A 288358-nucleotide genomic window follows, 5' to 3' on the forward strand; every position below is an offset into this window, starting at 1 on the left:
TCTACCACGAAACCATAATTCCAATATCCTCCGCGGTCGAAATAACTGTAAAGTACGTAGCCATCAAAACGAATACCGCTATAATTGACCTGCACCCAACCCACACAAAGTGTCAGAGCACAAGGGTAACAAAGGGTTGAAAGATGATCAAAACGTAGACCAATGTTCTCCAGAAGCTCCACTACGTGAAGAACTAAAGCGAGAAACATTTGAGAAAAGGGTAAAAGATAAGTCACAAGGACTAGACGGGGAATTACCGGACACCAGGTCCGCAGGAATTAACACCCATAGCGAGGACGTTAAAATTAAAATCTCTCCCGCTCTCACTCGAGACCCTATCCAGGGCCCGCTTGATCAAGAAACAAGTCCACGGGCTTTGTCTATAGACTCTGATACAAAGGTTGCGAAGAAAAAGGTCAAACGCTTCGTTAAAGCCAAGCCCACTCAAAATCTGAAAAGTCGATCTGCTTCCACCTTGAACAGAATTGACACATCACGTCGTTGCGAATGACCACTCCACTTTGTGGGGAATATGTCCACTAAACACGAATCGAAACGACCATACCTGGAAACAGTCCTGGAGGACTGCTTAACTTGTCATGTGCTAATTGATTCGGGTGCGACAATATCACTCATCACTCATGTTCGATGATCTCAAAAGAGCTTTGAAGCCAACTAAACGTTGATTAAAAGTGGAACGATGCGACACTACACTTTGAGGGGTCATTCAGACTACCTCGCCTCTCAGATTGAGAGTCATGCTGAAACTACACTTCAAGGACGTATCGCTGTGTATGTTACCAGCTTCGAAACTGTACCCCTGCTACTTGGAGCAGAATTGATGGATCGGTTACTCCCATTGATGAATTGGAAAACCAACAGGCTACAGTGCCTTCTCCACCGACCACACTGTCCTCCCCTAACGCTAACTGCAACGCAGTCATTCATGAGGGGTATCTGTCGAAAGCACCCCTTGGGAAAAAGACGTTTAGAAACTTCTTGGGGCAGAATCTAATCCAAGGAGATATTACGATATCTCGACACATTCCATCAGCCAATCTGATTGAAAATTATTTTCATGATTTCGAGCCAGCTATCTCTGTGAATGAGCAACTTCCTTTCTCCTTGCATTCGTGCAATACGATAGTTGAGATGAACTTCTCTTGCCCTTTGGACACTTCCGCAAGCACTGCGGCCGTCTCAGCAAGAAAAACATTGATGCACAGAGTATACTCTGCTTCCGATGATACACCTTCCGCTTTGTGGGGGACTGTCAACTCTTACAATGACACTAATGGCATCAGTCCAGCAACTGACCCAATGACTCCCACTGGAGTCCCACCGATGACTCCCACACTCCCCCGCCCCACCCACACAACAAGGTAATTAGTTAATTAGGGTCCAAGGGGCTCTCTTTCTGGAGTAGGGTTAATAAATAAAATATAGTAAAACACAGATTTAGAGCAGGATGGTGTTACGCCACTTACCTTACTGCCTTTAACTCCATCACAGTTACAGTGACAGCTACATGCCTGGGGACAAACAGAACAGTCAGTTTCACACACCCAACTCACTAAGTTGTCCTGAATTTAACATGGAATGGCAGCCCTCTGGGTAAAACACTAATGTAACATACAGATGACGTTGATATAACCTTAGTTAAATGTATTTTTCCCAGTGGAGAAGACTTGTGAAGTGAAGTGCTAAAGCCTTTAACGTGTTTGGAAGTGTGCTGGTTACACTGATGGCTAGTCTATGTTTACTCGGTATTTTAGAAAATCCTCTCACACATCCTTTAACAAATATCTACAACAGGACTATTGAGCAGACAGAAATGCAAAGCATTCCTCGCCAAACACGTCATTCTATGGTATCCCGAGTCCCCACAGCTCACACCCCAAGTCCCCACAGCTTTGCATACTGTATAATATTCTGTCAATTGTCTTCCACTACTTGGCCTGGGAGAGCAAGTCATTGTGTGTGTGTTTGAGGTGATTATACACAGCTCTGTAAAGAACAACCAATCTTCACAATGCCTGGAGAGGCATTTAAAATAAATTTGCTATAATTATCCTTTATTTTGAAATAATCCTATATTCGACATTTTGAACACTCACATTGAGTCAATAATAGTCTCACAACAAGTTGTACGTACAAACCCACCCAGAAACCTCAGCAGTTCTGATCTGCCATGTCGACCTGAAACATGTCATATCCCAGACATTCTTATCTCAGGTGAGTACCTTTCTGAAGTAGGTCAGACACAACAAGAATGCATGATAATCTTATATCAAGTTAGAGCTGCTGGTTTGATTTGCCTTGTTTTTCCTTGTTTCCCAATGTAACAGAATCTCCCTTTGTTGACTGACTGTTGCGTGTTCCTAATGAATGAGATTGTCTGTGCAGGAAGAGGGAAAGAGATATGTGGGGAGATGAAATAGACACTCTGTCCACAAGGGTTGTTTGGGTTTCTGACAGATTGCAACACAAATGGAGCAGGGGTGGTAGGGGGCTGGGTGGAGGGAGCAGGGGCGGACTTAGTGATTTAGAGGCTCCAGGCAGAGGCCTGTCTGAGGTGCACATTTTTTAAGTGGGTTTTTATTATAAAGACATGTAATTTAACTGTAAAAATGTATTACAGTTTAATGTGGCAAGAACATAACCAGTCATGATGTTTTCATCTGATTGTCATACAAATCACTTCAAAAAGTAGGTAACCTTCGCACGTTCATCCAAAATAATTCCAGCATCCGAAAATTGCACTGTGCACCCGGCAACTTGCCTTCAATTTGCAAGTGGCTGAAACTATCTCACTGGAGAAAGCATCCCTGTAACGAATCTCTTCTTCGTCTGAGGAAGAGTAAGAAGGATCGGACCAATATGCAGCGTGGTAAGTGTTCGTCATGTTTTAATAGAACAAACTGAACACTACACAAAATAATAACGAAGAGAAAACGAAACAGTTCTGCCAGGTGATCAGACACTAAACAGAAATTAAACACCCACAACCAAAATGGGGAAAACAGGCTACCTAAGTATGATTCTCAATCAGAGACAACGAACGACACCTGCCTCTGATTGAGAACCATACTAGGCCAAACACATAGAAATATAACAACATAGAAAAAAGAACATAGACTACCCACCCCAACTCACGCCCTGACCAACCTAACACAAAGACATAAAAAAGGAACTAAGGTCAGAACGTGACAATCCCAGCGAGCGAAACAGCTGTCTTACTATATATAGTCCATGTATCTGATGCTGTCTGGGCAAAAAGAGTATTTACATGCCATACTCTTTTTTTTGCCAGACAGCGACACATATATGCCGTCTGCCTCTGCCTCGATGATGGTGGCAGTATTATAGGCAGCACCTTTTTACTAAAGAAATGAGTTAACTTAGGTACTTTTCTGTTAACATTTACAATTCTTTCTTTCTCTTTTCTCTGCCCTGCTCTGAAAATGCTTAATTGCTGCAGCTTAATTTCAATGAATGTCACGTTTGCAATCAAATCGCATCAAACAATGCAAAGGAACTCTGTAAGGGTGAAATAGTCCATTATTATGAACCAGTCCGTGGGGGATTAATGACAATTGTTTCTACTATTATGAGAAAAACTTGGATTATATTAAAATTGATATAAAATATAAGATATGTATATGTATGGAAATAAATGATTGATCTATTATTACATGTGGCCTTATTGACCTTGGCACGGTGGCCTGACAAAAAACTGCTCCCTCCCCATTTCCTTTAGAACTTTGAAGCTACCCGCAGATTTTTCTGCTCCTTGAGCCTGAGGGGCCTCAAGCAACAAAAACAAAAAAGATAATTAAAATTTACAGTGGGGCAAAAAAGTATTTAGTCAGCCACCAATTGTGCAAGTTCTCCCACTTAAAAAGATGAGAGAGGCCTGTAATCTTCACCATAGGTACACTTCAACTATGACAGACAAAATTAGAACAAAAATCCAGAAAATCACATTGTAGGATTTTTAATGAATTTATTTGCAAATTATGGTGGAAAATAAGTATTTGGTCAGCTACAAACAAGCAAGATTTCTGGCTCTCACAGACCTGTAACTTCTTCTTTAAGAGGCTCCTCTGTCCTCCACTCGTTACCTGTATTAATGGCACCTGTTTGAACTTGTTATCAGTATAAAAGACACCTGTCCACAACCTCAAACAGTCACAATCCAAACTCCACTATGGCCAAGACCAAAGAGCTGTCAAAGGACACCAGAAACACAATTGTAGACCTGCACCAGGCTGGGAAGACTGAATCTGCAATAGGTAAGCAGCTTGGTTTGAAGAAATCAAATGGGGGAGCAATTATTAGGAAATGGAAGTGGAAATGGGCTCCACGCAAGATCTGGGGCTCACGCAAAATTATCACAAGAACGGTGAGCAAAAATCCCAGAATCACACCTAGTGAATGACCTGCAGAGAGCTGGGACCAAAGTAACAAAGCCTACCATCAGTAACACACTACGCCGCCAGGGACTCAAATCCTGCAGTGCCAGACGTGTCCCCCTGCTTAAGCTAGTACATGTCCAGGCCCGTCTGAAGTTTGCTAGAGAGCATTTGGATGATCCAGAAGAAGATTGGGAGAATGTCATATGGTCAGATGAAACCAAAATATAACTTTTTGGTAAAAACTCAACTCGTCGTGTTTGGAGGACAAAGAATGCTGAGTTGCATCCAAAGAACACCATACCTACTGTGAAGCATGGGGGTGGAAGCATCATGCTTTGGGGCTGTTTTTCTGCAAATGGACCAGGACGACTGATCCGTGTAAAGGAAAGAATGAATGGGGCCATGTATCGCAACGAAGGAGTGGCTTCGTAAGAAGCATTTCGAGGTCCTGGAGTGGCCTAGCCAGTCTCCAGATCTCAACCCCATAGAAAATCTTTGGAGGGAGTTGAAAGTCCATGTTGCCCAGCAACAGCCCCAAAACATCACTGCTCTAGAGGAGATCTGCATGGAGAAATGGGCCAAAATACCAGCAACAGTGTGTGAAAACCTTGTGAAGACTTACAGAAAACGTTCGACCTCTGTCATTGCCAACAAAGGGTATATAACAAAGTATTGAGATAAACTTTTGTTATAGACCAAATACTTATTTTCCACCATAATTTGCAAATAAATTCATTAAAAATCCTACAATGTGATTTTCTGGATTTTTTTTCTCATTTTGTCTGTCATAGTTGAAGTGTACCCATGATGAAAATTACAGGCCTCTCTCATCTTTTTAAGTGGGAGAACTTGCACAATTGGTGGCTGACTAAATACTTTTTTGCCCCACTGTATATATTTTATTAAGCACAGTTCATGAGGCCACTTGATGATGTGAGGCCAGAGGCAATTGCCTCTTCTGCCTAATGGTAAGTCTTCCACTGGGAGGGAGACAATGAGACAGACAGGGTCCTATATATTGTACACACACAAAGTCTCTTTCTCCCACACACACACACACACACACACACACACACACACACACACACACACACACACACACACACACACACACACACACACACACACACACACACACACACACACACACACACACACACACACACACACACTTAAACACATCCAGACATAAACACTTGGCATACTTAACAACTAGATCAACAAAAGAATGTACAGTGGAGAGGTTTTACATTTTTATACTAATCACGTAAATAATATGATAATAGCAGAGATGAATAATAGAAATGAGGCTTGGTGTCAAAAAACAGTGCAAGTAGGGAGGTGTGTGCGTGCGTGTGCATCTGACCGTGTGTGAATTTAATGTTGTTATCGCCCTGGCAGGATCTTGGGCCCTGTGTGACGGCTCCACAGTCCCCTGATAACACATCATCAGACAGAGACCTGCACACACCTGGGGCATGCAGGAGAGAGAGGGAGAGAAGGAGGAGAGGGGAAAGAGAGGAGGAAAGACAGCGGAGATATAGGCAACATGAGGTGACAGGAATAATTTTTTTTATCTGTAATGAAAGAAAGAACAGCAAAGTGGAAAAAGGAGAGGGGACAGAGAGAGAGAAAGAAAGAGAGAGAGAGAGAGAGAGAGAGAGAATGAAGGATGCACAGAGGAATAGAGACAAAGACAGCTTGAAGACCTAAATGACTCTGTTCTGTCACAAAGATGAACACTAGTTACCAGTGAAAAGAGTACAAAAGGACCGTGAGTGGTCATGGACACTTTATAACATCATAGTCATTATCAAATAACATATTGTTACGGGCCTTGGTCTATGTTTCCAAGTCAAGATTAGTGCACTATATAGGGAATAGGGTGCCATTTAGGACGTAGGCTTTAACACCGTCACTCAGTAGTCTACAGATAAGAATAATGTGGAGTCACTGTGGACACATTTCCTGACCACCTGTTTTATTAATTCCCTCCTGTCTAAAAAGATCACAATAAGTGAATCAGTGTTTTGCCTATAGGCTTTAACAGGCTCAGTAATCTGACCACACAAACCTTTACACAAACCTTTACACAAACACACCCACACACGAGTCGGCCAACGCTAGCAGCCATCCATTACCCTCTGTAGTGCCTTGCGGTCGGTGGCTGAGCAGTTGCCATACCAGGCAATGATGCAACTCTCAATGGTGCAGCTATAGAACCTTTTGAGGATCTGAGGACCCATGCCAAATCTTTTCAGTCTCTCGAGGGGGACTGTGGCACTCTCAAGAGATGGACAAGATTAGAAAACACGGTATTCTCCAAGAATACCAGAGAACAGAAAACCCTTTTCAAACCCATGGTGGCGGAACATCAAAGACTGTAGAAAATGCAACGGATTCAAAACAAGGAGATACGCTGCATGTCAGTGTTCACAGATGGGCAAGCCAGCATGCTGGTGACAGCTGGTCTGTCGTTTTCAGACACATCTCCAGATCTCTCCCCACCCCCGCCTCACCTCTGTAAGAGTCAACTTCCTCAACCTCAGTGCTTACTATGTTACCCATCAACCTCTCTCACCCCTTCCTTCACCTCTCCCCCTTCTCTCACCCACTTTCAACCTCTCACCTCTGCAAGCACATACTGGTTCTGGCTAACACTTTTCTCATGTCCTGTTCTTGTCTCTCACATACCTGAACCTGACCCTATTTAATTCTAATCAGGCGGCATCGAAGCATTCACGGTGGCAAGCTTGCATACTTGAACCAGGTCCAAGTCGTGAGCCTCGATGAATAGAAAATATTCACTACAACACCTTGCTTTGTCTCTGTCTCCGCAGGGCATGCCTGATCTGGGATGGCCCTGTCCCCCTCATGGTGGCAGTAGACAGCCCTCTGGTCCACACACAGAGCTTGGGTCTGTGTAGTCTCACCGGGGAGCTCTATGCATAGACATATAATCTAGTCATTGAATTTCTATGGCTCTATTAATCTGAGAGAGTGATCGAACCGTCCTATATCTCCCGGTGCTGTCCACTAATGCTTATCTGAGCTAATCAAACAGAACAGCTACTCACTGTCACACTTAAGACTAGCTTTAGTGTGAGCGCATGGTTCCCTGACTCTATAGTTTCAAAACGGCAATTATTCTTCTTCTGTTAAATCACTGCCTTCTTCAAGAAGGCAGGCAAGCAGCAGGCCTCCCTACTGAGAGAGCAGGATGGAAGACAGGCCCACTGGCCTTTTCTAATGCGACAATGTGCTGTTGTTATTGTAGCAACCTTAATCCAACACCTAGTGACCTAGTCAAGAGATTCTGTTGGCTTATCAGCTAAGGTTGATAGTTGCTGGTTCGAGTCCCTGTTGGGGCAACCCCCCCGAATTTGTTACATTATGATCAAAGGGTAGAGCAGGAATGAGTTTCCCAGAAGCCTTGTAGTGAACTCATAACATTGTTTCTCTTGACAAACCAACCACACAGCAGTGAGAGAGGGATAACTATAAAAAGGATATTTGATTGTAAATCTTCTGCGATGAACACAATTCATCAAATGTTGCTATTCTGCTAGTGGAACTGGTATGGGTCGTCCAGAGAAATAGCGATGATCACAATCGCTACAAGGTTTTCGGGAAACTCACCCCAGGTCAGTAAAGCAGTGATCGGCAACAAGGGATTGACTCTCTTCTCAGAGGGTGATTCCCAGCGGGCAAAACTGGTTGAAATGATGGCATCATTTCAGTTTGCCCAGATATGTGGCACATGGAGATGTGTGAAACTTACTCCTCAGCCTTAAGTATCCACGTTTGCACCATTCAATTGATAGCTTTTGAGAAGTGTGACTGGTAGAGATGCTTGAGGCAGGACGGTCAGGTATGTTTGTGAAGCAGAGGTCCAGGGTTTGAGTCAGGTATGTGCCGAAACGGGAGGAAGTGGTACTCACCAAGCAGTCCTTTACACCCACTGGGTTAGAAGAAAACTTGATAGTCTATTAACTTACAGAGAATGGACATTTGTATTTTATTTTCACAACCCAAGCCCACAAAGACACACACACAAATATACCCTGAGGGGTTGGAAGCAGTGGGTCAGCTGCAGTTCACTGCCACCAGAGCAATTGTAGGGGGTTAAGTGCCTTGCACAAGGAAACAACAGCAAGCAAAGGTGTCTAGGATGATGCAAGCAACTCTCCAGTTGCCAGGTCACACATCATCAGATTTAAACCAGCAACCCTCCTTCTCTAACCGCTATGCTACCTATGTTAGGCCTCATGCATGCTTAAGGAGTACCCAACTAAGCAGAAACGAGAATGAGCTGAGAAGAGGCCACATACCACAACAGTTTTGTCCCAGAGTTCCTGAGCACCTCTCTTGTGTGTGTGACCGGGATTTAAGCCAATACCACCATAATCCCTGAGGACTAATGTAGGGGGTGAAGGGGTTGGTGGGGGTCCCCATGCAACGGATTGTCTGCAGTGCCGGGAACAGCACCCTCTGACCGCCCGTTTTCCCCCCGCTTCACTCCACCATCCCCCACCGATGGGTGACTTCCTGGCGGCTCAGCATGCCTGTGGCTCTCTCTCATTTTGCTCGTGGTGTGAAACCACTCGGAAGACAAACGGGTCGGGATACGAGCTGCCCATCTAAAGCCCCCGGGGAGCGACAATGGTGGAGCTCTGGGGGCTTTGGTCTGAATAGGGGGGCACTCTGAAACAACAGAGTAGCAGCACAAAGGGCTGAATAGGAAGACTAAAACAACAGGGGCTGTGGCCTGTGGGATGTGGGACTGACCAAGACCTGAGCTCTCTCTCTGTCTGTATGTCTGTCTGGAACAGAGCTCTGTGTAGGTGCTACCATATCAAACCATTTGGATGCACCTAAGAGTTTCTGACTAAAGAGGTTCATGCCCACAGTAGTAACATCAATGTATAGCCTGGTCCATGACAAAATAGCAAATATCTGTGCAGAAACTACTGTAAACTTCACAATAATCTGGCAATGATTTCATTTCTGTTATAAGGAGGCAATTATTTAGTAAACTGAGTAATGCATAAATAGTTGCCTCCTTATAACACACATTGTTCTTATAACAAGACATTTTTCTGCCAGTGTTGTTCATTGGGTTTGTGCCGCAGCGCATCATGGGGGTTGTATGTGTTGAGACCGAGCACATTGTAGATAAATGGTTGAACTGATTCCTGTCTCCCGTCTGATCATTATTGAATTGTTATAAAGACGTGGTTATGAAACCCACGAGACATAATAACAGATTGGCGACGAGTAAGTCTGAACCTACGTGAACTTTTCTGTTTGGAAAAAGGCATTTTTTTACAAGTTTGGTCTAAGGCACTGTATTGCAGTGCTAGCTGTGCCACTAGAGAGTCTGGTTTGAGTCCAGACTCTGACTCAGTACGGTGTTTCCTACCAATTGGATACCATAAAAAAGGGGTATAAAAACATGTTATTTTTCGTGGGACAGTCTAATTGCTAGCAGAGTGTATTGCTGGTAGAGGCAAGTGCATAGTCGAGCTAGCTAAGAGAATTAGCATCGTCATGGATGGCAGAAAGGGATTTGAGACGGACGTCAGTGAGTAAAGGAAAGGACAAGTTTGAAGAAAAACTTTTGAATTAAAAGCTGCTAAATCAGTGAATTTCAGGATAAAACATCAGTGAGTGAAGTGAATGAAGATCACTTGACTGAAGAAAATATTATTACGGCTGAACAGAACATTGCCATGGACAAGTATGAGTTGAGTAACTAACAGGAGCCAAATGAGAAACAAAACATTTCTGGAATTGTTAGAAATATTGGACAGTTTGATGAAAGTGTTGAGCAATGGAGCTCATACAGAACGGTTTGAATATTTTGTTCTTGCAAACGGCATTGATCAGGACAAAATGCTGCCAAAAATGTTTTGTGTAATGGGGCCAAATACATTTAATTTTACTACACAGCCTGCTACCGCCAGACAGGACAGGTAATAAGATGTATGGGAATATTGTGGCAATACTGAAAGGACTATTTACATTTAAAAAAAGAGGCGGATCCTTTAAGCACTGGTTATATGTAAACCTGGCTGCTCTTCTTACGTACATTGTTGGCATGACAAGGACAGTTAGTAAAGATGGCTAAATCGCATACAGATCTGGTGACCAGGCAATAGTAATGCAGTAGTAACTATGTTGACACATTGAATGTGTCACAGCAGCAGAGGTAGGCACATGCTGGTAAGGGGGCCATTTTGAAGTAGTGTATGTTGTGACTTGACAGGCTGTAGGGAACCCATCCAACAACCGTCCAACAACCATCTTACTCACAGGCAGTCCAGTAACCACAGCACGGCCGACATCAACCTGTCAGAGATGAACAAGAGAAGAGAAAAGAAAATGAGAAGAAGTCTTAACAACAGAACATACATGGCAATGTGAGGAGGCATTGGAGTGGGTGAGGATGGGCAAATGGGTGTACAAAGCTAAGAGGGTATATGAGTGAGAGTCAGGTACACAGACAATGACTGTAGGATGATTGATTGTGTGGAAGCATAGGTCATATTGGTTTTGTTTTGTATGCAGACATGGGTTGGGCACCTAAAAGGTTTATGACAATCAATCCATCCATCCATCCATCATCAATCAATAAATCAATCAATAATCAAATAAGATGAATATTTTGCGTAAGAGATGCAAGCATGTACAGGTGGGAAAGCATGTACAGGTGGACACACAAATGAAAGAGACTGTATGGAGGGGTGATGGTTGTGAAAGCCCACCTACAGGTATACCAGGGTACTGGATGAACTGAACGGTGTCGTCCCCTGGTACTCCTTTGATCCCTGAGAAACCCCGCAGTCATCAATAGAAATGTCAACAACACAATACAGTATATTTGTTCCTTCCACACTGTCTGCATCTGGGTCTTCCATAAAACGTGATACTATTCATTATAATCCACACAATAATTCACATTTCCTGTTGCTGCAGGATTTTTTTCTGTAAATGTGTTGGCTCTTCAATATTAGCCTGGTCCCAGATCTGTTTGTGCTGCATAGCCAATTCATAGCCACATACCGTACAGTTCTGTACTGTACTCACCGCTCCCCCATCAGGCCCATCCAGACCATGGATTCCAGGGAAACCAGAGTCCCCTCTGGTCCCGTTACAGCCATCTAGACCGGTATACCAGGAACACACCTTGGGCCTGGGTGACCCTGGAACACACACACACGCACACACACGCATACACACACACACACACACATTAGGCTATTTATGCACCATTGGTCATTCCCACTATCCAGTCCCTTTTCTTTCCCCAGGAAATATAACTTCTTATACCATGGCGTTGTTGAATAATAGTTTCTGATTGGCCTGAAGGGCATTCTAGAGCGTGCATTATTTCCCTATAACGTAGGGTGACTAGACGTCCCCGTTTTCCAGGGACAGTCCCCGTTTTTGGTGGCCTGTACCCGGCTGGTGCTGTCCCCGGAAATGTCTGTGTTAAAAACAGACCACAAAGTGAAATATTTTACCTGGCAAGAAACACTGTGCAGCAGAGCCTACCGGTTGACGTCTCAATCGCGTTGTGCTTGTTTAGTCCAGCAGAGGGGGCTGCTCACTATAGCAGCTTCATTCACTCTTCTTCTTCTACTAACTACTTGCTCGCGATAGTTTTAGAGAAAACTTCTGTGGAAAACTTGGTCAGAAGCTAGCAAGTGTCAGGTGAATGCACAACATCACCACAAACGTCTTTTCAAGCCAGGAAAGTTACAATCGTTTGAGATACTAGCTAATGATGTTATAATGTCACAATTTATTATATAGATAGATGACCTGCTCTATAAGGTTTTAAATATGTTATGCTAGCTAACGTTAGCTGTGTAGACTAAGTTAGCTAGCTACTGTTATAGCTAGGTTAAAAAATGTTCACATGTAAACATGCAGTGGACGGGCTATTTTGAAAATATGATTGTATTAAATGAATGCACAATTAATTCTGAAAATATATTTGTAGATTACAATTTTAATGGTTTGGCATTATAATAAGTAGTGTGAAAATATAGTTAGAAATGTTCATGGATAACATTAGCAGTGGAGAGGAAGGAGAGGAGGAAGACTGGATAGGAAGAAGAGTGAAGGAGACAGAGGAGAAAAGGTAAAGATATGATTACAGAGCCTGCCAATTTATTATTACAAACAATGTTTTTGAGATTTAATACAGAAATGAGGCAAGCAATGGGAATCTGTTAACCAAAGTATTTTATATAATATTATACTATTTCTTAATACAGATTGGAGAGGAAGGAGAAGGAAAAGTTAAGGGAGTAAAAAGAGTGAAGCAAGGAGGGCGTAGAAGAGTGAGGTGGAAGGTGAAGAGAAGGAAAGGAAGACGAGTGAAGAAAAGAGGAGGAGAAAGATTGGAGGAGAAGAAAAAGTTGAGAGTAAGAAGAGTTATACAAGGAGAGTGAAGAAGAGCAGACAGAGGAAATACAATGACTCTTTCCAAGAAACGGAAATGCACTTTATGAAAAATATGATGTGAGAATTTCCATTTATACGCTCAGGTCAAGACGATAAAATGGTTCACTGCACCCTTTGTAATTCCTCTTTTTCAATTGGCAGCCGGAGAAGAACGGCAGTGGTAGAACATCAGCAGACGAAAAAGCATAAAGCCTCTCTGATTGCCCGTGTTGGTATGCCCACTGTCACCACATTCTTCAAGAAGGTAGAGCCTTCCCAAGAAGCATATGGTTTAGCTGTGCAGGAGGGTGTCTTTGCATACCACACCATGTGACACAATCATAGTTACAGATCTATGGACTGCACAGCACAACTGACATGGAAGCTTTATGAGCCAAAGTTTACATGTGCTAGGACAAAATATGACGCCATAGTGTGTAACGTGTTAGCAACATGGGCAACTACTTTGGTAACACAGGACCTAGACCAGGTTGAATTTGTGTCCCTGTCCATTGATGTGTCCAATCATGAACATGTAAAGCTGCTGCCAATAGTAGTCAGATATGTAAGATATATGATGGCAGCACATCTGTGGAAACAAAACTGCTTTATTTTGTTGAATTGAATGGAGAAACAGCAGAGAAAATTGCAGCTGAGATCCTAGTGGTCATCCAAAAATGTAACCTGGAAAACATTATCTGCCGACAACAAATACCAACTTTGGAGGACTGAATAGGCTGGGGAGGGTCAATGTCCATACCAAAGTTAAAAATGCTCTGCAGCGTGAGGTGATTGGCTTAGGTTGTCCTGCCCACATCATTCATAACACGGCCAGAACTGCTTTAGATATGATGTTTAGTACCTGCTCACAAAAATACTTGGAATATGTTCATATTTTCACCGTCAGAGTAGAAACACTGAAAGGCTTTTGTGAGTTTGTTGGCCAGGAGTACCATAACATTTTAGGACACAGCAATGTTCACTGGATGTCCATGCTCCCTGCTCTAGAAAGAGTGCTGAAAATGTGCCATTGAAATCCTTTTTTATTTCTGAAGACAAATGCCCTGTTGTCCTGTGAACAATGTTTGAAGATCCACTGACTGAACTTTGGCTGGCCTTTGTCCATGGAAACTTGACCGTATTCAGTGACACGATCAAGATGCTTGGAGGCCAGGGCCACTGTGCTGTGGAGTCCGCTGCAATTCTGAGAAACGTTGAGGCAAAATTGACTGATGACAAGTTTTGGTCAGAGGACTTCTGAGAGAGCTAGAGGACAATGGAGCCATGTCTAAAGAGAGCTTTCTCAAAACATCCCAATCGTTCTTCACTATGGCTGTGAACTACTTGCAAGCATGGGAAAAGCACACAGATAATCTAAAATATTTACATTGTCTCCTTTTAAAAAGGCAACCTCTGCGTGAAGGAAGCAGGCACACTGCAGGAAAAATGCCCCAATGTGACCATCAATGAGGATGCATTGTGTGACGAGGTTACTGGCCTGCAAGAGTTCCTAAAGGGGGTTTCGCTTGAAGAATGGAAAACATCTGAGACACCGCTTAGTCAGAGATGGAGCACGGTGGTTACCCACTTCTAAGAGAACGACATCCCACACACTAACCTGGCTAGATTAGCGTCTGTTGTCATGTGCTTACCTGGAAGTAATGCATCAGTCGAGAGAGTGTTCTCCCAAATGAATGCTCTATGGACAGCAGCAAGAAATAGGTTCACTGTTCCTACCATCAAGGCCACGCTTATTGTGAAGACAAACTTAAACCTCCAGGAGTTCATGGAGAAGCTGGCCAAAGACAGAGCAATCCTGAAGAAAATACATTCTTCTGATAAATATACAGATTAGGTTGGTATAAGTATATTATGTAGTTACCAATCTCATCAGCATCTTATTTCTTTATTATGTCACATATACTATTGTCTGTTTTTTAAATTTTGCTCAGGTTCTCTTCTGCTCTTATTCTACCCAGACTACCAGGACCACTGAATGGCTGTTCAAATTGGACAGTTCTGTCTTGTCTGTAGTGTTTCTGTAATATAGTTGTTTTCTCTGTCTATCACAGTGTGCCTGTTAGACTAAATACATGAAACCGGAATTGTCCCCCTTTTTTATTTCATAGATAATAACATTGGATACTTTAATTATATATTGACCGCCGAACTGGAAATGTCCCCGGTTTTCATTTCAGAAATCTGGTCACCTTACTATAACGCACGGTATATTTGCACGGTAGAATGAAATGGCTAGTTCTTACATGTTCTATGATTGAACTGCTTTTGAAAGCAAAAGTCAAATTGAAAACGTCATTGGCACTGTTGAATTTGATTTTCATAATAGCAAGTTAGGACTGATGGTTTGGTTAGCTAAACTAGCAAGTCTGTTTGCTTGGTTACCAAGGCAACGATTGTTGCTATCTAGTAAACTTGCTAGCTACTTCAGTGGATGTTAAACACATTTCTACCTGCAAATGAACACATTTCTAGCTGTACATTGGTTAAATTATAGCCATGGTATAAAATATATAGTCAACTCAGGGCTCTATGCGTTCTCTGGAAAATAATGCAACTCTGTGGCATGATAGTTTCACTTTGCTAGCGTGTCGTTGACTATCCCTTACTTATTTAGTGTAAAATGTGGATTCCGAAAGGCTTTAAATATAAGGTTAGGTGTCATTTACCATAAAAACACAAAGATATGAATCAATATGCATTTGGTTTTCAGTGCATGTTGGCATTTTTGCCAAGTCCCCTGGTGCTATTCGTCAACTACTACAATAAATATAAACTATACGACAATAAAATATTTCCTCATTATTTAAAATATCTCTCATCAATATTTTATTTCTCATGATTATTGTATTTATTATTATTGTATTTATGATGTTCTGTGTGTCCCTGATATCACTTTCCACCCTGTTAGTTTGTAGTAAATCTCCTTTAAGAAAACAACCCCTTGACATCATGTTCAGGTAGTGTCATCACTTTGTTGGTGGGAAAACGGTCATGATGGGATGCTAATATCAAAGTGAAGTCAAAACTTGCATATTTGAGTCCCATCTGGGATCATTTTAGCATTTCATGACGTTAGTCTGTCTCACTCATAAATCCCCACCCTGTTAGGAGAAATTACATTACAAAAATAAATTACATTACAACATTTAAGAAATGTCAAAATGTTAAGATACTTTTGATATATAAATGAAATCCTCTTTCAATGTTTACCATATTTACCATTGTGCTAGCTCAATCGCAATCACCCACAGAGCTATGGCTAATTTAGGCTCCAAATGTTCACCCTGTTAGGTTTCACACTGTTAGAATTATGCAACTAACATAATAACATTTTTCTGAAAGTCAAACCTGTCCTTTTTCTGATATACTAAAGAAATTAAACATAAACAGCACCAGTCAAAAGTTTGGACACACCTACTCATTCCAGGGTTTTTCTTTATTTTTTTTACTATTTTCTACATTGTAGAATAATAGTGAAATAACACATATTGAATCATGTAGTAACCAAAAAAGTGTTATACAAATGAAAATAGATTTTAGATTCTTCAAAGTAGCCAACCTTTGCCTTGATGACAGCTTTGCACACTCTCGGCATTAACAGGCACACCTGGTAAATATTATACAATGTTGAAAATAGTAAAAAATAAAGACAAAACCCTTGAATGAGTAGGTGTGTCCAAACTTTTGACTGGTACTTTACTTTAGTGCCTTATTGCAAACAGGATGCATGTTTTAGAATATTTGCATTCAATACAGGCTGCTTTATTTTCACTCTGTCATTTAGGTTAGTATTGTTGAGTAACTGCAATGTTGTTGATCCATCCTCAGTTCTCCTATCACAGCCATTAAACTCTGTAACTGTTTTGAAGTCACCATTGGCCTCATTGTGAAATCATTGAGCAGTTTCCATCCGCTCCAGCAACTGAGTTAGGAAGGGTCCCTGTATCTTTGTAGTGACTGGGTGTATTGATACACCATCCAAAGTGTTATTATTTTACCCATCTACCAATAAGTGCCCTTCATTGCAAGGCATTGGAAACCTCCCTGGTTGTTGTGGTTGAATCTGTGTTTAAAAGGCACTGTTCAACCGAGGGAACCTTACGTATGTGTGGGAGTCATTCAAAAATAATGTTATACACTATTATTGCACACAGAGTGAGTCCAGGCAAACTATTATGTGACTTGTTAAGCAATCTCCTGAAATGATTTAGGCTTGCTATAACAAAGGAGTTAAATACTTATTGACTCAAGACATTTCATTTTGAAATCATTTGTAAAACATTCTAAAAACACAAGTCCACTTTGACGTTATGTGTAGGCCAGTGACAAACAATCTCAATTTAATCCATTTTAAATTCAGCTTGTTGCACAGCAAAATGTGGAAAAGTCAAGGAGTGTGAAAACTTTCTGAAGGCACTGTATAAGTTATTTGTTATAAAAGATGGTCGCTCTAGCTCTATCGATCTTTGAGTAGTTAAATTTAAACATACTTTTGTCCCGGTTCTCCCTTACCCCTGACCTAAAAGCCTGTGACTTGTCTTAATCACCAATGTGATTTTGTTCCACTGAATCTCTGTCTGTATGTTTGGTAAATTCTGTAAGTGATAAGTCATAAATAAGTGTAGGTGTTACTGCTCATATATTAGTTTGCTCATCTATCACTGATCAGAAACATTTAGCATGCAATAATGTAGTCTAAATGAAGTGTAGGCTCGATCCAAAAGCTCCAAAAGCTTGCGAAGGTTGTGAAATATCAACACGAGACTCACATGCTTTTGAAAATACAGATTGCTATTATTTTCCATCAGTATCATGATGAATATAATCTCAAATGTAAGACCCTACATCTGCTCTCTAACAAAGCAGAGTGAGGGTATAAAATGAAATCATTTTATTAATCTTATGTTTTTAAGGACCTGCCTAAAACAAAATAATAATGCATTTCTTTGTGATGGAGTATATTCAACGGATTTATTAAAATATACTTCCACCCACATTGGCCCATGTCTACTCCCACTCCTAAAATTGCCAGCGGGCATGTGCAAAGGAGACATAAAAGGCTTATCCCGGCAAGCATCTGGTAAATATCGGACTGCTTGAATTGAGCTCTAAAAAACACTGCAACATACCGTGAAGTCTGTCTGTTAAGGGTATTTGCTGAGATCTGAAGACTTGTATTAGCTCCACAAACCAATTCCCAGACTTTAGTTCCGCAGGCTAACTGTCACGCCCTGACCTTAGAGATCCCTAATTATTCTCTATGTTTTGGTTAGGTCAGTGTGTGACTCAGGTGGGAAAGTCTATGTTTTCTATTTCTTTGTTTTTGGCTGAGTGTGGTTCCCAATCAGAGGCAGCTGTCTATCGTTGTCTCTGATTGGGGATCATATATAAGTTGTCATTTTCCTTTTGGGTTTTGTGGGATCTTGTTTTCTGTTTCGTGTCTGTACCTGACAGAACTGTGCTTTCGTTTTCACTTTGGTTATTTTGTTTGAGTGTTTTTTGAAAAAATGTAAATCATGAACACTTTCCACGCTGCGCCTTGGTCCACTCTTCCTTCTACTAACGAGAGCCGTTACACTAACACACTCTTGTAGTGCACAGGAACCATATGGCTCACGACAGACTTTTCTTATAAAACAATTATTGTACTACAATTAGAATGTATTTATTTTTTATGCATTTATCGGTCACTAGACTGTGACATCAGACTTTGTGACTCCACACACCTGGAAAATATAATATTATCTCTCTCCCCCTCTCTCTGTCCATCTTACCTTTTCGCCCAGAGGCAGATAGTTACTTTCAATAACTTTCTGCAGAATACTATTTCCTCTTTCACATTCCAATAGTTTTTCTATATTTCCTGCATTTCTGCTACTGAAAGCAGTCTTAAACAAGGGTCATGTTTTGATTCTTCAAAAGTGTTCTTCTGTTGTGATAAGTCTATGCCTTAGGCCATCTGTTTAGTAAATGCCACAATACAAAATTAGTCCAAAAGATAAGCACCACATAGATTTGCTGTGCTTAGGTTTCCCATTAAAATGGGGTTTAAACATACAGCTGGATCTATACAAATGTATTCTCTATTATAAACCATGTATATACAGTTTAAAACATCTTGATACTCCCCATCCCGGAGTATCATCGACTGACACTAATTAGCATAACTCAACGGACATAAATATTACTAGAAAATATTCCTATTCATGAAAATCACAAGTGGAATATATTGAGACACAGCTTAGCCTTTTGTTTATCACCCTGTCATCTCGGATTTTCAAAATATGCTTTACAGACAAAGCAAGACAAGCATTTGTGTAAGTTTATCGATAGCCTAACATAGCATTATGTCCAGCTAGCAGCAGGTAACTTGGTCACGAAAATCAGAAAAGCAATCAAATTAAATCGTTTACCTTTGATGAGCTTCGGATGTTTTAACTCACGAGACTCCCAGTTAGATAGCCAATGTTCCTTTTTTCCAAAAATATAATTTTTGGAGGCGAAATAGCTCCGTTTGTTCTTCACGTTTGGCTGAGAAATCGACCGGAAATTGCGGTCACGACAACGCCGAAAAATATTCCAAATTAGCTCCATAATATCGACAGAAACATGGCAATACATTGTTTATAATCAATCCTCAAGGTGTTTTTCAAATATCTATTCGATAATATATCCACCGGGACAATTGGTTTTTCAGTAGGACCGATTGGAAAAATGGCTACCTCTGTATTTTACGCGAGAATCACTCTTGAGAGCCATCAGGTGACCACTTACACAATGTAGCCACTTACGGGTATTCTTTAACATAAAGGCGTAAAACTACGTCACAATGCTGTAGACACCTTGGGGACTACGTAGAAAAAGTAATCTGGTTGATAGCCCATTCACTGCTCAATAGGGACGCATTGGAACGCAGAGCTTTCAAAACTTGAGTCACTTCCAGATTGGATTTTTCTCAGGCTTTCGCCTGCAATATCAGTTATGTTATACTCACAGACAATATTTTTACAGTTTTGGAAACTTTAGAGTTTTCTATCCTAACCTGTCAATTATATGCATATTCTAGCATCTTGTCCTGACAAAATATCCCGTTTACTTTGGGTACGTTATTTTTCCAAAAATGAAAATACTGCCTCCTAGTCGGACTGCAGATAATCTTAGTACCACTGGTGCTTATGGGTCTCTTTGCCAGTGAATGAGCACAAGTCCTACCGAGGTGGTGAAATATTGTATCTGGGGCAGTAACAAGTTCCAAGTCCAGAGTCTCAATACTGAACCTGTAGTCATGACTAGTACAGGTAATATGGAATTTATGCTGCCCAAGAGGTGAGGCTGTGGAGCACGCAGCACACTGACTGTCTGTATCTAGAGTGATCTAAGATCCACAGTGACAAGACTGAGCCTGTGCCCCACCAGATGTCTACTGTAGATAACAGCCAGTGTAAAACAAATACACACGACAGGGGGAATGGTTCTCACAGAAAATGTACCACAGACTTACACAAGCCACCCTCACACCAAGACAGCCAGGCTGCCTCCATAACACCCCTCCCTCAACCCATCCCCTGTCTGTCACGCATATAGGCTATATTTTTGAAGATCTAAATATGTACTTTATGAGTCTGCTATCCATCTTTAAACTGAATAGAGGTCAATCCTTTATTTGTCATATATGGTTATAATGATCAAAGCATTGTGTAAAGCCAGTGATGGAGCGATAAAGCTCCAGGGCAGTCACAAATATACCTTCTCCACTGAACTTGCTATTAAGTCCAGGTCTAGGCTTACTCAGTGTCTAGAAACCATCCCTTAACCGTCCACCAAGCCTTGCCTGAAGCAATTGCCCAAACCAATTCACTTGATCAACAAACTTTGAAATAAAATGAACTATTTCAACATTAGTACCAACATCCATAATACGATAGATATGCCCAGTACAGTTCTACAGCAAGAGACTGTTTAAAAATTAAGAAAACAAAGCCACCATGTTGAAAGTGCCATATATGCATGCATACATCCTTCATATGGGTGGCCCCAACAGAAATTAAACCCATGATCCTTGGCATTGCAAGCGCCATGCTTTACCAACTGAGCCACACAGGACACCTACTAGTTTATAAAAATAAACTACAGACATCAAACCACTACACAGCAAACAAGTTCTGGTTACCACTGCATTCCCAAAATGTTAATAGGGACATCTTGAGAAGGTTAAGATGTATCTAAAAGTCCCCCGAACATTTGACAAAGTTTCCCAGGGATGTTCCCATGACATAGCTTTAACGTTTTCTGTTTTTATTTTGTATTTTTCTGTACAAAAACATATTAAATGTGCAAAACAAACATTATTGGAACATTTTCACCAAACATTCTTATAACCGTTATGGTATGCCCATCTACAAAAGGTTAGTAAATCATGTTGTCCAAGGACATTTAACAACATTCATGGATGTTGTCATGCTAAAATTAGCTGGGAACCAAATTGGGTCTCCATTGAAATGTTTATTTATTTTGGGCGGAGGGTAGATCAGCTTCAAAATTGCAGATAGAATTTACAAACTATCAATTTAATTGTTTGCATAATTTCTAATCCCCCTGATTTTATATTTTTTCTCTATACTTTTTTCCCCCTACCCTACCCTCCCTACCCTAATTGGAGTAAACTAACGGACAACAATACTGCTACTGCTTCTTACTGCTATTTTGCTCACATCAACGGTACCTGTAGTTAAATAATTATACATATATTACTAATTTCCTCTTTCTTCAAGTGCTGGATTTTCACCCACAGCTGCCAATCCACCATTCATTCTTAACTCCAACCCTCCGATGTCCACAGATTAACCCATCTTTCCCCAGTATAACGTCATTTTGCCATTTCCTTTTGCAATTACATCCCTCCCTTTTACTGTGATGTCTTACGAGGGTCTTGAACCTTCCTATGTGTACAATTTCTACCGATATTGCCCTAAAAATAAATACTTTACCCAAAAGTATAATGATATTTGAACCCTGATTTTATGACATAACAACCATTCCTGGATTTGACTCAAAAGCAAGCCACCGATGGACAATACTAAAAAATATGTTCTATTGATTTTGTTTCCTCGTGGCAGAGTCTGCACAAGGCTGACTGTTCAATGCCCTGTATACTGAGCATTAATTTTGTAGCAATGTATTTTATATATTAGCTTATATTGAAACAAACGGATTACATGACATTGCTCTCCTGAAAAGCCACTGAGTGAGCAGATAATTAAAAAAGTACCAATGAATCATGGTCTTGTTGTTAACTGTTAACTGTGTGTTACTGCAGGGCTGGATCAACGGCCAGCGCACCCAGTGGCTCTCAAGGAGTGCAGTTGGAGAACCCTGTTCTAAAGGCATCCAACAGATTTTTTGGTAAAGATTTGCAATGGAAAACAGGGTTTTCCAAATGCATCTCTGCATGGTTGTGTCATATTACACATGTTGGGCTGCACATTTTTACAAGTTTTTGTGACTCAACTGTGCAGGACAGCCATTTTGCAAAGATAATTGTATTATTGAGTCGTATACTTAACTCAACCACATTGTGTTGCAGGATCTTATCCACACTCCATGAAAACGTGAGTCTACACATTCACAACCCAGTGCTGCCCAGCCCTCTTCCTGTAGATCTACTGTCCTGGTAGATGGTGGATCTCCAGGAAGTGGTTTAGGCAGCTGCTCTAATCCATAGACCCCTCAAACTCAACTCTGGACCACGAAGCCAGTTCCACTGCTTGTTTTAATTGTTTAATTGTTAATTGTTGTTTTTAAATCTGAGTCACATTGAGATTGACTTTATAATTTAAACCTAATTTATGTATTACTGCCCCCCAGTTGCAAGACACATCCCAGTGGCATCACAAAAAACACACCAAAAATAATCTGCACATGCTTTCTGTCCCTAACTAAATAAAAACGAGCAAATCTGGTCTAAAACGAACTGAAACTAAACAGAGATTGAAATAAACGAATCAAATCAAATCTAATATAAAAACACACAACTATATTAACCTTGGTCTGGGAATAGTTTTTCAGCACATTTGAGCACTTGAGCGCATGTTTTAAGTACACAGCTCAGTGATGGGCCTTGTTGAAATGTGTGAATATGTGGTGTGTGTGTGTGCACGAGTGCGCGTCCGTGCGTGCGTGTGCGCAATGGCGCCTCTGTTGGAGCTGGCTGAATCTACAGGCACGCAAAAAAATCGGACCATTTCCATTCTACCATATTAAAATTGTCACCACTCTACAACTAAATGTAATCTTAACCAGTAGCCTGTCGTGATCCTTAGACCTGTAGAGGCAATAAATTACATCAACATAATTCAACTCTGACATGAATGTATTTTATGTCAATCTATGTCCATAACTCTCCTGCTACACCAAGTAAATCTAGGCTACCTGTATGAGTTAGGGTAACAGTAATACGTCTATAGGTGGCTATTCAGGTGACACATCATGTGAAGTAATTTCGGCATGGATGACCCGCCAACTCAGCTATATCGTCAACTCAGATTCGTGTTCGCAATAAAAAGTATTTCCCTTACAAGTCAGTTATAATACACGTATGCACGATATGCAGCAGACTTTACCCTGAGCTGAGCCCTTATAGCCTAATTCATCATTGCATTTTTATACTTACATCATCTGTGCATGCGGGTGTGATGATGCCGCTGAGCACTAGCAACAGGACACTCCAGAGCAGTGCGGGAAAAGTGAGAAAGTCCGTCATTTCAGTTGGATATCTTTGTAACTGTAAAAGCAATGCAGCAGCCCTCTTGAATACATGTGTTTTAAAAATAAGAAGAAATAGCCTACTGCTCGCTGTCACTGCGACGGGTTTCTGGACTTTGATAGGTGGTGGGTTAGATCACTATCCTTAGATATAGCGCGTGGTAAAGATAACCCTCAAGAAAGACAGTGCTTTTACCTTCGAGCCCCCATTCACACCTGACAGCTAAGTCTTTTAAGGCTAAATAATACACCATAGGTAACAAAGTGTAACTGCTGAGGTATAATAAGAACGAGTGGGACATACAATCGTCGAGAAACATATTGTATATGTTGGAAAAGTGAGTACGGTCAAGTGCTTATTTAAGAATGAGCGGTGTACACTTAAATACCGTAATACTTTGTGATTACGCTGTGATTTTTATATTTCGTTTTCAATTAATAATGATACATGGTGATATGTTTTATATAGTATGATATACATTGTTGTAAGGTGGGTCTTAATCCATTTGATAGTATAAAAATAAACCGGATAAATGTATTGTGAAATATAGTTGCGCTCTTTAGGTTAGTTACGGTATGAGGTGCGGAGTGGACGAGGTAGCCTCCATACTTACTAGCGGTTGTTGAGGTCTCTGTGTTTCTGTTAAGTTTAAGACTTGTACTTCGTTAAACTTTTTGTTGTTTTATTTTCTTCATTGATATGAAGCCAAATTACACAATTCTGAAATAGCTAGGCTCTTTTTGTATGACACTATTTAGGGATAAAGGTGATGGTTTTTCGATTTAAGGAACAAGTGCATGCGAAAGTATTGTCACAGTGGGACTTGAACTTGCACGACATTTCGTCAACGGAGTCCGACACAGTGTATCAAGACTGGGGTAAGCGTTTTTTTATTGCATAGCACACTTATTGTCTACAATAAAACTCTGCGTTAGATTGGGACGTTTCTCGCACCCTATCTAGGATATGACGGGTAGACCTAATCATTCATTTTCTCCATAGCGAAAATTCCTATTATACATGTCTTGGGGGTCATTTGCAACGGTTTCATTCGTTGCCATATCTTCGCTCAATTTTATTGTAGGTTAATTGAATTTGCAGGATTATTACCTAGGCACATTTTAACCAATTTGATTTTCGTGGGAATATACTTAGACCATGCATTTCAAAGTATTTTTACTTGAAAAATTTAGGCTACACGCATATTTGATTCGGTAATAGATTTCTTATAGTTTCAAATGTATCTGGATTGGAGGCCTATTCGCAGAGTAGGGCTTGGGGACCTATTTTGTCAAAGCAATTCAGTATGCATGTATCACAAAATCAGCACGGTGTCCCCGCAATACTGTACACAAGCCCCCTCAGGCTTATCTTGAATACAGTTACAGTGGTGCACGATTGCAGTGAGAGCTGTGTAACATCAGTAATAATAAGAGGTCATAATAATGATGATGATGGTGATCATCATCACATCATAATTGGTTGCGAGTTTTGAGGTTTAGCTTAGAAAAAATGGGGCACAAGCAGTAATATTTTTGTTGTTGAAAACCTCAGCATGTGATCTAATAACCTGGCTTTCATTTTGATGTTTGAAAATATTTTAATACATTATAATGATAAGCCCTTTATCTCAGGCTGCCTGCCTACGAACCAGCTTTTCGTGCAATGAGAACTGATCCGCAAAGTACATCTTGTTCACAGTTCATCAGGTCACAGACATTTGTTATGACAAAGTTGTGTGTGTGTGTGTGTGTGTGTGTGTGTGTGTGTGTGTGCATATCTATCCATCCATTCATCCACTCTCTACTCATTCATTTATTTATATAATTGTTTTATTCGTTAATGCATCTTTAACTGCGCCAATTAAGGAGATACATTTGAATCCATTTGACAAATGGATGATTTTATAAATTCAGGAATTAAAATTACATTTGATTTATGAATTGACTTTTACTGTACATAAATTTACTCTATCTACCTTCCTATCTGAGAGTATTCTGTCTCTTATCGTTGTTTGTCTATCTCATAGGAGAGGTCGAGAGGCAGAGTCTCATCGTTGCTGTTGCACCAATCAGAGGCAAGGCAGAGGTCAAGGGCTTGTCTGGAAGCAGGACACGCCCTAAGTGGCGGAGATGACGGTCTCTACCTGCTGCACCACCTGGACCAAACTCCCTCTCTGGTCAGATTACCAACTCACATCTTCTCATGATCTCATTGTCTAATTTTCTCTAATTTCCTTCCGTTCACATCTTCTCCATTTCTGCTTGGCCAAAACAACCCATAGCCCCTTACCAGCATGGTGGCTGGTGGCACTTTAAATCGGAGGACAGGCTCATAGTAATGGCTGGGACAGAATCAATAAAATGGTATCAAACACATCAAACACATGGTTTCCATGGTTTCCATGTGTTTGATACCATTCCATTCACTCAGTTCTAGCCATTATTAAGAGCTGTCTTGCCCTCACCATCCTCCTCTGCCCCTTCCCCCAACTAGTGCTTTCCACTTTTGGTGTTTGCAGATCTGAAGGAAGCAGACAGGTGTTGGAGGGCTAAGTGAAGGAAACATACTTTTGGTTGTATGCCTATTAATTTCCATCAGATTAGAGCCCACCTTTCACAGTACTGCCGGCCAAACCCTCCCCTAACCCGGATAATGCTGGGCCAATTGTGCGCCGCCCTATGGGACTCCTGATCACGGCTGGTTGTGACACAGCCTGGGAACAAACCCGGGTCTGTTGTGACGACTCTAAAATGGTTTAAGAACAACATTGCTAGGGCAATTCAAGTATAGCCAAGATGCAGTGACAATGTATTGGGCCTATAGCCTACTGCACAAACCTCATTGCCACAGAACTGTTTTTAATTGGTTAATTTTGCATAGGCTTAAGTCATGTTTAAAAAATATCTGAGCAGTAGATCTTGGATTGCATTTTGACTGAGAAAGTGATCGTTACTCAGGAAAGTTTGGTGATCACTGCTCTATAGCTCAAATCAGTGTCTGCACAGTTTCCTCGCGCCATAGTCTGTAAAAAATAAGCCTTGAACACACAACAAAGTTAAACAGCATGCATTTAGTTTTACTAGCATTTAAAAGCAGTTGGAGGCCAAGGAAAGAGTGTTGTATGGCATTGAAGCTCGTTTGGAGGTTTGTTAACACAGTGTCCAAGGAAGGGCCAGATGTATGCAGAATGGTGTCGTCTGCGTAGAGGTGGATCAGAGAATCACCAGCAGCAAGAGCGACATCATTGATATATACAGAGAAAAGAGTCGGTCTGAGATTTGAACCCTGTGGCACCCCCATAGAGTCTGCCAGAGGTCCGGACAACAAGCCCTCCGATTTGACAAACTGAACTCTATCTGATAAGTAGTTGGTGAACCAGGCAGGGGCAGTTATTAAAGAAACCAAGGCTGTTGAGTCTGCCTTAAGAGTGCGGTGATTGACAGAGTCGAAAACCTTGGCCAGGTCGATGAAGACGGCTGCACAGTACTGTCTTTTGTCGATGGCAGTTATGATATCGTTTAGGACCTTGAGAATGGCTCAGATGCAGCCATGATCAGCTCGGAAACCAGATTGCATAGTGGAGAAGGTACGGTGGGATTCTAAATGGTCAGTGATCTGTTTGTTAACTTGGCTTTTGAAGATTTTAGAAAGGCAGGGCAGGATGGATATAGGTCTATAACAGTTTGGGTCTAGAGTGTCTCCCCCTTTGAAGAGGGGGATGACCGCGGCAGCTTTCCAATCTTTGGGGATCTCAGATGATACGAAAGAGAGGTTGAACAGGCTAATAATGGGGGTTGCAACAATTTCGGCTGATCATTTTAGAAAGAGAGGGTCCAGATTATCTAGCCCAGTTGATTGGTAGGGATCCAGATTTTGCAGCTATTTCAGAACACATGCTGTCTGGATTTGGTGAAGGAGAAGTGGAGGGGGCTTGGGCAAGTTGCTGCAGTGGGTGCTGAGCTGTTGGCCGGTGTAGGGGTAGCCAGGTGGAAACCATGGCCAGCTGTAGAAAAATGTATTATTATTATTATCGATTATCATAGATTTATCGGTGGTGACAGTGTTTCCTAGCCTCAGTGCAGTGGGCAGCTGGGAGGAAGTGCTCTTATTCTCCATGGACTTGACAGTGTCCCAAAACGTTTTGGAATTAGTGCTAGAGGATGCAAATTTCTGTTTGAAAAAGCTAGCCTTAGCTTTTCTAACTGACTGAGTATGTTGTTTCCTGACTTCTCTGAAAAGTTGCATATCGCGGGGGCTATTCATAATTGATGCTAATGCAGAACGCCACAGGATGTTTTTGTGCTGGTCAAGGGCAGTCAAGTCTGGGTTGAACCAAAGGCTATATCTGTTCTTATTTCTACATTTTTTTAATGGGGCATGCATATTTAATTTATCGAGGAAAGCTATTTTAAAGAGCATCCAGGCATCCTCTACTGACGGAATGAGGTGAATATCCTTCCAGGATACCCGGGCCAGGTCGATTAGAAAGGCCTGCTCGCTGAAGTGTTTTAGGGAGCGTTTGACAGTTATGTGGGCTGGTCGTTTGACCATGGACCCATCACTCATCGCTGAGATCCTGGTTGAAGACAGCAGAGGTGTATTTAGAGGGCAAGTTGGTCAGGATGATATCTAAGAGGGTGCCCATGTTTACGGATTTAGGATTGTACTTGGTAGGTTCCATGATAATTTCAGTGAGATTGAGGGCATTGAGGTTAGATTGTAGGATGGCCAGGGTGTTAAGCATATCCCAGTTTAGGTCACCTAACAGTACAAACTCTGAAGATAGATGGGGGGCAATCAATTCAAATATGGTGTCCAGGGCACAGCTAGGGGCTGAGGGGGGGTCTATTTCAAGCGACTACTTTTTAAAAGTAGAAGCCCAATTGTTTGGGCACAGACCTGGATAGTATGACAGAACTCTGTAGGCTTCCGCCCCCTTTGGCAGTTCCATCTTGTCGGAAGATGTTATACAGTGGGGAGAACAAGTATTTGATACACTGACGATTTTGCAGGTTTTCCTACTTACAAAACATGTAGAGGTCTGTCATTTTTATCATTGGTACACTTCAACTGTGCGAGACGGAATCTAAAACAAAATCCAGAAAATCACATTGTATGATTTTTAAGTAATTAATTAGCATTTTATTGCATGACATAAGTATTTGATCACCTACCAACCAGTAAGAATTCCGGCTCTCACAGACCTGTTAGTTTTTCTTTAAGAAGCCCTCCTGTTCTCCACTCATTACCTGTATTAACTGCACCTGTTTGAACTCGTTACCTGTATAAAAGACACCTGTCCATACACTCAATCAAACAGACTCCAACCTCTCCACAATGGCCAAGACCAGAGAGCTGTGTAAGGACATCAGGGAAAAATTGTAGACCTGCACAAGGCTGGGATGGGCTACAGGACAATAGGCAAGCAGCTTGATGAGAAGGCAACAACTGTTGGCGCAATTATTAGAAAATGGAAGAAGTTCAATATGACGGTCAATCACCCTCGGTCTGGGGCTCCATGCAAGATCTCACCTCGTGGGGCATCAATGATCATGAGGAAGGTAAGGGATCAGCCCAGAAATACGCGGCAGGACCTGGTCAATGACCTGAAGAGAGCTGGGACCACAGTCTCAAAGAAAACGATTAGTAACACACTACGCCGTCATGGATTAAAATCCTACAGCGCACGCAAGGCCCCCCTGCTCAAGCCAGCGCATTTCCAGGCCCATCTGAAGTTTGCCAATGACCATCTGGATGATCCAGAGGAGGAATGGGAGAAGGTCGTGTGGTCTGATGAGACAAAAATAGAGCTTTTTGGTCTAAACTCCACTCGCCGTGTTTGGAGGAAGAAGAAGGATGAGCACAACCCCAAGAACACGACCCCAACCGTGAAGCATGGAGGTGGAAAGATCATTCTTTGGGGATGCTTTTCTGCAAAGGGGACAGGATGACTGCACCGTAATGAGGGGAGGATGGATGGGGCCATGTATCGCGAGATCTTGGCCAACAACCTCCTTCCCTCAGTAAGAGCATTGCAGATGGGTCGTGGCTGGGTCTTCCAGCATGACAACGACCCTAAACACACAGCCAGGGCAACTAAGGAGTGTGTGCATATCAAGGTCCTGGAGTGGCCTAGCCAGTCTCCAGACCTGAACCCAATAGAAAATCTTTGGAGGGAGCTGAAAGTCCATATAGGCCCCAGCGACATCCCGAAACCTGAAGGATCTGGAGAAGGTCTGTATGGAGGAGTGAGCCAAAATCCCTGCTGCAGTGTGTGCAAACCTGGTCAAGAACTACAGGAAACGTAGGATCTCTGTAATTGCAAACAAAGGTTTCTGTTCCAAATATTAAGTTCTGCTTTTCTGATGTATCAAATACTTATGTCATGCAATAAAATGCTAAGTAATTACTTAAAAATCATACAATGTGATTTTCTGGATTTTTGTTTTAGAGTCTGTCTCTCACAGTTGAAGTGTGATTAAAAAAAGTACAGACCTCTACATGTTTTGTAAGTAGGAAAACCTGCAAAATCGGCAGTGTATCAAATACTTGTTCTCCCCACTGTATACTTTGAAAAAAGTATAATTTTCAATTCATAGAAAATGAGATCTGCACAAAGTCAAAAAGACAGTAGATTACTGAGCTTTTCTTAGTAATCTACTTGAGAACCATTTATGGATCAAGTAAAACTTTTGAATAAGTGAAGATTTTAGAGAGATGTTTAGTGCTTTTTATATTTAATAATCTCAACCCACCCTATTCATTATATAGATAGGCAGATAAATCAAGGGGAAAAAAATTTGCTCATAATTTTTTTATATTTTTTTATTTTGTACTTTCATTTAACTTGGCAAGTCAGTTAAGAACACATTTTTATTTACAAAGACGGCCTACCAGGATACAGTGGGTTAATTGCCTTGTCCAGGGGCAGAATTACACATTTTAAAAATTAATCATCAGGAGTAGGCAGCACCATAAGTAAGTGAGTAAACTGAGATATGACTAAGGAGTTAATCAGGGCAATTTTTCCTTGAATAGACGGTATTTACCTCTCCGTGGTTGTAGGATCTTGTCTATTTTTACAAGTTTTCTATTAAAATGCATTGTGGAGAGCTCATTTATATATCTTGTGATTTGAATACCACGTATGTCTACTTCACCGTCAGGCCATGTTATAGGTAAACTGCAGGGTAATGTAAAAGTAGAATTTTAAAAATATCCAATACGTAATATTGTACACTTATCATAATTAGGTTTTAGTCCAGAGAGTCCAGAAAAGTTATCTAGATCTTCAATGAGATATTGCATGGATGTAGCTTGCAGACTTAATATAAAACGTGAGATTTTGGCATACAAGGACACCTTTGTTTTTAAGCTTTGAATTTCTAATCCTCTAATGTTGTTATTTGGTCTAATTTTAATAGCTAGCATTTCGATGGCCATAACGAATAGTTATGGTGACAGCGGACACCATTGTTTAACTCCTCTTGACAATTCAATACTCTCTGAGAAGTAACCGCTATTTACTATTTTACACCTGGGGTTGCTATACATTACTTTTGCCCATTTTATAAGAGAGTCACCAAAATTGAAAAAAAATCCAGGCATTTATGAATAAAATCCATTCTTACTTTATCAAAGGCCTTTTCAAAATCCACTATAAATACCAGGCCTGGCTTCTTAGATGTTTCATGATGTTGTATTACTTCTAGAAGCTGTCGTATATTTATCTCCAATGTATCGTCCATGTAAAAAACCTGTCTGATCAGGATGAACTATTTCTGGTAAACCTTTTCAATTCTGAGTGCTATGCATTTTTTACATTACAACATTTAAGTGTAAGAGGCCTCCTATTTTTAAGATAGACTGAATCTATACATTTGCCATCTGGATCTTGTTATAATAATAGTGAAATGAGACCTTCCTGCTAAGTACCTGACAGACTAACATTTCATAGGAGTAGTTAAAACAACCTAACAATGGAGCTTTGAGTATATCAAAAAAGGCTTGATAGACCTCTACTGGTATGCCAGCAAACCTTGGGTTTTTCCAGATTGAAGGAATTTAATTAGCCTCAAAAAAAAATTCCTCTGTAATTTGGCCTTCGCACAGACTTTTCTGTACATTTGTTATTTTTTTATTATTATTTGGAAAGAATTCCTTACAGCAGTGGTTCCCAAACTTCTTATTTATGAGAACTGACAATCAATTTATTACAAAAAACTTAACTTAGGGCCCTACTCAGTAATTTTGACACAGTCAGCTTGCACCTGTAAATAACTTTAATTAATAGGAAATTGTGTGTTTATTGTAGAATAAAGGATCTAGCTTTTTAGGAGCTTTTATTAAGACCTGAATTCAAATACAAATATTTTCTAATACTCTGGGCTTGATTGAGCCTGCCTGGTACAATGTAACCTATAGAATAGTCAAAAAGGTGAAAACCCTTCCCATATGGCACTCCAAGTAGACAAGAGAAAACACAAAAAGATTTCAAATTGTATTGAACGCAGGTCTGCTCTTCTCCACTTTTGAAACCAACTGGTGCAAACATGGGCCCTAACTTTAATGTCTTCTCTTCTATAGGTGGCTTGTGATAATGGTCGTTGCTGGACAGGCCGTAATGGGGGTAAGTGAGTGGTTTCTACCAACATTCTTTGAAATATCTCATAGGTTTACATTCATTTCGTGATAAAGTGATAAAGTGATAAATTCGGTCTCAATGTTGCAAAATTTGAAATTGTGATTTTTACATTGAATAAAAGTAGAGACTGAGCTAGAAAATGGTATATCAGACAATACAGCTGTGGAACAATGGGAAAGTAATTATGATTTGAAAGTTGATAAAATTGTAACTTCACTTTTGAGAAAATGGCTCTTGAATGTAGGAGGAGGAGTAGGGCCAAGGAGTAGGGTAGATCAAAGCGTTCTGACCTAATAACACCAGTCAAGCTCCCAAGCTAACTGGTAACGTTGGCTAGCTTGCTAGCTACTTCCAGACACATGAGAGAACAGCTCACACTGACCATTTTACTCGCCTTAGCAGAGCTGGTTAGGCTGTTTTCATGTTATCCGTAGTGTTGATGACTAACACCGGCCATATTCAACTAGTTTTGAACATTCGTAAATTTGTCAGTTATTCTGCACTCTGGCATCGGAGTAGATACCCAGAGCAAATTTACCAGCTATCGACAGTTGTCGCAGTGACATCATGCACATTCAATGGAAATGGTTACTTGCATAGTGGAGTCAGATCATACACGTAACTTTAGCTGGTGAGCCAGCCAGGTAACGTTAGCTAGCTGCCTACCTAACAGTACGCTTTAACTTGAAATGAAAACAACTTTGTGACAAAATTAGAAAGGTGTAATGTCTGAAAATGTAGCTAGCTAGACTATCTTACCCATGTACATGGATGGACGCTTCTCCTCTCTGTCACGATGCCATGGTTGCCTTTAGTTTGAAGATGTAATCTGGAGGCAGGTGTTTTATACAGCTTTCTGTGTGTTCTCTTTTTGACTCCCTCTGTATATTTGCAATCAAAAGGCAGAATTGTCTCCATCTCCTTAGCTGTCCAACTCTAATTCCACCTGGCCTTCTACTGATTTCAAAACTCAGTCCTCTAGAAAGTGAAGAGCAACACTTTGATATCTTCCAAAAAAAGCCACGTTAGAAGAAAGGATTACCTACAAATATTGACCAACTCATGTTATAGACAGAAGCTTGCCACATGCAGACCAATCCGAACTCATCCAGCCCAGCCATTATCTCAGCCAATCATGCTAAGCGGGAAGGTTCCTGGCTTTTTCTATGGCTAAACCAACTAGACTCGTAATTTAACAATTTGTATTCGTATTTACAGATGTCATACACGTTTGTTATTAAGGCACATGACAGTTCACATATTCCAGAAGGCATTTCTGCCAAAAAAACACAGTTCAAATGGCTTTCCTGTGAAGTAGTGACGCGTGACATATGCCTCCGAGTCACAAATAGAGGCAACACATATTGTGTTTACTTGCCTAACCCTTGCAAGTACTGTATATGTGCTTTATTCATTAAATTACTTTGATTGTTAACGTTCATTGATGTGCATAATAACCTATCTGTCCTGTTACTAGTGTATATGAGGTAGAAGGAAGTCTGATCATGCTTTGACACTTTAACCTCCACCTCCTGTGTTCAGACCAGGCCTGTCCATTCTTCCAAATTGCATAGCCACAGGACGTAGAGGTGCTGAGGGTGCTCCTACACCCCCTGAAATACCAGAGAAATGCGTAGTGCACTGGGCCTTTACCAGTCCTGTATTAGCGGACTGATGTAGCCATCTGTAGCGCGGACAAAAAAATTGCAGCACCCCCACCCCCAAACATCTCCCGAATTGTACACTTAACTGACCTTTGTGGATTTTAGAGGAATTTACTGATTTATGAAATAGGCTGGAAACTCCCTCCAGCCCAGCATTTCCCAAATTCAGTCCTTGGGATCCCAAGGGGTGCATGTTTTTGTTTTTTGCCCTAACACCACACAGCTGATCCAAATGATCAAAGCTTGATGATTAGTTGAGTATTTTAATCAGCTGTGTAGTGCTAGGGCAAAAAAACAAAACTCGCACACCTTGTGGTCCCGAGGACTGAGTTTGGGAAGCCCTGCTCTAGCCCATGCCTACACAAATCCAATGCTTTTACATTTGTCTGGAGAAATATACTTGTGTACACTTTAGGAGAAAGGGACGCAGGGCTGCTCGGCTCTTGGCTGTTCTCAATGCTCACTGCATTATGGTAATGTTGGTCCAAAAAGTCCCTTTAGTCTCTCCCCCCACCACAGCAAAAAAAATCATATTTTATCTTCATTTAAACAGGGAGTCTGTCACGTTGGCATAAATGATTCAGGAGACAGGCGCAGGAATGCGTAATAAGAGGTTTTTATTGTACCCAATTTGCGGCGCACGTGCAAAGGACGAAGACCAAACAAACACTAAACAAAAACACTGGGTTGAAACCCAAACAAAAGAGTGGGGAGGACCTTGAATGAATAACACATGCGCACAATGATTAACACCCCCCTGGCCCTTTCCGCAGTGCAACGACATTTGGCTCCGTGGACGATCACAGGAACGCAGTGAGGGTCGATCAGGACCCGATGCAGCTGCCGAAGTTGCGTCATCGTCGGACAGGCCAGTTGCCACTGTTGAAGTTGCGTCGGACTGACCAGTAGCAGTGGCGTCGGACGGACCGGTTGAGGCGGCGTTGGACAGGCTGTCTCCCTTAATGGTCGATTATTCTGTCACGCTGGTATGAGGATCGGGAGACAGGCGCAGGAATGCGTAATAGTTTTTTTCATTATACCCCAAATTATGTTGTGCTGTGTAAGGGCACGGGGACGAAGACCAAACAAACACGTAACAAAAACACAGGGTTGAACCCCAAACAAAATATCAAGGAGTATCTTGAATAAATAACACGAGCACCATGATTAACACACGGGACGAGACCCACAACCATCTGCGCAATCCATAAGGGCACGAAATCCCAAAACACACAGCACGGGGACTCACACACACCAACGGACATTGTAACAATAATCGACAGCGCCATGGTGAACAAAGGGCAAAAAAAGAAACATCCCCTTTTCAAAGATAATTCGTAAAAATCCAAATAACTTCACAGATCCTCATTGTAAAGGGTTTTAACACTATTTCCCATGTTCAATGAACCATAAACAATTAATGAACATTCACCTGTGGAACGGTCGTGAAGATACTAACAGCTTACAGACGGTAGGCAATTAATGTCACACTTATGAAAACTTAGGACACTAAGGAGGCCTTTCTACTGACTGAAAAACACCAGAGGAAAGATGCACATGGTCCCTGGTCATCTGCGTGAACGTGTCAGTGTTCTGCCATGGACAGCGAAGGGCCCGGATCTCAATCCCACTGAGCACGTCTGGGACCTGTTGGATCGGAGGGTGAGGGCTAGGGCCATTCCCCCCAGAAATGTCCGGGAACTTGCAGGTGCCTTGGTGGAAGAATGGGGTAACATCTCACAGCAAGAACTGGCAAATCTGGTGCAGTCCATGAGGAGGAGATGCGCTGCAGTACTTAATGCAGCTTGTGGCCACACCAGATACTGACTGTTACTTTTGATTTTGACCCCCCCTTTGTTCAGGGACACATTATTCATCTTCTGTTAGTCACATGTCTGTGAAACTTGTTCAGTTTATGTCTCAGTTGTTGAATCTTGTTATGTTCATACAAATATTTACACATGTTACGTTTGCTGAAAATAAACGCAGTTGACATTGAGAGGACGTTTCTTTTTTTGCTGAGTTTATTCAGTCAACCATACAGCTCCACTGAAATCTCTCAATTGATTTCTTCAACTAGTGTTTTTCTATTTAATTTCTAAGGACATGGAAAAATCTACCTTTCCTAAAACTCAATTGTTCATTTGAAATTGAATAGAAGCACTTTAAAACTACAGGTGTAAACACTATATGTGTAACTCAAATCAAATCCAACTTTATTAGTCATTTGCGCTGAATACAACAGGTGAAATGTTTACTTACAAGCCCTTAACCAACAGTGCAGTTCAAGAAAGAGTTAAGAAAATATTTACCAAATAAACTAAAGTAAAAAATAATTTAAAAAAGTTACAATAAACTAACAATAACGAGGCTATATACAGGGGGTACTGGTACTGTGTGGGGGTACAGGTTAGTCGAGGTAATTTGTACATGTAGGTAGGGGTGAAGTGAATATGCATAGATAATAAACAGCGAGTAGCAGCTGTGTAAAAAAAAAAGGGAGGGGGGGTCGATGTAAATAGTCCGGGTGGCCATTGGATTACATGTTCAGCAGTCTTATGGTTTGGGCGTAGAAGCTGTTAAGGAGCCTTTTGTTCCTAGATTTGGTACTCTGGTACCGCTTGCAGTGCGGTAGCAGAGAGAACAGTCCATGACTTGGGTGCCTGGAGTCTGACAATTGTTTGGGCTTTCCAAAAAAAACTGCCTAGTATATAGGTCCTGGGTGGCAGGAAGCTTGGCCCCAGTGATGTACTGGGCCGTACACACTACCCTCTGTAGCGTCTTACGGTCAGATGCCGAGCAGTTGCTATACCAGGCGGTATGGCCTCTCCCTAGTCTGTCACCCCTATCTATCTCTCTTAGTCTCTCTCTCTTTCTCTCACTCTCATTCCCCCATTTTGATCAGAATACAATGGACAGGATGAAACAGGATGCACTCTAGACACAACCAGCATGAAATACCGACCTGCTAAAAATCTCAGACCTGCGCATAGACACAGGTCATGTCATATGCACGGACGCATGCACACATACACACACTCAATGCAGGCACTTCATATGGAATGAGAAGGCTATAAGCACTTTTCTGTTATGCCTAGAGGGAATACTGTGCGATGGATTGATATTTTCCCCCGGTCTTGTTTGTGTTGATGGTGTTACCACATTCCGGTGGGGTTATGTAAACCCAGTGCCTGCCAAGCATGCAGACAGAGGCGCAGTTATCTCTCCTTTTGATTTAAGATTAACCTCCAACTCTCATTGCTTGGTTTTCATATGCAAAAAAAGAATGTGCATGCATATCCATGAATCATTCTATCTTGGATCAGAAGTAATCTTCTGTATCCATCTAACACGCACACACACATACTTGCAAATCTTTTGAAGCATCTTGGATATTTATTTATTTCACCTTTATTTAACCAGGTAGGCAAGTTGAGAACAAGTTCTCATTTACAATTGCGATCTGGCCAAGATAAAGCCATGCAGTTCAACACATACAACAACACAGAGTTACACATGGAGTAAAACAAACATACAGTCAATAATACAGTAGAAAAATAAGTCAAAATACAATGTGAGCAAATGAGGTGAGATAAGGGAGGTAAAGGCAAAAAAAAAAGGCCATGGTGGCGAAGTAAATACAATATAGCAAGTAAAACACTGGAATGGTAGATTTGCAGTGGAAGAATGTGCAAAGTAGAAATATAAATAATGGGGTGCAAAGGAGCAAAATACATAAAGAAATACAGTAGGGTGAGAGGTAGTTGTTTGGGCTAAATTATAGATGGGCTATGTACAGGTGCAGTAATCTGTGAGCTGCTCTGACAGCTGGTGCTTAAAGCTAGTGAGGGAGATAAGTGTTTCCAGTTTCAGAGATTTTTGTAGTTCGTTCTAGTCATTGGCAGCATTGAACTGGAAGGAGAGATGGCCAAAGGAAGAATTGGCTTTGGGGGTGACCAGAGAGATATACCTGCTGAAGCGCGTACTACAGGTGGGTGCTGCTATGGTGACCAGCGAGCTGAGATAAGGGGGGACTTTACCTAGCAGGGTCTTGTAGATGACCTGGAGTCAGTGGGTTTGGCGACGAGTATGAAGCGAGGGCCAGCCAACGAGAGCGTACAGGTTGCAGTGGTGGGTAGTATATGGGGCTTTGGTGACAAAACGGATGATACTGTGATAGACTGCATCCACTTTATTGAGTATGGTATTGGAGGCTCTTTTGTAAATTACATCGCCGAAGTCGAGGATCGGTAGGATAGTCAGTTTTACGAGGGTATGTTTGGCAGCATGAGTGAAGGATGCTTTGTTGTGAAATAGGAAGCCAATTCTAGATTTAACTTTGGATTGGAGATGTTTGATAGCCTCACAAGCTTACATGATGTTTCATACGAGGCTATGGCCAACTATCTGGTGGATAAGAAAACCAGCATTACTAAAAAAGAAAGCCAGAATTATATGGCCCTGTCCTTTTTCTATTCTTAAATATTTGTGTTGAGCGCTATTACAGCTTGTTTTAAATTGTACAGTTGAAGTCGGAAGTTTACATACACTTAGGTTGGATGTTTGAGTCTGGAAGGAGAGTTTACAGTCTAACCAGATACCTAGGTATTTGTAGTTGTCCACATATTCTAAGTCAGAACCGTCCAGAGTAGTGATGCTGGATGGACAGGCAGGCGCAGGCAGCGATTGGTTGAAGAGCATGCATTTAGTTTTACTTGTATTTAAGAGCAGTTAGAGGCCACTGAAGGAGAGTTGTAATGGCATTGAAGCTCATCTGGAGGGTTGTTAACACAGTGTCCAAAGAAGGGCCAGAAGTATACAGAATGGTGTCGTCTGCGTAGAGGTGGATCAGAGACTCACCAGCAGCAAGAGCGACATCATTAATGTATACAGAGAAGAGAGTCGGCCCAAGAATTCAACCCTGTGGCACCCCCATAGAGACTGCCAGAGACCCGGACAACAGCCCCTCCGATTTGACACACTGAACTCTATCAGAGAAGTAGTTGGTGATCCAGGCGAGGCAGTCATTTGAGAAACCAAGGCTATCGAGTCTGCCGATGAGGATGTGGTGATTGACAGCCTTGGCCAAGTCAATGAATATGGCTGCACAGTATTGTTTCTTGTCGATGGCGGTTAAGATATCGTTTAGGACCTTGAGCGTGGATGAGGTGCACCCATGACCAGCTCTGAAACCAGATTGCATAGCGGAGAAGGTGCGGTGGGATTCGAAATGGTCGGTAATCTGTTTGTTGACTTGGCTTTCGAAGGCCTTAGAAAGGCAGGGTAGAATATATATAGGTCTGTAACAGTTTGGGTCAAGAGTGTCCCCCCCTTTGAAGAGGGGGATGACCGCAGCGGCTTTCCAATCTTTGGGAATCTCAGATGACACAAAAGAGTGGTTGAACAGGCTAGTTATAGCGGTTGTGACAATTTCGGCAGATAATTTTAGAAAGAAAGATTTTGCAGCTCTTTCAGAACATCAGCTGACTGGATTTGGGAGAAGGAGAAATGGGGAAGGCTTGGGCGAGTTGCTGTTGGGGGTGCAGTGCTGTTTACCGGGGTAGGGGTAGCCAGGTGGACAACATGGCCAGACGTAGAAAAATGCTTATTGAAATTCTCAATTATAGTGGATTTATCGGTGGTGACAGAGTTTCCTATCCTCAGTGCAGTGGGCAGCTGGGAGGAGGTGTTCTTATTCTCCATGGACTTTACAGTGTCCCAGAACTTTTTTGAGTTTGTGTTGCAGGAAGCACATTTCTGCCTTGGCTTTTCTAACTGCCTGTGTATATTGGTTACTAATTTCCCTGAAAAGTTGCATATCGCAGGGGCTGTTCGATGCTAATGCAGAACGCCACAGGATGTTTTTTGTGTTTAAGGCCAGTCAGGTCTGGAGAGAACCAAGGGCTATATCTGTTCCTGGTTCTAAATTTCTTGATTGGGGCATGCTTATTTAAGATGGTGAGGAAGGCATTTAAAAAAAATAACCAGGCATCCTCTACTGACGGGATGAGGTCAATATCCTTCCAGGATACTCGGGCCAGGTCGATTAGAAAGGCCTGCTCGCTGAAGTGTTTCAGGGAGCTTTTGACAGTTATGAGTGGAGGTAGTTTGACCGCTGACCCTTTACGGATGCAGGCAATGAGGCAGTGATTGCTGAGATCTTGTTTGAAGACAGCAGAGGTGTATTTAGAGGGCAAGTTGGTTAGGATGATATCTAGGAGGGTGCCCGTGTTTACGGTTTTGGGGTGGTACCTGGTAGGTTCATTGATAATTTGTGTGAGATTGAGGGCATCAAGCTTAGATTGTACGATGGATGGTGTGTTAAGCATGTTCCAGGTTAGGTCACCTAGCAGCACAATCTCTGAAGATAGATGGGGGGAAATCAGTTCACAAATTTGTGTCCAGAGCACAGCTGGGGGCAGAGGGTGGTCTATAGCAGGTGGCAACGGTGAGACTTGTCTTTAGAGAGTTGGATTTTTAAAAGTAGAAATTCAAATTGTTTGGGTACAGACCTGGATAGTAGGACAGAACTCTGCAGGCTAACTCTGCAGTAGATTGCAACACCGATCCTTTGGCCGGTTCTATCTTGTCTGAAAATGTTGTAGTTAGGGATGGAGATTTCTGAGTTTTTGTTGGTCTTCCTAAGCCAGGATTCAGACACGGCTAGGACATCCGGGTTGGCAGAGTGTGCTAAAGAATTGAAGAAAACAAACTTAGGGAGCAGGCTTCTAATGTTAACATGCATGAAACCAAGGCTATTACGGTTACAGAAGTCACCAAAAGAGAGTGCCTGGGGAATAGGAGTGGACTTAGGCACTGCAGGGCCTGGATTCACCTCTACATCACCAGAGGAACAGGAGGAGTAGGATAGGGGTACGGCTAAAAGCTATGAGAATTGGTCGTCTAGGAGGTTGGTTGGGGTCACGGCAATTCAGACAGCTAGCCGGGCCATGGGTAGCAAGCTGGCAGATGGAGGTCTGTTTTTAGCCACCTTGTTCGTTTCCGTCTGTAGATTAGTGGGGTTCCGTGTGGTAGAGGGGACCAATCCAATTGGCAAAATAGTTATAGTTATAGTGGCCCAAGAAAATTGTCCGATAGACCTATTCAGATATCAGCCGATAAGACAGCTAACGATTAGCGGGCCGCAGATGGGCATTCAGACTTTGTTGCGATGGAGTGGCCAGTTGGATAACTCCCTCGGGCAGATAACGTCAGTAGTCTAGTTGTGAAGGCCCGGTGGGGCTCCGCATCGGCAGTAAAACGGGTCCGGATAGGTGATTGTAGCCCAGGAGTGGCTGATGGAACTCTTCAGCTGGCTAGCTCCGGATATGCATATTGGATATGCAGGGATATTGGTGGAAAGATCTAGGGTAGTTTTGTGGAATATTAATGAATATCCATGAACCATTTTGCCCTGATACACCATCAAAACATCTCATGTAATATGCCAACACTCCAAGGCAACTAATTTGTGGAATGCATGCAACCCCAACAGTGTGGCTTTACTTCCAATCAGGGACTGATTCAAATGGCCAATACAAATGAATGTCATGACCAATGGCCAACTTAGCCTCACAAGCTTACAGGATGTTTCATACGAGGCTATGGCCGACTATCTGGTGGATAAGAAAACCAGCATTACTAAAAAAGAAAGCCAGAATTATATGGCCCTGTCCTTTTTCTATTCTTAAATATTTGTGTTGAGCTCTATTACAGTTTGTTTTAAATTGTACAGTTGAAGTCGGAAGTTTACATACACTTAGGTTGGAGTCTTAAAACTCGTTTTCAACCACTCCACAAATTTCTTGTTAACAAACTATAGTTTTGGCAAGTCGATTAAGGCATCTACTTTGTGCATGACATAAGTAATTTTTCCAACAATTGTTTACAGACAGATTATTTCACTTATCATTCACTGTATCACAATTCCAGTGTGTTAGAAGTTTACATACACTAGGTTGACTGCCTTTAAACAGCTTGGGAAATTCCAGAAAATGATGTCATGGCTTTAGAAGCTTCTGATAGGCTAAATTACATAATTTGAGTCAATAGGAGGTGTACCTGTGGATGTATTTCAAGTGCCTCTTTTGCTTGACATCATGGGAAAATCAAAAGAAATCAGCCAAGACCTCAGATTTTTTTTTAGACCTCCACAAGTCTGGTTCATCCTTGGGAGCAATTTCCAAACGCCTGAAGGTACCACGTTCATCTGTACAAACAATAGTACACAAGTATAAACACCATGGGACCACGCAGCCGTCATACTGCTTAGGAAGGAGACGCGTTCTTTCTCCTCGAGATGAACGTACTTTGGTGTGAAAAGGTCAAATCAATCCCAGAACAACAGCAAAGGACCTTGTGAAGATGCTGGAGGAAACGGGTACAAAAGTATCTATATCCACAGTAAAATGAGTCCTATATCGACATAACCTGAAAGGCCTCTCAGCAAGGAAGAAGCCACTGTTCCAAAACCGCCAATAAAAAGCCAGACTATGGATTGCAACTGCACATGGGGACAAAGATCGTACTTTTTGGAGAAATGTCCTCTGGTCTGATGAAACAAAAATAGAACTGTTTGGCCATAACGACCATTGTTATGTTTGGAGGAAAAAGGGGGAGGCTTGCAAGCCAAAGAACACCATCCCAAACGTGAAGCATGGGGGTGGCAGCATCATGTTGTGGGGGTGCTTTGCTGCAGGAGGGACTGGTGCACTTCACAAAATAGATGGTCACAAAATAGATGGTACCATGAGGGAGGAAAACTACGTGGATATGTTGAAGCAACATCTCAAGACATCAGTCAGGAAATTAATGCTTGGTCACAAATGGGTCTTCCAAATGGACAATGACCCCAAGCATACTTCCAAAGTTGTGGCAAAATGGTTTAAGGACAACAAAGTCAAGGTATTGGAGTGGCCATCACAAGCCCTGACCTCAATCCTGTAAAAAAATTGTGGGCAGAACTGTGTGTGCGAGCAAGGAGGCCTACAAACCGGACTCAGTTACACCAGCTCTGTCAGGAGGAATGGGCCAAAATTCACCCAACTTATTGTGGGAAGCTTGTGGAAGGCTACCCGAAATGTTTGACCCAAGTTAACCAATTTAAAGGCAATGCTACCAAATTATAATTGAGTGTATGTAAACGTCTGACCCACTGGGAATGTGATGAAAGAAATAAAAGCTGAAATAAACCATTCTCTCTACTATTATTCGGACATTTCACATTCTTAAAATAAAGCAGTGATCCTAATTGACAGGGAATTTTTACTAAGATTAAATGTCAGGAATTGTGAAAAACTGAGTTTAAAAGTATTTGGCTAAGGTGTAACTTCCTGACTTCAACTGTATCTGATTTTGATTTTGTCTTATTCATTGTATATGCAGGGATCCATTGTGAAAGGTCTCAATGGTCACTGTCATGGATCCCTCTGGAACTTCCATTGCGCACACCTGGCCCCTATTCCCACTGACTGCATTTGTAAACTCAGCAAAAAAAGAAACGTTCTCTCACTGTCAACGGTGTTTATTTTCAGCTAACGTAATTAACATGTGTAAATATTTGTATGAACATAACAAGATTCAACAACTGAGACATAAACTGAACAAGTTTACAAGACATGTGACTAACAGAAATTGAGTAATGTGTCCCTGAACAAAGGGGGGGTCAAAATCCAAAGTAACAGTCAGTATTCTGGTGTAGCCACCAGCTGCATTAAGTACTGCAGCACTTCTCCTCCTCATTGATTGCACCAGATTTGCAAGTTCTTGCTGTGAGATGTTACCCCACTCTTCCACCAAGGCACCTGCAAGTTCCTGGACATTTCTGGGGGGAATGGCCCTAGCCCTCACCCTCTGATCCAACAGGTCCCAGACGTGCTCAATGGGATTGAGATCTGGGCTCTTTGCTGGCCAAGACATGCCTGTCTTGTAGGAAATCACGCACAGAACGAGCAGTATGGCTGGTGGCATTGTTATGCTGGAGGGTCATGTCAGGATGATCCTGCAGGAAGTGTACCACATGAGAGAGGAGGATCTCTTTCCTGTAACGCACAGCGTTGAGATTGCCTGTCATGACAACAAGCTCAGTCCGGACCGCCACCTCCAAATCGATCCCGCTACAGAGTACAGGCTTCAGTGTAACGCTCATTCCTTCGACGATAAACGCGAATCCGACAATTACCCCTGTTGAGACCAAACCGCGACTCGTCAGTGAAGAGCACTTTTTGCCAGTCCTGTCTGGTTCAGCGATGGTGGGTTTGTGACCATAGGCGACATTGTTGTCGGTGATGTCTGGTGAGGACCTGCCTTTACAACAGGGCCTACAAGCCCTCAGTCCAACCTCTCTCAGCCTATTGCAGACAGTCTCAGCTCTGATGGAGGGATTGTGCATTCCTGGTGTAACTCGGGCAGCTGTTGTTGCCATCATGTACCTGTCCCGCAGGTGTGATGTTCGGATGTACCGATCCTGTGCAGGTGTTGTTACACGTGGTTTGCCACTGCAAGGACGATGAGCTGTCCGTCCTGTCTCCCTGTAGCGCTGTCTTAGGCGTCTCATGGTACAGACATTGCAATTTATTGCCCTGGCCACATCTGCAGTCCTCATGCCTCCTTGCAGCATGCCTAAGGCACGTTCACGCAGATGAGCAGGCACCCTGGGCATCTTTCTTTGGGTGTTTTTTAGAGTCAGTAGAAAGTTCTCTTTAGTGTCCTAAGTTTTCATAAGTGTGACCTTAATTACCTACCGTCTGTAAGCTGTTTTAGTGTCTTAACGACAGTTCTACAGGTGCATGTTCATTAATTGTTTATGGTTCATTATGTTTAAACCCTTTACAATGAAGATCTGTGAAGTTATTTGGATTGTTACGAATTATCCTTGAAAGACTGGGTCTTGAAAAAGGGATGTTTATATGTGAAGTTTAAGCATGTTCACATTTTACATTTTAAATATTGCTTAGTCAATTTGGACTTTTTAATAAGACCCATATTTTACCCATATTGTATCATTCAATTCATTGAGCATTGTATGAATCTTCCAGTCTTTACTGCCACATTGTGTCTGTATGCCTGAGCTCCTGTTTTGGTGCTGGATGGGTTGTGTGTCATTCCAAGTCTCAAGGTTAATCACACACAGTTTTTTCAAAGGCCTTGCGGGGCAAAGGTAAAAGTGGCTTAACGGACAAGTGTCCTCAGCTGACTGCCTGACACTGCTTGAAACTCTTTCCCCATGTTTTTTTTGTGTGGGTTCAGGTGTCAACATACCACTTGATTCAGATAAGATATATGGGTCAAGACTAATCACTTGTCATTTTGCATTAATTCATCATGATTGAACTTTTATTAATTACTTCAATGAATGAAGAACCGATCCTGGTTTGTGGCTGTACTTTATTTAAATAATCCGGTCTATGCTGTCTGTATGTTGCTGTGTCTGAAATCTGTCTTCCCTACTAGTTACTAAAGCAACATACTGTGTACTAATTGTACTACATACTAATTAGAACATACTCTGTAGTAGAAAACATATGCTGGAAGCAACAAATATTAACATTACTAGCCTCCTCCATACTGAGAATGCCTCATCTAATGCGCAATTGCGTTGTTTCCCGCCATTCGTTGATTTTAGTACAGCCCGTCTCCATATGCCCTTGCCTGATGCACAATTCCATACTTGTTAAAAAGCCTAAATTAGTGTAACATTCTGGAATTTAAAGCATACTTAAAGCATACTCAATTGTCGAAGTTTACTATAAAACGTTGATTTCCTATTTGTGCATACGCATATCCAATCAGTACTATTTAAAATGCAAGGTATTCAGGTACAGGTATTCAGACAGGCCTAGTGTGTATAATAGGCTATGCATGGCTGTCACTCATGCGTCCACCCTCGTACCCCAGAACTCTTATCTGTCTCTTGTAACTGGGTTTGAGAGCGAGGCATGCGGACACTCTGATCAGGGAGCGAGACAATCAGCCTCCACATCTCTAAACCCACACAGGTGATGTCATCAAGGCCACTTAAACCATTAGATTCTCTATAAACACCTCACTCTTTGAAACCTCTGCCAGATGCATTGAAACGTGTGTCTAAATGCACAGCTACTGTGTGTGCACGTGTGTGCGTGCGTGTGCGTGCGGGCCCACGTGTACATGTACAATAGTGTATGATTATATACAAACATTTGTGCCAGAGGATCAGTGATGGAGCCACCCTGACTCTCTCCATCTCATCATCTGCCTTCTCCTCCCTGTGTTGATAGTTGTTGTTGGCAGTGCTATATGAGTCTCTCCCTCCAGGAGATTGATGGCAGTAATTGCAGTAGTAATCAAAGGACTGTGCAGGGAGCTGTTCTGCTGTCAACAAGGAGCTCATCGCTACCCCCTCTCCTTTGTCCTGCAGCCCTTCCCCAGACTGTCGATTTAAAGGACTTACCTGAGTCATGTCATTAGGACACCCGATGGGAATTCTAAAATAAGTTTGCAATTAAAAACTTTTCTTATTGAAACAGGATGTCCAGTTAGTCCCTCCCTTTTCAGTCTGTTTTCTTCAATCCCATGACTGTACTGGACTGCTCTGTGCAACAAGATAGATGTGTATATGACCCATCTATTCAATAATACTGTGTGTTTATGTTCTAATTCTTTCATTTCTATGCCAACTCTTCTGTTGACTATACTGTGATTGCAGTGTCATGCATCACTGGGTTGTTTGTGGTACATATTACGGTGTTAAACAGAGGTTTGGGTTGTTAGGCGCTGCTGTGCCATCTGCTCACTCTGTGTATATCCACTCTGGGCTCTGTTTTAACAAACCTAACGCAAACATAAATCTCAGCGCACTTGCTGTTGCGTTGTTGGTACAGTACTGTTCAAAAGTTTTAAGCAGGTGTTAAAAAATGCTGTAAAGTAAGAATGCTTTCAAAAATAGACATTTTAATGGATTATATTTATCAATTAACAAAATGCAAAGTGAGTGAACAGAAGACAAATCTACAACAAATCAATATTTGGTGTGACCCCCTTTGCCTTCAAAACAGCATAAATTCTTCTAGGTACACTTGCACACAGTTTTTGAAGGAACTCGGCAGGTAGGTTGGCCCAAACATCTTGGAAAACTAACCACAGTGCTTCTGTGGATTTAGGCAGCCTCAGGTGCTTCTCTCTCTTCCTGTAATCCCAGACAGACTCGAGATGTTCACTTCCAGGATTCCTTGTTCTTCTTTACGCTGAAGATAGTTCTTAATGACTTTCTCTGTATGTTTGGGGTCTTCATGCTGCAGAATAAATTCGGGGCCAAACAGATGCCCCCCTAATGGTATTGCATGATGCATAAGTATCTTACTGTACTTCTCAGCATTGAGGAGACCAAATCCCCAAATGACCAAATCCCCAACTCCATTTGCAGAAATGCAGCCCCAAACTTGCAAGGAAATTCCACCATGCTTCACTGTTGCCTGCAGACACTCATTTGTGTACTGCTCTTCAGCCCTTCGGTGAACAAACTGCCTTCTGTTACAGCCAAATACTTTTGTATAGTTGAGTCGCTTGGCCTTGTTTTCACATCAGAGTCATAGCTTTTTGGCCGCAATTCTTCCATGACGGCCACGACTTCTCCGGACAGTACAGTAGATGGGTGTATCACGGTCCCACTGTTTTCTGCCAATTCTGAGAAGATGGCACTGCTGGACATCTTCCGATTGCAAAGGGAAGTAAGCATGATGTGTCTTTCATCTGATGCAGATAAGTTTCCTTGGCCGACCACTGTGTCTACGGTCCTCAACGTTGCCCATTTCTTTGTGCTTCTTCATAAAGAGCATGGACAGCACATCTGGAAACTCCTGTCTGCCTTGAAATGTCTGCCTGGGAGAGACATTGCTGATGCAGTATAACTACCTTGTGTCTTGTTGCTGTGCTCAGTCTTGCCATGGTGTATGACTTTTGACAGTAAACTGTCTTCAGCAACCTCACCTTGTTAGCTGAGTTTGGCTGTTCCTCACCCAGTTTATTCTTCCTACACAGCTGTTTCTGTTTCAGTTAATGATTGTGTTTCAACCTACATATTGAATTGATGATCATTAGTACCTGTTTGGTATAGTTGTTTAATCATGCACCTGCCTATATGCCTACAAAATCCCTGGCTTTGTGCAAGTGTACCTACAAGAATGTATGCTTTTTCAAGGCAAAGGGTGGTCACACCAAATATGGATTTGATTTTTCTTCTGTTCACGCACTTAGGCAGCCTCAGGTGCTTCTCTCTCTTCCTGTAATCCCAGACAGACTCGATGATAGTTCATTGATAAATATAATCTATTAACATGTCTGTTTTTGAAAGCATTCTTACTTTACAGCATTTTTTCACACCTACCTAAGACTTTTGCACACTACCGTATGTCAGAAATATTTTGGATATTTTTTGACAGTGGGAATTATTTGCGCAACACCTGTCATAAGTGCAAAGAGGCAGGCCTTCTATGATTTAATAGATTGTAGTTGTGAAGAGTGCTTGATCACTCATTGGCAAAAGAAAACCTGCTCCAAAGCTTTTCATGTGGTTGTCTATTTACGGTGTTTGATGTTTCATTCTCATAAACTCCAATTCAGCAGGGGTGTCGTTTATTAAATACAGTAGCCTACAGTTACCTAACCCCTAGATATTAACAAACATGTATTCAGCTTTTCACATGAACATAATATCCAGTTTAAAGAAAAAATGAGAATATCTGTTGACTGTTCTGTTTTGTAAAGGTGGTATTTTAATAAAACATAGATGATAGGCTACTGATAAAGTTACTGTGCCATAACCGACTGTCTTACTGCTAAGATCAGCTTTTATTTGGTCTTAAATATCCACAGTTGCACTGCCTGAAATTGGCACTTTGGCGCACGTTTTAAGGACACACCTTAGATATTTCCAACCCTCGCACCTCAGTGCAAGCAAGCAGATGTTAGACAGGTAAATTACCTAAACACTGGCACAAGGGATTGAAAATAGCAGAGTGCCCATTTTTACAAGTCGAAATTGCCAACGTGTGCATTTGACATTTGCTCTGCCTTATAAACGCCAGAAATAGAGCCCCATGTGTTAGTTCATGGATAGCCCTGCAAAGGCCTAGGTCATTTTTGTCTGGTAAGGAGTTACTTTTTGTGTGTGATTTTATTGAACCGATAGGCCAGTGGAGAGAAGACAGATAGTAACTGTGTCGCTGTGTGTTTGTGTCTATCATCACAGTGACTGCGTGTTTGTGTTGTGTGCAGGTGGGCCAATGTAATGTGTCTGACAGTGGCTGTGTGTTTGTGTGTTGCATGACAGTTACTGTGTGTTTGTGTCTTGCAGGGGGACCAACCGGAGGGACTCTGTGGGGGGCGGGACTGCTCCACCTGCCAGTGTTTCCCTGCTAAAGGAGCCCAGGTAAGACTCCTTACACATACAGTACACACCGTCCAATCACAACATAGACATCCCACACCACACATTCTAACCAGGAATTGCCATAAACCACAGAAGGGGTGCTCAAGCCTTGAAGTATGTAAATGAAGTGATGAGGCTGAAATGTCCACACAATTGAAATGCCAACGTGTTTTCAGAGCAAACTTCGACGTCATAACCGTCATGCCAGCCCTAACCGTCAAGAGTATGTAACCAGTTTGGATGTATGGTTTATGTGAATGAAACAGCTGGAGTGTTTATAGTCCCATTAGCCAAGTGTCACAACCTTATCAAAATAATTATAGTAAAACAAAAGCTTTCTACTGCAGCTGACCTGAATGAATGAATTGACATAATATGGGGCTATTATGTTTAGTACCCATTAGGGTCATACACAAGTGTTTAGGGATCTGAACACATAACTAAAATGAAAATGGGTCTCCGTGTTTAGATTGTTAACACAAGAACATGTTTATTCACTGTAACACTTTTTAAACACAGGAACACGTTTATTCAGCACAAGGCGTTTAGGTTTTAAAGGGTGTAAAGCCGTTTTTCATATTTCCCAGCATGCCTTTCGAGTGAATGTGAGAGACAAGGTTGTTGCAACTCCTATTTTGCTTTATGACCACATACTATACACTTCAAAAAGCCTTTAGTTATGGTCTATTTATCCTCAAGATTTTGGTCTGAAAATCCTGACTCATGTGCCACATCAGACCTGCAAGTCACAATGTTCTTTTTAGTAATTCCTATTGCAATCCAGCCAGAAGGATGATATCCAACAATTGGAATATTTTATCCCCCACAACTGGCCCTCAGAATGACTGCTAAAGGAGAAAAAAAATAATAAACAAGACTACCTAAACCAACTAGACTGGAATAACCATCTCAGTAATGGGTGCAATAAGTCCAACACCTGACAGATTGGATTAGTTTATGATAAAAATGTAAGTTATTGATTTTTGTTTAGTGGAAGGTGAATTAATCAATTTGTATGAGGAAACAAATATTAAAACAATCTATTCTAAAAATCAACCTGCACCAAAGCATGCTGGGAAATATGATAATGAGCCCCCCCACACAATTGTTTTTCACTCTGACATGGAACCCAAACCGGCTGCACGCTGTGCCATCGTGCATACATGTATTTTGTCCCCCCACACCAAACGCGATCATGACACGCAGGTTAAAATATCAAAACAAACTCTGAACCAATTATATTAATTTGGGGACAGGTCGAAAAGCATTAAACATTTATGCCAATTTAGCTAGTTAGCTTGCACTTGCTAGCTAATTTGTCCTATTTAGCTAGCTTGCTGTTGCTACCCAATTTGTCCTGAGATTTAAACATTGAGTTGTTATTTTACCTGAAATACACAAGGTCCTCTACTCTACCAATTAAATCCACACATAAAACGGTCAACAGAATCGTTTCTAGTCATCTCTCCTCCTAGGCTTTTTCTTCTCTTGACTTTTGCGATTGGCAACTTTCATAAATTAGGTCATTACCGCCACTGGCCTCGTTTGTCTTTCAGTCACCCACGTGGGTATAACCAATGAGGAAATGGCACGTGGGTTCCTGCTTCTATAAACCAATGAGGAGATGGGAGAGGCAGGACTTGCAGCGTGATCTGCGTCAGAAATAGAACTGATTTCTATTTTAGCCCTTGGCAACGCAGACGCTTGTTGAATAACATAGATTTCTAAATATATTTTGCAACGCGAGCGGTGTGGTCAGCCTATGAGAGACGATGGGAAAGTAAACACTAGTGTTTGAAATCTGAACACTTAGGAGATTTTAAACACAGACGTGTAGGTTAAATATATGTTTCACGTTTCATGGTTTTAGAGTGTAGATTTCTAAGGTTGGAGAATCTCAGCATAGATTTTGAGCTGAAGCTGGTAGGGATGTGCCTTCATAAAGGAAACGTTGTAACCTTCAGCCTCCCTAAAAATGACTTTCACTCTCTAGAGATTGGGCAGACTATGATAATATGAACATTGAGAAGTATTTACGAGATGTTGAGATTGTCTGGGCTGAGGGCTTTGGGCACTGACCAACAGGGCTATGTATGAGGCTTGGGTTTGGGGGAGGGGGATAGAGAACAAAGTGGGGTGTTAAAATGTGACAGACCGGGTCAAAATAGCAAAATTTGAAATTGTGTTTTTTACATTGGATAAAAGTAGAGACTCAGAGCTACGAAATGGTATATCATACACGCATTTGAGTGGGAAAGTATGGGAAAGTAATTTAGCTTTGAAAGTTGATCAACTTCTATACTCACTTATGAGAAAATGGCCTTTGAATGTTTTGGTACTACCACTGGAGAGCTTTTCTTTGTCTACATCCATTCATCATTGTTCACAGCCTCTTAAGCTTTAGCCCCACTCATCTCTTTAAGGGTTGATCTGAGAGTTCTGTACTAACAACAGCAGTCAAGTACCCCTGTAAAGACCTTTATTATACACAGATTCAAAATAGCTATTGATAACAAATGTGTATTTTGTGGGTGCAGTGGCGATTTTAGCATGTAAATCTTGGTGGGGCAAATACCAGCAAAGCCACTACACAACACAACACTAAACAATACATTAATTGTACTATAACTGTGGCAAACGGTGCCCACAAACATAAAGCTGTCCCAACATCTTACCACTGCTACACCTGGCTATCAGCGGAGCCTTGTCTAGCAGCGAAACAGTTCATTCAGCCTCATTTACTGCCTTTAAAAAAACATAGCTGATATGGCTGACTTGCTTAAACAAATGTGGTTTCTAATGACAATTGAGATGTACAAACTATGGCATAAGAAGATGACTAGCGGATAAGAGGCAATCTGTAATTTCGATTAAGACAATGTGCGAGCTAGGACGGACATAGTCAATATAAGTATTTGTTTTAGCACTTTTGAAAGGTACAGCGACAGAATTCAGAACATGGGCCGTTCTTACAGTGCTCTCCCAGTCAAATTTGACTTTATGCAATGAATATCTGTAAAATTTGGTTTACTCCTTGATGACAATGCAAGCAGCAGTGTCTGTAGTGTCGTGGTTTGCACGTTCACTTAAAGTTGAATAACAATGTCCTAGCTTTTCAAAGCAACAAGACAATGCCTTCATTTGGGAAATTGCAAACAAGTACAAATTTCCTAAACTAATGAAATTTAACAAGCACGAAGGGACTCGAACCCTCAATCATCTGATTCGAAGTCAGATGCCTAATCCATTAGGCCATGGAATCTACATGATACATCCCTATTTGACATAATACAGACTTTGCTATGCAACAACAGACATCAAAATTTTGAACCTGTCCGAATGAGGAAAGCTAGTGATTTTTAACAAGTACAAAGATACTCTTTCCTTCAATCTTGCGATGCAGATTCAGACACAATCATTCTCAGGCCTTGCAGTCTTAGATTATTAACATCAGAAGCCTCCTTCCTAAGTTTGTTTTGTTCACTGCTTTAGCACACTCCGCCAACCCTGATGTCCTTGCCATGTCTGAATCCTGGCTTAGGAAGGTCACCAAAAATTCAGAAATTTCCATCCCCAACTTCAACGTTTTCCGCCAAGATAGAACTGCCAAAGGGGGTGTAGTTTCAAACTACTTTCAAACTACTCAAACAGTTCAAGCTTCTACTTTTAAAAATCCACCTTTCCAGAAATAAGTCTCTCACTGTTGCTGCTTGTTATAGACCCCCCTCAGCCCCCAGCTGTGCCCTGGACACCATATGTGAATTAATTTCCCCCCATTTATCTTCAGAGTTTGTACTGTTAGGTGACCAAAACTGGGATATGCTTAACACCCTGGCCATCCTACAATCTTAGCTTGATGCCCTTAATCTCACACAAATTATCATGGAACCTACCAGGTACAACCCTAAATCTCAGCGATCACAGCCTCATTACCTGCGTCCGTAATTGGTTTGCGGTCAAACAACCACCCCTCATCACTGTCAAACACTCCCTAAAACACTTCAGCAAGCAGGCCTTTCTAATCGACCTGGCCCGGGTATCCTGGAAGGACCTCATTCCGTCAGTAGAGGATGTCTGGTTATTCTTTAAAAGTGCTTTCCTTGCCATCTTAAATAAGCATGCCCCGTTCAAAAAATTTAGAACTAAGAACAAATATAGCCCTTGGTTGACTCCAGACCTGATGCATAAGCATCAGACCTGATGCATTAGATATTCAACTTTTAAGGGGAGTTAGGAACCAATATACACAGGCAGTTAGGAAAGCAAAGGCTAGCTTTTTCAAACAGAAATTTGCATCCTCTAGCACAAACTCCAAATAGTTCTGGGACACTGTAAAGTCCATGGAGAATAAGGGCACCTCCTCCCAGCTACCCACTGCACTGAGGCTAAGAAACACTGTCACCACCGATAAATCCACGATAATAATAATTTCAATAAGCATTTTTCTGCGGCTAGCCATGCTTTCCACCTGGCTACCTCTACCCCGGTCAACAGCTCTGCACCCCCCTCAGCAACTTGCCCAAGCCTCCCCAATTATCCTTCACCCAAATCAAGATGTTCTGAAAGAGCTGCATGATATGGACCACTACAAATCAGCTGGGCTAGACAATCTGGACCCTCTCTTTCTAAAATGATCTGCCGCAATTGTTGCATCCGCTATTACTAGCCTGTTCAACTTTTCATATTATCTGAGATACTTAAAGATTGGAAAGCTACCGCGGTCATCCCCCTCTTCAAAGGGGAGAAACTCTAGACCCAAACTGTTACAGACCTATATCTATCCTACCCTGCCTTTCTAAAGTCTTCGAAAGCCAAGTTAACAAACAGATCGCCAACCATTTCGAATGCCACCGTGCCTTCTCCGCTATGCAATCTTGTTTCCGAGCTGGTCATGGGTGCACGTCAGCCACACTCGGGGTCCTAAACGATATCATAACCGCCATCGATAAAAGACAATACTGTGCAGCCGTATTCATCTACCTGGCCAAGGCTTTCGACTGTCAGTCACCACATTCTCATCAGCAGACTCAACAGTCTTGGTTTCTCAAATGACTGCCTCGCTTGGTTCACCAACTACTTCTCAGATAGAGTTCAGTGTGTCAAATCGGAGGGCACGTTGTCCGGACCTCTGGCAGTTTCTGTGGGGGTGCCACATGGTTCAATTCAACTTTTTTCTCAGTATACATCAATGGATGTCGCTCTTGCTGCTAGTGATTCTCTGATCCACCTCTACGCAGACAACACCATTCTGTATTCTTCTGGCCCATCTTTAGACACTGTGTTATCAAACCCCCAGACGAGTTTCAATGCCATACAACACTCCTTCCATGGCCTCCAACTGCTCTTAAATGCAAGAAAAACTAAATGCATGCTCTTCAACCGATTGTTGCCCGCACCCGCCCACCCGACTAGAATCACTCCTCTGGACGGTTCTGACTTAGAATATGTGGACAACTACAAATTCCTAGGTGTCTGGTTAGACTGCAAACTCTCCTTCCAGACTCACATTAAGCATCTCCAATCCAAAATTAAATCTAGAATTGGCTTCCTATTTCGCAACAAAGCCTCCTTCACTCATGCTGCTAAACATACCCTTGTAAAACTGACTATCCTAACGATCCTTGGCTTCGGCGATATCATTTACAAAATAGCCTCCAACACTCTACTCAGCAAATTGGATGTAGTCTATCACAGTGCCATCCGTTTTGTCACCAAAGCCCCATATACTACCCACCTCTTGGACCTGTATGCTCTCTTTGGCTGACCCTCACTTCATTTTCATTGCCAAACCCACTGGCTCCAGGTCATCTATAGGTCTTTGCTAGGTAAAGCCTCGCCTTATCTCAGCTCACTGGTCCCCACCCGTAGCATGCGCTCCAGCAGGTATATTTCACTGGTCATCCCCAAAGCCAACACTTCCTTTGGCCGCCTTTCTTTCCAGTTCTCTGCAGCCAATGACTGGAACGAATTGCAAAAATCTAAGCATCAGCTATCTGAGCAGCTTTCCGATCATTGCACCTGTACATAGCCTATCTGTAAGTAGCCCACTCAACTACCTCATGCCCATACTGTTATTATTTTTTTTGCTCCTTTGCACCCCAGTATATCTAGTTGCACATTCATCTTATGTACATCTATTACTCCAGTGTTTAATTGCTAAATTGTAATTATTTCGCCACAATGGCCTATTTATTGCCTTACCTCCTTAATCTTACTACATTTGCACACACTGTATATAGACTTTTCTATTGTGTTATTGACTCTATGTTTGTTTATCCCTTGTGTAACTCTGTGTTATTTGTGTCGCACTGCTTTGCTCTATCTTGACCAGGTTGCAGTAAATGAGAACTTTTTCTCATCTGGCCTACCTGTTTAAATAAAGGTGAAATTAAATTAAATAATCACGTGTGTGTGCGTGCACATGCATGTACTCAGTACAGATGCACACACATACAAATCCATACACACCCCGCCCTATACCCACCCTGCTGAGATGTCGGCACACTGACCTAATTGTGTGCCAGCTTGATGAGCCTTATTACGCTCTCTCCCATTCAGGTGTGTTGCCATCGCAGGCCTATGTTGTAAATACTGTTTATCCCGCCACAACACATTACAGCAATATTCCATCTTCACATCTGCTCACAAAATGTAAGTCATGATTGTCAATGAGAGTCAGAGAGGTTTAGCTAGATGGCCAGGCTGTTTTGTGTATTCTGGAATGTGGCAGTGTAAGGGCACAGATGCCACAAAGGCAGCCAGATTCCCAATGATATCCTTTAACAGAAAAGTGACACATTTACTGCTTCCTTGTAAAGCAGAAGAGCACAATAACAGTGGGCCGTGCAGTAAAGTGAGTGTGCACAGGTGCTCAAATATGCTTTGTGAGCCAAGATAGACAAGACACACACGCACACATGCATGCATGCACAGACATGTAAAGAGAATACACACAAATGCATACACATGTACTCACACACGCACACATGCATGCATGTGCACACATACACACACACACCTGTTCATTGAAGAAGTGCCCTTTCAGAAGGCCTCCTCTTTAGTGGCAGGGGGAGCGACTGGTGAGAGGGGACTGGAGACATCCCTAGAATGTTTTGTTATCTTACAGCCTTATTCTAAAATGGATTGTACAAAAAATATATAGATATATATACAAAAATCCTCATCAATCTATACACAATACCCCATAATGACATAGCAAAAACAGGTTTTTAAGAAATGTTTGCAAATATATAATAATAAATCAACTGAAATATCACATTTACACAAGTATTCAGACCCTGAATAGCCACTAGTCAGATACCTGCTCTCCTGCTCCCCTCCCCCCGCTACCCACCCAACAAACAATGAAAATGACCGTTTGTTAAGTCCAGGTAGCCCCTCCCTCTTTCAGTGTGTTTTTTTCCCATTTGGTGCCAAATGAACATGACCTTGTTGGCATCATGAAAAGTGTGAGTAGTGGTGTGCTGACACTCCAACCACAAATGTTGATATTTAAAAAAGTCCAGAAAGGGTGCTCAGTCCTCACACACACACACACTGACTTTGACCTCTCTCCTCGATTTCCACAATAACTAGATGTCTGACCTCAAGACACCTCAAAAAATTCTTACAACTGCGACAAAACACACTCTAGCTAACATACCTGTATTTTATGTATGATTTGTGTGGTAAATGCAGGTAAACGCTTCTTTGCAGGTAAACGTTGGAGTTGGAACTTCTGCTGATGGGTGTACTGGTCAAGGCCTGATAACAGGCTGTAGGAGCTACAAACTTGTTGTATCTGAGTTGGTTAAATGTTGGAGTTGGAACCGTTACTTGTACTGGTGGTGAGTGTACTGGCCTGGTCAAGGCCTTGTTTGCGGAGGCCTGGTGAGAGGCTGTAGGAGCGACTAGCTGAGTTGTATTTAGACAGCTGGGCGCGACTCTAATTTGCTGTACTAGGCCGTCCATGGCCGGGCTCACACAATGGCTGCTGTGACACAAACTCAATGGGAATCAGGGGTCTTAGTGATTTTCACAGGCTTGCGAGCTGGGAGAAAGACAGGGGCACGTAGAGTGTTCAGCACTGAGCTTCTGTCACATCCACTCTGAACACGCCAGTCAACACCGGCTCTATTCCCTAGTGCTGCACACACTTACACTAAGACAAAGACGCACACATAAGTAGACACCCACACATACGCATAGAGTACATGTTCCCCGGCATACACTTTAGAATAGACACATTAACTCACTAGCATAAACGTTACAGTTCTATTCAAGCAAAACACACACTTTTACACTCACACTGTGTGACTCTATCCACTGGGGTATTGGTTGACACTGTGGCTAGATTGTGTGTTTGGGAACAGCCTGCTACAGTATAAACTAAGTCAGAGCTGTGCCTCCCTGGTATAGACCTAGACCCATAAAAATAGAACAACGGCCTGCTTTACTCTTATGGTAGCTACACCCGCTATGGCCACCAGTCCACCCATCACAGAAAATGTACTTCAATGGGAATGTCTGTTCTAGTAATTATATTTCTCTGTCTGTAGACCAGTAGACCAGGGAGACTAGTAGCTAGACTCAGACAGAAAATATGAATCAATATTTGCATCAAAGTGTGTGTGTGGTGTGGGGTGTGTGTGTGTGTGAGCGTGTGCGCAATTGCCCCCTACTGCCCCCTGTAACTTGAATGGGGCACACCCTAATTCCAAAAGTCTTTTGACAATGTAAAAATCACTACATTGACTTATTGAATGTCTTTGAATGCATAATTTAATCTTTATTTATTTATACAACGGTTGGGTCTAATCCTGAATGCTGATTGGTTAAAACCGCATTCCAGCCGGTGTCTATTCCACAAGTTTCTACCGGCTAAATCTATGACGTTAAAATGCCTATGTACTCTGTTACATCTGACTGCGCAATCCACTGTCTCATCAGCCCAGTCAGGCACTTTATCAACTTGATCTCCACTATAAAAAGCATCTAGAAATTATCTCACATTTCTTTTAGACTAACATTTAGTTTTCAACAGCATAGAGATTTTTATAAACCTTGCTGTCTGTCTCTCCAACATTTGCAACATTCTTCCAATATTCAAATTCGAGTCGGGACGAGAGAGACATGTGGGCAGCGTTTCTCAGCTAGTCGAAATCATGAATCGGTTTTTATCATTTTTCTATCATTTTTATGGATATACATACAGTGCCTTCGGAAAGTATTCAGACCTCTTTTCACAATTCGTTCCGGTACAGCCTTATTCTAAAATTGATTAAATTGTCTTTTTCCTCATCAATCTACACACAATACCTCATAATGATGAAGAAAAACATGTTTATAGAAATGTTTGCTAATTTATTTATTTTTTATTTAAAAAATGAAATATCACATTTACATAAGTATTCAGACCCTTTATGATGCTGCAAGCTTGGCACACCTGCATTTTTGGAGTTTCTCACATTCTTCTCTGCAGATCCTCTCAAGCTCTGTCAGGTTGGATGGGGAGCATTGCTGCACAGTTATTTTCAGGTCTCTCTAGAGATGTTTGATTGGGTTCAAGTCCGATCTCTGGCAGGGCCGATCAAGGACATTCAGAGACTTGTCCCAAAGCCACTCCTGCATTATCTTGGCTGTGTGCTTAGGGTCATTGTCCTGTTGGAAGGTGAACCTTCGGTCCTGAGCTCTCTGGAGCAGATTTACATCAAGGATCTCTGTACTTTGCCCCGTTCATATTTCCCTCATTCCTGACTAGTCTCCCAGTCCCTGCTGCTGACTAGTCTCCCAGTCCCCATAGCATGATTCTGCCCCCACCATGCTTCACCGTAGGGATGGTGCATGTTTCCTCCAGACCAGAAAAAGTACCCAATTTTCATACTTGAGTAAAAGTAAAGATACCTTAATAGACAATTACTCAAGTAAAAGTGAAAGTCACCCAGTAAAATACTACTTGAGTAGAAGTCTAAAAGTATTTGGTTTTAAATATACTGCTAAAATATACTTAAGTATTGAAAAAGTGTAAAAGTGTAAATCATTTCAAATTCCTTATATTAAGCAAACCAGATTTTCATTTTCATGTTTTTTTATTTACAGATCGCCAGGGGCACACTCTTACATAATTTACAAACAATGCATTTGTGTTTAGTGAGTCCACCAGATCAGAGGCAATAGGGATGACCATGGATGTTCTCTTGATAATTGCATGAATTTGGCAATTTTCCTGTCCTGCTAAGCATTCAAAATGTAATGAGTGCTTTTTACTTGAGTACTTTACGCAAATGCTCCAGATGTGACACCTGGCATTCAGGCCAAAGAGTTCAATCTTGGTTGTATCAGACCTGTGAATCTTGTTTCTCATGAGTCATTTAGGTGCCTTTTGGCAAACTCCAAGCGGGCTGTTATGTTCCTTTTACTGAGGGGTGGCTTCCGTCTGGCTTCCGGTCTTTCCAGCTTCAGTTTGAAGTGTTGTTGTTGGCTAGCTCCTCTGAACAACAGTGGCCTAACGAGAGAGCACAATTTCTGTGCCAGGCGAAATCCCGCCTCATTAGCTCATTGTTACGGATATGTCCAAATAAATTTCACTAGAAAACAGCTTGAACAAATGCAAATGCATCTACTTTGCTGTTATTCTTGCTGCACTTTTTGACGTGACTGTAAGTTATCCGTAGTTGTCTATCTAGCAAGCCAGGGATAAGAAAGTTGCCAGTATAACACTGAACGACTGGGTCAGGTCCATAGATACATAGATACAGAACAAAAATATTGAACAACTGGGTTGCGTCTTTAGGAGCCGAACCGATAGAACGAACAACAACCAGCCGGCTTGTTCTTCTGTTTGGTGCCTACTAAACGCGACACAGGGCACAATGTTGTGGAATATTCAGTTCAGATATATATACACTATATATACAGGGGTATGTGGACACCCCTTCAAATTAGTAGATTTGGCTATTTCAGTCACAACCGTTACTGACAGGTGTATAAAATCGAGCACACAGAAATGCAATCTCCATAGACAAACATTGGCAGTAGAATGGCATTACTGAACAGCTCAGAGACTTTCAATGTGGCACCTTTCCAACAAGTCAGTTTGTCAAATTTCTGGCGTGAGGAATCATGCTTGGCATGGCCTGGCAGTCCAATGGACGAATTTGGGTTTGGTGGGTGCCAGGAGAATGCTACCTGCCCCAATGCATAGTGCCAACTTCAAAGTTTGGTGGAGGAGGTATAATGATCTAGAGCTGTTTTTCATGGTTTGGGCTAGGCCTCTTAGTTCCAGTGAAGGGAAATCTTAGCATTCAATGACATTCTAGACAATTCTGTGCTTCCAACTTTGTGGCAACAGTTTGGGGAAGGCCCTTTCCTGTTTCAGCATGACAATGCCCCTGTGCACAAAGCAAGGTCCATACAGAAATGTTTTGTCAAGATCGGTGTGGAAGAACTGGATTGGCCTGCATAGAGCCATGACCTCAACTCCATCGAACACCTTTGGGATGAATTGAACTCTGACTGTGAGCCAGTCCTAAATCCCCAACCTCACTGATGCTATTGTGGCTGAATGGAAGCAAGTCCCCACAGCAATGTTCCAACATCTACTGTAATGCCTTCCCAGAAGAGTGGAGGCTGTTATAGCAGCAAAGGGGGTGACCAAATCTATATTAATGCCCATGATTTTGGAATGATATGTTCGACAAGCAAGTGTCCACATACTTTTGGGCATGTAGTGTATATGTTGAAGAACAGGCTCTCTGATATGCCAGCTTAATTCATGATATTTATATGTATTTGTTATTTTCAGTATGTTGTAGCCTTGTAAATGTGATCCCCAGTGTTTGTAACGTGTCACTGTGATGTCCAGGGTGTTCCAGGTGTTTTAGGACGACAGGGGCCTCAGGGGCCACCTGGGTTCCCGGGCCCCCAGGGGCCTCTTGGAGAGAAGGGATATCGAGGAGAGGAGGGCTTCCCTGGCGTATCTGGACCGAAGGGAGACGTGGTAAATTAAATACCTCATATTTAGGATTCTGAGTTTAACCTGACCACTTCACCTGATCAGGTCCCACTTGTGCTGTACTGTACTTACGTTTACTGTAATCATGTACCCAAAAGAATCCCTGTCAATCACAAACTCTCAACTGGTTTTAAGTGTCATAATGACATGGAGAGGGACAAGGAGAAAAATAGAGATCATGACATGGTTAAAGAGAAATAAATATTAGATCTTGTGTGTCTGTGTGTGTTCTGACTCCTGATCTGTTTCTGCTTTTTCAGGGTATTGCTGGCGTACTAGGATATCCTGGACTAGATGGTGTCCCGGTGAGTGTGTGTGTGTGGGGAATGCAAGCATGTATGCACATGTGTATGTGTATACCTGTTGACCAATTCCTTGCCATGGCATATTGTAATACCATGGTTAGCTAAAGAACTGCAAACTACTTTCTGCTCAATACTGCACAGTATACTTCATATGTCATTCCTATGCCTTTTGGACCTCATACGTCTTTTGGGGAAAAGTATACAGTACCAGTCAAAAGTTTGAACACACCTACTCATTCAAGGATTTTTCTTTATTTTTTACTATTTTCTTCATGGTAGAATAGTATTGAGGAATCAAAACAAGTAAATAACACATATGGAATCATGTAGTAAGCAAAAAAAGTGTTAAACAAATCAAATATATATTTTATATTTTAGAGTCTTCAATGTAGCCACCCTTTTCCTTGATGACAGCTTTGCACACTTTTGGCATTCTCTCAATGATACTCCCACTAAGCGCAAACCAGATGGGATGGCGTATCGCTGCAGAATGCTGTGGTAGCCCTGCTGGTTAAGAATGCCTTGAATTCTAAATAAATCACAGACAGTGTCACCAGCAAAGCACCCCCACACCATCACACCTCCTCACCTATGCTTCACGGTGGGAACCACACATGCGGAGATCATCCGTTCACCTACTCTGCGTCTCACAAAGACACGACGGTTGGAACCCAAAACCTCAAATTTGGACTCGAAATGACAGATTGGTCTAATGTCCATTGCTCGTGTTTCTTGTCCCAAGGAAGTATCTTCTTATTGGTGTCCTTTTTTCAGCAAATCGGCCATGAAGGCCTGATTCACACAGTCTCCTCTGAACAGTTGATGTTGAGATTTGTCTGTTGCTTGAACTCTGTGAAGCATTTATTTGGACTGCAATTTCTGAGACTGGAAACTCTAAGGAACTTATCCTCTGCAGCGGAGGTAACTCTGGGTCTTCCTTTCCTGTGGCGGTCCTCATGAGAGACAGTTTCATCATAGCGTTGATGGTTTTTGCGACTGCACTTGAAAAGTTCTTGAAATTTTCGAATTGACTGACCTTCATGTCTTAAAGTAATGGACTGTCATTACTCTTTCCTTATTTGAACTGTTCTTGCCATAATATGGACTTGGTCTTTTACCAAATAGGACTATATTCTGTATAACACCGCCCCCTGTTCACAACACAACTGATTGGCTCAAATGCATTAAGAAGGAAAGAAATTCCACAAATTAACTTTTAACAAGGCACACCTGTTATTTGAAGTGCATTCCAGGTGACTACCTCATGAAGCTGGTTGAGAGAATGCCAAGAGTGTGCAAAGCTGTCATCAAGGCAAAGGGTGGCTACTTTGAAGAATCTCAAAAATAAAATATATTTTGATTTGTTTAACACTTTTTTGGTTACTACATGATTCCATATATGTTATTTCATAGTGTTGATGTCTTCACTATTATTCTACAATGTAGACAATAGTAAAAAAGAAAGAAAAACCCTTGAATGAGTACGTGTGTCCAAACTTTTGACTGGTGCTGTTTATGTTTAATTTCTTAAGTATATCATAAAAAGGACAAGTTTGACTTTCAGAAAAATGTTATTATGTTAGTTGCATAATTCTAACAGTGTGAAACCTAACAGGGTGAACATTTGGAGCCTAAATTAGCCATAGCTCTGTGGGTGATTGCGATTGAGCTAGCACAATGGTAAATACGGTAAACATTGAAAGAGGATTCCATTTATATATCAAAAGTATCTTAACATTTTGACATTTCTTAAATGTTCTCTGTAATTTCTCCTAACAGGGTGGAAATGTATGAGTGAGACAAACAGACTAACGTCATGAAATGCTAAAATGATCCCAGATGGGACTCAAATATGCAAGTTTTGACATCACTTTGACATTAGCATCCCATCATGACCGTTTTCCCACCAACAATGTGATGACACTACCTGAACATGATGTCAAGGGGTTGTTTTCTTAAAGGAGATTTACTACAAACTAACAGGGTGGAAAGTGATATCAGGGACACACAGAACATCATAAATACAATAATCATGAGAAATAAAATATTGATGAGATATATGTAAAATAATGAAGAAATATTTTATTGTCTTATAGTTTATATTTATTGTAGTAGTTGACGAATAGCACCAGGGGACTTGGCAAAAATGCCAACATGCACTGAAAACCAAATGCATAAACCTCCATATCTTTGTGTTTTTATGGTAAATGACACCTAACCTTATATTTAAAGCCTTTTGGAATCCACATTTTACACTAAATAAGTAAGGGATAGACAACGAGGGGCTATGCGTTCTCTAGAAAATAATGAACGATGTAGAATGTGTGTTCCACGACACGCTAGCAAAGTGAAACTATACAGAGTTGCATTATTTTCCAGAGAACGCATAGAGCCCCGAGTTGATTATATATTTTATACCATGGCTATAATTTAACAAATGTACAGCTAGAAATGTGTTCATTTGCAGGTAGAAATGTGTTTAACATCCACTGAAGTAGCTAGCAAGTTTACCATATAGCAACAGTCGTTGCCTTGGTAACCAAGCAAACAGACTTGCTAGTTTGCTAACCAAACCATCAGTCCTAACTTGCTATTATAAAAATCAAATTCAACAGTGCCAATGACGTTTTCAATTCGACTTTTGCTTTCAAAAGTAGTTCAAGCATAGAACTATAGCCATTGAATTCTACCGTGCAAATATAACAGTGTTTTATAGGGAAATAATGCACGCTCTAGAATGCCCTTCAAGCCCATCAGAAACTATTATTCAACAATGCCATGGTATAAGAAGTTATATTTCCTGGGGAAAGAAAAGGGACTGGATAGTGGGAATGACCAATAGTGCATAAATAGCCTAATGTGTGAGTGTGTGTGTGTGTGTGTTCCAGGGTCACCCAGGGCCAGGGGGTGTTCCTGGTCTACCAGGGCTTGATGGCTGTAACGGGACCAGAGGGGACTCTGGTTTCCCTGGAATCCATGGTCTGGATGGGCCTGATGGGGGAGCGGTGAGTACAGCACAGAACTGTACGGTATGTGGCTGGTGTAGAGGACACAGAGAGGGGCTATATCACTCTGCATTCCTTGAGATCCCAGAACATGAAGGAACAGGAGGCAGGAAAAACAACAGCTCAAGGGCAGGCAGAGGTCAGTCATCCAGATCAGAGTCCAAAAGGTACAGAACATCAGGCAGTCTAAGGGTCAGGGCAGGCAGGGATCAATAACCCAGTGTGATGTGACAAGGTAGAGAACGACAGGCAGGCTCAGGGTCAGGACAGGCAGAATGGTCAAAACTGTGAAAACTAGAAAACAGGAACTAGAAACAGACAGGAGCCAGGGGGGAAACGCTGTTAGGCTTGACGAACAAAACAAACTGGCAACAGACAAATAGAATACACTGGGCATAATGAGGACAATGGGCGACACCTTGAGGGGGGTGGAGACAAGCACAAAGACAGGTGAAACAGAGAAGTGTGTATAATCAGTGTGTCACAGAATATACATTTTTGTAGGGTTGATACATTTTTGGTCTGACATTTTATTTGTAAAACCTTGAATACACTTCAAGTTTGCATGTCCTGCAACAACAGGGTGATCAAATTAAGATCCTACACCTGTACAAGTAATTACTGACAGAGATGTAGTCTACCCTACCAAGCAAAAGAGCAGTAACTGCTCATAGAGTGAAACTGTGAAAAATGACTTCAAAGTTTGTTTTTATTGTACAGCCAAATGAATTGTAGCTAATTGAAACCAAGATAAAAGGCAGTAACTGACGTGAGTGATGCCAGTTTCTGCAAACATAAATCCATTTCTGCAAACAAAAAATCAATTTCTCCATAATACAACACAATGGAGGCAGGATATTTGCCCAAATGATAAAGCATGCATATAATGTACAAAAAATGACAAAATGTGCAGTTCCTGCTCCTTTGCTTGTTAGGGCAGTAGTGTACTGTGGGCCATTTAATGTACATATGCATATGTAGGGGATAGCTAAGAGTATTGTTACTGCCTTCCTGAGACCTAGAAGCGCTTCTTGAGTATGTTGTGTTAACTGTACAGAGGATTTTGAATTCACACCCCGGTCTGGGCGGAATTTGGTCCACATGACTCGGATCACACAGTCGGGCTCTTGCTACTGCCTTCCTGAGACCTAGAAGTACTGTTGCCCCAGATCTAGAAATGCCTTCTCTAGATCAGTGTTATTTGCGGTGCTTCTTGTGTATTTTGCGTAGGGTTGTGAGTTTCCACTAAGTAACAAATGCATTCATGTTCAAATATACTGTATTGTGTTGTTGACATTTCTATTGATGACTGCAGGGTTTCTCAGGGATCAAAGGAGTGCCAGGGGACCCCACCGTTCAGTTCGTCCAGTACCCTGGTATACCTGTAAGTGGGCTTTCACAACCATCACCCCTCCATACAGTCTCTTTCATTTGTGTGTCCACCTGTACATGCTTTCCCACCTGTACATGCTTGCATCTCTTACGCAAAATATTCATCTTATTTGATTATTTATTGATTGATGATGGGTGGATGGATGGATTGATTGTCATAAACCTTTTAGGTGCCCATCCCATGTCTGCATACAAAACAAAACCATGCTTCCACACAATCAATCATCCTACAGTCATTGTCTGTGGACCTGACTCTCACTCCTATACCCTCTTAGCTTTGTACACCCGTTTGCCCATCCTCACCCACTCCAATGTCTCCTCACATTGCCATGTATGTTCTGTTGTTAAGACTTTCTTTTCTCTTCTCTTCTTCTCTGACAGGGTGATGTCGGCAGTGCTGGGGTTACTGGACTGCCTGTGAGTAAGATTGTTGTTGGACGGTTGTTGGATGGGTTCCCTACAGCCTGTCAAGTCACAACATACACTACTTCAAAATGGCCCCCTTACCAGCATGTGCCTGCCTCTGCTGCTGTTGGCTTCATTTACTATCATCCTCAATTAAAATAATTAATTATTTTTCCATATTTAATTAATTTATATTATGCTACTTTCCTTGATGTGGACAGTATGTGTTACTCCATTACAAAAGCTCACTTTTTGACCATGGAGAATTCGGGGCATATAAAAATACTATAAAAATACTGACCACACCAATACATGGATTTGAGAGTCAAACTATCACTCAAATAACAGCATCCGCGATAAAGTGACTATGCATTCATAATAAACAGCAAGTAGTAGCAGTGTGAAAATGGGGGTCAATGTAAATAGTCCGGGTAGCCATGTGATTAACTGTTTAGCAGTCTTATGGCTTGGGGGTAGAAGCTGTTAAGGAGCCTTTTGGACCTAGACTTGACGCTCCGGTACCATTTGCCATGCAGTAGCAGTTAGAACAGTCTATGATTTGGGTGACTGGAGTCTTTGACAATGTTTAGGGCCTTCCACTGACATTGCCTGGTATAGAGGTCCTGTATGGCAGGAAGCTTGGCCCTAGTGAAGTACTGGCCATATGCAGAGGGCACTGCCCTCTGTAGCGCCTTGCAGTTGAATGCCGAGCAGTTGCTATACAAAGTGGCATTGTCGTGCCCTCTTCACAACTGTCTTGGTGTGTTTGGACCGTGGTTTGTTAATGATGTGGACACCAAGGAACTTTAAACTCTCGACCCGCTCCACTACAGCACTGTTGATGTGAATGGGGACGTGCTCGACCCTCCTTTTCCTATAGTCCACGATCAGCTCCTTCTTCTTGCTCACATTGAGGGTGAGGTTGTTGTCCTGACACTACACTGCCAGGTCTCTCAACTCCTCCCTATAGCTGTGTATGTGTCACGCCTGCTCCCTCTCCCCTTCTCGAGTGCCAGGCTGCCCATCCTTACGAACACCTGTCACCATCATTAGCGCATCAGCGCTCATTGGACTCACCTGGACTCCTTCACTTTGTTGATTGCCCCTCTATCTGTCTGTTCCTCAGTTGGTTCCCCATGTCAGCATTATTGTCGTAATGTTGTTTTGTTCCCCCTGTCCAGACGCTGTTCTTGTTTTGTTATATGTCTGTTGTTTCATTAAATGTTCACTCCGTGTACTTGCTTCTGGTCTCCAGCATCTGTCCTTACAGAATGCTGACACCGCTATTTGAAGCATCAGGGAGTTTGTGTTATTTGTGGTGACGTCGGGTCCGGGTGCTGCCACCGATGGAACCTGGGGTGCCTCAGCTGGCTCGTCAGGCTTGCATGCATTAGCTGGCTCGAGAGGTTTGCTTGTCTCGGTTGGCTCGGCAGGCTCCCATCCCATGTCATGCCTCAGCCGGTTCGTCGGGCTCCCACGCCTCGGCCGGCTCGTCCATCTCCCACGCCTCGGCTGGCCCTTCGGGCACACCCATGTGGGACGCCGGGTGGCGCCCCTGGGGGGGTACTGTCACGCCTGCTCCCACTCGAGGGCCCCAGGCTGTCCATCATTACGCACGCCTGTCACCATCATTACACGCATTAGCGCTCATTGGACTCACCTGGACTCCTTCACTTCATTGATTGCTTCTCTATCTGTCTGTTCCTCAGTTGGTCTCTCCATAGATATTTGATCAGGTTCAAGTCCGGGCTCTGAGTGGGCCAATCAATGACATTCAGAGAGAGACTTGTCCCGAAGCAACCCCTGCGTTGTCTTGGCTGTGTGCTTAGGGTTGTTGTTCGGTTGGAAGGTGAACTGGAGGATGTTTGGAGCTTTTCATCAAGGATTTCTCTGTACTTGCTCCGTTCATCTTTCCCTCAATCCTGACTTGGCTCCCAGTCCCTGCCGCTGAAAAACATGCTGCCACCACTATGCCTCACCGTAGGGATGGTGCCAGGATTCTTCCAGAAATTACGCTTGGGATTCAGGCCAAAGAGTTCAATCTTGGTTTCATCAGACCAGAGAATGTTGTTTCTCATGGCTTGAGAGTCCTTTAGGTGCCTTTTGGCAAACTCCAAGCGGGCTGTCATGTGCTTTTTACTGAGGAGTAGCTTCTGTCTGGCCACTCTACCATAAAGTTCAGATTGGTGGAGTGCTGCAGAGATGATTGTCCTTCTGGAAGGTTCTCCCATCTCCACAGAGGAACTCTGGAGCTCTGTCAGAGTGACCATCGGGTTCTTGGTCACCTCCCCTACCAAGGCCCTTCTCCCCCGATTGCTCAATTTTGCCAGGCAGTCAGCTCTAGGAATAGTCTTGGACTTTCAATGCTGCCTTTTTTTGTACCCTTTGGTATCTGTTCCTCGACACAATCCCGGAGCTCTACAGACAATTCCTTCGGCCTCATGGCTTGGTTTTTGCTCTGACATGCACTGTCAACTGTGGGCAGGCCTTTCCAAATCATGTCCATTTACTACAGGTGGACTCCAATCAAGAAACATCTCAAGGATGATCAATGGAAACAGGATGCACCTGAGCTCAATTTCGAGTCTCATAGCAAAGGGTCTGAATACTAATGTAAATAAGTTATTTCTGTCTTTTATTCTTAATACATTAGCAAAAAAAAAAAAAAAAAAAGGTTTTCGCTTTGTCAATGTGGGCTATTTTGTCTAGATTGATAAGGGAAAAAACTATTTAATCCATTTTAGAATAAGGGTGTAACACAACAAAATGTGGAAAAAGTCATGGGCTCTGAATATTTTCCGAATGCACTGGGGGTGTAAAGCCATAACACATTTGTTTTTCAAGAAGCAGACCATGATAGATAATGTCAAATAGTCTAACAAAACAGCCCAACAATATTTTTTATCATTAATTTCTCTCAGCCAATCATCAGTCATTTGTGTAAACGTTGTGCTTCTTGATTGTCCTTCCCTAAGCGTGCAGAAAGTCTGTTGTCAATTTGTTAACTGTAAAATACCATTGTAGCTGGTCAAACACAATTTTTTCCTAAGTTTACTAAGGGTTGGTAACAGGCTGATTGGTCGGCTATTTGAGCCAGTAAAGGGGGCTTTACTATTCTTAGGTAGGGGAAAGACTTTTGCTTCCCTCCAGGCCTGAGGGCACACACTTTCTAGTAGGCTTAAATTGAAGATATGGCAAATGGTAGTGACAATATCGTCCGCTATTATCCTCAGTAATTTTCCATCCAAGTTGTCAGACCCCGGTGGCTCTTCTACACTCACTTCTACAGATATAATATGATTACTATTGTGGCACATGTACATGCCAGTTTTCTAAAGCAGGAAAATAATCCTGCAGCAACAGCTAATTTGATTTATTATGTGGATTATAATACATTTACTTTAATGTAGGGGTTGCTAAATTTTTAGTTGAAATTTCAAAGTTGAAATTACAAACTTTAGAAGCCTTTTTCAAATTCAAATACACAACAAGTTTGCGTTTTCTTCTTTGCAGGAAAAGTCTCAGCAGCAAAAGAGTGATCAAATTAAGATCCTACATCTGTATATGTAGGTAGTACATTTTATGTTAAAGTTTTCAATATAGTACAATCTATTTCTGCATATTCTGAACATTGATTTGTACACTTCAAAATGGTGTTTTGACATTGGGCTTTTAATCAAAAGTTATTGTGAACAGGAAGCAGCAACAGCATCATTTAAACTTATGTTTATGAATATAAATGGTACTTTCAATATTAAAGAGTATTTCCAAGAGTATTTTTCTAAGTCAAGTCAAAACTTCTGAATGAGTCCAAAAACACGCTGTAATTGATTTATTTGATGATATACCAGAAATCGTGAAAACGAGTTTGCCTTGCCTTCCTGCTTGAGTACCTGCACCTCTTATAGAATATTTGCACTAAAGTATGAACGCTGTTACTAAAATGAAAATTAGTAACACCACCTTTTTCATTCCACTTCAAGCATGGAATCTTAACCTACCCATGTGTTCATTCAGATGCTTTGTGGGTTGTGGATGTATCCAGGTTGTTTTTTAGGGTTTGACGCAGGGTTCATGTTTTACAGGGCTTCCAAGGCATTAGCGGCCCTAGGGGACCTACTGGACCAGTTGGTTTGGATGGATCAGATGTGAGTATAAAGCATCTATCATAGTCCAAAACGTGTATACGTACGCACAGCAGTGTTCTAGAATATTGGACCATTGGCCTTTCATACATTTCTAATTCTCAGTGCAGCTCAAGCTATTTTTCCAACTGTCAACATATTCAAATGAATAGCGGACACGTACCGGATCCTCTTTGGTTGAGAATTTGGGCTGTGCGTCCTCCGGGAGGGTGGTTTCAGCTATGTCACAATGGGACACCGGACAATCGCGTCTCAGCGTCTGTGTATTATTTCTATTTCTAATGGATTATATTTAGAAAGGAACCTACCCAACTCTGTTTATGTACATTTTAAAATGTTACATTACGTTTGACAACACATTAAGTGTGTGCCCTAAGGCCACTACTCTAATACCTCATATCTACAATACAAAATGCATGTGCACGTGTGTGTAGAGTGTGTGTGTGTTAGCATGTGTATGCGTATGCGTGTGTCTGTACCTGTGTTTGTGTCTCTTCACAGTCCCTGTTGTTCCATAAGGTGTATTTTTATCCGTTTTTTAAATCTGGTTCTACTGCTTGCATCAGTTACCTGATGTAGAATAGAGTTCCATGTATCCATGGCTCTATGTTATACTGTGCGCATCCCATAGTCTGTTCAAGACTTGGGGATTGTGAAGAGACCTCTGGTGGCATGTCTTATGAGGTATGCATGGGTGTCCGAGCTGTGTGCTAGTAGTTTAAACAGACAGCCCAGTACATTCAACATGTCAATACTTCTTACAAAAACAAGTAGTGATGAAGTCAATCTCTCCTCCACTTTGAACCATGAGAGATTGACATGCATGTTATTAATGTTCGTTCTCTGTGTACATACTGCCAGCATGGCAGCCAGCCGTGCTGCTCTGTTCTGAGCCAATTATAATTTGTTCCCTCTTTGTGGCATGAGACCACACGACCAGACAGTAGAGCAGGAGTGACAAAACAAGGGGCTCTAGGACCTACCTTGTTGATAGTGTTGTTAAGAAGGCAGATCAGATCTTTATTATGAACAGACTTCTCCCCATCTTAGCTACTGTTGCATCAACATGTTTTGACCACGACAGTTTACAATCTAGGGTTACTCCAAACAGTTTAGTCACCTCAACTTGCTGAATTTCCACATTATTCATTACAGGATTTAGTTTTGTATTTGTATTTATTAAGGATCCCCATTAGCTGCTGCCAAGGTAGCAGCTACTCTTCCTGGGGTCCAGCTACTTTAAGGCAATTATATACTAATTTAAATATTACATGGCATTATATTTCATAACACTTTAAGTGTGTTCCCTCAGGCCATTACTCTACTATCACATATCTACAATACAAAATCCATGTGTACGTGTGTGTAGGGTGCGTGTCTTGTCATGTGTATGTGTGTCTGTGCCTGTGTGTATCTCTTCACAGTGCCCACTGTTTCTTAAAGTGTTTTTTTATTTGTATTTTTTTATTTGATTCTACTGCTTGCATCAGTTACCTGATGTGGAATAGACTTCAATGTAGCCATGGCTCTATGTAGTACTGTGCTCCTCCCATACTCTGTACTTACTTGGAAATTGTGAAGAGACCTTGTGGGGTATGCATGGGTGTCTGAGCTGTGCTAGTAGTTTAAACAGACAGCTCAGTGCATTCAGCATATCAACACTTCTTATAGTTGAGGTTTAGGGTTTTGTGTATGATTTGTCCCAAATACAATGCTTTTAGATTTTGGAATATTTAGGACTAACTTGTTTCTTGCCACCCATTCTGAAACTGACTGCTGTTGCAGTGATTTCACTCGCTGTAGTAGCTGATAGTGTTGAGTCATCCACATACATAGACACACTGACTTTACCTAAAAAGCCCTTGGCTGCTCATTAGTAAAGATTGAAAAAAGTAAGAGGCCCAGATAGCTGCCCTGGGGAATGCCCGATTCCACCTGGATTACGTTGGAGAGGCTTCCATTAAAGAACACTCTCTGTGTTCTGTTAGAGTTGAGTTGAGTTTATTTGTATTTTTACAGGGACAGTGCACATTAATCAACGTTTCAGTAATAGTGCCAGTTTTAGCCAGCCAGCTAATTTTCAACCACAGTCCCTGGGCAGGTTATTAAAAACAATTAAAATAACAATACAGACAATCATTGAGCAGTTAGCACACGCAGAGCAACATAGGACAAGCAAGATGTAACATGCAGACAGAGCCACATAGCACAAAAAAAACACAAGACAAAATACATAAAAGCAACAGTGTTTCCACACCTCACAAGCTGCAGACAACATGGAAAGTGACAAAACACAACTAGGGATTATGTTCACAAATCTGATTGGCCTTTAGCCATGCCTTCATGTTTTTTGTGAAAGTGTGATAGGTGGTACAGTTATGTGTGTCTGGTGTCAGTGTATTCCAAACATGGGAAGCTCTCACAGAGAAAGCAGATTGACAAAAGATGCTTTTCCTTAAGGGAACTATAGTCACCTCTCATGGCAGACCTGTGGATCTGCTGCCATATGTTTGGGTTTTCTGTTTAACAAAAGTACTGAGTGGAGGGGGAGCCTAGGATCTTGAATACAAGACATGCATCGGTGTATTGCACAAGATTATTCCAACTCAGGAGCTCATGCTTTCTGAGGATGTAACAGTGATGATGGCTATTGGACTTCCTATCAAGCACTTTGAGAGCCTGTTTGTAGACCGTCTGAATGGGTTTTAATGTTGTACAGCAAGCTTGGGCCCAACTAGTAAAGCAGTATGTTAAGTGGGGGAGTATCATAGATTTCAAGTACAGATTTGCTACCTCTGTAGTCAAACAATTTTGTATTAATCGGAAATAAGATAGGTTGAATTTGGTTATTTGAATTACCTTTTTCCCCTTCTTTTTAAAAGAGAGGTTGGAATCAAGTTTGATGCCAAGGTACTTAAAATCAGATACCACCTGGAGCCTCTCCTCTGACAAATAAACATCTGGCTCAGTAGCATCAGTTGCCCTCTTTGTGAAGAACATGCAGACAGTTTTTTTTCACATTGTGACGTAACTTTTTATCCACAATATAGCAGGGGGTGTAAAGCCATATCACATGTTTTTCCAGTAGCAGACTATGATTGATAATGTCAAATGCAGCATCATCAGTCATTTGTGTAAGTGCTCTGCATGTTGAAAGCCCTTCCCTAAGTGTGCTGGAAATCTGTTGTCAATTTGTTTGCTGTAAAATAGCATTTTATCTGGTCAAACACATGTTTTTCCTAAAGTTTACTAAAGGTTGGTAACAGCCTGATTTGTCGGCTATTTGAGCCAGCAAAGGGGGCTTTACTATTATTGGGTAACAAAATTACTTTTGCTTTCCTCCAGGCCTGAGGGCACACACTTTCTTGCAGGCTTAGAATGAAAATATGGAAAATAGGAGTGGCAAAATCATCTGACATTGACGCTTAAGGCTGCGTTTACACAGGCAGCCTAATTCAGATAATTGTTCAATTATTTGCATATCTTATACCAATATGATCTTTTCCATAATGTGTCAACAACAAAAAACACAAATGGAATCTGATATATTCACTCCTGCATAGGTGAATCTGAATCCTGGTACAAACCCTATCCTCCATATGAAACTTCTGTCTGGACGCTCAGATAAAAAAAGATGTGCTCTGAAGTTTTTTTGCACATGACCCTCTGTTATAATAACAACCACCCCAAAATGTGACAGGACAGTGACAGTGACAGGAAATGAACATTGCACCTGTGTGCTACAACTGAATGTGCAAATCTGATATGGGTCAAATGTAAAACAGAGTGTGGACAGTCAGAAAAAACATTGGATATAGATGGAAAATCAGATTTGGGTTCTGAGTGTGGCTGTGTAAACACTGTAGTGCACTATATAAGGAATAGGGTGCCATTTGGGACCCATTGTGTTTTCTCACTTGAATGTGTGTGTTCAATGTATACTGTATTTGTGGTACATATCGTATGTAGCCTGCAGTTTGTTTCTTTGTGTATTGTGTGTTCTAGTGTCATCCAAACAATCACCTTGAATTTGTTTAAAACCATGTTTATTCATAAGGATGTCTGTGTGTTTTTCCGCAGGGTTTAACTGGTTCACCTGGCCTGAGAGGTCCGCCTGTATGTTCCTACCTTTACCTAACTACCTGCTCGATTACACTTTCACACATTTTACTCTACAGACTATGAAAAGGGATAATCTAATATTATTTCATGCCACAATTGCATATTCAGTAACCTCCCCTATGTTGAAAGCATTCTAAATATGTTTCATATGAAACACTAGTACACGGACTTCTCCATAGGCTAGCTTTAGTTGTATTTATCTGTCACACTCACTCTCTCTCTCTTTCATTAATTCTCTATCTCCCTCTACCTCTCCCTCTCACCCTGTCATTTTACCAGGGAGAGAAAGGAAGATCATTGCCAGGACAGAAAGGAGATGAAGTGAGTAACCCACAAGTGTGTCCATAACACCCCTGCAGGACAAGAATGGAAATCTGCTCTTGTGCTTCCAATCCATAAGGGCAAGGATAGTAGTGATCTTAATACTTATCGCCCCATTTCAAGGCTTTCTTGTCTAGCTAAGATTCTTGAAATGTACAACTTTTGCAAATGTATTTTTAATGTTAACCAATTATGGTTTAGGCCTGGGCATAGCACTATTACAGCAACCACTTTAGTTATTAATGATCTTGTCAATGCTTTAGTCACTAAAATGAAATGTGCTGCTTTGTTTGTAAACCTGTCAAAAGTTTTTGATGCTGTTGCTCGTGCTATTTAATTGAATAAGTTGTCGTCAATAGGCCTGAGCTCTGACGCCTGTTAATGGTTTAATGATTATCTTAGTGACAGAACTCAGGCCATAGTGATTGATGGGGTTAAGTCTACATTTCTTGAGGTACATAAGGTGTACTACAGGGGTTGATTTTGGGACCTGTTCTCGTCACTATTTATATAAACACATTGGTCAAACTGTAAAATATTGTAAACTTCATCTTTATGTAGATTATTGTATGCTATTACCCCGACTGTTCATGTGGCTGCGTAAAAACTAAAGTCAGATTTTTATAGCTGTGCAGGAATCCCTTGTTGATTTAAAACTTGTGCTTAATATGGGCAAAACAAAATACATGTTTTTAGGGAAAGGGAAAGGGGGATACGTAGTCAGTTGTACAACTGAATGCCTTCAACTGAAATGTGTCTTCCACATTTAACCTAACCCCTTTAAACTCTTGTAAGAATGTTCACTCATTAGATGGTTCTCCAATCGAACATGTTCCCGCATATAAATACTTAAGCATTAGGATTGATATGGATAATACGTTTAAAAAAACATAAAGATGAGCTGGTTAAGAAGATAATATTTAAAGTGTCCTTTTTCTATAAAAACAGATAGTGCTTTTCTCTAAGCATTAGGAAGTAGATTATACAGTCAATAATTTGATCTGTTCTTGATTATCGCTAAAGACCTGTAGATCTCTACATTACTCCCTTTTTGTTGACAAGGCCCTACTTCATAAACTTCTGACTAATCTACCTTTGCTGTTGAAGTATAGACACCTTGCCTAACCCGTTCACAGGATTGGTTTACTTTTGAGGTTTCTAGGGTCTCCACCGAGCTTGGTGAATCTGCTTTTAGTTTTAATGCACCGTATTGCTGGAACAAAATTCAAAATACATTTCATCTTGATGTTCTGGTGCTGTTTGGGTAATTTAAAGCATTGATTGGGGACTGATTTGTGGAGAAATGTAACTGTTTTTCTGGTTGATTTTGTAATGTTTTATTTGTGCTACCCATGACAGTTTTTTTGTATTTTAATATATATATATATATATATAGTACCAGTCAGAAGTTTGGACACACCTACATTCCAGGGTTTTTCTTAATTTTTCTGAGTAAGCACAAACCAGATGGGATGCGTATCGCTGCAGAACGCTGTGGTAGCCATTCTGGTTAAGTGTGCCTTGAATGATAAATAAATCACAGACAATGTCACCAGCAAAGCACCATCACACCTCCTCCTCCATGCTTCACGGTGAGAACCACACGTGCCACGATAATCCGTTCACCTACACTGTGTCTCACAAAGACAAAGCGTTTGGAACCAAAAATGTCATCAGACCAAAGGACAGATTTCCACCTGTCTTAATGTCCATTGCTTCTGTTTCTTGGCCCAAGCAAGTCTCTTCTTATTATTGGTGTCCTTTAGTAGTGGTTTCTTTGCAGCAATTTGACCATGAAGGCCTGATTCACACAGTCTCCTCTGAACAGTTGATGTTGAGATGTGTTTGTTACTTTATTTGAACTGCAATCTGAGGTGCAGTTAACTCTAATTAACTTATGGGTAACTCTGGGTCTTCCTTTCCTGTTGCGGTCCTCATGAAAGACAGTTTAGTCATAGCGCTTGATGGTTTTTGCGACTGCACTTGAAGAAACTTTCTATGTTCTTGAAATTTTTGTGATTGACTGACATGCATGTCTTAAAGTAATGATGGCTTTAGTTTCTCTTTGCTTATGTGAGCTGATATTGCCATTATATGGACTTAGTCTTTTACCAAATAGGGCTATCTTCTGTATACCACCTGTACACCTCACAACACAACTGATTGGCTCGAACACATTAAGAAGGAAATAAATTCCATAAATTAACTTTTAAAAAGGCACACCTGTTAATTGAAATGCATTCCAGGTGACTACCTCATGAAGCTGGTTGAGAGAATGCCAAGCGTGTGTATAGCTGTCATCAAGGAAAAGGGTAGCTACAGTGCCTTGCGAAAGTATTCGGCCCCCTTGAACTTTGCGACCTTTTGCCACATTTCAGGCTTCAAACATAAAGATATAAAACTGTATTTTTTTGTGAAGAATCAACAACAAGTGGGACACAATCATGAAGTGGAACGACATTTATTGGATATTTCAAACTTTTTTAACAAATCAAAAACTGAAAAATTGGGCGTGCAAAATTATTCAGCCCCCTTAAGTTAATACTTTGTAGCGCCACCTTTTGCTGCGATTACAGCTATAAGTCGCTTGGGGTATGTCTCTATCAGTTTTGCACATCGAGAGACTGACATTTTTTCCCATTCCTCCTTGCAAAACAGCTCGAGCTCAGTGAGGTTGGATGGAGAGCATTTGTGAACAGCAGTTTTCAGTTCTTTCCACAGATTCTCGATTGGATTCAGGTCTTGACTTTGACTTGGCCATATGTTTATTTTTGAACCATTCCATTGTAGATTTTGCTTTATGTTTTGGATCATTGTCTTGTTGGAAGACAAATCTCCGTCCCAGTCTCAGGTCTTTTGCAGACTCCATCAGGTTTTCTTCCAGAATGGTCCTGTATTTGGCTCCATCCATCTTCCCATCAATTTTAACCATCTTCCCTGTCCCTGCTGAAGAAAAGCAGGCCCAAACCATGATGCTGCCACCACCATGTTTGACAGTGGGGATGGTGTGTTCGGGGTGTTGCTTTTACGCCAAACATAACGTTTTGCATTGTTGCCAAAAAGTTCAATTTTGGTTTCATCTGACCAGAGCACCTTCTTCCACATGTTTGGTGTGTCTCCCAGGTGGCTTGTGGCAAACTTCAAACAACACTTTTTATGGATATCTTTAAGAAATGGCTTTCTTCTTGCCACTCTTCCATAAAGGCCAGCTTTGTGCAATATATGACTGATTGTTGTCCTATGGACAGAGTCTCCCACCTCAGCTGTAGATCTCTGCAGTTCATCCAGAGTGATCATGGGCCTCTTGGCTGCATCTCTGATCAGTCTTCTCCTTGTATGAGCTGAAAGTTTAGAGGGACGGCCAGGTCTTGGTAGATTTGCAGTGGTCTGATACTCCTTCCATTTCAATATTATCGCTTGCACAGTGCTCCTTGGGATGTTTAAAGCTTGGGAAATCTTTTTGTATCCAAATCCGGCTTTAAACTTCTTCACAACAGTATCTCGGACCTGCCTGGTGTGTTCCTTGTTCTTCATGATGCTCTCTGCGCTTTTAACGGACCTCTGAGACTATCACAGTGCAGGTGCATTTATACGGAGACTTGATTACACACAGGTGGATTGTATTTATCATCATTAGTCATTTAGGTCAACATTGGATCATTCAGAGATCCTCACTGAACTTCTGGAGAGAGTTTGCTGCACTGAAAGTAAAGGGGCTGAATAATTTTGCACGCCCAATTTTTCAGTTTTTGATTTGTTAAAAAAGTTTGAAATATCCAATAAATGTCGTTCCACTTCATGATTGTGTCCCACTTGTTGTTGATTCTTCACAAAAAAATACAGTTTTATATCTTTATGTTTGAAGCCTGAAATGTGGCAAAAGGTCGCAAAGTTCAAGGGGGCCGAATACTTTCGCAAGGCACTGTACTTTGAAGAATCTCAAATGTACAATATCATTTGATTTGATTTGGTTATTACATGATTCCATATGTGTTATTTCATAGTTTTGATGTCTTCACTATTATTCTACAATGTAGAAATAAAGAAAAACCCTTGAATGAGTAGGTGTATCCAATCTTTTGACTGGTACTGTATATATAGATACAGTTTGTGTGTAAAGAATGTGCTGACAACCTCAACTGTGTATGTGTCATAGGGAGACCAGGGTACCCAAGGGCCCCCAGGACCCTTTGAGTTTGTGGACCCCCCAGAAGATTTCTACATCAAAGGAAGCAAGGTGATCAGGATGTCTTCTATAACATGATTATCATTGGTTGTCTGTGGGGTGGCAGGTACTCTAGAGGTTAGAGAGGCTTACTAGCAGCTCGAAAGTTACTCGCTCCCAAGTATACTACTAGCCAATGTCCAGTCTCTTAACAACAAGGTAGACGAAATCCGAGCAAGGGTTGCCTTCCAGAGAGACATTAGAGATTGTAACATTCTCTGTTTCATGGAAACATGGCTCACTCGGGATACGTTATCAGAGTCGGTACAGCCACATTTCTTCACGTGTCGCGCCGACAGAAACAAACATCTCTATGGTAAGAAGTATGCCTTATGATTAACAAGTGAGATCATAACAACATACAGGAACTCAAGTCATTTTGTTCACCTGACCTAGAATTCCTTACAATCAAATGCCGACTACATTATCTACCAAGAGAATTCTCTGGGATTATAATCGTCGTGTACATCCCCCCCCAAGCAGACACCTCGACGGCCCTGAAAGAACTTCATTGTTCATTGTAAACTGGAAACCACATACCCTGAGGGTGCATTTATTGTAGGTGGGGATTTTAACAAGGCTAATCTGAAAACAAGGCTCCCTAAATATTATCAGCACATCGAATACTCGACCCGGGCTAGAAAAATTCTGGATCATTGTTACTCTAACTTCCGTGATGCATACAAAGCCCTCCCTCGCCCTCCTTTCGGCAAATCTGACCACGACTCCATTTTGTTGCTCCCAGCCTATAGACTGAAACTAAAACAGGGAACGCCCGTGCTCAGGTTTGTTCAATGCTGGTCCGACCAATCCGATTCCACGCTTCAAGATTGCTTCGATCACGTGGACTAGGATATGTTCCGGATTGCATGGAACAACAACATTGATGTATACGCTGATTCGTTGTACCCACCCACAATTGTCGCCATTGTACCCACGGTACAATTCCCCAACAAGAAACCATGTATTAATGCTGCTTTAACTATGCTGCTTTATATCAGGGCAAGGTGACCGGAAACATGACCGAATACAAACAGTGTAACTATTCCCTCCGCAAGGCAATCAAACAAGCTAAGCGTCAGTATAGAGACAAAGTTGAGTCGCAATTCAATGGCTCAGACATGAGAGGTATGTAGGGTCTACAGTCAATCATGGACTACAAAAGGAAAACCAGCCACGTCGCGGACCCCGATGTCTTGCTCCCAGACAAACTAAACAACTTCTTTGCTCACTTTGAGGACAATACAGTGACACCGACACGCCCCGCTACCAAAACCTCCTTCACTGCAGCCAACGTGAGTAAAACATTTAAAAGTGTTAACCCTCGCAAGGCTGCCGGCCCAGATGGCATCCCTAGCCGCGTCCTCAGAGCATGCGCAGACCAGCTGGCTGGTGTGTTTACGGACATATTCAATCAATCCCTATCCCAGTCTGCTGTTCCCACATGCTTCAAGAGGGGTACCATTGTTCCTGTTCCCAAGGAAGCTAAGGTAACTGAGCTAAATGACTATCGCCCCGAAGCACTCACTTCCGTCATCATGAAGTGCTTTGAGAGACTAGTCAAGGATCATATCACTTCCTCCCTACCTGATACCCTAGACCCACTCCAATTTGCTTACCGCCCCAATAGGTCCACAAACAACGCAAACGCAATCACACTGCACACTGCCCTAACCCATCTAGACAAGAGGAATACCTATGTAAGAATGCTGTTAATCGACTACAGCTCAGCATTTAACACCAAAGTACCCTCCAAACTCGTCATTAAGCTCGAGAGCCTAGGTCTCGACCCTGCCCTGTGCAACTGGGTCCTGGACTTTCTGACGGGCCGCCCCCCAGGTGGTGAGGGTAGGAAACCATCTCCACCCCGCTGATCCTCAACACTGGGGACCCACAAGGGTGTGTTCTCAGCCCTCTCCTGTACTCCCTGTTCACCCATGACTGCGTGGCCATGCACGCCTCCAACTCAATCATCAAGTTTGCAGACGACACTAAAGTGGTAGGCTTGATTACCAACAACAACGAGACGGCCTACAATGAGGAGGTGAGGGCCCTAGGAGTGTGCTGTCAGGAAAATAACCTCACACTCAACGTCAACAAAACAAAGGAGATTATTGTGGACTTCAGGAGACAGCAGAGGGAGCACCACCCTATCCACATTGACAGGACAGTAGTGGAGAAGGTGGAAAGTTTTAAGTTCCTCGGCGTACACATCACGGACAAACTGAAATGGTCCACCCACACTGACATCGTGGTGAAGAAGGCGCAACAGCACCTCTTCAACCTCAGGAAGAGCAAAAACACTCACAAACTTTTACAGATGCACAATCGAGAGCATCCTGTCGGGCTGTATCACAGCCTGTTACGGCAACTGCTCCGCCCACAACCGTAAGGCTCTCCAGAGGGTAGTGAGGTCCGCACAACGCATCACCGGGGGCAAACTACCTGCCCTCCAGGACACCTACACCACCCGATGTCACAGGAAGGCCATAAAGATCATCAAGGACAACAACCACCCGAGCCACTGCCTGTTCACCCCGCTATCATCCAGAAGGCGAGGTCAGTACAGGTGCATCAAAGTTGGGACCGAGAGACTGAAAAACAGCTTCTATCTCAAGGCCATCAGACTGTTAAACAGCCATCACTAACATTGAGTGGCTGCTGCCAACATACTGACTCAAATCTGTAGCCACTTTAATAATTTAAATTGGATGTAATAAATGTATCACTAGTCACTTTAAACAATGCCACTTTATATAATGTTTACATACCCGACATTACTCATCTCGTATGTATATACATTACTCTATACCAAATCCAAATCAAATCAAATCAAATGTATTTATATAGCCCTTCGTACATCAGCTGATATCTCAAAGTGCTGTACAGAAACCTAGCCTAAAACCCCAAACAGCAAGCAATGCAGGTGTAGAAGCACGGTGGCTAGGAAAAACTCCCTAGAAAGGCCAAAACCTAGGAAGAAACCTAGAGAGGAACCAGGCTATGAGGGTTGGCCAGTCCTCTTCTGGCTGTGCCGGGTGGAGATTATAACAGAACATGGCCAAGATGTTCAAATGTTCATAAATGACCAGCATGGTCAAATAATAATAATCACAGGCAGAACAGTTGAAACTGGAGCAGCAGCACGGCCAGGTGGCCTGGGGACCCAACTCTGTCCCTTAGTCACTGTCACTAGCAAGCTACTCAGGGACGGTTGCCTTACGTACATAGTCATTGAACACTGGTCACTTTAATAATGATTACTTACTATTTACATATCTACTGCTGTACAACATTTTTAACATTTAAAAATGTTTCATTATTGTGTGCTTGTTGGACATTTACTGCATTGATTGATAGGAACATACGCATTTTTCTGCACCCGCCATACCATCTGCTAAACTGTGTAATACATTTTTTCTTTACTTGATAGGACTCTTAATAATAGCGATGATTCAACTTGACAGTTAGCTCAGTTGATTAGAGTACTTTGGCATCATTTGCAGGCCGAACAAAGAGCCTGAACACTGAGCTGATGAACAAGAGAACACCTCTTTTTCCCCTCCTACTATCTACCGCATCTTGCCAATGCCGTTCGGCCATCGCTCATCCATATCTTCATATGTACATATTCTTATTCATTCCTTTACACTTGTGTGTATAAGGTAGTTGTTGTGAAATTGTTAGATTACTTGTTAGTTATTACTGCATGGTCGGAATTAGAAGCACAAGCATTTCACTACACTCGCATTAACATCTGCTAACTATGTATATGTGACCAATAAAATGTGATTTTATTTTATTTGGAACTCATGGCAGTTGGAAGGCTGTTGGTCTGTGATCCCAGGTACAATCTCCTGCCTTTGTGCACTTGACAAAGGAACTTAACCCCCCATTATTAGCTCCATCCAGGGGGACTACACCGTGGCTGACCCAGTGCCTCTCAATGTTTGTATGGGTTTTTGGGAAAGCCAGAATACCAATTTCTGTTCTAAAAAATATACATCAAAGTATCTATTTTATATATTCTTTCCTGATTCTTATTGATTGCCTGTGTTTTATTGCAGGGGAGGAGTGGTGTGAAGGGAGAGTGTGGACCCAGGGGAAGTGATGTGAGTACACAGAGCCAGCTGAATGTTGTTTATCATCATTACTTTGTGCATTCGTACGTATGTGCTTATGAGTGTAGGTGTGTCTGTGGATTCACTGGGGCTGCTCTTCTTTCCCCTAAAGTCTTAGTAGTCTACACTCTTAGAAAAATGGGTTCCAAAAGGGTTCTTTGCAGAGGGATGGTTTGACCAAGAACCATTTTCATCTGAAGAACTCTTTTTGGAAGAAAGGGTTCTTTGATGATTCTTTGGAAGGCAGGAATGATTCTTTGGAAAGCTTTTTTAATCTTTCTTTTAAAAAGTGCCTTGAGCATTAGTGATTACCTCAGTGTTTAAACGTTAACTCTCTAGAGTAGTGGTTCCCAAACTGATGATGCAAAAATACAATTTAAAGGAACTCAGTCCGGCTTTCAATTTACTCTTGAAAATTATAATGGTAGAATGCACAAGGTGCCATTTCGAAATTGGGTAGTGCATCATCAGTTTTCTCTCTTGTAATGTCAGTCATTGCATATCTTAGAGAGCTATTTATAACATGTCAGAAATGTCCAGATCAACTAGATAATTTCAGCTAATGTTATTTTGCCCATAGATTTTATTTTATTGTTTAAGTCACTCAAATATTGCATGAATACACATTAGGCATGGCAAAATGTATGGAATTGCAAGAAAATAAGCTTTAAACCTGCAACATTTTATCTCCACCAACAAGAGGGGTGTGAACAGTTTGTGTCATGAACAGTGCTTGTGCCCATAGAAATAGACGGGAGGCATGGAATGGTTCCCCTGTGCTGGAAGGGGGGCATGAGTGGAAAAGTTTGGGAACCCCTGCTCTAGAGTTTAAAAAGATAGGTGAGACAATGTTTCAACTGTACCTACAGTATATGAGAATATTTGTACCCAGCAAATCGTCCAGTGTTACCAGTGTAGATATTTCAGTGTAATATTTCAGTGTAACAAAAAGCTAAATTAACACTCAGTGGTGTAAAAAGAACCCCCTGTGCTGGTGAACCAGAGGTGAGTGTGATTGTGTCATTTTGACTCTCTGTAGAGTAAAACACTCAAAACCATGCTCATCATGATCATATTTCCCAGAATACTCTATAGGAAGAATATATTTTGGATTGTTTGTTTCAATATCTGTGTTTTTAGCATGTACATTGACTGATTGATTTGATGCTACACAGAGATAAATAACATACATGTTTCTAGTTGTTAGAGAATCTGTAAGTGGTTACTTAGATAGTTGTTCCAGTTTGCATGGTTCACTTTGCGTGCCAGCATAATGTGACTTGAAGGCCTGATATGACCTGTAAACCAGGTGTTTTCTAAAACCAATCAATAAAATGTATTTATAAAGCCCTTCTTACATCAGCTGATGTCACAAAGTGCTGTACAGAAACCCAGCCTAAAACCCAAAACAGCAAGCAATGCAGGTGTAGAAGCATGGTGACTAGGAAAAACCACTGTGTTATGGTATAACTAGGCCGTCAAAGAAAGGCCTTATGATATATGTAATGTTTTGTCATAAATAGTTTAATTTTAAAGAGTTTAATTTTAAAGGGTTCTGGAAAGAAACCTTCAAAGATTGAAAGGTTCTTACTAGAACTGTTCATGGATGGTTCAAAGAGGGTTCTTCATAGAGGGTTCTAGGTAGTTCTATGAATAACCCTAAGTACGTAGAGGGTTATAGGTAGAACCCTCTGCAAAGGGTTCTACCTAGCACCATAAAGGGTTCCCCTATGGCAACAAACCGAAGAGCCATATATGGCAGAGCTGCCGTAAAACGTGTGGCGAGACAGCATTTCCCTCCAGTACTTTTCAATCTGGTGTGGACCCGTCACTCCACTATCAAAGCAGCAGGACCGACCGAGTCAGTAACGTCGCAGCACATTTTTGCGTTCCAGTTCAACTTTTACCTTCTCTGTCTACAACTGAAACCATTAAAGACTATACGCAGAAAAGTTGTGGTCTTTGTATTTGAGCAATATGATTGGCCGTTCATTCATACTATGCTCCCACGAGTAAGTTTCTTGAGCACTCAAGCAGTACAGAAGTTGATAGCTACTTTCACACAGCACACGCGAGCTGTCCTGAGTAAAAAGAAGCACCCATCAATCCCCACTGGGCACACACTGGTTGAATCAACGTTGTGTCCACGTCGTTGCAATGAAATTACATTGAACCAACGTGGAATAGATGTTGAATTTACATCTGTACCCACTGAATCTACTCGCTGCGCTCATTTATATTTGTGAATTACGAAAAGTAAACATTCAATAGTGAACATAGTGGTTCTTCCTTTAAAAGTTACGAGCTTATGCAGCGACCGTTTGTGGTAGATGGTGGCATTCTGTCATTGCACCACACTATCACAAGGGTGAGTTAGAAAACTGAGAAAACAGAAGTCTAAACTGTGGCAATTAATGAAGGCGTTTTCAGTCTGAGAGTCTCTCCTCTGGCACTATAGTCCTGCATAAGGCAACAACAACAAAAAGCTGTGTTCCTGGAGTTAAAGAAAGAACTTGGGTAATACCATAGGGGAATTTCACTGACAAATTTTGAAAAATAGGCACTGTGAGCTTTTGGTTTCTCTCCCTCTAAAAACAGAAATAAATCATTCTAAATAATAAACTGGCTTTATTTGCAAATTAGTAAGAATGTCTCACACAATATTCAAGAATGGCCTTTTTCTCTTTATTCAGATTACAATCGCTCACTTTCGGTTATTTGAAACTAAATCATCTCCAAAATATCATTATGTTTTAAACAAGCCATAGAAAGGGAAGGAACTTGTCTCTTGGCCCTGCATTAAAGACCAAAATTGGTTAAAGAAAATTGTGATAAATAAAAAATAAATACCACCGTCCCTTGCGCATGTCATTTTCTTTTAATAATGCATCCTTAATTACAAAGCGATGACTATTATTATTAACCCTGCATTATAATGATATAAAAGCCCCTTAGATAATCTCACAGACCAGATTTGCCCTAACGAAAAATGCCCCTTAGATATTAATTTAGAATCCTCCAATCGTCAAAGTGTAATTATTGATGGAAAGTCACGTCATTGGCGGAGATTCAGGCGGCATTGGTGGAGTTGAAGAGGACGAGGAACGAGATGTCACAATCCATACCAAGCAAACATGCAGATGTTTATTTCAAATACATTTTAGTTGCAACAAGTTCGATCGGGTTTAAATCAGGAGACCTACATGTAGAGATGAAAAACATTTTTTTAAATATTCTTAAGGCCTACCATAGGCGACATGAGTCTCACTAGTGTTGAGTAATGTGCTGTTAAAAGTGTTGTAGGTATTTTATTTATTTATTTTTATTTAACCTTTATTTTACTACATAAAGGTCTACTTACCCTGCTGGCATCTTGACCCAGTTTATGCCCTCATTTGCAATACAAACCATAACAAATTACAGTGGGAATAAATGGAAGGGGGAACAAGTTAGGAACTTCTCTGTTGGCCATGGAGGCATTTTAAAAACATGTTTTCAAACCCTTTTTCACAAGGTCTATTAGCAGGACAATAGACACGATGTGGTCCCAAAAACAGCTCTCTGACATAGGGTCCAGCATATCTCTTGATGATGTCATTGAATATCTCGCCAGCTTTGATTACATGCCTGGGCCTGCAGTACGCAAATTTCTTTGTTTGTCAGACATCATCATTGGGTTGAAAACTACAGAACAGTACAAAACAAGAGAACACACATGGTTCATTTTCTTGATTTTCTTTTTATAATAATAATTCTATAGATGTATACAGTTGAAGTCAGAAATTTACATACACTTAGGTTGGGGTCATTAGAACTCGTTTTTCAACCACTCCATAAATTTCTTGTTTAACAAACTATAGTTTTGGCAAGTCGGTTAGGACATCTACTTTGTGCATGACACAAGTAATTTTTCCAACAATTGTTTACAGACAGATTATTTCACTTATAATTCACTGTATCACAATTTCAGTGGGTCAGAAGTTTACTGTGCCTTTAAACAGCTTGGAAAATTCCAGAAATTATGTCATGGCTTTAGAAGCTTCTGATAGGCTAATTGACATAATTTGAGTCAGTTGGAGGTGTACCTGTGGATGTATTTCAAGGCCTACCTTGTAGACCTCCACAAGTCTGGTTCATCCTTGGGAGCAAGTTACAAACGCCTGAAGGTACCACGTTCATCTGTACAAACAATAGTACGCAAGTAGAAACACAGGCAGCCGTCATACCACTCAGGAAGAAGACGCATTCTGTCTCATAGAGATGAATGCCCTTTGATGCGATCAATCCCAGAACAATGGTAAAGGACCTTGTGAAAATGCTGGAGGAAACAGGTTCAAAAGTATCGATATCCACAGTAAAATGAGTCATATATTGATATAACCTGAAAGTCAGCTCAGCAAGGAAGAGTCCACTGCTTCAAAACCGCCATAAAACATCCAGTCTACGGTTTGCAACTGCACATGGGGACAAAGACTGTACTTTGGAGAAATGTTTGGCCATAATGACCCTCATTATGTTCGGAGGAAAAAGGGGAGGCTTGCATGCTGAAGAACACCATCCCAACCGTGAAGCACGGTGGTGGCAGCATCATGTTGTGGGAGTGCTTTTCTGCAAGAGGGACAGCTGCACTTTACAAAATAGATGGCATCATGAGGGACTAACATTATGTGGATATATTGAAGCAACATCTCAAGACATCAGTTAAATCTTGGTCGCAAATGGGTCTTCCAAATGAACAATAACCCCAGGCATACTTCCAAAGTTGTGACAAAATGGCTTAAGGAAAACAAAGTCAAGGTATTGAAGTGGCCATCACAACCTCAATCCTATAGAAATCTTGTGGGCAGAACTGAAAAAGCGTGCACGAGCAAGGAGGCCTACAAACCTGAATCAGTTACACCAGATCTGTCAGGAGGAATGGGCCAAAATGCACTCAATTTATTGTGGGAAGCTTGTGGAAGGCTACCCGAAACGTTTGACCCAAGTTAAACAACAGTGCTACCAAATACCAATTGATTGTATGTAAACTTCTGTCCCACTGAGAATGTGATAAAATAAATCAAATTTAAAATAAATCATTCTCTCTACTATTATTCTGACATTTCACATTCTTAAAATAGTGGTGGTCCTAACTGACCTAAGACAGGGAATTTTTACTAGGATTAAATGTCAGTGATTGTGAAAAACCGAGTTTAAATGTATTTGGCTAAGGTGTATGTAAACTTCCGACTTCAACTGTATATAAAGTCGGAAGTTTACATACACCTTAGCCAAATACATTTAAACTCAGTTTTTCGCAAATCCTAACATTTAATCCTTGTAAAAATTCTCAATTGGTTTGAGGTCGGGTGATTGTGGAGGCGAGGTCAACTGATGCAGCACGCCATCACTCTCCTTCTTGGTCAAATACACAGCCTGGAGGTGTTTGGGTCATTTTCCTGTTGAAGAACAAATTATAGTCCCACAAAGCGCAAACTGAATGGGATGGTGTATCACTGCAGAATGCTTTGGTAGCCGTGCTGGTTGAGTGTGCCTTGAATTCTAAATCAATTACAGACAGTGTCACCAGCAAAGCTCCCCCATACCATCACACCTCCTCCTCCTTGCTTCACGGTGGGAACCACACATTTTCTTATTGGTGTCCTTTTGGGGTGTTTTCTTTGCAGCATTTCGACCATGAAGGCCTTATTCACCCAGTCTCCTCTGAAAAGTTGATGTTGAGATGTGTCTGTTACTTTAACTCTGTGAAGCATTCATTTGGGCTGCAATTTCTGAGGCTTGTAACTCTGATTGGCACACCTGTTAATTGAAATGCAACCTCATGAAGCTGCTTGAGAGAATGCCTAGAGTGTGCAAAGCTGTCATCAAGGCAAAGGTTGGCTGCTTTGAAGAATCTCAAAGCAGCCAACCAGATGACCTGGTATCCACAATCACCTGACCTCAACCCAATTGAGTTGGTTTGGGATGTTGGACCGCAGAGTTAAGGACAAGTAGCCAACAAGTGCTCAGCATATGTGGAAACTCCTTCAAAACTGTTGGAAAAGTATTCCAGGTTAAGCTGGTTGAGAGAATACCAAGTGTGTAAAGCTGTCATCAAAACAAAGGGTGGCTACTTTGAAGAATCTCACATGTAAAATATATTTTAATTTGTTTAACACTTTTTTGGTTACTAAAAGTCCTCTCACTGTCAACTGCGTTTATTTTCAGCAAAATTAACATGTGTAAATATTTGTATGAACATAAGATTCAACAACTGAGACATGAACTGAACAAGTTCCACAGACATGTGACTAACATAAATAGAATAATGTGTCCCTGAACAAAGAGGGGTTCAAAATCAAAAGTAACAGTCAGTATGGTGTAGCCACCAGCTGCATGAAGTACTGCAGTGCATCTCCTCCTCATGGACTTTTTCAGATTTGTGAGTTCTTGCAGTGAGATGTTACCCCACTCGTCCACCAAGGCACCTGCAAGTTCACGGAAATTTCTGGGGTGAATGGACCCTCACTCTCCGATCCAACAGATCCCATGCGTGCTCAAATCACGCACAGAACGAGCACTATGGCTGGTGGCATTGTCATGCTTGAGAGTCATGTCAAGATGAGCCTGCAGGAAGGGTGCCACATGAGGGAGGAGGATGTCTTCCCTGTAACTTGTAGCGTTGAGATTGCCTGCAATGACAACAAGCTCAGTCCGATGAGGCTGTGACACATCCCCCAAGACTATGATGGACCCTCCACCTCCAAATCGATCCCACTCCAGAGTACAGGCCTCGGTGTAACGCTCATTCCTTCGACGATAAACGCGAATCCGACCATCACCCCTGGTGAGACAAAACCACGACTCGTCAGGGAAGATCACTTTTTGCCAATCCTGTCTGGTCCAGCGACGGTGAGTTTGTGCCCATAGGCGACTTTGTTGCCGGTGATGTCTGGTGAGGACCTGCCTTACATCAGGCCTACAAGCCCTCAGGGTTGTTGTCCTGTTGGAAGGTGAACCTTTGCCCCAGTCTGAGGTCCCGAGTGCTCTGTAGCCGGTTTTCATCAAGGATCTCGCTGTACTTTGCTCCATTCATCTTTCCCTCGATCCTGACTAGTCTCCTGTCCCTGCCGCTGAAAAACATCCCTGCAGCATGATACAGCAATCACCATGCTTCACCGTAGGGATGGTGCCATGTTTTGTCCAGACGTGACACTTGGCATTCAGGCCAAAGAGTCCAATCTTGCTTTCATCAGACCAGAGAATCATTGTCTGAGAGTCCTTTAGGTGCCTATTGACAAACTCCAAGCGGGCTGTCATGTGCCTTTTACTGAGGAGTGGCTTCCGTCTGGCTACTCTACCATAAAGGCCTGATTGGTGGAGTGCTGCAGATATGGTTGTCCTTCTGGAATGTTCTCCCATCTCCACAGAGGAACTCTGGAGCTCTGTCACAGTGACCATCGGGTTCTTGGTCACCTCTCTAACCAAGTCCCTTCTCCCCCGATTGCTCAGTTTGGCCAATTGCTCAGTTTCGAAACTTCTTCCATTTAAGAATGATGGAGGCCATTGTGTTCTTAGGGAGCTTCAATGCTGCAGAAATGTTTTGGTACCCTTCCCCAGATCTGTTCCTCAACACAATTCTGTTTCCTAGCTCTACGGACAATTCCTTCAATCTCATGGCTTGGTTTTTGCTCTGACATGCACTGTCAACTGTGGGACCTTATATTGACAGGTGTGTGACTTTCCAAATCATGTCCAATCAATTGAATTTACCATAGGTGGACTCCAATCAAGTTGGACAAACAACTCAAGGATGATCAATGGAAACAGGATGCACCTGAGCTCAATTTGAAGTCTCATAGCAAAGGGTCTGAATACTTATTTAAATAAAATGTGCAGTTTTAAATAAAATGTCCCGCAATTCTACGCATTCTTCCATGTCATATGTGTGTTTATATGATACCAGGGGTGAAAGCAGAGTAAAAAAAAATAAAGGTTTGTGGTGCCACCTCAGCTATATGGTTCTAATTAGCACCTTTTTTCTAAGAGTGTAGCCATACCCTCATACACACAGCTCTCGTGTTTCTTCATTAATTTCTTCATTCAATAAATTCATTTCTTCATTCAGTACAAATTATGTTAATTGTAGATTGTGATCATTGAGTAGTATATGATGTCTGTTGGTCATACCATTGGACTAGGTGAATCTCATGTAGTGTTAAACACAAATAGGTTGCCTTATCCTGTACCATAATGTCTAATTGTGTGTTAGTAATCTGTGAGTGATTGATTTTTCAGGGATTCGACTCGTTGACAGGGATAAAAGGAGAAAAGGGAATCATCGGATTTCCTGGAGTCAGGGTAAGAGATGCTATTGAGATGCTAATGACTTGATTCTCCACTTTGAGTATGCTCCTGAGGGATGTTATGGTTAGGGATAAGAATTTTTCCTCACCTTGTGACCTGACCTGGAAAAACTATTGAGCCTAGACAACCTTTACCCAAGGTCTGGAGTTTTTCCTGATCAGGTTACATTTTGGTAATTTAGCAGAAGCTTTTATCCAAAGCATCTTACAGTAGTGAGTGCATACATTTTCATACTGGCACCCCATGGGAATCAAACCCACAACCTTGGCATTGCAAGCACCATGCTCTACCAACTGAGCCACACGGAACATTGTCAGGAAAAACCTCAAGTCATAGTCAATATTGCAGAGTAATAGTGAAGAATGGGGTAAGTTGAGCCAATTTTTACATTCAGCATCACTCCGTCAAGGGAAATACGCGGAGTAAACCAAACATTCGGAACACCTTCCTAATATTTAGTTGAACCCCCCTTTTGTCCTCAGAACAGCCTCAACTTGTGAGATTGAAGGAATTGTCCGTAGAGCTAGGAAATAGAACATGATGGCCCATGTTGACTCCAGTGTGTCAAGTTGGCTGGATGTCCTTGAGGGCGGTGGACCATTCTTGATACACACAGGAAACTGTTGAGCGTGAAAGGCACTTAAATATGTTGTCTTGTCCATTCAGTCTCTGAATGGCACACATACACAATCCATGTCTCAATTGTCTCAAGGCGTAAAAATCCTTCTTTAACCTGTCTCCTCCCCTTCATATACACTGATTGAAGTGGATTTAAGAAGTGTTCTCTCTAACAAAGATATCTACATATATTTCAGGATGTTGTTTAACACTGGAAATAATCTAAATTCATGTAACCACTACAGTTTTGAAAACATAGCTTGTCCAAAAAAATTGGTCTCTTGGCACACTTAACCAGGGCATGGGGGAGTTGAGTCACGGGTCAGAGTAAGTGAAGCCGCCTACAACTTTTTCTGAATGAAATATTACCACTACCTTTTTAAGATCATGTCTATCTTTATTTCCCGCACACACTTCAACACAATCACTATAACTTTTTTGTCCTTTAAATATTTAAGCCTCTTTTAACACAGGCTTAACACCTAACAAACACTTTGTACTTTTTTAAAAACACATTAAACATAGGCCAGGCCTTGTTGTTATCTCATACCAGAGTGATAATAATGCCTTGCATTACGCCTGGGAAGAAAACATTTACATTTGCTCAACTTGCCATTGGCTCAACTATTGGTTCAACTTACCTCAAGGCAAGGATTTGGACTGTGTTAGCCACAGCCATAAGAAAGCACTTTCATGCTATGTTTAGGACCTCATATTTAAGCTTATAGAGACTTCCTATTGACGTATAGAACAATCCTAAAATTATCCAGCTGGTTTATATACGAGCATCATGAAACCTCTAACACAAAAAATCATTTGATTTGGTGAAAATATTTCTTGGGGACCTAACTTGCTTACCAATTTCACAGAGTCCATGGAATGATTACTTTTTATATCTGGTCAAATTATATATTTTCTTGTATAGTTTCCTAGAAGCAATGGTGGCTCAACTTACCGCTATGGCTCAACTTACCCCCCCTCCCCCTCATAGATCATTCATTAGTTTCATATTACATTAGATTTGGAATATATATTTCACCCAAGGAATCTTTAGTTTTCCATTCAAGCTACTGTATGGTGATGTTTTAAGCTGAGAGTGTATTGGAAAAGGACCCTAATGCCTAACCTGTACTTTCCCTATCGGACGTGGTCACTCTTATGGGTTTCCTCTCACTTCTAAGAAGCTTTTACTTTGTGCAGAGCTTTCCTGCCCTGCTCCTACTTCTTTGCATTTCAGGGCCACATGTTTTGAAACAAAATGCCTGTAGGGGATCACCATCTTGTGGTGCATACACAACATCACAGGCCTACACTCAAAAAGACCGCCTTACTCAAGCTACTCATCTCTTTACTGTAACACATAGTGGAAAAAGTATCCAATTCTCATACTTGAGTGAAAGTAAAGACGTTAATAGAAAGTGAAAGTCACCCAGTAAAGTACTACTTGAATAAAAGTCTAGTTTTAAATTTCCTTAAGTGTCAAAAGCAATATTAAATGCTAAAATATACTTAAGTATCAAAAGTAAATGTCATTTTCCTGTCCATTTTCCAGTCCTTTTGGGTATCAGGGAAAATGTATGGAGGTAAAAAGTATATATTTTCATTAGGAATGTAGTCGAGTAAAAGTTGTCAAAAATATTAGTAGTAAAGTGCAGATACCCCCCAAAAAACGAGTTAAGTAGTACTTCAAAGTATTTCTACTGATTTACTTTACAGCACTGCACGTATAGTGGATAACAATAGTATTTTATTGTGTTATTAGGGTCTTCTTGGATATCCTGGCTTCCCTGGGCCACCTGGTGTAAAGGTATGCAGCAGTTTCGTCACCGTATTAAATACAACTGTGTGTGTGTGTGTTGATTGTGCTCTAATTACCATGATTTCTCATATGTTCAGGGGATCCTCGGGAGCCCTGGCCTACCTGGTCTGATAGGAACGGAGGGACCCAAGGTTAGCCGGTCTCACTGTAGAAAACAGCGCTCTCTGTACGGTGTCGGCATAGGTTTGAATCTGGCCTACTGCCCTTTGACACAACCTCTCTCTACCTTTCCCCACTGTCATTCTCTCTCTTTATCTGTTCAATAAAGTCAGAAAATACTTATAAAATACTTACTTAATATATTTCAGAAAGCAACGCTTAACTCTTAACTATTCCCCATCCAATCTCACTGAGATCACCCATTTGATTTTCATTAATGTGGTGTTATTTAGTATCTTATGTGACGTGACGTTAATGTGATATCTTTGTAAATGTCTCCAAGGGGTTCCAAGGAGATCTTGGTCCCAAAGGACTGACAGAGTTCAGGCAGGTTAATTATACAGGTAAGTGCTTTGTTTTCAACATATACAGTCCTCTGGACACCATTGACCCTTTAGTGATATCGTAGTAGATTAATACTCTCACTAACCCATGGATGTTACTGTGTCTTAGCTTTACATTAGACTCCGAGAATGTGTTTTCTCAAGCATGGGACCTGACATAGTGATATGAGTGATCTAAAAACAAATGTTCTCACACAAACCTGGATTTTCCAAGGCAAAATATAAAAACCACATAGCAGACTTAACTCCATGGTCCTCTAAGAACCAACGTTATGTTAAAAAAAAATGCACTGCATGCTGGCATGGTCAATAGCCCGTTTACCATTCTCCTCTTCCATTTAGTTGCTCCCTCTCTCCATCGGTTCAGTTCCACTCCAGGAATGGTGACAAACATGATAATGGCATTTTATTTAGCTCATTGACTACATTGGAAATAAGTTTTGTATAGTGCTTTCATGTGTTATCCTCGGGGCTTTGTACTGTTTAAATGTAGTACAATGTTTTAACCCTCCAAAATAAATAGGCAATCTAGTCAACTTACATTTCCGGGTAGAAGCTGGTGAAAGACATGATTTCTGTAACACTCCCCGGATCTCTACTGAGACTCACTCGTAAGGAAACTGACGGGAAAGATTGATTGACTAAACGATAAAGGAGAATGGGACTTTGTGGGCATATTGTGTGTGTGTCCTGGCATGATGTCATCATTGTTTTTCCCCCTGGCATGACATCATCATCGTGTGTCTTGTGGGTCGGGGTGTGTGTTACATGACCGCCGTACAGCTTGTAGAGGTGAGCACATTGTCTGTTAAGAAATTCACTGTATCACTAAAACTGATTTTCATAAAACAACTGTGATAAGACTTTATAAAGATATGTCACTCTCGTCAGTTAGTCTTTATGGATGTGTCGTTCTTAGAAATAAATCAAATACCTGTGCAGGTAGTAACATCCATTCACACTACCCCAGATATCAAATCAACTGATCATGTTTTTCATACACTTAGAAAAAGGTTCCAGTTAATACTCATTGTTCCTGTAGGGTAACTCTTTTTGAGTCCTTGGAGAACCTGTTTATAATGGTTCTATGTAGAACCATCATGAGAGGGGTTTAAGTAGCACCAGTGTTCTAAGTAGGAACCCTTTTTGGTGCTACTTAGAACCCATACATAAAAAAAGGGTTATTTGATTTGTCCCTGTAAGGGAACCATGTCTGGTGCTTTGCAGAACACTCTCATGAAGAACTTTATACACTGGATTCCAGGTAGAACCAATAGCAGGTTATATCTAGAACCATACTAGGACTCCATGGTTTGATGACTATTTACATTTAGTAGTATGGCTCATCCATAATGAAACTTGAAGAAAACATTTGAGAAAATGTTTCTAGACATTTCTCCCACTGGTTGTATCAAAGTGAGATATGCCTCCAAGAAATGTGATTCAGCATTATAATCTTTAAATAATGGACTATGGAGGTCTGGTGTCTAGTGTCTTTATATACATGCTGACACTCCTCACTTAAGGATCTAGAACAATCAACCAAAAATAACCCATGTACAGTGCCTTGTACATACACTCAGAGGAAGTTACCTGCACTGTATCTGTGAGCTGTTGGCTAGAGGGCATGTGCAAGACCAGAATAGGCACATTTGCTATTTAACGCAACAGTTTTTGTGTCAAAACTATCAGTAGAGTTGAAAGTGCGATAGAAACACATTGAACTTCAAATTTTTATTTGGTACATGAAAACGTAAGGAAAAAAGTAGATCACGCACTGATTTTAATTGCAACAAGTCAGTTTGGTGGAAACACACAGCTGGTTGGAAAATGTGCATATTCTTTATGCAGATTTGAGAATATTTGCTGTCTATTGCCAATTGGTTGGAAACCTATATAGCTAGTGAAGAGTTACAACTATAACCCATTTAATGCAGTAATTGTGACTCCCATGGTAACCTGTTGTTTCAGGGATGCCAGGGGAGTCGGGGCTGCCTGGAAGACCAGGACCACCTGGAGATGTTGGGGAGATGGGGATGCACGGCCGCCAAGGACTGCCTGGGGTATCAATACCTGGTCAGTGACCCAAAAGTCCCCTGGCCAGTACTAATACCCCCCCATCTCAAAATACAGTTCAGCCCCAGTGTGAGCGTGCTTGTTTATATACATGTGCGTGTGTGTCTAATAAGGTCTTTGTACTGTAACTCTACCTTACCATGCCATGCTGCCTCTCCTCAGGTACCAATGGTGAGCCTGGCCCAATAGGGATGACTGGCACCAAGGGGGTTAAAGGAGAGCCAGGGATGCACTACCAGAACGGGCCTACACCCGGAGAGCCTGGTAAACCGGGCACAGCAGGCCTCAGTGGTCTGAAAGGAGAGCGCGGCCCCCCAGGTTTGTAACCTCAAGTGCATTTTGTCCCCATCTCCTGCACTTCTCTCATAGAACATGGCCTGTCTTCTACTTGATATTCGATGCATTCATTGTCATAGCATCTGAATATGGATTTAAACACTCAACACCTACTGTAGACTCGGTTCTGGCTTGTGAATGTGGAACTCGTGTTGGTACTGTAGATAATGTTATTAAGTTCTTTACAGCTTGTATTGCAATGTTGTTGTGTGTACACTCTTAGAAGTAAAGGAGCCTGTGGGGTGGAAAGGGTATTCGAGGAACCCGTCTGTAATGGTTGAAACAGGAACCTTTTTGTAATGGGAGGGGTTCGATTTTGAACCTTTAAAAAAATATATTGTAGACGTGGCAACCTATCGGAAGATTGGAGATTGCTTATTGAAGGCATGGCTTTCAGGTAGTTATTTTTGAAACACTTAAAATAAGGTCTGTGTTTTGTGTAGGCTTACCCTAACATGACGTTTTGATAACCATGTAAATCTCTCTCAGACAAGGTAACTTTTATCAATATATTCGCCTGTATTTAACCCCAACCAATGAAATGCTAATTAGTTGTTAATGTGACTATCAGAAAGAACTACAAATGCCATGATGATCTAGACGAGACTGCCAAATAGAGGCAAAGGTAAGAATCTCTGGATTAACTATCTATTGCTAGCTAAATATAGTAATGAATAAATTGGCTACATTCCTTAAATGTACCTGTTAGCAAAGGTGCCAGCTAGAGATGTTGTGCAGGAGCTTGCAGGGATTTGTAGTCTTGCTTTGTCTACTTTGATGCTAATTAGCATTTTTTGAATCTGAGAGTAAATTAAGCCGAATATATTGATAAAAGTCACCTTGTCCAGGAAAGATTTACATGGTTATCAAAATGTCACGCCAGGGTAAGCATACACAAACACAGCCCTTATTTTAAGTTTTTCTAATATCCCCCATAGAAAAAATGCATGGTGGAAAAATGGTTAAACCATTTCCCTGTTTGACCGCTAGGTTTTATGAGTATTATGACACCTCCACTGTGGGTCTCTATTCCTGTTCATCATGTTAAGTTTGTACACTGCAAATTAAAATGTTCCTTGAATATTTAGGCATATTACAAATTCTAATATAATATTCATATTATTAACATTACTGATGAGTAATAAAGTGGTAACTATTCCAACTATAGGATTTGCATATGCTCTTGAGGAACTCCTACACCTCAGTACGCCTCATTGAAGATACAAACCTGTCACTGTTCAACCAATACAACAGAACAGATGAACAGGAATGACATTTACTCCCACGGGTGGCATTAAAAGTGACATCTGAAAGCCATGCCCCTACTAAGCCATGCCTGTAGTCCATGGTTATTCTAGGAACCCTTTGCTACATTGAAACATTAAAGGTTCCTCCAAGAACCCCTCAACTAACCAAAGGTGCAAATATACCAATGGTTCCTTGAGGAACTCCAGGGGTTCCTTGAGGATCTCCAGGATTCCTCGAGTCACCACTAATTCTATGAGTGTAGTTTGCTTCCATTTTTCACAATCTTGTCAGCTAATATTCCACTTGTGTTTGTTTTGCTAAGCCTATGTCTGATCTGCATGCCTTTGTGTCTCCTGCAATGATGTCATCATTGTGTCCCACCCGGGATGATGTCATCATTCTGTGTGTGCCCCTCGTATGACATCATCGTGTGTCTTGTGATGTGTATTGGGTGGGCGCCACATAGGTTGTGGAGGTGAGCACTCCTGTTTCACTGGTTTGAATTAATTCTCAAGATATTCTCAAGATAAACACCATCATTTAGACATGCACTTTATTAGATCCTGGAATTCCTTTGAGGGGAGTCTGCATTGTAGTAGCAGTCATTTTTACAGTACCCAAAACAATGATTTCATTCGACCATAGGATAAAAACATACTGTATGAATAGTGCACTGTGGATTCTATTGAATTGATCTCTCAAAATATTTGTGTACGTCTTCACTCAGCCTTTGGGATATTCGATTAAGGTGTGTAATCATGGTTGTGCTGCAGGTACGTACTGCACCCCTGGTTCACCAGGAGAGCCTGGAGCAGATGGAGATCAAGGTCCTCCTGGATCTGCAGGGTTCCCTGGTAGCAAAGGTGAGTTGTTATGTAACATGGATTTATTCATGTGGAATTATTAGAACATGTGTCTAGGGCTGTTGCGGTGACTGTATTACCGCCACACCGGCAGTCATGAGTCATGACCGCGGTAAAATTCCACATGCCATGTGATCTCCTTTCATGCACTCTGGACATGCTTTGGTAGTACCCAACGTGCTAACTACCATCAGGTCCTAATGGTCTGGTACTCAAGGGCTCTATTGTCCCTCTAACCACTGACATCAATGTAAATACAATAACAAATGACGTCAAACACTTATCATCAAAACAGTGTTGTGCTTTTAAAACTCACTGTGAGGATCAATTTGAAGAAAGAAATTCAACAGCAGGTTGAAACTGAGTGTAAAAGACGGTTGCTGTGGATGTTGTTTTCAAAGTCTAACACAATGAAATGGACAGCGCTTTCTAAGGTGATGATTCATTCAAAACACCCATAAGCATATTAGAGCTTATGCATGTGCATAGGCTTATGAGCCCAAGTCCCAAAAAACCTGGAATAAAATGTATGATTGTGCCGTTATACAATACATAGCCAATACATATTGCGAATGGCAGAATAACAAAACTGATTTACGATGTCTTGGTTTCATATTCCAAAATTAAATACATTTGAGTTATCGCCTTCGAGTGTGGACTGTATTATTATGCATACTGGATGGACTGGTTACCTTATTCTACGTTCCAAAATGTCTATACACGAGTCTGGGAGACAACGTATAGCCCTAGGCCAGGGTTTCCCAAACTCGGTCCTCTGGGCCCCAAGGGATGCACGATTTGTTTTTTGCCATAACAATACACAGCCAATTAAAATAATCAACTAATCATCAAGCTTTGATCATCGGAATACACCCCTTGGGGTCCCGAGGACCGAGTTTGGGAAACGCTGCCCTAGGCAATGCTGTTGGTTCGTTGAAAAATCCGGATGGCTTACAGTTTGCCTACACTTGTAGTGAATTTGTATTTGATTTTGAATAGCCTAGTAATAGAGAATGTTTTATATTTTCATAATTCATTGGGTGACACATTACCTTCAGCTATACAGAATGTCTCACCACCATGTGTTTCCATTTCCTCCTCTCTTTCCTTTATTCATTTCTCGAGTGTGCAGAGGGGCTGTCAACAGTTTAGTGAAATATGTTTTGTTTGCCGAAAACATGTTACTATCGATGTTCCCAAACAGATTTCACTTGGTTTGCCAAATGAAGCACTGGGTAGCTGCAACAGCGTTGGAGAACCCATGGCATAGAGAGTTTGGGCAGAATATCACCCCATATATGTTTTGGTTTTTAAGACATTCCAATTTTGTGTCATTCACAACTAAAGTTACCATATAACTCTAAATCAAATGTTTCAAATGATCACTTTTGCATTCAACATAGCCACCTCATATGAGCACTTGCTCTGGAATGGTAAAAATATACTGAACAAAAATATAAACGCAACATGTAAAGTGTTGGTCCCATGTTTCATGAACTGAAATTGAAGATCCCAGAAATGTTCTATACGATACAAAAAGCATTTATCCTTTGCCAAGATTATCCATCCACCTGACAGGCGTGGCATATCAAGCAGCTGATTAAATAGCATAATCATTACACAGGTGCACCTAGTGCTGGGGACAATACTAAGGCCACTCTAAAATGTGCAGTTTTGTCACACGACACAATGTGGGAGTGTGAAAGTTTTGAGGACGCATGCAATTGGCATGCTGACTGCAGGAATGTCCACCAAAGCTTTTCTCAGAGAATTGAATGTTAATTTCTCTACTATAAGCCACCTCCAAAAGTCGTTTTAGAGAATTTGGCAGTACGTCCAACTGGCCCCACATCCGATGACCATGTGTAACAAGCCCAGCACCTCTGCATCTGGCTTCTTCACCTGCAGGATCGTCTGAGACCAGCCATCTGGACAGCTGATGAAACTGTGGGTTTGCACAACCAAAGAATTTATGCATAAACTGTCAGAAACCGTCTCAGGGAAGCTCATCTGCGTGCTCGTCATCCTCACCTTGACCTGACTGCAGTTTGCTATTGTAACCAAGTTCAATGGGCAAATATTCACATTCAATGGCCACTGGCATGCTGGAGAAGTGTGCTCTCCACGGATGAATCCTGGTTTTAACAATACCGAGTGTGTATGGTGTCATGTGGGCTAGCATTTTGCTGATGTCAATGTTGTCAACAGAGTGACCCATGATGGCGGTGGGGTTATGGTATGGGCAGGCACAAGCTACGGACATCAAACACAATTGCATTTTATCGATGGCAATTTGAATACACAGAGATACTGTGATGAGATCCTGAGGCCCATTGTCGTGCCATTCATCCGCCGCCATCACCTCATGTTTCAGCATGATAATGCACAGCCCCATGTTGCAAGGATCTGTACGCAATTCCTGGAATCTGAAAATGTTCCTGTTCTTCCATGGCCTGCATACTCACCAGACATGTCACCCATTGAGCATGTTTGGGAGGCTCTGGATTGACGTGTATGACAGCGTGTTCCAGTTCCCGCCTATATCCATCAACTTCACACAGCAAATTAAATAAAAAATCTAATCAAATTATATTTGTCACATGCGCCAATTACAACAGGTGTAGTAGACCTTACAGTGGAATGCTTACTTACAAGCCCTTAACCTCTCTGGGATATGTGGGACGCTAGCGTACCACCTGGCCAAAAGCCAGGGAAAATGCAGTGCGCCAAATTCAAATAAATTACTATAAAAATCTAACTTTCATTAAATCACACATGTAAGATAGCAAATTAAAGCTACACTTGTTGTGAATCCAGCCAACATGTCAGATTTCAAAAAGGCTTTTTGGCGAAAGCAAACGATGCTATTATCTGAGGATAGCACCTCTGTCAACAATGAGAGAAACCATATTTCAACCCTGCAGGCGCGACACAAAACGCAGAAATAAAAATAGAATTCATGCCTTACCTTTGATGAGCTTCTTTTGTTGGCACTCCAATATGTCCCATAAACATCACAAATGGTCCTTTTGTTCGATTAATTCCGTGGATATATATCCAAAATATAAATGTATTTGGTACGTTTGATCCAGAAAAACACTGGTTCCAACTTGCTCAACATGACTACAAAATATCCCAAAAGTTACCTGTAAACTTTGCCAAAACATTTCAAACTACTTTTGTAATACAACTTTAGGTATTTTTTAACGTGAGTAATCGATAAAATTGAAGACGGGATGATCTGTGTTCAATACAGGAAGAAAACAGAAGCAGAGAGTTCAGGGTAGTGCTATATTTAATGCACAAAACGGCGTACATAAACCACCCCCACAAAAACACAGGGCGCACAACAAAACAAATGCCCCAAACACGGGGACTGAAACTGTCCAGCAAAACCCACGAAATGGGAAACATGTAACCCACAGACGTGCACACAAGTTACACAAAACAATCCCGCACAAAGAGCAGGCGGGCCTACTGGTAAATAAAGCCCAACTAATCAGCCTAAAACACAAACAGGTGAAACCAATAAACAGAAAGGGGAAAAAGGATCCGTGGCAGCTAGTAGGCCGGTGACGCCGAGCGCCGAGCGCCACCCAAACAGGAAGTGGAGCCACCGTGTCGTGACACCTCAACCAATTTCTAAAGACTGTTGACATCCAGTGGAAGCAATAGGAACTGCAAGAAGGTCCCTTAGAAATCTGGATTCCCAATGAAAATCCATTGAAAAGAGTGACCTCAAAAAAAAAAGTCTGAATGGCTTGTCCTCGGGGTTTCACCTGCTAAATAAGTTCTGTTATACTCACAGACATGATTCAAACAGTTTTAGAAACTTAAGATTGTTTTCTATCCAAATTCTAAATTCTAATATACTAATATATAAATCCAAATCCTAATACTAATATATAAACTTCAGAGTGTTTTCTTTCCAAATCCAAATACTAATAATATGCATATCTTATCTTCTGGGGATGAGTAGCAGGCAGTTGAATTTGGGCATGCATTTCATCCGGACGTGAAAATACTGCCCCCTGTCACCAAGAAGTTAACCAACAATGCAGTTGTAAGAAAAATTAAAAATAAATAAAAATAACAAATAATTAAGAGCAGCAGTAGAATAACAGTAGGGAGGCTATATACAGGGGGTACCGGTACAGAGTCAATTTGCGGGTGCACAATGTTACTTGAGGTAATTGAGGTAATATGTACATGTAGGTAGAGTTAAAGTGACTATGCATTAAACAGAGAGTAGCAGCAGTGCAAAAGAGCAGGGGGGGGACAATGCAAATAGTCTGGGTAGCCATTTGATTAGCTGTTCAGGAGTCTTATGGCTAGAAGGTAGAATCTGTTAAGAAGCCTTTTGAATCTAGACTTGGCGCTCCGGTACTGCTTGCTGTGCGTTAGTAGAGAGAACTTGGGTGGCTGGAGTTTTTGGCCATCTTTAGGGCCTTCCTCTGACACTGCCTGGTATAGAGGTCCTGGAGGGCAGGAAGCTTGGCCCCAGTTACGTACTGGGCCATACACACTACCCTATGTAGAGCCTTGGGGTCGGAGGCCGAGCAGTTGCCATACCAGGCAGTGATGCAACCAGGATGCTCTCTATGGTGCAGCTGTAGAACGTTTTGAGGATCTGAGGACCCATGCCAAGTCTTTCAGTCTCCTGGGGAGGAAAGGCTTTGCTGTGCCCTCTTCATGACTGTCTTGGTGTGTTTGGACCATGATAGTTTGTTGGTGATGTGCACACCAAGGAACTTGAAGCCCTCAACCTGCTCCACTACAGCCCCGTCAATGAGAATGGGGGTGTGCTCTGTCCTCCTTTTCCTGTAGTCCACAATCATATTTTTTGTCTTGATCACGTTGAGGGAGAGGTTGTTATCATGGCACCACACGGCCAGGTCTCTAACCTCCTCCCTATAGGCTGTCTCAACGTTGTCTGTGATCAGGCCTACCACTGTTGTGTCGTCTGCAAACTTAATGATGGTGTTGGAGTCGTGCCTGGCCATGCAGTCATGGGTGAACATGGAGTAAAGGAAGGGACTGAGCACGCACCCCTGAGGGGCCCCCGTGTTAAGGATCAGCGTGGCAGATGTGTTGTTACCTACCCTTACCACCTGGGGACGGTCATCAGGAAGTCCAGGATCCAGTTGCAGAGGGTGGTGTTTAGTCCCAGGGTCCTTAGCTTAGTGATGAGCTTTGAGGGCACTATGGTGTTTAACACTGAGCTGTAGTCAATGAATAACATTCTCATGTTGGTGTTCCTTTTGTCCAGGTGGGAAAGGGCAGTGTGGAGTGCAATAGGGATTGCATCATCTGTGGATCTGTTGGGGTGGCATGTAAATTGGAGTGGGTCTAGGGTTTCTGGGATAATAGTGTTGATGTGAGCCATGACCAGCCTTTCAAAGCACATCATGGCTACAGATGTGAGTGCTACGGGTCGGCAGTCATTTAGGCAGTTTTTTAAAATTTATTTTACCTTTATTTAACTAGGCAAGTGAGTAAAGAACAAATTCTTATTTACAATGACAGCCTAGGAACAGTGGGTTAACTGCCTGGTTCAGGGGCAGAATAACAGATTTTTACCTTGTCAGCGATTCGATCTAGCAACCTTTTGGTTACTGGCCCAATGCTCTAACCACTATGCTACCTGCCGCCCCTAATATATTTATATATTTTAGTATATAGTTTATATATTTGTTCCGTGTATTCAGTGTAAGAATTTCTTACTATAAAATCATATAAAATAAAATAATGGCACAGGACTTCATGTCAGCTAAATAAATAAGACTATAAGCCTATGGCATGGAACATAGCCAGATAACATACAGTAGACCAACTCCTATTCTGTTCCTTTGAAACACATTTTCTTAACATCATAATGTTCCTTTAGACCTGACTAAAATAAATAAGTGGATTTAATAGGTGACATCAATAAGGGATCATAGATTTCAGCTGGATTAACCTGGTCAGTCTATGGCATGGAAAGAGCAGGTGTTCCTAATGTTTGTACACTCAGTGTGTAGGCTGCTATTGTACACTGCTATCCTGTACCTTTCTCATACAGGTGTAGGATCTTAATTCGAGCCAGTTTGCTACAGCAGGAAAACAGTCCTGCAGCAACAGAAAATGTGAATTGTTACGTGGATTATAATGAATGTACATTTTTACAGGAGTTGATACATTTTTTGTTAGGGCAAACCCAAATCAAGTCTGAAATTTCAATGTGGAAATTACAAACTTTAGAACCCTTTTAGAACCCTTGTCTTGCTAAGCAGAAATATTCTTATCCACAAAAACATTTATCAAATTAAGATCCTGCATCTGTATCCTATGCCATGGGTTTCAGAACACAACATATGTCCGTCCCACCGGCCAAATGTGGCCTGCAAGCCAATTGAATGTGGCCCACCATACATTAAATAATTAAGAATGGTGCACCATTTTCTGGCCCCTTGAATCATGTCAATATCTGTAATTGGCCCCTTTGACAAATGAGTGAAACCCTAATCCTGTATCTTACTTATTCACTTTGTCTCATTGTTTTTAGGAATTGATGGTGATTGTGATTGTGAGCTCCTCCAGCCTTCAAAGGGAGACCCTGGCTTTATGGGGATTCCGGGATTGCCAGGGTTACGAGGACTTTGTGGGGCACCAGGCCCGAGGGGCGACATTGGTTTTCCCGGAGACATAGGAAGAAGTGGGGCAGACGTGAGTATCATTGTCAGTGTTCCTTTATTGACGGACCATAACTAAGACCAAGAGTTTTTCATCAAGGATCTCTGTACTTTGCTCCATTCATCTTTGCCTCGATCCTGACTAGTCTCCCAGTCCCTGCCACTGAAAAACATCCCCACAGCATGATGCTGCTACCACCATGCTTCACTGTAGGGATGGTGCAAGGTTTTATCTTTATAATTATACGAGGATCAATGTTTTTATGTTTGTTATCTCTAATACATACAATAGGAAAGTGATCACTGATGTCATTAGCAAATACACCACTCAATAGGTACTTGTGGGGGCTAAAGCCAGGTTAAAGTCAAAATGAATATTCTTCAAATGATCAGAGGCCGGGGTACGCCAATTAAAGTAAAAATCTCATAAAATAACTAATTCAGATGACAGAAAAGGTTTAAAATATTCAGAATAGTATCAACTGCTTCTATCAGTTCAGCAAGGGGGCGATCCCTATTACAAACAAATGCGTATTTTGGTGTGAGGCCACAGCTATAACCAAACACACAAACTTTTGGGGGATAGTGACACTTAGAGAACGAGTCGATTTCACATACAGTGGGGCAAAAAAGTATTTAGTCAGCCACCAATTGTGCAAGTTCTCCCACTTAAAAAGGATAGAGAGGCCTGTAATTTTCATCATAGGTACACTTCAACTATGACAGACAAAATGAGAAAAAAAATGCAGAAAATCACATTGCAGGATTTTTAATGAATTTATTTTCAAATTATGGTGGAAATAAGTATTTGGTCAATAACAAAAGTTTATCTCAATACTTTGTTATATACCCTTTGTTGACAGAGGTCAAACGTTTGGGTCCTGCAATTTGCAGGGCCCTACGTGCAGCATGTAGCCTGCCTATAGGCTGATTGGAACCTCTAGAACAACTCCTGCCCAACCATAACTGATCCTATAGTTGCAATGCTTAGCCAAGGCTATACACAACAAATAGAACCTGGTTAATGTTGAGTTGATTAAAACATTTTTTTTCCATTTCATAGGGCTTCCCAGGATTTGCAGGTGTCCGGGGTCCAAAAGGTCAGAAAGGTGATGTCTATCTATGCATTAAAGGTAAGAGCGACTTTTCATTGGTCGATGTGAACATTCTATCTTGCCATTGGATGTATTTATACTGAACAAAAATATAAACGTAAAATGTAAAGTGTTGGTCCCATGAACTGAAATTAAAGATCCCTTAAGTTTTCCATACACCCAACAAGCTTATTTCTCTAACATTTTGTGGAGGAATTTGTTACCATCCCTGTTAGTGAGCATTTCTCCTTTGCCAAGATTATCCATCCATCTGACAGGTGTGGCATATCAAGAAGCTGATTTAACAGCATGCTCATTACACAGGTGCACCTTGTGCTGGGGACAGTAATAGGCCACAATACCACAGAAATGAATTTTATGTTCATTTCTTTACCATAAGCTGCCTCCAACATCGTGTTAGAGAATTTGGCTGTAGGAAGCCCAGGAACTCCACATCCGGCTTCCTCACCTGTGGAATCATTTGAGGAGGGGTGGGGGGTGCTGAGGAATATTTATGTCTGTAATAAAATTATTTTGTGAGGAAAAACTTATTCTGATTGGCTGGGCCTGGCTGCCAAGTGGGTGGGCCTATGACCTCTCAGGCCATGACCTCTGTACCCCTGGCCAGTCATGGAAATCCATAGATTAGGGCCTAATGAATTTATTTCAATTGACTGATTTCCTTATATGAACTGTAACTCAGTCAAATCTTTGAAATTGTTGCATATTGCGTTTATATTTATTGTCAGTATAAATACTAAATACCATCAATTGTTTTATTCTGTGTTGTTACAGCATTCAACCCATATAATGCATTTCTAAAAATGTAAAAAAAATAATTAAACTCAAATTGAAAACCGTGATTATACATTTTTTTTTTGGGGGGGGGGGGGAACCAAATCGTACTAATTGATTAACACTAATGGTGGGGTAGCTGGAATATTGTAATGGTTGTGAGTTCAAAGGTTGTGAGTTCAAATCCCAGATGAGGACATGTTGAAGAGTAATTACTGTATAAATGAACATTCACAATGAAATCATGTATGTATGTCAAAGTGTGTCAATATGTACATTGGAAATATTGTATGTTCGTGTAGTTGGGTGTTCCTAACCTTTCCAACAGACAAATCTCTGTGAATGGATCAGTAGTTCACCAATCAGGGCTTGATGTGCTGGGCAACAGTAACTGACCCCTTGACTTTTTAAACATTTTGATATGTTACAGCCTTATTCTAAAAATGATTAAATAAATAAAAATCCTCAGCAATCTACACACAATATCCCATAATGACAAAGCTTAACAGGTTTTTAGAAATGTTTGCTCATTTCTTAAATGAAAAAAAACAGAAATACCTTATTCAGTATTCAGACCCTTTGCTATGAGACTCGAAATTGAGCTCAATTGAGCTCCTTCTGTTTCTATTGCTCATCCTTGAGATGTTTCTACAACTTGATTGGAGTCCACCTGGGTTAAATTCAATTGCTTGGACAGTGTATGTCAGAGCAAAAACAAATGAATTGTCCGTAGAGCTCTGACACAGGAATGTGTCAAGGCACGGATCTGGGGTAGGTGCCATGAAAAGGTCTGCAGCATTGAAGGTCCCTAAGAACACAGTGGCCTCTATCATGCTTAAATGGAAGAAGTTTGGAACCACCAAGACTCCTCCTAGAGCTGGCCGCCAGGCCAAACTGAGCAATCGGGGGAGAAGGGCCTTGCTCAGGGAGGGGACCAATAACCCAATGGTCACTCTGACAGAGCTCTAGAGGAAGGAAACCTGGCACCATCCTTACAGTGAAGCATGGTGGTGGCAGCATCATGCTGTGGGGATGTTTTTCAGCTGTAGGGACTGGGAGACTAGTCAGGATTGAGGCAAAGATTAATGGATTATAGTACAGAGAGATCCTTGATGAAAACCTGCTCCAGAGTGCTCAGGAATTCAGACTGGGATGAAGGTCCACCTTCCAACAGGACAACGACCCTAAGACACAGCCAAGACAACACAGGTGTGGCTTTGGGACAAGTCTCTGAATGTCCTTGAGTGGCCCAGCCAGACCCCGGACCCGATCGAATATCTCTAGAGAGACCTGAAAAAAGCTGTGCAGCAATGCTCCGCATCCAACCTGACAGAGCTTGAGAGGATCTGCAGAGAGGAATGAGAGAAACTTCCCAAATACAGGTGTGCCAAACTAGTAGCGTAATTTTTGCTTTATCATTAGGGGGTATTGTGTGAAGATTGTTGAAGGGAAAAAAACATTTTAATCAATTTTAGAATAAGGCTGCAACATAACAAAATGTGGAAAAAGTCAAGGGGTCTGAATACTTTCGAAGGAGGTATATAAATAAAATGAGGGTGCAGATGCCCAGGCAGGTGTGTAGATTTTTTTTTTGGGGGGGGGGGTGAATACTCCTTTGAGACCACCGGGAGACATCCTGCCAACTGATACACTGAATGTCCTGAGAACGCCCTAAAAACATCCTGGCCTGGTCCGCAATGACAGGGAACTCTAGGCAAAAGATTCCTAGATCTAGAGAATGGCATGCTGGGATAACATCTCGCCTTAACCCTAAAGCAGACCTACTATGAAGGTCACCAAATGTCCTTTGAATGTCCCCTGTCTGCTGGGAAGGTCCTTGTAATACTATTTTCTTCTATCTCTGTTGAGTTATGAATCTTTTTGTGCACTGTAATCTTTTTGTGCACCCTGATTTATTTTGACCACTGGATGTGAGTTACAATGTAAGCGTGTAAAGTCTGGTTGGTTTCTAGGTGTGAAGGGAGACATTGGCCTTCCGGGGCTGGCTGGTCGTCCAGGCTTCACTGGGAGGAGAGGAGACGAAGGGAATCCGGGTGTGCCTGGTGACGCTGGCCCAGAGGTGAGTCTACCAAGGTCATTAAGGACACCAAAAGCCATATTCAAACTGTTAGTGACTTACCGTAATTTCCGGGCTATAAGCCGCTACTTTATTCCCAAGCTTTGAACCTCGCGGTTTATACAATGACGCGGCTAATTTATGGATTTTTCCCGCTTTCACAAGATTCATGCCGCCAAAAAACTGAGCACCGTCACATAATGTGACGTAAATCGAGCGCCCTCAAACTTCCCATCATTCTGATTACGGTAGTAATTTTGTCACCCTCATCATGGCAAAGACACGGAGAAATGCATATGATGCAGCTTTCCAGTTGAAGGCACTCGATCTGGCTGTTGGAAAAGGAAATAGAGCTGCTGCACGGGAGCTTGGCCTTAATGAGTCGATGATAAGACGTTGGAAACAGCAGCGTGAGGAACTGCAAAAAGACAACAAAAGCTTTCAGAGGGAAGAAAAGCAGATGGCCCAAAGTATTTGCAGTCACTCGACATCAGTGTAAATCGTGCATTTAAGGTGGCGCTCCTTGTTCAGTGGGAGACTTGGATGACAAGTGGGGAGAAATCCTTCACTAAAACGGGCCGCATGCGAAGAGCAACTTATGGTCAAGTCTGCCAGTGGGTCCTGACAGCGTGGAGCATTGTCAAAAAATCCACTATCATCAACGGGTTTCGAAAGGCTGGACTGCTGCGTGTTGAAGGGGCAGCATGAGCTCAGCGGGGTATTTGCCTCCGGATGAAAGTGACGAGAGCGACAATGAAAACGATCCAACATCGGATGAAGCAATTCTGAGGCTATTCAACTCCTACACCAAAGGAGATGACTTCAGTGGTTTCAGTGCACAGGAGGAGGAAGATAGTGACCAATGACTTTCTTGGTAGGCTACGGTTTAATTTTTGTTACAAGCCGTGTTTCGTTAAAGCCTATTTATTTTTGTTACAAGCCGTATTTCGTTAAAGCCTATTTATTTTTGTTACAAGCTGTGTTTCGTTTAAAGGCTGTGTAAAGTTCATTTGTTTCAATGTACCGGTAGACACCTACGGCTTATAGACATGTGCGGCTTATTTATGTACAAAATACATATTTTTAATAATTCAGTGGGTGCGGTTTATATTCAGGAATTCAGAAATTACGGTAGTTACATACAGAAGGAACCGGAATTAGGAGTCTGGTACAAAGCATGGATCTAATGTTTCTTTAAGATGCCCAAATCCTCATCATAATGAGATCCTAAAACCTCCAACTTCAAGGTTTACTTTGTTACTCTTGGTCTGCAACAAGAAGTGGAGTGTGCCAATATGTATTGCTTGATGCATCCTTGACTCGGCTAGCCTACTAACATTACACAAAATTCAAAAGACACGATTTCGCATATACATGTATGACCAAATTACACGTTTTTGCCTGTTTGTTTCACAAACATCCATGTGATTTCACAGGAATAAAGATGTAGGAGAATTATACAACGTGTAAGTTTGTATTCGTACATTGTTAAAAAAAAAAGTGGATGATGCTCGTGGTCTTGTCAAATAACTGTAATGTACCCCTTATTGCTATAACTAACTGGTGGCGGTAACCCCGGAGATGGCAAAATACGATGACTGTGAGTTTGAAATTGACTCGGGCATGGTGTTTCTTTGAGGAAAGAACACTTCACTGCTGGTCCTCGAGTCAAGAAATGCATATGTGACAAAGTAGATGATTGTTAAAATACATATAAAACGTTGTACATTTAGGTGTACACATCCATGTATATTCAATATGATTATTGGGCCTTGGCAGTGTGTTTGTCGACAAGGTTGAAGAAAGACTTATTAAATTCATTCTTAATCTACATTTTCAATCTGTTGGCTGCGCTTCCCTTCTCAACACACTAAAACAATAAATGTAATTCTACATTTCAAAGGGGTTAAAACTAACACTTTTGATTAACAGAATGTGCCATTGGACTTCTTTTAAGAACCCTTTAATGAAAAAGTGTTGGTTCAACGTAGACGATTTAAATTGGCTGATACGAAATTTGTTACCGGACACAATCATTCTGATCAGCTGGTCGTACTTAGCATAGAGGTTAATTGTGCCAGGTTTGCCTATGAGAAAATCTAGCAGCTAGCCGATTTAGACCTAAGGTCTAAACCTCCCGTCTAAGCAAAAGTTAGTGAGTATGGACTCATCTAGTCAAAGGCTGCGTTTCAAACACATAAATGACACTCCCTCCTCCACTTACCCTCGCCTTATGCCCTTGAAGGAATCCCGTGGCCATCTGTGCCGTCTGTCCAAACAATTAGCTAAGCAAGTGTACAACTCTGTACAAGCCTGAAATATCCCATAATTCAATTCGCGATGATTGTACATCCACTAAGAAAAGTCAGCCAAAACATAAAACCAACATCAATATGGAGAAGTCGTAAAAACAAATGTAAATAAGTTAGAAATTGTGCTACTAATGCACGACGGCACAAACACATATCATAAAACTAATGATAGTTCGATTTACCAGATATCGTCAGGTGGCTAGTATTCGATGATGCGGATGCGTTGTCTTCTAACCAAGATACGAAATGCAATCATAATTGACTGTAGAGTATATAAAGCACACACAACAGCTACCAGTGGTTCCATGATGAAAACACAACCGTGGGACGAACGAGTGACGAATATCCTGGCAAGAGCGGTCCATTTAAAATGAATTGATTCTTCCCTCGCCCTGCAAGTGTCAACTCATCATACGTCATGATACGTCATCAGAAGTGTCCACTTAATTTGAGGGCTAAGGGGAGAGGGTGTCTTTTCTGTATTTGGAATGCAGCCTAAGTTTGATTGGTTCCACTCAGGGTGACAGTTACTCAGGATTCCCGGGTGAGAGAGGGTATCCAGGTAATGACGGGCCAAAAGGGCTTGCTGGACCCGTCGGCCCCCCAGGACCTGATGTGATTGGGGCAGTGGGGGAACGGGGACTCCCAGGCGACCAGGGACCTCCAGGATTCAGGGGATCTCCTGGGCTCAAAGGAGTCAGGGGTAAGGAGCTTGTCAGTCTGTGTGAAACACAAAGACAGATCAGGGTTGGAAATCAGCATTCATATTACTGTTGGTCATAAATGACCTATTTATTAGTTATTTTTGTGTATGTATTATTACACTGGATGAAGAGTGGTAGATGAACAAAATACATGTATGTACACTCAATTACAACCTTGGAGTAAACTGAAACACCCCTTCATGACAAAAAATAACATTATTTAAGAAGCGCTTTTAAAACATTATGCAAGACATCTTGTTTGTCCTCCTCACCCTACCCAATGCCGCCTTTCTCTTGTGCAGGTGACACCCTACCCTGCATACCCAGTAACCCTGGTGCCCCAGGACAGAAAGGCGATTCCGGAAGCCCAGGTATAACTTATAGAAACTCCAGCACATTGTGAAAAGTATCACTTTGTTATTGTGCTAATGTTTCATCATGTCATGGCATGCTTACAGGTCTACTGTCTTATAAATGAATGAGTAGTATATGACAATAAAAAAAATGCACAAAGTTGCCTCAGCCATGTGAACATAACAATACACACATAAAGAATTATCATGGATAAACACAATTTTTATTTAATCTTTATTTAAGCAGGGAGTCATGATCAGACCACAGTGTATTTTGAAGATGAGCCCAGCATGAACAAGTTAATAAACAACAATTGCTCTATACATACACTACCGTTCAAAAGATTGGGGTCACTTAGAAATGTCCCTTTTTTTGAAAGAAAATCAAATTTTTTGTCCACTAAAATAACATCAAATTGATCAGAAATACAGTGTCGACATTGTTAATGTTGTAAATGACTATTGTAGCTGGAAACGGCAGATTTTATGGAATATCTACATAGGCGTACAGAGGCCCATTATCAGCAACCATCACTCCTGTGTTCCAATAGCACGTTGTGTTAGCTAACCCAAGTTGATCATTTTTTAAAGGCTAATTGATAATTAGAAAACCCTTTTACAATTATGTTAGCACAGCTGAAAACTGTTGTCCTGATTAAAGAAGCAATAAAACTGGCCTTCTTTAGACTAGTTGAGTATCTGGAGCATGATCATTTGTTGGTTCGATTACAGGCTCAAAATGGCCAGAAACAAATAACTTTTTCTGAAACTCGTCAGTCTATTCTTGTTCTGAGAAAGGAAGGCTATTCCATGTGAGAAATTGCCAAGAAACTGAAGATCTAGTACAACGCTATGTACTACTCTTCACAGAACAGCACAAACTGTCCCTAACCAGAATAGGAAAAGGAGTGGGAGGCCCCGGTGCACAACTGAGCAAGAGGACAAGTACATTAGAGTGTCTAGTTTGAGAAACAGACGCCTCACAAGTCCTCAACTGGCAGCTCATTAAATAGTACCCGCAAAATACCAGTCTCAACGTCAACAGTGAAGAGGCGACTCTGTGATGCTGGCCTTTTAGGCAGATTTCCTCTGTTCAGTATCTGTGTTATTTTGCCCATCTTAATCTTTTATTTTTATTGGCCAGTCTGAGATATGTTTTTTTCTTTGCAACTGCTGGTACTATTTAATGAAGCTGCCAGATGAGGACTTGTGAGGCGTCTGTTTCTCAAACTAGCAGGGGTTGGGCAAAAATAATTCATCAGACTTATTTCATTGTGATAATCTTGTCACGTGTTCGAATAGTGAGCAAGGAGAAATGTGCCAGATTGAATGGTACAGGTTGAATGGTATGGGTTGAGTATGCCAGTTGAATATACACTTAATTTATAATAACAGACACTAACTCTCAAAACAGGTTGGCACTGAACATGGTGTGACACATTTCTACTTTTTTGTCTAGGGCTGAACGGAGAGTCAGGACCCCAAGGGTATCTTGGAGCTTTGGGCCCAGACGGGGTGAAGGGAGAGAAAGGAGACTTTGGGCTGTCTGGCCCACCTGGACCCATAGGTAGAAATATGATAAATGTTTTTACCATTAGAGAATATTACTGCCTGATTAAGTGCCTTCTCTCCATTCTGCTTTACTCACTAGAGATTGTCCCCATTGTAAAGCCTCAAACATATCACAAATAGGGGGTACTTATATTTTTCTCGTTTCACTGCATGTACAAGTGTTTTTGTATATCCCTGAGGATCCCTTAGAGGATGGGGTCTCAGCTAGGGATGAGACATTATTGACAGCGAACCTGGAGCAATCAGTGTTAAGTGCCTTGCTCAAGGGCACAGCGGCAGATTCTTCACATAGTTGGCTCAGGGATTCGAACTAGCAATATTTTCGCTTACTGGCCCAACCGCTAAGTTACCTGTCATTCTATTTTTTTTTTTATAGGGGGTAGATCGGCTTTAAAATTCAGATAATATGTGGCTTCCATCAATGTAATTGTCTGCATCATTTCCAATCCCCCCTTTACAGTGCATTCGGAAAGTATTCAGACGCCTTCCCTTTTTTCACATTTTGTTACATTACAGCCTTATTCTAAAATGGATTAAATAAAAACAAATGTCATCAATCTACACACAATAACCCATAATGACAAAGCGAAAATAGGTTTTTAGAAATGTTTGCAGTGTTAAAAATTAAAATCAGAAATACCTTATTTACATAAGTATTCATGCCCTTTGCTATGAGACTCGAAATTGAGCTCGGGTACATCCTGTTTTGATTGATGAGATGAGATGTTTCTACAACTTGATTGGAGTCCACCTGTGGTAAATTCAATTGATTTGACATGATTTGGAAAGGCACACACCTGTCTATATAAAGTTCCACAGTTGACAGTACATGTCAGAGCAAAAACCAAGCACTGCTGTCGAAGGAATTTTCCGTAGAGCTCTGAAACAGGATTGTGTCGAGGCACCGATCTGGGGAAGTGTACCAAAAATTGTCTGCAGCATTGAATGTCCTCAAGAACACAGTGGCCTCCATCATTCTTAAATGGAAGAAGTTTGGAACCACCAAGACTCTTCCTAGAATTGGCCGCCCAGCCAAACTGAGCAATCATGGGGAAATGGTCTTGGTCAGGGAGGTGACCAAGAACCCGATGGTCACTCTGACAGAGCTCCAGAGTTCCTCTGTGGAGATGGGAGAACTTTCCAGAAGGACAACCATTTCTGCAGTACTCCACCAATCAGGCATTTATGGTAGAGTGGCCAGACGGAAGCAACTCCTCATTAAAAGGTACATGACAGCCTGCTTGGAGTTTGCCAAAAGGCAACTAAAGGACTCTCAGACCATAAGAAACAAGATTCTCTGGTCTGATGAAACCAATATTGAACTATTTGGCCTGAATGCCAAGTGATACGTCTGGAGGAAACCTGGCACCATCCCTACAGTGAAGCATGGTGGTGGCAGCATCATGCTGTGGGGATGTTTTTCAGCTGCAGGGACTGGGAGACTATTTAGGACCGAGGGAAATATGAAAGGAGCAAAGTACAGAGAGATCCTTGATGAAAACCGGCTCCAGAGCACTCAGGACCTCAGACTCGGGCGAAGGTTCACCTTCCAACAGGACAATGACCCTAAGCACACAGCCAAGACAATGCAGGAGTGACTTCTAGACTTCAAGACTTCTAAATACCTCTTTAATTTTTTTTTTATATAATCAGATTCTCTCAGCTAATATTGCTAAATCTTTTCTCTATGCCAAGCAAAAATATTTTGAGTTTGGTGACAAACCACACAAATTACTCGCCAGACAACTTTGGAAAAATGTGAGTGACCGAATGATTCACAAAGTTAAATCTGCATCTGGGGAATTACTCTCTTCCCCCAAAGACATCAATGACAGATTCCGTCAGTTTTATGAGACTCTATATACATCTAAAGCGGATCCTAACCCCTTAATTATTGCAATACTTTTTGGAGGATTGTAATCTTCCTGCCCTGAACCAGGAAGATTCTAACTTCCTGAATAAGGAAATATCTCTTGAAGAAATTCGAGAAACAATTAAATCTCTAAAGAGTGGCAAGACCCCGGGCCCAGATGGATACCCTGGTGAATTCTATAAAACATTCAGCAACATCTCCCTACCTGCACAAAATGTTGGTTCAGGCCAATGAGGATGGAGTTCTCCCATCTACTTTGGACAAGCGTTCATTACAGTTATACATAAGACGGGTAAAGATCCGGAAAAGGTAGGGTGATACAGACCAATATCTCTCCTTAATACAGACCAAAAGATTTTAGCAAAAACTCTGGCTAACAGGCTTAGCACTTTAATTGGCAAATTGGTCCATTCGGACCAGACCGGCTTTATCCATAACAGAAACTCATTCTTCAATCTCAGGCGCCTCTTCAACATGATGTATTCTCAGAGGTTACCCAACGTGGACCTTGCCCTTATATCTCTTGACGCCGAAAAGGCCTTTGACCAAGTTGAGCGGCCCTATCTATTCAAGGTCCTACAGAAATGTAATATTGGAGATGGGTTCATAAATTGGATCCAGCTTTTATATAGGAACCCCTGTGCGAGAATACTCACTAACCAATCATTGTCGACCCGATTTGACCTTTACTGAGGGACAAGGCAGGGTTGTGTGCTGTCGCCTATGCTCTTCGCCCTAATTATTGAACCTCTCGCTCAGGCGATTAGATCTCATGCAGCAATACACGGCTATAATACTAAAGATAAATAAGATTTCCCTATACGCAGATGACATTCTCCTCTATGTAACAGAACACCAGGCTAGTATTCCAGCTATTCTTGATGTGATTAATTTGTTTGGTACCTTCTCAGGATACAGAATAAATTGGAACAAGAGTGAATTAATGCCCATACGGTTGCAAAACACCTCCTGGCTAGAACATCTCCCAGTTAAGTTATCTTCAGAAAAAATTTATCTACCCAGGAATTGTAGTTACCAAAGTTACTCCTTACTATTTCCCCTCTGATGCAAAAATTCAAGGCAAAAACATACAATTTTGGAGAACTCTCCCAATTTCTCTGCTCGGAAGAATTAATGCCATTAAGATGGTCTTCCTCCCACAACTGCTCTACCTATACCAGAACATCCCAGTATTCATACCTAAATCCTTTCATAAACAACTGGACTAAATTATCAATCCTTTCATCTGGGATTATAAAACACACAGGATAGGTAAAAAAAAAAAACACCTCTGTAAATCCAAGATGGATGGAGGATTGTCTCTCCCAAATGTTATATTTTATTACTGGGCTGCTAACCTTCGCGCTGTTACGTTTTTGCTGGATGACGCACTTCAGCCATCCAGCTGGCTTAGTATGGAGCGTGAGGAGTGTCACCCCTTCTGTATTGGGGCTGTGATTTTGTCGCCTGTCAATCTGGAGATGTCACTTTATCGTAACAATCCTATTATACATAGCACAGTTCGAATCTAGAAGCAAATTAAAGTCCACTTTGAGTTTAGTCCAATGTCATGCATGCTCCCTGTCGCCAGGAATCCCTTATTTGCCCCCTCTAACCTTGATAACACCTTTGAGCGAGTACCATAGGGGAGTTATATATAGAAGGGACCTTTGCTTCCTTTGAGTTGTTGAGGGAAACTTATAATCTTCCCAGAAGTAACTTTTTCAGATACCTACAATTTAGAGACTATGTTAGAAAACACCTCCCAACATTTGGGAATGCTAAACCTTCCAAGTTTGACGGATGCATAAAAAGATGTCCCACCTCAGACAAACTGATATTGCGTCTACATAACGCTTTTCAATCTGTTAGCACACCTTCTACAGATGCCATTAAAGCAAAATGGGAGGAAGAACTAGGGACTTTTCGGTGGCAGACTGGGAAGAGAGCTTGGATTATATACACACATGCTCCATTAACTCCAGACATCGTCTCATACAATTCAAGGTATTACACAGATTACACTATTCCAAAACTATTGGAGCATTGTCTGCTCTTGCCTGTCTGCTCTTTTATGTTTAGATAAGAATTGTACATCTGTCTTTTATACCTATACACCATTCTTGTGTATGTGCAATAAACATATTTGAAACTAAAGAATGGGAGAAACTCCCCAAATGCAGGTGTGCCAAACTTGTAGCATCATACCCAAGAAGACTCGAGGCTGTAATCGCTGTCAAAAGTGCTTCAATAACGTACTGAGTAAAGGGTCTGAATATTTATGTAAATGTTTTCTTTCTTTGTTTTTGCTTTGTTCATTATGGGGTATTGTGTGTACATTGATTAGGAAAAATAACAATTTAATCAATTTTATAATAAGGCTGTAACGTAACAAAATGTGGATAAAGTCAAGAGGTCTGAACACCTTCCGAATGCATTGTAAATAGGTCCATTTAATTCTGTCTGCCTTGCCGTTCCAAATAAATTGTTTGCTAATATAATTTAAAAAACAAGTCGCTAGATGTAGGCAAGGCCATAAGCAAATAGGTAAACTAGGAAATGACTAAAGATTTAATGATGGTGATTTTTTTGCACAAATGGACAGGTATTTTCCTATCCTTTTATTTCTTATTTCTTTATTTCGGGATATGAATACCGAGTATGTCCACTACACCATCAGACCATTTTATTGGTAATCTACACTGTAATGTAAATGTTTAATGTTTTTTGTGATCCAATACGTAATATAGTACACATCATAATTTGGTTGTAATCCAGAGAGGTTAGAAAAATTATCTAAATCCTCTATTAGGCTGTGGAGGGATCGAAATTGTGGATTTAAAAGAAAACATGAATCATCAACGTACAATGACACCTTTGTTTTTAAGCCCTGGATTTCTATCCCCTTGATATTATTTTGTGCTCTGATATGAATAGCTAATATTTCGATGGCCATAAAAAATACATATGCCGATAGGGGACAACCTTGTTTTACTCATGTTTTACAGTTTAGTTCTTTCTGAGAAGCAGCCATTATTTACTATTTTACACCTAGGGTTACTGTACATACCTTTAACCCATTGTGTAAGAGATTTTCCTAAATTGAAATATTCCAGATATATATATATATATAAATTCCAGTCGTACTAGCGATGAATACCAGGCCAGGTTTCCCAGATTTTTCATAGTGTTCTATTGTTTCCAGTACTTGTCTTATGTTATGGCCAATGTATTGTCCTTGTAAGAAAGCTGTCTGATTAGGATGAGTAATATCCAACAATACCTTTTAAATTCTATGCACTATGTTAGAGAGAGAGTGTTTCATCTTATCTTATAACTCTAACCCCCACTGGTCAAGACTGTTGGAGTACCTCTGCCCAGATTGTTGGCAGTCAATCTTTTTTTGTGTTCACCCAGAATTTGGTCGTCAGCCTAGTAAAAATACTCCAGACCAGAAGGTGGGAATAGTGTTTCTTTCTTAAAGGATCAATGCAGCTGTTTTTTTATGTCAATACCATATAAATTCTGGGAAACAACTAAGTACCTTACTGTGATTGTTTTCAATTAAAATGGTCAAAAAGAAAAATGTGCTTCTTAGCAAAGAGCAATTTCTCAAGAATCTTGCTTGGACTGTCTTGCTAGGACTGAAAACTAGCTGTTATTGGCAGAGAGGTTTTGAACTCTCTTTCTTATTGGTCTATTACCTAATTTACCGCCTGTTGAAGTCACCAGGCATGCCAAAACTCCATCCCACCAAAATAGGCAAAACATTTCAGGTGGTCTTTTCTAACTTACACTAAACTTACACTTAAACTTACACTAATTATCATAATTTTCACAATTGCAAAGTATTATTCCATTATTATCAGGTGTAGAAATATATATAAAACACAGGGAAAATATAGTTTTGGACTGCACTGGGCCTTTAAAGGGATAGTGCAAGATATTGCAGTTTGAAGGAAGTTGAAGGTAGTTTCACGAGCCATTGCTGCTGTACCTGTAGACTTCCAGTCATTGTGCTAATGCTAGTCATCGATTGCGCTAATGCTAGTTAGCAACTTCTTTCAAACTGCATGCAGACCCATAACATTTTCATCCATGACTGGCTGTGGGTAAATACAAAAAAGGCTCAATTGACAACATCTCGCAATATGCCTTTAAGCTTTTTTTGGCATGTCCATGCTACTATATAGCCAATGTTACCTAACCAGCTGTGCTAATAATCTGTAGAAACCCCATGATGATACTAGCTAGATGGTCACAACTAGATAACTATCAAGATGATTAAGTCACTCTCAAATATCCCAAGCTGCCTGTGTCAGCTAGCCAAATGTCTAGCTTGCTAGCTAATGTTAGCTAAACGATTAGCATTAGTCATGGGCAAACAATGCTTTCTGAGGCAAAATTTAGCTGAAAAGCTGTTAATTACTGAGCCTTTAACACAATGCTCATTAGCGACACCTACTGGTCAGTTATACACAGCAGCTATTGATGATGATATAACACAGGCACAGTGGCACAGTGGCACAGTGGTTAGTCATTGGCTAGGTCAAGCTAAACTCAGATCGAAAAACCAGGTTCACATTTCATGGTCTATGGCATTATTTAGGCTAATCTTATCATATACTAAATAAAACAAATGATTTGAACACCAATGTGCAGCTACTAGTGTTGGTTTAAAAAAAAAAACGTACCAAGGCAGGATTCGGCTCCATGCCTTTTGGCGAACTCGGCACGATGCTCACCATCCCTACTTGTTCAAGTGTTACCATTCGAGTGCTTTGATCAGGAAAAAACATCCAAAGTTAATTTGTTAGTAATTTGTCCAGCAGAGATCTGTGTTATGAAAGCACTGAGACCATGGCGGAATCAGTGAGATATCGCATATGAAACACATGATTTTATGAAACGTTATATAAGTATATAAGCTTCCGGTCTTTGTTTGGATCAGACTGCTCTGCAATTTTGACACAAGTCTTGATGTGTCAGTGTTTTGCGTAACATTACTAGTTAACATCGTTTTTTGCTAGCTTGCACAACATATATATATCCAGCTAGCTAGTTAACTAAAGATACTGGTTTAATATTAATGTTACTAGCTACAGTGGCTAGATAGCTAGCTTATGGAGGAAACATTTAGTGTTCATCATTGTGTGCACTTGATGCACTTACCATCCCATTCATTTAATATGAAGTGTGACTGGCTTAGCTAGCAAGCTAACGTAAGCTAGATAGCTAATGGGGATTTTTGTGAACATATCAATGTAATATAATGTTCTGTCAAGCACAAAACTCCTTAGCTAGATGTAAAATATGCAACCAAGGTATAACTAAGACTTGCTCTAGATTATTATACTGTATATATTTTTTCCAGAGGTTTTATGCAGATTTATTGTTTTAGTTAAGATAAATTCTAGCTGTTTTGCAGATGAAAGGGGGTGGATGTCACCGGGAAAAGTACCCTATTTTCTCCTTCTCGTTGTTGCTCCTTTCATGCTTTCTGATTAGCTCAAAGTCAAGTTAACAACCAGGCTGATTCTACATTGAAACCTGTTGTTCTAGCAAGTGAAGGAACGGCCCTCTACCGTGCAGACCAACAATCTTGGTGGTGTGTTCGTACCTTAAGACACTGTGCTTTGTTGCTTGTAACATTCCACACAACAATTTAAGTTCATTTAATTGAATTAAAGCTTACACTAGATCATGTTCTCTCTTTCCCTACCACAGGCTCGGTGGGGTGTGTTGGAGACTCTGGAGAGGCTGGTGCTGAGGGTCTGAGCTACGACGGAGCTGCCGGCTCTCCTGGCTTCCGAGGGTCTCCAGGACTGAAGGGCCCATTTGGGGACTCTGTCCCTGGTGCTCCAGGACCTATAGGCCTCAAGGGCGTACTGGGTCTGTCGGGGCCCAAAGGAGTGCCAGGTCCACCCGGTCCAATCGGATTAACAGGTACCACCAATAAGCAACATTGAAATTTTGAAATGTCTGCTTTAGGTATGATGTAGTGTGTTGCATATTACAGCTGACAGTCTTATAATGTGTACAGTCACATGCCTCTCAACTGGTCAGAGAAACCAGAAACTACCAGAAACACCAGAAACTTCCAAAAACACCAGGAGCTATCCACAAAGTTTTAGTTCATTATGTGTGATCTCAGAGAGGGTTGACTTGTCTTCTCTAGGTGCTGCGGGGCTTCCTGGTACACCGGGAAGGAAGGGGGAGCAGGGAGAGAGTGGTGCCACAGGCAGATATGGGGCCCCAGGGCCCACCCCTGAACAGTGTGAAGAGGGGGCCCCAGGCCTTCAAGGATCCATGGGACTAACAGGGGACATAGGCCCTCCAGGTAGGTCCTACTGACAATAGCAGCTTTTCAAATCAGAAATAAAATAAAAACTTGTGTGCGTACTTGTGTGCGTGGTAGGGAATTTATTTTTAGGTCTGCCTCATTGGGTAATATCATAATTCTGTGTGTGTGTGTCAGGTTACGCAGGCGAGAAGGGTGATAACGGAGAGGAGGGTCTGTCCGGCACGGGTCCTAAAGGAGCTGCAGGGAAACCGGGCTCTCCAGGGTTTCCTGGGTACCTTGGAGCCCAGGGCCCCATGGGGCCATTAGGAGACCCTGGCATACCCGGGGCTCAAGGACAGAAAGGTGAGAGGGACACCAAATCACTCTACATAGTCTATGAAAAGAAGTACGAATGAACATTCTAAGTGGTTTGCAAGTATGGACATTGGAACGTAATCTATGGGGACATCTGGGGTCCCAGCCAATGCAACAAACATTAGCATTAGCATCCATTATGTCCTATGTGTGCAGCCAGAGCTGAGCTGATATCCAATATGGCGTCCTGTGTTCAGGTATAATAGGGGTACCTGGTAGGGATGGGTCAGTTGGTGGTCCAGGGAGGAGTGGAGCACTAGGATCCCCGGGAAGGAAAGGAGAGAGGGGCTTTGACGGTCAACGAGGCTTACCAGGAGATGAGGGCCTCAAAGGAGAAAAGGGTATGTGAATAAAGTCAACATAGAAATCACACTCATAACATTATTCAATGCAGTGCTCGTTAAAACAATGTCTCTGATCAAGAGTTTGTAGACGCACCATTTTTGCATAACATTGGAGTGCAGTTGAGAATCTTCAATATCCCCCTAGTTGCGTTGCAGCAAGTTGTCAAAAATACATTCAAATAGCATGCATTTATCATTCTACTGTGCACTATATGTAGAGATGTGATTGTAAGAGAAATGGTCTAACTTTTCCATCTGTTCCAGGTAGAAAAGGTGCCCCCGGAGACACAGGAGACACCAACTTCATTCCGATCAAAGGACTACCAGGAGCTCCCGAACTCCCAGGTCTGGATGGCTTCACTGGTCCAAGAGGTGAGAGAAAGGCTACAATCAACATGTAATCTCACTAGTGTTAATATACAGTTCCTTTAGAAATTATTCATACCCCTTGACTTATTCCACATTTCGTTGTTTTACAGCCTGAATTCAAAATGGATTAAATGTATGTTTTTCTCTCACCCATCTACTACACAGAATACTCCATATTGACAAAGTGAAAACATGTTTTTAGACATTTTTGCAAATTCATTGAAAATGAAATACAGAAATATCTAATTTACATAGAGTTGAAGTCGGAAGTTTACATACACTCAACTTGTATTTGGTAGCATTGCCTTTAAATTGTATAACGGGTCAAACTTTTCGGGTAGCCTTCCACAAGCTTTCCACAAAACATTGGTAGAATTTTGGCCCATTCCTCCTGACAGAGCTAGTGTAACTGAGTCAGGTTTGTAGGCCTCCTTGCTCGCACATGCTTTTTCAGTTCTACCCACGAATTTCCTATAGGATTGAGGTCAGGGCTTTGTGATGGCCACTCCAATACCTTGACTTTGTTGTCCTTAAGCCATTTTGTCACTTTGGAAGTATGCTTGGGTTCATTGTCCATTTGGAAGACCCATTTATACAACCAAGCTTTAACTGATGTCTTGAGATGTTGCTTCAATATATCCACATAATTTTACTTCCTCATGATGCCATCTATTATCTGAAGTGCACCTAACAAGTGTTAAACAAATCAAAATGCATTTTATTTTTTAGATAATTCAAAGTAGCCACCTTTTCCCTTCATGACAGCTTTGTACACTCTTGGTATTCTCTCAACCAGCTTCACCTGGAATGTTTTTCCAACAGTCTTGAAGGAGTTCCCACATATGCTGAGCACTTGTTGGCTACTTTTCCTTCAATCTGTGGTCCAACTCATCCCAAACCATCTCAATTGGGTTGAGGTCGGGTGATTGTGGATAACAGATCATTTGATGCAGCACTCCATCACCCTCCTTCTTGGTCAAATAGCCCTTACACAGCCTGGAGGTGTGTTGGGTCATTATCCTGTTGAAAAACAAATGATAATACCTCTAAGCGCAGACCAGATGGTATGGCGTATCGCTGCAGAATGCCTTGAATTCTAAATAAATCACTGACAATGTCACCAGCAAAGCACCCCCACACCACCTCCTCCATGCTTCACGGTGGGAACTACACATGTGGAGATCATCCGTTCACCTACTCTGCGTCTCACAAAGACACGGCGGTCGAACCAGAACTCTCATATTTGGACTCATCAGACCAAAGGACAAATGTCCACCGGTCTAATGTCCATTGCTGTCCTTTAGTAGTGTTTTCGAGTGGCGTAGCGCTCTAAGGCACTGCATCTCAGTACTAGAGGTGACACTACAGACCCTGGATCGATTCCAGGCTGTATCACACTTTGATTGGGAGTCCCATAGGGCAGTGCATAATTGGCCCAGTGTCGTCCAGGTTAGGGTTTGGCCGGGGTAGGCCATCCTTGTAAGTAAGAATTTGTTCTTAACTGACTTGCCTGCTTAAATACTTTAAAAAAATAAAAATGAATACCTGATTCACGCAGTCTCCTCTGAACAGTTGATGTTGAGATGTGTCTGTTACTTGAGCTCTGTGGAGTATTTATTTGGGCTGCAATTTCTGATTCTGGTAACTCTAATGAACTTGTCCTCTGCAGCTGAGGTGTGTCTTCCTTTCCTGTGGCGGTCCTCATGAGAGCCAATTTCATCATGTCGCTTGAGGGGTTTTTGCGACTGCACTTGAAGAAGTTCTTGAAGTTTTACATATTAATTTCTCTTTGCTTATTTGAGCTGTTCTTGCCATAATATGGACTTTTACCAAATATGGCTATCTTCTGTATACCACACCTATCTTGTCACAACACAACTGCTTGCATTAAGAGTGAAAGAAATTCCACAAATTGACCACAATCATCCCTGTGCCTAAGAACTCTATCAAATCAAATGTTATTGGTCACATACACATGTTTAGAAGATGTTAATGCGAGTGTAGCGAAATGCTTGTGCTTCTAGTTCCGACAGTGCAGTAATATTCTAACAAGTAACAATTCCACAACAACTACCTAATACACACAAATCTAAAGGGATGGAATAAGAATATGTACATATAAATATATGGATGAGCGATGACCGAGCGGAATAGGCCAGATGCAATAGATGGGATAAAATACAGTATATACATATGAGATGAGTAATGTAAGATATGTAAACATGATATAAAGTGGCATTATTTAAAGTGACTAGTGATCCATTTATTAAAGTGGCCGATGATTCGAGTCTGTATGTAGGCAGCAGCCTCTCCGTGTTAGTGATTTCTGTTAACAGTCTGATGCCCTATAGATAGATAGAAGCTGTTTTTCAGTCTCTCGGTCCCAGCTTTGATGCACCTGTACTGACCTTGCCTTCTGGATGGTAGTGCGGTGAACAGGCAGTGGCTTGGGTAGTTGTTGTCCTTGATGATCTTTTTGGCCTTCCTGTGACATCGGGTGCTGTAGGTGTCCTGGAGGGCAGGTAGTTTGTCCCGGTGATGCGTTGTGCAGACCTCACTACTCTCTGGAGAGCCTTACGGTTGAGGGCGGTGCAGTTGCCATACCAGGCAGTGATACAGCCCGACAGGATGCTCTCAATTATGCATCTGTAAAGGTTTGTGAGGGTTTTAGGTGACAAGCCAAATTTCTTCAGCCTCCTGAGGTTGAAGAGGCGATGTTGCACCTTCTTCATCACACTTTCTGTGTGGGGTGGACCATTTCAGTTTATCTGTGATGTGTACACCGAGGAACTTAAAACGTTCCACTTTCTCCACTGCTGTCCCGTCGATGTGGATAGGGGGGTGCTCTCTCTGCTGTGTCCTGAAGTCCACGATCATCTCCTTTGTTTTGTTGACGTTGAGTGGCTTAATGCCACAATGATTACCGCCCTTTAGCACTCACTTTTGTAATCATGAAGTGCTTTGAGAGGCTGGTTATGGCTCACATTAATTCCACTAAACCCACTCCAATTTGCATACCGCCCCAACAGATCCATAGATGACGCAATCTCAATTGCTCTCCACACTGCCCTCATCCATGTAGATAGGAGGAATACTTTTGTGAGAATGCTGTTCATTGACTACAGATCAGCGTTCAACACCATTAATCCTTCCAAGCTCGTCACCAAGCTTAGGACTCTGGGTCTGAACACCTCCCTCTGCAACTTGATCCTGGACTTCCTGATGGGCCGACCCAAGGAGGTGAAGATAGGCAATATCCCCTCTACCACGCTGACCCTTAACACAGAGGCCCCACATAGTTGTGTGCTTTGTCCCCTCCTGTACTCCCTGTTCACCCACAACTGTGTCCATGCACGACTCCAACACCATTATCAAGTTTGCTGACAACACGATGGTGGTAGGCCTGATCACCGACGACGATGAGTCAGCCTACAGAGAGAAGGTCAGTGACCTGGCAGTGTGGTGCCAGAGCAACAACCTCTCCCTCAACGTCAGCAAGACCAAGGAGCTAATCGTGGACTACTGGAAACGTGGGTGCGAGCATGCCCCCATCCACATCAACGGGTTCGGGGAGGCAGTGGGGCAGGTAGACAGGTTCAAGTTCCTTGGTGTCTAAGTTTCTTGGTGTCCAATTCACAATCATGAAGAAGGCCTCTTCCCCAAAAGGTTGATAAAGTTTGGCATAGGCCCTCAAATCCTGAAAAGGTTCTACAGCTGTACCGTTGAGAGAAAAGTGACTGACTGCATCACAGTTAGGTATGACAATAGCACTGCCCTGGATCGCATGACGCAACAGAGGGTTGTGCGGACAGCCCAGTAAATCACTGGGGCCCAGCTCACTGCCATCCAGGACCAATATATCAGGCGGTGTGAAAAGAAGGCCCGGAAAATTGTAAAGACACCAACCACACAAGCCATAGGCTATTTTTTCTGCTGCCGCCCGGCAAGAGGTACTGGTGCATCAAGTCTGACACCAACAGGCTATTGAACAGCTTTTATCCCCAAGCAATACGACTGATAAATAGTTAACAAAATAGCTACACAGACCGAGTTTACCTTGTATCTTTATTGACTTTTTGTTTCAATATTTTCACTGTCTCTATGCCCACTCACAGGACCCTACACACTCACACACACAGTCACTCCAACACACACACAAACATTAATTCCATCATTTGCTCACTCACACATACAGTAATATGCACATACATATAAACTGACTCTACACACCCGCACACCCACTCACATGCAAACTGCTAATACTCTGTTTATCTTATATCCTGTTGCCTAGTCCCCTTACCCCTATACATACCTACCCCCACCACTCCAGTATCCCTGCATGTGTAAATATGGTATTAGAACTGACTTTTTAAAATATGTCCTGTATATAGTATGCTTACTTACTTACTTTGTGTATTTCATATTTCTTATTCTTATTTCTGTTGTGTTTTCTTCTAGTACACACCTACTCATTCCAGGGTTATTCTTTATTTTTACTATTTTCTACTTAGTAAAATAATAGTGAAAACATCAACACTATGAAATAACACATATGGAATCCTGTAGTAACCAAAGAAGTGTTAAACAAATCAAAATATATGTTCTATTTCCTTCTAGTAGCCACACTTTTCCTTGATGACAGCTTTACACACTCTTGGCATTCTCTCAACCAGCTTCATGAGGTAGTCACCTGGAAAGCATTTCAATTAACAGGTGTGCCTTGTTTAAAGTTAATTTGTGGAATTTATTTCCTTCTTGATGCATTTGTGCCAGTCATTTGTGTTGTGACAAGGTAGGGGTGGTATCCAGAATATAACCCTATTTGGTAAAAGACCAAGTCCATATTCTTGCAAGAACAGCTCAAATAAGCAAGAGATTACTTTAAGACATGAAGGTCAGTCAATACGGAAAATGTCAAGTACTTTGAAAGTTTATTCAGGTGCAGTAGCAAAAACCATCAACCGCTGTGATGAAACTGGCTCTCATGAGGACCACCACAGGAAGACCCAGAGTTACCTCTGCTGCAGAGTATAATTTCATTACAGTTACCAGCCTCAGAAATTGTAGCCCAAATAAATGCTTCACACATCTCAACATCAACTGTTCAGAGAAGACTGTGTGAATCAGGCCTTCATGGTCAAATTACTGCAAAGAAACCACTACTAAAGGACATCAATAATAAAAAGAGACTTGCTTGGGCCAAGAATCACAATCAATGGACATTACACCTGTGGAATTCTGTCCTTTGGTCTAATGCAGGTATTCCCAAACTGGGGGTACGCGCAATGCCGTCGGGGTACACCAAATAAAAATGTGTTTCACATTAAAAAATAAAATTAAAAAATAAATAAAAAATCTTCACATATACAGTCATTTATATTTTCCAACGGGGCTATACATTTGGGTGAGTTTTTTTTCTCGCCTGAGTAGCCTTGTTTCACTGCCAAAAATAAAATTAAACCATCTAGCATTCAGTGAAATAACAACACAATGTCAAATACAGGTAGCCTAGTCAAATAATTAACATCCAATCACATTAACCGTTACTCTCTTGCGGCAATTCCACTATGTAGCCAAACGTAGCTTCTGCTCATTCGTAGCTTCTGCTTCCATGAGCACATCCAATGCTAGCATCAGTAATTCTACATTTGTTGTTAGCCCAGCTAGCACGGACACTGACAGTTGTGAATCTGATGCAGCCGAAGAGCTACTGCCCTCTTACCCGGGAAAGCACCGAACATCAGACAGGGACGTTGGACCATCGAAGAGGCGCAAATATGATGATAACTACTAGAACCACAATGATTTGAGGTTCACTTATATTGGGAGTAGTGCCTCTCACAACTCAATGAAACCTTCACTCTTGCGCAGACATTTAGAAACAAAACATGCCAATTTGAAAAATAAGCCACAGGAGTTTCTTAAGTGAGAATTAAGACGACTTTCAAGTAGTAAGACATGTATAAAAGCAACAGATACCATTAATAAGAAGGGGCTAGAAGCGTCTTATATGGTGAGCTACCGAGTGGCTAGGACAGGCAAGCCCCATACTATTGTGGAAGACTTAATTCTTCCTGCTGCCGTGGATATGGCTGGGACAATGCTGGGGGAAAAGGCCAAAAAATCTATACAGACAAAGAGTTCATCAAACAACATTATTTCACGACGCATCAGTGACATGGCAGGAGATGTTTTGAAACAATTACAGCTTCGCATAAAATCCAGTGAATTCTATGCTTTACAGATAGATGAGTCAACAGACGTGGCTAGCCTGGCACAGCTCCTGGTATATGTCTGTTACGTGTATGGGGGGTCAATTAAGGAAGACATCCTCTTCTGGACAACAGGAGAGGATATTTTTAAAGTACTGGACAGTTTTGTGACACCTAATGGACTTTGGTGGTCAAGATGTGTTGGTATCTGTACTGATGGCGCAAAATCCATGACAGGGAGACATAGTAGAGTGGTAATGCGCATGCAATCAGTTGCCCCCGATGCCACTTGGGTACACTGCAGCATCCAATGAGAGGCTCTTGCTGCCAAGGGAATGCCTTACAGCTTGAAATATGTTTTGGACACTACAGTAAAAATGGTTAACTTTGTTAAAGCAAGGCCCCTGAACTCTTGTGTATTTTCTGCACTATGCAGTGATATGGGCAGTGACCATGTAACGCTTTTACAAAATACAGAAGTGCGCTGGTTATCAAGGGGCAAAGTATTGACACGTTTTTTGGAATTGAGAGACGAGCTTAAAGTTTTCTTTACTGACCATAATTTTCACTTGTCTGACCGCTTGCATGATGACGAGTTTCTCACGCGACTGGCCTACCTGGGTGGGCCAGGTAGGCCACAGGTCTTTCCATCATTGTATGATTTGTTGTATGCAATTGAACTCAAGCTTACGGACAATGTCAAATGTGATATAGTGAGGCACCTGAGTGAGTTGGGTGCGCAATTACGCAAATACTTTCCCGAAACGGATGACACAAACAACTGGATTCATTATCCCTTTCATACCCTGCCTCCAGTCCGATATCTGAACAAGAGAGCCTCATCGAAATTGCAACAAGTGGTTCTGTGAAAATGTTATTTAATCAGAAGCCACTGCCAGATTTCTGCATAGGGCTGCGCTCAGAGTATCCTGCTTTGGCAAATCATGCTGTTAAGACACTGATGCCATATGCAACCACATACCTATGTGAGAGTGGATTCTCGGCCCTCACTAGCATGAAAACTAAATACAGTCACAGACTGTGTGTGGAAAATTATTGAAGACTGAGACTCTCTCCAATACAAGCCAATACAAGCCAACATTGCAGTGCATCCTTTCAAGCACACCCATCTCATTAACCTGTGGTGAATTATTTGTTCATCAAAAATTGTGAATAAGATTTTATATGTAAGATGGCAAAATAAAGAGCGAAATTATTGATTATTATTATTTGTGCCCTGGTCCTGTAAGAGCTCTGTCACTTCCCACAAGCCAGGTTGTGACAAAAACTCACACTCATTCTTGTGTTTAATAAATGTATTGCATACTGTGTGTGGCAATGATGGCAAAAAAAAATAAAACATTTCAGAGTGCGCTGACCCTGGTCCTAGCTGGTACGCAGCTGGAGGTTGAATGTTTGGGACTATAAACAGTTTGGAACCAGTGGTCAAATATGACATTTTTGGTTCCAATCGCTGTGTCTTTGTGAGACACAGAGTAGGTGAACGGAGGATCTCCGCATGTGCGGTTCCCAATGTGAAGCATGGAGGAGGAGGTGCTTTGCTGGTGACACTGTCAGTGATTTATTTAGAATGTAAGGCACACTTAACCAGCATGGCTACCACAGCATTCTGCAGCGATACGCCATCCCAACTGGTTTACACTTTAAAAAAAATATTTGTACCTTTATTTAACTAGGCAAGTCAGTTAAGAACAAATTCTTATTGTCATTGACGGCCTAGGAACAGTGGGTTAACTGCCTTGTTCAGGGGCAGAATGACAGATTTTTACCTTCAGCTCAGCTCAGGGATTCGATCTTGCAACCTTTCGGTTACTAGTCCAACGCTCTAACCACCTGCCGCCCACTTGGTGGGACTATCATTTGTTTTTTCAACGGGACAATGACCCAACACACCTCCAGGCTGTGTAAAGGCTATTTGACTAACAAGGAGAGTGATGGAATGCTGCATTAGATGACCAATTGAGATGGTTTGGGATGAGTTGGACCACACAGTGACGGAAAAGCAGCCAACAAGTGCTCAGCATATGTGGGATCTCCTTCAAGACTGTTGGAAAAGCATTCCAGGTGAAACTGGTTGAGCGAATACAAAGAGTGTGCAAAGCTGTCAAGGCAAAGGGTGGCTACTTTGAAGAATCTCAAATATAAAATATATTTAGTTTTGTTTAACCTTTTTTTAGTTACTACATGATTCCATGTGTCATTTCATAGTTTTGATCCCTTCACTATTATTATACAATGTAGAAACAATAAAAATAAAGAAACACCCTTGAATGAGTAGGTGTGTCCAAACTTTTTAATGTGCATTTTTCCCAATACCTTTGGTCCCCTAAAGTGGGGGGACTATGTACAAAAAGTGCTGTAATTTCTAAATGGCTCATCTGATAGGGATGAAAATACCCATAAATTAAAGCTTACCGTATGCACTTTAACCGCATAGTCATTGTAACCTTTCATTTCAAAAAGTGCTGGAGTAAAGAGCCAAAACAACCAAAAATGTGTCGCTGTCCCAATTCTCTCAGAAATCTACGGACAGTTCCTTGGAATTCATAGTATAGTTTCAGTAGACAGATGCGTTTATTTCTAAATCATGTCCAAACAATTGAATTGGCCACAGGTGAACTCCAATCAAGTTGTACTGACTGACATCTCAAGGATGATCAAAGGAAATTGGATGCACCTGAGCTCAATTTGGAGTGTCATAGCAAAGCGGTGTGAATACTGAAATAAATTAGATATTTCTGTATTTTGTGTTCTCTGCATTTGCATACATTTCTAAAAACATGTTTTCTCTTTGTCATTATGGGGTATTGTCTGTAGATGGGTGAGAGAAAAACATCTATTTAATCCATTTTGAATTCAGCCTGTTACTTAACAAAATGGAGAATAAGTCAAAGGGATATATGGATACTTTCTGAAGGCACTGTAGTTATTCTTTCTGAGTTTACATTTAACTGAGTGTCAAGAGCAGCAGATGTAGTATCCAGAGCAAGCGTTGAGTGGTGACATCACCCTGCCTGAGACTGGAAGTAGTGTCGCCCCTTGCTCAATCAAGACCATGGTTTTGGTAGAGCGATTGGAGTGTTTGTGTGAGTGTTGTAAAGAAGGTCATGGGTTCACTCCCAGGCAGGACAGAGAAGGGACACAAGCCATATAGGTTGAAACATTAGGTATTTGCGCTGGCTAATGTTTTGAATAAAATAAGTGTGTTGCATATACATATGCTGGTTAATTTTTCTTACATTTTTGTATTTGTCTGGCAGCAAGCATAATTGCAAGTTTGACTGCAGTCTTGCTTATTGTAAACCCCATTTCAGGTGACAAGGGTCCTGCGGGAGGCAGGGGTCTACCAGGGTACCCAGGGCTTTTGGGGGGGCCTGGCATAGAGGCTGGGCCTCAAGGACCACCTGGTACATGTGGACGCTCAGGTGAACCTGGACTACCTGGCCTGCCTGGCCAGAGGGGTATCATAGGCTTCCCTGGAGAGATTGGTGATCAGGTATGGATGTTAAGAGTACCGACTGTACAGTGCCTTGCGAAAGTATTCGGCCCCCTTGAACTTTGCGACCTTTTGCCACATTTCAGGCTTCAAACATAAAGATATACAACTGTATTTTTTTGTGAAGAATCAACAACAAGTGGGACACAATCATGAAGTAGAACGACATTTATTGGATATTTCAAACTTTTTTAACAAATCAAAAACTGAAAAATTGGGCGTGCAAAATTATTCAGCCCCCTTAAGTTAATACTTTGTAGCGCCACCTTTTGCTGTGATTACAGCTATAAGTCGCTTGGGGTATGTCTCTATCAGTTTTGCACATCGAGAGACTGACATTTTTTCACATTCCTCCTTGCAAAACAGCTCGAGCTCAGTGAGGTTGGATGGAGAGCATTTGTGAACAGCAGTTTTCAGTTCTTTCCACAGATTCTCGATTGGATTCAGTTCTGGACTTTGACTTGGCCATTCTAACACCTGGATATGTTTATTTTTGAACCATTCCATTGTAGATTTTGCTTTATGTTTTGGATCATTGTCTTGTTGGAAGACAAATCTCCGTCCCGGTCTCAGGTCTTTTGCAGACTCCATCAGGTTTTCTTCCAGAATGGTCCTGTATTTGGCTCCATCCATCTTCCCATCAATTTTAACCATCTTCCATGTCCCTGCTGAAGAAAATCAGGCCCAAACCATGATGCTGCCACCACCATGTTTGACAGTGGGGATGGTGTGTTCAGGGTGATGAGCTGTGTTGCTTTTACGCCAAACATAACGTTTTGCATTGTTGCCAAAAAGTTCAATTTTGGTTTCATCTGACCAGAGCACCTTCTTCCACATGTTTGGTGTGTCTCCCAGGTGGCTTGTGGCAAACTTTAAACAACACTTTTTATGGATATCTTTAAGAAATGGCTTTCTTCTTGCCACTCTTCCATAAAGGCCAGATTTGTGCAATATACGACTGATTGTTGTCCTATGGACAGAGTCTCCCACCTCAGCTGTAGATCTCTGCAGTTCATCCAGAGTGATCATGGGCCTCTTGGCTGCATCTCTGATCAGTCTTCTCCTTGTATGAGCTGAAAGTTTAGAGGGACGGCCAGGTCTTGGTAGATTTGCAGTGGTCTGATATTCCTTCCATTTCAATATTATCGCTTGCACAGTGCTCCTTGGGATGTTTAAAGCTTGGGAAATCTTTTTGTATCCAAATCCGGCTTTAAACTTCTTCACAACAGTATCTCGGACCTGCCTGGTGTGTTCCTTGTTCTTCATGATGCTCTCTGCGCTTTTGACTGACCTCTGAGACTATCACAGTGCAGGTGCATTTATACGGAGACTTGATTAAACACAGGTGGATTGTATTTATCATCATTAGTCGTTTAGGTCAACATTGGATCATTCAGAGATCCTCACTGAACTTCTGGAGAGAGTTTGCTGCACTGAAAGTAAAGGGGCTGAATAATTTTGCACGCCCAATTTTTCAGTTTTTGATTTGTTAAAAAAGTTTGAAATATCCAATAAATGTCGTTCCACTTCATGATTGTGTCCCACTTGTTGTTGATTCTTCACAAAAAAATACAGTTTTATATATTTATGTTTGAAGCCTGAAATGTGGCAAAAGGTCGCAAAGTTCAAGGGGGCCGAATACTTTCGCAAGGCACTGTACTTGGTCTGATTATAGACATGGGTCAAATACATGCCAAATACTAAACACTGTTTTTATTGGTGTCTCATTAGGGTGAATCTGGGTGTACTGGATCTCCTGGCACACCTGGCTTCCCAGGGTACAGTGGTCTTAAAGGTACTTCCAATAGACATATAGTCACAACTTCTACAGTATTTTCTCTTCTCATTGTGATGTTGTGCATATCACCAGGGAAAAGCTGCAGGGACTATGACTGATTTGTTAGGCAGAGGTCATTATGCTTCGCGGTGATGAGATCTGAGAGTTGATTGGTTTACAGGTGAACGGGGCGACTCTATTGGCATCGCTGGACCGGCTGGTGATAGAGGAGCTACAGGGAACACTGGAGCATTTGGTAAGAGGATAGGAGATGATACAGCACACATTTAAAAGAGAAGTTCCGGATTTTACAACTTAATTTTAATTGGTTCCTCACCATGAAAATAGTCTATGGGCCAGGAGAAACTGTAAACCATGGTTCAGTTCTCTTAACAGTCACTACAAACTTCTGATAACTTTTGCCACCACTAGCTAAAAATCTATGGCTGTGATAAAGGCATGCAGACAAAAGGAGCAAGGGGCATCCCTTGAAGCTATTAAGGGGTTTGCCACAATAGATCAGATGGGTCTTAGTAACCAGTAACCATCTCCTGGAGACAACTGATAACTCCAACACGGGCTCTTCACCAATGATGATACTTGAAGGTAATTGTCCACGTCCCTCCTCCATGTGGTGTTATCAATATAACTACCGCACGGAAGATGTGTAAAGAACTGAGTTAAAATAGTATCTTTCAAATACTTTGGCTGTGATTGCTTTAACTTGTTTCGCACTATGGAACTAATGGAAAAGTCCCAAAATTGCTAATCTGGTAAATTCAGGCTAACTCAAATCAAATGCTCAAACTTTTTTTAAAGAAAAATACTATTTGAGTGCAGGCCTGTTATCAACTTACCACACAATAGCAGATGTGTGCCCTGATCAAGCTAGGGGAAATAGGGAAGCTATAGATGCGCTAGTGACGGTGTATGATGTCTGTGAACAACCTGTACAGTAAAACTTGCCCCCTCTCCCTCCCTCAGCCGCACCGGGTGACCAAGGTGATGTAGGTGAACCAGGAGTTTCAGGAGCTCCAGGACCTAAAGGGTTAACTGGTCCTCAAGGATCCATCGGACCTCCAGGGCCTGCTGGTGAGGACTTTAACCTTCAAGACGCTTAATTGCACACTACCCAAAACAATGCTTAATTAACACCAACGAACTCTTAACACCCAACATTGTAGGGTTTGTGGGCTTTGCTCACCTTTGTTTGTTAGTGTTGTTGATGATCTCACCAGTGCCTTGATTGGTTTGAGCTCCTAGCTCATACTCTGCTCTCCTCCTTTACCCCTCTCTCCTCTCTCTGCTGGGAAGGTGTGATCGGACCCCCAGGCCTGAGTGGTAAACCTGGGGCTGATGGTCTCCCAGGGACCTCTGGACAAACTGGGCCCAAGGGAGACCAAGGACCACTTGGACTCAAAGGTGGGGACATGCTCAACCAGACTAGAAACTAAGGAGATTATTTTACATCAAATGTTTCTATCAATATAAGATTCTAGCATTGATATACTTTCATTTACTTATTTCGCCCCCCAGGTCCACCTGGACCACTGGGTTTGCATGGACTGGACGGACTAAAGGGTGTGAAGGGAGAGGTTGGGGCCAGAGGTTAGTAAAATGCACAATGCAGCAATATCAAGATAATCTCTCTGAAATTCTGGAAAATATATAGTTCTCAATATAACATTTGTGAATGTTGGGGAGGTGAGTCATGGAGAGTCAGACATTTTGTTTGTGTGAATGTGTTTCCCAGGCCCAGGTGTGCCCGGTCCCTCCGGTGCTCCAGGCTATAAAGGAGAGAAGGGTTCCAGAGGGTGTCAAGGGCCTCAGGGGCCCTCTCAGCCAGGACCTCTGGGCCCCAAGGGCCAGTCTGGACTAACGGGTACTGTATAACCTCAGTGATACCAACCCCAGAGATATGGACACTGTATCAAACCACTGGCCACATTTAAATGTTTTTTCTTACGTGCAACTTTGCTCGTACATTGTGCATACGTGGAAATCCACAGTAATGTTGTGATTTAGGACTTATTTATTTATATGTTGCATGAAAATGCATGATTTATAAATGAAACATGCTCATGTGATATGTACATGACTATAATGTTTATAGATATTTGACAAATGTTTTTTCATCACATTTTGGGAACTCGTGCCTTTGTTTTAGACATTTGGTCTAAAACGAGGCAAATCTTACGAATGAGGCCCATTAACTTTTAATGCAAAAACAGTTGTCTCAGAAAGCTTGAATAAAACCCTCCCATGGAGCAGTTGACATACAAGCAGTGCATAATGATGCAGTGCACATGATATTAGTGTACTGTACTCGTTATATACTGTATGTTGTGCTTTTCAAAAAGGAGTAGGGTTCAGTAAAATGCTGTGACCAGGAATGTCCTCTCTTTATAGGAAGCCCAGGAGACACAGGTGCCTCCGGTCTACCAGGCATGGACTGTAAGGAGTCCATGCCCGGCCACTGTGGGGAGTCAGGCTTCCCTGGACGCGACGGACCACCAGGTCAGAATCACAGTTGTCGACGCCTTTAATGACCAGTCTGTATGGGAGTAGAGTGAAGTTTAGTCTGGCTAACACCTAACTCCTGCTGACTACAGAGTCTGGAAAGGCTCTTTTGATGTTGTCGGCACGATGCGTTGATAATGAAGGGGGCTGTGCTTTTTTACTGATTGGTTCTCCTCTGTGTCGTTCTCACTCAAACACCCACATGGACAACCACACACAGCCCCGAGTGCAGCCCACTTCCAATACAACTGTTGGATTTTCAAATCCGAACAACGTGAGGTCTCAACTTTTGAGAGAATTAATCAAAGCACAGCCCATTTCTGCGCGAATACTGCATTTACAATGGACTCCTGTCCAGACCAGTGTGTCACAGCTCTCCCTCGGCGGTGTACCACGTGAGTCATGTCAGCCAGGCTAGGTGAAGTTGCCCCTCGGCGCTGATCTTCGGTCAGTTTTACATTTTCCCCACCAATGTTTTAAGTTTAGGATTAGGGGTGGGGAAGCTGATCCTAGATCTGTACCTAGGGGAAACTTCACTCTGGTGCCTTTTTGTGCCCATAGGAATAAGGCCCGACGGGGTGTGGTATATGGCCAATATACCATGGCTGTTCTTAGGCACAACACGAAGACGAGTTCAATTCAATTTATACTATTTCATCCTTTCACCAGAGGAAATAGTCTGGGGAAAAAATCTAGCTGCTAATTCTATGTCCATCCTTGCTATGAAATCAAATAATCTTGCCAGCTAGCTATCGACAGAACAAAATCAAATCAAATTCGGCTGCAGAAATTAAAGAAAATAAGTTGCATTTACATTAGTTTTAGCTGTTTTCTATTGACATTTATTTGGATATACTTTATCCATTATACTTCATGTGATCTCCCACATAGAGAGTGAATGGTGTCCTGATGAGACAGCAGCTGTCCTGAGCCAGCCAGGCAAACTAATGCGTGAGCATAATTGCAACAGAGGTTTGTACAAACCTTGCTATCGGCCTCTACGACCTCGACATAATGTGTAAATTACATTTGCAAAATGTTTGTGGAGGTCGGAGAGGCAGACAGCAAGGTTTGTACAAACCCCTGTTGTTGCAAACCTTAATGCTAGGCTAGAAGCAAGGGGAAATATACTGAGGGGGTATTTTTCTCTGTAATAAAGCCCTTTTGTGCTGAAAAACTCATTCTGATTGGCTGGGCCTTGCTCCTCGGTGGGTGGGCCTAACTCCCAAGTGGGTGGGCCTACGCCTTCCCAAGCCCACCCATGGCTGTTCTCATTGCCCAGTCATGTGAAATCCATAAATTAGGGCCTAATGAATTTATTTAAATTGACTGATTTCCTTCTGTGAACTGTAACTCAGTAAAACCTTTGAACTTGTGGCATCATGCGTTCATATTTTTGTTTAGTATAATAATAAACACCTTATTGCTTTTCTCTTGTCCTTTGCTGTGGTATATCAAGACCAGTGTAGTGATACTTCAGAGCAGTAAACAGGTATTTTTGCGTCACACCTGTGGTATATAGTCTCATATACAAAGGTCTGGAATGCTGTTTTATGCAAATTACCCGGGTTATAATACTTTTTTTTTAAAGAGGGTACTTTTGATTCTGGATGCTGATTGGCTGAAACAGCATTCCAGACGTGTGTATATCACACCACGGATATGATTGTTATTTTTGAAGTATCGCTAAGCTGTTCTTGATATACCACGGGAAATTCCAAAAGAAAAGTAATAAGGCTTTTACTCACATATTATTTTTCCTTGCTTCTAGCCTAAAGCTGAAATCCCACAGCGATGTCCATCAACGGCGAGAAATGTATGTACGAGAGTAGCAAGTGTTAATTCACATAGACAGCGTAGCATATGCCAGCGTAATTGTCATGAAAAACAATAATAAACAGTTATATTATCTCTAGAAATTGGAGTAGCTTAGCTCACTCCTTTGCCTTCAGAAAGTATTCATACCTCTCATACTCATTCCACATTTTGTTGTTACAGCATGATACCACTTAATGACAAAGTGAAAACATATTTTTTGAAATGTTTGCAAATGTATTGAAATATCTCATTTACATGTATTCACACCCCTGAGTCAATACTTTGTAGAAGCACCTTACAGCTTTGAGTCATCTTGGAAAGGAAAGGCGGTACCTAGTCAGTTGCACAACTGAATGCGTTCAACCGAAATGTCTCTTCCGCATTTAACCCAATCAGAGAGGTGCTTTTAAACAAATTAAAACACATAAAAAACAACAATTTCATCCATTTTGAATTCAGACTATAACACAACAAAATGTGGAATAAGTCAAGGGGTATGAATACTTTCTGAAGGCTCTGTATATGCATATGATCCAAATCAACACAGGTCGACTCTTGTTTTCAAATGCATAGCCTATTTCAATCAAATCAATCAATCAATCAAATGTATTTATAAAGCCCTTTTTACATCAGCCAATGTCACAAAGTGCTATACAGAAACACAGCCTAAAACCCCAAACAGCAAGCGATGCAGATGTAGAAGCACGGTGGCTAGGAAAAAGTCCCTAGAAAGGCAGGAACCTAGGAAGAAGCGGTCTCAATGGGTATAGCTGAGCTGACTACACTGACTGTGCTAGTGGCAGACTCCACTAAAGCTGGCAGGCTCGCTAACAGCCTGCTGCCTGGCCTGCACCCTGGCCTGCACCATGGCCTGCACCCTATCTCATTGAGGAATGCCGTGTACGGCCCAGGAGGCCTGTGAACTGCAGCTATAAAAAGTGATTGAGTAGGCTGAATAGATTTCATGACTAGAAGCTCAAAAAACAAAAATGTAGTATATTTTTTGGGGGGAGGGTAAATAGAAATTTGCGTAAATTTCGTAAATGTTAGCAACACCTCTGCTTTTGCGGGATGCACGGGGGATATGGTCACTAGTGTAACCATGAGGAAATTCATCAAGCTTAAGCCATGCTTCAGTCAGGCCAATCACATCCAGGCTGCATCACATCTGGCAGTGATTGGGAGTCCCATAGGGCGGCGTGCAATTGGCCCAGCGTCGTCCGGGGTAGGCCGTCATTGTAAATAAGAATTTGTTCTTTACTGACTTGCATAGTTAAGTAAAGATTATGATCAGTCACCATCAGTTCATTGACTATAAGTGAGGGATCTAACATTAAGTAGCGCTGTTTTGAGATGTGAGATATCACAATCTCTTTCAATAATGACAGGAATGGAGGAGGTCATTATTCCAGTGCTAAGATAAACACCGCCATGTTTAGTTTTGCCCAACCTAGATTGAGGCACAGACACGGTCTCAATGGGTATAGCTGAGCTGACTACACTGACTGTGCTAGTGGCAGACTCCACTAAGCTGGCAGGCTCGCTAACAGCCTGCTGCCTGGCCTGCACCCTGGCCTGCACCATGGCCTGCACCCTATCTCATTGTGGAGCTAGAGGAGTTATACTTGTCAATTCAATTCTAGCCTACAGCCCAATACATTTGTTAACTACAATTCTAGCCTACTTATAAAGTAGGGAAGATCATAAAAATTGTCTAATACAAATGACCCACTCAATCTCTAGAACAGATTTGATTCATTTTAACCGGCATTGACTAAGCATGCACATGTTGGAAGTTTACATACACTTAGGTTGGAATCATTAAAACTAGTTTTTCAACCACTCCACTATTTTCTTGTTAACAAAGTATAGTTTGGCAAGTCGGTTAGGACATCTACTTTGTGCATGACACCAAGTAATTTTTCCAACAATTGTTTACAGACAGATTAGTTGACTTATAATTCACTGTATCACAATTCCAGTGGGTCAGAAGTTTACATACACTAAGTTGACTGTGCTTTTAAACAGGTTGGAAAATTCCAGAAATTAAATCAGGTCTTTAGAAGCTTCTGATAGGCTAATTGACATCATTTCAGTCAATTGGAGCTGTACCTGTGGATGTATTTCAAGGCCTACCTTCAAACTCAGTGCCTCTTTGCTTGACATCGTAGGTAAATCAAAAGAAGTTTTTGTATGCCTTCACAAGTCTGGTTCATCCTTGGGAGCAATTTCCAAATGCCTGAAGATACCACATTCATCTGTACACACAACAGTAGGCAAGTTTAAACACCATGGTACCACACAGCCGTTATACCGCTCAGGAAGGAGACACCCTCTGTCTCCTAGAGATGAACGTACTATGGTGCGAAAAGTGCAAATCAATCCCAGAACAACAGCAAAGGACCTTGTGAAGATGCTGGAGGAAACAGGTACAAAAGTATCTATATCCACAGTAAAACGAGTCCTAAATCAACATAACCTGAAAAGCCGCTCAGCAAGGAAGAAGCCACTGCTCCAAAACCGCCATAAAAAAAGCCACTATGGTTTGCAACTGCACATGGGGACAAAGATCGTACGTTTTTAGAAATGTCCACTGGTCTGATGAAACAAAAATAGAACTGTTTGGCCATAATGACTATCGTTATGTTTGGAGGAAGAAGGGGGAGGCTTGCAAGCTGAAGAACACCATCCCAAACGTGAAGTACAGGGGGTGGCAGCATTATGTTGTGGGGGTGCTTCGCTGCAGGAGGGACTGCTGCACTTCACAAAATAGATGGCATTATGAGGGAGTAAAATTATGTGGATATATTGAAGCAACATCTCAAGACATCAGTCAGGAAGTTTAAAGCTTGTTTGCAAATGGGTCTTCCAAATGGACAATGACCCCAAGCGTACTTCCAAAGTTGTGACAAAATGGCTTAAGGACAACAAAGTCGAGGTATTGGAGTGGCCATCACAATGCCCTGACCTCAATCCTATAGAAAATATGTGAGCTGAACTGTAAAAGCGTGCGCGAGCAAGGAGGCCTACAAACCTGACTCAGTTACACCAGCTCTGTCAGGGGGAACTTATTGTGGGAAGCTTTTGGAAGGCTACCCTAAATGTTTGACCCAAGTTAAACAATTTAAAGGCAATGCTACCAAATACTAGTTGAGTGTAAATATATTTATGACCCACTGGGAATGTGCTGAAATAAATCAAATCTGAAATAAATCATTCTCTCTACTATTATTCTGACATTTCACATTCTTAAAGGAAAGTGGTGATCCTAACTGACCAAAGACAGGGATTAAATGTCATGAATTGCGAGAAACTGAGTTTAAATGTATTTGGCTAAGGTGTATGTAAACTTCCGACTTCCGACAACTGCATATAGAATGTTGTTGGATTCATGCATTGCTACACTGCATTCTATTTCCAGGGTGAGCACTCTGGTTCACGTGCGAAAAATAAAATACATTTTTAACTGCGGTGTGATTTGGGATTAATATTTGGTTTACAACACTGGGTGTTTATATGAACCTTGCTGTCAACCACTGCGACCTCGGCAACAATGTTGCAATTTTAGAAATGTTATCTCCCCTGTACCATAGAGAGTAAACCTTGTCCTGACGAGACAGCAACTGAGCCAGGCGAAATCATGCATCAACATCATAACATAATTATCGATATATCCAAATAAATGTCAATTGAAAACGGTTAAAACAGACATGCAGTACGTTTGCTGTCAGTCCAGCTGCAGAGTTTGACGTACTGGTATTGTATACGTCTTTCTTTTTCCAAACGCAGTTAAGCCAAAACCACGGCCCGTTATTCAGAGGGGTGTTCTACAATGCTCCCATTGGCTAGCTAGCTTTGTCTCACTCACAGGTGATCAGTGCAGAGACAGTGACCTTCCAATGTAAGGATGGAAAGTGTAATTTAACAATTAGCTGCCAACCGTAATGCAGGCCTATTATTATCATGGTTGGGAACATTTGCCCATGTATTTATTTTCAGAGTTGTAAAAATGTCTCAGAACTCTGAATTCCCTCAATTGAGGGTCAGCTTAGTTAACCTAGGCTACTTAACGTTACCAGCTTGGTAGTTTAAGTTGTTATATTATCATTAGTAGTCTATTATCAGGTAAAATCATATGCTTATCATTCATCCTTTCTCAAATATATATTAGGTAATCATTCAGTCTAATACGCTATGCTACAGCCATTGAATCTGTCTTTGAGCGTTAAGGGACGTTAATGGCTAGCTTGGTCCACAACATTGTTATTATATTTTTCAATGTTGAAATACAAGGGCAAACGCTAATGATCAGTGATCTGTAATTTCGTGCTTTGTGATATTCACTTCCGATCTTGGAGACTTGGAGAGCAATCAAAGGGTTGTAGAACACCCTTCTGAATAACGAGCCGTGGTTTTGGCTTAACTGCATTGGGAAAAAGAAAGACGCGCATTGTATATCTGTGTAGTTGGCTAGCTAGCAAGGGAGAAGAACGTTTGCCAGCCTGCATTGCAACCAATCGTTGTTTGAATGGCAACAATGGAAATATAATTAGCAACCAGATTTGTGTCCGGACTATACCCTCCTTTTGGATAGATGAAAGACCGTGATCCCTTGCTGATTTAAAACTTGTGCTTAATACGGGCAAAACAAAATACATGTTTGTAAGAATATTCACTCATTAGATGGTTCTCCAATCAAACATGTTCCCGCATATAAATAGTTAAGCATCAGGTTTGATGTGGATTTTACACTTTAAAAAAAACATAAAGATGAGCTGGTTAAGAAACTAAGATTTATAGTGGCCTTTTTCTACAGAAATAGATCACGCCTTTCTCTAAGTAGTAGGAAGCAGATTATACAGTCAACCTTTTGATCTGTTCTTGATTATGGTGATATTATTTAGCAATGTGCAGCTGCTACTTCTCTTAAACCTTTGGATGCCATCTACTATAGTGCCCTTCGTCTTGTTACAGGTCAAAAGGTTGTCTGGACTATGCTAAAGATCCATAGAACTCTCCTTACTGCCTATCTGTTTACAAGGCCCTACTTCAAAAACTTCTGTCTTATCTAACTTTGCTGTTGAAGTATAAGTTGCCTAACCCATTCAGAGGATTGGTTAATGCTTGATGTTCCTAGGGGGCTCTACCGAGCTAGGTAAATTTGCTTTTAGTTCTAATGCACCGTATTGCTCAAACAAAATTCAAAATACATTTCATCTTGATGTTCTTGATGATCTGTTGCTGTTCTGGCAAACCAAAGTATTGATTGGAGACTTATTGGTGGAGGAATGTAACTTTTTCTGGGGATGTTTTATTTGTGCTTCCCATGACAGTTTTATTTTATTTTAATGTTTGTATATGGGTATATTTACATTGTATAATACAGGACGCATGTTAAAATAAAGGTTCATTGTTTAGACATATATATTGTTTAAAAAATAACGTTTTTGATAAATATGTCAATCAAATGTTTTTATATGTTGGCAACCGGTTATTAAAAGCAATAAAGCACTTCAGGAGTTTGTGGTATATGGCTAATATACCACGGCTTCGCTTAGTGCCTAAGAACAGCCCTTAGCCTTGGTAATGGGCCATATAAGACACCCCCTTGGGCCTTATTGCTTAAATATAGCAGACTACTAATATAGCAACATTTTTATTTTGCAATGACACGCAATGTGAGAGTAAAATTCTAAGATGCAGGGCAATTGCAAGGTTCAGTATTTGAAGCTCCCATCAATTTAAACCAAATGTTTAGTTTGTTCACAAGTGTCATTGTGAGAAGAACATTTATTTTTTTATTAGTATTTTATGTTGCTGCAAAACAAAATTGTTACAAACACAGTCACAATTAACACTTTAGTTGTGTGTTTGTGGTGATGTTTCAGGTTCACCAGGTGACATTGGCTGCTCCGGCCCTGCTCTGCCCATGACCAGTGAAGAGGGGGACAACGGTGTGCCCGGCTTACCAGGGCTCAAAGGGGACAAGGGGACTTCAGGCCCCCCCGGGCTGCCTGGCATTGCAGGGTTACCTGGGCCTAAAGGTAACAGGACAGACCTGGGTTGTGTTCGTAAGGCACTAAATGGAGTATTGGTGTATTGGTGTATTGAAACTGGGAGGGATTAGCTGGACGCTCATTTTGTCGTTCTGTTGCGAAACGTTTAGTAACCTTTTGTTGTGTGCTCTAACAAACATGACCTGGACTGTAAAATAAAAGCCTCCTCATACAGCCAGATGCTACCCTTGGTAACATAGCAAAGTAACGTAGAGTCCGCCCTCTCAGATACTCCAATGCTTTCATTGTTTGATAACGCATTGATCTAAGTGGAAGATCCACTTAAGCATGTGCCAGTGCCGACCAGGTACATGTTTGGGGTGGAGATCACAGAAATGTACTACGTGCCTATGTGGACACCTGCTTGTCAAACATCTAATTCCAAAATCATGGGGATTAATATGGAGTTGGTCCCCCCCTTTGCTGCTATCACAGCCTCCACTCTTCTGGGAAGGCTTCCCACTAGATGTTGGAACATTGCTGCAGGGAGTTGCATCCATTCAGCCACAAGAGCATTAATGAGGTCGGGCACTGATGTTGGGCGATTAGGCCTGCTCACAGTAGGCGTTCCAATTTATCTCAAAGGTGTTCGATGGGGTTGATGTCAGGGCTCTGTGCGGGCCAGTCAAGTTCTTCCCTACCGATCTCGACAAACCAGGTAGCGTTTTCCTGGCATCTGCCAAACCCAGATTAGTCCGTCGGACTGCCAGATGGTGAATGCGTTTCCACTGCTCCAGAGTCCAATGGCGGCGAGGTTTACACCACTCCTGCCGATGCTTGGCATTGAGCATGGTGATCTTAGGCTTGTGTGCGGCTGCTCGGCCATGGAAATCCATTTCATGTAGCTCCCGACGATCAGTTCTTGTGCTGACTTTGCTTCCAGAGGCAGTTTGGAACTCTGTAGTGAGTGTTGCAACGAAGGACAGACAATTGTTATGTTCTACACGCTTCAGCTCTTCAGTAAGGGCAGTGTTTGTCTATGAAGATTGCATGGTTATGAGCTCGATTTTATACACTTGTCGGCAACAGGTGTGACTGAAATAGCTGAATGCACTAATTGGGCAGGGACTCCGCTATCCTGACTTTAGGGGGAAGCTTGTTTCACATTTGGGGTGCCAGGACAGAGAAGAGCTTTGACTGGGCTGAGCATGAGCTAAGAGGCCAAGAGAAGAGATGTCGGGGTACGGAGTGCTTGGGTAGGGATGTGGGTTTTGAGTATAGCCTGACGATAAGGAGGTGCAGTTCCCCATGCTGCTCTGTCGGCAAGCACCAGGGTCTTGAAGATTATGTGAACTTCGAATGGAAGCCAGTGGAGGAGCCGGGTGACATGGGAGAACTTAGGAAGGTTGAACACCAGGCAAACTGCGGCATTCTGGATAAATTGCAGGGGTTTGATGGCCCAGCCAACAGAGTTGCAGTAGTCTAGACGGGAAATGATAAGTGCCTGGATTAGGACCTGAGCTGCTTCCAGTGTGAGGAAAGGTCATGCTCTATGGATGTTGTAGAGCATGAACCTGCAGGAGCGAGTCACTGCTTTGATGTTTGCAGAGAACGACAGGGTATTGTCCAGGGTCACTCCAAGGTTCTTTGCACTCCGGGAGGGGGACACCATGGAGTTGTCAACCGTGATGGAGAGGTCTTGGAGCAGGCCTTTCTTAAGAGGAAGAGCAGCTCTGTTTTGTTGAGGTTGAGTTTGAGGTGGTGGGCCGACATCCAATCTGAGATGTCTGCCAGGCCACCTAATTTATACATTAATAAGAGCTATTATAGGTAAATGAGTAGGCTTAATATGTTTGGAGAAGCGGATGATAAATACAAATATTGAGAAAGCATAGCAATTGCTTTGGATTCTTTATCCTTATGATCACTGGAGACTAAATGTAAAATCAGTCATAGGGCAGAAAATCAACATGACAGGTATTCGGCCCCTTTTCCACCCATAGTGACGTAGCCTAGGCTATAAATAGCTGTGCCATTATTCAGATCATTAATTTAATTGTATGGCCTCATAGTTTGTGGGGATGGAATTTGGAGACGCAAGCTAAATAGACTTCTGTAGACTATGGAAAGCTGTGCTCAGTTGCACCGAATGTATTACAGCTTCTGTGTTAGTTTCTTTCCATTTGTAACCTACATTGTTTTTGTTGCCTACTTGGAATTCAGTTTAAACCCGGAGCCTGGCGCACGGTTTACTACGACTAGATCATTGTCATTACAGTTCCATGATCAGTGAGGTAGATTTATAGGACTATTGTTAAACTTTTGTCCACTTCTAATATTTCATGGATTGAACAACTAAATATGACAACTATCAGGATGGCCACCCCCGTTGTTTTTACGTCCCCTGATTGCCCATCTGCTAGCCTGCTGGCCGCGGCTCGCTAGCTGTCTAGAGCATATCGGACTGGTCGCTGAAGAGGTCCATCAGCCAATTTTCTTGGGCTACAATACCTATTTTGCCGATTGGCCTGGACCCTTTTACTACACGGAGCCCTGCCGATCCATCACGACTGGTCTGCCAACGTAACCGCCCGAGGGGGCTACAACTGACTCTTCCGTTGCGATGTCCCCCTTAGGCCATCCTGCTAGCTTGCTAGCCCCGGCTGAATTGCCATGTCTCCCGCCCACCTAGCTACTCACTAGACCCCATGATCACTCGGCAACGTATGCCTCTCCATAATGTCAATATGCCTTGTCCATTGCTGTTTTGGTTAGTGTTTATTGTCTTATTTCACTGTAGAGCTTCCAGCCCTGCTCAATATGCCTTAGCTAACCCTTTTGTTTCACCTCCCACACATGCGGTGACCTCACCTGGTTTAAATGGTGTCTCTAGAGACAATACATCTCGTCGTCACTCAATGCCTAGGTTTACCTCCGCTGTATTCACATCCTACCATACCCTTGTCTGTACATTATGCCTTGAATCTATTCTTCCGTGCCCAGAAACCTGCTCCTTTTACTCTCTGTTCCGAACGCACTAGACAACCAGTTCTTATAGCCTTTAGCCGTACCCTTATCTTACTCCTCTGTTCCTCTGGTGATGTAGAGGTTAATCCAGGCCCTGCAGTGTTTAGCTCCACTTCCATTCCCCAGGCGCTCTCATTTGTTGACTTCTGTAACTGTAAAAGTCTTGGTTTCATGCATGTTAACATTAGAAGCCTCCTCCCTAAATTTGTTTTATTCACTGCTTTAGCACACTCTGCCTACCCGGATGTCCTAGCCATGTCTGATTCCTGTCTTAGGAAGGCCACCAAAAACCCTGACATTTCCATCCCTAACTGTAACATTTTCTGACAAGATAGAACTGCAAAAGGGGGGGAGTTAGCCTCCAGAGTTCTGTCATACTATTCAGTTCCTTGCACAAACAATTTGAGCTTCTACTTTTAAAAATCCACCTTTCCAGAAACAGGTCCGCTTCCTACAGACCACCTTCTGCCCCCAGCTGCGCCCTGGACACCATATGTGAGGTCGTACTATCGTCATAGTCATACTGTTAGGTGACCTAAACTGGGACATGCTTAACACACCGGCCGTCCTACAATCTAAACTAGATGACCTCAATCTCACACAAATTACCAATGAACCTACTAGGTACAACCCCAAATCCATAAACACGGGCATCCTCATAGATATCATCCTGACCAACCTGCCCTCCAAATACACCTCTGCTGTCTTCAACCAGGATCTCAGCGATCACTGCCTCATTGCCTGCGTCCATAATAGGTCTGCCCCTCATCGCTGTCAAACGCTCCCTAAAACACTTCAGCAAGCAGGCCTTTCTAATCAACCTTGCCCGGGTATCCTGGGAGGATATTGACCTCATTCCGTCAGAGGATGCCTGGTTATTCTTTAAAAGTGCTTTCCTTACCATCTTAAAAAAAGCATGCGCCATTCAAATTTTTAAAACAGATATAGCCCTTGGTTCACTCCAGAACAGCACAAAAACATCCTGTGGCGTACTGCGTTAGCATTGAATAGCCCTCGCGATATGCAACTTTTCAGGGAAGTTAGGAACCAATATACACAGACAGTTAGGAAAGCAAAGGCTAGCTTTTTCAAACAGAAATTTGCATCCTCTAGCACAAACTACAAAAAGTTCTGGGACACTGTAAAGTCCATGGTGAATAAGAGCACCTCCTCCCAGCTGCCCACTGCACTGAGGCTAGGAAACACTAGCTAGGAAACACCAATAAATCCACGATAATTGAGAATTTCAATAAGCATTTTTCAACGGCTGGCCATGCTTTCCACCTGGCTACACCTACCCCAGTCAACAGCCCTGCACCCCCCTCAGCAACTTGCCCAAGCCTTCCCCATTTCTCCTTCACCCAAATCCAGATAGCCGATGTTCTGAAAGAGCGGCAAAATCTGGACCCCTACAAATCAGCCGGGCTAGACAATCTAGACCCTCTCTTTCTAAAATTATCCACCGCAATTGTTGCAACCCCTATTACTAGCCTGTTCAACCTCTCTTTCATATCGTCTGAGATCCCCGAAGTTTGGAAAGCTGCCGCGGTCATCCCCCTCTTCAAAGGGGGAGACACTCTAGACCCAAACTGCTTACAGACCTATATCTATCCTACCCTGTCTTTCTAAGGTCTTTGAAAGCCAAGTTAACAAACAGATCACTGACCATTTTGAATCCCACCGTACCTTCTCTGCTATGCAATTTGGTTTCCGAGCTGGTCACGTGTGCACCTCAGCCACACTCAAGGTCCTAAACGATATCATAACCGCCATCAATAAGAGACAATACTGTGCAGCTGTATTCATTGACCTGGCCAAGGCTTTCGACTCTGTCAATCACCACATTCTTATCGACAGACTCAACAGCCTTGGTTTTTCAAATGACTGCCTCGCCTGGTTCACCAACTACTTCTCAGACAGAGTTCAGTGTGTCAAATCGGAGGGCCTGTTGTCCGGGTCTCTGGCAGTCTCTATGGGTGTGCCACAGTTTCAATTCTTGGACCGACGCTCTTCTCTGTATACATCAATGATGTCGCTCTTGCTGCTGGTGATTCTCTGAGCCACCTCTACGCAGACGACACCATTCTGTATACTTCTGGACCTTCTTTGGACACTATGTTAACAACCCTCCAGACGAGCTTCAATGCCATACAACTCTCCTTCCGTGGCCTCCAATTCCTCTTAAATACAAGTAAAACTAAAATCATGCTCTTCAACCGATCGCTGCTACAAAAATCTCTGAAACTGGAAACACTTATATATCTCACTAGCTTTAAGCACCAGCTGTCAGAGCAGCTCACAGGTTACTGCACCTGGACATAGCCCATCTATAATTTAACCCAAACAACTACCTCTTCCCCTACTGTATTTATTTATTTATTTTGCTCCTTTGCACCCCATTATTTCTATCTATACTTTGCACTTTCTTCCACTGCAAATCTACCATTCCAGTGTTTTACTTGCTATATTGTATTTACTTCGCCACCATGGCCTTTTTTTTGCCTTTTTACCTCCCTTATCTCACCTCATTTGCTCACATTGTATATAGACTTATTTTTCTACTGTATTATTGACTGTATGTTTGCTTTACTCCATGTGTAACTCTGTTGTTGTATGTGTCGAACTGCTTTGCTTTATCTTGGCCAGGTCGCAATTGTAAATGAGAACTTGTTCTCAACTAGCCTACCTGGTTAAATAAAGGTGAAATAAATAAAAAAGTAAGCTATATATAAAGTCAGTGCCAACTATATTTACAATGTGCAGGGATACTGGAGTGGTAAGGTTAGATATGTATAGGGGTAACGTGACTAGTCATCAGGATATATGATAAACTGAGTAGCAGCAGCGTATATGATGATTGTATTTGAGTTTGTGTGTGGGTGAGCAAATTAAGTGAGCGTGTGTGTTGGAGTGTGAATGTGTGGAGTTTGCGAGGTCTTAGCTAACAGTGCAAAAATCCAAAATCAAATAGAAGGGTCAATGCAGATAGTCATTTTGTTGGCTATTTATCAGTCTTATGACTTGGGGATAAAAGCTGTTCAGAGGAGTCTGTTGGTGTCAGACTTGTTGCTCCGGTACAGCTTGCTGTGTGGAAGCAAAGTGAACAGTCTATGGCTTAGGTGGCTGGAGTCTTTAACAATTTTCCAGGCCTTCCTCTCACATCGCCTGATATAAAGGTCCTGGATGGCAGGGAGCTCAACCCCAGTGATGTACTGGGCTGCTCTCACCACCTTCTGTAGCGCCAATGCGAGCGAGGGCTGTGCAGTTGCCATAACAAGCAGTGATGCAGCCAGTCAAGGTGTTCTCAATGGTGCAGCTGTACAACTTTTTGATGATTTGAGGGCCCATGACAAATCTTTTCAACCTCCCGAGGGGGATGAGGCACTGTTACGCCTTCTTCACGACTGTTTGCGTGTGGAACATTTTAAGTCCTTAGTGATTTGGACACCGAGGAACTCTCTCGACCCGCTCCACTGCTGCCCCGTCGATGTGGATGGAGGCGTGCTCGATAACCTAATGTTAAGGATGTCTTACAAACAAATGTAACATATCCATGGCCACATTTTGTGGTTACTGTAACTTTACATTTCTCCTTCTGAAATCATATAAAGCGTGCATTTTCAAGTTAGCATGCATAGTTCATTGCAGGTCTGTGGACATCTTCACAATTGCTGTAATAATCTGTGCAGAATCTCGAACGGTGGTACTTTCAATGTAATCTCAACTGCAATCTAGGTCATTTGGTTTTGCTATTAGATTAAGCACAGTGATAACATGAATCTGTTGTATAAAATAGCTAAACAAAATATCTGACTTTGTATTCCCATTTGAACTTTGCTATGCTTTAAAATGGTTAAAAGTGCAGTGATAGACATTTGGGTGACAACTAATCCTATAATCAGACATTGTTTTTCCATTGAAATTTGGTGTTGCTTTTCGATGGTTGAAAGCATAGTGATAACACATTGGAACTATTGGCTGTCTTTTTGAGAGGAAGGATATAGGTTTGTAACCTCATTGAGTATCGTCTCAACCAAATATTACCCAATTCTCCACGTTGAAATGACGAGTTGTGTTCAGTGGGAAAAAGGTAGGTAATCTACCAATTAGTGCTGAAAAATATACAATATGCATATATTTTTATGGCTTTCTGACATTGATCCCTAATATTCTGAACACGTTCTCTCAATATTATGAGTATTATGAGTCTGAGAAAATTCTAATTCAAGGTACACTGTATTTAAAGGGATGGCATTCATTTAATTGGAATTTCACTTTACTTACTGAATTGTCTGACCTCAATTCAAATTGACCCCAAACCTGCTGTTGTCGCCCAGGTGAGAGAGGAGCTTCGGGGATGATGGGGGTTCCAGGACACCCCGGTTCCACAGGAACATGTGGGCCCCCAGGACCCAAAGGAACCGAGGGACTGCAAGGAGATGAAGGTCAGCTCCTCATGAAAGTGACCATCACCAGCATAATTAACATTAATCATGAGTGATACAGATTGATGCAGAATGAAAATAATTATAAAGCAGTAGATCCAGCATCAGTAGGGACGATGTCATTGAAACAGTCGTACAAATATAATTACTAGTAAGGACATTCCTATTGCCTTGATCTGGGAGGCTTTCTCCCTTCTTGTAATTTTATTTCTATTGACACAGCAGCTTAACCCACATACCCTCCTCTCTCTGTCTCTCTGGACATTTGTTCTTTCATCCACAGGTCCAAAAGGAGAAAAGGGGAATGTGATCACTCCATTGATAATCCCACCTCCTCCTGGACCCGTAGGTGCACCCGGTCAACCAGGCCTTCCTGGCTTCACTGGCGGACCGGGATCCAACGGTTTTGAGGGACAGAAAGGTAGGGCCTGATGTGGGTCAACGGAAGCCCCTGAAATCTCTTGATATCTTCCTGTGTATAGTGCTCTGTGTCCTCCTACAATGGAAATGTTTGTTATTTTGTTTTCTCCTAAATTGCATTTATAAATACAATAACTATCATTCAGAGAGGGTGGTTGTAGTTTCTCAGACAGACCTCTTGAGGTCTTTGTGAAAGTAGAATTTTCAATAAGAGGATTAGTTATTTGTTGTATATTATAAACTGAGTAATTCGACCCCTGAATGCTAATTGGCTGACAGCCGTGGTATATCAGACCGTATACCACAGGTATAACAAAACATTTATTTGTATTGCTCTAATTACGTTGGTAACCAGTTTATAATAGCAATAAGGCACCTCGGGTGCTTGTGGTATATGGCCAATATACCACGGCTAAGGGCTGTATCCAGGCACTCTGCGTTGGGTCGTGCGTAAGAACAGCCCTTAGCCGTGGTATATTAGCCATATACCACACCCCCTCGTGCCTTATTGCTTACATATAGCATTCATACAGTGAATACAACTTAAAGATAAGACACTACTTGAAACTGTATATGTCTGCTGTTGCAGGGAGAAGTGGCCAGTTGGGTTCACCAGGAATCCCGGGGCCCGAGGGCCCCCCAGGAGCAGATGGGGCCCCAGGGGACAGTGGGGTACAGGGGGAGAGGGGGGCATTGGGACCACAGGGTGAGTCAAATGAACTATGGCGTGTGGATGGACACTTCACACACCCACACTGCTCATGAACCTGTGTCCAACTAAACATCAACCCTCCCCCTGTCCTAAATGACATCATCTTCATGTCATTTTAGACTCAGACCCTGTTTTGACCTTAAAGTGGCAATCTGCAATTGGTACATCCATTTTTTTTATTTATTAATCTATACTAGGTTTTGTGGTTGGAGTGACAACCTACAGAATGGTAGTTGTCCATGGAACAGGGTTGGAGAGCGCTGATAAATACCCAAATATAACTTATAAATTCCTCATGAGCTTAGTTCAACTGTCGTACCCCATCAGAACCAAAAAATATAAGGCCAGTATTCAATCAGATCTGCATTTTCTTTTTTTTTTTACATCGCCCTACGGGAGTCCCAATTACGGCCGGTTGTGATATAGCCTGGATTCAAACCAGGGTGTCTGTAGTGATGCTTCAAGCACTGAGATGCAGTGCCTTAGACCGCTGCACCACTCAGGTAACCCGACATAGCTTTTCATTTCATTTTGTTTAGGCGGTGTAACTGTGTTAGCTCTGTCAAATCGATGAGCGGCTGCTCTTGTGGTCATTGTCACTGTTACGGATATAGGTATCCTGTGTGTATTTGTTTTCTCTCCTTCTGCCCTAGTCACAGGTGACAGTCATCAGTCGCCAAACTGAAGACACACCTGCTCTTTTTCCCTTACCCAATCACATCCCCTTTCCCTTGGTTTAAAATAAACCCAATCAGTTGTCTCTTGAGCTATCTCTCTTCTGTTTTTGTGCCTACATCTCACATTGTCCGTTATCATGTGAGTTTGTACTGCTGTGGTGTATGGCTGTTTGTTTGTTGGTGGGAAAAGGGTTTACCAAGCCAAGTCGCCCTCGGGCATACATTAACCTTAGGAAAACTTTGTCTAAATACCCTAGTTAGAACCGGTGTAACGATCACCGTTGGTGGAAGAAGGTGAGGACCAAGGTGCAGCGTGATAAGTGTTCATGATGTTTAATAAAATAAACAGAACACTAAATGACCAAAAACAACAAAGCGAGTGAACGACACGAAACAGTTCTGTATGGTAGACACAGAAAACAACTACCCACAAAACATAGTGGGAAAACAGGCTACCTAAGTATGGTTCTCAATCAGAGACAACGATCGACAGCTGCCTCTGATTGGGAACCATACCAGGCCAAACATAGAAATACAAAACCTAGAACAAAAACATAGAATGCCCACCCCAACTCACGCCCTGACCAGGACGTGACAACCGGGCAGACCACCCACTGTATTTTATTGGTTAGTTAGCTAGCTGTTCTTGAAGCAGGCAAGACTAGCTTAGGTTTAAAAATATATATATTTATACATTTTTTCCTTGTGTCCAAGGAACTTGAAGCTCTCGACCCGCTCCACTGCTGCCTAGTTGCTTTCGATTTCTACTAATGCGACTCTGCATACAATGGCAATGCCTGTGATTTGACAGCAGTTACACCTCCGGCACTACCTAAACAAAAGCAAGGAAAAGCAATGTTTTTTTTCAGCTACTTGGGTTGCCACTGATCTGATTGATTCAACTGTCAAATCCATAAGCGCCTCCCTGCGTTATACAGTACCTATCGTGGTCATTGCCATTGGATGCACCAAGTCGCATTAGTAGAAATCCCATTCGAACACTGGAATGTGTAATGTAATCTACACCTCGTTTTTGCTGATATAAATCATTATTTTGTTTGATTTTCAATTTGAGTGTAATTATTTGTATATAGCCTACACTTTCTCGTTCTGAACTTTTAATGCGGCTGGGACCATGGCCACAAAAGCTCTACTCACCGATTTGACAGCAGTTACACCTCTGATACCACCTAAACAAAAGCAATGATAAACTATGCATTTGTCGGTTAACGTGGATTACGGCTGTTTTATTTCATTGTTTGTAAATTAATTTAATTGATCGATTGAATCACATTTTTCTAAAAAAGTATTTACTATTATGCTCCCTTCAAGAGTAGCTAAATATATTGTTTCTCTTTGTCTCTGACTGTCTGTCATCGTAGGCGCCCCAGGTCCTTTGGGAGATGCCGGCAGCCCAGGCCCCACCACCACCTTTAACTCTGGCTTCCTGTTGGTGATGCACAGCCAATCAGACATGCTCCCTTCCTGTCCAGCAGACATGACACAACTGTGGACTGGCTACAGTTTGCTGTACCTGGAGGGCCAAGAGAAAGCCCACACACAGGACCTCGGTACGTTGGTCTACAATACTGTTTGTGTGTGTGCTCATCTGTACACCTGTGTGGGTGGGTGTGTGTGTGTGTGTTTGAATGATTGTAACCAGTAACCTAGCATGTATTTTCCTACTACTAGGTCAGGCTGGGTCATGTATGCGTCTCTTCAGCACCATGCCGTTCTCCTTTTGCAACATGGGCACGTGTGACTACGCCAGTCGCAATGACAAGTCCTACTGGTTGTCCACCACAGCGTCAGTGCCCATGATGCCCGTGGCAGACCAGGACATCCAACAACACATCAGCCGCTGTGTGGTGTGTGAGGCCCCCTCCCCTGCTGTGGCAGTTCACAGCCAGGACAACAGCAATCCCTTCTGTCCCCCCAACTGGAGGAGTCTTTGGGTAGGATACTCCTTCCTCATGGTGAGTGATTTTATGTGTGTCTGCGTGTGTCTTTGCATGTCTGTGTGTACAGTACCAGTCAAAAGTTTGGACACACCTACTCATTCAAGGGTTTTTCTTTATTTTGACTATTTTCTACATTGTAGAATAATAGTGAAGACATTAAAACTATGAAATAACACATGGAATCATATAGTAACCAAAAAAGTGTTAAACAAATCAGAATATATTCTTCAGAGTAGCCACCCTTTGCCTTCAACCAGCTACACCTGGAATGCTTTTCCAACAGTCTTGAAGGAGTTCCCACGTATGCTGAGCACTTGTTCGCTGCTTTTCCTTCACTGTGCGGTCCAACTCATACCAAACCATCTCAATTGGGTTGAAGTCGGGTGATTGTGGAGACCAGGTCATCTGGTGCAGCATTCCATCACTCTCCTTCTTGGTCAAATAGCCCTTACACAGCCTGGAAGTGTGTTGGATCATTGTTCTGTTGAAAAACAAATGATAGTCCCACTAAGTGCAAACCAGATGGGAGGGCGTATTGCTGCAGAATGCTGTGATAGCCATGCTGGTTAAGTGTGCCTTAAATTCTAAATAAATCAGACACTGTCACCAGCAAAGCACCCCTGCACCATCACACTTCCTCCTCCATGCTTCACAGTGGGAACCACACATGCGGAGATCATCCGTTCACTTACTCTGCGTCTCACAAAGACACAGAGTTTGGAACCAAAAATTTCACATTTGGACTCATCAGACCAAAGGACAGATTTCCACCGGTCTAATGTCCGTTTGTCCTGTTTCTTGGCCCAAGCAAGTCTCTTCTTTTTGGTGTCCTTTAGTCATGGTTTCTTTGCAGAAATTTGACTATGAAGGCCTGATTCACGCAGTCTCCTCTGAACAGTTGATGTTGAGATTAGAGGTCGACCGATTAATCGGTATGGCCTATTTTAATTAGGGCCGATTTCAAGTTTTCATAACAATCGGAAATCGGTATTTTTGGGATTTTTTTTTTAATATTATATATATTTTTTTTAAATACATTTCTGTTTTTACACCTTTAGTTAATTAGGCAAGCCAGTTAAGAACACGTTCTTATTTTCAATGACGGCCTAGGAACGGTGGGTTAACTGCCTTGTTCAGGGCAGAACGACAGATTTTTAACTTGTCAGCTCGTGGATTCAATCTTGCAACCTTACAGTTAACTAGTCCAATGCTCTAACCACCTGCCTCTCATTGCACTCCACGAGGAGACTGCCTGTTACGCGAATGCAGTAAGAAGCCAAGGTAAGTTGCTAGCTAGCATTAAACGTATCTTATCAATCAATCAATCATAATCACTAGTTAACTACACATGGTTGATGATATAAGTAGCTTATCTAGCGTGTCCTGCGTTGCATATAATCGGTGCGCATTCGCGGAAAAATGATTTTCGTTGCTCCAACATGTACCTAACCATAAACATCAATGCCTTTCTTAAAATCAATACACAATATATATATTTTTAAACCTGCATATTTAACTAAAAGAAAACCAGGTTAGCAGGCAATATTAACCAGGTGAAATTGTGTTACTTCTCTTGCGTTCATTGCACGCAGAGTCAGGGTATATGCGTTAATAATAAACGTTTTGTTTTCAAAATGATTGTTTCTGGATTCAACCATATTAATGACCAAAGGCTCGTATTTCTATGTGTTATTATGTTATTAAGTCTATGATTTGATAGAGCAGTCTGACTGAGCGATGGTAGGCAGCAGCAGGCTCGTAAGCATTCATTCAAACAGCACTATCGTGCGTTTTGCTCTTCGTTGTGCTTCAAGCATTGTGCGGTTTATGACTTCAAGCCTATCAACTCCCGAGATTAGGCTGGTGTAACCGATGTGAAATTGCTAGCTAGTTAGCGGGGTGCGCGCTAATAGCGTTTCAAAAGTCACTCGCTCTGAGACTTAGAGTGGTTGTTCCCCTTGCTCTGCATGGGTAACGCTGCTTCAAGGGTGGCTGTTGTTGATGTATTCCTGGTTCGAGCCCAGGTAGAAGCGAGGAGAGGGAAGCAAGCTATACTGTTACACTGGCAATACTAAAGTGCCTATAAGAACATCCAATAGTCAAAGGTATATGGAATACAAATCATATGGAAAGAAATAGTCCTATAAATACTATATTAACTACAACCTAAAACCTCTTACCTTGGAATATTGAAGTCTCATGTTAAAAGGAACCACCAGCTTTCATATGTTCTCATGTTCTGAGCAAGGAACTTAAACATAGTACATATTGCACTTTAACTTTCTTCTCCAACACTTTTGTTTTTGCATTATTTAAACCAAATTGAACAGGTTTCATTATTTGAGGCTAAATTGATTTTTGTTGAGTTAAATTAAGTTATATTAAGTTAAAATAAGTGTTCATTCAGTATTGTTGTAATTGTCATTATTACAAATAAATTGTAAAAATCTGCCGATATAATCTGTATCGGCTTTTTTTGGTCCTCTAATTATCGATATCGGTGTTGAAAAATCATAATCCGTCGACCTCTAGTTGAGATGTGTCTGTTACTTGAACTCTGAAGCATTTATTTGGGCTGCAATTTCTGAGGCTGGAACCTCTGCTGCAGAGGATACTCTGGGTCTTCCTTTCCTGTGGCGGTCCTCATATGAGAGCCCGTTTCATCATAGCACTTGGTTTTTGCAACTATACTTGAAGAAACTTTCAAAGTTCTTGAATGTTCCGTATTGACTGACCTTCGTTTCTCTTTGCTTATTTAAGCAGTTTTTTTTCTCCATAATATGGACTTGGTGTGTAGCTAAACAGTGTAGCTATTCCCTCCGCAAGGCAATCAAACAAGCTAAGCGTCAGTATAGAGACAAAATAGAATCGCAATTCAACGGCTCAGACACGAGGTATGTGGCAGGGTCTACAGTCAATCACGGATTACAAAAAGAAAACCAGCCCAGTCACAGACCAGGATGTCTTGCTCCCAAGCAGACTAAATATATTTTTTGCCCGCTTTGAGGACAATACAGTGCCACTGACACGGCCCACAACCAAAACATGCGGACATCTCCTTCACTGCAGCCGAACATCTCCTTCACTGCAGCCGAGGTGAGTAAAACATTTAAACGTGTTAACCCTCGCAAGGCTGCAGGCCCAGACGGCATCCCCAGCCGCGCCCTCAGAGCATGCGCAGACCAGCTGGCTGGTGTGTTTACGGACATATTCAATCAATCCTTATCCCAGTCTGCTGTTCCCACATGCTTCAAGAGGGCCACCATTGTTCCTGTTCCCAAGAAAGCTCAGGTAACTGAGCTAAACGACTACCGCCTCGTAGCACTCACTTCCGTCATAATGAAGTGCTTTGAGAGACTAGTCAAGGACCATATCACCTCCACCCTACCTAACACCCTAGACCCACTCCAATTTGCTTACCGCCCAAATAGGTCCTCAGACGATGCAATCTCAACCACACTGCACACTGCCCTAACCCATCTGGACAAGAGGAATACCTATGTGAGAATGCTGTTCATCGACTACAGCTCAGCATTTAACACCATAGTACCCTCCAAACCCGTCTCGACCCCGCCCTGTGCAACTGGGTACTGGACTTCCTGACGGGCCGCCCCCAGGTGGTGAGGGTAGGTAACACCATCTCCACCCCGCTGATCCTCATCACTGGGGCCCCACAAGGGTGCGTTCTCAGCCCTCTCCTGTACTCCCTGTTCACCCACGACTGAGTGGTCACGCACGCCTTCAACTCAATCATCAAGTTTGCGGACGACACAACAGTAGTAGGCTTGATTACCAACAACGACGAGACGGCCTACAGGGAGGAGGTGAGGGCCCTCGGAGTGTGGTGTCAGGATAATAACCTCACACTCAACGTCAACAAAACTAAGGAGATGATTGTGGACTTCAGGAAACAGCAGAGGGAACACCCCCCTATCCACATCAATGGGACAGTAGTGGAGAGGGTAGTAAGTTTTAAGTTCCTCGGCGTACACATCACAAACAAACTGAATTGGTCCACCCACACAGACAGCATCGTGAAGAAGGCGCAACAGCGCCTCTTCAACCTCAGGAGGCTGAAGAAATTCGGCTTGTCACCAAAAGCACTCACAAACTTCTACAGATGCACAATCGAGAGCATCCTGTCGGGCTGTATCACCGCCTAGTACGGCAACTGCTCCGCCCACAACCGTAAGGCTTTCCAGAGGGTAGTGAGGTCTGCACAACGCATCACCGGTGGCAAACTACCTGCCCTCCAGGACACCTACACCACCCAATGTCACAGGAAGGCCATAAAGATCATCAAGGACAACAACCACCCGAGCCACTGCCTGTTCACCCCGCTATCATCCAGAAGGCGAGGTCAGTACAGGTGCATCAAAGCAGGGACCAAGACTGAAAAACAGCTTCTATCACAAGGCCATCAGACTGTTAAACAGCCACCACTAACATTGAGTGGCTGCTGCCAACAGACTGACTCAACTCCAGCCACTTTAATAATGGGAATTTATGTAAAATATATCACTAGCCACTTTAAACAATGTTACTTAATATAATGTTTACATACAATACATTATTCATCTCATATGTATACGTATATACTGTACTCTATATCATCTACTGCATCTTTATGTAATACATGTATCACTAGCCACTTTAAACTATGCCACTTTGTTTACATACTCACCTCATGTATATACTGTACTCGATACCATCTACTGTATCCTGCCTATGCTGCTCTGTACCATCACTCATTCATATATCTTTATGTACATATTCTTTATCCCTTACACTTGTGTGTGTATAAGGTAGTAGTTGTGGAATTGTTAGTTAGATTACTCGTTGGTTATTACTGCATTGTCGGAACTAGAAGCACAAGCATTTCGCTACACTCGCATTAACATCTGCTAACCATGTGTATGTGACAAATAAATTTGATTTGGTCTTTTACCAAATAGGGCTAGCTTCTGTATACCACCCCTACCTTGTCACAACACAACCGATTGGCTCAAACATATTAAGAAGGAAAGAAATTCCACAAATGAACTTTTAATGTTCCAGGTGACTACCTCATGAAGCTGGTTGAGAATGCCAAAGCTGTTATCAAGGCAAAGGGTGGCTACTTTGAAGAATCTAAATCTGATTAACTTCAAAAATTGTTGGTTACTACATTATTTCATGTGTTATTTCATAGTATGATATGTTGATATGTTCACTATTATTTTACGAAGTAGAAATAGTAAAAAAAAATATATTAAAAAACCCTGGAATGAGTAGGTGTTTCCAAACTTTTGACTAGTAATGTATGTGTGTGCCTGCGTGTTTGTGTCTGTGTGTGTGTGTTTTGTTATAACAGTTGTAACGTGTTTGTGTATTGTAGCACACAGGGGCCGGCGATGAGGGTGGTGGCCAGTCTCTGACATCATCAGGAAGCTGCCTGAGGGACTTCCGTGCCCAGCCGTTCGTGGAATGCCAGGGCCCGCGGGGTACGTGCCACTACTTCGCCAACATCTACAGCTTCTGGTTGACCCGGGTGGGCGCAAATGGACCGCTGAACTCCTCTACTTCACAGGGCACGCTCAAAGAGGAGTGGCAACAGCGCCTCAACGTGGGCCGGTGCAACGTGTGTATGAAGGAGTGACCGCACCCACCCTCCTTCTGGGCCCGGCCACATCCCACAAGCACCGGCCCCAAAATCTCTGACCCACCACATCCCAGAGTGCATTGAACATGCACACTCATTGGTTACCTGAGAGGCAGTAATGATACACCTCATTATTCACCAGAGAGGCTGTGACTACACTGGTTGTTTACCTGAAAGTCTGAATAATATTTACATTGACACATGCTCTCTCTTAACTTGTTTTATGCAAGTTCATACCAATGAACATACAGTACTTGATCAACTATCCTTTGAATAATTTCTTTAGATTAGTAACTTTTTTTCCTCCTGAAATATGTAACTTGGCTGAAAGCTCTTAATATGTGTATTATGTTTCCAGGTTTGAGTACCTAATATTACGTGTCAGATTATCCTTCGCTCGAGACTCCCAAGTCAACAACAAACAGAGTGGCTTCAAGCATCAATGTGGCCCATCACACTCAGATTCAGAAAACTTGAATGTCCTCAATTAGGCAATTAATTTTGCAGCAATCACAATACATACAGACATTTCAATTGTTACTATGTTTTTACGTACAACAGTGGTCCTCACACTCTTGGAAGCTGGGACTCTCCCAAAGCCTGTGATGTTTTCTTGTCATCCACCAAAGCCACAGTTGTGTTTATTAGGTCACGCAACAAATACCTTTTTAAAGTAGAATGCCAAAATAAGCATTTTTGATTGGAGATGTCCATGTCGTCCCTCCCTGTTCCGTTTTCTTATGTTTGATTAGGCCTTGATTCAATCAGTTCAAGTTTTTTATCCAATTAATTGTTTTATTTAATTTTCTGTTGTTTAGAACTGTATAGTGCTAAAAGCAGTATAGTATCTACTTCATTATCTGTAAACTGTATAACATGTTGAACAATGCTTTAGTTTAGATTGTACACATTTGGAGAAACAAGGTGTCTGTTCCTTCAGTTCATTTCAGTCCTCTCGTTATTGGGCCTCCTTGTCATTTAATTGGGCTTCCTTTCACTTTGGTCTTTAAAATGAATTCTGTAAAATAACCTAAGACCCAAACATTGGTTGTCGAGGTAATGGCACCAGTCGTTAAAATGACTTCACCATTTTGAAAAGCTCATCTTTTCTTGCACGCTGTAGGATGCCTTACACCGATCTACTACGTCATGTCTGAACATTCAGCCTCTTTAGTCTCGACTTCAACACGCTACCCAAACTAACACAAGGAATTAAGCCTCGCTAACACACGCAGAAAAGCAAACTCAGTAGTCATTACACTTCAAATGAGTGTGTATAACAGTGTAAAACTGTTGCAAATTTCAGTCTTTAAATGTTTCCCTGTACGTCTTGGCATTATTGTCTGTTGTATGTAAATATGTTTGCACTGTCGAAAGAACAGGATTGCTTTATATTTGTACTGTAAATGTCAAGAGTATTTATTTAGGTAGGAATCATTGTGATGCTATTTTTGAAAAAATGGTGAATGCATGGTATTTCTCAAAATAAGAATATTATGTTGTCAAATGTTAGGACTCAGGCCACAATGTCGGGAAGTATTTGTAGGCGGTGGACAAGAGGGGAAAAAGTTGGAAAACCGAGAAGCATGGTGTCGCATAACTGTGTTAAGGAGTGCTCGCAGATTGACAGTCTTACCCTGCGAGGCCCCGTGTGGGGATTTATGTTCCAGTCAAGCAGTAACACACCTGATTCAAGTAATCATATCAAGACATCAATCAAGACATTGACAAGTTGAATCAGATGTAATGCTGCTGGGCTGGAACAAAAACCTGTACCACCACCTCATCAGACTCTCGCAGTGCGAGATTATTTTATCTCATGATCGTTATGGTGATAAAGGGTAACATGTCTTGGGATAGTTTTTTTATCCTACCATACATCAACATTCTCAATTTCTTGGTGCAAACATACCCTTGCTGTCTGGTTAAATTTGGACCCTAAGGTAATTTTTAGGTCAATGAGAATATTGTGGTCACCCGAGTGTCTTCTTTTAAATGTAATGTCTCCAAAGATGACCAAAGTCATAGGGCAACAGAACATAACTATTGTTAAAGGCCCCATATAAACAGGGCTGAGAGAATTCACATTTTCGGTACTGTTGGACTAGAGAGAGCTTCGCAGTGGAAGCCACTCTCAGGAGGATGTAACGTCACAGAAAAGTGATTGTCTGCCAGATTGAATAGGGAGTTGTTTCAACTCCATTCTATTTCTATCTGCAACATTTTACATTACTGAATATACCCGCTTCCCCTGAGTCATTCCATGTGATTAACATAATGAGACCCTCTGTCCCAATGAGAGCGCTGTGGGTGTAAATATGTAGATGGGAAAACACTGACAGAAGTGACTCTGAGTTGTTGACTGACTGACTTCGGTTCTGGAAAGGGAGGGATCGTTCTTCTCCAAACCCCTCCCCTTTCTCAATGTGTGGCTTCTCCCGTAGCGTTAGAGGCATATCAGAGGTTAAACATAGTAACTCAACATCACCGACACACGCAAACACAGAGGCTGAGCCACCCCGAAGACAATCCTCTTCTTAAAACATTTGGTACGATTTCTGTCAGCACACTTGATCCTTATAGGATAAGCCTTTCACTAACACACACACTCCTCTAAGCAACCAGTAGTCTTAAAAGCATTATGTGGACTGTTTAAAAGGTAAAAAATAAATGCATCTAATTTCCAAGTGTCATGTCTGTGTGATTGTCTGACCTGATGTCAATTGTAAATGGTTATTGGAGTATTATAAGCTTCATACTAGATCAAGTGTAGTCTTTAATGTACTGAACTAAGGGGGGAAATGCAGTGTTTAACACAATGCACATATTTAATATAAATGTTCCAAAAATACATTGTTTAACAAACAAGATTATTTTAAGAAATACATCATATTACTCTCATGTTAAATTACAAGTTCATTCTCAGATTCCCTCTAGAGCAAAATGTATCAAAATAGAAGACTTAGTTCCCAGATCTCTAAAATTGCTGTTTCATATTTGCCAAGAGACAGAAACAGTATATTTGGTAATCCTATTATTACATTCAAATACTACAGGACTAAAAATCTTAATTGATAGTTGAAAATAATTAAATAGTAGCCCAATACCAATACATACGGTAAGAGCTCAATGGCACGCCAACCGTGGGGGATCGATAGCACAAGTCATTGGCACCCATTCAATAAAGTTGACACTACAAAGTGAACATGTCAAATCAATGTGGTTACTAAAACGTGATTTGGATACATTTGGCTGTTTTCACTGCATAATATTTATAAGTTTTCAAATATTCATTTAAAATATTTTTTTATTATAAAATGGCAAATTAAAATTCACCCCAACAACTATGAGAGTTGGAGCGCGAGGCTAAACTTCTCCTGTTCTGGTCCCTTGGCTACCACTTTGTAAGAGCGTTAAGCGAACCCGTGCACATGCGCAGATACTGTGTGTGACTGGGTGAGAGCGAAATCTTGCATCTTGCTCATCGCAATATCTGAGGTACTGCCTTGTGCAACATTTCACTGATTCTACCTTTAACAGTGGACTGATGGACAAAATACTATAGTTTAGTATTCCTTGAGGAAAGATATTTTTATCCTCCAATGAACCAATAGTCCAGCTTGGTCAGTCAAAGTGGTCAATCCTCTGGAGCCGCCGCCTCCTGATCTCTTCTGCTGTCAGTTCTCCTGGAATGTTGAAACCATGCGAGGTTGGTCTTCTCTGAGTGGAGCCCCCTAAGGGACATAACAATTATAATGATTGACACATGCAGGTGTTGTGACTGAGGCTGTAGGCTTGGATTGGGCACTCCTATAGATTAGTTATTTGACCCAACATTTAGATTAAATGGAGGACTTCAAAAGTCTTGAATCTATTTTGATTTAAGCACTTCCAATTAACTCTATTTTCCAGCACAATCCACTGTACCCAGACTTCCTACATCAAAACAAGTTGAAATTAACTACTTTCATTAATCCACTTGCTCTTTCCTCATATTTAGCCTCACATTGAAGTGTATAAACATATTTTCAGGACAACAAGTACAACACAAACCCACTTGACATAAACAATTGCAAATGTCAATCAAAAAATAAGTTCTACCATGCAGAAACCTGATTTAAAAAAAGAACAAGTATTTATAAGAATGCTGTAAGTACAGACATTGTTTGCTCAATGGGAAATTAATATCCAACTAGTCAGTGACAACTGTGTTGAGTTTGTGACAGCAACTATGTGAGCTTATTACAGTATTATCGACAATATGTCCGGGGATTTCCTATGATCTTCTATGTAGAAGAAACCCTAACCTTTTAACGACTCTTGTGTGGCTGAGCGTCAGAGCATAACAAACCATTCGGACTCTACAGGCGTTTGTGAGAAGAACCGCTCCCCCCGGACTCCTTCATGATCCGCCCTTGTCTCACAAACATATCTCTAACTCAGCCCCCATTACTCACACAGACTAATGGTATCAGAAGAAATAGATTAATTCAATGGACGAATCCAACCCAGAAGTTTGTAGCTCAAACCACAATGTTTAAAAGGGCGTGACAGCGAGACTCGAAAGGTTAAGGCTTTTTATTATTAACATTTTTAAGGCCTCTGTGAATCCGGATTAGGGTATGCAACTGAATTTTTTTTTTTAATGGTTTGCAACGGTGAATGAAAATGTGTTTCTTATTCGACAAGGCCAGGTAGACGGGGACTACCTGGCCTTGTCGAATAAGAAACACTTCTTCCATTTGGTGCCTACTGCTTAATGAACAGAACCCAGGTCTGTGGTCTCACCTCTGCCATTGAGACTGGCTCTGATGGCTGCCTCGTACTGCTCATCCTCTGATAGACCTCCAGTGTAAGGGTGAACATTCTGGGGGTGCGCACGGGGTCCTCCACTACTGCCACTGTATCCTACAGAACCCCCACCCCCCCACCCCCACCCACACAAATACTAGGATTACCAAATATATCAGGCTCTTGGCAAGTATGCTTGGTATTACACTGAACAAAAATATAAATGCAACATGCAACAATTTCATAGATTTTACTGCGTTACAGTTCATATGAGGAAATCAGTCAATTGAAATAAATTACGCCATAATTGATGGAATACACATGACAGGGAATAAAGTTGGTCACAGATACCATAAAAATAAAAGGGCCTCAGGATCTCATCCCTGTATTTTTGTACATTCAAATTGCCATGGATAAAATGCTATTGTGTTTGTTGTCCGTAGCTTATTTCTGCCCATACCATCACCCCACCTCCACCATGGGGCACTCTGTTCACAATGTTGACATCAGCAAACCACTCGCCCACACGATGCCATACATGTGGTCTGCGGTTATGAGGTCGGTTGGAAGTATGTCCAAATTCTCTAAAATGACTTTCATTATGGTAATGGTAAATTCACTCTGGCAAAAGCTCTGGTGGACATTCCTGCAGTCAGCATGACAATTGCACGCATCTCAAAACTTGAGACATCTGTGGCATTGTGTTGATGTGCAAGATGGCGCCAACAGACATGGCAGTTCTGCTTCTAGCTCCTAAGCAACTTTGCAGTATTTTGTTTTTGTTGTGTGTCATACATTTTTACAAGCATTTCGCTACACCCGCAATAACTTCTGCTTAAAATGTGATTTGATTTATGTGACAGCAGTTTTAGATTGGCCTTTTATTGTCCCCAACACAAGGTGCACCTGTGTAATGATCATGAGGTTTGATATGCCACACCTGTCAGGTGGATGGATTATCTTGGTAAAGGAGTAATGCTCACTAAAAGGAATGTAAACCAATTTGTACTCAAGATCTGAGAGAAATACATTTTTTGTGCTTATAAAAATGTTCTGGTATCTTTTATTTCCGCTCATTAAACATGGGACATACATGCTGCATTTATATTTTTGTTCAGTGTATATTGCAGACACAAACAAAAATAATCTAGACTCTGCCCATTGTGGAAGCGAGACATCAAGGTGCAAAATGATTAGACATATGTAGCTACATACCTGAAAAGTTATAATATGGATTTTGTCTGGCATAGTATCCATTCATCACAAATCCTGTTGGGAGAGGAGACACCTGATCATTTAATTTGTCTAATCATGTAATGTTATACTGTGGTTGGACACAACATGATTTGTTTGGTTTCCAAATGCATTTAACCTGAAATTTCTATGAAAAACAGTGCAGCTTAGAACCAACACCACATACACGTCGTCTTGTTTAAAGGACAAAAACCACTGTTGTTTGGAAAATTAAAAAAAATCTACACAGAAAAACATACACACAGACTAAGGGCGACTTTTTCAACCATGCTTTTGTAGCCAATGTGAAATGGCTAGTTAGATGGCGTTGACGTCACCCGCTCTGAAACTTGCTTGGTAAGGGCCGTGAAGAGTAACAATGCTTTGTGGGTGACAGTTGTCGATGTTCCAAGGGTCCCTGGTTGGAGCTCAGGTTGGGGAAAGGAGAGGAATAGAAGCAACACTGTTACAATGCTTTAGAGAGTATCCTAAAACATGGCATCATAGTCTGATTTGGAAATCAGTCTGAATAATCAGTCTGACTAAAATCTCAAATTGCCCGCTTGACACAAACTGCCATGAAGGTCACGGGTGTGAGGCAGCATTCGTCCCTGCAGCCCATTATCAGGCAAGCCCAGACTATTTCAGACCACTCCCATGTACTCCACTCTGAGTATCAGCTCCTCCCCTCATGCAGATGTTATAGGGTTCCCCTCCATGTAACCTGAACAGGTATAAGCACACCTGCATTCCCATGTCTACCAAATACCTAAACAGCAATAACTACTGGGTAAATGGGTGGAATATGTGAATAAATCATCTCAATAGATTAATGTAGGTCTGAAAATTACTTTAAATGTGTTAATGTTGAACAAACCTGTTTATTTCAATCTGATGTTCAAATTCAAGTATATTGACGTTCATATTTATTCTTACTTGCGAAAGCTAAAAAGACAAGAATACATTACAACATATAGGCTATTTTAGGTAAATATAAAAGTTGGCCTTTAAGCAACAACAACATCCTCATTCATAGTCATATGGATTGTCGCTGATAATAGTGAGTTATTTTAGGAAACTAGGCATATGTCGCGCATCACTACTTCACAGGAGAGGCATTTGACCGTAAACATTACATTTTTATTTTAGCAACATTTCATACATTTTGGGGGGCAGAAATGCCTTCGGAAACATGTAACAAACTTGTATGCCATCTGTAAATACAATTTTTAAATTACGAGCATAGTTGGTTTAGCCATGGAAAAAGACAGGAACTTCCCGTTAGCCATGATTGGCTGAGATAATGGATGGGATGGACATGCCGAGATCTGAGTTCGGATTGGTCTGCCATGTAGCCGCTTCTGTCTATAATGAGCTGCTCAATATGTGTAGGTAATTCTTTCTAACGCAGATTTTTTTTAAAGACAGCTCTCCACTTTCTGGAGGACCGAGTTTTGAAATCATTGGAATGCCCGGTGGAAGCAGAGTAGGATTGCAAATACAGTGAGTCAAAAAAAGAACACAGAAGGCTATTGTATAAAACAACTGTCTCCGGATTACATCTTAAAACTAAGGGCAACGATGGCATCCGTGACAGAGGGGGAGAAGTGTTCATCCATGTATACGGGTAACAGAGTCTAGCTAGCTACATTTTCTGAGTTTATAGGTTTCAATGTTTGTCAGAAAGTCGTTTTAATTGCAAGTTAAAGCATACTGTTAGCTAGTGTCCAAGTTCCAAAATTATAGGATAGAATATAATGCTATTAATTCTTCACTCACAACCGGAATCTATTTAGTGTAATTAGCTCACTATTAACTTGTAAATATTTTTATTTAACTAGGCAAGTCAGTTATTAAGAACAAATTAGTATTTACGATGACGGCCAAACCCGGACGACGCTGGGCCAATTGTGCGCCGCCCTATGGGACTCCCAATCACAGCCGGATGTGATACAACCTGGATTCGAACCAGGGACTGTAGTGAAACCTCTTGCACTGAGATGCAGTGCCTTAGACCGCTGCGCTACTCAGGAGCCCAATAATGATCTTGTTGTGAGTTTATTTTCCTGTAATAATGAATGACAAACTTATACAGACATATTGATAGATGTAGTATAAACAAGCCTTTAGTCTTTAGCACATGGCCTCACATGTGAATCCGTAAAGAGATGGGTGGGGCTAATGCTTAAGGGTGTGAACGATGCTGAATGGGTGTGGACAAAGAGCTCTCCGGTACATTTATCAACTTTCCAAGCAGAATTACTTTCCCACTGTTCCTCAACTGTAGTGTATGATATAACATTTTCTAGCTCTCTCTACTTTTATTCATTGTAAAAAAATACAATTTCAAATTTTGCAACATAAGACCAAAATGAGCCGGTAGGTCACATTTGTCCCCATTTTATTCTAGTCTCTAAGCCTCTTGATAAAGTCATGAAAAGTAGTATATACTTTGTAGAAATGCTAATAAGCATACTCTCCTCCACACCTCAGCTTGACACTCCCATTTTATGCTCCACCTACAGAGGTCCAAAGTTTTACAGGATCCATGCAGACACAAATGCGGGTGAGACCAAAATACCAAACTCGTCATTGCACAGGTTTTTTAGCTTGTTCCGCATGTTTTAGTGAGGAAAACATTGCCCAAGACACACACAAACCTGCAATTGTTCTCATGATGATCTTCAAAGGACCAGCGGTGTAGAGAAGCCCCACCAGGATGCCTGCCAGGTGTCCCACAAAGGAGGTCCTGCACAGAGAAGTGTGTTATGAATTACCGCCTGGCTACAACGCACACGACTCCGTAATTAAATGACTCTCAAACTATGAGAAACAAGATTCTCTGGTCTGATGAAACCAAGCTTGAACTCTTTGGCCTGAATGTCAAGCAACACGTCTGGAAGAAACCTGGCACCAGCCCTACGGTGGCAGCAGCATCATGCTGTGGGGATGTTTTTCAGCGGGAGAGACTGGTAGACTAGTCAGGATCGAGGGAAAGATGAATGGAGCAAAGTACAGAGAGATTATTGATGAAAACCTGCTCCAGAACACTCAGGACCTCAGACTGGGGCGAAGGTTCACCTTCCAACAGGACAACGATCCTAAGCACACAGCCAAGAGAACACAGGTGTGGCTTTGAGTCTCTGAATGTCCTTGAGTGGCTCAGCCAGAGCCCATACTTAAACCCGATTGAACATCTCTGGAGGGACCTGAAAATAGCTGTGCAGCGACGCTCCCCATCCAATCTGACAGAGCTTGAGAGGATCTACAGAGAAGAATGGGAGAAACTCCCCAAATACAATTGTGCCAAGCTTGTAGCATTACAGTGCCTTGCGAAAGTTCGGCCCCCTTGAACTTTGCGACCTTTTGCCACATTTCAGGCTTCAAACATAAAGATATAAAACTGTATTTTTTTTGTGAAGAATCAACAACAAGTGGGACACAATCATGAAGTGGAACGACATTTATTGGATATTTCAAACTTTTTTAACAAATCAAAAACTGAAAAATTGGGCGTGCAAAATTATTCAGCCCCTTTACTTTCAGTGCAGCAAACTCTCTCCAGAAGTTCAGTGAGGATCTCTGAATGATCCAATGTTGACCTAAATGACTAATGATGATAAATACAATCCACCTGTGTGTAATCAAGTCTCCGTATAAATGCACCTGCACTGTGATAGTCTCAGAGGTCCGTTAAAAGCGCAGAGAGCATCATGAAGAACAAGGAACACACCAGGCAGGTCCGAGATACTGTTGTGAAGAAGTTTAAAGCCGGATTTGGATACAAAAAGATTTCCCAAGCTTTTTTTCCCAAGCTTTAAACATCCCAAGGAGCACTGTGCAAGCGATAATATTGAAATGGAAGGAGTATCAGACCACTGCAAATCTACCAAGACCTGGCCGTCCCTCTAAAGGGAAGCAAAAGGTGGCGCTACAAAGTATTAACTTAAGGGGGCTGAATAATTTTGCACGCCCAATTTTTCAGTTTTTGATTTGTTAAAAAAGTTTGAAATATCCAATAAATGTCGTTCCACTTCATGATTGTGTCCCACTTGTTATTGATTCTTCACAAATAAATACAGTTTTATATCTTTATGTTTGAAGCCTGAAATGTGGCAAAAGGTCGCAAAGTTCAAGGGGGCCGAATACTTTCGCAAGGCACTGTATATCCAAAAAGACTCAAGGCCGTAATCACTACCAAAGGTGCTTCAACTGAGTAAAGGGTCTGAATACTTATGTAATGTAATTTTTCCGGTCATTTTTTTTGTTTTTATTTCCAAAAATGTCTAAAAACCTGTTTTTGATTTGTCATTATGGGGTATAGTGTGTAGATCGATGAATGGGGAAATAACGATTTTTCTCAATTTTAGAATAAGGCTGTAACGTAACAAAATGTGGTAAAAGTCAAGGGGTCTGAATACTTTCCAAATGCACTGTATTTCAAGATGATGTGGATTCCCTAGAAATAATCTGAATTAATGTAAACATTACTTAACTTGTTCAAAACAAGTGTTCTCAATTTACCAGGTATGGAGTAAGTTGAGCAGCAGGACAAGGTAAATTATCCAGCCTACACATTTCTGCACTGAATGAAATATTGCCAATACCTTTTTAAAACCATCTTTATTTTCCAAATACAATTCAACACAATCACTTTTTGGTATTTTAAACATTTTAAGCATATTTTAACACAGGCTTAACAGGGATTGTTGTTCTCAATTTCCAGCGATAATGCCTTGCATTACGCCTGGTAAGAAAAAAATATTAATTTGCTAAACTTGCCATTGGCACAACTTGCCCCATGGCAAACATTTGGACTATATTAGCTCATACAGCTACACAGATGCACTTTCATGCTAGGTTTAAGACCTCATATTGAAGCTTTTTGAGACCCCAACTGATGTGTAGAACAGTCTTTAAATTATGTACAAGAATCCTGAAACCTCTAACACAATACATTTGTTGGACCTAACCTGCCATGTGGCTTCTTCCTTCACAGACTCCATGAAACGATGACCTCTTCATAAATATTTGGTCAAACTACACATTTTGTGTATAGTTTCCTAGAAACAAGGGAGGCTCAACTTACCCCTATCTCCCCTATTATCAAACTTAGTTATGTCTGTAAGCTTTCATTTAGAACTATTTGACACATTGTGGAGACTGTCTAGTGAACTTACGATGAACCTTGGGTCATGTTCATTCGGGCACACAACAGTATAAAAATGTCTAACTAAAATGTGCATTTCTTATTGGAAACTTGTGACACCCGGGCTGGGGGAAAAGTCTGTAGGTGTAGAACATGTGTTTATACTGTGCATCTGACTACTCCTGCAAGCAACAAAGAATAACTCACCCTGGTGACGTTACATGAATCAGCACCAGCTCAACCCAGCTGGCGTAGCGATTGGCCACTGGGACGCCCATCACGTAGGAGACACCTCCCGGGTGGTAGTGGTTACTCAGCACTTTCAGAGCAAAAAGCACTCCTACAACACAGGACAGACAGTTCAGTCTCACCATGCCACTCACAGCACAGCATGATTGAGGTCAATTCAGTTTTCAATTCAGGAAGCAAATTGAAAGCAAGTTGAAAAACACAGTGGACCTTTTTACTGACCAACAGAGGCCCATTCATGTTTAGGCTTATAACTAGGACCTGATGGTTTTCCTGGTAAAAAAAAACTACCATGACCCAAACTATTGTGAGGATAGATAGAAACCTTCCTCAGCAGCATAACAGCAAACACACTGACACTGTAGCTAGCTAGTACCTGAGAAGCCGACTGCACACTCTAAGTTGTAAGAGGGGTCCTGGGTAATCTCCGAGAGCACCATCTCCAGCAGCAGATAAATCACGCCCGTCAGCAGGGAGAAAACAGTCAGAAGCCAGGCGTAGAAGCTGCTGCCAAGCCGGGGCTCCAACTTGACGCCCTTCCACAGGAAGGATGCCATGTTGAAGTACAGGTGCCAGTCGTCTAGGTGGTGCAGCGGCGACAGCACGAGGCGGCGCCAGTCACCACGCCAGTAGGCCTGCTGGACGCTGATGCAGGCCTGGAGGAGGGGTAAGCTGGGTACCAGAAAGAGGTAGACGTTAAGGCCCAATACAGCCAGCGTCACAGGGGGAATGTTCTCCACCCCCACATGGAAGACCTGGGAGGCCAGGAGGATCAGACCCAGCTGACCTCCCCCCCTCTGTCGGTAACGCATCCTCCTCACTCAACTGCGGTAGCTCAGCCTGGAGTGACACACAAACATGTACAATTAAATACAAAATCATACAACTTTCTTTGTCCTTTGAAACAGAGATTTGTCATTTTTTGCATTCTTATGGGGATTTTTAAACACCCCCAGTTTCCACGCACAGACAATACCACAAACACCCACACACAGAGAGCAAGACAAGGGCACCCACATAAAAAAAAATAATACTATAGATGGGTTAGCTGACAACATCACAGAATAAATGTGCATGCTTCAACAGGGCAAAAGTCTGTAATTGTTGTGATTCTGGGTAGCAACAATGACAAGAAAGCTGCCATCTGGGGAATCTTAAGGGACTCCTTTCAGATAAAACTATCTTGTTATTGATACACAATATATACAGAAAAGTATGTAGACAACCCTTCAAATTAGTGGATTCGGCTATTTCAGCTACACCTGTTGCTGACAGGTCTATAAAAATCGAGCACCCAGCCATGCAATCTCCATAGACAAACATTGGCAGTAGAATGGCCTTACTGAAGCGCTCAATGACTTTCAATGTGGCACTGTCATAGGATGCCACCTTTACAAGTCAGTTCTGTCAAATTTTGTCTAGGAGGAACAACGGCTCAGTCTCAAAGTGGTAGACCACACAAGCTCACAGAATGGGACCGCTGAGCACTGAAGCGCTTAGCGTGTGAAAATTGTCTGTCCTCGGTTGCAACACTCACTACAGAGTTCCAAACTGCCTCTGGATGCAAAAGCACAAGAACTGTTTGTCGGGAGTTTCATGAAATGGGTTTCCATGGCCGAGCAGCCGCACACAAGCCTAAGATGACCATGCACAATGCTAAGCATCGGCTGGAGTGGTGTTAAGCTCGCCACAATTGGACTCTGGAGCAGTGGAAACACGTTCTCTAGTGTGATGAATCACGGTTCATCGTCTGGCAGTCCGACGGACAAATCTGGGTTTGGCGGATGCCAGGAGAACACTACCTGCCTGAATGCAGTGGCCACTGTAAAGTTTGGTGGAGGAGGAACAATGGTCTATGGCTGTATTTCATGGTTCGGGCTAGGCCCCTTCGTTCCATTCAAGGGAAATCTTAACGGTACATTATAGGCGATACTGTGCTTCCAACTTTGTGGCAACAGTTTGGGGAAGGCCCTTTCCTGTTTCAGCATGACAATGCCCCTGTGGACAAAGTGAGGTCCGTACAGAAATGGTTTGTCGTGATCGGTGTGGAAGATCTTGACTGGCCTGCACAGAGCCCTGACCTCAACCCCATCCAACACCTTTGGGATGAATTGGAACACCAACTGCAAGCCATGCCTAATCGCCAAACATCAGTGCCCGACCTCACTAATGCTCGTGACTGAATGGAAGCCAGTCCCCGCAGCAATGTTCCAACATCTAGTGGAAAGCCTTCCCAGAAGAGTGGAAGCTGTTGTAGCAGCAAAGAGGGGGGGGCAACTCCATATTAATGCCCATGATTTTGGAATGTTCGACAAGCAGGTGTCCACATACTTTTAGTCATGTATTGTACCATGTCTTGTTTTGATGTGTTTTGACTATTGTCATGTCTATTCTAATATGTAAAAATTCACTAGCTAACCAACAACTGCAACGATGTATTTGAGAAAAAACAACTGTTCATAGTGCAAATGTATTTATGTTTTCAATAAACATTGGAGATGAAATATAGTTTACATGTAAGACAACTCAGTCTGTTTTGCCCCATAGTTGCACACGCGTCTGTTTTGTTGCTAAACAACCAACCTGTCTATGGTATAAATACTATAATATTCACTGTCGTTTTTTGACGGGACTTTACTGTAGTATTAACGGGACCAAAGTCTGCAAAAACACTACAGTGAATACTGTAGTATTGCGGACATGACTGTAGCATACTGTGGTATTTATAGTTTACTATAGTATAAATACTGTAGTAACATTTTTTATTATATACTATAGTAATTACTGTAGTTCCCTGCAGTCTGTGGTATACAGTTGTATTACTGTAGTGTTTATGCAGACTAGTATTTTTGTATACATTACTGTAGTATTTACAATAGTGCAATTGTTTGATTACCTTTGATATAGCAATGGGGGATTTCTCCTTGAGGAAATCTACTCTACAAAATACTCAAAGAGCACATTTTCTATAACCCGTAGGTAGGTAGTTAGGTAGGTAGGTAGGTAGGTAGGTGGGTAGGTGGGTAGGTAGGACTGCATTCTGAACAGATAGCTCAGTGCTTCTGCTCTTTCTGTAACCTGTAGGGAACACACTATATCGTCTGTACTTGGCATGTAGACTTCTCACTTATGGGTGGAACAAATTAGGATAAGAGGGAGTGGAATGGGCAGGCTAAATGAAAACTAAATACTGCCATGCCCACCCAATCAGATTGAGGGAAAAAAAAGAGAATACATTATTACAAAAATACTCCTCAGCAAAAGTAGCATTTTCCTCCTTATTTTTAATAGTGAGAAGGCAGAAAGAAAAAAAATGAGGAAAATATGCATACATTCTTGTAAATCACAATTTTTACCATGATGCTAGAGTGGCTAATGCCTAGGAATGATAGTTACTTTCTGATGATTCACTTTCAGATTTTGTGTGAGGAATATTTTCCCACCTTCTCCACTAAAGCTACAATATGTAACTTTTTGGTTGACCTGACAACATGCACATGTTATAGATTTGCCAATCTTATTGAAACAAAGTCTAAGAAACGATAGATCTGTTGTATTTTACATTTAGCAGAAGCTCTTATCCAGAACGACTTACAGTAGTGAGTGCATACATTTTCCTACTACTGTATGTGGGCTATTTTTATGCTTCCCGTTTTTAGGTTTATTTTTTGCGTCTTACTTTCGGGTTGGTACACCAGCTTCAAATACAATAGTTTTGGTTAAATATATTTCACAGCGGTTTACACGGTACAAGGATTCTGACTAATTTCAGTATGTGACAAAACAAGCAAATATAGTGGAAACTATTTTAATTTTAGCAACCAGGAAATGGCAGCGCGATTTCTGCAATGTGCATCTTTAAGGAGGAAAACGATGCCTTTGCAGCCTGAATGGAGGATGCTTTATGTAGGAGCCGGTCCACTGGGGACATGAGTCTATTTATTACCTGGAATGCACATCGAGTTTAGACGATGGGGTCTAGATCTGCACTATCGGCTTCCTAGGCTAAGATTAGGCCTTAAAACTGTCAGAAAGCAGAGCAATAAACACAAAACAAATGTCAAAATGTAAATAATATAGTTAGCTAGCTTTCATACTGGAGCCAACAAAAAACAGACCTTGATATTCAATCTCAAATGACAGACACATAACGTTTAGGTTTATAGCTGGTTGATTTTGCCCCAAAATTGTAACTTACTTCCTGGTACCGCGCAGACAGTATTTGAATATATCGCTGGTATTGTTGGTCTCTCTGTCTTCTGGCCGACAAAACACTTATTAAAGACGATTAAGGGATATTGGGGTTTACCTACACTTAATCATACACGGTAAACTTTTCATGAAATGTCAGGTGAATAGACCAAGTGATCATAACAGATTCGTTTGGTGCACACTGTACAGATCATAATAAAACGAAACGAAAACGAGCGTTTCTTATTGGACAAGTTGACATTAGTCCCTCCCCGTTTGCTTCCGTTTGGTTTCCAGTGTGTGAAAGTTCAGTGCATTACCATTATCGCACCACAACAGCAGCATCTGACCACAGTGTATTAGCACGCCACGTACGCACTCACTTTCCCCCCATTATTTTGTATCTCTATGCGTTTCACTTCCCTGTCAAAGTAAAGGTAAAAAAAACTAATGTACTGATGAAAATGTTTAAAATATATATATATATATATATATATATATATATATATATATATATATATATATATATTAGTAAGTTGTGTTTGCATAGCTTTTTGTATCATCTTGTGTTCATTGTTCAAAGTATTCAGACCCCTTGACTTTTCCACATTTTGATAGTTATAGCCTTATTCTAAAATATAATTTTTGTTAATTTATAAAAATTAAAAAAAATACAGAAATACCTTATTCACATAAGTATTCAGACCCTTCGCTATGAGACTCTAAATTGAGCTCAGAAAATATCCTGTTTCCATTGATCATCCTTGAGATGTGCATATGTAGTCGACCTGTGGTAATTTCAATAGATTGGACATGTCACACCTGTCTATATAAAAGTTGACAGTGCATGTCAGAGCAAAAAACAGGCCATGAGGTCAAAGGAATTGTCCGTAGAATTGTGTCGAGGCACAGATCTGGGGAAGGGTACCAAAACATTTCTGCAGCATTGAAGGTCCCCAAGAACACAGTGGCCTCCATCATTCTTAAATGGAAGAAGTTTGGAACCACCAAGACTCTTCCTAGAGCTGGCCGCCCGGCCAAACGGGGAGAAGGGCCTTGGTCAGGGAGGTGAACAAGAACCTGATGGTCACCCTGACAGAGCTCCAGAGTTCCTCTGTGAAGATGGTTGTCCTTCTGGAAGGTTCTTCCAACTCTGCAGCACTCCACCAATCAGGCCTTTATGGAAGAGTGGCCAAAAGGAAGCCACTCCTCAGTAAAAAGGAATACCTATGTGAGAATGCTGTTCATCAACTACAGCTCAGCATTTAACACCATAGTACCCAGCATTTAACACCATAGTACCCTCCAAACTCATCATCAAGCTCGAGACCCTGGATCTCGACCCCGCCCTGTGCAACTGGGTACTGGACTTCCTGACGGGCCGCACCCAGGTGGTGAGGGTAGGTAACAACATCTCCACCCCGCTGATCCTCAACACTGGGGCCCCACAAGGGTGCGTTCTCAGCCCTCTTCTGTACTCCCTGTTCACCCACGACTGCGTGGCCACGCACGCCTCCAAGTCAATCATCAAGTTTGCGGACGACACAACAGTGGTAGGCTTGATTACCAACAACGATGAGATGGCCTACAGGGAGGAGGTGAGGGCCCTCGGAGTGTGGTGTCAGGAAAATAACCGCACACTCAACGTCAACAAAACTAAGGAGATGATTGTGGACTTCAGGAAACAGCAGAGGGAACACCCCCCTATCCACATCAATGGAACAGTAGTGGAGATGGTAGTAAGTTTTAAGTTCCTCGGCGTACACATCACAGACAAACTGAATTGGTCCACCCACACAGACAGCATCGTGAAGAAGGCGCAGCAGCGCCTCTTCAACCTCAGGAGGCTGAAGAAATTCGGCTTGTCACCAAAAGCACTCACAAACTTCTACAGATGCACAATCGAGAGCATCCTGTCGGGCTGTATCCTGTCGGGCTGCCTGGTATGGCAACTGCTCCGCCCACAACCGTAAGGCTCTCCAGAGGGTAGTGAGGTCTGCACAACGCATCACCGGGGGCAAACTACCTGCCCTCCAGGACACCTACACCACCCGATGTCACAGGAAGGCCATAAAGATCATCAAGGACAACAACCACCTAAGCCATTGCCTGTTCACCCCGCTATCATCCAGAAGGCGAGGTCAGTGCAGGTGCATCAAAGCTGGGACCGAGAGACTGAAAAACAGCTTCTATCTCAAGGCCATCAGACTGTTAAACAGCCACCACTAACATTGAGTGGCTGCTGCCAACACACTGACTCAACTCCAGCCACTTTAATAATGGGAATTTATGTAAAATATATCACTAGCCACTTTAAACAATGCTACTTAATATAATGTTTACATACCCTACATTATTCATCTCATATGTATACATATATACTGTACTCTATATCATCTACTGCATCTTTATGTAATACATGTATCACTAGCCACTTTAAACTATGCCACTTTGTTTACATACTCATCTCATATGTATATACTGTACTCGATACCATCTACTGCATCTTGCCTATGCCGCTCTGTACCATCACTCATTCATATATCTTTATGTACGAATTATTTATCCCTTTACACTTGTGTGTATAAGGTAGTAGTTTTGGAATTGTTAGTTAGATTACTCGTTGGTTATTACTGCATTGTCGGAACTAGAAGCACAAGCATTTCGCTACACTCGCATTTTAACATCTGCTAACCATGTGTATGTGACAAATAAAATGTTATTTGATTTGAAAAGCACATGACAGCCTGCTTGGAGTTTGCCAAAATGCACCTAAAAGACTCTCAGACCATGAGAAACAAGATTCTCTGGTCTGATGAAACCAAGATTGAACTCTTTGGCCGGAATGCCAAGCGTAATGTCTGGAGGAAACCTGACCCCATCCCTACGGTGAAACATGGTGGTGGCAGCATCATGCTGTGGGGATATTTTTCGGCGGCAGGGACTGGGAGACTAGTCAGGATCGAGGGAAAGATGAAAAGAGCAAAGTACAGAAAGAGATCCTTGATGAAATCCTGCTCCAGAGCGGTCAGAACCTCAGACTGGGGCGAAGATTCACCTTCTAAACAGGACAATGACCCAAAGCACACACTCAAGACAACGCAGGAGTGGCTTTGGGACAAGTCTCTGAATGTCCTTGAGTGGCCCAGCCAGAGCCCGGACTTGAACCTGATCGAACATCTCTGGAGAGACCTGAAAATAGCAGACACGTCCCAACTAATCTGACAGAACTTGAGAGGATCTGCACAGAATAAGAGGAGAAACTCCCCAAATACAGGTGTGCCAAGCTTGTAGCGTCATACCCAAGAAGATTTGAGGATGTAATCGCAACCAAAGGTGCTTCAACAAAGTACTGAGTAAAGGGTCTGAATACTTTTTCATTTTATAAATTTGCTAAAATTTCTAAATACCTGATTTTGCTTTGTCATTGAGGTATTGTGTGTAGATTGATGAGAGAAAAACTATTTAATCCATTTTAAAATAAGACTGTAACATAAGATGTGGACAAAGAAAAGGGGTCTGAATACTTTTCGAATGCATCGTAGCTATTGTGTACAAAAACATCAACATAACCCCTCCTACCTACATGTTCTTTATTGACTCTCATGATGTGTGTGTATATATGCCTGCATGCATTTGAAAGAAAGAGCATGAGTGTGCATGTACAAGAGTGTGCATGTGTGTGTGTGTGAGTACGGCCATTTGGCACAGCAGGCAGTAGGCCTCGTTCCAACTGTGTCTGTCTGTCCATCCGTCTTGCTGTCTGTCAGACTGTTTTCAAAGCAGAGAAGATAGCGATGGACTACAACACCAGAAAATCTTCATTCAGAACCTGTCCTGACAAGACCCCTCCCCTTAGGCCCAGGGATAATCATTCCGGAACAATGAGATCACCACTCAATGGCCAATGTGTGAGCACGTCCCCTGTCCCCAACCACATACACTCATGTGCACGGACACGGACAAACAGACTGGCACACGCATGCATTTAAAGGAATGAATAATGTCTGCTAAATATGTTTATGCGACCAATAACATTTAATATACACACACACACACCAGCACACTCATGTGAATGCACACACACACCACTGTCGTGTCTTTACTATCATTAAACTGAAGACATAGTTTTTATCAAAGATTCTCTGTAATTAGTATTACGCGATCAACTGATTAATCACGTAACTAATTAACTAGGAAGTCGGGGCACCAAGGAAAAATATTCAGATTACAAAGATATAATTTCCTAAAATAAATGTTCAGATATTTTATCTGATCAATTAGTCTTCGAATTAATGAATTATTTACTTTACCTCACGTTAGTCTCATTCCAAACGTCGTAAATTGTTGGTTATCTGCACGAACCCAGTCTTGACTATGAGTCATCCATACATCAATTGTCTTAAATCAATTATTTATTACTAACTAAGTAATTCACAGAAATGCATAAACAAACAGTAAATATGGTTACATGAAATGATAGGAGAATGTGCCCTAGTGAGCTAAACCGGCATGGCGGCTCGTTAGACAAAAGGCTAAGTGGGGGTCGACTAAGAAGTCACTACAGAGTGATAATTATAACAATTGAAATGCTAATCCTTTACACATGAACGCTCACTCATTCGGGAACAATTGCAATCAATATATATTTACGCTCAGTGTGTCGTCTTGATCGCTGGTGAAAAGTGTGTTTCTTTTGTAGAATTGTCTGTCTCTCTCCCTCTCTCTCTCAGTTGTGGTTAGAGGGAATGGTTCAGAGTGACATTCATTCGTTTCATTATAGAATGGTGGTTCGGCGGTTGTCGTTCTTAGCGTTCAATGATACCGAATTCCTAGCTGCAGACTAGTAATTAATATCAAAGACTTGTTCTTATTCTGTCGGTATCGATAGTCTAAGAGTTTAACCACGTGGTATGGTTAAAAGATTCAGTAATGGTCTATAACCTTTGTCCCTCCTAATGGAGAAGAACATGGTCTGCAACCTTTAGCCATCTCGTAATTGAGGTAAGCTCGGTCTGCTGATCGAAAACCCGAGTGGGGCTTTTATTCGGAAGGGCCAAAAAGGGCCGTCCCAGGATGTCTGACCCAAACTGGGCCCAGGGGCGGTCCTCTGATTTAGTTCAAATCAAAAGGGAATTGTATTTTTCTTCATTAAACAGTCCAAAATCATATTACACAATTATACAAACAGTATCATACTCACTCATTCATCTTATACAACAATTAGATGTAAACCTCATATCTGAGGCTATTATATAAACAGCGTTATGGTAATGTGGCCACGCCGTCTCCCATGAGCTTCCCCAAGTTGTGACAAACGGACCAGTTCGTAGCTGGATTCTTCACCGATCTTTTATACTTTCTCCGGAACATGAAAGTTGTTCATACCTCAAGTTCTGTGAGGTGGAAGGAATTCCTTTGTTCTCCATGAAAATCTACTCTCTCTATGCTGTGTGTCCATGAGGAGATCCTCAGGAATTTACGACGTCTCTCTGACCACAGCAACCTAGTTGAAGGAGGCAAGGGGGAGGCAGGGAGAGGGGGATGGGGCTTGCTATACCCAAAGAGGCCAATGTCATGACACCACTGACCCAGACAACTGACACAATGTGTAATGATACGGACTCTCACTTTACAGTACACACCATTGACTTATATAAGTATACAAAACACGGACAGTAAAATCTCAACCACATCCTTACTGTGCTAGGATAGGACACACACACAACTCAGCACATTGGCCATCTTCAAAGTACATTGAGGCAGTTCAATCAAATCACAAAGTGTATTGGTTGCGCACACAGATATCGCAGATGCAGCGAAATGCTTGTATGTTGTAGGTCCAACAGTGCAGTAATATCTAGCAATACACACACAATATATTTATATTCCAGACTCTGACCTTGCTTGTTCGGATATTTATTAATTTCAATTTTTTGGGATTAAATATAAAATATAAACGCAACAGTAAAGTGTTGGTCCCATGTTTCATGAGCTGAAATAAAACACTCAGAAATGTTCCATATGCACAAAAAGTTTCTCTCAAAGTTGGTGCAAAAATTCGTAGGCCTACAGTATATCTACAAATATTTTTTTCAATGACATCACTCTCTGCCAATAATTCTTCTAAATTAATATCTAAGGGCCATTTTCCATTAGGATTATGTGAGAATACCTGAGAATATCTAAGGGGCTTTTATATAATTGGAAATTAATTAATAATAATAATCGCTTTGTTTAAAAAGTAATGATATTTTGGAGATTTCGTTTTCATTTAGTCTGGAGTGAGAGAGAAAAAGGCAATTCTTGAACATGGGGTGAGACATTCTCACTAATTTTTAAATAAAGACAGTTTGTTGTTTTGAATTATTTATTTCTGCAGAAACCTGACTTGATTATTTAGCAGACATCATTTGCTTATATTCAGTCAACACATATATCTTAAGAATTTAATGGAATATAATTGAACATTTTCGTTTCTCCATGCTTGTCTCAGAGCAGCGGTGCTGAAATAGACGTCCACATAAGGCTATATACAGAAGGCTATATATAACGATATTGTTGCGATTATTTTGTTTTCAAAAAAACAAATTCTTATTTACAATGACGGTCTACCCCGGCCAAATCCCGATGACGATGGGCAAATTGTGCGCCGCCCAATGGTCGGATGTGATACAGCCTGTATTCGAACCAGGGACTGAGATGCAGTGCCTTAGAAAGGTCTAAACAAATTATTTGTTGCAAGTTGGGGAGTTTTTTTTTTCACTCCTAGCTCAGCTATTAGACAATTCTTTAGTAAACGTAGAATTGTTCAGCTAATAGCCCACCCTAGAAACGTTTGCAGAATACACAGCCTGCTACAGTACACTTGTGAAAAACAAAATGTCTCCAACTGTCGAAACACAGAATATCTGAGAGGCTTTTATTTATTAAAATGCAGGGTTAATAATAGTAATACTTTTTCCACTTGTTAAATAGCCTGGATTTTTACGCCCATCTCATTCCTCTTCAAAATGTCATGTTCCGCCTGAGTGTCTTGCTTGTGGATATGGCAGCCTATTCGTTGTGCATCAAGAATTCAGCATAGCAAGTTTGTTTGAAGGTTTGGTTATTCACAAGCAAATAGTAATGTGCTCTAAACCACTCTGGTGGCAAACAAACTTTGCTGCCCTGTTTTCAATCGTCCACATGGCTGGGAGAACCTATTCAAGTAAGTAAATACATTTCAACAAAATGTAAAAATACGATGTATTATTAGCTACAGCAACTTGCTACAGTGCATTTTAACTCAAATGAGCTGCTAACGTATCTAGCTAGTTTACATACTGTATAGATAGCTAGCTAAGTTAATTACATTTGACCAGTTACTTAACTTCATTAGATAGCTATGTTGATATATTTAACACTGTAAAATACATGTGTAGGTAGCTAGCTAACAGCCACGGAGGAGGGTGAAAGGATAGCAGGCCCAGTTGTCTAAGTGAGAGAGTAGGCTTTTCTGGATAGAGCAAGTACTTTTGTGTAGCTCCAGTCCTTAGAAGTGAGGACAGAGCACATCATATTCAGTGCTGTCTAATTTGAATATAATGAAGTCCATTTCTTATGAGCTTTTCTGTCATCAGATACAGAGAGCTGTGAAAGCCTGTCTGCAGATGAAGAGGTCCCAATGAAGAGCAGCAGTTCTCAGCCCTGGTCCTGGGGTGCACATTTTGTTTTTGCCTACATAGCTGATTCAAATGGTCAAGTAATCATCAAGCTTCAAGTGGTATTTATGTATTCATTTGTGACGCTATCCTTGATTTGTTCCTGATATTGTCACATGCTACACATGATTTGTTAAGGGATATTATACTTTAGTAATTCACAATGATCTGGTCATGTAAAAGTCTAATAATGATATTATCTTCTATTGTTTGTCCTCATGTCTGTTTTTCAGCACAAAGTACTCTGTAGCCACCAGGTGAGACTACACACACACAGATTCCTGTTGAACACAGTCTCTTTAACTACATTATTTTCTCAATAACAGTCTCTCTCCTTCACTTAATCCCTCTCCCCCTTCTTCCTAAATCCTCTAGGTTATATCAGCTGTGTTGGTGAACCCCTCCCGCATCTGAACTGGCAGACAGCGGGCACAGCCTGATCATAGGTGAGATGTCACTTGGTCGGGTAAACAAGTTTAAAAATTGCTTACCCAAACGCATTGTAGTTTACCTAAAATAACAAAGTATCCTCCCTGTCAGAAGCATCTGTGTTGGCAGACGAGTTTGTGTTGACGCACAAGAGCGTGTTTTCGGCTCAAACTGAGAGTAGAGCCACCGAGTTGCCTACTTTTAGCCCTAGTCGGCTAGCAGTATATCAAGCACGGCAGAAAAATTAGCGTCTCTGTTTCTATTGCCATAAGGTGGGACATATGATTAATGATTGCTTCCTGCTAAAACACAAACAAGGGATGCCTATTCGTGCCAAGCCGCCAACAGGTGTTGGTCTAATTCGTACGGTTGTGAGGTCTGAAACTAAACAGGTGCCTCAGGGTAACTGTAGTTTGAAAGACCCAGTCCCCGACCGCAGTTATGAACTGTTCATTTTCGAGGGGTTTGTGCCCATAACGAATGACGACGCGTCTCAGCGTCCGGTTAAAATCCTTAGAGATACTGGTGCGGCTCAGTCATTTATATTGTCTGATGTGTTGCCCTTACCCGACGATACATACTGTGGTTCCAGTGTGTTAGTTCAGGGTATTGAAATGGGTTTTGTCCCAGTGCCATTGCACTTTGTGAAAGTACACTCTGAGTTAATCAGTGGAATATTCAGAGTGGGGGTACGTCCTATGTTGCCAGTAAAAGGTGTGACCTTTATAATGGGTAACGATATTGCCGGAAGAAAGGTAGTACCTGTATTGGAAGTAATGGATAAAAGTGACCACTCTCTCTCCAATGAGCTGGCACAGAGTTATCCACATGTGTTCCCCGCTTGTGCTGTCACTCGTGCTCAGACATGACAAGTGGGTGATGTGATAGATTTGTCGAACACTGTTCTGTTCAAAGAGGTTGATCAAGAGGATGGGTTGTGTGCTACCTCTGGGAAGCTGATCACCTCTGACAAACAGCCCAGAAAAGAATCAAAGTATGTTGAACTTATTGCTGATGCAATACAGTTACCAGTCACTCGTGAGCAGCTGATTGCTAACCAAAAGGTTGACAACAAATGTTTTTCTAGTGTTGTCTCATTAGAAGATGTAAAGAAGAAGAACGTGGCTTACTTCATTGATGGTAATCTCCTCATACATAAATGGACATCCCATGTTGATGCGGGTGGAGATCGGAATGCTGTTTACCAAATAGTGATCCTACGACAAAATATGTTATCCCTTGCTCATGATCATCACCAGTGGTCTGGTCATTTTAGGAATCACCAAGACTTATGATCGGATCCTTCGACATTTCTTTTGGCCAGGTTTAAAACAAGATCTGGCTCAGTTTTGTCAAACATGCCACACATGTCAGATAACAGGAAAACCAAATCAGGTTATTCGGGAGGCTCCTCTTTCTCCAATACCTGTCATAGGTGAACCATTCGAACATGTGTTGGTTGTGTTGGACCGTTACCGAAGACAAAATCGGGTAACCAGTTTCTGTTAAAGATTATGTGTATGGCAACAAGATACTCCGAGGCCATTCCTCTGCAAAGGATTACAGCTCCGGTAGTGAGTAAAGCCTTAATTAAATTCTTCACGGCATTCGGGTTACCTAAGGTGATACAAAGTGATCAAGGTACCAATATCCTATCAAAGCTCTTCAAACAGGTGTTAAAATCCTTGTCAATTACACACCGTGTGGCAAGCGCATATACCCCAGAGTCTCAGGGTGCGCTTGAAGGATGGCATCAGACACTGAAGTCTATGCTACGTAAATATTGTTTGGAATCTGAGAAAGATTGGGATGAGGGAGTTCCTCTAGTTTTGTCTGCTGCTCGTGAAACTGTACAGGAGTCCCTAGGGTTCAGCCCGACTGAACTAGTGTTTGGTCACACAGTGAGAGGACCAATGAAAGTCCTTAAAGAACAGTTTTTGTCACAAGAGTTGTGTACAGGAGATGAGAATGTGTTTGACTACGTTAGTCGCTTTCGTGAGCGGCTACACCAAGCATGTGCTCTCGCAAAGGAAGCTCTGTCTTCATCACAGAGGAGTATGAAAGGACACTATGATAAACAGGCTGTTTCTCGTCCACTACAGCCAGGTGACCAAGTACTGGTGTTATTGCCTGTTCCAGGATCTTCACTGTCGGCTTGTTTCTCTGGTCCTTATTTCATTGAAAATAAATTAAGTGAAACTGATTTTGTGCTTCAAATTCCTGATAGAAAAGGCCAATCTCGTGTGTGCCACATTAACATGTTGAAAGCATACCACACCCGACCCATCACCCAGTTAGATAGTTCAAAATCAGCGGACGGTACGGCTGTCTCCTCTGCTTCTTCTGCTATGATAGTGGGCTGTCCTATTGATGATGTTGATGGAGATGGATTGGAGTTGAGCAAGACTCAGAAGCAGTGCGTTAGTTTTCCCAACTCAGAAATGCTGCTGTCTATCCAATCAGGTCTGGTTAATTTTTAACGGACGGACAGGCCAACGATATTGTGAGACTACACAGTTTTCCACGTCTTTTTAATGACGTTCCTACTCGCACAAACGTGTTGGAACATGACATTAATGTTGGAAATGCTGCCCCTATCAAGCAACAACCATATCGTGTCAATGCTTCTAAGCGGAAGATAATGAGGGATGAAGTGAGATATTTGTTGGAGAATGACCTGGCTACGCCAAGTTCCAGCCCTTGGAGTTCTCCTTGCATTCTGGTTCCTAAACCTGACGGTACGTCCAGGTTATGAACGGATTATCGAAAGGTAAATTCTGTCACAATGATAAATTCGTTACCCAGACTGGACAACTGTATCGACGACACTGTTGGTGCTGCTACTTATATAACTAAGTTGAACCTCTTAAAAGGTTACTGGCAGGTTCCGTTAACCTTACGTGCTTCTGAGATTTCTGCCTTTGTAACCCCAGACAACTTCCTACAGTACTCAGTCATGGCTTTTGGGATGCGGAATGCACCAGCCACTTTCCAACGACTGGTTAACCCTGTATTAGCTGGTGTTCCCAATTGTAGTGCATATCTTGATGACCTAGTGATTTATTCGTCTGAGTGGTCAGATCATGTTGACTCTCTAAGGGTAGTATGTGAACGGTTGGCAGCTGCTTCTCTAACCCTGAACTTGGCAAAGTGCGAGTTTGGGAAGGCTACTGTTACCTATCTCGGTAAAGAGGTCGGGCATGGACAGGTGCGCCCTGTTGATACCAAGGTTTTGGCTATAACTGCATTTCCCACCTACCACCAGACGAGAGCTACGCCGCTTTTTAGGGATGGTTGGCTACTACCGTATTTTCTGTAAAGAACTTCTCTGCAGTAGTTGCTCCATTGACCGATTTGCTCAGTCCGGCAAGATCGTTTGAGTGGTCCCCTGATTGTCAGGTAGCTTTGAATCTGCTAAAACACTCTTATGTAATACCCCTGTACTTGCTGCTCCGGATTTTGAACAACCATTTAAACTTGAGGTAGATGCTAGTGCCAGAGGTGCTGGTGCTGTTCTACTGCAGCAGGACAAGAGTGGAGTGGATCATCCCGTTTGTTATTTTTCTCATAAGTAACAAATGTCAGACAAATTATGCAACTGTTGAACAAGAAGCTCTTGCTTTGTTGTTATCTCTGCAACACTTTGAAGTATATATTGGTTCCAGTGCCCTACCAGTAATCGTATATACTGACCATAACCCCGTAGTGTTTCTCCACCGGATGTACAACCAGAACCAGCGACTTATTGTGCAAAATTATAATTTGGAGATCCTCCATAAAAAAGGTTCTGAAAATATATTAGCAGATGCTTTGTCTTGTGTGTAAATGTGGTGATTTTTGGTATGTTTTGTAAATACTGTGGTCGCAATCACCATGGGTTGCTCTTTTAAGGGTGGGAGTGTTACGGATACAGGTATCCTGTGTGTGTGTATCCTGTGTGTGTGTGTGTATTTCTTTTCTCTCCTTCTCCCCTCCTCACAGGTGGCAATCATCATTCCCCAATCAGTCACCATGCAGTCATCAATCAGAAGACACACCTCCTCCTGTTTCCATTACCCAATCACATCCCCTTTCCCTTGGTTTAAAAACCCATTCAGTTGTTTCCTCTGGAGCTCAATCTCTCTGTCTTGACCCCCAATGTGGTTCAATATTTCTGTGTCTCTCGCTCTCTCTATATCTATCTCTTTGGATTGAGCTGTCTTTTGTTTTTGCAACTACATGTCACTGTCCTCACCTGTGAGTATTGTTTTGGTTATGGTGTTTGACTATTTCTTTGATGGTGGGAAAAGGAGGTACCAAGCCAAGTCGCCCATGGGCATACATTACCCGTAGGAATACTTTGTCTAAATACCCTAGTTAGAACTGGGTGGACCACCTGCTGTATTTTTGGTTAGTTAGTTAGCTGTATTGAAGTAGGCTAGTCTAGCTCAGGGGTGTTTTGGGATATTAGTGATAGATTTGGGTCCAGCTCAGACCCTTTTCCTGCCCCCCCCCGCTTTTCCTGCCCCCCCCCCTTGCTTTGAAGATTATTGAGCGGTGACAAACACAGCTGTAAGTCATTCCCCTTTGTACTCCTCATTATGCCCCTTTTTTTAGTGTTAGCAAGAAGGTTCTTTAGTGTTCCTCAGAATAAATAGATCACAACCACGTTTTTTTAGGCAAACCAGAGTTTATTGGTACAATATGAATGTGGTTGAATGTACACATTTGGATTGGTATACTAATATAATTGCATAAAAACAAATAGTGAACAGAAGTCATACATTGAACAAACATTTTATCTAAAAAAACGTCCTATTTTTCTTCTCCTAGATACAATTGAAAATATGCTCTATATTCAATCTGACAATTCAATAGAATGTCTTTACTTTGGGATTTACATCCGATATCTTAAATATGTACAATACTCATTCTTACAGGGTATGGTATTGAACTATTGATATTAACTATAGGCATTGGCTAAATGTTTTGCATAAAAATGTGCTCAAATTAAATAATTTAAGTTTAGGTGTGTATGGAGAACAGAGTAAACAAACAGTTACATAAAAATAAATAAATTGCACAAATTGTTTAAAGGGAAAATCCACTGCACACATTTGCTTAAAGGGAAAATCCACTCAAATGATCTTTGGTATCTTCTGACAATAAGCATTTTCCTACGGCTGGCCATGCTTTCCACCTGGTTACACCTACCCCAGTCAACAGCCCTGCACCCCCCACAGCAACTTGCCCAAGTCTCCCCCACTTTTCCTTCACCAAAATCCAGATAGCTGATGTTCTGCAAAATCTGGACCCCTACAAATCAGCTGGGCTAGACAATCTGGACCCTCTCTTTCTGAAATTATTGGCTGCCTTTCCTTCCAGTTCTCTGCTGCCACTGACTGGAACGAATTGTAAAAATCGCTGGAGTCTTATCTCCCTCACTAACTTTAAGCATCAGCGGTCAGATCAGCTTACTGATCATTGCACCTGTACATAGCCCACCCAACTACCTCATCCCCATATTGTTATATTTTTTTGCTCCTTTGTACACCAATATCTCTACTTGCACATCATCTTCTGCACATCTATCACTCCAGTGTTAACAGTAAATTGTAATTATTTCGCCACTATGGCCTATTTATTGCCTTACCTCCCTAATCTTACTACATTTGCACACACTGTATATAGATTATTCTATTGTGTTATTGACTGTTCGTTTGTTTATCCCATGTGTAACTCTGTGTTGCACTGCTTTGCTTTATCTTTGGTCAGGTCGCAGTGAGAACTTGATCTCAACTGGCCTACCTGGTAAAATAAAACATGCTAAACATATTTTGGACTATCAACAATGGACTAATGAAAATCACCAAAAGATTGTTTTGGGGTGGATTTTTCCTTTTAAGTAATACAACTCCATTTTTAGGCTGACAATACATACAAGCTAATACTTCAAGGAAGTCACCTACTTTAAGAAGTCGCCTACTCAGATTCAAGGAAGTCACCTACGCTAAAATTGTCCACACAGTAACACTTCGTTACAATTTGTATAATTTTTTTTTTTACCTGAAAAAAATATTGCTTAGGAGTCATTTTCAAAATGACATTTGCAGTAACACTTTGGAATTCCATGCAACTTAATTTATTACATTTCAAGGATACAATTTTTGGTCTAATATGAACATTTATAAGTTAGAACATATTGCTGTGACTACAAAGTCTCCTAAATGAGGAAAACAGTCATAAAACTGAACTTACAAAAAGGTGCAAAACAGGTGATAGAAAGCAACAAACAGAAAGCTCTAAAGAGATCTCATGTTTTTTTTTTGGTGTAACCCAATGAAATGTAGAACACTAATTTACCCACTGCAGCTTAAATAGGTATACTAGGCCTAGTTAATATAGTAGGTATATGGGACAATATTGATACACCACATGACCAAAGGTATGTGGACACCTGCTCGTCAAACATCTCATTCCAAAATCATGGGCATTAATATGGAGTTGGTCCCCCCTTTGCTGCCAAAACAGCCTCCACTCTTCTGGGAAGGCTTTCCACTAGATGTTGGAACATTACTGCGGGGACTTGTTTCCATTCAGCCACAACAGCATTAGTGAGGTCGGGTAGTCGGCGTTCCAATTCATCCCAAAGGTGTTCGATGGGGTTGAGGTCAGGGCTCTGTGCTGGCCAGTAAAGTTCTTCCACACCAATCTCAACAAACCATTTCTCTACGGACCTCTCTTTGAACATGGGGTCATTGTCATGCTGGAACAGGGAAGGGCCTTCCCCCAAACTGTTGCCACTAAGTTGGAAGCACAGAATCGTCTTGAATGTAATTGTATGCTGTAGCGTTAAGATTTCCCTTCACTGGAACGAAGGGCTAATGAAACCATTAATAACAGCCCCAGACCATTACTCCTCTTCCACCAAACTTTACAGTTGGCACTGTAAAGGCAGTTGGCACTGCATTCAGGCAGGTAGCATTCTCCCGCCATCTTCCAAACCCAGATTTGTCTGTTGGACTACCAGATGGTGAAGCATGATTCATCATTGCCGAGAACACATTTCCTATGACAGTGTCACGTTGCAAGTCACTGAGCTCTTCAGTATGGGCCATTCTACTGGCAATGTTTGTCTATGGAGATTGCATGGTTGTGTGCGATTTTATACACCCGTCAGTAACGGGTATGGTGGAAATAGACGAATCCACTCATTTGAAGGGGTGTCCACTTACTTTTGGGCATGTAGTGTACTTCTTCCTTTCTGGATTTTCATTTTGGTATGGGTCCTTACAGAGTACAGGTGTTAAGACTATGAAATGAGTGAAGCTGTAACGCTCACTGATGCAACGTAACAGATGGGGAGGCAGGAGTTCCATCTGCGTTATGTACATGTGCAATGTCATACCTTACAACAACCAGCCTTTGGGTACAGTTATCAACTGTACATAGATTAGAAGCAGCATGCAACAAGTGAGAGGTACTGTTCATACACAGCATACACACCTATTAGCACACAGCCTACTAGGAACAACAGCACTAGTGGTATCAGTATGTGCACTACAATGGAGGAGGCATTTTCATGAGTAAACCTTGGCTGGGGACATGTCATCTCACCTCATTGTGATTTCTTCTCATAGAACGGCACAGACCGTCCTGGTGTATACCTTAGGCTACTTATTTTAGATATGGAAAATCCTCGACAAAAACAGACATGCAAATTCTACTCCTGTATATTAATCCACGTAACCCACCTTGCACACAAATAAATAAAAAAGACAAGAAATAGTCTGAAATACATTTTGGTTTCACAGTTAGGAAAAACATTCACAGAACACAAGCAGGATAATACAACATGCATCTGTATAGACTAAGATGAAAAGCCCAACTAGAATGATTGGCAAATCAAGTTGTTTTTAATCAGGTTCCAGAAACTCCTCGACAAGAGTATCTGTTACTTTCTTAAGCTCCTCCTCAAGACTGAAAGCCAAAATAAAAACAATTTTAAAATGCAAGACATTTTTACGATGCTAGCTGGTCTATGGCTTTATCTTAATTGCCCCAAATGCACAGCCATTCATCTTACACTATAGCTTAAACAAGGTCCGACGTACTGTTTCCTACAATCTCTGCCACTACAATACTGAGACATTATACTGGTGCTATTCCTTAACACTGTAGCTAGCTCTGGCTGGTCCTCCAGTGTGTGTCATTAATAGTAGAAGGGGGCGTCGTTATACTCAACACAAACCTTTTCACGGGTGGTGTACAGAATTCTGTGTAGAACTTAATGTTTGGCTCTGTGCCACTGGTCCTTAGTGTGGCCACGATCCCATTCTGCAGAGTGAAGGTGATCATTTGGCTGCTCTGTCACAGGTAGCACCAGAGAGAGATGAGTTTTTAGCTACACCTCTCATTATGAACCAAACAATTTGAAGCACACTAATGTATAAAATAAAACATTTAACCACAACATTACACTTACGCAAAGTTGGTCAGGTTGACCACTATCATTTCCTGTAGTTACATCTTTCACTTCCACAATGCTATGTCCACCCGAGGATTTGGGGTAAGTGTTCTCTCCCTCTAAGTTCCGGAGACGTGTTAATATTTTATTGACCATAGGGGGGTCGTGGCAGATGACATAGGATGTAGTGGAAATGTGATCACAGTAACTGAAGTTCAACAATTGTAAAGGATATTAGCATTTGACTGGAGAAGAGACAATGTAGACTTATGGCAGATCATTAAAGTGAAGCTGAAATAAAACGGCCCAATTTTATGGTGCAAATACAGTACACCACAAACTTTAATTTATCAGAAACTATTTGTATTTCTATGGTAGTTAAATTAATGTCACGATACCAGATTTTTTACTTTGCTACCAGGTTAAGTATCATGATACTAGCTTTCAAAACGATACCACAGCAAAAGTAGTAAGCAGGGAGATTTTTTTGTGTAGGACTGAGGTCAGTTCTCATTTCCACAGAACTAAACACAATAACATATTGATTAAAAAAAAGAAAATAAAAAAATCAGGGCTGACACTTTTACCATAGCCTATACATGGCCATATTATCAGGCAGCTGTGCTATTAGCAATAAGCATGTTCATCTGTTGCCCAACTGATGCTGAATAGGCTGAACAGACTGATAATAGGCTGAAGCATGGGGTTCCCATATGCATACCCCATTGGGCTAATCATTAGCTAGATCCCAAACTCGAAACATAATGATGACATTTTAATGTCCCTCAAAAAAGTGCATAAACAGTGACTATAATGTAGGCCTACCAGTTACAATTGACCATTGTTACATTTAGCCCCGGTCTACCCTATGCAGTCACAGAGAATTACAGAGCACCAACTGCCTTTTTTTTTTTTTTTTTTTTACTAAAATAGTCTGTTTTAAAACAGTGCAGTTTGCATTAATTTTTAGGAGTTGAGAAACGAGGTAGCGATGGCAAGATGGGATCCTCTTTTTGAAAGACATCAAAATGGCATCAAAAGTGTTTTCCCGCAATTGCATTGACTGCTTATTAGAATGCATGGTTCTCTGCCTGTTGCACAACTTGAATGTGCCTTGACAGGAATTTCTCACATTGGAACACACAACGACAAGCTGACTAGGTAAATAGGTCAACTATTGTACTATGGGGTTGTCTGATTTTTCTGTTTGTTTCTAATTTTGTTGGCAGAAGCTCTATATATCTGTCTTCCCTCACACTCCTAGCTTCTCAAGTGGCTTGAGCTATGTCAGCTTACTCACCATTGCAAGATGAAGTAGCCTAGTCTACTACTGCCCCCTTGAGAAAATTCGGACGAATTACTAAACAGACATGATCCGCTGAGTCATTATACAATGTGAGACTTATTTGATAGAAGTACCGAAAGTAACAATTCTACTACCGAACCATTTTTCATGTTCTAGTATCAAAAAAGTACCAGAAGTCTTGGTATACCGTGTAACATTAAGTTAAATAGTCAGGTATGGTATCACAGTTGTGAGTGCTATGGAACAATGTGTACCTACTCCCTAGTTATTCCTCTGTACTTGTCTAACTACCATGTAGATACAGGGATTTTAGGCCACTTAATGTAAAGTGACACCAAATAAACAGTAAACCAGAACATGAGGTATAGGAGGAACCTGGAATGACACCTACGTTTCAAAGATGTTTTCCAGCTGCTGATGGAGGGTCAGATTCTTGTTGTAGAGATGAGAGGCCATCTCAGCCACAACCACAGCTGCATTCACTCATCCTTATCTTGGACCATGCTGCCACACAGGAACCCTGAAACACACCAGGGAATATTTATCAAATATTAGTCCAATGGTCACTGCAACTCTCCCTCCTGCCTGTACCCCAGGTAAACTGTGTAATGATCAACCCATTTGGTACAACTGCAAATTTAAACAATTTCACATATTCTCAATTAAATTAAACTGTTTTCTGTAACATATGCAAATAGGTTGATCCAAAGGAGGATCAACTCAAAATAATTTGATAAAACCTTGTTCAGGATTGATCATTAATTGTTTGCATTAGTGCATACCACAACTTTGACTTTATATTACGCTTCAAACTGCTTTCACCATAAAGGACAAATCTAATGTTGTAAGAACAAAGACTACTCAAAATTCAAAGATCACTTCATTTCCAATTTTTGCCAACTCGTGTATTTTGTTTCCGATCCATTTGAAACCAGGCAATGGTTCCTGAAACAGAGTGAACAGGGGTGCATTCATTAGTGCACACAGTGTTTATTAGACAAATTCAGGTGGTCTGTTCCCATTTCAATCCATCGCATATTCTCCATTATATTGACCAGATGCTCAAGTGGTCGCTCTAACAATGAAAATGTTTTTTTTTTAAATGCAGTTAGCAGTCTGGAGGCAAGATCAGGTGGGACCATTCAAGTCAAAAAGAGGGCAGATACGTGTGAACAACAGGCACAACGCCGATATAAAGTGCTTTTTCTCAAAGTTGACGTGTCCTTACTTATATCAGTACACTTAACCTAAGCATTACGAAACTTATATTCGATCAAATAAGTCTCAAGTAGCAAATAAGCCATTACATTTTTTGTTATCCAAATTTAAACTCCTCGCTTGGTGACCGAAGTAAGACAAAAAAAACGGCACCTGCTGGAGGAGACTTTGAGACCAGTTATCCCTCTCGCTTCGTCTCTTTCTCTCTGCTTCCATTTGGTTCCTAGTGAATACAGCTAAGGGTGTATATTGCTTGACCTTCAACCATTCTTCATTTACCTGGAGGAGGTACACTTACGTACTTCAAAATGGAAGCCCTCTATCCATGTAAAGGCCTTGAGGATCTTGGAGGAAACGGTGGTGGCCAGCATGTACATCCTCTCCATAGCAGCCGGGTCTGAGTGAGTCTCCTTCCAATTGAACAGCATCCACCAGCCCAGCAGAGCTGCAAGCTCATTACCAGTGAAGACTTCCCACCTTGACAGAACAGGATGACAAAGCCAAGGTCAAGAGTAGCTAACAATCGATCTGTATATTCCTAGACGTCATCTACGTCAGGCCCCAGCTACATCATCAGAGCGTGCAACAGAACATTGTACTGTCTACACAGTACACTTGTTTATATTTTTTTTAAATCATGAAATCGATTTTAAATCACACAAGTTTTGTTGCTAAGGATTCCACGACGCGGTTAGCCTTTATGGCTGGGACTGCAAGTTTGTGTTCCTTTTTTGTTGCGTGGATTCCGCGAGTGCTAGCTGGCTGTACTACAGACACCTGTCATCGTCATGGGAAAGACTCATTGTTATCTTTTTACTGGTTGCAGAAAAAAGGAGATCTGAGGGAAATCGACGAGTACCAACAGCTTTACGCTATGGAGGAACAACATACTCCATCATGGAAAGATCCGACTACCTCACAACTTTAACCTGACAAAAAAAAAAAGAGATGAATCTACATACACGGACGATTTACTTACCATTGAAGTAGAGGCTAGTGCTCTGGCTGGAATCCGTGCAACACTGGAAAAGTTGTGTGAGGAGGTAGCAGGGCTGAGGGAGAGTTTTTAGAGTTCAGCCAGAGTGAATCTCACACTCCAAAGAGAAAACAAGACACAGCCAAGGTAAAATTCCACGATTCCAACATGGATTGTCTACTCAGGGAAAACAGGGTGATGAAAGAGTCGCTACTAGACATACAAAGTCGTAGCACGCGTGAAAATCTTTTTTTTTCTGGGATTCCTGGGGACGCATCCAATAATCCAGAGGGCACGATCAGAGCATTCATGCAATCCGCCTTAACTTCCTATAGAGACTGTAAACAAGGTGGCTTTCCACCGAGTACACAGACTTGGAGCGACAAGACCAAGGGTCCCCGACCAATCATCGCAAAATTTGAACACTACCAACAAAAGGAGCTGATCAAAAGCAGGGGAAGGGAGCTTAAAGGGACCAAATTCAGTCTCCATTACCAATTTCTAAGGGAGATAAATGAACGTCGTAAGAGGCTATATCCGGTACAAAGACAACGAAGGGTAAGCATGCCTTTATCATTGTGGACAAACTCTTTATAGATGGACAGCTATTCCGAGACAGCTCCATAACACCATGGCTGTACTGAATTCTACAGGGACTTCGGGTTACGAAAAAAAATAAGGTATGGGAACTGTAAAAATATCTGAACATTATGAAGTGGATATGAACACACACGTACTTAATTACATGCTTGCTTACACATACTGACTTATACATACACCTGATCTCGCTTTCTTCTCTCTCTCTTTCCTCTCTCTATTGTCGAACTGTTCAAATCTAATCAACGTTTGTTTGTCACGTGCGCCAAATACAACTGGTGTAGACCTTACCGTGAAATGCTTACTTACAGGCTCTAACCCAATAGTGCTGTTTTATAATTTAATGTGTTTATTGTTTGGCTATCTTCATGTATTTGTCTACAAGTTTATATATGTTTACAACAAGCAAGGGGACAATATCAGAATAGGGGCTTCGGGGAATAAAACATATTGTACTGAATACATTTGTACTGTAGTGAAGCCGTCTCTAGAATAATGCAAGGTCTCTTTCATGATCATGTGAAAAGTCAATTGCTATGGAAATGCTGGGTTGTGTTTTTCAATTATGTTAAAAGTAAGTATGATGCAACTGTGAAGGTGATACGATATGGATTACAATTATCATCATGAATATTAAGGCAATACGCTCTGCATGTTACACACAGACACTCAACCATGCAAATTGGCAGTTATTATTTATTTGGACATCACACATTATAGTCCTACTCTTATACAGACATCGTACACACTCACTATATCACATCCAAAATCATACACATCAACCTACTCAGATTTACTACACACATATCTTGTCTCAATTTTCTAACATCTGTGGCATTGGCTCACAGGCAAACAGGCCAGGGAATAAAGCAAATATTGCTAGAACCTATTTTTTGAAATCTAAATATCAGACATTTGAAAGCTCTAATTTTGACCGTCATATCTCTGATGGCAGTAACACTACAAGCTCTTATGGTCAATTTAGACTGAATAGTATCTAGCTATAATAACGGGTGAAATAAGTACAGCAGATTATAAAAAAATATCAGTCTTTACATGGCTAAAATAAAAGGAATATAACACTGTTTACAGGAAACTCACTCTACATTCTTAGATTAAGTTGCGTGGAAAAGGGAATGGGGTGGTGAAATAATTTTCTGTCATGGACAAAGGGTGTGATGATATTAATTAACAAAAATGTTGATCTGAATGTGCAAATAGTCAGGAATGATTCACAAAGAAGGTGGATCGTTTTGAATATGAAAGTGGACGAAAAAGATTTGGCTCATTAATCTATATGATCCATACTACTTCAAAAATATTTATACCAATTTATTGAACTTACAGGCAACAAATGATCTAATCATTATGGTAGGAGACTATAACACAGTGTTAAGTACCTCATACCTCGGAAAGGTAATCACTCTACAAACTATCATCACCGTGCCCTTAAGGAAATCACAAATATTATGGACACATTAGAAATAGTGGATATTTGGAGACTAAAAAACCCTGACTTGGTGAGATATACATGGAGGAGACTTAATCAAGCTAGTCGTCTTGACTACTTTGTCTCTTTCATCAAAGGTTTAAAAAGTTTTAATAGGAGACAGAATGTGATCGGAGCATCATCTAATTGGCATATTCACATAACTCATTTTCCACGTGGACAGGGATAATGGAAATTTTATCAAAGTTTACTGGAGGACAACTTAGTTTAAAATATGACAAAATAATTTATAACTGAATTTTTCCAGTAAAATATAGGTTCAGCAAATCCCCTTATTGTTTGGGATACCTTTAAATGTACATTCAGGGTTCATTCAATTCAATATTCATCAATAATTAAAAAGCCATTTCTGGCAAAAGAGACAAGACTGACAAGGGAAATCCATGAACTAATAGTACAGGTAGATAGCAATAAAAACAATACTACAGAGATACAAAATAAGGTAGAGGAAAGACAAAAAGAACTAGAGGAACTTATTCAAGAATTATCTAATGTAATCTATTACAAAAAATAAAGCAAACTGGATGGAATATGGAGAAAAATGCACACATTTCTTCCTGAATCTTAAAAACAGGAACGCTAACAATTATTTGTAGAAACTCGTTACTGAAGACGGAGTCATCAATGATTCTCCGAATGTTATTTTAAAAGAGGAAGCTAATTATTTGTTCTCTTTTCTGTCTCATCCTCTCCCACTGAATGAAGAATATGGTAAGGAATTCTTTCCAAATAATATAAAAAATGGAAAGGCCAAACTACAGAGGAAGAACTTTGAGGCCATTAAATCCTTTCAGTCTGGAAAAACCCCAGGGCTTGATGGCATACCGGTAGAGGTATATCAAGTATTTTTTGATAAAACAATCTAACAATGGAGCTTTTAGTATAACTACTCCTATAGAAATGGTAGTCTGTCAGGTGCTGAGCAGGAAGGTCTGATTTCGCTATTATTAAAACAAGACGGCAAATATAAATACCCAGTCTATCTAAAAAAACTGGAGGCCCCTTACACTTCAATGTTGTGATGCAAAAATACTAGCGAAATGCATAGCACTTAGAATTAAAAGGGTTTTTACCAGGTATTGTTCATCCTGATCAGACGTTTTTTTTTTTTTTTTTTTTTTTTTTTTTTACATGGATGATACATTGGAGATAATATACAACTACTAGAAATAATAGAACATCATGAAACATAAGAAGCCAGGAATGGTATTTATAGCGGGTTTTGAAAAGGCATTTGATAAAGCTGCCTACTCCTGATTCGTTTTTCAAATCATATGAGCAAAAAAATTTCACTTTATCTGGGACGCTAAACCAGACAAAATAAAACGTGCCTATCTATATAATGAATATGAATTGGGTGGGTTGAGATGATTAAATATAAAAGCACTAAACCTCTTTAAAAGGTTCACTCATTGAAAAGTTTTATTTGAACCATAAATGGTTCTCAAGTAGATTACTAAGAAAAGCTCATCCATTGTTTAAAAATGACCTTTTTGCCTTTGTGCAGATTAATTGAAAATTAGACTTTTTTCAAACAAGCATTGCAGAGCTGGCTACAATTTCAATTTCATCCCCCTGAAAAGATAGAGCAAATATTTTGGCTGAACTCAAATGTGTTGTTTGATAAAATACCTGTATTTATGGAAAATATGTTTGAAAAGGGTATTTTGTTCTTAACTCTACCATTCCAATTTACAATATAATTTATGTCCAGAATTGTACGGGAAGGTCTGCTCAATCCAAGAGTACAACCAATTGATTACAGCATTACCCCAAAAATGGAGGAGGCAGGTGACAGCGGGATGAGGTAGGGAACTGAACTGTCTGCCCTATTTTAAAGGATCAAAACTGGAGGAGGAATAAAATTAGCATAAATTGGAAAGTATACCCGTTTCATTTGAGGACCAGGATGTTGACAACTGTGCCATACAGATTGCAAAATAGTTGAAGAGATTTTGGATGTACCGATTCCATGGTACAGGGTGTTTGAGTTGATGTATAAAACAACGCAAGATTCAAGACTTCGTGATTTTCAGCTAAAATATAGAATTCTTGCCACCAATGTTTGAATATTTGGGGCATAAAATCATCGAAGCTCTGCAGATTTTGTTGTGAGGATACAGAATCAATAGACCATTTATTTTGGTATTGCCCTCAGGTAGCCTGTTTCTGGTCTCAGGTTAAGGAATGGCTGAAAATGCATATCATTGATCTAAAATTGACCCTAGAAATAGAGAAAATAGAGAAGTGTGAGTGGAGTTGCTGTGTGGGAGATAGAATGATGGTCAAAGATAAAAGTACAAATAAAACATAATAAAAATAAAATTTGAATGACACTAAGTGGCAGTGTTTTTACAACTAATGCCGGTTTGCCTGAGGCTGATGCCGTGCAGGTGTTTGTACACATGCATATACACACACTCTCGTTCAAATAAACACATGCATGTACACACACATACAGTGCCTTGCGAAAGTATTCGGCCCCTTTGAACTTTGCGACCTTTTGCCACATTTCAGGCTTCAAACAAAGATATAAAACTGTATGTTTTTGTGAAGAATCAACAACAAGTGGGACACAATCATGAAGTGGAACGACATTTATTGGATATTTCAAACTTTTTTAACAAATCAAAAACTGAAAAATTGGGCGTGCAAAATTATTCAGCCCCTTTACTTTCAGTGCAGCAAACTCTCTCCAGAAGTTCAATGAGGATCTCTGAATGATCCAATGTTGACCTAAATGACTAATGATGATAAATACAATCCACCTGTGTGTAATCAAGTCTCCGTATAAATGCACCTGCACTGTGATAGTCTCAGAGGTCCGTTAAAAGCGCAGAGAGCATCATGAAGAACAAGGAACACACCAGGCAGGTCCGAGATACTGTTGTGAAGAAGTTTAAAGCCGGATTTGGATACAAAAATATTTCCCAAGCTTTAAACATCCCAAGGAGCACTGTGCAAGCGATAATATTGAAATGGAAGGAGTATCAGACCACTGCAAATCTACCAAGACCTGGCCGTCCCTCTAAACTTTCAGCTCATACATGGAGAAGACTGATCAGAGATGCAGCCAAGAGGCCCATGATCACTCTGGATGAACTGCAGAGATCTACAGCTGAGGTGGGAGACTCTGTCCATAGGACAACAATCAGTCGTATATTGCACAAATCTGGCCTTTATGGAAGAGTGGCAAGAAGAAAGCCATTTCTTAAAGATATCCATAAAAAGTGTCGTTTAAAGTTTGCCACAAGCCACCTGGGAGACACACCAAACATGTGGAAGAAGGTGCTCTGGTCAGATGAAACCAAAATTGAACTTTTTGGCAACAAAGCAAAACGTTATGTTTGGCGTAAAAGCAACACACCATCCCCACTGTCAAACATGGTGGTGGCAGCATCATGGTTTGGGCCTGCTTTTCTTCAGCAGGGACAGGGAAGATGGTTAAAATTGATGGGAAGATGGATGGAGCCAAATACAGGACCATTCTGGAAGAACACCTGATGGAGTCTGCAAAAGACCTGAGACTGGGACAGAGATTTGTCTTCCAACAAGACAATGATCCAAAACATAAAGCAAAATCTACAATGGAATGGTTCAAAAATAAACATATCCAGGTGTTAGAATGGCCAAGTCAAAGTCCAGACCTGAATCCAATCGAGAATCTGTGGAAAGGACTGAAAACTGCTGTTCACAAATGTTCTCCATCCAACCTCACTGAGCTCGAGCTGTTTTGCAAGGAGGAATGGGAAAAAATGTCAGTCTCTCGATGTGCAAAACTGATAGAGACATACCCCAAGCGACTTACAGCTGTAATCGCAGCAAAAGGTGGCGCTACAAAATATTAACTTAAGGGGGCTGAATAATTTTGCACGCCCAATTTTTCAGTTTTTGATTTGTTAAAAAAGTTTGAAATATCCAATAAATGTCGTTCCACTTCATGATTGTGTCCCACTTGTTGTTGATGCTTCACAAAAAAATACAGTTTTATATCTTTATGTTTGAAGCCTGAAATGTGGCAAAAGGTCGCAAAGTTCAAGGGGGCCGAATACTTTCGCAAGGCACTGTACATACATGTAATAGTGCCAGACATGCACACAAAGATATTCAGTTGGATTGCTGTTATGATTTTAGTTGTCCTTGATGTCCTTTGTTTTAAATGTATTATTTTGTTTGATTATTTTCTTGCATTGTTGTTTGCTGTTTTCTTCTATCTTTTCTTTTTTTCTCTTTAGTTCATTCTCTTGGTTGTTGGTTCTTGGGGGTGGGGAATGGAATTCATTGTATTTTTTATTCTTGAGGGGGACTGTGTGAGGGGTCTCGAATGGTTGAAGGACAGCTATTGGGCAACTGTGGGGGGGGGGGGGATCTTGGAGGGTTTGGGTTCATGTTTTTTGGCCTGATGGTAGATCGGTCAACGTGCCATTGAGCAGGGCATTGACCCTGGATGCTTCTGTGTGTCGCTCTGAATTGGAATCTGTTGGATGATTTAGTTGTTGAGCGGCTTCACTGCAAGTATATTGTATGTTTCGAATTATCAATAAATAAAAAATACAATTTTAAAAATGTATCTGCGCATTTCAGTAATAGCAGTTTTATAATTATATTCTAAGCAAGTAGGCTACATTTGTATCAGGTATACTACCTGTCAGATTGCTCTGCAAAACCCAAACGATCTGCATCAGGATCAGTTGCCATGACAATCTTGGCACTCTCTCTCTTAGCAAGGCGAAGGGAGAGCTCCTGCAACACCAAAATATCCAAACAACAATCATGGAGGCCACTTTATATTCACGGGAGTGGGATGCACACCAATTTGTAGAAAAAAAGATTTTATGCTTCCATAGTAACATTTCCTCACCAAAACATTCTCTAAATAGCATACTGTCTCCTACAAAATGCAGTGTTAAAAGCTTTTAGTACAACAATAAATCTAGATGCTGTATGCTCCATGCCTTGACTCAAGTGACCCTGGTAAAATGAAAAGCAGAAGTCTGATACCTTGCATCCGTTGTCCTCTTTAGGGTTGTGAGAGGCAGTGACCATCTCATCCGCTGCAACACCCAGCCTCTTCACAGCATATGGCTAGGACAAATCACAAAACAGTAAGGACTTGGGAACTGAATTCGTGTAATTCTAAGCCTAATCTGAAAGCTCTAAAGACTATGACTTTACCAGCTGTATAGCCATACAAGTACGTCCAGAGATTTTCTGACGACACAATCTGGCCATTAAAAAAAACTGTGGGGACATATGTGGAGAAGAGAAACGCAGGAATATCTTTACAAAGCATCACAGCTGCAGTCAACCGGGAAAGTCCTTTTTACTTTAACCGCCACCCCCAAGAAACAGATACAGACCAGAGCCCTATACTATGTACAGTACGTGGCTTGAGGCGTTAGCGAGGTAACTTTGGTCAACTGAGTTCAACTCGGTATAAACGGTACCACGAAAGTGGCTTTAAAAAAAAAAAGAAATTACCTTTTAGCCAGGTCAATTTCTATGGCAATGAATCCTTCAGAACGAACCTGCTCCCGTGCAGGCTAACTGATGGCCAACTCCATCCCTCTCCCAAAGATTGCATCATCGCCTTCAATATTTAATCAAATGTTGTGTGTTAAAAAGAAAACATGTTAAAATACCTATCACATTACACATTTATGTACGACAGAATGCATTTGAAACGTCAGGCACAATAAAATGTGTTCCTTAATCAAATGATTGTATCGATAGTGGGGAAAAAGTACTCATGCATTGATAAGCACACCAAAGATGGCATTATGATAAGTAATAAAATAAAGACGGCACTTCAACATGCCTATTTCACAGCATAGCCTGCTGAATTTGCAAGATAACTGATTTTGGCACAAATGAAAAATGTGGCACTGACTCGCCCATGGATTGATGTTTCAGCATTGTTCCAATGAAAAGTTTGGTGTTCCACTAGCCACATGCATGCAGTTACAAGCCTGCTAGAGTTAGCGGCAGGTGGACGAGCAATATCTAGCGTTGTAGTAAGGATGAAGTCTGAAGCTGGAATTTGAAGCTAACGGAAAATCCCGAGTAGATCTAGCGTCACATTGTAGTATATCCTTCACAGGGAATGGTCGGGAATAATATTTTTCAGAGAATTTACACATTTTCAATCCAGATATAAAAAAAAAATTGTGAGGGGGGGTTTACCATTCAAACAGGACATGGAATTTAAAGGGGAGGGGGGGTTGTTGAGTACTGTACTAGCATTGTGGTCACTGATCTAATGTGTGTGAAAAAAGCCAGAGTTAAAGTTACTTTAGGCCACTCATTCTAGAGCAGTCATAATTTTGTAAAGCGGCTGTACTATTGTTCCATTTCCTTCATAATGCAAATGGGCATTGAAACATGTTAGCCTATTATATTGTTCCTACCTCTCTAACCTCTAGGCTGCCTGCTGCTCCAAACTCAAATTTCTTGTATTCTAAATCTCTAGCATTTGGTTCCCTGCTTGTCAACTGGGAAACAGCCTATACACGTCCTAAAAAAATAAATGTCCTGTTTTTATTTTGGCTCTCGAAATGTGTGTAGTTAAAAGTACGCCAAGAATCTAATCAATGTCCTCACTCAGCCCATTTGTATTCACAACTATTTTGCCATCACACAACTTCAGGCAGGAATGTGACCTCTATACACTTTATCACAGAGTAAGCCAAAGCCACTATCAGCAATACGTGAGGAGTTATTTATTAGATAACTTAAAGGCCCACTGATATTTACAGCCAATTTTTTTTTTGATTTAATTTATATGAATCAGACTTTCTAATATTTAGCCAGTTATACGTGTTTGCAAGTTGTGGTATGATCTGCGGAGGAGAAAGAAGAAAAAGGTAAAGTACCGTTCACTGTAGCAACCAATGGCTTCCTTCGCTCGCGTGTCATATCCAACCACTATGCCACGTTTACCAAAGTCTGGGAAAGACCTGGCCAGGTATTTGTACATACCCTGCAGTGAGGAGGAATGGAATGATGAGGCCATGTCTATAGCTTTTTTTAAATTATGTTTTCCCATTAACCTTCATGTTTTCACTTTGTATAGGAGGTAAGGAAAACTGGTAGGTGGGTGGGTTGTTAAACTGTGGGTGCTCTTCCCCTTGAGACAGTTTGTCACAATACCAGAAGTTTTCCTTCGATACCAGGTTTTGTATCACTGTACTCAATACCATCACGAGTCGATACCAAAACGATATTAGCCAAAGTCAGACTTTTTATATAGTGCACGGTTTTAATTTAAGTTATCCTGTTAGGTTCTTATTGTTCAGAGTAAATAAGCCAGGCTCTAGAGAAGCTTTAACCAAGTTTAATTCTGCCCACAGGGTCTGTACAGCTGTAATTCAGACAACCCAACATTTCTCCCATCACAGATATCACACTTAAGACACTCCTCTCCAATCCGTACATCTTATGGTTCTACAGGAAAAGAGTAACAGGATACTAAACCCTTTTATTACTCCCTTCAGGGGATGTGACCTCACCTCCTGACCTCAACCCCTCCTTCGCCTAGTCCACAGATGTCCATCTGTCTCCCTATAGCAATCCTTTGAGCTCCTCCCGTCCACCCAGCACATTCCACAGCCACTCTGTCAATCTACAGATCTCACTCCGTAATATACTATGCATCTGAACTATCATGTCTTTAATATCTCAATGTTCAAAATGTCAAATCCGACAACCCAGACAAACTCAGCTACTGCTCTGTTCAAACGTTGGTTATCATTTCATACTATTTATTTAATTCAATTTGTACGTACATTTTTCAGACACAGCCATGTATGCATTAATCAATCAATTTTACAATCAATTTGACTTTGTTTTTACCAATCGAACTACATTACAAAAGAGTAATATTTTATCTTAATTTAAATCTCTATTGATAAACTGGGTAAATCAAGATGTGGCTTAGGCCTATTCACAATACTGGTGAATGCATATTCAATAGCAGCGTGTGTGCATACATTGAGTTCTTGAGCTTGTTTAGGCTAATTTCATGGGGCTACAGATAGGGTTGCAAAATTCCTGGAACTTTTAATAAATTCCCTTTTAATAAATTCGCCTAAATCCCGGTTGGAGGATTCCCAGAACCAGGAGGGAATAAGCAAAAAATCCACATACCTCCAACCAGGATTTCTGGAAAACCGAGGAATTTATTGAAAGTTCCAGGAATTTTGCAAACCTAGTTTTGCAAAATAGCTATCTGTTTCCCTTCCATTTAGGCCTTATTTTATTGTACTGATCAACAACATTTGCATAGAACCAGTAATGACGTCATTCAGAAAGCAAGAGGGGTGCGACCCTTTTCACACACACAGACATTCAGTTCGCTCAGGCAATAGATTGGCTGATGGAGCGACGAGACGAGACCCATTAAGTTAATTAAATGTTTTTAGTGGCAATCAGCCTATTTTGCGTTACGGCATATAATCACAAACAAAGTACTAGTGAATCGACGTTAGCTGCAGCTGTAAACTAGCAAGGGAAGTTAGCCTACAAAGCTGGAAGCTACCAGAAATGTATTGCATTGTAAAGTGGTCTAGCCTGTATGATCCGTTATTGATGTCACCTGTTAAATCCACTTCAGTCAGTGTAGATGAAGGGGAGGAGACAGGTTAAAGAAGAATTGTTAAGCCATGAGACAATGATTGTGCATGTGTGCCATTAAGAGGGTGAATGGGCAAGACATATTTACAGTTGAAGTCAGATGTTTACATACACTTAGGTTGGAGTCATTAAAACGTGTTTTTCAACCACTCCACAAACTTCTTGTTAACAAACTATAGCTTTGGCAAGTTGGTTAGGACATCTACTTTGTGCATGACACAAGTAATTTTTTCAACAATTGTTTACAGACAGATTATTTCACTGTATCACAATTCCAGTGGGTCAGAAGTTTACATTCAGTCAACTTAGTGTGCCTTTAAACAGCTTGGAAAATTCCAGAAAATTATGTCATGGCTTTAGAAGCTTCTGGTAGGCTAATTGACATCATTTGAGTCAATTGGAGGTGTACCTATGGATGTAGTTCAAGGCCTACCTTCAAACTCAGTGCCTCTTTGCTTGACATCATGGGAAAATCTAAAGAAATCAGCCAAGACCCCAGAAAACAATTGTAGACCTCCACAAGTCTGGTTCATCCTTGGGCGCAATTTCCAAACACCTGAAGGTACCACGTTCATCTGTACAAACAATAGTACACAAGTATAAACACCGTGGGACCACGCAGCTGTCATACTGCTCAGGAAAGAGACGCGTTCTGTCTCCTAGAGATGAACGTACTTTGGTGTGAAAAGTGCAAATCAATCCCAGAACAACAGCAAAGGACCTTGTGAATATGCTGGAGGAAACAGGTACAAAAGTATCTATATCTACAGTAAAACAAGCCCTACATCGACATAACCTGAAAGGCCACTCAACAAGGAAGAAGCCGCTGCTCCAAAACCGCCATAAAAAGCCAGACTACGGTTTGCAACTGCACATGGGGACAAAGATTGTACTTTTTGGAGAAATGTCCGCTGGTCTGATGAAACAAAAATAGAACTGTTTGGCCATTATAAAGGGGAAAAAAGGGGAGGCTTGCAAGCTGGAGAACACCATTCCAACAGTGAAGTACGGGGGTAGCAGCATCATGTTGTGGGGGTGCCCTGCTGCAGGAAGGACTGATGCACTACACAAAATAGATGGCATCATGAGGCAGGAAAATTATGTGGATATATTGAAGCAACATCTCAAGACATCAGTCAGGAAGTTAAAGCTTGGTCGCAAATGGGTCTTCCAAATGGACAATGACCCCAAGCATACTTCCAAAGTTGTGGCAAAATGGCTTAAGGACAACAAAGTCAAGGAATTGGAGTGGCCATCACAAAGCCCTGACCTCAATCCTATAGAATATTTGTGGGCAGAACTGAAAAAGCGCTACAAACCTGACTCAGTTACACCAGCTCTGTCAGGAGGAATGGGCCAAAATTCACCCACCTTATTGTGGGAAGCTTGTGGAAGGCTACCTGAAACATTTGTCCCAAGTTAAACAATTTAAAGGCAATGCTACCAAATACTAATTGAGTGCATGTAAACTTCTGACCCACTGGGAATGTGATGAAAGAAATAAAACCTGAAAGAAATCTCTCTCTCTATTCTGACATTTCATATTCTTAAAATAAAGTGGTGATTCTAACCGACCTAAGACAGGGAATATTCACTAGGATTAAATGTCAGAAAATGTGAAACTGAGTTTAAATGTATTTGGCTAAGGTGTATGTAAATTTCATACTTCAACTGTAAACACCTTTAAACGGGGTATGGTAGTAGGTGACAGGCACACCGATTTGTGTCAAGAACTGCAACACTGCTGGCTTTTTCACACTCAAGTCTCTCGTAGGTATCAAGAATGATCCACCACCCAAAGGACATCCAGCCAACTTGACAACTGTAGGAAGCACTGGCGTCAACATGGGCCAACATCCACGTGGAACGCTTTCAACACCTTGTAGAGTCCATGCCCCAAGAAATTAAGGCTGTTCTGAGGGCAAAAGGGGATGCAACTCAATATTAACAGTGTTCCTAATGTTTTGTACGCTCAAAACATATACACACTGAGTATACCAAACAGTAGGAACACCTTGTTAATTTTGAGTTGCAACACCCGTCAGACAACGACCCTAAGCACACAGCCAAGACAACGCAGGAGTGGCTTCGGGACAAGTCTCTGAATGTCCTTGGGTGGCCAACTAGAGCCTAGACTTTAACATCTCTGGAGAGACGTGAAAATAGCTGTGCACCGACGCTCCCCATCCAACCAGACAGAGCTTGGGAGGATCTGCAGAGAATGAGAGAAACTCCCCAAATACAGGTGTGCCAAGCTTGTAGCGTCATACCCAAGAAGATTTGAGGCTGTAATCATTGCCAAAGGCGCTTCAACAAAGTACTGAGTACAGGGTCTGAACACTTATTAAAAATGTGATATTTCATTTTTATACTTTTGCTAAAATTGCATTTTTTTCCTTTTCATTACAGGGTATTGTGTAGATTGAGGGGACAAAAGCAATTTAATCAATGTTAGAATAAGGCTGTAAACTAACAAAATGTTGAAAAAGTCAAGGGGTCTGAAAACTTTCCGAATGCACTGTATAAACCCAAGGTTGATGATTTACTGCCACCGAGGACCTCAGCTCTTCCAATTTTGTTGTTGTTGATCTGTAACCAGGAAGTCGCTCCGCTGTACACAATGTCATATAGCTGAGTGAGTCTATACCTTTAACATAACTTGCTCAGAGAAGGAAACTATTATTAACCTGTGTGGACTGGATGATTGTCATATCCTTAATGAAGGCAAAGCCTACGCCCATGGCTGCCCTCAGCCCTGCCGTCCCAAATGCCATCCTGCAGCACAGCCTAAGCCTCAGCTCCTCCACTTGCCTATCCTGCAATAGGGCCTCTATCCGAGCTCTGGTCCATCGATTCTGAATGGGGAAAAAACATCACAAATTAGCTACACATTCAGCACTCTCTTAATGACATCGTTAACGTCATGTCAACACAGTTACACACAACTTAATTTAAGACTAACTTGCTTGCTGATTGAGTCAAATATACAATACCCACTGCTTCAGCATTATGGTTGAGCTACACTGGAACTGAATAAAAATATAATCTTGTTTGATAAATAAGCATTTGTTGATACAAAATATTCTATTAAATCTAGACATACAGTACCAGTCATAAGTTTGGAAACACCTCCTCCTTCCATTTTTTTCTCTTTATTTTACTATTTTCTATATTGTAGAATAATAGTGAAGACATCCAAACTATCAAATAACACACATGGAATCATGTCGTAACCAAACTTTTGACTGGTGCTGTAGATCTGGGCTCTCACAGTTCCATGCTGCATCTGACAGTCCGAGTCAAGTTAAGGGGTCAGACAGATCCATTGCTTTTACACCCTTTCTCAACTAGGGCAGCAGTGCAAGTGTTTGGGGTGGAGTAGAGGCTGCATGAGCCAGGCTCTGTACTTTTTCGTTAGTAATATAAAAAAAAAATAGGTACAAATAGTAAAATAGTAAAAATAGGTACAATTGTAGCCTGGGTACCAGACTTGTTTGTGCTAATATTCCACCCCTTATCATATGCCAAACTGTTTGGCATAATGACAAGGAGTGGAATGTTAGCAAACAGATCCTGCCCTCATTTACTTTTTAAAAACTTTTTTTTACATTTTAGTAATTTATGCAGAGCAATATGGGTTTGGCATATGTTCTTAACAAGTCAGCTTGGGATTCGAACCAGCCACCTTAAGGTTACTGCTCTAACGCTCTTAACCGCTAGGCTACCTGCCACGAATATGCAAGAAACACACACTGCAGGGATTTCAGAAGATCTCCGAGCAAAAGAACATAAGGATTTTGCACCTGACAACTCAAGTCAGTGCACTTTCCATAAAAAGTGTTAGCTATGATAATGACACTGACCGGTGACTCACTGACCTTTGTGCAGCAAAACATCAAGCTAGCTAGCTACGTAGATAACGTTAACCAACGTTAGTTTACAAAACTAGCAGGCTAACAATAGGCCAGGCAGGGCAGAACGTCCCTAGTATCGGTCTTGACGTCTGTTTGCTTTGGCTATCGAAACAGATAGAGCTAGCTACATATCTAAAATATAATCATCAGCCAAGATAAGAAATGTATTATCTAACCAACCGTTAGGACGCTACCTAGCTTGACTCGCTAGAGTGATGGTGTTGTTGATGACCCCATGCCATCTTATCTGCAGTGGTCATCTGGCTGTGGTAATCACCCTTGGAAAAACAGTAAACTAGGTAGTTATAATTAGTTACCTAGCGTAGCAACATAATGGCCCACTTGTCCTATCTTGGCACTCAAGTTGTCTTTATTAATGTTAAACTAGTTAGTTCGCTACCTTACTTAGCCCTTGTTTAGTAGACTGGGGTTCGGTTACCACAGCCACAAATTCAACATTGGCTATATCGTAAAAATTAGTGAAATCAAAATGAGCTACGCCCTCATAGCACAATATGGGAAACAGTTTCTTAGCTGACAGGTGAGACAGAGAAAACAACATTTTATGATTGTGAAAATATACATGTTAAATTTACCAAGCAGTGTTTATTCATTATTATAATATTCTCCATTATGCAGTGTGCAGTCAAACTGATCACGGAAAGTTTCCAGCAGTAGTGGGATGGATTCTTCAATAGAGACATCTCTTCCCAGTTCTTGACTAAGGGATGTGACACCTTTCCCTACAATCCCACAAGGCACAATGTTTTCAAACCAGCCCATATCTGTGTTGCAGTTCAGTGCCAAGCCATGAGATGTTATGTATCTCCCACAATGGATTCCTGAAAGAGGAAACATTTTTACTATAATATCAATAATGACATATTGTAGCTTTGTTGTTGTAAACATTGCAAAAATTGGGTCATCTTTAATTTAGAAGGTTAACCTACCTATGGCACATATCTTGTTGGATCCAACCCAGACCCCAGTGTTTGGGGAGGTGGATGCTTTTATCCCATACTTTCTGCAAAGGTTGATGACAGTCCCCTCCAGCTCACACACGTACCATCGCACGCTTTTCTTGAAGCAGCCCAAGTTGAGTATTGGGTAGCACACCAACTGCCCTGGACCATGGAAAGTTATGAGTCCGCCACGGTTGCTACGAAAGAATTCAGCACCAAGGAGTTTGAGTCTTTGCTCCTCTTCGAATGGGTATAGCGCCTGTCTGATTCCTATGGTGTAGACTGGTGGGTGTTCACATAGTAGCAGAGCATTGTGCAATTTGTCTTTAGAATCCAGATGTCTCCTAACATAGAGTTGCTGTACCTGTAATGCACGCCCATAGGAAATACGACCCAACTGGATCACTTCAACTGCTGCTTTTGAAGGGTACATTTTCGATGATAATTGAGTGTAAACTCCTCATTCGAGGTTTTCAGAAGACAGACAATGCCAAGTTTCTATTGTGAAGGACATAACGTACAGAGTAACATTGACCATGCAGCTCGCCACTCACAACGAACGTTGCATCCTTTGACTGTGTCTGATAATGCCTGGTTCCATGATGCAGATTATCCAGTGTCGAGAACTTGTAGATGGGGGCAGAGACGTTGAACGTCGCTGGTCGACTATTGTTAAATTTACATCATTTGCAGTCTGTTTGAAATGACTGAACAATGGCGACATAATCAAGTGTGCATACTTGACATCCATGCCATGGGCGCAGCCATATTAGATTCGTTATTTATTCTTTAATAGTGGTTCAACCAGCTGAGTGGTGCGTTATCGCCACCAACTGGAAGGGGTTGTAACCGCAAGGCTTTCTGATATGAGGCACAGAGTGTTACGTTACCGCCCTCTAGCGTTTTAGTGTTCGAACAACATCAGAGACAAAATATGTATGTGGCCCCCTCTGAATACTTTGAAAATGCATAATTCTTTGCTCCTTTCCCTAAGGTAAAATCTGGTAGGCTTATAGTGGATTTGTGAAAGTTAATGCAACCCCTTGCTTTCACCCATCTGTCCTGTTAGATCCAGGATATGGAGACAATGATACATTGATTTCATCAGTACCTGAACCAGGACTGAGTGTTGGGGGTAGAGGTGGTATCTACTGTACGTTCTTGTCAATTTCCCTCCTTCTACATTGACCTGAAAAAACAGGACTGGTAAAAGCATATGCCAGGTAGGATAGGGGCCCACACCACATTGCTTTCACCTATCCAATATTTTTTAAATCAGTGCAGATGAAAGGAATGGAATGAGGGAGTAAATTTAGATGATTGTCATGCATCCCTGATTGGTTCCTTGAGTGTTTAAATTAAGTGGGGAAGCATAAGTCTTACATCGGGCAGAATCAATTTTTTCTTTCACTAGTAGCTCTAACATTATTCAGACAAGAGCAAGAAGGGCTGATCTAAGAGTAGGCTAATGTAATTACACATGATTTGATTAAATTCCAATGTGTACTTCCCACTGGTCCCCATGTTCCAGGTCAGTTTTTCCCCCTCCTTATTTGAAGCACAAGCTCTGACTCATGACTACTAGTCTTATTAGGTTAACTGGGACTGATTGCAAAGAGTAGACAAATCCTGAGAGAAACTGTCACATTGCAACTCTTCTAAAGAACAGTCAACATCAGCAAATCATCATGAAATATCACTGCACGATGCTCTTGGTGCTCCTCGCTTTCTTGGCCATCGCATGTAAGTCTTAAACTACCCTCTTGTGAAACAGACAAGGTCAGAATTACTAACATTATTATTGACTCATCTAGCTGTTTGAGTGATATTTTGCTATTTAGTTTTACCACAGACCATAATTTGCAAGTCTTTAAACTGTTACAATACTGTAAAATTGCTGCTCAGCAGATGCATTTTCTCTGGTGATAAATGCGTAATTGCTATAAACATCTAAGAAACTATTTATAATACTGTACCTGTATTTTGTGAACGTGTGAAAGGTAATTTAAATCAAATGAAGATACTTAAAATGATACAAAGGCAAATAAAACATCCTGTTTTTTAAATGACAGGTGATGTAAATGAAGCAGCTGCATTTCCAATTCCATGGGGATGCTCAAACTACAGCGGGGTCTGCCGTGCTGTCTGTCTGTCAGCAGAACTACCATTTGGACCTTTTGGATGTGCTAAAGGATTTGTGTATGTTTATTGTTACCTTGATTAATGTGATGCATAGGCTCTGTTTGAGAGTTACGTTGTGTACTTTTCAAAATGCTGTAATGTGTTGAATATTGATTTAGTGGCTGCCAATGTAAAGTACTACTATTAAAACATCTGTCTCTCTTTCAGATGCTGTGTCGCCCACGTCTTCTAAATCTCTTCAGTTTTTGTCCTGCGCCTAAACTTCCTGCTAAATCAATGCAACAGTTACTTTTCTATGCACTTTGGCATTTATCCTCTTGCAATTGAAGACAATGATTATAAGACATGCATTCACAGATACTCCCTTGGTCTGCATTGATGTTCCTCCAACTTTTCTTCAATACCAACTACTCTGACATGATTATCACACACATGTTTAGAAATTAAATGGTTTGATATTTTAAAACACTACTTCAGAATAAAATGAGAATGGAAAATATAACATTGCTGTTGAGTAATACTGGCTATGATGTAGTTGTGCAGTGTAGAGAGCAACTTGAGCTAAGCCTGAAGCTGAGGCAACAATGCAATCCGATCTCTAAAGCCTTGTTCACATTGGCAGTTTGAAGTGACTCAAATCCTATTTATTTGCATATCTGATTTGAATCTGTTTTTTTCCTGCAGTCTGAACAGCCAAAAAGCACATGGAATCAGACACCTTTGAAGGTGGTTTGAAGTCCGATACAAATCTGATTCCTGGCCATGTGACTTGTGTCTGAATGGTCAAATCTGATTTATTTGCCCTCAAGTGGTTTTTAGACTGTTATTCAGCGTATCTTGTTGTTGCTAGCTACGCTGTTGAAAGTTTGACAAGAACATGTGGTAGCTAACTAGCTTGTTAATTGTTTACAAACAAATGAATGAATGTGCTAGAAAGCTAAACAGCTGCCTAGCTAGCTAGTTGACCTCTGTGGCCAGGGCTCTAAACTTTTTCCACTCACCCTCCCGGTACTGTCCCGAAGTGTAATTTTAACGTTCCAAAACTGAACCATCCCAAAATTAAAATACTTTAAAAAAAAAAATTGATATGCCAACGTGGGTCTAGGTCATTCGCAGTGCTTTTAAAGTAAGTGGTGTATTTCTGAGACAGATACAGTCTCTATTGCATACACTTAATTTGTTAGTTTAAAAAAAAAAATAATCTTAATGAAAACAGACATTATTATTATTATTTTTTTTAATTTTACCCCTTTTTCTCCCCAATTTCGTGGTATCCAATTGTTGTAGTAGCTACTATCTTGTCTCATCGCTACAACTCCCGTACGGGCTCGGGAGAGACGAAGGTTGAAAGTCATGCGTCCTCCGATACACAACCCAACCAAGCCGCACTGCTTCTTAACACAGCGCACATCCAACCCGGAAGCCAGCCGCACCAATGCACCGGAGGAAACACTGTGCACCCGGCCACCTTGGTTAGCGTACACTGCGCCCAGCCCGCCACAGGAGTCGCTGGTGCGCGATGAGACAAGGACACCCCTACCGACCAAGCCCTCCCTAACCCGGGCGACGCTAGGCCAATTGTGCGCCCCACGGACCTCCCGGTCGCGGCCGGTTACGACAGAGCCTGGGCGCGAACCCAGGGACTCTGATGGCACAGCTGGCGCTGTGCCAGCTGCGCCACCACTGCGCCACCCGGGAGGCCCGAAAACAGACATTATTAATAATAATGTATTAATTTAACATGTTAACCCCATGTATACAATATATCTAAGAGAGAACAATGGTATTTCAAATTGGTTACTGAATAAACATTAGTTAGACATTTACAGTCCAGCACCAGCTGCCCCATGAAACATAACACAACAATATACAGTAAAGAACGTGTGTGTGTGTTCCCCAGCCTTCACCGTCTCTGCTTCACCCTCCCTCTTCAGTCACTGAAGAATGGTCGCCATGACCTTTTTGAGCGCCACAACTTGCTAACGGCCAAAGTTTCTCTTTTTGGAACATAAAAAAAAAAAATCTGCCAGCCAATCAGATTTACCTGCCAAAATATAATTTTTGCTGAAATTACACACACAAAACAGATGAGCATGCTCTGTAATGTTTCTAAAAACAATAAATATATTACTAGTAAGAAGTGATGTGGTATATTGTTTCATTTAATTTTGTGACCTGAGTCATTTAACCAAAATGTCACAGATTAGACATATTTTCACCTGCCCCTTTAAGGCCAAGAGGTTACCGTGGTCATGTTTATGCCTGTGCGATTGAGAGTAGGATCGTATCTGCGTTGCTTATCTTCCCTAACAGCATAGCTGGGGGAATGATCCCACCCCAAATGTTTTAAACCTATTTTTTTATAGCGCAGTGCAGCTGCCTTAGCTTCTCAAGTAATCAGGTGTGTAGTGCTGGGGGAGTGCAAGGGAGCAGTGATCCCTCACTTTTTTCAATTTGAGATTACAAGGGAAATTTACCGGTGCCCAGCTGGCAGTGATCATCCGAAAAGAACTCACCCTGGGAATCCATGAGGTCACGTACTGGTCGGATTCTACAAGAGCCTTAACCTGGCTCCAGTCAGACTCCTGCAGGTACAAAGTATTTGTAGGCACAAGAGTTGCAGAAATACCGGAGCTCACAGACCACAGGCCCAAAAATCCAGCTGACAATATCACATGCGGCAAGATGCCGTCTCAGCTTTCAGAACACAACCGTTGGAGTCCAGGTCCTCCATTCCTGTGCCAGGCCCAGTCATCTTGCCTGAGAAGGCCATACCAAGTACCTCCTGACGAAGCAGAGGATCTGCGGAAGCCTACGTTCTGTGGACTCCTGTCAGTGGACACAAAGTCGTCTCTCCCCGATGTTGCCCAGTTCAATACTTTCCATGAGCTGGTGTAATCCACAGTGCACTTACTACATGGGGCGGCCAGTCGTGCAGACAGACCTTCAGCCAAAAATGTCAAGCAAGCAGAACTCGGAAGTACTCAGACATGCTCAGTCAGAGCTTCCCAGATGACCTCTCCCTACTGGAGTCAGGCAAGACAATCCCTCCGAGCAGCCATCTGCTCCTTACTTTGCTACCTGCCAACTTTACGGTTTTTACATTTTAATTATGTTTATATTTTTAGTTTTTCCCCTCAATCGCCTTTTTTCATTCAACTTCCCCCCCCCCAGACGTTTTATCTGGATGTGGTTCGTCAGGACCTCCACCGACCGAAGCTAAGTAGTAACATTAACATGATGCCTTATAATTGCAGTCGCTGTACTCATAATGTACAGGAGAACAATCACCTTATAGTTGTGCTGCAAGCCCAGCTTCAGACGCAATCGTTAGGCAAGTGTAATTTAAGTGTAGGACAGGATGAAACAGCATCTGTGCTACCAGTAAGTACAGATAGTTGTATAAATCCCCTCGCACAGTCCCCGCAGCTGGATAACTTTCTCATGGCTTCTGGAAGGAAATGCTGTAGGAATGCTCAACCGGTGTCGCTCATTCAGCTGACAGAAACATTCAACCGGTTCGCCCCATTAAGCAGCGAGTCAGAGGCCGAGCCTTCTCTGGTCTCTACTCCTCCCATTAAGGGGCCTGAAACTCCGAAGCCTCCCATCATTAGCTCTGACAAATTGAAAACCCTAGTCATTGGCGACTCCATTACCCGCAGTATTAGACTTAAAACGAAACATCCAGCGATCATACACTGTTTACCAGGGGGCAGGGCTACCGGCGTTAAGGCTAATCTGAAGATGGTGCTGGCTAGTGTAGAGAGTATAGGAATATTGTTATCCACGTCGGCACCAACGATGCTAGGATGAAACAGTCAGAGGCCACCAAGCGCAACATAGCTTCAGCCTGTAAATCAGCTAGAAAGATGTGTCGGCATTGAGTAATTGTCTCTGGCCCCCTCCCAGTTAGGGGGAGTGATGAGCTCTACAGCAAAGTCTCACAACTCAATCGCTGGTCAAAAACTGCTTTCTGCCCTCCCAAAATATATAATTTGTAGAGAATTGGCCCTCTTTCTAGGACTCACCCACAAACAGGACCAAGCCTGGCCTGTTGAGGAGTGACGGACTCCATCCTAGCTGGAGGGGTGCTCTCATCCTATCTACCAACATAGACAGGGCTCTAACTTCCCTAGCTTCACAATGAGATAGGATGCAGGCCAGGCAGCAGGCTGTTAGCCAGTCTGCCACTAGCACAGTCAGTGTAGTGAGCTCAGCAATCCCCATTGAGATCATGTCTGTGCCTCGACCTAGGTTGGGCAAAACTAAACATGGCGGTGTTCGCCTTAGCAATATCACTGGAATGAAGACCTCATCCATTCCTGCCATTATTGAAAGAGATTGTGATACCTCACATCTCAAAATAGGGCTACTTAATGTTAGATCCCTCACTTCCAAGGCAGTTATAGTCAATGAACTAATCACTGATCATAATCTTGATGTGATTGGCCTGACTGAAACAAGGCTTAAGCCTGATGAATTTACTGTGTTAAATGAGGCCTCACCTCCTAGTTACACTAGTGACCATATCCCCCGCATCTATGTAGCCTACTCAATCACTTTGTATAGCTACTGTTTACAGGCCTCCTGGGCCATATACAGCATTCCTCACGGAGTTCCCTGAATTCCTATCGGACCTTTGTCATGATCGTCGTAAGAAGCGGACCAAAATGCAGCGTGGTATATGTTCATGATGATACTTTAATTAAAGAACGCACTGAACACTGAATACAAAACAATAAACGACCGTGACGCTATAATAAGAACTGTGCTGACAGAAGCAACTAACATAGACTATCACCCACCACGCACAATGACAAAACAGGCTACCTAAATATGGTTCCCAATCAGAGACAACGACTAACACCTGCCTCTGATTGAGAACCATATCAGGCCAAACACAGAAACAGACAAACTAGACATCCAACATAGAATGCCCACTCAGATCACACCCTGACCAAACAAAACATATAAACATACAAAGCAAACTATGGTCAGGGCGTGACAACCTTGTAGTCATGGCAGATAATATTAGATCATTTTTGGTGACTTTAATATTTTCACATGAAAAAGTTTACAGACCCACTCCAAAAGGCTTTCAGAGCCCTCGTCGACTCAGTGGGTTTTGTCCAACATGTCTCCGGACCTACTCACTACCACAGTCATTCTCTGGACCTAGTTTTGTTCCGTGGAATAAATGTTGTGGATGTTAATGTTTTTCCTCATAATCCTGGACTATCGGACCACCATTTTATTACGTTTACAATCACAACAAATAATCTTATCAGACCCCAACTAAGGATTATCAAAAGTCGTGCTATAAATTCTCGGCCAACCCAAAGATTCCTAGATGCCCCTCCAGACTCCCTCCGCCTACCCAAGGACATCAGAGTACAAAAATCAGTTCACCACCTAACTGAGGAACTCAATTTAACCTTACCCAATATCCTAGTTGCAGTCACACCCCTAAAAACATTTGTCATAAGAAACTAGCTCCCTGGTATAAAACAAAATACCCGAGCTTTGAAGCAAGCTTCCAGAAAATTGGAACGGAAATGGCGCCACACCAAACTGGAAGTCTTCCGACTAGCTTGGAAAGCCAGTACTGTGCAGTATCGAAGAGCCCTCACTGCTGCTTGATCATCCTATTTTTCCAACTTAATTGAGGAAAATAAGAACAATCCCAAATGTATTTTTGATACTGTCGCAAAGCTAACTAAAAAGCAGCATTCCCCAAGAGAGGATGGCTTTCACTTCAGCAGTGATAAATTCATGAACTTCTTTGAGGAAAATATCATGATTATTAGAAAGCAAATTACGGACTCCTCTTTAAATCTGCGTATTCCTCCAAAGCTCAGTTGTCCTAAGTCTGCACAACTCTGCCAGGACCTAGGACCAAGGGAGACACTCACGTATTTTAGTACTACATCTTTTGACACAATGATGAAAATAATAATGGTCTCTAAACCTTCAAGCTGCATACTGGACCCTATTCCAACTAAACTACTGAAAGAGCTGCTTCCTGTGCTAGGCCCTCCTATGTTGAACATAATAAACGGCTGGAACCGCCCTTGCTGTCTCTGCCTGGCCGGTTCCCCTCTCTCCACTGGGATTCTCTGCCTAACCCTATAACAGGGGCTGAGTCACTGGCTTACTGGTGCTCTTCCATGCCGTCCCTAGGAGGGTTGCGTCACTTGAGTGGGTTGAGTCACTAAGGTGATCTTTATGTCCGGGTTGGCACCCCCCCTTGGGTTGTCCAGTGGCGGAGATCTTTGTGGGCTATACTCGGCCTTGTCTCAGGATGGTAAGTTGGTGTTTGAAGATATCCCTCTAGTGGTGTGGGGGGCTGTGATTTGGCAAAGTGGGTGGGGTTATATCCTGCCTGTTTGGCCCTGTCCGGGGGTATCGTCAGATGGGCCTACAGTGTCTCCCAACTCCTCCTGTCTCAGCCTCCAGTATTTATGCTGCAGTAGTTTATGTGTTGGGGGCTAGGGTCAGTCTGTTACATCTGGAGTATTTCTCCTGTCTTATCCGGTGACCCGTGTGAATTTAAGTATGCTATCTAATTCTTTCTTTCTCAGAGGACTTGAGCCCTATGCCCCAGGACCACCTGGCCTGATGACTCCTTGCTGTCCCCAGTCCACCTGGCCATGCTGCTGCTCCAGTTTCAACTGCTCTGCCTGCGGCTATGGAACCCTGACCTGTTCACCGGACATGCTACCTGTCCCAGACCTGCTGTTTTCAACTCTCTAGAGACAGTAGGAGCGGTAGAGATACTCTGAATGATCGGCTATGAAAAGCCAACTGACATTTACTCCTGAGGTGCTGACCTATTGCACCCTCGACAACCACCGTGATTATTATTATTTGACCCTGCTGGTCATCTATGAACATTTGAACATCTTGGCCATGTTCTGTTATAATCTCCATCCGGCACAGCCAGAAGAGGACATAGCCTGGTTCCTCTCTAGGTTTCTTCCTAGGTTCTGTCCTTTCTAGAGACTTTTTCCGAGCCACGGTGCTTCTAGTATTGCCCCGGAGTATGATAACAACACCAGACTGATTCGTGTTGGAGGTCGGCTTTGGAGGTGTGACCAGCTGGGCCCTGACAATCTTCACCCAGTGGTTCTGGACCCAGGTCATCCGCTCAACAGGTTGCTGATCAAGAAATATGATGAGCAGCTGAGGCACCCTGGCCCAGAGAGGGTGTTTGAGGAGTTAAGTCGAATGTTCTGGTTTTCTGAGAGGGAGGGCAGCCATTCACCGTTTTCAGCTTGGCTGGACCGAATGCAGGAAGTGGTCAGCCAGATGTGCCTAGGATGACTGACCTGCCTACAGCCCGACTGCAGCTCCACAAGCCCACATTTTATTCTACAGGCGTGGACTGCTTTGGAAGTAATGAAAAGAGATTGGGTATCATCTTTAAGTGCATGACCACCCGGGCTGTACATGTGGATCTACTGACAAACATGGATTCCGATTCGTTGCTAATGGCATTGAGACGCTTCATCGCTTGAAGAGGAAAACCCTTTGAGATCCTGTCTGATCAAGGACCATATCTCAAGGGAGGGGAGAGAGCTACAAGGGGCCTTCATGACTCTCCACCCACAGCTTCAGGAGCAGTTAGCCAGTCAGAAGATTCACTTCGCCTTCAACCCACAAAGTGCACCACACTTTGGAGGATGCTGGAAGAGGGAGATCAGATCCATCAAGACTGCCCTGCAAACTACCTTTGGTGCGCAGACAATCTCTGAAGAGGTGCTGAGGACTGTCCTAATTGATATAGAAGGGATCTTAAACTCCAAGCCCTTGGGATATGTGTCGTCAGACATCGCAGATCCGGATCCAATCACTCCTAACTCTTCTCATGGGGCGGCCAGACTAGTCACTACCACAGGTGGTCTACCCAGTCTGAAACCAGTCTGAACTGAGTTTGAACTGCTTAGTCACGAAAGATGGAGACGCAGCCAGGTTCTAGCCGACCATTTCTGGCACTGCTTCACACGGAAATACTTACCCACACTTCAAGCCCGCCATAATGGCTTCTAAACCTGCATTGCTTGCTGTTTGGGGCGGCGCCGGAGCTACTTCTGGTGCCGACAGAGATGGCCGCCTCGCTTCGCGTTCCTAGGAAACTATGCAGTATTTTGTTTTTTTATGTGTTATTTGTGTACTTACATTGTTACCCCAGGTAATCTTAGGTTTTATTACATACAGTCGGGAGGAACTATTGGATATAAGAGCAACGTCAACTCACCAACATTACGACCAGGAATACGACTTTCCCGAAACAGATCCTCTGTTTGGCCTACCACCCAGGACAATGGATCGGATCCCAGCCGGCGACCCAAAACAACGGTGCCGTAGAAGGGGCAGACGGAGCGGTCTTCTGGTCAGGCTCCGTAGACGGTACATCGTGCACCGCTCCTGAGCATATTACTCGCCAATGTCCAGTCTCTTGACAACAAGGTAGACGAAATCCGAGCAAGGGTGGCATTCCAGAGAGACATCCGAGACTGTAACATTCTTTGTTTCACTCGAGACACGCTATCTGAGTCGGTACAGCCACCTGGTTTCTTCATGCATCGCGCCGACAGAAACAAGCATCTCTTCGGTAAGAAGAAGGGCGGGGGTGTATGCCTTGATTAACGAGACATGGTGTGATCATAACAACATACAGGAACTCAAGACCTCTTGTTCATCTGACTTAGAATTCCTCACAATTAAATGCCGACCACATTATCTACCAAGAGAACCAAGAGAATTGGAATTCTACCAAGAGAATTCATACTCACAGTCATGTTCATTCCCCCCCAAGCAGACACATCGACGGCCCTGAAAGAACTTCATTGGACTCTATGTAAACTGGAAACCACGTATCCTGAGGCGCATTTATTGTAGCCAGGGATTTTAACAAGGCTAATCTGAAAACAAGGCTCCCCAAATTCTATCAGCATATCGATTGTGCTACCAGGGCTGGCAAAACCCTAGACCACTGTTATTCTAACTTCCGCGATGCATAAAAGGCCCTCCCCCGCCCTCCCTTTGGAAAAGCTGACCACGACTCCATTTTATTGCTCCCTGCCTATAGACAGAAACTAAAACAGGAAGCACCCGCGCTCAGGTCTGTTCAACGCTTGTCCGACCAATCAGATTCCATGCTTCAAGATTGATTCGATCACATGGACTGGGATATGTTCTGCATTGGGGTGAACAACAACATTGACGAATACGCTGATTCGGTGTGCGCATTAACAAGTGCATTGATGATGTTGTGCCCACAGCATCTATTAAAACATTCCCCAACCAGAAACCGTGGATTGATGGCAGCATTCGCTCAAAACTGAACACACGAGCCACTGCTTTTAAATAGGGGCATGGTGACCGGAAACATGACCGAATACAAACAGTGTAGCTATTCCCTCCACAAGGCACTCAAACAAGCTAAGCGTCAGTACAGAGACAAAATGGAGTTGCAATTCAACGGCTCAGACATGAGAGGTATTTGGTAGGGTCTACAGTCAATCGGACTACAAAAGAAAAACCAGCCCCATCGCGAATCAGGATGTCTTGCTCCTAGACAGACTAAACAACTATTTTGCTCGCTTTGAGGACAATACAGTGCCACTGACACGGCCTGCTACCAAAACCTGCGGGCTCTTCTTCACTGTAGCCAACGAGAGTAAAACATTTAAACATGTTAACCATCGCAAGGCTGCAGGCCCAGACGGCATCCCCGGCCGCGTCCTCAGAGCATAGCAGACCAGCTTGCGGGTGTGTTTACAGACATATTCAATCAATACTTATCCCAGTCTGCTGTCCCCACATGCTTCAAGAGGGCCACCATTGTTCCTGTTCCCAAGAAAGCTAAGGTAACTGAGCTAAATGACTACCGCCCTGTAGCAGTGCTTAGAGAGACTAGTCAAGGACCATATCACCTCCACCCTACCTGACACCCTAGACCCACTCCAATTAGCTTACCGCCCCAATAGGTCCACAGACAACGCAATCGCCATCACACTGCACACTGCCCTAACCCATCTGGACAAGAGGAATACCTATGTAAGAATGCTGTTAATCGATTACAGCTCAGCATTTAACACCATAGTACCCTCCAAACTCGTCATTAAGCTTACAGGGAGGTGGTGAGGGCCCTCGGAGTGTGGTGTCAGGAAGATAACCTCACACTCAATGTCAACAAAACAAAGGAGATGATCATGGACTTCAGGAAACAGCAGAGGGAGCAGCCCCCTATCTACATTGATGGGACAGTGGTGGAGAGTTTTAAGTTCTGCATCTTGCCTATGCCGTTCGGCCATCACTCTTATATATTTTTATGTACATATTCGTATTCATTAATTTACACTTGTGTGTATATAAGGTAGTTGTTGTGAAATTGTTAGGTTATATTACTTGTTAGATATTACTGCATGGTCGGAACTAGAAGCGCAAGCATTTCGCTACACTTGCATTAACATCTGCTAACCATGTGTATGTAACAAATAAATTTGATTTTTAGGCTGGGTTTCTGTACAGCACTTTGAGACATCAGCTGATGTATGAAGGGCTTTATAAATACATTTAATTTGAGGATAAGGAAGACCTTGTAGTTGGGACCATTGTGATGATCAGTATCCTAGGGCACTCTGGCAAGTTGGATATGTCAAGTCAGTTATCCCTGGAGCAGACGCGAAAGTGAATGACAGCAGAGATCCAAGCTTAGGACAGAACCTATGTCAGGCCTGTTGCTCGACTCATCCAGCTGCCCACCCTTCCTCAAGAAGGTACTTACCCTTAGCTGGCTTGTCAGTTGAAGCAAATATGTACAATCCATGCAGCTGTAAAAACAGCCAGCTCATTTCCTTTCCAAGGCCCCAAGTTTCTTTTGGTTTTCCTACTGGAATAAAGTCATGCCAATCATCACTATTTTATTAGGCTGAACCCATTTAATTCCGTTTAATCCCAAATTCTTCCCAGACATGACAATATCCAAATCTTGTGTCATTAGTATGCCTTTGAAGTAATCAATCATCATTTTTTTAAATAGTTTTCATGGAAAAGTAGGTAAAAAAAAAGGGTGTTTTATGGTCGGTCACAATTGTGACCGGTGGGATAATGTGATGTATACTGAATTAACATATGCAGTCATGAAAATGCTTATATATCCCAGCCAATTTATTAACACATTTAAAACTCTGTCACTGGCAGTCCCCAACATTGCTACTAGAATGTCCCATCACATTCTAGTGTGACTATTTTACATATCGAAAACCCTTTTATGACACCGATATGAATACTGAGAGCAAAAGCAAAAATCAACAACCATCAACGTATTTCAACATTGTTACTTTAGTGCAACATGTATTGAAACATTAATATTGTAACATTTGAACTTGTACTTTAGTGCAATATTCATTGTAACATTGTCATTGTGACATTTTAGTGCAACATCCACTAACAACTGTATAGCAGTTATGTTCACATTGAACATAAAGATAACATTTAGGATAGAGGTAGCCTGTAGAACATGCATTCAAGTAGAGGCCTACACTGAACAAAATAACATACAAAATTAAATATATATATTATACACATACGTGTATATATATATATGTATGTGTACAATATATATATATATTTAAATGTTTGTATTACAGTAGGCTTCAGAACCAAGTGCACGATTAGTTTGTGCATCACTATTTTGAACTACGATCAGTCAAATACTGTAATACAGTATGTCTTGAATCAATTGATCCTCTTTCCAAAAACATTTCAGTCATTTTGATTGTCTTTTTCCATTTTTCTTCCGACTTTTCTTTCTAGAGTCCGTTGTACTGCTTCTACCCTTTATTGACTTTTCTATTTTTCTTATATTGGCTTTTTCAGCCCTTTTTCCCCCCATTCGCTCTTATCTGCTTTTCTACTGTCCATGGTATATCTTGAAGCACTCAATCTGCAGTGGCGCTTTGCATTTCTCACATGCATATGTAGTGCGTTTGTCACAATGACGACATCTATGGAACCGGTGCATCGTGTTGATTGGCCAGTGAGAAGCTTTGTCATATCTTGCCTGATCTTCAATAGTAGCAGCCAGTAGAGATTTCCTTCCGTGGCTCAGAGGTTTCGTGACAAACTTTTGCATAAGAGACTGGCCCACGATCCATGAGAAGGTGAGCAGATTGATGGTCCCTCCCATAACATCTCTGTAAAATAAATGGCTGTTTACGAGTGCACTGTTGTGAGACCATGCAAAGATGGGCCACCACCACTTCTTAGACCTGATGGAGATATGGTATCTTGAAACCTGTAGGTTGTGAAGTTCAACACCACCCATGTACTCATTGTATCGGTTGATGCATTTTGGTTGTGGGACTTTGTCAAAGGCACGTCACTCCTTGTTCCATCTCTTGACAGAGGTCTCACTATATTTCTCCTTCATGTTTCTTGCCACTGTGACAATGTTATTGTCTTTCTAATGGACCGGCAACTTGTCTCCTTGGGTCAGAACCTCAGAGGTTCCACGGGGTAACTTCATGAAGTTCTTCTGTGGCGTGAATGAGACATCAAACAGACGATATTGCCTCATCGTTCTAGAGCTCCCATATCCTCTTTTTGTCATTTAATCGAGGAGTGCAAGCGAAGTGAAGAGGTTGTCATGAAGGAACTTGCAACCTTGAGGCACCTGAGATTGCTCTGCAACACCAAGAACGACACTGGGTCCATGACCCAACCCAGTCTCAGGGAGAAGGGTGTGGGGTGGTGAGGGGTAGGTCATCATCCCTGATAACGTTGTTCCTGTCATGATCAGTTTGCATAGGTTCAGCATATACATTCAACAGCCTGGCTGGCAAATGGCCTGTCTCCCCCTCATAGTCCATATCTGACCCATCTCTCTCGCAATCTCTGAGGGATAACTGCAATGTTGCACGCCTTGTCTGAGCAGTCACCGAGATCCAACATATCCAGAACTTGACTCAAGGTGTAACTAAAAGAAAGAACAGAGTAGAAAGTTAGGTAGAACAAGAACTACAGTATGTGTTAGTATAAGTATTTGTATACCTAGATGCACTGTGTTATCCCGCCGGTCACTATAGTCGCCATCAACATGTTTACTCATTCTATGACCACACTGAACAAAGTTGAGTAATTGCAAATGCATATATCAATACTAGACACCTTAAAAGTTGACGTGTACCAAAAATATTTGTCCTATCTGAATGTTAACATACTTCACTAAACTTTTGTATGAGAGCTTTAATAATGCAGCCATAGTCTTCTCATGGTGCAACCAGGAAGTAAACAGCTCTGGTCATGTGACAATTTACACTAAACATGTGACTGCACATATTTCATTGAGACCCTTTATTATTCAAATTTTTGCTGGAAATGCATTGATATATCATTCAGTAAAACTTTTAGAGCCTTATAAGGAAAAAATTGTGACTGGTGGGATTAAGTAGGTTAATACCCGACCGGCCTTAGTCAGTCTGTAGTTTCCATTCTGATGTCCAACCTGTTTTTCTCTCCTGCTTATCCTACTTCGTTAGAAGAAATGGCTTTTCTTTCTTGTGTTGGTGCGTGCAGCAAAATCTAAGTGCTAAAATCCTGATGTCTTGTTGTTTGGAGCTAAATAGTGTCTGTTGTAAATATATTCCATTTGTGTTAAACTAGCTTTCGTACTCACACTAGCATTAGCATTGTCATCCGGAATACATTACTATTTAGCGATTAGCATTTGTCTGTGGTGCTAGGCTATTTTCAGTTGTAGATCGCTCATGCTTATTATGTTTTATAATGTGTAGATATTTCTACATTGCTCTATTGTTCTTTGTGCATCTAGCATGTGTTTGGGTCCACATAGCCTGTTTAGTTGTTGGCATGTTGACATATTTTTCCCCATACTGTGCTATAGCCTAAGTTCTCTTTTCATTACAGAACTACAATTAGTACCAGAGAGAGTGATGTTGTATGCTTGTGCGGATCCTCATTAAACCCTTGAACTACTGCTTCCTCGTGTTCTGAATGGACACCCTGTGGTGGTTGCTACCGGACTAAAATTCAGCACCTAAGTTGTTTATCCCTTTTTATTGGTCCTTCGAAATCATAAACAACCCCTATTTTTTTGTGAATTGCATTTAGGTTATAGTTTATTGAGATGCATGAATACACCACACAAAAAGCTTGTTTTCCTGCAATTCTTTGTAGTAATGATTTATGTTCACTACTCGGTCAATTGATTTGATGATTAAATCTATGCAAATAAATTACATGATTTGTTAGTTCATCCCTCTTTTTATTCTGTAATAGGTATATTGTAACCATGTGTTCAAGCTAATCAAATCAAAGTTTGTTTAGCGCTGTCCTTTTAGAACCAGGAAGGGCGCTCCAATCAATAACTCATCAAGATCGGTTGCCTATGCCTAATAGTCCAACTCATCACTGATCATTATTATTACAAATAGAAGATTCTCACAATGGTGCTCGTTTAGTAAAGTTACATCAAAGCTGAATCAATGTCTGGAGAGATCACATTACGATTAATTAGTATTTTATATAACCAAACTGAATAATATAGCAGGCCTATAACATTACTGTTACGCCAAAAACAACCAATTTATAATGCTATTTTAGGATGGTTAACTGAAGCTGAATAGTCAAAAAATATATATCATACACCAAAACTCTGAGCCACTATGCAGGATACAGTATATGCTTTGATTGAAACAAAATACAAGAAAGGCTAATAGCTTTAACATCACCTGCTCTAATTCACTCACGAAACAGTAAATCAAGAACATTGAAATGCATAAGCTATTCCCATGAAGCTGATTGAGATCAATCAAATGACAGAAACTGCATGTGCATGCCACCGGTAAAACGTGAATAATAAAAGTCAAGTTGTCCTAGAGAGATTTACATGGTATCAAAACGTCACACCAGGGTAAACCTACACAAAACACTGTGCTTATTTTAAGTGTTACTACAATCCCAATGGGAAAAATTTATGGTAGAAAAACGATTGGAACCATTTCCTTGTTTGACCGCTAGGTTTTCTGTGTACTGTGACTCATACTGTGGTACTCTATATGTTTTTTTAGTAGCCTACCTGTAGCTTGCTCGGTAGGTGGAGTTTGCACAAGGGCAGAATTTCCAAAGCTCGGTCCTGGGAACTCAAAGGGGTGCATGTTTTGTTTTTCTGTCCTAATACTACACAGCTAGTTCAAATTATCGAAGCTTGATGATTAGTTGATTATTTGAATCAGCTGTGTAGCGCTAAACCAACAACCAAAACGTGCACCCTTTGGAGTGAGTTTGGGAAACTCTGCACTTGGGCTCGGCACGTGTAGGCTATTCCAAGGTGCGAACTCCGCTCATCCGGCAAGCTAAATCAAGCACACCCAATTTGTATGCCTTTGCTGCCGTTGATGCATTGAGTGACTGGGCGGGGATTGTTTTCAAACCTAGAGATGGGACAAAGACTGAAGAGGAAGCGAGACAACCCACTCCCTAATTTTTTTCTGGTTAAATTACAGTCAATCAGGCACGTGCATAGATAGGGCTCTACCTGTGCAAAGCAAATGCCCCTTTGTCCTTCCAGTGCCCTTTTCGGTAGTGGTATAAAACAAATGCTATACATTTTTGTGTCCTTATTGTTCTTAACCCACTGCAAGCAAGTCATCGTTAAATTATCATCTACGCTTGAGAACCAAAACGCACATCTTGATTGTTGACCAATGATTATTGACCAATGATTATTCATCATCATTGGCGCGCAAAAACGGGTTTTTTGTATCCAGATTAGCGACCAGAAATAACTTGTTTTATTTCCTCCCGTTTTTCCTGGCAAAAACAGAGTAGGCCTACTTCATCATAAATATAAAATACATTTGAGAAATCTACTACTCACTCAGCCAGAACAATAGGCTACCTGACAATTTGATAGATAATTTTTTATATTTCAGATATACATAGTTTGGGTGGCTACTGGCTATATAACTAACGATAAACAGCTGTAAAATTGTAATATTTTGGGATGAAGATGTAACATATTCTGGCGACTTTATTACATTATTTGTGAGAAAGAACAGGGTTTAACGGCTGGCACGTTGAACTTGCACTATGCAGACAGGTTGCCCTCCAAAGTGATGGCATGGTGCAGACAACATGTTTTCCATCCAATCCTGCAACATCTGCTACAAGTAGGCAGAATGATTTTCCTTGCTCTGGACATGCTATATCCCTACTCTATATTGTATGCTAACATTAATGAGTTTCATCTCCAAATGCAGGTGTAAAACGCATTGTATTTCTGCAGCCAAGTTTTCAAAATGCATCACTGTTTATGGCTGTAATGACAGGCTATACATTTGGACAGCGATTGTGCTCCTCACAATTTTTTTTACGACTTGCTTTTGGGGGTCGCTGGTCTAAATGTTTGAGTACAGGATAGTGGCAACTCATGTTGGGTTAGATATGGTAATGATAGGCTACAGTATTTCTTACACGCTTCTATTTTGACTGTAATTGTGTTGATCATTGTTAATAAGTGCAGCATTTATTACAGTTCAAAATAGTTTTGCTAAATACTTTACTCATCAGTTTGTGCTGCTTTCTCTTGTGATAATTGCTCAACAAGTCCGTGATCGCGGTAGGGCGAATTTGGGTGCCCTTTTTATATATCGAGCACATTCTCCCCAAAAGGTCTGTGCATGGCTCAATGAACTAATTAGACCAGAACCAGCTGCTATCGCACTGTTGTCTATGGAACCACCCCCTTAAGCAGACCAGAACTGTTACTTGTATTCCATGGTAAACGGCCTGAGTAACCTCTCTTAATTTATCCACCATCTTTGGTAGGGAGAGACCAATGAAAATGGCGGCGACAGGGTCCGTCAGATCCACCAGTGGATTGGGGCACAAATGCAAAGCCAGGCCCGCCGATATGCTGAAAACTCGGACACATTCACAGCTGCTGACGTTGGAGGAGGCAAGGTGTCCGGTTTGTTCGGACATTTTATTAGAGCCCGTAACTATGCCATGTAGCCACTCGGTGTGTCTGCACTGTTTCAAGCGGACAGTTGAATTCACCAGTCTGTGCTGTCCCCTCTGCCGGCTGCGAGTATCCAGCTGGGCCCGTAAACAGTCCCGGGAGAAAAGCCTAGTTAACATCGAACTCTGGGAAATGGTTCGACAGAGTTACCCACAACGATGCAAGATGAGAATGGAGCAGAGAGACTGTGAGACTGGTGGAGAAGGTATGCTTTTTTGATAACAACAATTATTACAATTCAGTTTTAGGCTGTTTGGGGTTGTATTGGGTTAGGGTACATACATTTGTGTATGTCGTAAGGTTTTTGTTCAGTCCTCTTAATTTGTTTCCAAGTATAGGTTATGACCACGAACACAAAGTAGGAAAACATATAGGCTTATCGTTTTTATTCGCGGCAAACATTGTAACTGACAGTGGTGCGGTCATTCCATGTTGGCAACACCACTGCAGTGCATACAGTTTCATGTTTGTTTTTTTCTTCACATTTACAATAGTGTGTTACTTTGTTGTTACAACGATATTATTTGGAATTAGAACGGTTCTGTTACATTGTAACAAATGCTATTCGACTCGGCGCTGTGCGGCCTCTCATTATATGGAATGATGGCCATTCCATATAACCAATAGGCTCTTGTACAAGGCTGAATAACCAGACCAGTCAGTTTTGATATACCCGACTTGTCTAGGCATAGAAAGTTTCACTGTGACTTGCCCAGACTTGTGGCGCTTTTTGTGGGAGGTACTACTCTATTGACACCATCTGTACTGTCTGGGGGGTTTTTAACTGTAATATATATATTTTTTTTTTGTGTGTGTGTGTGTGTATACATGTTCCATACAGTGATTCCCAAACTTTTCTGACCCAGCTCTTGTTTTCAGAATCTTTTTGAGTGATTTTGATCATTTTCATTTTTTTTCCTCAGACATTTTCCGCTCGCCTGCTCAGGTATCCAAATCTGGAGAGATCCGACTGGAGTATGGAAAGCAAAAAGTAAAGGCAACATTGTAATATGGGTTATTACAACAATTGTTGATTATTTAAATACAATAGTAGAGGTTTTGTGTCCCGTAGTGCATATATTTTTTTAAACATTGTACAATACCCATAAACCCCTCAAAAGGAAAGACCTATGTGTTTGAGACTTGGATTAGAGAAAAAATATACTGATATCATCATCTTATTCCTATCAGAAATTCCACTGTTGTAGATGGGCACACAACACATTGATTTTAAACAACCACGGGTTATGTGAATGATCCCTTGGGTTCAGTTACTATCAGTAAGAAGTGATTTTTCTTTTTCAGGTCCCAATCAATGAAGAGAAAGAAGAGGGGAGGAGGAAAGTCCACCACAGAGAGGGATGTGGAACTCTCAAGCACTTTCAAGATCCTGTAAGTTTTATCTTGTAACTCTCTTATGACTAGATTGTTGAATAGATTGTGAATGGATTGTTGCTCAGAATGCTATGCCAACACACTGATGAATAAGTGTAAATATGATGCTGAGATATACAACCCTCTCTTCCAGTTCTATGGGTTGCTGTCAGACTCGGAGAATGAAGAACCCATTGGGAAGAGAACCAGAAATGTGTCTGCATTTGTTAGAAGAACAAAGATCTCAGCGTTTGTGTTATTATTTGACATTTTGGGCTGCTTGTAACTGTAATAATGTCCTCATATAATAGTAATGAATAATCATGTTGCAATTTTTTAAAACTTAATGCTGCCGTATATAGATTTTTTGCACACATACATTTTCAAAGACATTGAACAATTGATGTTACCTTGAATGTTTTTTTGTGCTTTTAATTCAGTTATTTACTCAGTCCCCTATTCCCTCAGTGGTCTACATACCAATGTGGTGCAGAGAAGCCAGAGCTGTACTGATCCAGAAGAGGGAAGGCGAAAAATGAGGGTATCTACTCATCTTCCTGGACTGGACAAGGTATGATGCTGTGCTTTTAATTATGATTCCCATGTAAATTAGCCTTTTGAGTGACTAAGATACTGTAGACCCCTTAATATAATTGGGGGATAGAAATGCTCAAAATTGTAGAGTTATTTTTCTCTCATGGCCAACAACCAGGAAGTTTGAAAAGAGGCTGAGTGGGCGGGGAGCTTATATTCACATTGACTGATAGCTCTTTGAAACACCGAGGTCAAGAAACTTGGATGCAGTAAAATCTTCTCAAACAAATTTGGTGTTACACAAAGGAACTCAAACAACATTGAAATTGGCATGCCGCTCTTGAATCGGTTCACAGCCTCACTAACGGATGTGTTTACATGACAACGGTATCATAGTTTTGAACGACCCCCTCCCCGTTCTGTTTCATGCTTGCTAAAGACCTAGCTAGCCAGTAACTAGCTAACACCAGACACAGATGAAAGGGGAGACATACAGTGCATTTGGAAAGTACAGACCCCTTGACATTTTTCCACATTTTGTTACATTACAGCCTTATTCTATCTACACACTATACCCCATAATGACAAAGCAAAAGCAGGGTTTTAGATTTTTTTGCACATTTATTAAAAATACAAAAACATAAATACCTTATTTCCTTAAGTATTCAGACCCTTTGCTATGAGCCTCGAAATTGAGCTCAGGTGCCTCCTGTTTCCATTGATCATCCTTCAGATGTTTCTACAACTTGATTGGAGTCCACCTGTGGAAAATGCAATTGATTGGACATGATTTGGAAAGGCACACACGTCTATTATAAGTTGACAGTGCATGTCAGAGCAAAAACCAAGCCATGAGGTCAAAGGAATTGTCCGGTAGAGCTCCGAGACAGAATTGGGTCGAGGCACATATCTGGGGAAGGGTACCAAAACATTTCTGCAGCATTGAAGGTCCCCAAGAACACAGTGGCCTCCATCATTCTTAAATGGAAGAAATTTGGAACCACCAAGACCCTTCCTAGAGCTGGCCGTCCGGCCAAACTGAGCAATTGGGGGAGAAGGGCCTTGGTCAGTGAGGTGACCAAGAACCCGATGGTCACTCTGACCGAGCGCCAGAGTTCCTCTGTGGAGATGGTTGTCCTTCTGGATGGTTCTCCAATCTCTTTCCTTTAAAATGAGTCAATAAGTATTCAACCCCTTTGTTATGGCAAGCCTAAATAAGTTCAGGAGTATACATTTGCTTAACAAGTCACATAAGTTGCAATGGACTCTGTCCAGTTTTGAATGGCTACCTCTTCTCTGTACCCCCACAGTCGAGCAGTGACTGGTCCCTTAGTCAAGCAGTGAATTTCAAACACAGATTCAATCACAAAGACAAGGGAGGTTTTCCAATGCCTTGCAACGAAGGGTTCCTATTGGTAGATGGGTATAAAAAATAAAAGCAGACATTGAATATCCCTTTGAGCATGGTGAAGTTATTATTTACAATTTGGATGGTGTATTTATACACTCAGTCACTACAAAGATACAGGCGTCCTTCCTAACTCAGTTGCCAGAAAAGAAGGAAACCTCCCTGGGATTTCACCATGAGGCCAATGGTGACTTTAAAACAATTAGAGTTTAATGGCTGTGATAGGAGAAAACTGAGGATGGATGACAGAGTGAAAAGAAGGAAGCCTGTGCAGAATAAAAATATTCCAAAACATACCTCCTGTTTGCAATAATGCGCTAAAGTTTTTTTTAAAAATGACAAAGAAATTAACTTTTTGTCCTGAATAGAAAGTGTTATGTTTGGAGCAAATCCAAAACAACACATCACTTAGTGCCACTCGTCATATTTTTAAACATGGTGGTAGCTGCATCATGTTATCGGTATGCTTGTCATCGGCAAAGAATAGGTCGTTTTTTTTTTAGGATAAAGGGAAACAGAATAGAGCTAAGCACAGACAAAATCCTAGAGGAAAACCTTGTTCAGTCTGCTTTCCAACAGACACTGGGAGACAAATTCACCTTTCATCAGGACAATAACCTAAAATACAAGGCCAAATATACACTGGAGTTGTTTAACAAGACGACATTGAATGTTCCTGATGAGATTAGTTACATTTTTGACTTAAATCGTCTTGAAAATCTGTGGCAAGACTTGAAAATGGCTGTCTAGCAATGATCAACAACCAACTTGACAGATTTTGAAGAATTGAAAAATAATAATGTGCAAATATTGTACAATCCAGGTGTGCAAAGCTCTTAGAGACTTACCCAGAAAGACTCACAACTATAATAGCTGCTGACGGTGATTCTAACATGCATCGACTCAGAGGTATGAATACTTAATACTGTAAATTAATTACTTTTGTATAAACAGTTGAAGTCGGAAGTTTGCATACACTTAGGTTGGAGTCATTAAACTTGTTTTTCAACCACTCCACAAATTTCTTGTTAACAAAATATAGTTTTGGCAAGTCGGTTAGGACATCTACTTCGTGCATGACACAAGTAATTTTTCCAACAATTGTTTACAGACAGATTATTTCACTGTATCACAATTCCAGTGGGACAGACGTTTACATAAACTAAGTTGACTGTGCCTTTAAACAGCTTGGAAAATTCCAGAAAAGGATGTCATGGCTTTAGAAGCTTCTGATAGGCTAATTGACATCATTTGAGTCAATTGGAGGTTTACCTGTGGATGTATTTCAAGGCCTACCTTCAAACTCAGTGCCTTTTTGCTTGACATCATAGGAAAATCAAAAGAAATCAGCCAAGACCTCAGAACTAATTGTAGACCTCCGCAAGTCTGGTTCATCCTTTCATTTCATTTCCAAATGCCTGAGGGTACCACGCGTACTGTTTGTACAGATGAACAAGTGTAAACACCATGGGACCACACAGCCGCCATACCGCTCAGGAAGGAGACGTGTTCTGTCTCCCAGAGATGAACATACTTTGTAGCGAAAATTGCAAATCAATCCCAGAACAACAGCAAAGGACCTTGTGAAGATGCTGGAGGAAACAGGTACAAAAGTATCTATATCCACAGTAAAACAAGTCCTAAATCGACATAACCTGAAAGGGCGCTCAGCACGGAAGAAGCCACTGCTCCAAAACCGGCATAAAAAAGCCAGACTACGGTTTGCAACTGCACATGGGGACAAAGATTTTACTTTTAGGAGAAATGTCCTCTGGTCTGATGAAACAAAAATAGAACTGTTTGGCCATAATGACCATCGTTATGTTTGGAGGAGAAAGGGGGACGCTTGCAAGCTGAAGAACACCATCCCAACCGTGAAGCACGGGGGTGGCAGCATCGTGTTGTGGAGGTCCTTTGCTGCAGGAGGGACTGCACTTCACAAAATAGATGGCATCATGAGACAGGAAAATGATGTGGATATATTGAAGCAACATCTCAAGACATCAGTCAAGAAGTTAAAGCTTGGTCGCAAATGGATCTTCCAAATGAACAATGACCCCAAGCATACTTCCAAAGTTGTGGAAAAATGGCTTAAGGACAACAAAGTCAACGTACTGGAGTGGCCATCACAAAACCCTGACCTCGATCCTATAGAAAATGTGTGGGCAGAACTGAAAAGGTGTGTGCGAGCAAGGAGGCCTACAAACCTGACCCAGTTACACCAGCTCTGTCAGGAGGAATGGGCCAAAATCCACCCATCTTATTGTGGGAAGCTTATTGTGGAAGACTATGAAACATTTGACCCAAGTTAAACAATTTAAAGGCAATGCTACCAAATACTAATTGAGTGTATGTAAACCTCTGACCCACTGGGAATGTGATGAAAGAAATACAATCTGAAATAAATCAATTTCTCAACTATTATTCTGACATTTAACATTCTTAAAATAAAGTGGTGATCCTAACCGACCTAAGACAGGGAAGTTTTACTAGGATTAAATGTGAGGAATTGTGAAAAACTAAGTTTAAATGTATTTGGCTAAGGTGTATATAAACTTCCGACTTCTGGTGTATGTGGACACCCCTTCAAATGAGTGGATTGTCAGTGACTTTCAACATGGCATAGGATGCCATCTTTCCAACAAGTCAATTTGTCAAATTTCTGCCCTGCTAGTGCTGCCCCAGCCAACCGTTAGTGTGGTTATTTTGAAGTGTAAATGTCTAGGAGCAACAACAGTGAAGTGGTAGGCCACACAAGCTGACAGAACGGGACCGCCGAGTACTGAAGCTCATAGTGGGTAGAAATCGTCTTTCCTCGGTTGCAACACTCACTACTGAGTACCAAACTGCCTCTGGACGCAACGTCAGCACAATAACTGTTCAATGGGAGCTTCATAAAACAGGTTTCCATGGCCTAGCAGCCGCACACAAACCTAAGATAACCATGTGGTGTAAAACTTGCCGCCATTGAACTCTGGATCAGTGGAAACGCATTCTCTGGAGTGATGAATCACCCTTCACCCTCTGGCAGTCCAACGGACGAATCTGGGTTTGGCGGATGCCAGGAGAACGCTACCTGCCCCAGTGCATAGTGCCTACTGTAAAGTTTAGTGGAGGAGGAATAATGGTATGGGGCTGTTTTTCATGGTTCGGGTTAGGCCCCTTAGTTCCAGTGAAGGGAAATCTTAACATTACAGCATACAATGACATTCTAGATGATTCTGTGCTTCCAACTTTGTGGGAACAGTTTGGGGAAGGCCATTTCCTGTTTCAGCATGACAATTTCCCATTGCACAAAGCGAGGTCCATACAGAAATGGTTTGTCGAGATCTGTGTGGAAGATCTTGACTGGCTTGCACAGAGCCCTGACCTCAACCCCATCGAACACCTTTGGGATGAATTGGAATGCCGACTGCGAGCCAGACCTAATCGCCCAACATCAGTGCCCCACCTCACTAATGCTGTAGTGGCTGAATGGAAGCAAGTGCCCGCAGCAATGTTCCAGCATCTAGTGGAAAGCCTTCCCAGAAGAGTGGAGGCTGTTAAAGCAACAAAGGGGTGACCAACTCCATATTAATGCCCATGACTTTGGAATGAGATGTTCGACGAGCAGGTGTCCACATACTATTGGTCATGCATCACATTTTCAATATAATTGCTAAAATTTCACTTTGTCATGTTAGGGTATTGTGTGTAGATGGGTTAGAAAATAAATATATCTATTAAATCAATTCTGAATTCAGGCTGTAACACAACAAAATGTGGAATAAGTCCAGGAGTATGAATACTTTCTGATGGCATTGTACATAAACCACGGCCTTCTGCAAACACGCCTTCTACGCTGTTGGTTACAAAGCGGTACTAATTTAAATTAGGTAAGATATCATGTTACCATTGGTGCATTAAAATGAGAGTTAGGTTAATTTCCAATGTTCCCTCTAAGCTGTGCCTGTGCAAGGCCGCGCACCTCCTCCAGAACTGATGGGCAGAAGAAATGCCAGGCCTCGCAGAGGCACAAGAGATTGAACTTAACTGAGTTCACCCCATTAGTTTGCACAATATAGATTAAAGTTTTTTCTGGGATCGAATCAACATTATATCAGTTCCTTTTCAATGCAACAAACCAAAACAAATCTAACTTTGCAAGATTGAGTCTGTGATTTTGTTGTAGGGATAGCCAGAGCGCAAAGGAGTAGAATTCAGGCGGGTAGCCCATGAGGGGTCTTTAAATCACCTGCAAATTAATTAAATGGAGCGAAGGCAGGCTATGGAACAGAGAGCTTCCAGGAAAACAACACTTCCGGGTTGGATTTTCCTCAGGTTTTCGCCTGCAATATCAGTTCTGTTATACTCACAGACAATATTTTGACAGTTTTGGAAACTTTAAAGTGTTTTCTATCATAATCTGACAATTATATGCATATTCTAGATTCTGGGCATGAGAAATAGGCGGTTTCATTTGGGTATGTTTTTCATCCAAACATCAAAATACTGCCCCCTACACTCAAGAGGGTACTGGGCTTTTCAGATCAAAGTTATGCATGTAAACATTTGTTGATATTCTATGCTAGTTAGCGAGTTATTAGCCCAGTTATAGATAAGGATAGGTCAGCAATGGGGAGTTACTGCTTCCTACAAGAGCATAAAACCTGTTGGCTACATTTCAAGCTGTCTTTGAAAAGCGAGTCAGGTAAAAAGCTTATGTCTTAATTAAATGGGCAGTGTTGTGTTTGAGACCGGCTTGAATATGCAAATAAGCCAATAGGATAATAAGTCTACATTGTCTAATTTTCTGTATTATGTTGTAAAGTGGTTTCTTGCATCATACAATGCAATTTACAGTCACCTATTTGGCCCATGGTGTTAGACTAAGTAAAAAGTAATTAATGTCAAGACTTTCATAATGTAAAAACGTTTTTTAAAGTCTCATGCAATGTAGGCCTGCATTGAACACCACATACTGTGTAGGCTATATCCTAGAAATAAAAGCTATTTCCATGTGAAAATGTTATAGAATTTGCTCCATTGGTTTTGTTGGTAGGTCTACATTATGCTCAAATAGCCTTTTGGCTACTGTCTAAAACTGTAAGGTGTTAGTGCCTTAGTGTCCACTGTAAACGCAAGCTGGAAGATGCACAAAATTCTCACAATGTTCAAGTTTACGCTCACAAGACCTAGAATTTAAGGGAACATTAGTGATGTCACCATATCCCTTTAATAATCCCCCCTCTTGAATCTAAGTGTTTGAGATGGGGGAGGGGACAAGTAACTTTAACATCAAACTTGATCAATGTAGAACCAACAGTAATTTTTCATGCTTTGGTTGTAATACTTTCATCTGGTTTCATTCAAATTTCAAGAAAAATATGATTCTGACTGTTCATGACCTTTAAAACATTGATCTTCCTTTTTTTTGTTGATTTGTTGTCTCTGTACAGGCAAGTATTGCTCACAGCTACAATGCAGGAATCCTTCTGTCCTCTGAGAACAGCCGATCTCTTTCGGCACCCATCATTGTCCAAGACAAGAGGCATATCTGGCGAGGCGTCATCATGGCGTCATCAACACCTTTTATGCTCCCCCAGTCGAAACAGGAGAGGTCCATTAGCCCTGAGAGCAATGACAGTATTTCTGAGGAGCTGAATCACTTCAAGCCAATAGTGTGTTCACCGTGCACCCCACCAAAGCGACTACCTGACGGGCGAGTGATGGAACCCACAATTGTGAAGTCCACCCCCCGGAACTTATTCCGCAGCCTGGAAAGGCCCACCAGCTATGAAGCGAGCCCTACTATCCTACAGAAATGGAAGCAGATAGAGGTGGACCGTCAGTCTGTCAAAGTGACCTCGAAGGGTACCTTGACCAACCCCATGAACGAGGACCTTGTCTTCAAACCAAGCCCCATAGAGGAGAAGGACGGCATGCCCTGTAGCTGCGCTCCAGCAGCAAATAAGGGAAAAGAACACTTGGTTGTGTGTGCCAAGACTGATTCCTCTGGGCAAGAGAATGAAAGAACTTGTATACATAATAAACGAAGACTGATATTTGATCAGGCCATTGGAGAGACAGCCTTCCATCAAAAACAATTCACAAAGTTTCAAACTCCATTTGTAGCCTTAACCAGTGAGGAGACTGTAAAAGAATGTGGGGTTTCTTTTGAGTCTGTGGTGGTACCTGAATTACATTGTGGACCAACTTCAATTCATCAAAATCCAACCGTAGTACCACATGATATAATTGCCAGTGTTAGGAGTTGCAAACTTAAATCAAAAGACTCACAGGATCAGAGAAAAGAGTTTGACAATAGAAGCTGTGCCCAGAACCAACCTACCTCAAGGAGGGGCAAGAAGAGGAGCCAGAAGACCAAACACCTGGAAGAGACAGAGTCTGGGCTCAAGAGGCCAAGATCCCAGAGCCAAGATGGTTTCAATATAGAGTGTGCGCAGGCTGAACTGTACATTCAACAGGTTCAGCAAGAGAGAGAGGACAGAGAGCTAGCGTTGAATCTTCAAAGACAGTTTGACAGAGAACAGCAACAAGAAGATAAGCAAAAGACCAGTCCCGACAAGTACTTTCTCCGGTCCTGCATGTCCAGTGAAAACAGAATCAAATGCAATCCACGTAGATCAGGAAGAATTTCCAAAAAGAATGAGCACTTTAATTGCTATTATTAAATGGTTATTCTTGTTTTATGTATTTATATTTGAATCAGACAACTTATTGCATACAATAACTATACTGCTTTTGTTGCCCAGTTTCCAAATTAATTGCTTTTAAACAGAAACTAAACCCTAGCTAGCCTATGTCATAAATTGTTCATCTTCATTTTGTTGTATTCCTATTAAATGTAGTTTCTACGAACATGGTTTTGCTGAAACGTTAGGTACTATCGTTATTTATTTTCTTCTTGTTTGCAGTTACTCAGAATTGTAAAATAGACACTAAATCATCATGCAGTTAATGCACTGTGAGAAAAAGCAAAAATGATTCACAGTATGAGGTTGTGTTAAGATTCTGTGCAGACACTTCAAAATCTGTGTTCAGGCTCATGTGTGATTCTGATTCTAGCTCAGCCAAGGATCTGGACACAAGATATAGCACTATTACTTTGTCAGACCCTCCATTCAGATTCCCATTAACCCGGTGGAGTAACACCTGGGTCGTATTCTGTTTCCCATGGGGCAAATCACCAGTAATTCCTATCATCAAATTGAACTCAAGACCTCAGAAGCTGATCCAGTGTTAGTGTTGTGCACATTTGAATAGCTAAAGGTGATCCCAGAGCTGCACTGCCATCCTATTGATTATTTCATGATCCACAAGTCATATTGATTGTGTTCTGTCAATGTTAGACAGGTTTTGTCAGAGTAAATGGTTATAATTAAACCCATCAATAAGATTCAACGATCTGAAAATCTGCACAGAACACCTACAATGCAGGCAGCCTGAAACGTGTGGGTGTTGAGGTCTTCAGCCACTCACACTCTAAAATCTTCAGTTAAAACGCAGCTTCTGGTCACGTCATATTGTTGAGTTAAAGGATCAGTGTTGCCAGGTTAAATATATGCAATATGTGTAAACTCTTTGCTGTAAACTATTACAGTAATATTGGAAAGGGGCACAATATTAACATGCTTTTTGGATGGTGATTTTCTCGTCAAATTCAATTCCAGTATGTATTTTCTGTCAATCTTATGCACACACTTCTACCTCTACACTCACTGTTGCGTTGTTGCTTTTCTCAATGATTTATGCCCTCTTTTTCACAACCACAAACCAAAATGTCTCTATGCATGTGTATGGCACTGCTTTATAAAGTTTTAGCACTGCCTAAGCTTTATAGTTTTGATGTATATTAATCGTGGGTTGACTGCTATAGTATGGTATTAATTAGGATAATTGTTTTATGCAATATGTCTATTGGAGATTCCACATTAATATATTTAATCAGCATTGTTATTTTTCTCATCTTTGAGTTGTAGTTACTATATTGTTTGAGACACTTATTCAAAGGGCTATTATATTTTATTTGATAAATGTCTTTCATATTCTATTTGATTTCTTGTTTTCCTAAAAATGTATATTTTTCCAATGGAATATGCCAAAAATATGAGCTTTAATGTCCATTACTACTTAACATTTTTAAAGAATAAGATATTTCAATTTTATTTTGCACATAATTATGTACACAAATACTTGTATACTTACCTTTGTAGATACAGTATAAATACTCAGATGCATATTTTAGTATTGGATTTGAGAAATGGGTTAGTGCCAAATGGCTGATTTCTGTCTACTGTGTCATATCTGAAGTTTTTTGTTTACTTTCCTGATTTTAAAGATTAGGTTATTGATTCTTTATAGTAATCAGAATGTACCACTTGTATAGCCTACATGATTCATTGACAGAACTGTACTTTGAAGGAAACAACTTGTTCTGATCATGTCCATCCAAATTCTGAAGGAACTGTGAAACACAATAACACATTCAAATGCAAATTAGAGGTGAATTACTTTCTTTTTCATTCAAGTGCTTGTCTTGTTTTATCTTTCACTTTAAGTATGTAAAGAAGTTGGCATTTATGTTATTCTGTATCTGTTTTTTTCCGGTATCTGGTATTGAAACGTTTGAATGCTGAATGGCTTTCCAAGACATTGATTTGACCACTCAACACAATGACAGCAAAGACTTGTAATCTCCCTCACATAATATTAAAATCATTGGTTTGCAGTTATATTTCAACTCATTGGAGGTCATACATGAAACAAAAAAAATGCTTTAAATAAACATCAGTTACTATCGCTTCAAATAATTCATTTGAACTAGAGTTTTTAGCAAAATTCCACAAATCTTAGTCTTTAAGCTTACATTTTTCTTCCTCAAGCTAATTTCCTTGTGTAGCTACAGTTGAAGTTGGGAAGTTTACATACACCTTAGCCCAATACCGTTAAACTCAGTTTTTCACAATTCCTGACATTTAATCCTAGTAAAAATTCCCTGTCTTAGGTCAGTTAGGATTGCCACTTTATTTTAAGAATGTGAAATGTCAGAATAAAAGTAGAGAGAATTATTTATTTCAGCTTTTATTTCTCTCATCACATTCCCAGTAAGTTCCCATAAGTTTACATACAGTACACACAATTAGTATTTGGTAGCATTGCCTTTAAATTGTTTAACTTGGGTCAAACATGTCGGGTAGCCTTCCACAATCTTCCCACAATAAGTTGATTGAATTTTGGCCCATTCCTCCTGACATAGCTGGTGTAACCAGGTTTGTGGTTAGGTTTGTAGGCCTCCTTGCTCGCACACGCTTTTCAGTTCTGCCTACACATTTTCTATAGAATTTAGGTTTTAGTTGGGACACTCCAGTACCTTGACTTTGTTGTCCTTAAGCCATTTTGCCACAACTTTGGAAGTATGCTTGGGGTCATTGTCCATTTGGAAGACCCATTTGCGACCAAGCTTTAACTTCCTGACTGATGTCTTGATGTTGCTTCAATATATCCACATAATTTTCCTGTCTCATAATGCCATCTATTTTGTGAAGTGTACCAGTCCCTCCTGCAGCAAAGCACCCCCACAACATGATGCTGCCACCCCCGTGCTTCACGGTTGAGATGGTGTTCTTCAGCTTCCAAGCATCCCCTTTTTTCCTCTGAACATAACAATGGTCATTATGGCCAAACAGTTCTATTTTTGTTTCATCAGACCAGATGACATTTCTTCTAAAAGTAAAATCTTTGTCCCCATGTGCAGTTGCAAACCGTAGTCTGGCTTTTTTATGCCGGTTTTGGAGCAGTGGCTTCTTCCGTGCTGAGCGCCCTTTCAGGTTATGTCGATATAGGACTCTTTTTACTGTGGATATAGATACTTTTGTACCTGTTTCCTCCAGCGTCTTCACAAGGTCCTTTGCTGTTGTTCTTGGATTGATTTGCACTTTTCGCACCAAAGTACATTTATCTCTAGGAGACAGAACGTGTCTCCTTCCAGAGCAGTATGGCGGCTGCGTGGTCCCATGGTGTTTATACTTGTGTACTATTGTTTGTACAGATGAACGTGGTACCTTCAGGCTTTTGGAAATTGCTCCCAAGGATGAACCTGACTTGTGGAGGTCTACAATTATTTTTCTGGGGTCTTGGCTGATTTATTTTGATTTTACCATGATGTCAAGCAAAGAGGCATTGAGTTTGAAGGTAGGCCTTGAAATACATCCACAGGTACACCTTCAATTGACTCAAATGATGTCAATTAGCCTACCAAAAGCTTCTATAGTTTGTTAACAAGAAATTTGTTGAGTGGTTGAAAAATGAGTTTTAATGACTCCAACCTAAGTGTATGTAAACTTCCGACTGCAACTGTACTTAAGTATCAAAGATAAATGTAATTGCTAAAATATAGTTAACTAATAAAAGTAAAAATAATAAAAAATTCCTTATATTACACAATTTACAAATGAAGCATTTGTGTTTCATGAATCTGCCAGATCAGTGGCAGCACGGATGACCAGGGATATTATCTTGATAAGTGCGTGAATTTGACCATTTTCCTGTCCTGCTAAGCATAAAAAATGCAACAAGTACTTTTGGGTCTTAGGGAGAATGTATGGAGTAAAAAGTACATTGTTTTCTCCCGGAATATAGTGAAGTAAAAGTAGTCCAAAATATAAATTGTAAAGTACAGATATCCCCAAAAACAACTTAAGTAGTACTTTAAAGTATTTGTACCTCAGTACTTTACACCACTGCATCCATAACCCAACGTTCTCTTTAGTTTTCGCAACTCGTCGACAAAGGACAGAGTGGGATAACTCACCATTTAACTTAGTCCAGATGAGTCCCTGGGACGTCTTTCTATCCACCAAAGGATGCAACAGAATATAAATACCCAAATGGTAACACAGAATTCAACAAGCTGAAAACTAGAAATGTAACATTAGGTTTTAATTGGGGGCAACAGCACCAAGAGTAAAAGGACTCTGTATAGAACATCCATCTCACTGATGATTGATAAGTATGTACAAGGTTCACAGTATGTTCACTTATCTGGGTTTAGAGAGCGTGCCGTGTCCAGAACCACAGGCCCCACTGATGATGTGGACATAATATTGAGTCTGTACTACCTCATGAAAATCATGGGGGCTACCCAACTTGCAGCAGCACAGATAGAGTCCAGGAAGGTCCCTCTGAACAGGGACCATGAAGTGGCCATACCCCTGGTGGAGTGTGCTACTACACCTTCTGGAGAAGGTCTTCATGCTGCAGCGTATGATTTTGATACCGCATTGGTAATCCAATGTGCTAGTCTCTAGTTATGCTAGTTATGATTAAAAGGGCTGGTTAGCATGTGATGATGAAAGCAATTTAGGTAAGAATGCAGGATTTAGCCGAAGCACTGCCTTAGATCCATCTTCTGCTAAAGTGAGACGTGAAGGATGGTTAGAAAGCACATGTAATTCTCCAACACGCTTGGCTGAAACAATAGCCAATAGAAAGGCAGTCTTTACTGAGAGCTCACATAGCTCAAGTAAAAATTGGCTCAAATGGTGGACTCATAGTTGATCGTAAGAAAACATCTAACTCCCATGAGGGTATTGAAGGAGCCTTGGGGGACCGTAGCCTACAGGCACCTTTCATTAATTGCTAGACAAGAGGGTCTGCCCCTGGTGATGCACCTGCAATCTGGTCATGACCCATAGAGATGTCTTCCATATACATTTTCAATGTACTGTAGATGCGGACTTCCCTGCAGCCATACTTTTCTGGAGGAATGTCAAAATGTCAGAAATTGGGCAGGAAAATGACGAATCTGCATGGTCAACACACCACTTCCTGAACATTTTACTTGTAGGAATACAAGGTTTGCTTAGCGCAGGGCTTTCCAACCCTGTTCCTGGAGAACTACCGTCCTATAGTTTTTCACTCCAACCCTAATCTAGCGCGCCTGATTCCATTAAAATTAAATGTTATTTTTTACATTCCCCGAATAACCAACAATGCAGTTCAAGAAACGTTTAGTAAAATAATTACTAAATAAACATAGTAAAAAATTAATAAATAATAAAATCAATCAAAAAGTAACACAAATGTACATAACAATAACGAGGCTATATACAGGAGGTACCGGTACCGAGGCAATGTGCGGGGGTACATACATACTAGGACAGAGAAAGATTCATAGTCCCCCTCGATTACATCATGAAAACTAAAATGAGCTTTTTGGTCTTAATTTAAGGTTAGGGTTAGGCATACGTTAATCAGTGTGGTTAGGGTTATGTTTCAAATCAGATATTAAGATCAATTGTAGAAATGGGCGGGGTTTATGCCTGTTAGTTGACGACCCTATAGGCTGTGCGAGCTAAAATAAGGGGATTCGATTAGTCTGGCTCGGGCGCCTGGGAATGCGAGTTTTGCATTGGTTGACAGTGGCTGTATTTGTTTGGCAACCGGGCTGCCTCCCGGGCGCGAGCCAGGCCCCCGTTCAAAGCCCACGGCGAAGTAGGCTCAAACAAAAGTGACGTAATTAAGCACGTGGAGTTATGACTTGAATTCTGTGTTTTCACATGCAAAAGTGATTGCTTTTGATAAGAAAATGTTGACATATATTTTATGGAAAGATATTGTATGTTTCTGGTTGACGGACCATGTTGCCTTATTGACAACATGACCGAGCAGCGCGGGCCATGTTCAGGTTCCCTGCGGTTCAGCATAATCGAATTGGCCCATTGAATTGCCATTCTTCGTTTTAACCGTTTGTTTTAAGCATCCATCAACTGCTAATGATATTAGGTACATTTCATATTCACAAATGCAAATGGTCTAATTCAAAACCTAACTTTTTTCACTTTATAAATGAATTTAAACAATACGGCACTGCTTTAACTAAAATGAAAAACAAAAAGGCAATTCAAACCTGTTGTATTATTAATGAATATGAATGATTTGTTTGTTTAGGATATCTGGCAATGTAAATAGTTTGTATGTATGCTTGTTTGCATATGACTATTCCTCTTTTGTTTGTTGATAGTTGTTAATAAAAAAATAAATGAAAGCGTCCAGACGACTTCCGTAAACGTACATCGTTCCTAGTTAATTTGGTTGGCTGCTAAAATTACGATTTTAGCCAATCACATTGTCCCAGGTCACACACAGCAAATGTACAGGAAGGAAAGATGGCAGCCAGAAATGGGAAAAATGGTCTACTTGAGAAAGTAAGAATTATTTCACACCGTCATTTATAAGACACAGGGATTGGTAATTAAACCTGTCGTGCTTGGGTCATTTTCAATAGTTGGCCGCCTAGCCGATATTGTATTACTCCACGGCAAGCATGTCTATCAGACAGACCGTTCATTTTGAGAGTAAGCTAACGTTAACAGTAGTTTTTAGCAAGCTACTGTAATTTTATAAGGCTGGAAGGAAATAAAGGAATTGGCCATGCAAATAACGTGGCCTTTAGTGGTAAAATTTGATTTGATCTGATTTAACGTAATGTAATTGGAACGCAGATCTCATTTGAAGTGAGGGAAGCTGTTTGACCAGCTAGCACAACTTGGCTAAGTTATGGCTAGCCATGCTAGCTAATATTCTTCCTGGTTGATGTTGGCTAGTCCGATGTTAACACTACGCGCTAGATACACTAACGTTATATATCCAAAAGTATGGAGACATCCCTTCAAATTAGTGGATTCGGCTATTTAAGCCACACCGGTTACCGACAGGTGTATAAATTCGAGCACACAGCCATGCAATCTCCATAGACAAAAATAGGCAGAAAAATGGCCTTACTGAAGAACTCAGTGACTTTCAACGTGGCACCGTCATAGGATACCACTTTTCCAACAAGTCCATTCATAAAATTTCTGCCCTGCTAGAGTTGTCCCAAACAACTGTAAGTGCAGTTATTGTGAACTGGAAACGTCTAGGAGCAACAACGGCTCAGCTGTGAAGTGGTAGACCACACTAGCTCACAGAAATGGACTGCCTGGTGCTGTTGCGCGTAGAAATCGTCTGTCTTGGTTGCAACACTCACTACTGAGTTCCAAACTGCCTCTGGAAGCAATTCAGCACAATAACCGTTTATCGGAAGCTTCATGAAATTAGTTTCCTTGGCTGAGCAGTCGCACATAAGCCAAAGATCATCATGCACAATGTCAAAAGACGGCTGGAGTGGCAAGAATCTCTGGAGTGATGAATCACACTTCATCATCTGGCAGTCTGACAGACAAGTAAAAATACTTTAAAGTACTACTTAAGTAGTTTTTTTGGGGGTATCTGTACTTTTCTATTAATATTTTTGACACTTTTACTTTTACTTCACTACATTCCTAAATCAAATCATGTACTTTTTACTACATGCATTTTACCTGACACCCAAAAGTACTCGTTACATTTTGAATGCTTAGCAGGACAGGAAATGGTCCAATTCACGCACTTATCAAGACATGGTCATCCCTTCTGCCTCTGATTTGACGAACTCACTAAAGACAAATCATATTTTGTAAATGATGTCTGAGGGTTTTTGTGTGCCCATGGCTATCCATACATTTTAAAAACAAGAAAATTATGCCTTCTGCTTTGCTTAAAATAAGGAATTTGAAATTATTTATACTAGGGGTGCATGATATATCGGAATCGGTTGATATTAGCTAAAAATGGCAACATCGGTATTGGTCCGATATCTAGTTTAACACCGATGTTAAAAACCGATGTCAAAGCTACCGTGCATACCTATATTATGTAGGTACATGGTGTAATAACGGCATATAAAATTTGGCGCTACACGTGCAACAAAGCATTCCTAACCTAGCCCGGTCGAGCAGTCATTTGAAAGAGTAAGACCATTTTAGCAAGACAAGTAAAAGGCGAAACCATTAAAGCCAAGATAATGGAATTCATTGCCCTTGACATTCAACCGTTCTCCGTCGTGGGTGATGTTGGCTTTCGCTGGCTGGTCGAGCACTGGTACACACTACCAAGTGCGCTATTTTTCAGATGTTGCCCTACCGGAGTTACACAGTAATAGCATCACTGCTATTACTGTAGCTTCACGACATGCATACTATGGAATGCAGTTTGGGTCTTTGCGTGTCAAAAAAGATACAGTAGCACTGTCAAAGCTGTACAAAAAAGTCTGCAAACAAACACCGGCCACGAATGATGTGTTTACAATACAGAGTTGGTAATAAAGAATAATTTGTTTGATCGCAACTTTTGGCGTAGCTTTAGCTTGGTACCTAGCTAGCACCAATACAGCCAGCCTGAAAACAATGACCAGGAGAATCTGCAGTCATTTTCATTATTGTTAGCAATGATTTAGGAATCCTTGTAAGTATTAGCTAGTTTGCCACTTGTGGTTCGCCTATTGAAATGTAACTTCAATTCATGAAAAAAAATAGCTAGCCAGCTTCTTAACCCTGTTGCCCAAAGCTAATGTTATAAGCAGCCAGCTAGCTTCATCTGGCTAGTGAGGCTCGACCGGGTTGTGTTGTGAAGCTAGCCACAATAACGATTAGGCACGATAGTGGAATTTGCGGTTTGCCAACAAAATAAGTGCCACTGACAATGATGCAAATTAATACAAATAGTAGAATTATGCCATGAAGGCTAACCGCAAAGTCCACTTTATAAGACAGGTATGAACTGTTTTATAAATTAGGGTTATTTTAGATGTCACCTAGCCATATTGTTAGCTAGCTAACTATAGCTACTGAAACAGATTATGTTGTGTTGTTTGACACAACAAATAGTGTTATTTTACGTCTCTTTTTTGACACGCAAACGGCATTCCATAGAACGCTCCTTGCCCAAACGGCGTTCCATAGAAATCCTGGTTGAGAATGAAACGACTGAACAACGAAACTGCACAGCAAGTAAGTGAAGGAAATAGGGTTTGATTATGTTTTACTGGTAATGGGGACTAAAGTAAATGCCAACAAAATAACTTTTTGGTCAGTGTGTTGTGTGTGTGTGTGTAACCTTTATTTAACTAGGCAAGTCAGTTAAGAACCAATTCTTATTTACAATGATGGCCTGGACGACACTGGGCCAATTGTGCGCCGCCCTATGGGACTCCCAATCGTGGCCGGATATGATACAGCTTGGATTCGAACCAGGGACTGTAGTGCCTTAGACCACTTGTGTGTTAATTGTTTAACTGTACTAGAATGCTTAAAAGGCCGCTAAAATGTAAAATATCGGTTATCGGTATCGTTTTTTTGTCAAGGAAAATATTGGATATCGGTATCGGCCAAAAAAGTAATATCGGTGCATCACTAATTTATACTTTTACTTTTAATACTTATGTATATTTTAGCAATTACACTTACTTTTGGTACTGCAGTATATTTGGAATCAAATACTTTTTAGACTTTTACTCAACTAGCATCTTACTGGGTGATTTACTTTTACTTGAGTAACTTTCTATTAATATATATATATACTTTTACTCAAGTATGACATTTTGGATCTTTTTCCACCACTGATGTACACACACATACTACCGTTCAAAAGTTTGGGGTGACTTAGAAAATTTCTTGTTTTTGAAAGAAAAGCAAATGTTTTGTCCATTTAAAATAGCTAACACAACGGCCATTGGAACACAGGAGTCATGGTTGCTGATAATGGGCCTCTGTAGATATTCCATTAAAAAATCAGCCGTTTACAGCTACATTAGTCATTTACAACATTGTCTACACTATATTTCTGATCAATTTGATGTTATTTTAATGGACAAAATGTGCTTTTCTTTCAAAAACAAGGACATTTCTAAGTGACCCCAAACTTTAGAGCGGTAATGTGTGTGTAGATACAGTTGAAGTCGGAAGTTTACATTTAAACTCAGTTTTTCACAATTCCTGAACGTTTAATCCAAGTAAGAATGACCTGTTTTAGGTCAGTTAGGATCACCACATTATTTTAAGAATGTGAAATGTCAGAATAATAGTAGAGAGAATGATTTATTTCAGCTTTTCTTTCTTTCATCACATTCCCAGTGGGTCATAAGTTTACATGCACTCAATTAATATTCGGTAGCATTGCCTTTAAATAGTTTAACTTGGGTCATACCTATAGGGTAGCCTTCCACAATCTCCCCACAATAAGTTGGGTGAATTTTGGCCCATTCCTCCTGAAAGAGCTGGTGTAACTGAGTCAGGTTTGTAGGCCTCCTTGCTCGCACACGCTTTTTCAGTTCTGCCCACAAATTTTCTATAGGATTGAGGTCAGGGCTTTGTGGTCAGGGCTTTGTGATGGCCACTCCAATACCTTGACTTTGTTGTCCTTTAGCCATTTTGCCAAAACATACATGCATACATACATCACATTCTTTGCTCAAGTGCTTTTTAGACTGTTATTGTCATATCTTATTGCTTTCTAGCTACTCTGTTGACAGTTCTTCAGGAACGTGTGGTAGCTAACTAGCTTGTAAATTGTTCACAAACAAATTAGTGAATGTGCTAGGAAGTTTTGAAAGTTGGATCATCTTATATCCTTTGTGGCTTTAAGTGTTCTTACCTTGTGATTTTGAACATTCAAAGCAACTAGGAAACATCCATGGCAGGCATTGTCACCTTAGCTTGCTACATAACTTCTGAGGGATAGAAAGCACGAGCACCACCACAAATCAGCCTACACAACTGCACACACACCCCTCTTTACTATGACAACTAGCATAGCCTTGTCAGCAGATGACTGCTGTCTGAACACACACACACATCCGATATGGTCACTTATATCTTGCTGTTTGGACAGTCAGTAGTCCAAAATTGATTTGAGCATTAAAGGCCTGCAGTGTGAACAAGGCTTAATTGTAATCTGTAATAGGAGTTTGGTACAGGAGGAAACTCTGTCAAGAACTGTGTTGCTCATTCTGTTGACCATTGTCATTTGCTTTTAGTGGAGGATTGATGAGAAACCTGTGAAGATTGACAAATGGGATGGTGCAGCTGTCAAGAATTCTCTTGATGATGCAGCAAAGAAGGTTTGCATACAGTACATTGAGGGGAGTTTCAACATTCTCTTGTATGTTAAAAGGGTGTATGGTTTTGATATTTTACATATGTTTTGATAATATTTTTCCAACATTCATCAGGTCCTCTTGGAGAAGTATGGTTATGCAGAGAACTTCAATCTCGTAGATGGACGTCTCCTTATTTGCACAATCTCCTGCCTCTTCGCCATCGTAGCTTTAATTTGGGACTTCCTTTATCCATTCCCTGAGTCCAAGCCAGTCCTGGCAATCTGTGTCATATCATATCCTTTTAATGGAAAAATAATTAAATTACTGCTTTGTCACAATAACAGACATGTATGAAGGTGGCATGATTGCCTACAGTTTGAGGTAATTTAGTACTACAACCTAACATGCCTTATTGCTTTTATAAAAACAATTCCAACTGGGAATATTGCTTTAATGTCCTCTACAGTTGTATTTCTTTTTTTAGATTAACAGACTGATGCTGATAACATGTTTTTGATAGGCTATTATTACTCACCCAAAGTATTTTACTGCCCAAATTGACACTCACGGCTTAGTAACTTCATTGTCCTTCCAAAAATTTCCATTATTGGATTCTGGAATTTATATATTCAAGTTTTCCCTAACTGATCCTTACTTATTTCATAATGATGGGCATTCTAACCTTATATACCTCCTACCAAGAAAAGAACATCTTCCTTGTTTCTGTCCAGAAGGACCCCGCTGGCATGGACCCTGACCACACTTGGCAGCTTTCATCTAGTCTGAAAAGGTTTATTTTTTTTAATGGTTTACTTTTTGTGCAGTTTTTTTGGTACTACCACATTTTCTGAGTAATGCCTGGTAATGTTTTTAATTTATCTGGACTTCTATCTTGAAAAGTCCTGCCTAGCAAATTGTGACTTCTACTCTCTGCAGGTTTGATGACCAGTACACTCTAAGAGTGTCCTTCTCAGATGGGAAGTCGAAACACACGCGGGTGCAAGAGATCACGAAGTCTGTGGGGACTTTCTTTGACGGGAACGGAACACTGGTCATGGACCAGTTTGAAAAGTGTGTGTCAAAACTCCATGATACCTTGGCCACTGAAAAGAAGACAAAATAATAATGATCAGACATAGCCTTCTTTACAATGCTGCACCACACTGGCAGAAACTGCAGTAGAGCACACTGGTTTTGTACGGTCCTGGGTGCATTTGAATTAGTTATTGGTTGTTATAAAAGTCTGCACGCCAGCATTTGTTGTCCATTATTTAATTTGTCCAATAAATTTAGACTGTTGTGCATAATTTTTTTTTCTTCCTATGTTTACCTTGATACAAGTCTCATCTAGACATTGCTTTTAAGAACCCATAAGACAACTCAAAACAAAGATTAATAAAATATTTCTTGCACCACTCAAGTTTTTATCTTCACCATTGAATGGTCGTTCTAAAAATGAAGAGACTAGTCCTTTTATTTTATTGTTTAACTTCTCTTCCCCACATTTTATGCTGCCTTACATAATGTGTGCAGTGAATGACCAGATCATTGTTGGAAATTATGTAAAATACGTATATTTTTTGTCCTGAAAGCCTTATTCAATGTAACTAGTGTATTTTAAAGCTTTGCAATTCTACATGTATTCTTTTGTTTATGGATTTTGTTACTACAGTATGTAGTTACCATAAGGCTTTAAAGGGCAAAAGAAACGATCTGAAAAGGGACTGTATCCACACATTTACTAGTCATCACCATTCCTCTCTTCAGTACATGGTTTGTTGGAAGTGTTTCTTTAAAGTTGGAATCCATTTTGGTGAAACTGCCAAGTCCTTTGCGATATTACAGCAACAAATATGTTACTTCGAAAATGTTTTTCCCCCCCTCCAGATATTGAACATCATTGCACGCAGAGAAGAACCGCAGAGTATGTACTGTGATTTTATTTGTATATAACAGCACCACTGGTATGTATATCATATAAATATATATATGATCGGTGGCGCTGTTTCAGCTTTAAAGCAGGGGTAATTGTTTTGTCAACGATTTGGAAATGAAATAGTATTGATTAGTTATCCTCACGTAGGAGTGCATGACCATTGGTTTTCAATTTCCAGTCTCACAGAATATTGAATACACAAGCACATTTTTTTAAAACTTATATTGGTAAAGTTTCCCGGATTCAGTTTATTTCTCTGTAGTATGACTTTAAAAGTGAGTGGTAGAGACATTGCCGTTTTTGTCCGTAGATTTTTGGCTTTAGCAACCTTATTGTACGTTCCTGTTCTTCATATAAGTTTAAAATAAAGTTAGAAAGCATTTTTACATTGTCTACTTATTTGGTATGTGTCTCAATGAATAGAAGTGCTGATCTGGGCCTGTGTCCACACAGTGTCTCAGAGTAGAAAAGTTGTCCTAAATGCTGGAAATAGAGATATTTTACTCCTTCTCTTATGTGTATGCATGAAGCCTCATAAATCGAGTCCCACCTTGTCGACAGATATATATGAGACCTCATGAGCTGTCATAAACAGTTAAGAGTTACCAGCTGGTGTCTTGATATAGAAAAAGGCACAGAAAGGCAATTGCTTTGGAATTGTTGAAATAATGTTTTGATATTTCTGTATGATCAACCCATCTTGACCCACATGCAACAGTATGCTTTTGACAATGATTTCGCCTGAGGCCTAATTTAGGAGAGACTGGGACATGTCACACTTTTCGCTTAAGTGTAGATTTCTCAGCATTGGTATATCTATTAAGACCAATCTAAATATTGATGAATAGATCAAGGTCTTGCCCCAAAAATTGCACGTTTTTTCAAAACGTATTGCAAAATTAAGTTATTACTGATAAACACTGAGCAGTTGTGACATCTTGCCCCGTAGCGGGTATGGGGCAAACTGTCACAATGTTATGTGTTGTTAGTGCCAACAGTTGAAGCATTATTCATCACTTGATGAATAAGTAAGAATATTCTAAAAAAAGCTAACTAAATGATTGCAAGTATATCAAATTTTACTGCTTATTGGTGATAATTACACTTTGTTGTGCTAAGTTCTTATAAATGAACTGAATATGATAATAAATTACAATGTCAATGTTTGTTCCTCTTAAGGATCTGACCTTTTTTTCAATTTTCGCCTAAAATGACATGCCCAAATCTAACTGCCTGTAGCTCAGGACCAGAAGCAAGGACATACATATTCTTGATACCATTTGAAAGGAAACACTTTGAAGTTTGTGGAAATGTAAAATGAATATGGGAGAATGTAACACATTAGATCTGGTAAAAGATAATACAAAGAAAAAAACATGATTATTTTGTTGTTGTACCATCTTAGAAATGCAAGAGAAAGGCCATAATGAATTATTCTAGTCCCAGTGCAATTTCTATTTTGGCCACTAGAAAGCAGCAGTGTATGTGCAACGTTTTAGACTGATCCAATGAACCATTGCATATCTGTTCAAAATGTTGTATCAAGACTGCCCAAATGTGCCTAATTGGTTTATTAATACATTTTCAAGTTCATGATTGTGCACTCTCCTCAAACAATAGCATGGCATTCTTTCACTGTAATAGCTACTGTAAATTGGACAGTGCAGTTAGATTAACAAGAATTTAAGCGTTCTGCCCATATCAGGTATGTCTGTCCTGGGAAATGTTTTTGTTACTTACAATCTCATGCGAATCACATTAGCCTACGTTAGTTTAACCGTCCCGCGGGGGGGGGGGACACTGCTTGGAGTAACCCAAGATTGTAAACTATCATGGTCAAAACATATTGATGCAGTAGTAGCTAAGATGGGGAGAAATCTGTCTATAATAAAACGATGCTCTGCGATGCTCTGCCTTCTTAACAACACTATCAAGAAGGCAGGTCGCACCAGGTCGTACTGTTCAGTCATGTGGTCAGGTGCCACAAAAAATAACTTTGCAATTGGCTCAGAACAAGGCAGCACGGCTGGCCCTTGGATGTACACAGAGAGCTAATATTAATACTATGCATGTCAATCTCCCCTGGCTGAAAGTGGAGAGATTGACTTCATCACTACTTTTATTTATGAGAGGTATTGACAAGTTGAATGCACCAAGCTGTCTGTCTAAACTACTGGCACACAGCTCGGACACACAGGCATACCCCACAAGACATACCACAAGAGGTCTCTTCACAGTCCCCAAGTCCAGAACAGGCTATGTAGCACACAGTACTACATAGAGCCATGACTACATGGAACTCTATTCCACATAGAGTAACTGACGCAAGCAGCAAAATTAGATTGAAAAAAACAGATTAAAAAAACACCTTATGGAACCTTATGGAACAGCGGAGACTGTGAAGCAAACATTGGCACACACACACACACACACACACGATAACGCTAATGTGGATCCATAATAAATACAAAATACAAATACAAAACAAACATAAAGATACCAATAACTAAATAAAATGTAGTCCAATCAATGTAGCTAAATATCATGTGGCTGTCCATGGTACTTATTTCTGTCTTTGTGCGTGTGCGCAAGTTAAAAAAAAAGTTGACTCAACCTAGTTTTAGATGAGTTGAATGCCAATGCCATCTTTTTCATGTTGGCAAAATGGTATATTGCTCTGTCATACAGTACATTTTTAGTTTGTGTTGTCATAATCTACCTAGCTAAAATGCTTGCTAGCTAGAAAACATCCTTGCTTGGGCAACAATGGACCAGCTAAGTTTGCTAGCTACACTGAACCAAAATATAAACGCAACATGTAAAGTGCTGGTCCAATGTTTCATGAGCTGAAATAAAAGATTCCAGAAATGTTCCATATGCACAATAAACTTATTTCTCTAAAATGTTGTGCACAAATTTGTTTTCATCCCTGTTAGTGAGAATTGTATCCTTTGTCAAGATAATCCAGCCACCTGACAGGTGTCTCAATTTTTGAGGGAGCGTGCAAATGGCATGCTGATTGCAGGAAAGTCCACCAGAGCTGTTTCCAGAAAACTTCATGTCATTTTAGAGACAACAACCGCAGACCACGTGTAAACATGCCAGCCAGGACCTCTACATCTGGCTTCTTCACCTTTGGGATCATCAGAGGGGCTACTGAGGAGTATTTATGTCTGTAATAAATGTGAAATCCATAGATTAGTGCCTTATGAAGTTATTTCAATTGACTGATTTCCTTATATGAACTGTAACTCAGTAAAATCTTTGAAATTGTTGCATGTGGCGTTTATATATTTTTTCAGTATAGTTAACATGAGCCTAGTAGACTACATCTAGGCTATATATTGAATTTATGAGCTACAGATACTGAGACAGAGGGGTGCGGTTTCCCTCCCTAGCTCTGATGATTTCTCTGGTGAGTTTCAGCCACTTGCAAATTGAAGGAAAATTATGAAAACACAGAGAGATGAAAGAGAAATTATTTTATAATAAAATAAAATAAATATTGGTCAAATATTTGGGGAAGCCTTTTTCCCTTGGCATCCATGCCACTGGAGCAAAGTCATTGTAGCCTATTATTTTACTTCCCCTAGCTTTGAGAACCATGGCATGAGCATGGGCTGACCTTGTATTGCTGTAGCACAGCCGCATAGCCTTCCAGCAGCCTTTCAAATGTTGCACCATGTCCATTACAATGTAAAAAAATGTGTCTCGGGTCCAAACCATTCAATAGGAGCTTCATCTTATTCTTTCTATGTCTATGGTGGATTCGCGGCCACAATTTATGGAACGTGCCAAAACTTTGGAGATAACAATAGATGGCAAAGTCAAAGATGCTGGTTTTCCCCTATCAATCCGTGGCGAAGTAAATGCTTCTGGAAAATCCAGCTCCAGAACCAGTCATAGCCTAGCCAGCTGGCTAATCTTTTGAATACGGTGTAGCAACAACAGATAACATTAGCCTATGTAGATAAGGTTAGCATGCTTGATAGCTACAATGACATCTGTCAGTACTCTACTTGTTGTTATTTCTCCACTCCCCGTAGAAATCGCCACAACGTTCCCAACCCCCATTTCTGAATAGGTATTAGCAGCCTGCGTCATTCTTTGGAAGTGGAACCTTAAATGAGAATTTCCACAATTATATTGAAATAGGGGCTGCATTGCCCTCTGGGGGTGGCATTTTAAGCTAAATTCCTACAATTATACACATTTTACAATGACTTATGCCATGTTAATATGATATTTGAGTGAGAATAACAAAATCAAATTGGGGCCCCCTAGAGGTCAAGGCCCATGACTGACATAACAAGAGAAAAACTGCTGATTCGTAAAATAAACCAGGTGCAATTTCAAAATTTTTGAAATTGCACCTGGTTTATTTTACGAATCGTGCTTTCAATAGTTGAGACCCCGACTGAATTCCTAAAAATAAAATATATACAGTACCAGTCAAAAGTTTGGACACACCTACTCATTGAAGGGTTTTTCTTTTTTAAGTATTTTCTACATTGTACAATAATAGTGAAGACATCAAAACTATGAAATAACACATATGGAATCATGTAGTAGCTCAAAAAGTGTTAAAACTTTTTTCAGGCTAGGGTCTATTTTTCTCCACTTCCTGTTTGACTGACGTGCGCAAAGTAAACTGCCTGTTACTCAGGCCCAGAAGCCAGAATATGCATATAATCGGTACCATTGGATAGAAAACTTTGAAGTTTGTAGAAATGTCTATAACACAATAGATATGGTAGGAGAAAAACCAAAGAAAAACTAACCGGAATTGGGTTTTTTTGAGAGCCCATGCTCTTCCAATGGAACGTATAGGGTCATATCCAAATCCAGCTTCCAGATTGAAATTCCTTTGGTTTCCACTAGATGTCAACCGTCTTTGTTCAAGGTTTCAGGCTTGTTTCTTCCCAAACGAGGAAGAATTTTGAGTTTTAGTACTGGGAGTCAGAGATGGAAATCACTGTGCACACGCAAAGAAAAGGACACGCACATGTTAACTTTGCTTTCCTATTGAACATACTTCTTTCTGTATGAAATATTATAGTCTAATTACATTTTAGGGCACCTGAGGATTAAATAGAAACGTATTTTGACTTGTTTTAACAAAGTTTAGTGGTAGCTTTTTGGATTCCTTTCTCTGCATGTTGAACGAGTGGATTACTCAAATTGATGGCTCTAACTAAACAGACTTTTTGGGATATAAAGAAGGATATGATCTAACAAAACGACCATGCATGATGTAGCTGGGACCCTTTGAATTGCAAATCAGAGGAAGATTTTCAAAAAGTAAGTCAATATTTAATCGCAATTTGTGATTTTATGAAGCCTATGCTGGTTGAAAAATATTTTGATGTGGGGCGCCGCCCTCAAACAATCACATGACATGCTTCACTGTAAAGTCTATTGTAAATCAGACAATGCAGTTAGATGGACAAGACTTTAAGTTTTTAACCAATATAAAACACTTGTACATGCCTAAATGCCTAAATGCACATGCCTACATGCCATTATTTTAATTGCTCGCCCTCCAATTTCACCGGAAGTTGTCGACAGGTGTCCTGCTGGCAGCATAAGAAGTTTTAAACAAATCAAAATATATTTTAGATTTTAGATAATTCAAAGTAGTCACCCTTTGCTTTGATGACAGCTTTGCACTCTTGGCATTCTCTCAACCAGCTTTATGAGGAATGCTTTTCCAACAGTTGATGACAAATGATAGTCCCATTAAACGCATACCAGATTGGATGGTGTATCGCTGCAGAATGCTGTGGTAGCCATGCTGGTTAAGTGTGCATTGAATTCTAAATAAATCACTGACAGTGTCGCCAGAAAGCACCATCACACCTCCTCCTCCATGCTTCACATTGGGAACCACACATGCAGAGATCATCCGTTCATCTACTCTGCATCTCACAAAGACACGGCTGTTGGAACCAAAAATCTCAAATTTGGACTCATCAGACCAAAGGACAGATTTCCACCGGTCTATTGTTTATTGCTTGTGTTTCTTGGCCCAAGCAAGTCTCTTCTTCTTACCACTGTCCTTTAGTAGTGGTTTCTTTGAAGCAATTTGAGCTTTTCTCCTCTGAAAAGTTGATGTTGAGATGTGTATGTTACTTGAACTCTGTGAAGCATTTATTTGGGCTACAATCTGATGCTGGTAACTCTAATGAACTTATCCTCTGCAGCAGAGGTAACTCTGGCTTTTCCTTTCCTGTGGCGGTCCTCATGAGTGCCAGTTTCATCATAGCTGTTGATGGTTTTTGCAACTGCACTTTAAAAAACGTTCAAAGTTCTTGACATTTTCCGTATCGACTGACCTTCATGTCTTAAAGTAGTGATGGACTGTTATTTCTCTTTGCTTATTTGAGCATTTCTTGCCATAATATGGACTTGGTCTTTTACCAAATAGGGCTATCTTCTGTATACCACCCCTACCTTGTCACAACACAACTGATTGGCTGAAACGCATTAAGAGGAAAATAAATTCCACAAATGAACTTAACAAGGCACACCTGTTAATTGAAATGCATTCCAGGTGATTACCTGCTTGTTGAGAGAGTGCCAAGAGCGTGCAAAGCTGTTACCAAGGCAATGGTTGGCTCCTTTCAGAAACTATAATCTAAAATATATTTTCATTTGTTTAGCACTTTTTTAGTTACTACATGATTCCCTATGTGTTGTTTCATAGTTATGATGTCTTCACTATTATTCTACAATGTAGGAAATAGTAAAAATGCTTATATCACTTATGCCTGGAGCCGGCCATGCATTGATGTCTGTGCCCAGTAGGTCTTTCCTTAAGTACTGACAGTTGAACAGGACAGTTGTATTTTTTTATCCATTTGATGCTGATTTGATGCTGATTAGTATGCTGTTGTATCAAAAATGTATTTTGCAATCTGCAATGTTTGAATTTCCAACTTTAATTACTGAACAAGTTATTACATTATTGCCACCAGCCAGCAGTGTAAATGGCAGCCTTGGAACACATACAGTGAGGGAAAAAAGTATTTGATCCCCTGCTGATGTTTGCCCACTGACAAAGAAATGATCAGTCTATAATTTAATGGTAGGTTCATTTGAACAATGAGAGACAGAATAACAACAATGAAAAATCCAGAAAAACTCATGTAAAAAATGTTATACATTTATTTGCATTTTAGTGAGGGAAATAAGTATGGGGCCAGAGCTGACTGTTGTTCAGGAGGCTGGGCAGGTGGCATGGCAACAGAAAAGTCCTGCCTGACCACTGGCCACGTTCGGTATGTTCACAGGAGCAGAAACCTGTGTAGACAGTGGAGAAGGTGCTGGGAGAGTGCAATCCCCAGAGAGCAACCTTCGACCATGTGCACGCGCAGTCATTTTTTAAGGACTGATTAAATCTTTTCTACCCTCCACAGTTAGCCAGTGGGTGATAGAAAGCAGTATGGATGTGGGTGACACCTTTGGCTGCGAGGTAAGAGGTGAAGTGGTTTGACAGGAACTGGGGGTCCATTGTCCATGTTAATGGCCAAGGCAGGCCCCAGCGAGCGAAGACCTGATCCAGAAAGTTGAATATGGTCTCCGCTGTGCCTGTGCCCATTGAAATGACTTTGGGCCATTTAGAGTGAAGATCATACAGCACAATGAGGAACTTTTGATAGTGTGGAACGTTGAGTAGCTCCCCACAAACGTCGAGCTGTAGGTGCACTCAAGGCCCAAATGGCCAGTCCAGGGGATGAAGAGGGGGAGGAGCAGGTGAGCCAGTCTTCCCACTGATGAGGCATGACGTGCAGGACCTGACAAGCTCTTCAAGTTCACAATCTATGCCAGGCCACCACACCATGTCACGATACCCCTGTTTCAGTTTGATGATGCCAAGATGACCTTTGTGCGCCATCGCCATTATACGACTCCTGATAGGCGAAGGGATCACTGACCGCGTGCAATGCAGGCATCACCCCAGCTCAATTTGTTTTTCACTTGTGAGAATGACTCCAGTTCTGATGGGACATGGGAAGGCCATCCTTTCCTGAAGTACTTAATGAGTGTGCCAAATGTTGGTTCTGCAGTCAACGTGTCCTCGAGTTCGTGCAGGGACACAGTGTTCTGTAGAGATGAGTAGACAAGATGCACCAACACCTCTTCACCATCTGTCACCATCTGAGTAGATGAGCTTTGTGTGTTGATGGGGCGGGACAGGAAGTCTGCTACAACATTGTCAGTTCTGGAGGGAGCTGTACTTGGAAATCGTACTGTTGTAACCAATCTGACCACCTATGGAGACGGAGAGACCTGTGTCTCCTGTCAGTGGTGGACATCAGGGCTTTCAGGGCTTGATGGTCTGTTCTGAGGGTGAAGAAGCAACCATAAAGGTAGCGATGCAAGCCCAGATGCAAGCCCAGATGCAAGCGAGAGCCTCGTGTTCCCCTACTGTGTACTTGTGCTCTGTCAGACTGATAGCGCGAGAGAACATCATGCAGCTGAGACAGGACAGGCCCCATAACCACTGTTGAGGCGTCGCAAGTCACCAGCGTGGGGCGGTTCAAGTGGAAATGAGCCAGGGTTGGAGACGTGGTGAGCAGACATTTTAGCTCCTTGAGCCCTGTTTGAGTCCAAATCCAAGGAGTATCCTGCTTAAGAATCTGTCACAGCAGTGACGTGATGAACAAGTATTCTGGTAGAAATCACATGTAGTAGGCGGTCATACCTAGGAAGGATGCCAACTGTGAAGCTGTTGTGGGTGCGACACTTTGAGGATGGCATCCACATTTGACTGCAGCAGAGAGATGCCCTGGGATGACACCCGGGACCCCACAAAGTCTATGGCTGATGGTGGTTGAGGTGATGGCAGTTGAGGCTGGTGATGGCAGTTGAGGCTGCACTACTTTGCAACACCTGTTGTAGGCGCTCATCATGAGTGGCAACATCTGACCCATGCACCACAAACAATACAGTCCAGTGTGAGTGTTGAAGGCAGTTAAGTTCCTGCTCTCTGGATGAGGTCGAGCTTGGAAAAGATATGGGAGCCATGGAAGTGTGTTGTGAGCTTCTCCATTGTGGGTAGTGGATATTTGTCAGGCACCACTGCTTTGTTGGCTGCTCACATGTAAACGCAGGTTCTGATGCCCCCTGATTTCTTCTGAACGATCACCAGGTTTGACACCCAGGGAGAGGCATAGATGGGTTCTATTAGATCCTCAGCCACGAGACATTGGAGATCCCCCTTGATGCCTTAGCGGAAGGCCAGGGGAATCCGATGCAGCTGTTGAATTACAAGAGGAACCTTGGGGTCAAAGAGCGGTTTGTGTGTGAATGCAGTCAGACATCCCAAACCACTGAACAGCTCTGGATACTTTTGATACCATGGAGAAGACACATGAAGTATCTTGGCCCCACTGTTGTGCTGTAGAGAGAATCCATGACTGACAAAAAGGTCCAGGCCCATGATGTTTGCACCCTGGCATGTGATGTGAAACGGGAAAGAGTCTAAGGCCCTGGAACCATAACGTACTGGGAGTTGGAGAAGGCCGACGATATCTACCTCGCTCTGACCGTAGCACAGAGTGTGGTGGACAGAGGCTGCAGCGGTACGTGATGGAAGAACTGGTTGTATGTTATGACATTTAGCAAAGACACCATGGCACTGGTGTCAAGGAGAGTGGGAATGCAGCTCTCTTCCAGGTGGAGAGGGCACATAGTAAAGTTCACTGATTGGGGCCCCACTGTATGGATCACTGTCTGTGTGTTTTGACTGTCGTAGGCACGTGGTTACACTGATGCGTTGGCGGGTGTGGAACGGCACTACTTTGCAAAATGGTTCAACTTTTGACAATGTCTGCATGGGACCTGCCGGTCCTTGGCTGGGTAATCTGGAGCCCTTGAAGCATGACGGGTAGATCCACCATTTCCACAGCGCTTCTGCTGGAACCGGTGAGGCGAATGAGCCTTTCCATTGCTCCTAGGGAATGACAGGATCCCAAATTAATGTTGTGGGTTCTGCTGTTCTCTTCCAATTCTGGAAAAACAAACTACAACAAAACAAACCATTTGTCCCAAAGACAATTCTGAAAAATCACATTAAAGAAATACTGCAGCAGCATCAATTGAAAACAATGCTAATTTGTATTTGATTTTTTATTTCACCTTTATTTAACCAGGTAGGCAAGTTGAGAACAAGTTCTCATTTACAATTGTGACCTGGCCAAGATAAAGCAAAGCAGTTCGACACATACAACAACACAGAGTTACACATGGAGTAAAACATACAGTCAATAATACAGTAGAACAATAAGTCTATTTACAAAAAAAAAAAAAAAAAAAAAAAGGTCCAAGGTGTCGAAGTAATTACAATATAGCAAGTAAAACACTGGAATGGTAGATTTGCAGTGGAAGAATGTGCTAGAAATAATGGGGTGCAAAGGAGCAAAATTAATAAATACAGTAGGGGAAGAGGTAGTTGTTTGGGCTAAATTATAGATGGGCTATGTACAGGTGCAGTAATCTATGAGCTGCTCTGACAGCTGGTGCTTAAAGCTAGTGAGGGAGATAAGTGTTTCCAGTTTCAGAGATTTTTGTAGTTCGTTCCTGTCATTGGCAGCAGAAGTGGAGAGTAAGGAGAGGCGGCCAAATGAAGAATTGGTTTTGGGGGTGACCAGAGAGATATACCTGCTGGAGCGCGTGCTACAGGTGGGTGCTGCTATGGTGACCAGCGAGCTGAGATAAGGGGGGACTTTACCTAGCAGGTAGATGACCTGGAGCCAGTGGGTTTGGCGACGAGTATGAAGCGAGGGCCAGCCAACGAGAGCGTACAGGTCGCAGTGGTGGGTAGTATATGGGGCTTTGGTGACAAAACGGATGGCATTGTGATAGACTGCATCCAATTTATTGAGTAGGGTATTGGAGGCTATTTTGTAAATGACATTGCCGAAGTCGAGGATCGGTAGGATGGTCATTTTTACAAGGGTATGTTTGGCAGCATGAGTGAAGGATGCTTTGATGCGAAATAGGAAGCAAATTCTAGATTTAACTTTGGATTGGAGATGTTTGATATGAGTCTGGAAGGAGAGTTTACAGTCTAACCAGACACCTAGATATTTGTAGTTGTCCACATATTCTAAGTCAGAACCGTCCAGAGTTGTCACGTAATATCAAGGTGGGTGGAATCAGGCGCAGAGAGCAGGTTACAGTGAGTCGATAGATTTTATTCTCCGGAAACCAAACACGGTCAACCCAAATATACAGGGTGAAATAATCCAACACAGGATCAAAATATTATCGGAGAAAATAACACACACGTATTAACCCAAAATACATGAATCCAAAACAATCCCGCACAAAACAAGGGCGGGACAACCTACTACATATAAGGACGTCAATTAAACTAAAATACACACAGGTGAAACTAATAAGACAAAACCAACAGACAAACGAAAAAGGGATCGGTGGTGGCTAGTAGGACGGTGACGACGACCGCCGAGCACCGCCCGAACAGGCAGGAGAGCCAACCTCGGCGGAAGTCGTGACAAGAGTAGTGATGTTGGACAGGCGGGCAGGTGCAGGCAGCGATCGGTTGAAGAGCATGCATTTAGCTGAACTTGTATTTAAGAGCAATTGGAGGCCACGGAAGGAGAGTTGTATGGCATTGCAGCTCGCCTGGAGGGTTGTTAACACAATGACCAAAGAAGGGCCAGAATTATACAGAATTGTGTCGTCGGCGTAGACGTGGATCAGAGACTCACCAGCAGCAAGAGCGACATCATTGATGTACAGTATATCACAAAACTGAGTACACCACTCAAATATTTACAAAAATGTGAGGATATCTTTTCATGTGACAACACTAAAGAAATGACACTTTGCTACAATGTAAAGTAGTGAGTGTACAGCTTGTATAACAGTGTAAATTTGCTGTCCTCTCAAAATAACTCAAAACACAGCCATTAATGTCTAAACCGCTGGCAACAAAAGTGAGTACACCCCTAAGTGAAAATGTCCAAATTGGGCCCAAAGTGTCAATATTTTGTGTGGCCACCATCATTTTCCAGCACTGCCTTAACCCTCTTGGGCATGGAGTTCACCAGAGCTTCACAGGTTGCCACTGGAGTCCTTTTCCACTCCTCCATGACAACATCACGGAGCTGGTGGATGTTAGAGACCTTGCACTCCTCCACCTTCCGTTTGAGGATGCCCCACAGATGCTCAATAGGGTTTAGGTCTGGAGACATGCTTGGCCAGTCCATCACCTTTACCCTCAGCTTCTTTAGCAAGGCAGTGGTCGTCTTGGAGGTGTGTTTGGGGTCATTATCATGATGGAATACTGCCCTGCGGCCCAGTCTCCGAAGGGAGGGGATCATGCTCTGCTTCAGTATGTCACAGTACATGTTGGCATTCATGGTTCCCTCAATGAACTGTAGCTCCCCAGTGCCGGCAGCACTCATTAAGCCCCAGACCATGACACTCCCACCACCATGCTTGACTGTAGGCAAGACACACTTGTCTTTGTACTCCTCACCTGGTTGCCGCCACACACGCTTGACACCATCTGAACCAAATAAGTTTCTTGGTCTTATCAGACCACAGGACATGGTTCCAGTAATCCATGTCCTTAGTCTGCTTGTCTTCAGCAAACTGTTTGCGGGCTTTCTTGTGCATCATCTTTAGAAGAGGCTTCCTTCTGGGACGACAGCCATGCAGACCAATTTGATGCAGTGTACGGCGTATCGTCTGAGCACTGACAGGCTGACCCCCCACCCCTTCAACCTCTGCAGCAATGCTAGCAGCACTCATATGTCTATTTCCTAAAGACAACCTCTGGATATGACGCTGAGCACGTGCACTCAACTTCTTTGGTCGACCATGGCGAGGCCTGTTCTGAGTGGAACCTGTCCAGTTAAACCGCTGTATGGTCTTGGCCACCGTGCTGCAGCTCAGTTTTGGGGTCTTGGCAGTCCTCTTATAGCCCAGGCCATCTTTATGTAGAGCAATAATTATTTTTTTCAGATCCTCAGAGAGTTCTTTGCTATGAAGTGCCATGTTGAACTTTCAGTGACCAGTTAGTATGAGGGAGTGTGAGAGCGATGACACCAAATTTAACACACCTGCTCCCCATTCACACCTGAGACCTTGTAACACTAACGAGTCACATGACACCGGGGAGGGAAAATGGCTAATTGGGCCCAATTTGGACATTTTCAACTTAGGGGTGTACTCACTTTTTGTTGCCAGCGGTTTAGACATTAATGGCTGTGGGTTGAGTTATTTTGAGGGGACAGCAAATTTACACTGTTATACAAGCTGTAGACGCACTACTTTACATTGTAGCAAAGTGTAATTTCTTCAGTGTTGTCACATGAAAAGATATACTCAAATATTTACAAAAATGTGAGGGGTGTACTCACTTTTGTGATATGCTGTATACAGAGAAGAGTCGGTCCAAGAATTGAACCCTGTGGCACCCCCAAAGAGACTGCCAGAGGCCCGGACAACAGGCCCCCCAATTTGACACACTGAACTCTATCAGAGAAGTAGTTGGTGAACCAGGCGAGGCAATCATTTGAGAAACCAAGGCTATCAAGTCTGCCGTGTAGTAGAGTAATCTTGTGTAGTAACCACGAGCACAACCGTTCCTTGATTTTAACTGGCGGCTTTATTCTGTAGTTTTAGTCAGAATCATCACCTTCCGTGAGAACTATAAAGTAAATGAAAATACAGTTAAGCACACTCTTACAACTTTCTTGTCTTACAAGTGTCACAGGCCGGCTCATAGCCTGTGGCAAAAATGAGGGGACGCGAACAACAGGTATAGGCCAATTAAAAACATGTTCTTTATTGTAAACAAACTATTAACTTTAAACTAAGAAAAAGGGTATGAGGTGTGGAAGTATCATAATGTAAGGTGTATGTAAAATGCATGGATGCGTGAATCTGTGTGTGTGAATGACTGAGTGAAAACTATGCAAAACTACAAAAGAACAAACAAAACAGGTTCATACCTGGAGGAGCAGAGAGAGAGAGAGAGAGATTAGTGAAGCAGCAGTTTAAATACCTTGAGCCCAGGTGACTCCAATCACTAACGACCCTCCTCTGCCTGCAGGAGGAACCACCCCCTGCACTGCAGATGAGGAGCCGTGACACAAGTGACTTATTAGCTTGATATAATTCTGAAGTGCTTACATACATAAAACAGTTTAGCTGGAGCTGTAACATTATCATATTAAACACCTGAATAAAGGAAAAATACCCCATTGGCTGCTTATTACAGAAGGGAGGAAATCAAAAACGTATTTATTATTCCTGCCATGAATTCACGCTTTATCCTTAATCATTATAACGTTACCATCCTAACATACACACTTCAACCTTTACGAACTACACCCTAAGACATGAAAATTTAGCTAACACAGCGCGGGATTGCCTTCACTCTAAAGGTGTGTTGCCACGATAATAATCCCCGTTACAACAGTTCTTAGCCACGTAGTTCCGCTTGTCTAATCATTTCCCATGCATAGCGAACACATGAACAATTCAAACAAAAAACAACGACATAGACTTACAGGTTAATTGTCAGTTACATCTTGTGCAGACTTCCAATAGAAGTGGCTGCTGCTTATAAAGACCTTAGATAATACATTATAAGCAGCAGCCAAGTGACTTCTATTGGAAGTCCAATTATCCTTAGATTGTTGGATTTAGATTATTTATCTTTAGATTATTTATCTAAATTGGTACAGTATTAAGAATTCTGAAGGTTCATGACTCTCCACACACCCTAAAAACCATCACAGGGTTTGGACCTCATGGGCCTCTGTGTGGGGATCTTCCAGAGATGTTATTGTGGGCTGTGTTTGAAAGCTTTACAGCTGTCAAATCCTTGCTTCCTCCATACTCATCTCCTCAATTCCTCTCACAGTGCATTGGAGGACAGGAACCGATGTTCCTCCCTTGGAACACCTCCTCCAATGAGCTTTGAGAGAAAAGAGGAGGAAGGGAAGAGCTACTAAGGTACACAATAGTACATTTTGGTAGATAGAACGTGCTCTTTGGTAAAAGGGGTAAATTGGTCATCAAAAGGAGGACCAAGGCACTCTTCATATAATTGATTAAAATGCCTTTATTAGTATGGCATGTTCAATAGAAACAAAGTTTTTTTTTAAAACCGACGCGTTTCGGCTGCATGGCCTTCGTCAGGGAGTACAAAACAAAACAAACAAAAAAAGAGGAATACAAGGTCCTCTTTTAAACAGCTTATCAATTAACCCTAATAGGAAGAGGGAGTGGTTACACAATTGATTGGACACACCTAGTAAGCAATACTAAACACATCTCTCCAACTACAGACGCCAGTGTCTCAGGTCAGGTAGTTTATGTTCCCTCTAAAACACCTTTAAGCCCAAGTCCACTTTTTGTCCCATCGTCCAGAATGCCAGAAACACGACGTAATCTTTCTAAGACAGAGCGGGATGCAGTTGAATCATTGTCCAAAAATGAACAGATTTTGTGGTTAAAAAAGCAGACAAAGGTGGTGCTACAGTAGTGTGGAGTAAAGACAAATATGTGACAGAAGCCTACCATTAATTAGACAATGATGAATTCTACCAATCTCTTACCTTCAACCCTACAGAGGACCTAAAAACTTTTGAAAGTTTGAAAGGGAATTGAAAGGGATCCTCACAGAAGCTAAGGAGAATGGCTACATTTCAGACAAGGAGTTCAAAGTTATTTTCAATGGCAGTCAGCGTATGGCTTCTTTTTACCTTCTTCCAAAGGTCCACAAAAATCTTGAAAATCCCCCAGGCAGACCAGTGGTAATGAAAGTCTGACAGAACCCATCTCTAAGTACATTGATTACTTTATTAAGCCTTTTCTGAGTCACTCCCAGCCTATCTTCAAGATACCACAGATGTGTTGAACAAAATTAAGGAATTGAACAATATAGGTACAGCTTCCTTTTTAGTCACCATGGGTGTGGAGTCTCTATACACCACTATTGAGCATGAACAAGGTTTGGCAGCTATGCACCATTTCTTGAGTACCCAACCTGAAACTGAGATGCATCCTACAGAATTAATTGTCTCACTGACTGAATGGACTCTTAATCACAACCTCTTTATCTTTCAGGGCTGTATTTCTAAACAGGTCAAAGGGTGTGCCATGGGGGCTTCAGCCCTTCCTACGCTGGTTTGTACTTGGGTAAATGGGAAAATGACTTCATTTTGGATCCTTCTAATAACCATTTCTTTGATCGGATTATATGGTGGGGACGCTATATTGATGATGTTTGCCTGTTTTGGTCCGGCTCAGAAGATGAACTTATTTCCTTCCACCAATACCTTAACAACATTAACCCAAACTAACTATGGAGTACAAACTAACTATGGAGTACAGCAAGGATAACATTCATTTTTTGGACCTCGACATGAGTAAAAATGACAAAGGTTGTTTGCACACATCTATCTTTAGGAAGCCTACAGATGTGAATATACCATTCTGAGGGCAGACAGCTTTCACCCCAAAAAGCTAAAAGAAAACATTCCATATGGCCAATTCCAAAGAGTCAAACAGACTACAGTGTCAAATCTGCTGAATTGGAGAATCGCTTCTTGAATCGGGGCTACACCGTTCAGGTCCTGAAAGATGCCGGTATAAGGGCTGGATTACTTGACAGAGAGAACTTGTTGCGAAGGGGAGTGCCTCGTGATACATCGGAGAGAGTGTATTTTGTTACAAGATATAGCACTGAAGCAGAGAGCATTAAAATAATCATTAAAAACAATTTGGGAATCATCCAAAGTGATACGCTACTACGCCAAGTCTTTCCTGAGCCACCAGTCATAAGCTTTAAGAGATGTCCTACCCTAAATGACAAATTAGTCCACAGTTATCTTCCGGGTGACTCTCAAAAAACTTGGCTTGACCACAAACCCAAGGGCTCTTTTAAATGTAACCATTGCAACCATTGCAGTAACATTGTACAGAAGAAGTATTTTGTTGACACAGCTTCCAAAATGGAGTATTACATCAAGCATTTCATTAACTGCAAAACCACTCATGTTAATCTATAGATTGGAATGTCCACAGTGCAAGGTGTTCTACATTGGAAGGACAAAGAGACGCCTTCAAGACCGCTTCGCGGAACACAAGTACGCCATACGGGTAGGTAATGAAGACTACCCCATGGCAAGGCACTACAAGTCCCTACACCATGGCAACCCTGCCTCCCACAAGCTATGGGTATTGATCATATTCCGGCCTCTATTAGAAAAGGGGACCGTCAGTTAAACCAAAGGGAACATTTTTTGATTTACAAACTACAGGCCACTAAATACCCTGGTTTAAATGAAGATATGGATTTCTCACCCTTCCTGTATGCGTGATGGGTCCATTTGCTGTCATCTAGTGGACATTTTGCTTTATTGCCCCCAGCTATGCTAAGACTGTTGTTGCTCATGTTTTGCTGTGTTCTTGTGTACTATGGTATATTTAGCTTTCTTATTCTTGACACTTCTCCCAGTCATATTTAAGGTTAGAACTACCTTTTAGTGTTCTGATACTTCTAGTTTGGAGTTGTATTTTTAGGATAACATAGCTACAGTATTTCAATGTGTATAGTATTGCTTAGTAGGTGTGTCCAATCAATTGTGTAACCACTCCCTCTTCCAATTAGGGCTATTTGATAAGCTGTTTAAAATAGGACCTTGTATTCCTCTTTTTTGTCTTTTCTTGTTTGTTTTGTGCTCCATGCAGCCGAAACGCGTCGGTTTAAAAAAAACATTGTTTCTATTGAACATGCCATACTAATAAAGGCATTTTAACCAATTATATGAAGAGTGCCTTGGTCCTCCTTTCTTTTTGATGAGCTTTAAGAGGAATTGAGAAAACAAGGACGGAGGAAGCAAGCATTTGACCGCTAGTAATGTTTTCAGACACAGCTGTGATGTCAGAGACAAAACCCATGCAAACAGATTTGTGAGGGTTTACTCTATTGTAGTAGTGTCACGCTGTGCTGACTGAATAGCGGAGGTATGGAGAGATAACCCAGACAATGCAGCAGGCAGCTATATTTACAAATCCACGAATGCCTTTAACCTCTCCCATACCAGAATGCATTGTGTTTTTCATTCAGGCCATGTAGAACAGGAGCAAATTATGTTCACCAGACCTGGGGTCAAATACTATTCAAAATATTTCAAATACTTTGAGTGTTTGCTTTAACCTGCACTTTTGGGAGATCTCCATTGGGTCCATTGCAACAGACAAGCTTAATGAAGGACATCTCAAAAGTACCAGTATAAAGTATACAGTACCAGTCAAAAGTTTGGACACACCTACTCAATCAAGGGTTTATCTTCATTTGTACTATTTTCTACATTGTAGAATAATAGTGAAGACATCACAGCTACGAAATAACACAGGGGATCATGCAGTAACCAAAAAAGTGTTAAACAAATCAAAATATATTTTATAATTACATTCTTCAAAGTAGCCACCCTTTGCCTTGATGACAGCTTTTCACACGCTTGTCATTCTCTCAACCAGCTTCATGAGTTAGTCACCTGGAATGCATTTCAATTAACAGGTGTGCCTTGTTAAAAGTTGTAGTTGTGGAATTTATTTCCTTCTTAATGCGTTTGAGCCAATCACTTGTGCTGTGACAAGGTAGGGGTGGAATACAGAAGATAGCCCTATTTGGTAAAAGACCAAGTCCATATTATGGCAAGAACAGCTCAAATAAGCAAAGAGAAACAACAGTCCGTCATTACTTTAAGACATGAAGGTCAATCAATCCAGAAAATATCAAGAACTTTGAAAGTTTCTTCAAGTGCAGTCGCAAAAACCATGAAGCGCTATGATGAAACTGGCTCTCATGAGGACCACAATAGGAAAGGAAAAGCCAGAGTTACCTCTACTGCAGATGATAAGTTCTTTAGTTAACTGCACCTCAGATTGCAGCCCAAAAAAATACTTCCCAGAGTTCAAGTAACAGACACATCTCAAAATCAACTTTTCAGAGGAGACTGCAGGAATTAGGCCTTCATTATTGAAATTCTGAAAAGAAACCACTACTCAAAAACACCAATAAGAAGAAGAGACTTGCTTGGGCCAAGTAACACAATCAATGGACATTAAACCGGTGGAAATCTGTCCTTTGGCCTGATGAGTCCAAATTTGAGATTTTTGGTTCCAACCTCCGTGTCTTTGTGAGACGCAGAGTAGGTGAACGGATGATCTCCTTATGTGTGTTTCCCACCATGAAGCATTGAGGAGCAGTTGTGATCCCACCGTGAAGCATGCAGGAGGAGGTATGATGATGTGTTGGTGCTTTGCTGGTGACACTGTCACTGATTTATTTAGAATTCAAAACACACTTAACCAGCATGGCTTCCACAGCATGGTTTGCGCTTAGTGGGACTATCATTTGTTTTTTTCAACAGGGCAATGACCCAAAACATACCTTCAGGCTGTGTAAGATTATTTGACCAAGGAGCGCGATGGAGTGCTGCATCAGATTACCTGGCCTCCACAATCATCCAACCTCAACCCAATTGAGATGGTTTGGGATGAGTTGGAGCGCAGAGTGAAGTAAAATCAGCCAACAAGTGCTCAGCATATGTGGGAACTCCGTCAAAACTGTTGGAAAAGCATTTCTCATGAACTTGGTTGAGAGAATGCCAAGAGTGTGCAAAACTGTCATCAAGGCAAAGGGTGGCTACTTTGAAGAATCTAAAATCTAAAATATATTTTGATTAGTTGAACACTTTTTGGGTTACTACATGATACCATATGTGTTATATGTTCATAGTTTTGATGTCTTCACTATTATTCTACAATGTAGAAAATAGTCAAAATAAAGACAAACCCATGAATGAGTAGGTGTGTTCAAACTTTTGAAGGATACTGTATACGAAATTATTTCAAATAGTATTTGAACCCAAGTCTGACCAGACCCTGTTTCATTCTGATTCATAACTGCCTGGCTTTGCTGCAAGTGCAGGAATAGTTGTCTTATCCTCAGCATAACCCCCAGCTGCATATTTTTTTGCACTGAAGATAGAAAAACCAATATATTCTGTGTTTATATTCATATGAGGAAAGCTACTCAATGTACAGTAGTGCTCATTCTTTTGACTAAAATAATCATGTGTTACTACACTACCAAGTTGAAAAGAATATAGAGCCCAACAGTTGTTGCATCAGTGTTTTCATTTGTCCTTGTGACAATATTCTTGCTCAGCAGCTGCATCATGCATTAGTATTTCTACACCAAAACAACCTGAAGTGTTCTGTTACTATGAAATTATATTACAATCACACTATGAAACAAACTGTATGAACAGTAAAAAGTATTTTAACTAATACAGTTAGATAATGAATGGAATACAATTAATCAGATGTCTTGTCACAAAGGAGTTCACAAGGGAAAAAGCTTCAAACATTTTCTTCACACCAGTAATATCTATGAACAACAAACTTTACAATTATTTTAATGGTATGCATAGTGCTAACAGACAGAATTTGGGTAAGTGAATTGTTATTGTCCTGGAACTTCACAATGCCGGGCATGGCGTGACAACCATAAAACTAGAGCTGCTTTGACTTCTCTAATCCAATTAAAGCCAATACTAAGTAGAGATGCATTACATGTTCATACTGAATGTGTGCTTGCCTCAACAGAGACTAGTCCCTTGTTAGGAAGCACTAATGCACTATTTTGATATGAAACGGGATCCTCATAGCAGTTATAGTATAGGTTAATATTCCTAGTTCCCAAATGCATTCTGATAAAAAAAAAAGGTCACAGAATTTGGCTCCAAATTGTTTATGTTGATCTCCTGCAGTCATGTATCATGCCAGGTTAGAAACGCAAAGCACAGCATCTGTATAGGAATAATGAGTGGTTCGAGTCACATGTTATACTTTTCAATCCTTTAATGTGATGCTTTTTCCATTTTATTGCATTATTCCAGACCTGGGCTAAAAATATTTATGAAATACTTGAGGTGTGCTTGATTTGGCTCAACTGGTACAATGGAAGCAATGGAGTAGTCCCAAAGGTGCAAACTCCTAAATCAAACACACCAAGTTTTTGAAAGTATTTTAGAAATATGCTTGATATAGGTCTGCATCATGACACACACTAAAGTACCTTAATCTGCGTGGGCAGCCATGGTAGCCAACCATGTACTCCTGGGCATAGCAGTACTTGCGGCAAGCCCCTCTGTAGCCTCAGGTCCAGCCTTGAACCTTTGTGTCATCAGCTGTAAGAAAAATATAACAAAACTTGACTGTGATGAACGAAAGTACCCCTTCATGACCAACATGTTGGGTTCTTGTCTTGTGAGTAATGCCACTCTGTTAATCTTGAAGTGTACCTTGCACTGCTGTCAGCAGCAGCAGAACTAGCATGACCAAACCCAGTCTCCTCATTTTGTTTCTTCAATAAACCCCCGACTCACCAGGCACTGTGCCTGCCTCTGTTGAGGCTGTTATATACAGAATTCCACCCCCCAAGGGGGAGGAGTTGTGGGAGTTTACGGAATCATCAATAATCACCAATAACACTCAGCGAGAGAGAGAGCCGGGCCCACTGACATCTGGGGGGGGGGGGGGGGGGGGGTGAAGCACCTGACCTGGCCTAACCCTTCCACTGTTGCATGTACTCTGAGCAGTGGAGCTGGGGCAAATAGTTTCAAGGGTATCCAGTAGCCATTTCCTGCAGTCAAATGACCTAGTGGCCTCATGGGTGGAATGTTATTAATATTTTTCATTATTTCATAGTTAATGAAAAATGTTTTCTTTATTTTACACTGAAAATCCGGTGTTTCTATACTGACCAAACATATAAACGCAACATGCAACAATTTCAACCATTTTACTGAGTTACAGTTCATAGGAAACCAGTCAATTGAAAAAAATAAATTAGTCCCTAATCTATGGATTTCACATGAGTTTGCAGGGGCACAACCATGGGCCCACCCACTGGGGAGCCAGGCCCTGAAAATCAGAATGAGTTTTCCCCCAAAAGGGCTTTATTACAGACAGAAATACTCCTCAGTTTTATCAGCTGTCCGGGTGGCTGGTCTCAGACGATCCCGACAGGTGAAGAAGCCAGATGTGGAGGTCCTGGGCTTGCATGGCTACACGTGGTCTGCAGTTTTAAAGCTGGTTGGATGTAATGCTCACCAACAGGGATGTAAATAAATGGATGTGCAACATTTCTGGGATATTTGATTTCAGCTCATGAAACATGGGACCAACACCTTACATGTTGCATTTCTATTTTTGTTCAGTATATGTCAAACGGTTTTGTTATATTCAGACTTCTGTGATGCTTATAAAAAAGTGTAATATTGGGATGCAAACTCAAAATTGAATGAATTTCAACTATATATCTGACTTGGTACAGGTGTCTTCTTTTTTTCAAGCCCATAGATTTGTTTTAGACTGCCATGAAACACTCTACAGTAAAAGGTTTTAACTTAATTGTCATTGACGGTCTGGTATCTGGCGTGGCGTGTATTCATGGACACCAAGGCAAGCCAGGTTTCCCCCAAAAATGTACCCCAATATATATATATATATATATATATTTTTTAAGTAACTATTGTCTCTGTTTCATAATTTTCTTTCAATTCGCAAAAGGCTGAATGTATCTCACAGGAGAAAGCATCTGAGCGAGAAAAACAGCACTCCTCTGTCTCTGTCATACTGTTTGGTCTGAAATGAGTATGACATAGTTGCCTCCCGTAGCATTGAGTACAAGGGAAGCCAGCGAGCAGTTGGCCACTCTTGACAAAAAAAGGATAACAAATTGCCAATCAGTGTGTTGAGCTAAACTGAGCGAGCTCAACTGTGAATGGTCCTGGCGGGAAAAAAAGTGTCAAGGGAAGCCAGCTTGGATTTCACGTGTCACCTATCAAATCGCTTTGAGAGCATACCTCATCAACATCACAACTTGAATTGTTGCTTCTACAGTCATGGCCAAAAGTTTTGAGAATGACACAAATATTAATTTCCACAAAGTTTCCTGCTTCAGTGTCTTTAAATATTTTTGTCAGATGTTACTATGGAATACTGAAGTATAATTACAACCATTTCAGCATTTCAAGTGTCAAAGGATTTTATTGATAATTACATGAAGTTGATGCAAAGAGTCCATATTTGCAGTGTTGACCCTTCTTTTTCAAGACCTCTGCAATCCGCCCTGGCATGCTGTCAATTAAATTAAGCCCATTCTTGCATAATCAATGCTTGGAGTTTGTCAGAATTTGTGTGTTTTTGTTTGTCCACCCGCCTCTTGAGGATTGACCACAAGCTCTCAATGGGATTAAGGTCTGGGGAGTTTCCTGGCCATGGACGCAAAATATCGATGTTTTGTTCCTCGTGCCGATAAGTTATCACTTTTGCCTTATGGCAAGGTGCTCCATCATGCTGGAAAAGGCATTTTTCGTCACCAAACTGTTCCTGGATGGTTGGGAGAAGTTGCTCTCGGAGGATGTGTTGGTTCCATTCTTTATTCATGGCTGTGTTCTTGTGAGTGAGCCCACCCCCTTGGCTGAGAAGCAACCCCACACATGAATGGTCTCAGGATGCTTTACTGTTGGCATGACACAGGACTGATGGTAGGGCTCACCACGTCTTCTCCGGGCAAGCTTTGTTCCGGATGCCCCAAACAATCAGAAAGGTGATTCATCAGTGAAAATGACTTTACCCCAGTCCTCAGCAGTTCAATCCCTGTACCTTTTGCAGAATATCAGTCTGTCCCTGATGTTTTTCCTGGAGAGAAGTGGCTTCTTTGCTGCCCCTCTTGACACCAGGCCATCCTCCAAAAGTCTTCGCCTCACTGTGAGTGCAGATGAACTCACACTTGTCTGCTGCCGTTCCTGAGCTAGCTCTGTACTGGTGGTGCCCCGATCCAGCAAATTAATCAACTTTAGGAGACGGTCCTGGAGCTTGCTGGACTTTCTTGGGAGCCCTGAAGCCTTCTTCACAACAATTGAACCGCTCTCCTTGAAGTTCTTGATGATCCGATAAATGGTTGATTTAGGTGCAATCTTCCTGGCAGCAATATCGTTGCCTGTTTTGTGCAAAGCAATGATGACGGCACGTATTTCCTTGCAGGTAACCATGGTTGACAGAGGAAGAACAATGATTCCAAGCACCACCCTCCTTTTGAAGCTTCCAGTCTGTTATTCGAACTCAATCAGCATGACAGAGTGATCTCCAGCCTTGTCCTCGTCAACACTCACACCTGTGTTAACAAGAGAATCACTGACATGATGTCAGCTGGTCCTTTTGTGGTAGGGCTGAAATGCAGAGGAAATGTTTTTGGTGGATTCAGTTTATTTGCATGGCAAAGAGGGACTTTGCAATTCATTTGATCACTCATTCTGGAGTATATGCAAATTGCCATCATACAAACTGAGGCAGCAGACTTTGTGAAAATTAATATTTGTGTCATTCTCAAAACTTTTGGCCACGACTGTAGTTGTGTTGTTGTCCTCCGGTGGCTAGCTAGCTAGCTAGCTAAAACAGTCCCTTTTCTTAAATTAGCCACGGATGGAGATAGGGATTTGGACTTGTGGTTTTACTTAATTCTCTGTACTGGCCAATGATTATAATGGCGATTCTGATCCAATCATTAATTCATACATTGTTGTGCCCCTAGCCTGAGAGGATGTTCAATATGTACAGTAGCTAGATGTAGAAGGCTGTATGAAAAATACAAGCGTGTACTGTATGACAGAATGATAGACCGTTACTGGTATCTGGTGCTGTGAATCATTATGTTAGTGCAAACATTAAATGAAAGCAATACACACCGTTTTAATTATCTGTCTAGGGCCTGAATTCAATCAGAACAACTGTTAACCGGTGATAGCAGACACACGCATAGTGGATGTTTTGGCGGTGTCGGAGGTGGAACTGTGTTGGAGTGGTGAAATCAATGAGCAGCTGCTCTTGTGATCAATATCAGAAATCCATCCTTTTTTTCATTCTTCATTTTCTTCATCATCTTGAATGAGTGTGAGACTCTAGACCTGACAAAAGACACAGGCTACTATGGCTGTGAAGAGGAGAAGCTAAATACTGTGTTATCAATTTGATCAAGACTGCTGTGATCAATCTAATTTGTACTGTAGGCTATTTTGTGATTAAGCATTTTTGTTTTCCCTGAGAAAATTAAATCACTATACCAAATAGGGGAAAATTATACAGGGTTAGTTTTGTCTTTTGTAGATCCCATGTTTGCTGATGATTACTACACCTCTTTTTCTGTTGTTAAACATTTGAGCCAAAATACCTGATTTCACATTTCAACATTATGATAAACATATCTGTGGAGAACTATGCACAGCCTTGTCAGCAGAAATTTAGTATTCACAACCCCTCCCAGGCAGCAGTAGCAACAGCATCAGCAGCAGAGGCACATGACTGGCTCCCTCTTCCACATGCACAGCCCGCCCAGTGAGGGGTAGAGCACTCCTACAAAATAGGCTACTGCGTTGCCTTTTACAACCTACACATGCCTGACATTGTGGTTTCTCCTAATATTTGATTTGACATTATGAACAGTCTTTGTTCCATCCCTGAACACAAATATAAAACGCAACATGTAAAGTGTTGGTCCCATTTTTCATAAGCTGAAATTAAAGATCCCAGAGATGTTCCATATGCACAAAAAGCTGATTTCTCTCAAATTTGTTGACATTCCGGTTAGCTAGCAAATCTCATTTGCCAAGATAATCAAATCACATGTGTCGAATACCGTGAAATGCTTACTTACAAGCCCTTAACCAACAATGCAGTTCAAGAAATAGAAAATATTTACTAAATAAAATACAAAGTAACACAATAAATTAACAATAATGAGGCTACATATAGGCTACATACAGGGGGTACAGGTTAGTCGAGGTAATTTGTACATGTAGGTAGGGGTAAAGTGACAACGCATAGATAATAAACAGCGAGTAGCAGAAGTGTAAAAACAAAATGGGGTGGGGGGGGGTGGGGGTGTATTAATCAATGTGGCCATTTGATTAATTGTTCAACAGTCAAATGGCTTGGGGGTCAAAGCTGTTAAGGAGCCTTTTGGACCTAGACTTGGTGCTCTGTTACCGCTTGCTTCTCCGGTAGCAGAGAGAACAGTCTACGACTTGGGTGACTGGAGTCTCTGACACCGCCTAGTATCACAACTGGCCGGGATTGGGAGCCCCATAGGGTGGCGCACAATTTGCCCAGTGTCGTCCCGGTTTGGCCGTTGTAGGCCGTCATTATGAATAAGAATTTGTTCTTAAGTTCTTAACTGACTTGCCTAGTTAAATGAAGGTTATAAATAAATTAAAAATATAAAAGAAAATAGTATATACAGTACCGGTCAAAAGTTTGGACACACCTACTCATTCAAGGGTTTTTCTTCATTTTTACTATTTTCTACATTGTAGAATAATAGTGAAGACATCAAAACTATGAAATAACACATCGTTACACATAGTCATGTAGTTACCCCAAAAATATATTTTCTATTTGAGATTCTTCAAAGTAGCCACCCTTTTTCTTGATGACAGCTTTGCACACTCTTGACATTCTTTCAACCAGCTTCATGAGGTAGTCACATGGAATGCATTTCATTTAACAGGTGTAGTCCAACACTCTAACCACTAGGCTACCCTGCCGCAATGGACCCAATGGAGATCTCCCAAAAGTGCAGGTCAAAGCAAACACTCAAAGTATTTGAAATATTTTGAATAGTATTTGACCCCAGGTCTGGTGAACATAATTTGCTCCTGTTCTACATGGCCTGAATGAAAAACACAATGCATTCTGGTATAGGAGAGGTTAAAGGCATTCGTGGATTGCCATTTGTAAATATAGCTGCCTGCAGCATTGTCTGGGTTATCTCTCCATACCTCTGCTATTCAGTCAGCACAGCGTGACACTACTACAATGGATTAAACCCTCACAAATCTGTTTGCATGGGCTTTGTCTCTGACATCACAGCTGTGTCTGAAAACATTACTAGCGATCAAATCCTTGCTTCCTCCATCCTTGTTTTCTCAATTCCTCTCAAAGCTCATTGGTGGAGGCATTCCAAGGGAGGAACATCGGTTCCTGTCCTCCAATGCACTGTGAGAGGAATTGAGGAGATGAGTATGGAGGAAGCAAGGATTTGACAGCTGCCGATGCACGGAAAACCCAGCCAACTGTATATTATCTGTGTTGTTGTTCAGCCACAACTCGTGAAACATAAGATATTACAGCTTTTAATGTCCCGTTGGTGGGATTAGTCTCGAATGGAGATCCTCCCGTTTATTCTCCAGTGATTGCACGTTGGCCAATAGAACGGATGGTAGAGACAGGTTACCCACTTGCCGACCAACCCTCACAAGGCACCTCAATCTCCGCCCGTTTTTCCATCTTTTCTTCACGTGAATGATGGGGATTTGGGCCTGGTCTTGGAGAAGCAGTATATCCTTAGGTTGGACTCATTAAAGAAAATAATATTTGTCCAGTTTGAGGTAAGTAATCTCTGTTCTGATATCCAGAAGCTCTTTTCGGTCATCAGAGACAGTAGCAGCATTATGCACAAAAAAGGTTACAAACGATGCGAAAAAGAAAAAAAAATTGCACAGTTGTTTAGGAGCCCATAAAACGGCAGCCATCCCTTCAAGAGCCACTATCTCCTATCCATCCACCTAACAGGTGTGGCATATCAAGAAGCTGATTAAATAGCATGATCATTACACAGGTGCAACTTGTGCTGGGAACAATAAAAGGCGACTCTAAAATGTGCAGTTGTGTCGCACAACACAATGCCACAGTTGTTTCAAGTTGAGGGAGCTTGCAATTGGCATGCTTAGAGCAGGAATGTCCACCAGAGCTGATAACAGAGAATTTAAAGTTAATTTCTCTACCATAAGCCGCCTCCAACGTCGTTTTAGAGAATTTGGCAGTAAGTCCAACCAGCCTCACAACCGCAGACCACGTGTAACCACACCAGCCCAGGACCTCCATATCCGGCTTCTTTACCTGTGGGATCATCTGAGACCAGCCACCCGGACAGTTGATGAAACTGAGGACTATTTCCGTCTGTAATATAGCACTTTTGTGGGGAAAAACTTATTCTGATTGGTTGGGCCTTGCTCCCAGTGGGTGTGCCAGTTTCCCAAGTGGGTGGGCATATGCACTCCCTGCCCAGTCATGGGAAATGCAAAGATTAAGGCCTATTTCATTTATTTCAATTGACTGTTTTCCTAATATTTATTTTGAATTCGTATTCAACCTTTATTTAACTAGGCAAGTCAGTTAAGAACAAATAATTATTTACAATGACGGCCTAACAAAAGGCAAAAGGCCTCTTGCGGGGACGGGTGCATGGGATTTAAAATAAAGAATAAATACAATATAAATATAGGATAAAACACACATCACAACAAGAGAGACAACACTACATAAAGAGAGACATAAGACAACAACATAGCAAAGCAGCAACACATGACAACACAACACAGCATGGCAGCAACACAACATAACAACAACATGGTAGCACACAACATGGTAGCAGCACAAAACATGGTAAAACATTATGGGGCACAGACAACAGCACAAAAGGACTAAAAGGTAGTGACAACAATACACCACACAAAGCAGTAACAAACTGTCAGTAATAGTGTCCATGATTGAGTCTTTGAATGAAGAGATCGAGATAAAACTATCCAGTTTGAGTGTTTGTTGCAACTCTTTCCAGTTGCTAGCTACAGCGAACTGAAAAGAGGAGCGACTCAGGAATGCGTGTCCTTTAGGGACCTTTATCAGAATGTGACTGGCAGCATGGGTGTTGTATGTGGAGGATGAGGGCTGCAGTAGATATCTCAGATATGGGAAATGAGGCCTAAGAGGGTTTTATAAATAAGCATCAACCAGAGGGTCTTGCGAAGGGTATACAGAGATGACCAGATTACAGAGGAGTATAGAGTGCATTGATGTGTCCTATAAGGAGCATTGGAGGCAAATCTGATGGCCGAATGGTAAAGAACATCTAGCTGAACTGTAACTAGTTTAAATTGTTGCATGTTGTGTTTAGATTTTTGTTTAGTATAGTTGCAGTCCCTGGTATAAATATTCATGAACACTAGGCAAACATGACTGATGCAATGGTTGTTTGCACAACTATCCACAAGAGGAAGTGTTAAGATTACTGTCCTCAATTCTAAACCTGTTGACTGACCTGGGAGCCCTGTTCCCCATATAAACATTTTTGTCCATGAAAAATATATTCTATAGCCTATCACAAGAGAACACAAGATGAATGTTGCCTATAATCTTAGGATGATCCTTTCCTATGTAATATTTCATGGGAATATCATCAAAACTATAATTGATATGTTTTTAGAACAATTTTGCTTCCCATTTTTATGGAGTTTCCTTAGTAGCTGAGGAATGTTCAACTCCGTTCTTTTGAGACAGAGTTTTGTAGGCCTATTGATAATTGGTTAAGGGATTTGATAGCAACAACATTGAGTTGATTGGCCTACCCCACTAGGCAGTTTGTTCCAATTTGGTTCAAAGTAATTTCATTCAAATTAAGTGGTAACAACGTTTATTCAACCAGTGTGCACCCAGTGGGTAGACCTACTTGTAAAAATGGCAATTCTGAAAACGCTTACCTGTAGCCTAACTATGTATGTCCTGTAGGGTACTAGGGGGTAACTGCCCCCCCGTAATTCACATTAAGAATACCAGATGTCACCAAATTATTTCTCAAAACACTTTCTCTGGCTACCAATGCTATCTCATTACAACTTTAGGAAACATATTTTATGGTACGTTTATCAATTTTTTTAAGTTTTGAAAAAGTTTAGATATATTCCAATGAAGATATAGAGTGACTTGCAAAAGTATTAATCACCCTGGTGTTTTTCCTATTTTGTTGCATTACAACCTGTTATTAAATTGATTTTTATTTGAATTTCATGTAATGGACAAACACAAAATTGTCCAAATTGGTGAAGTGAAATAAAAACAATTACTTGTTTTAAAAAATTCAACAAAAAACCCCAGAAAAGTGCGTGCATATGTATTCACCCCTTTGCTATGAAGCCCCTAAATAAGATCTGGTGCAACCAATTACCTTCAGAAGTGACATAATTGGACATTTCCACCTGACCTAATTAAAGCGCCCCTAGCCCAGCTGAGCAAGTGGCCATAAATTAAAGGATTCTTCCACCAACTCCATGGGTCTTTTCTACAGCCACCCCGGAAATGTGTTAAATTCCACACTCCTCAAAAAGGCACATTGCTCCCCGTCCTCTGTCATCTCAGGTAGAGGAGTTAGTCGAGCAACTGGCCGGATATGTGTCTGGTTCTTTAACTGGATCTCCACTGATCTAACACGACCATCGGTCCCAGGCATGCTCTTAGTGATATGGCCCACCGGCCAGGAGGCTCGAGGCAGCTGAGGGTCCACTATCATTACAACTTGGCCAGTTTCCAGGCTGGCCGTTTCTTTCTGCCATTTCCCTCTGTGCTGTAGGCTTGGTAGGTAATCCCAAATTAATTGGGCCCAGAAATGGTCAGCCAAGAGTTGGCTTGCTCTTAGTGATATGGCCCACCGGCCAGGAGGCTCGAGGCAGCTGAGGGTCCACTATCATTACAACTTGGCCAGTTTCCAGGCTGGCCGTTTCTTTCTGCCATTTCCCTCTGTGCTGTAGGCTTGGTAGGTAATCCCAAATTAATTGGGCCCAGAAATGGTCAGCCAAGAGTTGGCTGTGTCGCCACCAGCGTCTGCCAACAAGGTTGGTATCAGAATACATGGCTTGAGGAAGTGATGCATCTCGGCGTCCCATCAAAAACATATTCGGTGTAACCGGATTGGGGCCAGCGATGTCTGCAAAGAGATATGCCAAGGGTTTGGAGTTCAGTATCCCTTCCACCTTTATCAGGACGGTCCGCAAGACAGTTTCAGTGACAGTTTGATCCCCCAGGACGACTCGTAAGACCGTCTTTACAGATTTGATCTCTCGCTCCAATGTTCCTCCAAAAGGAGGAACTCCTGGAGGGTTACATTTTAATGAGATTTGTTGGTCCATCAGCTGATCCTGGAGGCTGGGTTCCATGGCTTGGAAGGCTTCCTCCAACCTGGCTTCTCCTGCCTTGAAGTTGGTGCCCCTGTCAGCCAGGACCTCGTAGGGTTTCCCCCATCGGGAGATAAACCGCCGTAGGGCCATGAGGAAGGCTTCAGTATCCAAACTCTCCAGTAGGTTCACTTGAATAGATTGCCCCAGCGCTTTTCCACTCAACGACCTAGCTTGATCGTCAAGGGGCCAAAACTAATCTACTCATTTACCAGAAGGGTGGTTTGAGGAGGCGCAAGCGAGCAGGGGGTAAATCTGCCATTTTGGGCACAGTGGCTCTGGCCCGCCATCTCTGACATTCCACGCAGGCGTATGGGTGCTTATGAATGGCTCCTCGTCCTCCAAGTATCCAGTACTTCCGCCTCATCTCCCCATAGATGAGCCTCTGGCCCTGGGTGGAGAAGCCTCTCATCATAACTCTTGATGAGGAGGCTGGTAATAAGGTGTCTGGAGTCAAGGATAATTGGGTGGATAGCATCGGGATACAAGATTTCTGCTTGGCGCAGCCTCCCTCCGACTCTGATCACTCCGAGGATTTGGTCATATTCTAGGGCAAGTGAGAGAAGACGGCTGTCCTTAGCCACTTCTCTACAGGCTTTCAGAGCTTTTAGCTCCTCAGGGAAACTAACTGCTTGTGCATGCTGGAGGAGTAGTGTCTCTGCCGCGAGGGAGGTGGGTATGGAAGCCACCCCATCTGAGGTCTGGTTTGTGGCGGCGATGAGATCTGGCAGTGTTTGGGATTG

The 288358-nt window shown here is 41.5% G+C and overlaps 6 protein-coding genes and 2 long non-coding RNA genes across 8 annotated transcripts; 4 read left to right on the plus strand and 4 right to left on the minus strand.

Annotated features, from left to right (window-relative positions):
- Positions 1–24304: 24304 nt before the first annotated feature.
- LOC139382198 (uncharacterized) lies at positions 24305–32288 on the plus strand. Its single transcript, XR_011628621.1, has 3 exons — positions 24305–24533; positions 25685–25834; positions 32245–32288. It is a non-coding gene; the product is annotated as an uncharacterized lncRNA (long non-coding RNA).
- A 15348-nt stretch (positions 32289–47636) lies between these two features.
- LOC139382213 (collagen, type IV, alpha 4) lies at positions 47637–165467 on the plus strand. Its single transcript, XM_071126093.1, has 45 exons — positions 47637–47672; positions 49298–49372; positions 61236–61370; positions 61646–61690; positions 64579–64695; positions 66011–66079; positions 66469–66504; positions 70578–70640; positions 74718–74753; positions 75039–75080; positions 79237–79317; positions 83373–83417; positions 91704–91766; positions 94153–94197; positions 94287–94340; positions 94652–94712; positions 96684–96788; positions 96951–97106; positions 99146–99235; positions 105780–105940; positions 106970–107039; positions 109769–109875; positions 112704–112887; positions 113191–113259; positions 114701–114808; positions 122414–122632; positions 122865–123026; positions 123165–123332; positions 123542–123685; positions 123953–124060; positions 133605–133786; positions 135518–135581; positions 135745–135819; positions 136548–136655; positions 136878–136985; positions 137100–137171; positions 137317–137445; positions 137973–138080; positions 145790–145945; positions 153262–153369; positions 153653–153790; positions 154379–154495; positions 156561–156749; positions 156871–157154; positions 162517–165467. Exons 1-45 carry the CDS (start codon positions 47637–47639, stop codon positions 162775–162777), a joined length of 4953 nt encoding a protein of 1650 aa, XP_070982194.1. The 3' UTR covers positions 162778–165467.
- Positions 163672–178627, minus strand: LOC139383191 (rhomboid domain containing 1). Its single transcript, XM_071127631.1, has 7 exons — positions 178401–178627; positions 174579–175042; positions 174161–174293; positions 171465–171553; positions 168787–168840; positions 167569–167688; positions 163672–166514 (listed from the first exon to the last, which is right to left on the minus strand). Exons 2-7 carry the CDS (start codon positions 175012–175014, stop codon positions 166405–166407), a joined length of 942 nt encoding a protein of 313 aa, XP_070983732.1. The 5' UTR covers positions 175015–175042; positions 178401–178627; the 3' UTR covers positions 163672–166404.
- An 18107-nt stretch (positions 178628–196734) lies between these two features.
- On the minus strand, positions 196735–212217 carry LOC139382215 (glucose 1,6-bisphosphate synthase-like). Its single transcript, XM_071126094.1, has 6 exons — positions 212203–212217; positions 211897–212064; positions 205580–205663; positions 205224–205321; positions 197798–197972; positions 196735–196797 (listed from the first exon to the last, which is right to left on the minus strand). Exons 1-6 carry the CDS (start codon positions 212215–212217, stop codon positions 196735–196737), a joined length of 603 nt encoding a protein of 200 aa, XP_070982195.1.
- LOC139383192 (octanoyl-[acyl-carrier-protein]:protein N-octanoyltransferase LIPT2, mitochondrial-like) lies at positions 207902–214846 on the minus strand. The gene is made up of 3 exons (XM_071127632.1): positions 214074–214846; positions 213720–213965; positions 207902–212064 (listed from the first exon to the last, which is right to left on the minus strand). The coding sequence occupies exons 1-2, from the start codon at positions 214516–214518 to the stop codon at positions 213730–213732; spliced, it is 681 nt and encodes a 226-aa protein (XP_070983733.1). The 5' UTR covers positions 214519–214846; the 3' UTR covers positions 207902–212064; positions 213720–213729.
- Positions 214847–233076: 18230 nt separating this feature from the next.
- Positions 233077–245403, plus strand: LOC139382886 (ring finger protein 169). The gene is made up of 6 exons (XM_071127136.1): positions 233077–233482; positions 234201–234268; positions 234583–234669; positions 234806–234900; positions 235120–235222; positions 242032–245403. Exons 1-6 carry the CDS (start codon positions 233095–233097, stop codon positions 243265–243267), a joined length of 1977 nt encoding a protein of 658 aa, XP_070983237.1. The 5' UTR covers positions 233077–233094; the 3' UTR covers positions 243268–245403.
- Positions 245404–249717: 4314 nt separating this feature from the next.
- LOC139382287 (signal peptidase complex subunit 2) lies at positions 249718–256871 on the plus strand. The gene is made up of 5 exons (XM_071126165.1): positions 249718–249801; positions 254487–254570; positions 254682–254842; positions 255205–255339; positions 255486–256871. The coding sequence occupies exons 1-5, from the start codon at positions 249763–249765 to the stop codon at positions 255670–255672; spliced, it is 606 nt and encodes a 201-aa protein (XP_070982266.1). The 5' UTR covers positions 249718–249762; the 3' UTR covers positions 255673–256871.
- A 19953-nt stretch (positions 256872–276824) lies between these two features.
- LOC139382782 (uncharacterized) lies at positions 276825–277960 on the minus strand. Its single transcript, XR_011628659.1, has 3 exons — positions 277854–277960; positions 277628–277739; positions 276825–277358 (listed from the first exon to the last, which is right to left on the minus strand). It is a non-coding gene; the product is annotated as an uncharacterized lncRNA (long non-coding RNA).
- Between the last annotated feature and the right edge of the window lie 10398 nt (positions 277961–288358).

The sequence above is a fragment of the Oncorhynchus clarkii genome, chromosome 24 (genome assembly GCF_045791955.1).
Source record: "Oncorhynchus clarkii lewisi isolate Uvic-CL-2024 chromosome 24, UVic_Ocla_1.0, whole genome shotgun sequence".
NCBI classification, from domain to species: Eukaryota; Metazoa; Chordata; class Actinopteri; order Salmoniformes; family Salmonidae; genus Oncorhynchus; species Oncorhynchus clarkii.

Excerpts from the sequence above, each read along its gene's own strand:
- LOC139383191 (XM_071127631.1), bottom strand. The coding sequence starts at position 175,014 with ATGCGTTACCGACAGAGGGGGGGAGGTCAGCTGGGTCTGATCCTCCTG. Across the intron at positions 171,554-174,160 it reads ATTCATGTAACGTCACCAGG|GACCTCCTTTGTGGGACACC; the intron begins GTGAGTTATTCT and ends TTCTCTGTGCAG. Across the intron at positions 168,841-171,464 it reads CATCATGAGAACAATTGCAG|GATTTGTGATGAATGGATAC; the intron begins GTTTGTGTGTGT and ends CTCTCCCAACAG.
- LOC139382215 (XM_071126094.1), bottom strand. Across the intron at positions 205,664-211,896 it reads CAATCATCCAGTCCACACAG|CCATATGCTGTGAAGAGGCT; the intron begins GTTAATAATAGT and ends GATTTGTCCTAG. Across the intron at positions 205,322-205,579 it reads AAGAGGACAACGGATGCAAG|GAGCTCTCCCTTCGCCTTGC; the intron begins GTATCAGACTTC and ends TTGGTGTTGCAG.
- LOC139382287 (XM_071126165.1), top strand. The coding sequence starts at position 249,763 with ATGGCAGCCAGAAATGGGAAAAATGGTCTACTTGAGAAA. Across the intron at positions 249,802-254,486 it reads AAAATGGTCTACTTGAGAAA|TGGAGGATTGATGAGAAACC; the intron begins GTAAGAATTATT and ends ATTTGCTTTTAG. Across the intron at positions 255,340-255,485 it reads CTTTCATCTAGTCTGAAAAG|GTTTGATGACCAGTACACTC; the intron begins GTTTATTTTTTT and ends TACTCTCTGCAG.
- LOC139383192 (XM_071127632.1), bottom strand. The coding sequence starts at position 214,518 with ATGTACCCTTCAAAAGCAGCAGTTGAAGTGATCCAGTTGGGTCGTATT. Across the intron at positions 213,966-214,073 it reads CAACAAGATATGTGCCATAG|GAATCCATTGTGGGAGATAC; the intron begins GTAGGTTAACCT and ends TTCCTCTTTCAG.
- LOC139382886 (XM_071127136.1), top strand. The coding sequence starts at position 233,095 with ATGAAAATGGCGGCGACAGGGTCCGTCAGATCCACCAGTGGATTGGGG. Across the intron at positions 234,269-234,582 it reads TGGAGTATGGAAAGCAAAAA|GTCCCAATCAATGAAGAGAA; the intron begins GTAAAGGCAACA and ends TTTCTTTTTCAG. Across the intron at positions 234,901-235,119 it reads AGAAGAACAAAGATCTCAGC|TGGTCTACATACCAATGTGG; the intron begins GTTTGTGTTATT and ends CTATTCCCTCAG.
- LOC139382213 (XM_071126093.1), top strand. The coding sequence starts at position 47,637 with ATGGCACTGCTGGACATCTTCCGATTGCAAAGGGAA. Across the intron at positions 114,809-122,413 it reads TGGCCCACCTGGACCCATAG|GCTCGGTGGGGTGTGTTGGA; the intron begins GTAGAAATATGA and ends TCCCTACCACAG. Across the intron at positions 122,633-122,864 it reads CGGTCCAATCGGATTAACAG|GTGCTGCGGGGCTTCCTGGT; the intron begins GTACCACCAATA and ends TGTCTTCTCTAG.